At 45.3% G+C, this 288,358-nt stretch overlaps 1 protein-coding gene across 1 annotated transcript; it reads right to left on the bottom strand.

Annotated features, from left to right (window-relative positions):
* Nucleotides 1-55,109: 55,109 nt before the first annotated feature.
* PIAS4 (protein inhibitor of activated STAT 4) lies at nt 55,110-212,479 on the bottom strand. The gene is made up of 11 exons (XM_077475816.1): nt 212,305-212,479; nt 171,513-171,951; nt 147,743-147,827; nt 136,573-136,614; nt 136,386-136,476; nt 136,172-136,300; nt 127,585-127,690; nt 108,989-109,062; nt 78,836-78,996; nt 55,690-55,820; nt 55,110-55,550 (listed from the first exon to the last, which is right to left on the bottom strand). The coding sequence occupies exons 1-11, from the start codon at nt 212,464-212,466 to the stop codon at nt 55,342-55,344; spliced, it is 1,629 nt and encodes a 542-aa protein (XP_077331942.1). The 5' UTR covers nt 212,467-212,479; the 3' UTR covers nt 55,110-55,341.
* Nucleotides 212,480-288,358: the final 75,879 nt, after the last annotated feature.

Below are 288,358 nucleotides of genomic sequence, written 5' to 3'. Positions count from 1 at the left end.
ATTTGTTAAGAAGGGAGAAAACAAAGGAATACTAAATAAAAAGGAAGCAAAATATTTAACTCCGAAAGCAGCAAAAACACCTGTGATTTATTATGTACCAAAGGTACACAAAAATGAAAAAAAAAACCCAGGCAGACCTATAATCAGTGGGATTGGGTCTTTGTTTTCAAGATTAGGGGAATACATCGATGGCTATTTACAACCTTTAGTGGCAGAAGGTAAATCGTATTTAAAGGACAGTAAACAGTTACTTACAGAACTAAGAAGCTTTGACTTAACAGAGGAGGATATTCTCGTCACGATCTACGTCAACTCGCTGTATACTAACATTAAACAGGAACATGCATTGAGCAGCACAGATTGGGCATTACAAACATTAACGGATCTCAAACAAGAACAAATTAGCTTTATAGTCGAAGGATTACAACTAGCAATGTCACATAACTACTTTTGGTATCAGGGTACGTACTACACGCAAACAAAAGGAGTAGCTATGGGAGCAAAGTATGCTCCCAGTGTAGCAAACATTTTCCTCAACAAATGGGAAGAGGAGCTGATCTATAGCGTGCCAAGAAAACATCTGAAAGATGTACCACAGGTACATAGACGATATCATTATCGCATGGAGTGGTTCAGTAGAAGAACTAAATAACTTTTTTGACGAGATAAGTCAGAACGCATATGGAATTTCCTTCACTGGCAGCTGGAACACCCAAAGTATCGATTATCTGGACTTACAGATTTTCAAAGAAAATGGTCAGTTAGGTACAAGGACATTTTTCAAAGCCACTGACCGAAATGGGTATATTCCCATTACCAGCTGTCATCACCCAAAGTGGTTAAACAACATCCCTAAGGGCCAGTTGATGCGAATATATAGGAATTGTAGCAACCAGATGGATTATGAAAGACAAGCGAACCAAATCATAGAAAGATTTGTCTCCAAAGGATAAAGGAAGAAAGAGTTATGTGACCTAAAAAGAAAAATAAGCCAAATGAAAAGAGAAGATCTAATTGATGGAGCACCCAAGAGGAATCGAAGAAACAATAATAATAACAAAAAGATGGAAACAGCATTCCTGACGGGATACAACCGACAGTACAAAGGACTAGAAGAGATCTTTAAAAAGCATTGGCCCATTCTACACACTGATGAAACACTAAAAACCTTACTGCCAAAGAAACCATTGTTTATATATAGAAGAGCTCCCACACTGAGAAATTCATTAGCAAAGAACACCATTGATCCACTAAAAAACATAAAAATCTTTGAAAACCTGAAAGGTTTTTTTAAATGTGGAAGATGTCTTCCTTGTAAAACCAGTTCAAAAACTACTCAGAAGAAAGTAACTAAGTTTGTATCCTCTTCAAATCGGAGGGAATATAAAATCAACAAGCTCATCACATGTAACAGCACTCATGTTACTTACGTGATAGAGTGCCCGTGCCGAAAACAATATGTCGGAAGGACCACACGACAGCTGCATATAAGAATCAGGGAACACATAAAAAACATCAAAAAAGGATTCCACAATCACAGTGTCTCGAGACACTTTAGAGATTACCACAATCGAGATCCCAATCTTATGACTTTTTATGGCATTGATAAAATCAAGGGACATTGGAGAGGTGAAGATAGAAGAATAAAAATCTCAAAGAATGAGACAAAATGGATATTCCTCTTAGACACGTTACAACTAGTAGGCCTAAGTGCTCATGCACACGGACGTTTTAAAAAACTGGCTGCAAAGCTAGCTCCGACGCCTGGAAAAATCGTCGTTAAAAACTTGATTTTTACAGCGTTTTGCATTGGCGTTTTTGCGCGTTTTTGCGCGTTTTTTAGTGTTAGTGTTAAGTAGCTGTTTTTAAGAAACACATCTCTTGGCTATAGGACTCAGAAAACAAAGAAAATATGTTGCGCGTTTATGCGCGTTTTTGCGCGTTTGTGCGCGTTTTCCCGCGATTCGCGTTTTTACAGCTCTAGCTCCACGCCACGGAACGCACTGGTCCTGGGTTTTTTTTACAGCTTAAAAACGCCTATGCCATTTGCAGCTCAAAAACGCCTAGGTGGGCATGAAGCCATAGACTAACATGGACAGGCCTTTTTAAGCTGCAAAAAAAGCTCAAAAAAGCGGCTGTAAAAACGTCCGTGTGCATGAGGCCTAAATATAGATCTGGACCTCAATTGTTTTCTAACTAATTACTAGCCCATTTACAAACCTTCTCCCTAGACCTCCTTTTTTTCCCCATTTTTTTTCCCCATTTTTACTATATTTTCTCCATATTCTTTTTGGAGAATAGGATCGAAGGTAACACTTTCAAATAGGTCGAATGTAGTATATTAGTTCGATAAAAAATACTATACTAACTACTTCGACATTTCAACTATACACTATATGTCAGTTCGCATTTTTTCTTCATTTTTCTTCTTTTCTCTTTTCCTATTCTCCATAAGCCCATTGGATAATAATACGAACTGAGGATATAGGCGCATAAAATAAATGTAATACCATATAATATACAATAGCAAGAAATAGGGTTGTGTATACTAATATTGAGATGCCAATTCCCCTAAAAACACATAATATATAAAATATACAACAATACGTGTAATATAAAAAGGTAAGGATCGGATTAATGGAATTTCCCCCTTCCTTTCCAACTTCCATCACCATTGTAATAACCTTGCCCACATAATCATAACAAAAATCTTTCGGTATGAGATAATCTCCCTCTTGCACACCACGGGGCACCACAGTGTGTTTTATATACTTTTTATATATTTTTTATGTATTTTTTATGTATATACATATTTCGGTTCCATATCCCCCAACATTTAATCTTAATTAATTATCATGATTACTACTATCTCCAGTATTTATTTTCTGTGAATAGTTATTATCTCCACTCATTTATATTTATTTTTATTTCTATTTCTATTTCTATTTCTATTTATTTTTATTTTTATTTTTATTTCTATATTTATTTTTATATTCATATTCACTATTATATTCACATTTATATTCACTTCCATATTTATTTCTATTGTAATGAAGATTCATAATGGGGTCTTGCAATTTTAATTTAATTTTAATTACAATTGCAATTTAAATCCAATTGTAATGATTTTTTGTTCCATTTGAAATGTGTGTGAAACTCAATCTTGTATTCACCTCCGCTGCACTCGAAATACTAAGCCGCTTTTTTAGATCAATGACACACCGGATGTTTATGTTCTTCACTTCTCTTTCTACAGAGGAGCAGAGCCAGTGGTTTGCGCAAGCGCCACATAATCATTAGCTCATCACAAACCATTGTGTCTGTCATATAAATTCCTTATTCCAGTAAGCAAAATGGCGCTCATGCGCTCGCGCATGCGCCGTAATGAAAGTACACCCTATATAAAGAGAGTGGAGCACCAAGATGGCCGCTCCAGACGACGTCCAATGATGAAACGTGTAGGGCGTGGCCTAAGGTGTATACACTCTCGCATAGCGGCAGCGGTGGTGGATTCAAAAAACGTTGCGGCCAATTGTCTTTTATACGGAAATCGCACCAGTTGCAATCAGGAATCCACTTAATATTGAACTACACTGTCACTTTTGTTTCAGAAGAACTTTCTAATTGGAGTATTATTGGTTTTCTGCCGTTGGATTTTTTACATCAACCTCAAAAGTGCAATAAATTGCATGCTTCCATCTAGCGATTTTATAAAACATAAAGGACTGGATTTACATATTGTGGCACTTTTAGAAGCATGTTGCACTTTTTTCACAGCTAATATTGTTACTATGGCACTTTTTTAAGCACGTAGCACTTTTTAATGTATGTTTTGCACAAACTTATACATGCACTTCCAACATCGCAATAAGTGCATTGTAGTTTCTACAATGTGAGTTAGAGTTTTTATAGTATCCTTATGCATGTTTCATACTGCTAGAGATTCACACATGTAGAATATACAAAATGTATTTATCTGTTTTTTCATAATTTTTTACAATCTTTGTGAGAGATATTGTCACTAAAGCACCTTAATGCACAAGGTTTCACTTTTGTTACACTTTTAATTTGACATATACCCCTGGAAAGACTAGGTATAAGTAACAGCAGGTGAGTCTCCTGCCGGTATAATTAATAGCAGGCGAGCGCCGTTACTACCACCTTAGCATTTATTCACAACTTCCCTTTTATTTACTTTCGAATTCTGGATTTCTTAATTCTAATATTCTCAACCCTGTCCAAATCAATATTTCAAAATCATTGTTAATGCAGCTTAAACACTATTAAACAATTTGCACAAATATAGCACATTTGCTGTTATCAGAAAAAAACACACTTTAAGGGCCGGTTCACACTGCAACGCGAGGCGAGGCGACACGGCTCGCCTCGCCTCACTCCCGCAAGTCGCCCCCATTCAGTACTATGGAACCGTTCTGAGAGGAGCGACTCGAGTCGCTCCGACTCAGAAAAAAGGTTCCTGTACTACTTCGGGGCGACTTCGGGGGCGACTTGCATTGACTTCTATGCAGAAGTCCTCTGCAAGTCGCCGCTGAGCTCCCCGCAAGTCGCGGCGAGGTAAGTCGGAGACGCCTCGCCGCGGCTCGCTGTGTGAACCGGCCCTAACTCTAATAATGTAAGGATAGGCAACCACACCCAAAATAGTCTTAAAGTCAGACTCTAAAAATTTGCATCTGATCAGATTCCTCTAAAAAACATTTGGTAATTTTATCAGTGACATGTCACATTTACCTTTTAATGTTCCCAATTTACTATGGAGTAAATATCGGCTTAGTATATGCCCAACACATTTCATGAATAGACTGACACTAGTTGCAACATTTTAACAATAAACATGTACCTTTTTATAGATAAATTTTCTGAATCAGATCCTTCGTTAACATTAATTTTCCACTTCAGCAAGTCCCTGACTCGCTGACTATGGAATACAAATATTAAAATATACTCCCCACAAAACCCGTGGTGAAAATATAGTTGAAGTTTGTTCCCCTCTTCCACCCGAAACAAAATACAGATGAGTACCCTACTCTGTGCCTTTCACCTGCCCACTTTAGCAACGCTCTCTGTCTTAGCAGGATCATAGGACATATATCAACTACCCAACCATCTATCTGAATTCAGAAAACAAAAATAATTTTATACTCTAAATTGGAATTCCAAGACAATTACGCATTTCTCTCCATTAACCAGTTCCCTCTACCCAGGTGTTCATCTTATGAAACTGCGAACAGAGCGCCCCAAGGACTACCACTAACCACAGTCCACAAACAGTCCATGAAGCAGAGACAGTCGTGGGAGAAGTGTTTAAACATGTTCTCCCTCCGACAGAAACAGTCAGTCCATAAAACTGTGACCCTTTTGCCTCACCGGAGATCCATGTCAGAATTCACACCCCCAAACCCACCAGCTCAGAGGTGGAGAATCAGAGAGCGATGAGGGAATCTGGGGGAATCCGAGGGGGGAGCAGGAAGATTCATATTCTCCCTCTACCTAACTCAGACCCCCCAAAACAGTAACCATGTCCCCCTGTCAGTGCATCCAGCCGCAAGTTAATCACTGCCCAATAAACCAACATCTTGATGTCTCTATGAATCTCTGGTACCGTAATCCCACAAAAGTCTCACGAGACCCCAGCACCAGGGCTGCTCATTTCACGAGGTGGGGTGCTTTCAACAAGGTTTCTAGCCTCCCCACCAGCTCTCTCTCTTTTTACCCTTGGTTGAACCTTTTTCCCGTGCCCGTTGCCAAAAAGGGATCTGCACTGATCTGCACATCCCACCAACCCACCTGTACCGACTCATTTTAACTTTAGCAAACAAAAATAAACAAATCAACAAACAGACACACAAATAAACAAACAAGGTAAGTCTACACTAAAACATCCCCTGTTTAACAACACCTTTTATCTGATAATCCAAATAAAACTAGCTGTGACACTTTAAAAATCCTTATTTTAAACAAAACTCTCTCTGTGTTAATTTCCTTACCTGCCCAAAACCTCCCATCCCGGCTGTCCTTTAAAATCATTTCCTCAACGCAAATAGAATGTCCCCTTTAACTCTCAAAACAAGCTCTGCTTACTTCCCGTTTTTAAATGTAACTTTCCTTCACTTTTTTTTCCTTTCTTTCTATGTCAGTTCTAAAATGGCTCTGAAACCCGGCTTGTATATAAAAAGAACAATGCATTGAAAAACCTGGCAAAATGCACACCTTCCTTTAATAAATAACTCAAATCTCTCCTTTACCTTCTAACTTCACTTACTTTACCCTCAACAAATGTAGGATATTCTTAATTAACATCTTACTTACTTAAATCTCATCACTCCTGGGCATTCTTCCAAAATACCCACTGTCAAATCAACCCCCTTCCACCTAACACATACATTTTACAACCTGCAAAAAATACCATTCCGATACCTTTCCAAGAGTTACCAAAACACATGTTAAACATGTGCAAACAAATTATGCACTTCTCAAGCAGAATCAAGCACCTATCATTCCAGAGCTCTAAGGGGAGAAGTCATATTATTCATATACTATACCATTCTCTCTTCAAAGAATACCTTAGCAAACTTATATGAACATGCATATAACAGTACTCACACTTCCTATGATACCTAAATTTAACAAGGGAAATTTACTTCACTCTAATCTAATTTTCTTCTTTTGGGACATCATATAACAGTGAAAACAGGGGCTGTCTTACCCCATACAGCCCTGTATCCCACACAACACAACAAATATCTTATTACTTTAATGCAAATGCGATAGACAAGAAAAGCCAGATATAGCAAAAGTTTTGTGGGTTCTGGTAGTAATTGGTAATTGCCCCATTACCCTTTTTTTCCTTTTCTCCTACCCTAAAGGAGCCTAATATTAGGTTTTTAAACAGAGTCCCACCAAGGACACACACAGGCTTCTCATAAGCCACTTCTTAACAGCCTGGTCCGTCTCACAATTCTGTTAACTAAAATTTATCTGGCCAGGGTTGTGTGTGTCAAAGCTTCAACGTTTGACCACACCCTGCCAAGTCCTAAATTCCTAAATTCCAAAATCTCAGCGAGTGAATCCATTCTGTTGTGATTAAAATAGTATTTCTATATACCTGACAAAGACCAGCTAGGTGTAACTAACACAATTACAATACTCACGAAACCCTTTATACTAATGCTGCAGCATTAGGAGACAAACATCCTGACAAAGACAATAAGAGATGAGTCGAGACCAAAGTTCAGGAGTTGTCTAATTTATTGTGGGAGGTGCTGCACGTTATATGCACCCTTATCAGCCAATCATTGCATAGAACATGGGTGTGGTTAATACATAGGCGTACATTACACACCATCATTACATATCATTACATATCATTACTCATGTCATCTGCTTCTGAATCACAGTCATGGGATATGTGGCCCAGACATATTGTGACACAATCTCTTTATTTAGACAGCATAGAATGAGACTGCCTATGCAAGCTATATTTCCTTATGTGCATGTATACAGAAAAACTGCTACAGTCTGCAGATACAGAATCTAAGCACAATCCCATATAAACTTACAAAGATGGAGTCACTCTGGTTCAGCCATATATATAATAAAACTAGCATTGTGTTAAAGTGGTTGTATACCCTTACAACACACTTTGACCTACAGGTAAGCCTAGATTAAGGCTTACCTGTAGGTCCAAGAAATATCTCCTAAACCTACACAGTTTAGGAGATATTTACCGAAAGACAGGCACCGCTGTCTACGGCGCATGCGCCGTAGACAGCGGCGCGCAGGCACACTGAGCGCGCCGCCATCAATGGCGATATGCCATACGTGGCGGCTCCCGTGAAGATGGATGCGCTGGACTACAGGGGACAGCGGTGACATAGCTGGCTCCTGTGTCAGGTAAGTGACACATAATGGACTACTATGCGATGCATAGTAATCCATTATGCTTTACCTTTGCAGGGAATGAAAGAGGAAGTAAACTCATCAGGGTTTACTTCCTCTTTAAGGTATAACATTTTCACTCACTGGAGTGCAGCTGATCTTCAGGAATATGGCCGCCGTATTGTGTTGTATGGTCCAAGACGACACCATTAATATGATTAGGCTGCCCTCTAGTGGTGAACGCGTTTACTCTATTTAACCCCTTCCCGCCGAGCGTACGCAGATCTGCGTACTCGGCTTCCGGGGGGTATACCGGGATGATGCCCGCACCTGCAGGCATCATCCCGTTACCGTTTTTTACAGCGGGCGATTGGCTTTCCAGCCATAACAACCGATGCGGCTAAAAGCCGCTCGGCTGTTATGCCGGAGGAGCGGGAGGGGACGTCCCCCCCTCCCGCCGCCTCTCGCCGCTGTTACCGGTGCTCCCGCTCGATCGGGAGCACCGATTAGCGATCCGTCGGCTCTGGCTGCTGGGGAGGAACTGGAACGAAGCCGTAATCGGCTTCGTTCCAGTCTCCTCATCGTAAACACGGAAGCGACGTCATGACGTCACTTCCCGTTTACTAGGCTGCCAATGGCGCCGGTTTTAAAAAAATATCCGGTATTCAGAATCGCCGAAAACGGCGATCTGAATACATTGAAGTGTAAAGGAGGGGTGGGGGGTCTTTTAGACCCCCGATCCCTCCATAAAGAGTACCTGTCACCACCTATTACTGTCACAAGAGATGTTTACATTCCTTGTGACAGCAATAAAAGTGATCAAATTTTTTATTTTTTTTAAAAAACAATTTAGTCATTTTAAAATAAATAAAAAAATAAAAAAATAAATTTCAAAGCGCCCGCCGTCCCCGCGAGCTCGCGAAGCAAAGAAAACGCATACGGAAGTCGCGCACGCGTATGTAAACGGTGTTCAAATCACACATGTGAGGTATCGCCGCGATCGTCAGAGCGAGAGCAATAATTCTAGCAGTAGACCTCCTCTGTAACGCTAACCTGGTAACCGTAAAAATTTTTTAAAGCGTCGCCTATTGAGATTTTTAGGTACCGTACTTTGTCGTCAATCTACAAATGCGCGCAATTATAAAGTGTGACATGTTTGGTATCTATTTACTCGGCGTAACATTATCTTTCACATTACGCAAAAAAATTGGGCTAATTTTACTGTTTTGCTTTTTTTTTTATTCATGAAAGTGTCCCTTTTCCCAAAAAGTTGCGTTTAAAACACCACTGCGCAAATACCGTGTGACATAAAATATTGCAACAATCGCCGTTTTATTCTCTAGAGCCTCTGCTAAAAAAATATATATAATGTTTGGGGGTTCCAAGTAATTTTCTAGCAAAAAATATGGATTTTAACTTGTAAACACCAAATTCCAAAAATAGGCTTAGTCATGAAAGGGTTAAGGAAGTGATGTGAGCACCGCTGTCCCCTACTGCCTCACAGAAGATGTTCTATTGAACGAAATGTACATCAGGCAAGGAATAGTGGTGACGTCTTAGCACTTGTGGAGAGTGTCTGACTGATGTTTTTCCAATATGCTTGTGTAACTTATCTTTTGCCGTAGGTAGATTTGCTATTAAACTCTTATGCTTTTAATTGAACGCTGCACAATGAGTTTGATCTTTCTTCTGATTTACTGTGTGATCGGGTCTGAGGCTATGGGATTGATATATGCATTCCTGGTGTCCCTTAACAGGCTAAACAGTTGAGCTGGCTTATACCTGAAGTGAGGGGTGAATACTCACTAATGTGTTTATAGACCTTGAAAGGTCTTATGGAAGGACACCACCCTTTTTTCACCTAAGGATTAACTGGTGTTTGGACACGTTCATCACTTTAACCACTTGAGATCCGCGCTATAGCCAAATGACGGCTACAGCGCGGATCTCCTTTTCCGGGACTACGTCTATTGACGTCGTCCCGTGCACGAGCGGCCTGCGCGCCCCCTGTGATCGGCGAGTCCATGAGACTCGCCTGATCACCAATCCGTGCAAGGGGTCGATCCCGACCCCTTATCACGTGATCAGCTGTCAGCCAATGACAGCTGATCATGTGATATAACGGAGCCGGTAATCGGCTATTATTCCTCCTCGCGCTGTCAGCGCGAGGAGAAAAAAAAAAGCAGATCACCGGCGGCCGTGATCGGGACATCAGTCCCGAACACGGCCAGCCCTGCTAGTGCCCACCTGCCCCCTGCCAGTGCCCACCTGCCCCCTGCAGTGCCACATGTATTAAAAGTAAGTGCCCCCCGTCAGTGCCACCCAGCAGTGCCCATAGTTCCACCCAGCAGTGCCCATAGTGCCACCCACAGTGCCACCCAGCAGTGCCACCCAGCAGTGCCCACAATCTGCCTCAAAGGTGCTGCACCCCAGTGCCACATATCCGTGCCCATCAGTGTCATCTACCAGTGCCCAGCAGTGCCGCCCATCAGTGCCCAGCAGTGCCACCTATCAGAGCCACCTATCAGTGCCACCTATCAGTGCCCATCAGTCCCATCTATCAGTGGTACCTATCAGTGCCCATCCCTGCCACCCATCCATGCCACCCATCCGTGCCACCTTATCTGTGCCCATCTTTGCCCATCAGTGCAGCCTTATCTGTGCCCATCGGTGCCGCCTTATCTGTGCCTATTAGTGCCGCCTTAACTATGCCTATCAGTGCCCACCAGTGCAGCCTATCAGTGCCCACCAATGCAGCCCATCAGTGCCCACCAGTGCAGCCTATCAGTGCCGCCTAATCAGCGCACTTCAATGAAGGAGAAAAATGACCCGTTTTCAAAATTGTATAACAAACTATTAAACATGATTTTTTTTTTTTTTGCATCTTTTTTTGTTTGTTTAGCAAAAAATAAAACTCCGAGCTGTAACTAAATACCACCAAAAGAAAGCTCTATTTGTGGGAAAAAAATGATAAAAATTTCATTTGGGTACAGTGTTGTATGCCCGCGCAATTGTCATTCAAAGTGCATCAGTGCTGAAAGTTGAAAATTGGTCTGGGACTGAGGGGGGTTTAAGTGCCCAGTAAGCAAGTGGTTAAACATATGTGTTTTGGATTATGTGAAGGACTTTAATGGTTCATATCCTCCAAAAATCTATTGAGGAAAGACTATAATATATAACACTATTTTGACAGCACATGTTTTCTTTATTTATTGGTATATGATATTGCAATATTGATTTGCATTTTTTTTATCACTATCAGAGGTAGTGCATCTACATACATTTTTGATTTTTTTAGGAAGTGCTTATATTCAGACACATCATGAGTTGCAGCTTTTCTATTGACTTTGATATACTGTACATACTTACAAATCTTTTTTCACAAAGCGCAGGGGTTTATACAGTATCTCACAAAAGTGGGTACAACCCCTGGCATTTTTGTAAATATTTTATCTTTTCATGTGACAACACTGAAGAAGTGTACAACTTGTATAACCGGGTAAATTTGATGTCTACCCAAAATAACGCAACACAGCCATTAATGTCTAAACCACTGGCAACAAAAGTGAGTACCCCCCTAAGTGAAAATGTCCAAATTGGGCTCAAAGAGTCAATATTTTGTGTGGCCACCATTATTTTCCAGCACTGCCTTAACCCTCTTGGGCATGGAGTTCACCAGAGCTTCACAGGTTGCCACTGGAGTCTTCTTCCACTCCTCCATGACAACGTCATGGAGCTGGTGGATGCCCCACAGATGATCAATAGAGTTTAGGTCTGGAGATATGCTTGGCCAGGCCATCACCTTTACGCTCTTTAGCAAGGCAGTGGACATCTTGGAGGTGTTTGGGCTTGTTATCATGTTGGAATACTGCCCTGTGGTCCAGTTTCCGAAGGGAGAGGATTGTGCTTTGCTTCAGTATGTCACAGTTAAGGATGAGCCGAACACCCCCCGGTTCAGTTCGGACCAGAACCTGCGAACAGACCTAAACTTTGTGTGAACTTTAGAACCCTATTAAAGTCTATGGGACTCGAACGTTCAAAATCTAAAGTGCTAATTTTAAAGGCTAATATGCAAGTTACTGTCCTAAAAAGTGTTTGGGGACCTGGGTTCTGCCCCAGGGGACATGGATCAATGCAAAAAAAAGGTTTAAAAACGGCTGTTTTTTCGGGAGCAGTGATTTTAATAATGATTAAAGTGAAACAATAAAAGTGTAATATTCCTTTAAATTTCGTACCTGGGGGGTGTCTATAGTATGCCTGTGAAGAGGCGCATGTTTCCTGTGCTTAGAACTGTCCCTGCACAAAGTGTCATTTCTGCAGAAAAAAAAAGTCATTTAAAATCACTATAGGTGAGGCTATAATGAATTGTCGGCTCCCGTAATACAGAGAACACTCATTGAAAGTCATTGATAAAAAAAAAAAAGTGTGAGGTTCCCCCAAATTCAATTACCAGGCCCTTCAGGTCTGGTATGGATATTAAGGGGAACCCTGTGTCAAATTTAAAAAAATTGACGCGGGGTTCCCCCTAAATATCCATACCAGACCCTTTATCCAAGCACGCAACCTGGCAGGCCGCAGGAAAAGAGGGGGGGACGAGAGAGCACCCCACCTGAACCGTGCCAGGCCACATACCCTCAACATTGGGAGGATGCTTTGGGGTCCCGCCCAAAGCACCATGTCTCCATGTTGATGGGGACAAGGGCCTCATCCCCACAACCCTGGCCGTTGGTTGTGGGGGTCTGCCGGCGGGGGGCTTATCAGAATCTGGAAGCCCCCTTTAACAAGGGGACCCCCAGATCCCGCCCTCCCTGTTTGAAATGGTAAGGGGGTACAAAAGTACCCCTACCATTTCACAAAGAAAGTGTAAAAAATAGTTAAATAAGACAAATACACTTTTGAATAATTCCTTTATTAAAAATAAAAAATAAAAAAAATATTCCAGCAGGGGTAATCCACTCTTGCTGTCCAGCAATGGCTGATCTGATCCAGCGACGGGTGATCTCTCCCTCCAGTCCAGCGCAGCGCAGTCCATCCATGCATCCTCTGTCTCCACTGTCGGAGACACTGCGGAATGCCGGCGGCCTGACGTTTCTTATATGAGGAGGGCGGGGCCACCCGTCACCTGATCCCGCCCCCTCTCACGCTAGTGGTGGAAGCTGGGCTTCCCCAATGACGTATGGGTGACCCCACCCCCCTCTGATGTAATGGAAACCTGCGTTACATCAGAGGGGGGCGGGGTCACCCATACATCATTGGGGAAGCCCGGTTTCCCCCACTGGCGTCAGAGGGGGTGGAGTCAGGTGACTGGTGGCCCCGTCCTCCTCATATAAGAAACGTCAGACCGCCGGCATCCCGCAGTGTCTCCGACCGTGGAGACAAAGGATGCATGGATGGACTGCGCTGCGCTGGACTGGAGGGAGAGATCACCCGTCGCTGGATCAGATCAGCCATTGCTGGACCCCGGAGAGATGATCATCCGTCGCTGGATAGCAAGAGTGGATTACCACCGCTGGAATCTTTTTACATTTTTTTTTATTTTTAATAAAGGAATTTTTCAAAAGTTTGTTTGTCTTATTTAACTATTTTTTACACTTTCTTTGTGAAATGGTAGGGGTACTTTTGTACCCCCTTACCATTTCAAACAGGGGGGGCAGGATCTGGGGGTCCCCTTGTTAAAGGGGGCTTCCAGATTCTGATAAGCCCCCCCCACAGACCCCCACAACTACCGGCCAGGGTTGTGGGGATGAGGCCCTTGTCCCCATCAACATGGGGACATGGTGCTTTGGGCGGGACCCCAAAGCATCCTCCCAATGTTGAGGGCATGTGGCCTGGTACGGTTCAGGAGGGGGGCCGCTCTCTCATCCCCCCCCTCTTTTCCTGCGGCCTGCCAGGTTGCATGCTCGGATAAAGGGTCTGGTATGGATTTTTAGGGGGACCCCCACGTCAGTTTTTTTTTAAATTTGACGCGGGGTTCCCCTTAATATCCATACCAGACCTGAAGGGTCTGGTATGGATATTTAGGGGCAACCCCACGTAAAAAAAAAATTTAAATTTGACGCAGGGAACCCCGTGCTTTTTTTGTCAATGACTTTCAATGAATGTTCTCTGTATTACGGGAGCCGACAATTCATTATAGCTGCGAGTGATTTTAAATTACTTTTTTTCTGCAGAAATTACACTTTGTGCAGGGACAGTTCTAAGCACGGGAAACATGCGCCCCTTCACAGGCATACTATAGACACCCCCCAGGTATGAAATTTAAAGGAATATTACACTTTTATTGTTTCACTTTAATCATTATTAAAATCACTGCTCCCGAAAAAACTGCCGTTTTTAAAACTTTTTTTTGCATTGATCCAGGTCCCCTGGGGCAGGACCCAGGTCTCCAAACACTTTTTAGGACAATAACTTGCATATTAGCCTTTAAAATTAGCACTTTAGATTTCTCCCATAGACTTGTACAGGGTGTTCCGCGGCTTTTCGAATTTGCCGCAAACACCCCAAATTGTTCACTGTTTGCCGAACAAGGTAATGTTCGAGTCGAACATGAGTTCGACTCAAACTCGAAGCTCATCCCTAGTCACAGTACATGTTAACATTCATGGTTCTCTCAATGAACTGTAGCTCCCCAGTGCCAGCCGCACTCATGCAGCCCCAGACCATGACACTCCTACCACCATGCTTGACTGTAGGCAAGACACATTTGCCTTTGTACTTCTCGTCTGGTTGCCGCCACACACACCAGCGGTTTAGACATTAAAGCAAAACTTCACTTGTTTTTTTCATCTTTACATCTATTAATTCCTCTGCCCTTGTTGTTTTAACTTTGTATAGTAAAACATTTTTTTTTCTGCCAGTACATACCTTATACAGCCAACTTCTGGGATTCTTGTCTGGTAAAAAAGCCAGGAAGAGCACCAAATGAGAGCCATAGAGCTGGAGGTGCAACAGGCATCAGCTTCAGCTGCCCACAGTTAAAATAGTTGCAGCCCGACTCAGTGGAGGGAGATTTCTGCAGCATATTTTGCAAGTACAGAATCACAGTGTATATATAAAATAATATGCAAAGTGGTTGGAGAGAAGGTTCAGAATGGCAAAGATGTTTTTATTACAAATTATGTGAGCAGACTGCAGTTCCCTCTTTAATGGCTGTGGGTTGAGTTATTTTGAGGGGACAGCAAGTTTACACCGTTATACAAGCTGTACACTCACTATTGAAACAAAGTGTAATTTCTTCAGTGTTGCAAGATGAAAAGATATAATAAAATATTTATAAAAATGTGAGAAGTGTACTCACTTTTCCGATACTGTATATAGAGATTGTTTCAATTGAGGGATTGTATGGTTTGAGATCTGAAACTATTAAACCTTGAGTTTTAACGGAGGGAGAGCAAAAGCACCGATTGTAGTGATTGAAATACCTGCACCCCCTTCTGGAAGCTTACCTGTGATATTCAAAGGACCATCACTGAAGCCTGCATCTATCTTCTGCCAGAGTCTGCCGAAGCTCAGACCTGTCACCTAGTGATTATTTATTTGTGCACATCCTTCATAATCAAGCTCCTTTGCACTGAAGTTTTCCAGTTTCACCTAAAGTTATTCAGATTATCAGTGCCTCCTGAAAGCTTACTCGCACCATCCAAGAGACTATCACTGCACCCTGCACCTACAGGGTGTGACACATTTACCTATTTGTTATTTTAAAGCGGTCCTCCACCCTGAAGTGGAAGTTCCGCTCATCTGATCCCTCCCCCCCTCCGGTGCCACAATCGGCACCTTTCAGGGGGGAGGGGGGTGCAGTTACCTGGATAATCCAGGTATCTGCACCCACTTCCGGGACAAGACCCCCGCAGACCGCTGCAGATGCCCCCCCCCCATTGTGTTCTGGGAAACACACAGTTCCCAGGACACAGCGGGACCAGCAGAGACGCGCAGCGCGACTCGCGCATGCGCAGTAGGGAACCGGGCAGTGAAGCCGCAATGCTTCACTTCCCAAATCCCTGACAGAGGATGGCGGCGGGGGCAGCAGAGAGGCGAGCGATCGCTCGTCATGTGCCGCCGACATCGCTGGACCCTGGGACAGGTAAGTGTGAATTTATTAAAAGTCAGCAGCTGCAATATTTGTAGCTGCTGGCTTTTAATATTTTTTTTAAAGGTGCAGAACCACTTTAAGTGTATCTCCCATTCAAGCTTGTGTGTTTTTTGGTTGGGCCAGACACCCCAATCAGGTTTTAATTTCCAGGACTCTAAAGCCAGCATGCTCATTTTGACAGAAGCCAGCCAGGGTGGCGCACACACAGGTGAATTGGAGGGTTCTGGCAGGGGGCCACCCCCCTGTCAGATCACAACAGCTCAGCAGAGGAGATCACTATACTAGCTGCGCATAGTTAGTACAGCGGCTCCGAACGGATGGGAACCACTAGGTTAAACGGAAAAAAAAAACATAAAAACAGTGTGTACCAGGCCTTTTTTTCACTTTTATATATAGACCCTTGTCCAAAAAAACAACAGGATAGCACTCTAACAGGAACACCAGCCAAAGTAATAAATATTTTTAAAGTTAATGGATAAGTTTACCTTTAGGAACACATTATTTTATACCCATGTTTAGGGTGTAACATGCTCCTATACACCCACCTGCCACCACCAGCACTCCCTGTTCTGTGATATTCTTCCTGCACCAACACTGTCATGATTTGAAACTGGTGCAGCTGTACAGGGCACCCTCCACACAGCCACATCATCAATTTACAGTTTCCTGTGAATGAATGAACTACAATTACTGTGGCAGACAACTTGTAGTTTTCAATGAACTGTAAGGGCACTGGCAAGCGCTCCCGAAGTTCAACAATGATTCTTCCGCCAGTTTAACTGTCTGCCTGGATGAAAAAAAACGCTACTGATCGCAGGTGCAATGTTTTTTACCTGCACAAAGGTGTGCATTTTTTTTTGTGAACATATCCTTTAGACCCCTCTCACACTGGGGCGCTAATTTTAGCTGCTCATTTTATCCGCTAGCTTGGAATTCTTATCCCTCCGCTAGCAGCGGAAGCGCTTTGGCAGCGCTGCCCATTGATTTCAATGATAGGGGCGGTTTAGGAGCAGTGTATGCACCAAAGAAGACTTTCACAGTGGGGTGGCTTGAGAGGCGCTTTACTGGCACTATTTTTAGCGCTAAAACACCTGAAAAGAGCCTCAGTGTGAAAGTAGCCTTAATGCTTAACCGTGTGCAAACTTTTTATGGTCTAGTCAAAATTGACCTCAAGGGCTGAAAGCAATGGACAACCTCTACAGTGGAGACCTTGATAGCAGAACAACAAACTGGCTCATATCAGTCACTATTTGATCACACAAATACACTTTTATTTACATCAAGACACATTTTAAAGGATATATTTATAGCAGACCTAAAGCCTTCAATCCTTTATAGCCAAGGGTGGTTCCATCTTGGCCTTTATTGAGGTCTGCAGTTGCCATGGCACTGCACATGTAATCAGCTACCTTCCATTTGAAAGTTTGAGAGCGGACATAAGCATACTGTTGAATGTTAAATTAGGGGGTTTAGTTCTACCTTCATCTCAAAACTGTCTGCTGTTCCACATTTGATAGCATGTCTTAGATCAGCAAGAGAGGAAGGCTGCCGGTTGCACAGTGTTCAGGTTCACAGTGCTGCCAGAGATTCGAGGGGGGGGGGGGGGTGAACACTATCTTTGTATGTGAAACTCTTGCTTTTTTTGTTTCCCCAGCAGCAGGTTGTCTTCTTTGCCCTTCTCTCTTCCTAATCTGTCTTTCCTTGGCACAGGAGGGTACTATAGTGTATGGCCGTTTAAGTGCCATGTTTGCCTGCAACTGTTCTATGAATCCCTGTACAGGCAGTCCTGCTCAATTGGGAAACAGCTGTTGCTCCCAGTTACACAGGAGCGTGGGTACATGTGCGAAAGCAATTTCAGCACATGTAAGTTGAGGGGGGTTATTAGTGTCCAATCTTTAGAGAAGAAACCTCCAGGCACCTGCTTGCAGATTTTGCTTTAGTGTAAACCCACCCACCCAATTCCTTATTTGTCATTGAGACCATCTGTTATATTTAGTGGCAAGTAAACAGTATAGGGGAAGGGAGGAGGCAATCCAGACATCTCAGAACACCCTGATCAAGGCAAATGGGAGAGGTAGCACAAACATGCTGGAGTCTAAACTTCAAGGCTTCTTGCCCTTTTCAAACTTGAAAGTAGCGTGTTTCCCCAAGAATAAGCCCTACCCCAAAATAAGACCTTGTTAATCAGGGAGGGCTGCAATATAAGTCCTACCCTGAAAATAAGCCCTAGTAAAGTTAATGCAAAAAGCTGTAATCCGTTTTGGAAACAGATCCCAGGTGCAGTGTGTCTCCCACTGCAACAGCACCATGTAAAATACCCCATTTATAACCACCAGAGCCCTTCTCCTCTCCTTCTCCACCCAGCTGAAGACCCCTCCCTCTTTAGTGCTTGGAGCGGGCGTACGTCAGCAGGGATCGCAGCTCTTCCTTCTCTGCTCCTCCTAGCTGATGTCTGCAGCCCCTCCATCAGCAGTTCTAAGAGCAGAGGTCAGCGGGGAGCTCGGAGCAGGGAAGAGCTAAAGAAGATCATGTGAGCCCCAATCAGAACTGTAAAAAAAAAAAAATGGTCTTTCATAAAACTGCAAAAAATGGAGACACACACACAGCACCTTACACGAGCACAATCCCCCCTATAAAACAGACCACAGAATTGTAGAAGGTTTTTAAACTAAGATAGTATTCTGATATTTTAATTATTCCCCAAAAAAACAACTCCTGACCTGACAGAGGGAAGGAGACAGGGAATTTTTTAAGACATCCCCTATTGCTGGGAGTCCTCAGTTTTGTAGCCAAGCAATACAAGTGTATAAGAAGGGAGAGACCTCTGGGTCCCCTGATGTACATTTAAAGAAAAGGATTTTACAGGTAAGCTGTTTTAAAAATCCTATTTTCTTTTCTTACATCAGGAGACACAGGTAAGGAGTGACTGGTGACAGGTACTCTGTTACTCCAACGGGCTGGTGACAGGTATTCCGTTACTTCAACGGGCTGGTGACAGGTACTCGGGTACTCCGACGGGCTGGTTACAGGTATTCGGGTACTCAGATTAACTGTGACAGGTACTTGGGTACTCAGATGGCCTGTGACAGGTATTCGGGTCCTCAGATGGACTGTGACAGGCACTCAGATGGGCTGTGACAGGTACTCAGGTACTCAGATGGTTTGTGACAGGTACTCGGGTACTCAGATGGGCTGTGACATGTACTTGGGTACTCAGATGGGCTGTGACAGGTACTCTGGTACTCAGATGGGCTGTGATGGGTGATGACAGGTACTTTGATGGGTGGTGACAGGTACTTTGATGGGTGGGAGCAGGTCCTCTTTATTGGGTGGGTAATCAGTGTACACTAGGCGATAATGAGATGTTACCGCAATCTCCTTCTCACACACTATCATTGTGTGAGGAGGAGAACCCGGTAACATCTCGTTACCACGGTTTGTTTGCATTCTGTGACCGGCTGTGATTGGACACAGCCGGTCACGTGGTATAGAGCCAATTTAATTGGCTCTTTACTGCGATCGGGGTTGGGCTGTGTCAGGGTGACAAGCCGCATCCCTGATCACCGCTCTGCACGTGCCCTAGGCACGTGCACGAGCGCTGTGACTGCACAGTACATGTGACCGGCTGTGATTGGACACGGCCGGTCACGTGTATCGGGGGGGTGGATGGGGATGAAAATCCCACAGATCAGGGATGGGCTGTGTCCGAGGGACAAACCTCATCCACGACCGCCGCACTGCCGCCGCACAGACCCAGAGGCCTCCTACTGCAGCCTGCAGTATAAGCTGTGCCCAAAGGCAACATTCTCATGACCTTTAATATCGATTTGATAAAATCGGATAAACATATGAACTGAAGACCAAGTCGTGGCCTTACAGATCCGAGCCATAAAGGCCCGATGATGCACCACCCAAGAGGCATTAATTGCCCTGGATGAGTGTTCTCTTAATATGAGAAGGAAGAATTTTCTTCTTTAAGCTGAAGCTTGAATAATCACTTGACAAATCTATTTGGAAAATAGTGGATCTTGATGCTGCCTGTCCACATCTTGGACCCTCTGGCAGCACAAACAAAACCTCTGTTTTACGAACTTGAGCGGTCGCCCTTAACCACTTCAATACCGGGCCATAGTAAAATGACGCTCACAGATGGGATCTCCCATCCTGGGTAGACGTCATATGACGGCCTCGGCCCCCGGGGGCCCGCAGTGCGGCGATCGTGGATGAGGTTTGTCCCTCGGACACAGCCCATCCCTGATCTGTGGGATTTTCATCCCCATCCACCCCCCCGATACACGTGACCGGCCGTGTCCAATCACAGCCGGTCACATGTACTGTGCAGTCACAGCGCTCGTGCACGTGCCTAGGGCACGTGCAGAGCGGTGATCAGGGATGCGGCTTGTCACCCTGACACAGCCCAACCCCGATCGCAGTAAAGAGCCAATTAAATTGGCTCTATACCACGTGACCGGCTGTGTCCAATCACAGCCGGTCACAGAATGCAAACAAACCGTGGTAACGAGATGTTACCGGGTTCTCCTCCTCACACAATGATAGTGTGTGAGAAGGAGATTGCGGTAACATCTCATTATCGCCTAGTGTACACTGATTACCCACCCAATAAAGAGGACCTGCTCCCACCCATCAAAGTACCTGTCACCACCCATCAAAGTACCTGTCATCACCCATCACAGCCCATCTGAGTACCAGAGTACCTGTCACAGCCCATCTGAGTACCCAAGTACATGTCACAGCCCATCTGAGTACCCGAGTACCTGTCACAAACCATCTGAGTACCTGAGTACCTGTCACAGCCCATCTGAGTGCCTGTCACAGTCCATCTGAGGACCCGAATACCTGTCACAGGCCATCTGAGTACCCAAGTACCTGTCACAGTTAATCTGAGTACCCGAATACCTGTAACCAGCCCGTCGGAGTACCCGAGTACCTGTCACCAGCCCGTTGAAGTAACGGAATACCTGTCACCAGCCCGTTGGAGTAACAGAGTACCTGTCACCAGACCGTCGGAGTAACGGAGTACCTGTCCCCAGCCCGTCAGAGTACCCGAGTACCTATTTGCAGACCATGCCTCATAGAATATACGTTGGGGTTTTTGCTTTCCAAAATGGGGTCATTTTGTGGGTAATTCCATTGTCCTGGTGCTCCAGGACCTTCAAAACTGTGATGGGTAGGAATGAAATGAGATGTGTAATTTATGCTCCTAGAACGCCTGAAGGTACCACTTCCATGTTGGACCTCTGTATATGGCCAGGCTGTGTAAAAGTCTCACACATGTGGTATTGCAATACCACATGGAGGAGTAGCAGAATGTGTTTTGGGGTGTAATTTTTGCTATATACATGCTATGTGTTAGAAATATCTTATAAATGGACAACTTTGTGTAAAAAAAAAAGATTTAATTTTCTTTCCACGTTTTCTGAAGACTTGTGTAAAAAAATTAACCGTTCAAAAGACTCATAATGCTTCATAGAATATACTTTGGGGTGTTTGTTTTCCAAAATGGGGTAATTTTATGGGTAATTCCATTGTCCTGCTGCTCCAGGGCCTTCACAAATGTAATAGGTCGTTAGGAAATTAGAGGTGTCATTTATGCTCCTAGAACACCTGATGGCGCTCCCTGCATGTTGGGCCTTTGTATGTGGATACGCTGTGTAAAAGTCACACACATGTGGTATCGCCATACTCAGGATGAGTAGCAGAATGTATTTTGGGGTGTAATTTTTGCTATGTATATGCTTTGAGTTAGAAATATCTTATAAACTGACCACTTTGTGTAAAAAAAAATATGTTTTCATTTTCTTTCCACGTTTTCCGAAGACTTGTGGAAAAAATTAACTGTTCAAAAGATTCATTATGCCTCATAGAATATACGTTGGGGTGTTTGCTTTTCAAAATGGGGTCATTTTGTGGGTAATTCTACTGTCCTGGTGCTCCAGGGCCTTCACAATTGTAATAGGTCATTAGGAAATTAGAGGTGTCATTTATGCTCCTAGAACCCCTGATGGTGCTCCCTGCATGTTGGACCTCTCTGTGTGGCCAGCCTGTGTAAAAGTCCCACACATGTGGTATCGCCATACTCGGGAAGAGTTGCAGAATGTATTTTGGGGTGTAATTGGAAGTATGCATATGCTGTGTATGAGAAATAACTTGTTATTATGACAATTTTGTAAAAAAATAAATAAAAAAAACATTATTTTTTCCCAAGAATTGTGGGGAAAAATTACAACTTCAAAAAACTCACCATGCCTCTTACTAAATACCTTGGACTGTCTACTTTTCAAAAAGGGGTAATTTGGGAGTATTTTCTACTTTCCTAACATTTCAGAGCCTCAAGAAATGAGATAGGCTGTCAGTGCATCAAGTGTGATCAATTTTCAATGATTTGCACCATATCTTGTAGACTCTATAACTTTCAAAGAGGCTAAATAATATCCATTAATTTGGGTTATTTTTAATAAAAAAAAACGGTTATTGAGCATAGAGATCGGAGAAAACAAACATGTGAATGCGGTGCAACATGCACCAAATACAAGGAGAACACATCTGACACAAACAGGAGTAAGTTAGCATACAAGGCATATATATCGGGGGGGTGGGCATAACCCCCCCCAGGGATCCAGCCGCTCCCCCCCCCCCAAGGTGTAATCAGAAAGAAGTGCGGAGCCCAGAGCGGAGGGGCCGGGCAGGGCCCACGATAAGAAAGGATTAGTTACCAACCAGACTCAGCTCGGGGAAGCAGTCAAGGGCGGAGTATGTGACCCACCATATTGAAAATCTAGTCCTGTGTCGTGCATGTGGAGGAATTAGCCATCCATCTGTCCCATATTTTATTGAATTTAGCTGGGCAGCCCCTATGCATATACAACACCCTTTTGTATGGAAGGGTGGTATTAACCGCCCCCGCCACTGTTGAACAGTGGGTGGGGACGACCCAATCCATCCCCGAGCAATCTGCATTCTGGCAAGGAACAGTGACTCTTGTAGAAAAATATTGAGATACTTTTCCTCTTCAGGTAGAGGAAGGATGCCCAGTAGTCATTGACGGGGGGCACAAAGTCAGTGGGGACCCCATTTGGTCGTGCAGGAATTTCACCACCTGGGACCAGTAGTCTTGAAGTCTAGGACAGGACCACAACAAGTGGTAGAACGTCCCCCGAGGGTCATCGCATTTGGGGCAGGCTGAGCTGTAATTCCGCTTGAATTTGGACAGGCGGACAGGGGTCAGGTAAGATCTGTGTAACATATACAAATGGGTAAGTCTCTCTGATAGTTTGGGGGACACCAGTCTGGAGGCAGCAAGTGCATTCTCCCAGTCCGTATCCTCCACGGTGTCCAAGTCCGCCTCCCACCTCAGCTTAAGCCGGTAGGCCTAAGCAGTGGTCGTCGGCGCGAGGAGCTGGTTATAAAAAAAGGAGATCAACCTCCTTGTGTCGTGGACGACAATCACAGACACAAGCGGCAGTCTTTCCAGTCTAGGGATGGGACCTGAAAACTGCGTGCAGAGAGCATGCCGTAGTTGGAGGTATCTAAAGAACATACGGTTGGGGAGGTCAAACTCGACCTTGAGAACCTGAAACGATCTGATCGCCCCACCATCAAGAACTTGGAAGAGGAACACTATTCCCGCGTTATCCATTGATCCTGATCTGGGACCGTATGCAGCTCGGGGAGATGAGGATTATCCCACAAGAGTGTGTGTATGTGAAGTGCGGGGGCTTTGATCGCATCTGTGGCCTGTCGCCATACCCTGCGATGGTGGGAGAGCATGCTGTCTTTGGGTTGTGTAGACCCGGGGGGACCACAAAGGAGGAGTTGAAGCGGGTGGGTAATGTGACTTTTGTGTGCGGGGCATACAAGTGACATGTAGCAATCTTTATCTATCTGATTGTAGTAGTAGAAGTGTGACAGCTGGGAGGCCTAATAGTAAATCGCAAGATCAGGGAGGGCAGTACCGCCTAAGTGGGTGGGGCATTTCAGCGTGTGCCGCAATAGCTTATGTCGGGAGGTACCCCATACAAAAGTATTGAGAATGCTTTCCATGGACTTGAAAATCCTAGGGGGAATATGGAGGGGAGCGTGCCAGAATAGGTAGAGCAATTTAGGGAGAAGAATCATCTTGACTAGGTTTATGCGCCTTATAACTCTGAGTGGGAGTCGAGACCACGTCTGGGTTTTAGTTTTAAGAAAAGAAAATAGGGGTTCGATATTCAATGCGATGTAGTCAATCAATGCTCTGGAGCACTGGACCCCCAGATATTTAATCTGACTCATCCTAGCTAGCGGTAGTGCCGCCTGTTCCACAGAGGGGGCGCCTGGATCTAAGGGGAGTATCTGAGACTTGGTCCAATTAATTTTAAGACCGGAATATTCCCCGAAACGCTCTATAAGTCTCAGAGCAGCCTCAAGGGACGGGCCTGAGTCTTCTAGGTAAAGGAGCATGTCATCCGCATAGAGACTTACAGTCTCAGTCATACAACCCGAGCGCAAGCCCCTGATGCGTGGGTGGGTTCTGATGGCAATGGCCAGTGGCTCGACGGCCAGAGCATACAATAGGACAGAGAGCGGGCATCCCTGGCGGGTGCCCCGAGATAGTGGGAAGTGGCCTGAGATCCTGCCATTGACCTGAATCCAAGCGGTGGGAGCCTGATAGAGGAGCCTAAGCCATTTAATAAATTTGGGTCCGAACCCAAATCTGCACAGGCATTCCCATAAATAGCTCCATTCCACGGAGTCAAAAGCCTTTGCGGCGTCCAGGCTCACCACCACTCTCGATCCGATGTTGTCATGTGTGGATTGCAAGTTCATAAAAAGCCTACGGAGATTGAAGGCAGTGTTCTTTTGGGGCATGAACCCGGTTTGATCGGGATGGATCGAGCTTAGTATTGATTTGTTAAGTCTCAGGGCAAGGATTTTGGCCAGGATTTTAATATCTAATTGTAGGAGCGAGATAGGGCAATAAGATTCGGGGTAAATGGGGTCCTTGCCGGGTTTGGGGATTAATAGAATGAAGGCCTCGCCCATCGATAGCGGGAGAGTTTCTGACTCAAATATGTGGGTGTATAAAGCTTGAAGTTTAGGGGCAAGGTCCTCTTGGAATTGTGTGTAAAATTCAAGGGGAAGACCGTCCGAGACTGGGGCTTTGGAGGGAGGGAGTTGTGTCATGGCCTCTACTATACAATCTAGGGATATAGGCGCTTCCAACTGGGCTCTCTGGGACTGGGTAAGGGAGGGGAAGTCAATACATTGGAGAAAGTGGGTGAGTTCGTCGTGTGTGTGTGTCGTGCTGTGGACGTGTAGAGGTTGGAGTAAAAGCGTTTGAACTCCTCCGCCACCGAGTCAGGGTCCGAGACCACGGTCCCTTCTGCCGTTTGGAGTGGCTGTGGTCGAGGGGGGCTGTGGTCGAGGTGAGCCATGTAGGCCAGCAGTTTTCCCGCATGTTCACCATGCTCAAATGTACGTTGTCTGCTGAAAAATATGCCCCTCCTGGCCTGTTCGTAGTGCAAGTGGTTGGTCAGTCTAGCCTGTAGTCGGACGAGAGACGCATTAGCAGCCGAGGGATCCGTCTGGAAGGTCTGTTCCAGGGAGTCCAACCGCTCCAACCGCTCCAAACCTACCAAATCTAGTGTTGCGAAAAGACGGAGACGTCCGGGAGAGCGCTCCAAGTCTGTCCATGCTAGGGTTAATGGTCATGTTGAAGTCGCCCACCCACATCACAGGCACCGTAGGGTACCTAGCCATAAAAATAATCCCCTCCTAGAGCGCATGAAATTGAAAGGGTGGCGGGATATAGAATGCCAAGAGGAGTATCTCCAGATCACCAATGGTGGCGTGGAGAAAGAGGAACCGACCTTGGGGATCCGACTGCAGCTCGTGGAGTTGGAATTGCACCGTTTTAGCAATAAGAATGGCCACCCCGCGGGAGTTAGAGGTATATGGGGCACTATACATCCAGCCCACCCAGGGTTTTTTAAGGGCCAGCTGAGTTTGTCCTGTAAGACGGGTCTCAACCAAAACTGACACATCTGCTCTCAAGCGTTTTAGGTGAGTGAGGACTGCAGCACGCTTAGGCCTAGCCCCTAGCCCGCGGACATTCCATGTAAGCACTTTAAGTGTAGCCATGTGGTGGCAATATAGATGTGAGCGCACAGTCAGACCCCCCCAAAGAAGGCATCCCCGCGAGAGCATACCAGATTGTGGCCGTTCCTCCAACATCTGAGGCGTGCAGCTGAGAGAGCGCCGCACGGGGGCAGGCGGGAGACCCGCGCATGGAGGTACAAGCAACCTCGGAAGCGAAGCATCCAAGGGCGCGAGGTGCCGCCCCCATCAACAGCAGTCTCCCAGCCGACGCACATGGGCGGGGCAAACAGAAATCAAGTACATTGAGTGTCACACATACGTAGGATGTAGGAGTCCCATTACACAGAATACCATCCCCAGATCTCCCCGCACTGGGGGCAACAAACAGAACACCCAGCGTGGAGAAGAGCCATGAGAACAAGCCCGCCCCGAACCGCCAGGTGGCCCCCCGGCCCGGGACGGTACATCCCGGATCAGGGGGATCTGCCGCGGCTCCGCAACCCGAAAAAAGCAGTGAATGCAATACATAGTTAACAAATAAAATACACAAACGGTCAGATATAGCATTCAGAACATATAGTCAAAATAAGCTGTGATAACTGCGCCAACTCTGGTCCAGCATGGCGGTACAAACAGATAAACACTCTTCAAAGCCGTGAAGGTGAGCGCTGGCCAGGGAAACAAATCATACCAAACTGAATACAAATGCCAGGTCAGTGTGGTAGAAGGGGGGCATCCATGTCCAGGGGTGACCATGGCAGGGTATCAGGGGCGACCCAAAGAGGGAAACTGCAGAGCCAACAGTACAATGGCTAAAAGGGTGTGCAGGGTGGTCCGGGTGAGGGTCTGAGAAACGTCTGAGGGCATCCAAGGGGCAGAGGAAGGTTCGTGGGGGGAAAACCCAGAGTGTGAATAGAGGGCGGGGGGAGATGCGGCAGATTAGGCACCGAAATCCGACCCGATGCCATGGTGAGAAGTACGGTGGATGCCTGCCAGTGGGAGAAGGAGAAGAAGCTAGGGTAGAGGGAGACGTTGGCAGTTCAACTCCCTGCGGCAGGCAGGAGAAGGTGCAACCGATCCCCGGGTACAGCGCGGGTGACTCCGCTAGAGAAGGATGAAGTCACGGTCAGCGGTTCGCCCGTCCATCGGCTTGGGGGTTCTCCAGCCAGGGTATAACAGCCGCGGGGTCTTCAAAAAAACTGGACTTTACCATCGCGTATCACACAGAGCCTTGCCGGGAACAGCATCGCGTAGGGAAGATTGTGGATCCGTAGCTGCCTTTTAGCCTCCGTGAACTGCGCTCACTTCTTTTGTACTTCGGCCGAGAAATCTGGGAAGACCGCCACCGACACATTGTCAACCGGTATGTTGCCGCGTTCTCGGGTAAGACTTAGCACGGTGTCCCTGTCTCGATAATTGAGAAGCTTGGCGATGAAGGTTCTCAGGGGTGCACCAGCTGGCGGAGGGCGTGCGGCCAATCGGTGAGCGCGTTCCATTACGAAGGTAGCGGAGAAGGCCTCTCTGCCGTACGTCTTGATGAGGAGGTTTTCCAGGTAGGTGGGGGGGATCGTTCCCTTCAGCCTTCTCCGGGAGTCCAACGAACCGGAGGTTGCATCTCCGGAGTCGGTTCTCCATATCGTCCGGTTTATGGAGGACAATGCTGAGTTGGTGTTGGAGTTGCTCCGTGGTTATTTGCAGGGGGGTAATGTCCGCCTCCACATGGCTCACTCTGTGCTCAGTGTCGGAGGCTCTGTCCTGTAGCTTCTGGATGTCCTGTCGGATAAGTGAAATGTCAACCTTGACTTCTTCTATTTTCGACGTAAGCGTGGTCTGGCAGAGACTGCCTCGAGGATCTTGGTGGTGTCATTAGAAGAAGACTCCTCAGAGGCCTGATGGGGGCCGGCGCCATCTTCCTCCGCGCTACCCTGCCCGTCATGGCGATATCTTGCTAGCTTGGCTGCTGCCTCTGATGTCCGCTTTGGAGGTGACATAGGGGCGGTGAGGAAAGCCGATGCTGTGATCCGCGTTGTAGGGTAATTTAGCAGGTTTTCCCCGCAAGGATGAGCAAAAAGGATGTAGTCTCAGACGGAGCTCTCACTCTGCACGTCCTATGCCATTAAGCTCCAGGCCACGCCCAATTTGGGTTATTTTTACCAAATAGATGTAGCAGTATTAATTTTGGCCCAAATTTATGACCAAAAATTACTTATTTGCAAAATCGAAACTAAAAAAAAAAGGTTTTTTTTTTCAAAATGTTCGCTCTTTTTTCACTTATATCGCAAAAAAATAAAAAACCCAGTGGTGATTAAATACCACCAAAAGAAAGCTCTATTTGTATGAAAAAAATGATAACAATTTTGTTTGGGTACAGTGTTGCATGACTGAGTAACTGGCATTCAAAGTGTGACAGCGCTGAAAGCTAAAAATTGGTCTGGTAAGGAAGGGTGTATAAATGTCCTATATTGAAGTGGTTAAATAGACTATGATCGCTCTTACTACATCAAGAGAATGTAGTGCTTTCTCTTCTCCAGATTAAGGTTCTGGGGAAAAGGAAGGAAGAATAATATCTTGGTTTAAATGAAAACCTGTTACCACTCTTGGTAAGAATTCGGAATGAGGACATAAAACCACCTCATCCTTATGCATGATGAAATATGGCTCTTACAAGACAGAGCCGTTAGTTCCGATACTCTTCTAGCAGAAGAAATGGCAAGCAGCAAAGATTATTCTTCTTGTCAAAGAACCAAGAGAATTTCTCGTAAGGTTCAAAAGGCTGATTCAACAAGCCAACAAGACCAATAGTAAACTCCAAGGATTTAAAGGTGCCTTGATGGGGGGAATAAACCGTGTTTCCCCCTGAATAAGCTACGCACCAAGAGTGGGAAGAGCCCATAGGAAAAAGACACCGACCAGGCCTGGATCTGGCTCTTGATAGAAGTCAAGGCCAGCTTCATTTCAGATCCCATATGCAGGAATCCTGCCTATTGACATACTTCCTGGGGTGCCAACCCCCGGATCCACACCAAGAAATCTATGCCTTCCAGACTCTAAAGTAAGTGATTATGGAAGCCGGCTTCCTGGCATTAGTCAAAGTAGACAGCACCGAAGGAGATCGTCCACGATCTTTTATAGAGTGGGATTCAACATTCAAACCTGTTAAACTTTTTGTCCATAAGGTAGGATGAAATACCGGACCTTGGGCAAGAAGGTCTGGCCACAACGGTAGAGTCCAAAGGCCTGCCACCTCAATTTTTATGATCTCGGCAGATCAAGGTCTTCTGGAACCCACTGGGGGTGCCAGAATCACCTCCTTCCGTCCCCGCTCAATAATGCGGAGAAGGCGCGGAAGTAGCAGAACTGGAGGAAATGCATAGATCAGCGAAAACTGATCCCCTAGGAAGACTAATATGTCTGTTCCACCTGCTAGCGGGCCCCTTGGTCGATATAGATTTATCGACCTTGTTAATGAATCTGGACGCAAATAAGTCCATGTCCGGAATACCCCATCTGACATATTGCTAGGAAGATGTCGGGGTGAGATGAACATTCTCCTGGAAATAATTGTTGGCGTCTCAAGTAGGACGCCTGAAAAATTAGAATTGCCGATAGGCAAGGAGTGTTGTGTTCTGCCAAATCTAGAATATTATTCACCTCTTTTTGGGCTGCACGACTTCTCGTGCCTCCCCTGGTGATCGATCTAAGCCACCGCCGTGGCCTTGTCAGACTGAATCCTGTTAGGACAGTCCCGTAGTCTGACCACCAAGATTCTAGGGCCAGATGTACTGCCGGAAACTTCCAAAAAAGTTGATAGGCAAGGTCCTCTAACCTGGACCATCTCCCCTGGACAAAATCTGCTTCCAGGGCTTCTCCCCAGCCTAGAAGGCTGGCACCTGCTAACACCTTCCAGGATAAAGATTTTCCCTTTTGCTGGATAACAACCACCAATTTAATCTCTGACCTATGGCGGGAGCCAAGCATATTGGAAACAAACAAGGCCTGAATCATCTTTATTCCAGACCAACAGGATGGTGTCTTGAAGCAGTCTTTAAGTCAAACTGCACGTAAGGGACGGCCTTGAAGGAGGCCACCATTTCCCCTAAAAATCTCCTGCACAGCCAAATTAAGGAATTTTCCTTTGTTCTGATAAATTGAATTAATCCTACAATGAAACCGATTCTCGTCTGGGGTAAGAATACCTTCTTCTGTATGGTATCTATAACCAGCCCCCGAGTGCCGTAATCTCCTTGATGGTTTTAAGGAGAATCTTCCTAGGTTGAGAATCCAACCTAGAGATTTCAGATATTTACAGCTGAGATCAGACTCTGGTTTTAGACCTGAGACTAAATGATCTATTAAAAGTAGATCTTCTAACAGGCTAGGACCGCTATGCCTTGAGCCTTGATCGTGGCTAAAGGAAATGCCAGAATCTTTCAGAACACTTGTGGTGCTGTGGCTAAGCCGAATGGCAGGGCCAAAACTGAAAAAAAAAAAAATTATATTTCAAACCGCAGAAATTTCTGGTAAGCGGGAAACTTTGGCACATGGAGATATGCAACTCCCCTCCTTGCAGGATGGACACAGCCAATCAAATTATGAAGGATCGGATGTTTAAGTGCCAATTCAGATCTTCGAGATCTAGTATGGGTCTTACTTCTTTGTATAGTTCTGGAACCTTAAAAGGTTTGAGCCAAAACCCCCTGTTCCACTAAGGGAACCTCTGATATCCCAGTCGGTGATAACAGCTAATCCAGAGCCTTTTTTCTCTCTTTTTTTCCTGGATCCTTAGGAACCTTCTCTGAGGAGACGAAAACTCTTGCAAAAAGACTGTCGCATCAGCAGCCCAAGGACCCCACAGGCAGCACCCAAACAGGCACCCGAACCCCAGACCCTCAGATCAGAGGCGACTGAGCCATCCGAACTCCTGGAATTCTAGTCATAACCTAGAGAAAAAATTGCAGAAATCCCTCTGCTCTTGACATTGTTCCTGCCCAACTTTGAGAATCGCAGGGCCTTTCCCCTCACCCAAATGAGTGGGGATGCTCCTTCATGAGAAGGCTTTAGCATTCTACTTTATGGGCTTTTGGGCCCCAAGAACCTGGTGCTGCCCATGGGGACCTGACAATTGAGACCGTCGAGACTGCCTAAAGGCAGATGCTTCAGGCATAGGAGAGGCAGTACAATTAAAGGAGAAATGTTTGAACCTCCTTTTACTGGTAAAGAGAGCTTTACCCTTTCGGATGTACTTATCCACTCTAAATAGCAATACCCCAGGAAGGGACAAACTGGCTAAGAGTTTTCACATGGTGCTTCGGCTGATCAATATTTCAGCCACGGAACTCTGCGAGAATGCACTAGTCCAAGTATAAGCCTTAGGGCTTAAACGATAGTGTCTTACATAGCATCGGTGATGTGTGCGTCTGAAAGAAAGCAAGCGTGTGGAGAGAGTAGTAAAAAACTCTCTCTCTCTGTAAAATACATATTACTCTATTATTTTACTATACTCACAGGGGCGTTTCTTAAAGTCTTTGTGTAATATGTGAATCAGTATCCCTTCTCCTAAAGGGTGTGTAGCGGAGATATGTATGTCTTCATCCAAGGCCGCATTTGCTACATATTTTCAGGAGTAGAAATTGAAGAATCCTTCGTTCGTTCAATAGTTGGTTTATTGTTCAGAAAGATAAGCAAAGACAAGATTGACATCTGGTAACATATGGCATGGTTTTGGCTTCTAAGGTGGTACTTCTGGTGTTACATTATCAAAGTATAGAGTTCCTTCTCTTCCCACCGATCTTCCCTTACTCTCATAATCTTTCTCCCTTCTTATACTTTTCATGATGTTATGTCAGCATATCCTAATAACTCCCACATTTGCATATATACCTAATATGGTTCAGTCTATAGATAAGTAGCATAACTCCACCCATTGTAACTCAAAAATATAAATACCTACTCAGCAAAACCACTGCTCCCTATACGCTGTTCTGTGACCTTCAGAAACCATTCTTATTACCGTACATATAACCTACATATATTTTCAGAAACTTTTATCACTTAAAATATTAATTAACTCAAAAACTTCTAACAGCGTCAGATACACCAGCCCATTGCCGGGCCTGCTGATCAGGCAGAATTTCAGGTATCTCACAAACTGTTCCTTAACCCTAGGAAGTGCACATTTTTCAATGAAATAGCGTGACTTAAAATGTGCTCCGCCAAAATGGTGGAGCAGACGTTAAAGGGTTAATGGACTGAGGAAGTTCCATCCTTAATTTGCTGGATCCTTTAACATCAGTGAGTTATCCACTGGACATGTGAGACTCTGCTCAATGAGGTGATTGCAGCATCAATTGCTGTAAGCCCCTATTTCTTCATAGAAATGTTCCCATTCAGAATACATAAGCTATGCATGAATAGGGAAAAACATCCCCAGGTGGGGGAGGTTCAAATGAACCTTATTACCTCAAGAGCCGGTGTTGCAGGCAACAAAAGTAAGGGAGTAGACAAACACCTAGGCTACTCCCTCCCTGTTAGGATCCTCCAAAGAGGAAAAATAAGTATCTTACAATATTTGGGAAGATCTACCCAATCCCCTGCCTCCTGCACTGCAACAAAAGGGCCCTGAGGACTAGATGGGAATCTTCTATGTTTAGTCCTACTATGGAGAGACATCATAGCAATAATCTTTTAAATGGTAGAAGAAAAAAACAGTTTGTATGAAATACACAGGGACAGAAGTGTTCTACCCTTGATGGCTAATCTGACTAGCCGTATACCTTTCAGGGGAGGATGACATTATAAGCCCTTAGAACCCTTAGAGGAGTTACTGATCCCTTTGCCACTCATAGCTTAAAGCACAAAGCAGAGGCACTACCAGCAAAAGAATGTAAAACTTGCTAGACTATAGTACAGTACAATAACTGCTATTAATCCTAGCTAATACAGTACAATGTTGTCCAAAGGGAAATGCCTGTGTCAACAAACCTGACCAGCCAACCTCTCTGCTGTCCCTCCACAGCCAGGCAGCAGCTTCTCTCACAGTGCTTGAAACACTTCCTGCACGCATGGCCGGCATCTGACGCCATTAGCCATGACCCCCCCCGCGGAAGACTGGCCCCCCTCTTCCCTTTTCACCCAGTGGTGACACATAGACATGACAACACAATACGTAGAAGGAGAAATTTCTGAGAAAATCTTCCCTACCTTATCCTCGCAGCAGGGTTTTATCAGAGATAGAAAAAAAAAAAATCTTCAGGAACCTTCAGGAACCGGGGAACTCTCAGGTTATCCCTGGACCTGCGACAGGACCCTGCCAGTAAACTTTTATTGGCCTCACTACCAAAAAGTACTGGATTCCAGGGCCCATCTCTCAAAAAGAAGCATTCGGAAGCAAAACATTGTTTTTTCGGATTACGAGGTCCGAGATCCGGTCAGGATGGCTGGCTCTCATCAAAGGATTACTGCCCGTAGAGCTCAGCACAACACATCCTTACTCGTGCCCAACACCTTAGACACTGGCGAAAAAACTGGACTCCCAGCAATAGGAGGGGTTATATGGGGGGGAAGTACACGCCTTAAGGGGCGTGACAGTGTCCAGCACATGATGGTCCAATATAACCCATATAATTATTACTATGGCTGTGTCCCCTGATGTAAGAAAAGTAAAGCAAGTACACCCTTGGCTTCAGAGGTTGGTATTTTCCTCCTTAGCAGAAATTAAATCTTTGCATAACTACCCACCAGTTTGACAACTTTTGACCCCTACCGCACCCCAAATTCCTTCAACTGCCTATTTCAAACCCCCTACAAAATTTTAAGGGGACTTGAAGCAGAGCTTTGACTAGACCAGTCCAATGCCCTCAGCTTTTTTTTGGAGCCATTTCTTGTTGGATTTGGTAGGATTCTTAGGGTTATCATGCTGAAAGATCCAAAGACCCTGAAGTCATAAAGCAGCCCCCAATGTATATAATTTCAACCACAATGGCTCATATGAGGTTATTCTCCAGAAATGCCATCTTTGGTTTATGCCAAACGGACCTACTTTTACTGTGGCCAATCTTATCTTTGATTCATCAGCCAACAGCACATTGTTCCCAAAGGGCCAACTCCTGGTTTGAAGTCCCTGGTGCTAAACACATAGGACAAAGCCAGGCAGTGGGACTGAGCTCACACAGAGAGCCATTGGAGTATACAGAGAGCTGGATAATTTGACTGCAATTCATTACAGTAAACACTGCTGACTATCATGCACATGTGTAGGGCACTTGAGCTACAAGTGCAATTTTAACTTTAAAATGAAAGTTGGTTATTAAAACATTATTAAGCTATGTGTATTTTACATATGCATTTTTAGAAGCTAGAAAGATCACCACATAGAAAAACAGGCTTCATATATACTCTATGGATCCTAGAGGAAGCTCAGAAGGGCTGGCTATGAGAACTTGCTATATACAAAGTCAAGGTCCATCCCCAAAGGTGAGCCTGTTTCTAAAGAGGATTACATGTCATTACATGCAAAAATCGTAACAGCCAGCAGTCTATTCTCCAGGGCCTCTTAGAAATTTTTTTTTTTTGTACTCAACATAAAATCCTTTTCTCTGAGTTCATCAAGGGACACAGCACTCTATTAAACATGACTACAGGGTTATATCGCCCTCTGCAGGAGTAGGACTAGGCAGAACAAAAAAAAAAAAAACAGACTTGGCTATTCCCCTGGGCTGTCCCCTGCTGGTATATAACACCCTCTTTGCTATAGGTATTCAGTTTAGTAGCAAGCAATATTAGAAGTATCAAAACTCCTTAGAGGTGTAGGTGCTGTGTCTGAACTCGGAGAAAAGGATTTTACAGGGAGTACAAAAAACTAATTTCTCTTTAGTTCATCAACGGACAGTGCTCCATTAATCCTGACTATATGGATGTCCAAAAGCAGTGGCAAAAGGAAAAAACACCCCTCAAGAGGAAACAGCTCCTTTTAAACCACAGCCTGCAAAAGCTTGCAGTCAAAAGAAGCATTCACAGATACCAGATGACAAAATACCTACTTTGTAGAATTTGATGATAGTATGCACTGACGGCCAAGTGACTGCCTCGCAAACCTGAGATAGACGCATGATGATGGAACTCCCAAGGCGTACTAGCACCCAAGAAGAATGCGCTGTGACAGAAAGGAGGAGCCTGACCTTTAATAGAATAGGCTTGAGTCAACGTCTGTCTGATCCATCTGGAGATGGTAGCCCAAAGAAGTGGCCAGCCCTTTCCTTGGTCCTTATGTAACCACAAAAAGCGAGCCTGACTTCTGAAAGGACTTTGTGGCTGCCAGATGCACTCAAATCGCTCCAACCACATCCAAGGCATGCAAATCAAATTCCTTGGGCCGGATTGGGACACAAGAAAGGCAACACAATGTCCTCATTTAAATGGAAGTGCGAGACAACTTTAGGTAGGAACGATGGACAGGAACAAAGAGCTAACCAAATAGAGAGTACAACAGGATAATGCCGCCAACTCAGACACCCTACGGGCAGATGTAATAGCCACCAAGAATGCTACCTTCTGGGACAACATAGGCAAAGGAATCTCCCGAATATTCTCAAATGGAGGTTTCTGGAGAACTGAGAGCACCAAGTTTAAAATCACACAGTGGCAAAAGAGACCGTACAGGCAGAGCTACATGTTGAACTCTCTGAATGAAGGTACGAACTAAAGCGTGCGTGGCTAAGGGTCACTGAAAGAAGATTGCTAAGGCAGACACATGGTCCTTGATGGTACTCAAGGACAACTTCTGCTCAACTCTCACAGAAAACAGAAAAGGAGCGAGGATGAGCGGCAATTGACTCACACCAAGAACTGTACGCTTTCCACATACAATGGTATATCTTGCTAGAAATCAACTTCTTCGCCTTCAACATAGTAGGGATCGCAGATCCAGACAAACCTCCATCCCTCAGTACCTGGCTTTCAACAGCCATCAAAACCAGTGACTAAAGCAGGATGGAGTCTCCTCCCTTGGGACAACTGGTTCTCTCTGAGAGGTAGCCCCAAAGGGATGTTTATGGCCACCTGAATGACCAGAAGACCTTCGCCCGCAATCCATTGGAGGCACTGCGGAAGAAGCTCGAGAAGAGTACTGTATTGGCCTCACAGTGGCACTAGGACGACTGCAGAGTCTACCAGAGGAACCTGTGACCTTGCCACGAACCTCGGCATCTTCCTGTTGAATCGAACCTGCTGAAGGAGCCGCATATATGGAAATGGAACTGCCTTGAAGGTGGACACCACCAGGCCCAGAGCTTATATGCAATGTGGGAGAGAAGACTGTCAGTGAGACAGCAGCCAGCAAATAACGGTCTGTGGTTTCAGTTTGACCAGAAGGACCATCTGTCAGGTCTCGGCTCAGCCCTTCGTTCTCAAAGCAGGCCGCTCTGCTGCTGGTTAATTGCCAGCTCTAAACTTTCTACAGTGACTCACCTGGTGATATCCTGCTCATCAGTCCTGCTGGCTACTTAGGTGCTCAGTTCAGATCCTCTGTGCCTTCGCCTTAGTCAACATAACAAGAAACTCTGCTGTGTTCCCGTTTAAAGGCTTAAAGGCTTTGTATTCCTTCTGGTTCCTGATGCCATTTGCTGTTTCACTACAGGCTGATCTACAGTTTCCTGGCTTGTTCTGAAGCACGCTGATCTCTGGCTTGTCTGGCCTATCCTTTCCGGTTACCGGACTCTGGCTATGTTTTGACTACATTTGCTTGGTTTATACCTTTTTACTAATTGGTGCGATTTTGACTGCACATCTATCTCAGTCTGATTCATAGTTCCTGACAGTAGGCAAAGGTCATGAATTCAAAAGTTGCAGGCAATCTACTTGTTGGTAATATTTCCAGATTGGATGAGCAGGATCACCGCATGGATCAAAATGCCATAGGCTGCTTTCATACTGAGGTGCTTTACAGGTGCTATAGCGCCAAAAATAGCGCCTCTCCTGTCTGTCACGTACCTTGGAGGAGACTGAATTGACAAGGTCGGCCTCTCTTGTATCTCCCGTCCAGGCCCCACTGGGAGTGGAACAGAGGGAACCAAGGGCCAGAAGGAACTCAGTGCCTGCAACTGTGGACCGGAGCTTTGCAGCAGAGGAAGAAAACTTGGACAGGCAGGTGAGCCGTCAGAACAGGATGGATCGTCTGGTACCAAGGATCAGCTGGGCTTAAAGGGGAACTCCGCAGGAACAGTGGAACTGGAGCATGCGGTGTAGTTAGGTCCTTGATAAGCTTGCAGCAGAATTTTGCAGGTGGTCACAGGATCTAGGTAGCAGGCACAGGCAGGATGGACACCAGCAAGAGCAGGGTCTTGAGGGAAGCCAGGTTCGGCAGCAGGCGGACGACAAGGTACAAGTCAGCAGGCAGAGGAGAGGTCACAAGAATAGCCAGGGTCAGGAGCCAGGGATCAGAGCAAGAACAGGATCCAGGAGCAGGCCGGGTTCATCAGGAGGTATCAGAAGAACAGGGGTGCATACAAAGCTCCTACAGTGCCACTGCCCCTTGAAATCAATGGTCAGTGCTACTGAAGTACCAGCAAAGCACTGCTGCAGCGGCGCCTTGTGGGCGCATTTAGCCCTTTTTTTAGCTGTTAGCGAGTGGGTTAAAAGCGCCCTGCTAGCTTTTGAAAAGGCCCGCAAAAACTAGGGTAAAGCACCGCTAAAAATAGCGATGCTTTACTGCCGATGCCCCCAGCTGCCCAGTCTGAAAGTAGCCATAGAGTTACAGACTCTCCTGAATCGCACAGCTCACCTGGCTCCTCCCATTGTGGCCGCCCCAGTACAACCTGTATTGCAGGCCATCCCTGCTGCTGCTCCAGCAGGCACCCGCCTCAAGTATTACTTCTATAAGTAGTATGTCTAGATCCACTCCGCTTCCCCAGCGATTTGGGAGCGATTTGGGGGCGATTTAATCCAATGCAGAGAGTTTCTCAACCACGTTGAGATCTACTTTGAGATGGTGCCCCACGCATTTCTCACAGACAGAAGCAAAGTAGGTTACGCGATATTTGCTTTCTGAGAGAGCCTTGGCCTGAGCAAACCCTCTATGGGAGACGCAAAAACCCATTGTCCTCGGTTACCCAGAGTTTGTGGCTTCCTTTAAAAGGGTATTTGACGTTCCCCCCATGCAGTTGGACTTCACACTTCTCTCTGCAGATGAGAGAACCTTTAAGAGGAGGGAGAGATTGTGCTTTTATTGTGGCCAGGCAGGTCACTTTGTCCTGGCCTGTCACCCATCAGTGACCATCGCCCGTCACACCGTCATCACCTATCAGTAAAAGTCACCTGCCACTCATCGCACAGCCCATCAGTGACTGTCACCTGCCACACAGCCATAAGTGTCAGTTCCAAAAGAGTACACAACAGTGAGGAGGCGTTCCAGTTCCTCTCCATGACTGATGAGAGCAACGGGGAGCTCTCATCAGATGCCAATAACCTCTAGTCATCATATGCCCGTCCCTTTGAGTGGAGAGATCTCAATTTGGAGGAGTTCAACGTTTTTATGGGCCTCATCATAAACATGGGGATTACAAAAAAAAAACGAAGGACATGCCTATTGGTCCACGAACCCCATCCACCACATGCCAATTTATTCTGTCGTAATATCTAGGTCCCGAAACAAAATGGTAATGCGCTTTCTTCACTTCAGAGACAACACCCAGTGCCCTCCCCACAATCATCCAAATTATGACAAGTTATATAAACCTAGCCCACTGATAAATTTATTTTCCCAACAATTTGCAGAACTCCTTGTCCCCGATCAGAATATATGCGTCGATGAGTCCCTGGTACCCTTTTCAGGTCGGCTAGGAATAAAGCAATATATTCCTAGCAAATGGGCCAGATACAGAGTACAATTATACATGCTGAGTGAGAGCCACAGGATATCTGTATGAATTCCGCATATATGAAGGAAGAGATTCCCAGCTCCAGCCCCCTGAATGCATGGCCTACATGGGCACAACTGGAAAGATTGTATGGGACCTGGCCTACCCGCTTCTGAACAAAGGATAGCACATATACCTTGACAACTTTTACACCAGCCTGCCCCTTTTCAATGATCAAATGATTCAGCCCTATTTGTCAATAAGGAGGTCCCGATTCTGGTACAAGAAAGTAGCAATTTATCTCATTCATTTGGCCATTTAGAACTCCTATGTAGTCTACACCAAATCCATGGAAAGCCCCGCCCCTTCCTAAATTTCATAGAAGTTGTCACATCCCTCATCTATCAAAGACCCCCCCGCAGAAGACCTTCGCTCTGAGGCCGTTTGCCAACTTCACGAGCGCCACTTCCCCTTCAGCATTCCACCATCTGAAGCAGGCCGAAGACAGCAAAAAAAAATCCATGGAAAGACCCGCCCCTTCCTAAATTTCATAGAAGTTGTCACGTCCCTCATCTATCACCAAAGACCCCCCGCAGAAGACCTTCGCTCTGAGGCCGTTTACCAACTTCATGAGCGCCACTTCCCCTTCAGCATTCCACCATCTGAAGCAGGCCGAAGACAGCAAAAAAAAAAAAAAAAAATGTTGCGTGTGCACCAAAAGAGGGTTTCGAAAAGATACCAGCTACCATTTTCCCCAGCGTCCCTCCCAACCGGGCCTTTGCATTGGGGTGAATGCTTCCAACTTTATCAGACATCCCTAAATTATTAGCCCACATTTTTTTAACCATTTCCACAGTTTCATCATCTGTGCTGACCATTTTTCATGCTTCCCAAATAACCATGTCACTGCCTTACACGTGAACTGACCCTGGCCTGTTTTTTGACTATGCCTCTGCCCACTGTTTGGACTGCTTCCACGTGAACTGACCCTGGCCTGTTTTGTGACTATTTATGTTACCTTCATAGGGATTGTTGTCCTTTGTTATGTATTACATATACACATGGATTTATGGTTTTATCCCACAGTATTAACACATATTGTTTAGTCACACATCATTTGGTTTTTAGCATAACTTATTTTTATTTACTTCTTCCACTGTAGTTATGTTTTGCAGCAGAGTTGCAGCTTCCGATAGGCCTTTTTAGAAGACCTATACTCCCAGTTATCTGTACATCGTGTGTGTACTTACCGTAGCGCAGGTTCTTTTCTCCAATTTTCCATGTTTTTTGACTATGCCTTTGCCTACTGTTTGGATTGCTTCCACGTGAACTGACCCTGGCCCGTTTTATCAACTACACTTATGCCTACTGCTTGGATTGCTGGCATGTCATCTGACACTGGCCTGTTTTATGGTCTATGCTTTTGCCTACCACTTGGACTGATCTGTTGCCCTGCTACTGTTTTACACAGGGGTCTCACATATGTGAGGGGCTTCAGAATTGTTTTTTTTTTTTTGTTTTCTCCAGTTTTCGGATTAGGGCCTGGAGTCCAGAGGCTTCATAGAGATTTGGGTGGGTCAAGGCCTCTAGCCCTGTGCACAGGTCTTACCTGATTGCGGACCTCAGACTGCTGTGGACTTACTGCCACCATGCCTCTGCCTGCCGCATGAACAGACCACACTACTACCTGGACTATGCAAATAATTAGTTGTAGCAAGAGGCAGTATGTTTATGAAGGGCTGGAGAGCAGCACAAAAATGATAATAGTAATAGTGTCTGCAAGTAAAAGTGTACCAGGACCAATATTATGGCTGTGCTGGCCGTCTCTGCCTGGACAATTTCTATGGATTGCTGTGCTGACTAGACAATATTCCTGCCTGGATAATTACTATTGCGGTCACTAAGCACATCCCTGCCTGTTGCCTGGACCAGTGCTCTCGTCTGTGGATACGACTAAAAGCACATTTAATGCTTTTTTTTCACCCTTTCCGCAATAGAATTTATTTTGGATTGTAATTCTTGGTATGTACATGCTATGTGTTAGAAATATGAAGGGCCTTCAAAAATGATAGGTTGACAGGAAACTATGTAATTTATGCTCCTAGAACGCCTGATGGTGCTACTTGGATGTTGGGCCTTTGTACGTGGCCAGGCTGTGTAAAAGTCTCACATGTGTGGTGTTGCCATACTCAGGAAGATTCGCAGAATGTATTTTGGGGTGTCATCTATGCCATGTACATGCTATGTGTTGGCAATATCTGATAAATGGACAACTTTGTGTAATGAAAACGCTGACCGCTGACCCCCCCCCCGACATTTTCCAAAAAACTCTGGAAAAAAATTAACCGTTCAAAAGACTCATTATGCCTCAGACTATACGTTGGGGTGTTTGCTTTCCAAAGTGGGGTCATTTTGGCGGGCAATTCTATTGTCCTGCTGCTCCAGGACCTTCAAAAGTGGTTGAGAAATGAGATGCATCATTTATACTCGTAGAACGCCTGAAGATGCTTCTTCAAGAATGCAAGGGTGGTCAGGCTCTGTAAAAGCCACACACATTTGGGATCGCCATACTCTGGAAGAGTAGCAGAATGTATTTTGGAGTGCAATTTGTTGTATGCTTATGCTCTGTGAGAGAAATAAACTGTTGACAATTTTGTAAGAAAAATAAATAATTTTGCAAAGAATTGTCGGAAAAAATTACAACTTAAAAAAATTCATCACGCTACTTAATACCTTGGAATGTCTACTTTCTAAAAAGGGGTCATTTAGCGGGTATTTGTACTTTCCTGACTTGTTAATGTCTCAAGAAATAATACACCTGATATATTGAAGGCCTGATCAGATGTGATCAATTTTCAGTGATTTACACTAATTTAGGTTATTTTTACCAAAGATATGTAGCAGTATAAATTTTGGCCAAAATTTATGAAGAAAAATAACTAACTAAATTTGCAAAAATTTTATGACGGAAACAAAGAAAAAGGCTTTTTTTTTTTAACAAAAGAAAGGTCTATTTGTATGAAAAAAAGGACGCAAATTACATGTGGGTACAATGTTGCATGACTGAATAATTGTCAAAGTGCAAGAGTGCTGAAAGCTGGTCTGGTCAGGAAGGGGGTGTAAGTGTACTGCATTTAGGTGGTTAATTTAATGTTGCTTTCCATGATGTATTTATATGGTGCTAGCTACTCTAACCATCTGTATTTAAGTGGGATAAGTACAGAATGTCTTGATAGATCAAACTTTGATTGTAGATGCATGTCCTTTAACATCAACTGTTGCAAGAGTTAACTGAAGGTCCTACCAGTTAGGCCTCATGCACACTGGTGTCTTACATAGTAGAGGAGGTTGAGGGGGAGGGAAAGACACAAGTCCAACCTCTTGTAAAGGCTATTTATCTTGACAGGAGAAATCAGCATTATAAAAACTCACTGAAACTGCATTTTTTTCAAAACCATCACTTCCAGGACTCCTTTTACGCTTTAGATGGTTCTTACTGATATTGACTGCATGTTTGGGGTCATCTGTTGCAGAAAAAATTTGGGGTCAATCATTCACCTCCCTAGTGGTATGGCACGATGAATAGTCTACTGGTATTTCTCAGCACTAAAGGCTGTAGACACAGTGGTTGACCAAGGAAACCATGAGGCAGATGAGAGAGGCTTACTTCCCTTTGACATGGGAAGGTGTACATCAGCACAGAACTGGCTGAAACCAGTAGGTTCCGGGTACACCCATCCACTGTCTGAGGAGGTCTGGTCAGAAGTGGTCTTCATGGAAGAATTGCAGCAAAAAAGCCATACCACCAACATTATCACAATGCACAAAAACATAGGCACTGGGGGTACAGAAAAATGTCAGTAGGTGCTCTGGACTGAGGAGTCAAAATAAGAAATTTTGCTGTAGCAGGAGGCAGCTTGCTTTCAAAAAGGGTTGGGGAGCCTTACAAAACGGAGTGCAGGCAACAGTAAAACATGGTAGAGGTTCCTTGCAAGTTTGGGGCTGACTTTCTGCAAATGTCATTGGCGATTTGGTCAGGATCAATATTTATTAATCATGTCATATCAGCGGCGTGTGATTAGCCCCAAATTTATTCTGCAGCAGGACAAGAATCCCAAACACACAGTCAACGTCATTAGGAACCATCTTCAGCATAAAGAACAAGAAATCCTGAAAGTGGTTCGGCTACACAGAGCTCTGATCTCAAATGTGTCTGGCAGACAAAGATCTGAAGCAGCCTACATCCACAGAACATTTGTGGTTAGTTCTTCAAGATGAATAACCTGCCTGCCGCATTGCTTAATAGCTGCGCGCAAGTGTAACTAGAATAATTTATGCCAGTGATTCTCAACCAAGGTTCCTCCAGAGGTGGCTAAGGGTTCCTTCAGTATTGGGCAATTTCTGCCTCTCAAATAAGTTCCCACTGACACCATTGATCTTTAACTATCTGCAAGGAGGTAATTCTTCCCAATGACCACAAGTGTAAGGACCATTTATCCCACTGACCATTACACTAATGTATCATGAGTTGTAGATTTCCAATTTTTAGCAGGGGTTCCCCAAGACCAGAGAACTATTTCAAGGGTTCCTGTGTTGAAGAGGTTGAGAAAGGCTGATTTTATGCTGTTTTGAAGGCAGTGGGTAGTCACACCAAATATTAGTTTGATTTGGATTCCTCTTCTGTTCATTTACTTTTTAATTGATGAAAATAAACCATTAACACTTATTTCTGAAACCAGTTACAGCATTTTTACATATCTGAAAAAAACTTGTACAGTAATGTATTCCAATGGGTGAATTATCACATTCTGATCTTTCACATGACAGTGGATGGAAGAATATTTTCTGCATTCTTGGGAACTGATCTGTTATATCTATAAGCTGTTTTTGTTTGTATGGTGTTTGACCACTTAATATTTGTAACGCTGGCTGGAAAATTGCTGACTAAACAGTGATGGCAAGAAGCACTGTTAGGTATTCTGACTGGGATCCTTACAGCTATTAAAATACAAAAGTGCATTGAGGTATTATAATTTTTTTTGGTGGATCCCACAAGCTGAACAAGAGAAATCTATACACATCTGGCTAGCCTTATGTGGTTTTGTTAGAAGAGTACATTCTAGTGATATTAGCCACAGCTGGGAACCATTGATCAGACCCTTAACCAGAACTAAACCCTCAATGATAAATAAAACCTTTATTGTACTACACTGGTAGTGCATACAGACCTAATACAATTATGTAATTGCAAATATTTTTATTGTAACAAACACTATTGTGTGAGTTGTTAAATTTTGGAATGAACAAACAAGAGAAAAAAAAAAAAAGAAGTTCTGCATGTAAAATACTAAGAGGGAAAAAAAAAAGCATTAAGGGGAAACATTGTTAAAGACACAAAAGACTGATCTAATAATATATATATAGATATATATATATATATATCTATATATAAAAAATTTAGAATGTATTTATTCCCAGTTCCTACTTTCTTAATGGCCTGTTAGCTATTTTACAAGGGTACACACAATTAAATTTGTACTGCAGATCCTATATTTAAAAAACACAATTCAACACCTTGTAAAGAAAAGGCTGTATTAAAATATAAGGTAAGCCTTCTAGTATTCAGGTCACAATAGTTCTCTTGAATGGTTATTTGGGCAAATGCAGTTCACAAAATCGTATTTTGTCCAGCAAAAAAGGTCAGTATATGTGGGCTGCTTTTCACACTTTAGCACTAAAAATGGCACCTGTAAAAACCTCTCCTCTTACTCCAGTGTGAAAGCCAGAGTACTTACACGCTGGATCGCTGACAGGATGCTAAAAGTCCTGCAAGCCACATCTTTGAGGCTCTGTAGGAGTGCCGCTAAGAATAGCGATGTTTTACCACCGAGGCCCCAGTGTGAGCCTTACAGTTAAAACATATCTAAACCCATAAACAAAATATAATCTTATGTTGTTTAAGTTTTTAAACTGGCGGCAGAATTCTTTTTTTCCCCCTTTAACCAGGTGAGATCGGTGAATTTTTTTTCCAGTCAATTTCATGCTTTCCAGCCTGCAAGAGATATGTGGAGTCTTATTGACCCCACATCTCTCCATAAAGAGGACCTGTCACATAGATTACTATTACAAGGGATGTTTAAATTCCTTGCAATAGGAATTAAAGAGATAAAAAATTATTATTTTTTTTTAAAGCGCCCCTGTCCCTAGTAGCTCAGAAGCAAATGCACACGCAAGTCCCACCCACATATGTAAACGCCGCTCAAACTACACATGTGAGGTATCGCCGTGTGTGTTAGAGCATGTGCAACAATTCTAGCACTAGACATACTCTAGCTCTAAACTAGTAACCTGTAAAAAAAAATTTAAAGCGTCGCTTATGGAGATTTTAAAGTAATGAAGTTTGGCGCCATTCCATGATTGTACACAATTTAAAAGCTTGATATGTTAGGAATCTATTTACTCAGCATATCATCATTCACATTATACAAAAAAAATTGGGCTAACTTTACTGTTTTGTTATTTTAATTCATAAAATCGTTTTTTCCCCCCAAAAAAAGGCGTTTGAAAAATTATTGTGCAAATAACACGTAAGAAAGTTGCAATGACCACCATTTTATTCCCTAGGGTGTCTGCTAAAAGAAACCAAAGACATATGTTTGGGGGTTCTGAGTAATCTGAGCAAAAATAAAATTACGAGAGAGAGAAGTGCCAGAATAGGCCCGGTATTGAAGTGGTTAAATGTAATTCTTCACTGGGAAGGAATGGGAGGACGCAATTCCTGGTTTTCGCTTTAAAAAAGTTCCCCTGCTCTGATTGGCCTCAATACTTTGAAGTCACTCCCAGCTTAAAAATTCCGATTTTCTTGATATTCATGCTTGTTTACAGTCTCAAAGTAATGAAGCTAGAGGCAGGATTTTTAAAAGAAGCCAGCAATGGCTGTCTCCAGAATTCTCTCTCAGCAGGTATTTAAAGTAGAACTATAGGCAAAAACACTTTATTTTTGATAGAGCAAAAGGGTTATAACCCATCAGATTTTTCTCTCTTCATCTGTGTCCCATTGCGGAGATTTCCCTTTACCTTCCTGTCCATAGCCAAACATGAAGTGAGAGGAAAGTGTTCTAATTATTCTGCACTTTAACTAAAAAAAGGTTTTGCCTTTGGTTATACTTTAATTACTTAAGTACCAGCCAGGGTTTAAAGCAGGAACCTCTGGTTTTCTAGGAACCCTGGCATACAGCACCAAAGCCCAGGAGCAGAAGCGTTTAGCATCTAGGCATCTTATCTTGCTACGCAGCGCTCCATTGGAGCATTTTTTACAGATATTTGTAATCACAGTGCTTCTGTATTGCATTTACATTGTGAGTGTAGTGATGCCATGGTGTCGTGATTGCTCTGAGTGCAAAGGTTGGGCTGAAGTTATTGCCGCTCCGTCCAGCATCTCTGTGCAGCAACAGATCACTGCCATAGTAATCTGTCAAGGAGTTATTGCAACCAACAGTAGATCACTAGAAGTGATCTGTTGCTGCACTGCCACAAGGGGTGGTTCGCATCTGGTCTCCACTGACCAAATCTAGATAACCCCAATGCAGAAGAGCTGTAGGGAAAAAAGTTATTTTGCCAGGCATATTCTGTTGATTTTTTTTTTTTCAAACTTCCTGTCCCTGTGAAGCCTGAACAATATTTTGTATGTTTGTCACCAAGACAGGAAACCATGGACAGCATTAAAGACAGGGTCAAAAGTGCCAATGGGACAGGTCCAAGTTGAATAATATAGAAAAAGGTTGTTCCAATTTTGTAATATTCCTAGAAGTGTCTTAAATAATTCAGCACATTTCATCAGTCCTAAACACCCTCTTTAGGGCCACACTTTGATAAATTGAACTGTCATATTAAGAAGAAAAAAAAAAAGCCTATAACATTTAAATATACTTAAATGTCAACATGAAAACCCAAATTCCAAAAAAGATCAGGACTATGTAAAAACAGCATGCAAATCTTTGCAATCGCAAAACCATTTTTTATTCACAATAGAAAAACAAAAACTGAGAAAATTTACAATTTTAGGAAAAAACAAAGGTCAATATTGAAATGAACGGCAGCAAGTCTCAAAGTTGGGATGGGCAACAAAAAGCTGGCAAGTGGTATTAACGAGGAAGAACATTTTGCAATTTGGTTAATTGGCAACAGGTCAGTAACATGATTAGGTATAGAAAAAGCATCTTATGCCGTGTACACACAACCGAACTTTCCGGCAGACTAGGTCCGACGGTCTTCCCCGACTGACTTTTCAGCAGAGTTCCGATGGACTTCTGAACAAACGGACTTGTCTACAGACAATCACACCAAAGTCCGACGGATTTGACTGATGACGTATGAATGGACTAGAATAGGGAAGTTCATAGCCAGTAGGTGCCCTAGTTTTCATCTGTCGGACTAGCATACAGACGAACGGATTTTTCAACTGGACTTGATTCCATCAGAAAGATTTGAAACATGTTCTAAATCTAAAGACAGTCTGATTTTGACAGCAAACGTCCGACGAAGCCCACAGACTGTAGAATTAACAGACGGATTCCTTTCAGAACTTTGCTGTCGAAAAAGTCCAGCTGTGTGTACAGCATTAGAATCAAAGCATCTCAGAAGGATCGGCAGATCACCAATCTGTGTAAAATATTTTTTACAATTACAGAATTTCGCTCAACATAAAATTGCAAAGACTTTAAATAGATCATCTATGGTACAGAACATTTGGAGAAAACTGTGTGCAAGGGATGAGGTTGAAAAACAATATTGGATGCGGGCCCTGATCTTTGGGCTCTCAGATGGCACCACATTAACCACTTAAGCCCCAGACCATTTTGCTGGCCAAAGACCAGAGCACATTTTGCGATTTGGCACTGCGTCACTTTAACTGACAACTGCATGGTCGTATGACGTGGCTCCCAGGCAAAATTGTCTTTTCCCACAAATAGAGCTTTCTTTTGGTGGTATTTGATCCCCTTTGTGGTTTTAATTTTTTGCGCTATAATCAAAAATAGAGAAATTTTGAAAAAACGCATTACTATAATAAATATCCCCAAACAATATATATATATATATATATATATATATATATATATATATATAAAAAAAATAAAAAAAAAACTCTTCAGTTTAGGCAGATACATATTTGTATATGTAAATCTACAAAGAAGCAGCCATATGTGAACATGATCCAGAAACTCCATCTTCTCTGGGCCAAAGCTCAAATAAAATGGTCTGCTATGTGGAAAATGGTTCTGTGGTCAGACTAATCAAACATAAAAATTTTGGCTCCTTTTATGGCTTGTTTTCAACGCTCAGTTCAAAAGCCTGCACCACTGAAGGTATGGGGGAGCATTAGTGCATATGGAATGGCCAGCATGCACATCTAGAAAGGCACCATCAAGGCTAAAGGATATAGCCAGGTTTTAGAGCCATCCAGATGTCTTTCAGGGAAAACCTTGCATATGTCAAAAGGTCGATGCTAAACCATATACTGCATCTATGACAAGAACATGGCTTTGTAGTACAGTACGAGTGCTCAACTGTCCTGCCCGCAGTCCAGATATTTCACCCAAAATATTTAACACATCTAAAAATTAAAAATGACAGCCTAGGACTGTAGGGCAGTTAGAATATCAGGCAAGAATGGGACACACATTGCTCTCCCAAAACTCCAGCAACTGGTCTCAGTCCCTAGACAGTAACAGGAAGTTGTTTAAAGTCCAGGGGGTGCTACAAAGGCCATGTACCAACTTTGAGACATGTTGCTGCCTTCAATTTTAAACTAACCTTATTTTGGTTCTTAAAATGGTACATTTTCTTAGTTTAAACATTTGCAATGCTTTCTATTTAATATTAATAAAATGTGGGTTGATGAGATTTGCAAATAATTGCATTCTGTTCTTATGTAAATTTTTCAAATTTACATAAAATTTTGGAATTCAGGTTGTATAAACATCTGAGACCCTCCTCTCAGAGCAGGCTTACAGGAAAATGTCAACCTTAGGAGAAATTTCCACACACATCACACTTGACCCAGCAGAACCAGAACTACCATAAATACTGCTGCAGTGCAAAGGCATAGAATTTTGTGTTATCAGAAAAATGTTAAGACGTCCTACTACTGTAATAAACAGCCAAGAAGGGTGCAATTACCTGCTCTACCACAATCAGCTGAAAATCTTTACCATGCCAGCCCCCTCACTATGACAGAGATCTGGGAACACAAGCCCCAGCAATATTTGCATAGTCAAACCACCCCAAGACCCTGCGCTGATGTCACTGGCTGTGGCAACACCACATTCACAATGCAATGTACACCAGGCATCAAGGTACTGTATATAAACGTGTCTAAATATAGATTTACAGTAACCCCTCAAAAATATTATGCATTGAAGGGTACTTTCATTTGTAAAAATTAACCTCTATCACAATGAACATGCAATGTACATTTTAAATACTCTCAGACCGAAAGATGTAAGCAGGGTTACCATAAAACGTGTAAAATAAAACCACAGACAAGTTCTAAATGCTTCTTGTAAAATACTAGAGCGTTCTTGCAGCCATTAGAAGTTATACCCTCATGCTCCAGATCCCTTGTCTGCTGTTTGTGCCTATTCCTCTTCCTAGTTTTTCCACTGAACAATGGTACCATCTGTTTCCTGCACACTATCAATTTTACACCCTCAGGGCTCACACAACACCTCAGTGGTATTTCCCCATGCACATTCTCCCACTGAGTTTGGTTTTAACTTCTTTTCAGTCAGCCTGTGACCTCACTTTAGTATATAGGCTAGAATGCATGACCAGGACACAAAAGCAGTGGGGGCAAAGATGCTAAAGTGCACATTCTGTGCGAATGCCATCATGGCAAAGCCTACTGATCACACACCGAGTCACTGCATACACACATAGGAAAACAAATCAAGGCACACAAAATCATGGAATACAAATACTTGACAATACCACTTTGTCACTGTAAGTGGTGTCAGAGCATGGTGGTAGCATTATTAAAATATTTCTGCTCTTAAAGCACTGACGTTCTTGCAAGTAACGCATTAATGTGCACGTGGGAGATTCTTTGTTGTAAGTCTGTAAAGTTTAAAACAAAGGTCTAGCAAAATATGCTGGCTTGGTATGTGCTCAGTAATATAGATGAAATGAGGACAAGTATGTCTTTGCAAAGATTGCAGATATACCATTATATAGGATAAGTCTATAGAATATATCACTTCCAGTCTGGCTGGTGAGCAATTACATACTATATCAATCACGTGATTGCCATCTGCGTACAAAAGGATCACACATGCCTTCTACTTTGGCCTCCTGCAGTAAAACGGTTTTCAGAGATGAAATGTCTATTAAAGGAAACCTGCAGCACTGCAACGTTAATCTGAATATGGGACATAAGTATGAAAAAGTCAGCTCAGCAGTTTGACAAAAAAAAAAAAAAGTAACCGGTGTGCAGGAATGCAACCTAAAATTCCCTTACATGAAACCATACTGAGCTACACACTTTCATCAAACTTTGCCCAAACAGTGCTTTCCTTTTGACATCTGCAAGTATTAGTAGTGCTATTAAAGGTCTGAACAATCAGATGAAAATCAGATGAACTCTTTTCCTGCAAATCCTAGCATTTAGGCAGATGTTTTGTGTAGCTGGAGAAGAGGGTGCAATATTTCCTCTTTATCCAGCATGAATAGCTCTCTGCTGGGGAAAGGGGGGAAGGTTGTCTGCCATGTTGGACTGAATGAACTAAGGCTCCTTGCACACTGAAGCTCAAAAAAGTTTGCTGGCAAAAAAAGCTGGTTGAAAAATGTGCTTTTAACAGCGTTTTGTACTAGCGCTTATGAGTGTGTATTAGTGTTTTCAATAAAAAAAAAATACACAGAGGACACAAAAATCCCACAGTGCATTCCAAACTCCCACAATGCATTGAAAAAACAGAATGCCGAACACTAACACGCGTTTATCTGCGTTTGTCATTTTTTTTGACAGTGAAAAACGGCACTTTGAACGCAAATTTTTGGTGTTCAGAAAAAAGCCCATAAACTCCACTGCTCATTAAAGCTAAAAAACGTCCATGTGTGCATGGACACATAGGCTAACAGAGTGGAGTTTATGGGCTTTTAAAAAAAATAAAATAAAAAAAAACCGCCCGAACTCCAATAAACTGCAGTTTATGAGCTCCAGTGTGCATGAAGCCCAAGTGCATATCCCCAGATGTGAAATGGGCTTAGCAACCACAAATTAATAGCAGCTAAGAACCGAACACTATTAGGGTGTATTCACACTTGAGAATGCACCCGGTGCTAGATCAGCTGGCAGAATCCCAGCAGAGGTACACGCGATTAGCTGCAAGTAGGTGGCCCTATTGAAAGGAATGGAAAGCTGTCAGCTCTCGCAGCCAATTGCAAGCGAAAACCAGCAGTCTCTCATTGCTTTCAATGCTGGTGTTCTAGCAGCTGGTTATACAGGGTGCATTTGAACGTGTGAATTCACCCTTACGGATATTTGAACTTAAACTCCAAGTGACTTAAACCAGTGGTTCTCAAACCTGTCCTCAAGTACCCCCAAACAGGCCATGTTTTGGAAATTTCTCTTAGATAAAATAGCTGTCTTAAATACCAAGCCATTGACTGATTTAAAGCACTTGTGCAAGATAAAGGAAAACCTGAAAACATGGCCTCTTGGGGGTACGTGAGGACAGGGTTGAGAACCACTGACAAACCACTACATGCACACACGAGAACTTAATTTGTGATTAATGTCTGCACTATTCCATTATTTTGATTTTTGAGCAATAACTCGTTTGCTTTGAGCTCAGGGTGTGGTGTTCAAAGGAATGTTTATCTGAAGTAATTAGGACATGGCATAAGGAACGAATATGTAACACTACATCTTCCTTGGAGTGATTGAGTGTCTTAGGCCACTTTCACACTAACCACCACCCTGTGCTAGCGGTAAAGCGCTGCTCATTTTAGCTGCGCTGTGAAGGTGGTAGTGGGGTGCTTTTAACCCCCCCAAAAAAGGGTCAACAATGGGTTAAAAGTGCCCGCAAAATGCCACTGCCAAAGGACTTTTTTTTTCCTGTCCTGCAAGCATACCGTTTCAGTGTGAAAGCACTTGGGCTTGCACACTGGGGTAGCTTGAGCAGAGTTTTACAGGCGCTATTTTTAGCGCTAAAAGACCTGAGAAGCACCACAGTGAGATAGCGGCCTTAGCTGATAAATGTATCATGGGGGCATTTACTCTGGAGGTTGAAAAAAGAAAAAAAAACACAACAGCAACTTAGACTTTTTTGTCCAAGGCCTCTCTCCAATCTAGCGAATAGAAAATGTTGACATTTTTGCAAACAGCATTAGCAACATTTTATCTGCTTCAAAGAAGCACATTTCATAAAAAATGAACAGAATACTTGCCAATTTGGCAACCCTGAGGGCAACCCTCCCAAAAAAGCTGCGAATGAAACCTGGGTCCCATGGGGAAGGATACTACCAGAAATGAGTACACAAGTAAAATTTAACAAAATTCCATTAAGCATTTTAAATATTAAGTGGACAATGATTTTAATGGCAATATTGAGAGCAAGCCACATTACTTACCTAAAACTTAGGGCTCACAGACACAGGTGCAGAGTGTGCCTTACAGCATTAGGAAAGAGCGTATTTCTGCAACCAGGAGTCAAATCTTTGAATGCAACTGTGGATGTTCTGCAGCCAGGGCCACAAATCCACACAAATATGCAGTTACATGTGTACAGATGCGACAGCTGTCAGCCTGTAATCGATTTGTACTGGTTGCAGCTATACACAAACACCATCAACTCCCAAATTAGTGGCCTTTTGCACCCACAAGCATGAGCCCTTAGGACTGCCGTTTTATTTGCTGGTTAAGTCTATTAAGTTATCGTTTTACATATACCCAAGGTGAGAAAGTAAAAAGCATAAATACAATTCATTATTTTCAGGTTAGTCAGTGCTATTTAACATAAAACATGAGACATGGCTACCCAAACATTTTTGACGAATCCAGCGCCCATAGGATAAAGCAGGTTATAAGGCTAAAAAGCACACATTCTTAAACCAAGCATAACCCTTGACAATTAATTTTAGCATATTACAAAAAAAAAAAAACACATTATGAGGTTACCCTTAGTGAAAACTGAATGTCAAAACAATTAGCAGATCCAGGAACATAGGCAGGTGAATTTGTATGCAAATTTTGAACCCTTCATTCCAATTTTTTTATTTGCCCCACCCTTTATCACATTATTCTGCCTATTCATCTATTAAAATGAAGGAAGGCCTCACTGATCAATGAAAAGCTCAGAAGCTGGGAGGAGTTGAAGCCATTTTTAAACAGCAAAAGCCAAGTATAGCAGTTAAATTTAGCTGCCTATATCTCCACAGATACTTTCACTGAAAGTAACCATTGCTTTGCACGTTTTCATAATTACTGCAATTTGAATTGCCCAGGTTTGTAATAGCCATTTTAAAATGTCCAGCCTAGAAGCAACCATCGCAAACTGCACACTACTGCCTTTGTAAGCCAGAAAATAATGTATGTGCACCCTTTTAAATGAAATACAATATGGGATTTACTAAAGCTGGAGAGTGCAAAAAGCAGTCTCACTTCTGCATAGAAACCAGCTTCAAGGTTTTGTTGCCAAAGCTTAAAGTATTACTAAACCCACAACAGTGAAATCTTTGTCTATACAGTAGAGCATGCTTGTTATACTCACTATGAAACCCAAGGTATTAATCCTCTACATTGTGTGAAAAAGTGGTTTGATCTGATTCTCCTCTGACTGTCCCCAAACCCTCTCCAGATAGTAGAGGCTAGGGGACAAGACGCACATGCTCAGTTTGGTGTGTATTGCTAGAGTGTTTTTTTGTTTTATCATCTGATCAGCACAAGTCCAATCAGCAGTGTCCAGAGGGTCAGGGGTCTTGCATCCTCATAGGACATTCATAACAGAATGAAAACTACTCCTACAAGCTTCAACCAGACACTGATCATCATAAAACTGCTACATATTGCTGATGAGAAAGGGTATTTAGCCGTTTATATTTACTAAAATAATTGCATTTCCGTGGTCTGCGTACTGTGGGAGATCTGCTATAGTGAATGCAGGGTCCTGGGTTTAGTAACACTTTAATTAAACAAGCTGTTAGAAGCCGATTGGTATCTCTGCAATTTCTTTGCACTCTCCAGCTTTAGTAAATCTGTTACTAAAAGGCCTGCCTTTACTCACACTGGACCCATAACCCAGCCCACTAGTAAGTCCCCCTAAGAGCTTCAGTGCCAAGTAAAGGCACTCTTATTGGATAGGGCATGGTAGGACAAAAGGATATTTCAGTACTTAGACAAACCAATTCCAGAGGGGCACACAGAATATATTTTTTTCTATAGGCAAATAAGGGCAATACCAAGTATCTTGTGCAGCCTGTGCTTAAGACAGTAATTTACAAAGTTGATCGGCAGGTTTACTTTAAGCCATACTTCCCACATCACAGGAAAAAATACAGATTTCAGTTGGCATCAGAATATATTTTAAATCAAGAGCGGTACTAGGGAGAGTAGACTTTTGACCAAAAAATGAAAAATGGGGAGTAAGAAGGTCTAGAGCAGCATTAAACCTCCCCTAACTTGCACAGAGAACTTGAACAGCAGAGAGGTAGTTCGATTGAAAGCACTGTATAATCTCTTCAACCCATCAGCATTCATTCATAAAATTCTACATAGCCCAATTTTTGCATATTACTAAGCTGGAAATATTAAAACTCCACAATTTTGGGAATTGAAAAACTAGAATATGCTTGCATTTTTTCCAAACCCCCCCCCCCCCCCCCCCAATAATGGCTCTTTCAGAAACCCTTCTACATCAATAACTATTTACAGGGATGCATTTGCTCTTTATTTAAACCAAAATTTCACACCCTTCAATGAACTAATGAGCCAAACGTAGAGTGTGCCATCATTCTTTTCCTATTTAACCCAAACAGCAGAGCATGGGGAAAAAAAAAAAAAAAAAAAAAAAAGCAGTAATTCAAAGATGCATTTGAAGGTAAGAAGAGTGGTTGTTTACAAGGCATGGAATGGTTTTCTCCCTGTTACTGTCTCCTGAATGCACTTCCAAAACACATTTAAAAAGAAAAAAAAGTTTAATACAAAATATGACAGAACAAAAATTAAAACGGGGAGCCTTTTACTCTTAGCAGTTGAACATGACCTTTTATGCTTCTTAAGTTAAACAGTGGAAGGGACTTTGCCAAAAGTAGTGATGCATATAGGTCTCGTTAGGAAGAGGGAACACAGCTCATTAGCCGTGCCTGTCTGAAATTAGAAAGTCCAAGATCATGATATGAAAAGCAGGGTCAACAGGCAGATAAAAGCCCCTTTTCATAGCAGCGTCTTTTATGTGGTGGGCGATCCTCATCATCCTCTTCATCTTCTTCTTCAGAGGATGATGATGAAGATGAACTACTGTCCACTGTGAGGTCCACAACATCCGGGCCAGGTTTCCCATTCTCGGTTGACACAGTGCTGCTGGGAGGAGGTATCTTTGCTGCCATTTCAGGAGATCCTGGGAGACAGGGAAGGATCATTAGTAACATTGTTTAAATACTACTCAAAAAAAGGCTATATTCCTAGAGATAATATGAAGAGATGGCATTAAAAAAACAAAATTGAAAAACACAGAAGGGAAACGAATGTGCAACTACCTATTTCAAGAACAGGACAGACCGGACTGCAGCTCCTTTCTTTTTCTGCCTTTATTGGGCGCCAAGAACCATCCACCAAAAACTCTATCTCATCTGCATCCTTACATTCACTAAGGATTTTGGACAAAAGACTGAAAAACACAAAGCAATGCAATTTTTATTTTGTACATTCTAGTATGCGTCTGTACAAATGAAGAGGAATATGACACGACACTAACCCGCACGTCAATTTGAGGGTATGCCCAGACATTACCCAAATTTGCTCCGAAACCTCAATCAACCCCCAGACCAGATATCTTTTTCTTCTACCTTGTTCCTGTAGCTTCTAAACACATTTGCAATGGTAGTTATAGGAAGTTCAGTTACAAAAGCTAAAGCTATAAAGCAACCCAAGACTACAGATGTCAGGGGCTGCCTGCATCCCTAGCAAGTAATAGGGTATATATATGGGCTTTATTCATTTAAACACACACAAGGACAATATTTTACTGCTAGCAAGAGCCTACGTTGAATTAGAGACGTGTGTATGAGCCCTAAAAAGGGACACAATGTATGCATATTAAAAATAATTCTACCCACAATGTTTGTATAAATTAAAAAATGGTTAGTGCCTGGGTGAAGATCTACAGTCAAGTAAAATCCAAGATACTGGGGAAAAAAAGTACTAAAACTGATGCAAGCAGAATCTGGTGCCACTGTGCATAGTAAGAAATCAGCTTCTACATTATATCAAAGCTTAATTGAACACGCTCATGTTAGATGCTGGTTACTACAGGTGCACCAGTTTTAGTAAATCTCCCGTGGGTTGAACTTTTCACAATATATTCTTTAGAGGGAATACAAAGGACTGGTTTAGGTATCACTAAATTCCCAGTGGATACAACATAAAAACATTATGAATGCAATCCTGATATCTGCAATAGAAACAGCAATGTCTGGTTATGGGAACCACAAATGAGATGAAATCTCCCCGAAAGGATTTGGGCAGCTATAACATCTCCAAAGAGGATCTAACACATCCCCACTCTATGCACAGTTTACACAGTACTAAAATGGTGGTGCAAGAGCTAAAGTGGTTAAAATCCCAACAACAGCTTTTCGCTTTCGTTCATTGACTAACACTTCACATTCTTGACCATAGGGTTATAGCGCCACTTTCAGATGGAGGACTAGGCAGAAAAAAAAGCACAACACCACCTATGAGCAGTCCTAACTGGTAGTAAACCCAACCCCAACCCCCCCCCCCCGATAAGCAGGTTAGTTTTTTCTTGTCTAGGAGTAAGGACCTGGCTCCCCACTGGGACCTGTGGTTCCAAAGGATTTTGTGTTTTGTCTCATTCTACAGCACCATCAATCAACTGCTGAGCTGGGGGGACAGGCTAGATAACAGATCCTTGTGGTCTCCCCAGCCCAACGATTTAAGGGTCTTGCAGGGGCACATATAACCAGACACCTGTGTATCACAGCGTCTCCATAGCCTCGGTGGGAGATGAATTGGACATGTGTTGCTTGCAACCCCTGCCAGATCGGCAAATTCATGCCTCCCCCTCCTGTCCCAGGCAGTCTTGGGGGAGCTCCTCCTCCCCCCCTTGCATTGGGTTCTCTAGCAGCACCTGTCTCTGCCAGCCTCCCTTCTACCAGTTCTGTCTGCTGCCCTCTTTACTTACTGGCCCTCTTCTCTGCCCCCCCTCGCCCAACGGAGCAGCTTGTGGTCTGTGGGGAGGGCCCGTGCAGCCGTTTTAAGGCAGGGAGAGCCTGGGGGTGTGGAATACTTTGTTTAGCTATCCGCGCCCCCCAAAGGGTGCAGCCAGCGCCCTCTCCTGGCCGCCATTTTCTTAGTGTTCAGTTCGGTGGCCATTTCCCTGTAGCCCACGGGCAGCCATTTTGTCAGGGGATCTGTATATTCTGTGCTCTGGAGAACAGTCTACTGGAGGGCGGCCAGTGGCCATTTAGTTGTAGCACTCTCCTGAGCCTGGCTTGCATCTCCACATGGAATTATCCCCTCAAGCTGGTGGACAGATTGTGCACAGAGTGTGGGTCGGTGGTGGAGAGTCCTAGAGAGATCATCTGTATGCGGACATCTGTCGGGGGTTTACTTCCTTCCCTCATGGGCATTCTGCCCCTCGCGTTGCCTGGTTGAGCGTGGGACCCTTCTATTGCATGCGAGTTGGGTGTCCCTCGCCCATGCCCGCATGTGCTAGCTCCTCCGCGTCTGCTATTCCCCTGGACAATGTCGGCGATTCTGGAATCCTTAGTCTCCCAGGCTGAGGTAGCATGTGGGCATAAGGTAGGTAAAAAAAAAAACGCCCCCTACCTTCTCCTTCCTCAGGGGAGGAGTCTAACCCTGAGGCGGGCTCCGCCACAACAGGTCTACCCTATACAGAGTGCTCATATGACGCGGACCCTGATCCCTCCAACAGCAAGGAGGAATCCTCAGAGGCCGTCTGCACATTAACAAGCAATGGTGATCGCGCGCATTACTGCAGGATACCCTAGAGATTGAAGATCCTGCTGGGGCTACCAAGAAGGTGTGGCCCGCATCGATGAGCTTTTCCTTTACCTGCCCCATTTAGATAAATCTACCACGGTTTGGAATCTCCACAGCAGTCTCAGTCCCAAAGAGCTTTTCGGTGCGTTACCCTTTTGAGGAGAACCTTCTGAAGTGCTCCTTTTCTCCTGTTGAACCTCTCATCTGAACAAGAAAACCATGATTCCGGGGGAGGGGGCTCTCCTTTTCAAGAACCCCGCAGACAGGAAGGCAGAAGTGCTGGCCACAGCTCTGGTGTCTCAGATGCTTACGGAGTGGGCCAAGCTATTACACTGCGATTTGGGTAAAGAACAGGTACCTCCAGTCAATGTGGTACTGGTGGACCAGCTAGTACAGTGTCTCAAATACGTTTGTGATGCAGCACCTCTGCTTTCCAATTTGTCTGTCAGGTTTAGTTCTTCAGCGGGTGATTCGGTTTAAGTGCTGGATGGCAGCCCAAACATCTAAAGGAGGTCCTGGTCAATTTATCCTTCCAGGCGAGCGGCTATTTGGAGACACTCTGGACAAAATTATGAAGGATCTTACAGGAGGGAAGAGAACTTTTCTCCCCCAGTCCAAAAAAACACAAGAAGCCTCGCCGGACACCAGGCCTCTTGCTGCGCAAACGATGCTTTTTCGCTTGCCAAGTTCTGTGAACAAGTGATCCCAGCTCACCAAGGTTCCTGCGGGTGAACCAAAGCGTTTCTGGCATTGCAAGCCCAACAAGCCTACAGACAAACCATCCTCCTCATGAAGGTTTACCCCGACCCGCCTTCCGGGTGAAGTGTCAATTTTGTTGGTTCGCAGACTAGTTGATCTCCCTACTTTCCAACTGGGTACACAAACTAATTTTGTCAGGTTGCAAAAAACTGTTTATTTCCTGTCCACGTGACATGTGCTTTCCATCCAAGCGCCACCTGTCACATCTGCAGGCTCTGTATGGGGTAGTACAGAGCATGTTATCTCTAGGGTGCAATAGCCCCGGCCAGCTTCGGGAAAGGTTTTGGGGTTTCTATTTGAACCTGTTCACAGCTCTGAAGGCGTTAGTCTGATCCTGGATCTCAAGGTCCTCAACTGTTTTGTGAAAATACGAAAGTTCAGAATGGAGTTCATTAGTTCTTTAGTGGCCACCCTTCATTAGGGTGATTTCCTGGACTCCAGAGACATAAAAGATGCATACTTACATATTCCCACCTGTGGCAGGCACCAGCGTTTCCAGCACTTGGCGATCAGGGACACTATCGGGGGCATTATCAGTTTGTGGTGCTAACCTTTGGCCTGGCCTCTGCTCCCCGGGTGTTCAAACTGCTGACTCCAGTTCTGGCGTTAGAGACCGCAGGGGATCGATCTCCTCCTGCGAACAGAGTCAGATTATGCACTGAGGGACAATGTGTCGATCACCATGCACACCCCCCTGCAGGAATTCAGCTGGGAGCTGAATCGCCAGACATCAGGGTTGCTCCCAGCCCAACGCTTTGAATACTTGGGGCTTCCACCGGACAAAATTTCAGACTGTTCTGTGGTGCAGTTGCTGTTGTCCCGAAAGTGGTCGTCACTGAGTCTCTGCATGCGGGTCCTGAGCCTCATGGTGTCCACCCACAAGGTTATTCCGAATGGCCAGTTTCACACTTGGGCCCCGCAGAAAGATCTTATCCAAGTGGGACAAATCTGACGTCCTTGGACTGCCAGATAAGCGTGGGACCTGACCATGGCCTTCGCTCCTCTGCGGGCTGCTGTCTCCAGCCCTTTGGGTCAGGAAGTAGGTTCTTCCTCTCTATTGGACGGTGATCATGACAAATGCCATTCTAGCCGGCAGGAGAGGGTGTTCCGGGTCTAAAGTCTGCTTCAGGGCCGCTGGATGCCTGGAGTTGCGTGCAATCAGATTATGCCTCTCCCATTTGACAGAGCTTCTACATAGATGCCCAGTCAGGATCCATTCGGATATTGCCATGGCAATGGCCTACGTAAATCACCAGGGAAGGACCAGGAGTTCGGCAGCGGTGCTGGAGGTTTCCCATTCTTCGGTGGACAGAACTTCACGTGCCGGCTCTCTCCGCCATCTACATTGTGGGCATAGAAACCTAGACCTCAGCCACCGGTTGCTATATTAGGGAGAGTGGTCTCTGCACGTTACCTTCAAAAAATAAAATAAAAATTTATGGCACAGAAACAAAAAGTTCCAAAATAAAAAAAAAATAAAAAAAAGGGAGGGAAGAAACTGCAACGATCCTGACAAAAATCATTATTCCCTCAGGATACGCGCGCACACAGAGGCGATGATCAATACAACCAACCTTCGAAGTGTTTCACAGAGACCTTTATCCACCGACGAGGGTCATTACTATCCATAAGGTATTAATTTTTGCCCACATACACACAACCCTTTGATACTATCTTAGAACCGTTAAATCGCAAATGTATTACTGTCTGAGAAATTTTGATTAAGCAGATATGTTCAATGAAGCAATTGCTAGTATTAAATGTGAAGATTTTACAACTAGCCTATCATTCAGGGAACACTGTGCTGTTGTGAAGCTTGAGGATTTGATGTCTGAACAATACGATCTAGCTATTCAGGAGCATAATCAAGTGGGTAATCAGAGGTTTGCCTTCTGAAAACATTTTTATTTTTACCCCAATCTCGTAGTGCAAACATGGATAAAATCCAAGGGCTGGTGGAAAGATCTGCTTGGTCTGGCATCCAAAATCCTCCTCTAATCTACATATTGTAAATGACAGCCTCTCCCGCACAGAAATCTGCATTAAAAATTCTAAAAAAAAAAAAAGGATTCTTTTACCATGCACAATGTGGATAAAGGGGTTTGGTGGTGGTTTAAGACAAGGAATCATACAGAGTAGAGACACTTAGACAACTTACAGATACTAATACCCACACCACACTGAAGAGCGATCCCACCAATAAAGGCATTCCGACTCATTTAATGAATAAGGGAGCACGTTTGGGAGCATTTACGCCTAAGCAAGCTGAATGTTTTATTTCCGATTTCCCCATTATACCAACATTTCACCACCTACCGAAAGTGCACAAACGGCTAGACCCACTTATGGGCAGACCAAGTTTCTGGGATTGGTTCCCTCAATGAACGCCTAGGGCAGTGACTTCATGGCCAGCTACAGCCCTTGGTCCACATTTTACCTAGTTTTTTGAAGGATACCAATACTCTTATCCATTTTGGATCATTTTGAATGGTGTGAAGACTGTGGATTAGTTGTGATGTGGCTAGGCTATATTCTTTTATACCCCATGACTTAGCCATTCAGTAGTGCCCCTTTTCCTTAATACATGTACAGCGCTATCATCAGACTTGAGTGCCTATATTCTTAAGTGTTGGAACACCTGTTATTGCATTTTTTTTTCACATTTTATGGTGTGTGTCATCTTCAGTTGTGGGGCTGCGATGGGGGCTAAATTTTTGCCCTTGTCTGCCAACCTTTTTATGGTTTGTTGGGCACGGTACCACATCTTCGGTGATAGTAACCCTTTTAGGAATCAAATCATACTATATTTCAGGTACATTGATGAACTCATAATTGTATGCAAAAGTAATGTTTTTTCTTGCAGCTATCATTTTTGAATGACAATGCGTGCAACCTCAGCTTCACAGGGCAGCTCAAGTCTGATGCAATTGATTTTTTTTTGGGACATACAGGTAACACATGCATCCAACAGGGTGATTACTCAATTGTATAGGAAACCACTAGCGGGTAACAGTTTACTTTCTGCCCGGTCTAGCCAACCTAAACACTTTCAAGAGTATTCCAGTTGGCCAATCTCAGACTTCCGGGTATCTGTAGTGACCAATTATCCATTCTAAGAATCTGCTGCATTATTCAAGAGGTTCTTGGCCAGAGGTTATCCCCGATGGAACCTGGACAGAGCTTATTGTATAGCTAGCAAAAATAAATAAAGCCGATCTGTTACATAAAGGGAATCCATGCAGGGGAAAACAAAAACAAACAGACATTTCTAAAATAATAAGGACCCTCTTTAGTTCTATCCTATAATCTAGAGTTTGCTAAAATTAAAATGTGATAAGTATTTATCCATTCTGAAATGTGCCCACATTTCAGATCCGGGTGTCAACATTGTAGCTAGAGGAGCACGGTCTCTACGCGATTCTTTATCGCCCAATTTTTTCATCCCCAGCTCAGTGCCCTCCTGTTCCCACACTTGGCTCCATTTCAAGGGGAATTTCAAGTGTGGTTCCCACATGTTGCCAGGTGACTCCATACGCTCCACAGTTGGTGGAAATCATTTAGCGATTGTTTTCTTTAATTGCAGAACAAAGTATGTTATTTAGGTCATTACCTGTGGGGCTTGTTCAGTGCAATATGTGGGTAGGACAATCCGCAGACTCAGGGACCACTTTTGGGAACATCTTAAGGATGTTAGGACCTGTAAGTCCACTAATGTAGCACGGCACTTTAATTCATCACATGGGAGGTGATGCATCAATGATACAGGTACAAAATTATAGAGAAAAATCAGGACCCCTTTGGGAGGAGAGGTTTTTTTCCTCTTCTGCAAGAGAAATGTTCTGGATAGTCAAACTTCATACTAGAATTCTAGACAGCTTAAACTTTGAATGTGATGTTACTCATGAGTGTTTGACCATCCTTAAGTTTATATACCTGGAATGGTTATCTATACTGCCATCTGATGTTCAAATCTCTTGAGTCCTACACATTTTAGTTTTTTATTGTCGGAACTATTTTCAAACATTTTGGACATTCCCTTAACCACATTGTATACACACACTTAATCCAATAGTAAAGTCTATACAAACGATTTTTCATAATATTTTTTTGTAAAGTTTATGACATTTGGATTATTTAATGATCTTCTCCGACAGTAAGAAGTCTTGGAGCCTTTAATGATATTTCCAGATTACATTATTCTGTATAGTCCTTTGGTATATTTGGACTCTCTGGGATTAAATCTTTTCACCTCTAACCATATGCTTACTGTATTCATATTATGTTGGTTATTAGGTAGGCATTTTTTCATTCTCAGTTTTTGTTCACATGTGATATATGTGCATATCGTGACTAGACCTAAATGTTTACTCAGGTTATGTATTAGTACATATGTTTGGTTACAGCCAAGATAGCAATTTGTGCCAAGGCTGATATCAATAGGTTTCTACTTTTCATTATTTGTTCATGATCATTTATTTGATACTCCTATCATGCACATATGTATTGTTTGATACAACGGCTGGTTGTCTTTGCCTACATTGGTACCTATACAGGGACCTCTGCATCTCTTTCTGTTTTCACCACAGTACTGGGCTCTGTAGGACAAACTTTAAATGTTGCTACATTCGTTTTATAATCAAATTTTTTGTTTATTTACTATATGTAGCCATTTCTACTTTCCGTTTCATCTTGCTCTATCGCGTTTCTTTATACGCTAGATGTGTTTTTTTTCTAAGCAGCAGTCTTTAAGCACAAATTGATTCAGCTATATAAAAAAGTTAATGCCACATGTGCTTCTGAGGTAATGATTAAGAGATTTAGTTTATGAAACAGGTTAAACTTTGCTGCTACAGTCCTGTTGTGGCCTAGTGAGGTTATGCGTGGATTTTTAGCATTTATACTTCTGAAGAGTGGAGTGCCGTCACCTCTTGAGTGGTGTCTGCACCCCGCAGGCATATCATTTGCTGGCGGTGGGGCACGCCAGATGTGGATCTGCTGGCCTCCCGCCTCAAAATCATAAGGTGCAGAGGTTCATGGCCAGAGCAAGGGATTCCTTGGCAGATACAACAGACACTCAGGTGGCGCCGCAGTCATCAGCTCATTTAGGCCTCTACTCTGCACAGTAGACGAGGAAGAAGCTTGAGTGGGGGAGAGGCTGAAGGGATAGATTTTAATAGGTCCGAATTGGCCTTGGTGCCCTGGTACAGAAAATCGTGGACATCCCCTGGGAGCTGCTGTTGTGCGAGGACCTCCTGTCTCAGGGACCAATATTCCACCCTGCTTTACCGCCTGTCTTAGCACCTGGCTTTCAATAGCTAAACTGTCAGAGGGACAGTGGGTTGTCAGGTTCTGTGATCCCCACAATGTTGAATCCATTTCCCAGAGCATTTATTGCACCTAGAAGGCTTACATTTTGTGGTGCAAGGCTGTGGGTTGCCACCCACACTCTTCTGTATCTAGAATCCTAGCTTTCCTACAATGTGGTGTTGATCAGAAACTGGCCTTGTGTTCTATTAAGGATCAAATATCTACTGTTGCAATCTTTTTTCAGCGTCCTTTGGCAACTCATTCGTTGGTTCATACCTTGGTTCAACATATTGTTCCCCCTGTGCGCTCAGTCACCGTGGGACCTGAACCTCCCCGTCCTTCAGAAGCCACAGTTCGAGATTAGGGAGCTCCCCTTGCTCATGCTCTCAGGTGGTCGCCTTTGTAGTGGCCATTACTTCCGCTTGTTCTGTATCAGAGCAGGTGGCTTGTCTTCAAAGTCTCCTGATTTGGTTCTCCACAGCGATAAGGTGGTTTCTACGACCGCATCCCTCCTGTCTCCTGAAGGTGGTATCTGCCCCTAATATGCATGAAGACATTGTTCTCCCTTCATTGTTCCCACGGCCGTCTCAACCTAAGGAGGTCGCACTGCATTCGTTGGATGTGGTTCGTGCACTCTGCATGTACCTTGTCAGCTACGGCCCACTTTCGGAGGTCGGATTCGCTTTTTGTGGTTGTGGATGCCTCTGGCAGCCTCTTTAGCCACCATTTCTCATTGGATCAGAAACAGTTGTCCAGGCTTATGCCATTAAGGGTCAGGTGCCTCCTTTTACCATCACAGCACACACTACCAGGGCAATTAGTGCTTCCTGGGCTGACACCAAGTGTCTGTTGCTCCAAGTTCGTAAAAAGGCGGCTACCTGGTCATCTGTGCACACATTTACCAAGTTTTACAAAGGTGATGTTCTAGCATCTTCGGATGCATGTTAGGCCGCACAGCTTTGCAGGCAGCTGAGGTTTCTGGTTCCCCTTACGGTTTTGGGTGGAGTTTTTTATTCTGTGTTCCCACGCTTTGCTTTAAGAAGCCCCTGCGGTTAAGAATGCGAAGCGCTCTGTCCATCAATGAAAGAAAGCAGTTTTTCTACTCACCATAAAATTAAGCGTAAATTGACTTATCAATTTTAAGGTCCAGTTTGAGGCCCCAACTAGGAATGAAGCTCAGATGGACCTGGTAATCTCAAATCATGCAGAGCTTATTCATATAAAACATCTGGGTAGCAGTGACCATAACATGATTTCATTTAATGTTAGCTGTATGCAACAAATACATACCGGTAAGATAAAAACAGTTAACTAAGAGCAAATTTTCCAAGGATGAGGGCTGCTGTCCAGGATTTAGACTGGGAGGGAATATTGGCATCAACGGACAGAACAGAAATGGGAATTCTAAAACGTGACTATGTAAACTCACTGCAAAGTATATTCCCATGGGCAAGAAGTTTAAAAGGTTAAAAGGCTAAAAAATGTAACCTATTTGGCTCACAGCCGTTAAAATGGCTAATAAAAAAAAAAAAAAAAAAGTGTTTAAATGTTACAAAGAAAAGAATATGTAAAAAGGAAATCAAGAGTGCAAAAAGTCAAACTAATGGCAAATTGCAAAAGATAGGACAAACCCCAAAAAATTCTTCAACTATATTAATCGTAAAAGGGTTAGGTCTGAGCATGTAGGCCCTTTAGAAAATAATCGAGTGGGTGACTACGGACAAAGGCAAATGTCTTACTTTCTTAAGCTCTGTGTATACAAAGGATCATGGGAGAGCTCATGTCCATAATGGGGGTGGTAGTGACACAGCTCCAAATGATCCACAATGGCTCAAAAGTGATATGGTCAAAAAATAGAATTAAGGTGGATAAAGCACCTGGACCAGGTGACATTGAGAACTGAGCTCTGTCATTTCAAGGCCATTATTTCTAATATTTAGGGACTCGTTCATGACTAGAATGGTACCACTGGATTGGCGCAGGGCCAATGTGCTGCCCATATTTAAAAAGGGATCAAAGTCTTTGCAAAGTAACTATAGACCGGTTTACCTTCTATAGTGGGGAAGAAATTGTAGAGTTTAACCACTTAAGGACCGCCAGATTGCCATTACAATGGCACAGGCAGGCACAAGCACGTACATGTACATGCCTGCCTTCCAGCGGGTGGGGGGTCCGATCGGACCCCCTCCCGCTGGATATGGCGGTCCAGTTCGCGCCAGGAGCGATCCGTGATGAGGGGATGGCTGTTGGTTTCTGGCCACCCCCTCTGGATCGCTCCTGGCCAATGAGAAGCTTTCTCCCACTGTGTATTGTTTACACAAGGAGGAAGTGATGTCATTCTCCTTGGGGCGGTCTTTTTGACCGGACTACGAGGAGAAGACTAAAAGTAAGTGTGCACCAACACTACACTGACATGTAGGTACACACAGGCACACAAACCCCTCCCCGATCCCCCCCCCCCGCCCCCCTCCAGTCACAGTGTCACTGATTGCATTGATCATTTCTTTACTGATCACTGCATTCAGTGTCAGTTGTAACAGTAAAAACTGTCAGGGCAGTTAGTGTTAGGTCCAGGGTAGCCCCCTATCACCCCCCAATAAAGATTTAACCCCCTGATTGCCCCTAGTTAACCCTTTCACCAGCGATCACAGTATAAGTGTCACTGGTGACGCTGGTTAGCCAGTTATTTAGGTTCCCCGTCAGGTTTTTATATAGCGCCAGGGACCCCCATATACTACCTAATAAAAATTTGAACCCCCTGATTGCCCCTAGTTAACCCTTTCACCAGTGATCACCGTATAAGTGTTACGGGTGACTCTGGTTAGTTTGCTTTTTATAGCATCAGGGCACCCACCATTTATTACCCAATAAAGGTTTAACCCCCTGATTACCCGGCGGGTGATATCAATTAGGTTTTAGGGTCAGGGTCTGCGTCGCCCCAGGCGGCGCTAGGTTAGTGCCAGTACCGCTAACACCCACATGCAAAGCATAAACCTCCCGTAGTGGTATAGAATCTGAACAGATCAATATCTGATCAGATCTATACTAGCGTCCCCAGCAGTTTAGGGTTCCAAAAAAACGCATTGTTACTGGGATCAGCCCAGATACCTGCTAGCACCTGCGTTTTGCCCCTCTGCCCAGCCCACCCAAGTGCAGTATCGATCGATCACTGTCACTTACAAAACACTAAACACATAACTGCAGCGATCGCAGAGTCAGGCCTGATCCCTGCGATCGCTAACAGTTTTTTTGGTAGCATTTTATATTTAAATCCGGAAGGCAGTGCTTGGTTTTTGGGGTCCCGTACGTGGCTAGGCTCCCAAAAAGTCCCCCACATGTGGTATCCCCATACTCGGGAGAAGCAACAGAATTTATTGATCATTTAGTGACAACTTTGTGCAAAAAAAAAAAAAAGTTCGTAATATTCCCGCAACTTGTGGCAAAACATAAAAAATATTCCATGGACTCAACACGCCTCTCAGTAAATAGCTTGGGGTGTCTACTTTCCAAAATGGGGTCATTTTGGGGGGTTTTGTGCTATTTTGGCATTTTATGGCCTTCGAAACTAATAGGTAGTGAGGAGTGAAATCAAAAATTTGCACCCTTAGAAATCCTGAAGGCAGTGATTGGATTTCGGGGTGCCGTGCACGACTAGACTCCCAAAAAGTCCCACACATGTGGTATCCTCATACTCGGGAGAAGTAGCGGAATATATTTTGGGATGCAATTCCACATATAACCATGGCATGTGTGAGCAATATATCATTTAGTGACAACTTTTTGTAAAAAAAATAAAAATATTTATTTTTTGTCATTCAATCCCTTGGGACAAAAAAATAAATAAAAAATTCAATGGTCTCAACATGGCCCTCAGCAAATAGCTTGGGGTGTCTACTTTCCAAAATGGGGTCATTTGGGGGGGTTTTGTGGCATCTTGGCATTTTATGACCTTCAAAACTGATAGGTAGTGAGGAGTAAAATAAAAAATGTATGCCCTTAGAAATCCTCAAGGCGGTGCTTGGATTTCGGGGTCCCGTACACGGCTAGGCTCCCAAAAAGTCCCACACATGTGGTATCCCTGTACTCAGGAGAAGCAGCAGAATGTATTTTGGGGTGTCATTTCACATATGCCCATAGCATGTGTGAGCAATATATCATTTAGTGACAACTTTTTGTAAAAATTATTTTTTTTTGTCATTATTCAATCCCTTAGGACAAAAAAAATAAATATTCAATGGGCTCAACATACCCATCAGCAATTTCCTTGGGGTGTCTACTTTCCAAAATGGTGTCATTTGGGGGGGGGGGGGGGGTTTGTACTGCCCTGCCATTTTAGCACCTCAAGAAATGAGATAGGCAGTCAAATTAAAAGCTGTGTAAATTCCAGAAAATGTACTCTAGTTTGTAGACGCTATAACTTTTGCGCAAACCAAAAAATATACACTTGACATTTTTTTTTACTAAAGACATGTGGCTGAATACATTTTGCCCTCAATGTATGACTAAAATTTAGTTTATTCGATTTTTCTTATAACAAAAAGAAGAAAATATATTTTTTTCGAAATTTTTGCTCTCTTTTTCCATTTATATCGCAAAAAATAAAAATCGCAGAGGCAATCAAATACCATCAAAAGAAAGCTCCATTTGTGGGAAGAAAAGGACACAAATTTCGTTTGGGTGCAATATTGCATGACCGCGCAATTACCAGTTAAAACAGCGCAGTGCGAAATTGGAAAAAAAGACCTCTGGTCCATAAGGTGTTTATTGGTCCGGGGCTGTAGTGGTTAATAAAAGACCACTTAGACGAGTTCTTGCTGGAAAAATAATAATTTTTAACAGCAACAGGCCGAATGGATTCATGAAAGACAGAAGTTGTCAAACAAACCCATTATCTTTATGAGGTGGCAAGTAAAGCCTTAGACAGAGGGGTTGCTGTGGACGTGGTATACTTGGATTTTGCAAAAGCGTTTTACAGTTCCCCACACACGGCTCTAGAGGTCGCCTGAGATGGGTTTTTCTCTGGCTGATGCTTAGAAATTGAGGCGGCCAATATGTGATGCCGGCTTTTGCGGCCGATATTTTAGGCAGGTGGCACCAACAGGTTTTACACTGAGCCGATATAGTGTAACTGTATGAAACTGACACATGTAACTGAATGCAGAGAGACCAGCTATCAAAAATCAGCGGTGATGTTGGGGGTGGGTGGGACCCAGAAACTAACAAACACCAGCCGATAGGGCAGCTTAACCACTTCAATACAGGGCACTTATACACCTTCCTGCCCAGACCAATTTTGAGCTTTCAGTGCTGTTGCACTTTGAATGACAATTGCGCAGTCATGCTACACTGCACCCAAATTACATTTTTATCATTTTGTTGCCACAAATAGAGCTTTCTTTTGGTGGCATTTGATCACCTCTGGGATTTTTTTTCCTGCTAAACAAATAAAAAGACCGAAAATCTTGAAAAAAAACATTTTTTGTTTCAGTTACAAAACTTTGTAAATAAGTAAGTTTTCTCCTTCACTGACGGGCACCGACGAGGCTGCAGTGACGGGCACCGACGAGGCTGCAGTGACGGGCACCGACGAGGCTGCAGTGACGGGCACCGACGAGGCTGCAGTGACGGGCACCGACGAGGCTGCAGTGACGGGCACCGACGAGGCTGCAGTGACGGGCACCGACGAGGCTGCAGTGACGGGCACCGACGAGGCAGCAGTGACGGGCACCGACGAGGCAGCAGTGACGGGCACCGATAGGCAGCATTGTGCCAATTGCGGGCACTGATTGGCATCCCTGGTGGTCTAGGGTGCATACCTGGTGCTGGGCATCTCCTGGTGGTCCAGTGTGGGCATCCTCGGGGGGGGGGGGGCTGTGCTGATAATCGATCAGCACAGACCCCCCATCAGAGGAGCAGCCAATCGGAAAAGCCGATCACCGGCTCTTCCTATTTACACTGATCAGCCGTGATTGACACGGCTGATCACGTGGTAAAGAGTATCCGTCGGAGACACTTTACCGAGATCGTAGTTGCAGGGTGTCAGACTGACACACCGCAACAACGATCGCCGTGATGCGCTCCCCCAGGGGCCCGCAGCAGCTCAATATGCTGATCACGTCATACGACGTCCGGTCAGGATATTACAACCACTTTGCCGCCGTCATTTTGCTATATGGCGGGCGGCAAGTGGTTAAGGGGGGGCGAAGCCACATACACATAGTGGCCTGCCAAGATTCCATTGGCTTGTGTTTGATATCTGCTGGGTCCTGCCCACCCCCGACATCAACGCTGAATTTTGACAGCTCCTCTCTCTCTGCATTCAGTTACACATGTCAGTTTCTCACACACACACGCTCTGGCAAGCATCAAGAGCTGCTCTGTCAATGGAGTGTGTGGAAGGGAGGAGGAACACTTGTGGGTTGCGGTCAGTGTTAATAGGCCGAATTAGCATAATAAAATCGGCCGATCCTGATCTCTTAAAGGCCAAATATCGGCTGACCTCTACACAGCTCATGTGTAAGGTAAAGTCTATAGGCATGGAAAGATGAATTTGTAAATTGATAGAGAACTGGCTAAGAGACAGAAATCAGAGAGTAGTGGTTAAAGACTCTTAACCTGAATGGTCTAAGGTTATCAGTGGTCTGCCCCAAGATTCAGTGCTGGGACCCTTTTTAATTTTTTTTTTTATAAATGATATACAGTGCCTTCCAAAAAGTATTCATCCCCCTTGGCATTTTTCGTATTTTGTTGCCACACAAACTGGAATTCACAGGGATTATTTGAGGATTTGTATCATTTAATTTACAGAATATGCCCAGAACTTTGAAGACTTTATTATTGTGAAGCAAACAAATAGGACAAAATAGCAGAAAAAGCCAATGTGCATAACTATTCACCCCAAGTCAATACTAGACCTTTTGCAGCTATCGCAGAGCCAAGTCACTTTGGATAAGTCTCTATGAGCTTGCCACATCTTACCAATGGGATTTTTGCCCATTCCTCCTTGCAAAACTGCTCCAGCTCCTTCAAGTTAGATTGCTGTTTACAAGCGTAAACCATCCAAGTCTGACCACAGGTTTTCTATTAGGTTGAGGTCTGGGCTTTGACTTAGCCATTCCAACACACAATTACAGGTTTCATCTTAACCACTTCAACCCCGGGAAGATTTGGCTGCTGAATGACCAGGCCATTTTTTGCGATTCAGCAGTGCGCTGCTTTAACTTACAATTGCGGGGTTGTGCGATGCTGCACCCAAACAAAATTTACGTCTTTCCCACACCCCGCCACAAAGCTTTTTTTTGGTGGTATTTGATCATCTCTGCATTTTTTTTTGCACTATAAAAAAAAAAACAAACACACACACACACAATATTTTGTACTTGTTGCAATAATAAATATCCCCCCTTTTTTTTTTTTTTTTAAAGAAAACAAGCAATCTTTTTTCCCCCAGTTTGGGCTGACCTGTATTCTAAATTTTTTTTCTTTTACAAAAGTTTTATTAACAAGTAAAACATAACAAGAATATCCAAATGGTTGCTGGTTACATTAGATATCAATAAAAGAGAGAAAAAAAAAATTATATAAAAAAAAATCCCGACAGCGGAATATTACATGTTTAGCATGGTGTACATCAACATGAGTGCTGGAAAACGGTAAAAAACAAAAACGCACCCAAAATGAACAATCACTTATAAGTAAATCAAAAGGACGTTATATAAGAGAGGAGAAAAAATGAAAATATAGTGCAATCTGTCGGGTTTGACTATTTCCAACCAGCAAGACACATGTGGGTCCTTCACAACCTAGGTCGGAGGAAGGAGTACACAAATAGACAAGAGAAAGGAAAAAGTAGGTTAGAAGCAAAAAAGTCAGAAGGAGGGTAGAGAAGATGAATAGGAAAGACCAAAAGAAAAAGAGGGGAGAGAGTCCGTTCCACTAGGGGAGGGGGGGGGGTGCGCACAGAGCCCTTAGATTGACATCAAGCGACTATCAAATCTGGAGGCCGGGTTACAAGATATCCAGGGACTCCAGGTTCTAAGAAATTCATTGTGTGTGTCAGAGGTTAAAGACGTTAGTTTCTCGTTAACCATGATGTCATTCATACGATTTTTAACTGCCTCAAAGCTGAGTACAGGAGTTTTCCAAGAGCGCGCAATGGTCAATTTTGTTGCATTAAAAAGATGTTGGGCTAGTTGGCGCTCTGAGCAAAGAAGCTCTTGGATAGGTTTACAAAGTAGGGCTTCATAGGGATCTCTTTTCAGGTTGGTATGAAACATTCCGTAGCAGTGCATAGACCCTGACCCTGCAAAGTCTGCAAACTTTTGGGCATGTCCACCAAATATGTGCCATAGACCCTGTTATCGGGCAGCCCCTAAAACAATGAGGAGAATAAGAGGGGATAAATCTCGCTAGCCTGTCGGGCGTATAATACCACCTATAAAAGACTTTATATGCATTTTCAAGAATAAGGACATTCCTTGAACTTTTCATGAGAGATAATGTCATAGTCTGCCAGTCCTCCGGGTCCAGCCGTCTCGCTAGGTCCTTCTCCCATTGGAGATAATATTTGTTTACGGGGGGTTTGCTAATAGAAATGATATTAGAGTATAGTAGGGATATAGTCCCGGGGAGTGAGGAGTAGCCCTACATATCTTTTCAAAGGAGGTCAGAGTGTACGGAGTAGGCTGGGCCCGAAGGAGTTGCTGGAGAAAGTGCTTAATTTGTAGGTAACTATAATGTTCCCGCAAGGGAATGTCATGGGAGGAACGAAGCGTTTCAAAGGAGATTATTTTCATAGGGGTAAGCAGTGAATAAACATCTGTAAAGCCACTATCCGCCCACCAAGAAAACTGGCCTGGATTGTCCCAACTAGGGGGGAACATTGGGCAGTGCGCAAGGCGTAGTAAAGGCAAATGGGGGGATATGAGATTCGCAGAATATTTTATCGAGTCCCAGAGGCGTAGCGAATGGGCCATACACGGTCCAAGCCCCTTTGGGCGCTTCACGGGAGGAAGCCATGGTATGGACGAGATGGGTGTGGTGTGTGAGTCGACCAGGTCAATAGTGGCCCACAGTGGCATTTGGTAATTATCGTGGAGGCGAGTGATTGGGGCGATATTCGCCGCCAGATAGTACGCCCGAAGATTAGGGACCGACAGGCCCCCCTCAATCCGCCTGGCGTACAATGTCTGTTTGTTAATTCTAGGATGAGAGGACCCCCATATAAATTTCAGAAGTTTACGCTGATAGATTCGCAGTATGTGGGGGGCAATTGGGATGGGCAGAACCCTAAAGAAATATAATAACTTAGGTCATACGGGCCGCTGTAATTCTGCCAAACCAGGAGATCGGACAGTGGGACCAGGAGGACAGCAATGCATCTAGTTTACGAAAAAGAGAAGGAAAATTGGCCTGGTACAAACCTTCATACTTAGGGGTGATATGAATTCCCAAATAGGGTAATGAAGGAAGCCATTGAAAAGAGAAATTTGCTTTTATAGAGGATAATTCTAGGGATGAAAGATTTACCGACATAGCTTTGGACTTAGTAGGGTTAACTCGTAGACCCGAAAGGGACGCAAAAGTCTCCAAGAGAGAAAACAAGTTAGGTAGGGAAAGTCTGGGTGAAGTCAAAGTTAACAGGATATCATCCGCAAATAGCGAAATTTTATGTGGAAAACCCGCCACTTCGATGCCTTTGACGTCAGGATGTGAACGAATCGACTCCACTAGAGGTTCCATGGCCAAAACAAATAGGGGCGAAAGTGGGCAGCCTTGACGAGTGCCCCTTCGAATAGGGAATTTGGGTGATTCAAACCCATAGTATTTAACTTTGGCTTGAGGGGCGTCGTACAGTGCTGCCAACCAACGCAGAAATGAAGCTCCAAAGCCAAAGTGGCGGAGTACGGTCATAAGATACGGCCAGGATAGCGTGTCAAAAGCTTTGTTCACATCTAGCGACAAAAGCATAGATTCTAATGATCGGCTATGGGCAATGTTCTGCAGTTGAATAATTCTCCGGATCGCGTCCCCAGCCTGTCGCATCGGAACAAAGCCTACTTAATCCTTTTTTAATTAGGCGGGGAAGGAAAGAATTGAGACGATTAGCTAATATTTTTGTAAGAATTTTCATGTCTATATTAATTAGGGAAATAGGACGAAAGTTCGCCCAGGAGGTATGGTCACGATCGGGCTTCGGTATCATCACTATATTGGCTGTGAGCAACTCCGGAGAGAGGTTCTGCCCATTCTTAATGGAGTTGTACACAGCCGTCAATGGGGCTGCCACCACATCTACTAGCTTCCTATAGTAAAGGGCCGTAAAGCCATCCGGGCCAGGCCGCTTCCCAATTTTTAAATCTAATACATTGCCTAACCTCGGATTCACGAATATCACGGTCCATAAGGTCCTTCTGGGCGCTTGTTAAGGAGGGAAGTGAAATTCGCTGGAGAAATTCTGTCCCATCTTGCTCCGATCCAGAGTCCTGGGCGGAGTATAGAACAGAAAGTCTATGGCGGAACTCATCCAGTATACGCACCGGGTTACTCGTGAGTTGGTTATGTCGAGTGCGCAAGGCTATAGGAGCTGGTTTAGAATCAAATGTCCGTAATCTCCTAGCCAGCATCGCAGTGGGTTTATTTGCTCTGACGTACCAGCGTTGACGAGACCAGCACAAGGTGCGTTCAGCTTGATCAGTCAGACAAAGGTCCATTTCCATGCGAGCCTGGTCCAGGAGCTTACGGTTAGCACGGGAAGGGGTATTTTTAAAAGTAACAGAAGTAGAGTCCAGGCGGGACTCCAATTGCTTCTGCAATTTTTGTCTTTCTTTCTTGCGTTTCGATGCTAACTGAATAATATGGCCCCTTAGGACAGCTTTGTAGGCTTCCCATAGGGTCATTGGGGAAGAAACCGAGGCAGAATTAAGGCGAAAGTACTCAATTGACGCTTCCGTTAAGCTGTCCTGAATATCTCTCAAAGATAGTAACGAGTCATTCATTCATGACCCAAGGGGAAGGTTGCGGATTATGCATTAAAGACTGGCAGACTACTAAAAGGGGATCATGGTCTGTCCAGGGAGCTGCCAAGATAGATACTGACTCCACTAAAGGAAGATGTTTTCTATACATGATGACATGATCAATTCTGGAGTGTGAATGGTGCGGATGGGAATAGTAGGTATAATCCCTGCTGGATGGATGGCATTCTCGCCAGAGGTCTACTAAATCATGGGAGCGTAAAGAACGGGAAAACGTTTTAGCTGCCGACGTGGGAGCCAGCTTGTCTGAAGGGCATTTGTCTAAGGTTGGATTTAGGGCGACATTGGAATATCCTGCTAGCAATAGAGTCCCTCTCTGGTGTAATGTCAACAGAGCACAGATATGGGAGAGGAAAGGGCCTGGGTTAGAATTGGGGGCATAATAAGTCAAAATAGTAACCTCGGTGTCCTGAATATTCCCCAAAAGCAGGAGGTATCTACCAGCAGGGTCAGCTATCTGTCTATCACAGCGAAACGGGACTGTCTTGCGAAAAGCAATCAAAACTGCCCGTTGTTTGGTCTGGCCATTGGCCTGGAATACTTGGGGATATTGGGAATCAAAATATTTAGGACAGGAGGTAGAGGAAAAGTGAGTTTCCTGCAGACATGCTATGTCAATACGTTGTTTTCTAAGGTATTTAAATATTTTAACCTGTTTCTGTGGCGAGTTCATACCTTGCACATTCAAAGACAGCCAATGTAATGTCATCTTGCGTAGGGAAAAGGAGGCTTATTATAGGCTCTGTGCGCAACCCCCTTGGACTCTGGGAAAAGAGGAAAAAGAATAGAAATAGGAAAGCCCAGGAGGGCCAGAAAGGAACGGTAGAAGAAGAGAGAAGGCAGAGACAGAATAGAGCCGAGAGGAGCTCGGAAAAGATACACACTGTGAAGCAATAGTGCCACTAAGCGTGGACCGGTGGGTCCACCCAAAGATCGGTGGTTGGGCGGGACCATGATCCCACGCAAATACCGACGCAGTGGGGGCGCAGTGGTCCACCAGGCCCACCCGGCATATCTAAAAAAGTTATAAATGAAACACATTAAACATAAGCACCAGATTAATTCAGTTTAACTATTGACTCAATAGCAGCCAAGAAAAAGAAAAAAATATAGAACGGTGCAATAAGCATGAACTCCGGTAGTAGTTACAGGAACCCCGTGACAATGAACCCGTCAGGAGAGCCAATAGGAACCAGGGGAAGCGACCGCCATCCGAAGACGGAGGCGGCATTCTACATTTTTAACCAAAAATATCGCAATAAGCGTATACTGATTGGTTTACGCAAAAGTTATAGCATCTACTAAACTGGGGATAGATTTATAGCATTTTTATTTATTTTTTACTAGTATGGTGGAGATCTGCGACATTATGGCGGACACTTGACATTTTTGGGACCATTGGCATTTATACAGCGATCAGTGGTATAAAAATTCACAGATTACTGTAACAATGTCACTGGCAGGAAGGGGTTAACACTAGGGGGCGATCAATAGGTTAACTGTGTTCCCTGTGTGTGATTCTAACTGTAGGGGGAGGGGCCTGACCTAGAGGAAATGACAGATCACGATTCCTAGCACACATGTCCCTGTTCTGCCTCTCGTGCCCGTGATCGCGACAGTCGGCCACGAGCACAGGCACTCAGAGTGCGACGGCATGGGCACCTGATATCCAGCTTAAAGGAAATACGACATATCGCCAAGTCAACTCTGACTAGTTTCCCAGTCTGGACTCCCCAAAACATTCCCACAGCATGCTGCTGCCACCACCATGTTTCATTGCAGGGATCGTGTTCTTTGGGTGATTTGAGGTGTTGGGTTTGTGCCAGACAGCTTTTTGATGGTTAATTTTAATCTCAGACCAGAGCACCTTCCTCCATACATTTTGGGAGTCTCCCGCGTGCCCTTTTGCAAACTCAAAATGTGCCATTTTGTTTTTTGCTGAAAGTAATGGCCTTCTTTTGGCCACTCTGCCATAAAGCCCAACTCTATGGAGTGCACGGCTTATTGTCAGCCTATGTACAGATACTCCAGTCTCTGCTGTCAAACTCTGCTGCTGCTAAAACGCAATCCAGCAAGCTAGGATTGTTTTTTACGAGAGCCAACTGTCAGTTCTAAAAAAAATACCGGCATGATGCCTGCAGCTGCCAGCACATCTCTAGTTGTCAAGTGGTTAATATAAATATTTGAGATGCAATATTTCTGTCGCATACAATTACACGTTCCAAAATGATATAGTATTTGCATTTGCCTGCATAAATTACTACTGGATCAAAGGGTGCAACCTAAAGAAATAAACCACACTAAGGGCTTTTAAAATTACCCTCGTCAGTGCTTTTGGCACCTTTGACCCATTGGGAACATACCTTCACTTCCTGTCCAAAAGCCAAAACAGGAAGTGAGGGAAAAAAAAAAAAAAAAAAAAAAAAAACTGTCCACTGAGTTCCTGGTTGTCACTAGTACGAGTATCCCTATACTTCCCCTCTAGTCCTCATAACACGTCAGGATTTTTTTCACTTTTACTCTTAGTAATCATGGTAAACATTACAAATAGAGCGGGTTATTTTCGGACAAAAAGCAATAAAAACCTGACAGTTATGCATGTTCTCCCTTTGCTTTCATAGGTTTCTTCCAGGTACACTTCAAAGACATGTTGGTACTTTAATTGGTTCCTGTGTAAAAATCGGAGCCAGTACATTTATGCATGCATGCACGATTGTGAGTTAGGAACCTTAGATTGTAAGCGCCTGAGGGCACTGATGTGAATGTATAAAAACACATGTAAATTGCTGCGTAAATTGTTGGCGCTATACAAGTACCTGTAATAAAAATCCCTTCACATTTTATAAAAGAAAAAAAAAATTAAAAAAAAAGGTATTTTTAAAACATAGAAGTATACCACAAAGCAGCAATTTTAACCAGATTATCGGAGGGGGGTTCGATTGGAGCAAGCCCTTTGCCCTCTGGAGTAGCATGCTCTCCCCTGGATCCCCCCGACCTCCTCTTATGATCCAACAACTCTTGCTCCTCTGGGATAGTGGTGTTGCGTAGTGGGGCCTTTCTAACCAGGACCCTTGACACCCCCCATTTTGAAAACCCCTCTCTTGAATCAGGACTCCAGAAGAACACTGTCCCGTTTTTGTCTCCAATGGACTGATACGCCATTTTTACTCTGACTGCACTATTTTCGCAGCCACACAACCACTTCTTTCCACTCTCAACCCATAGTCAATCTTTACTTATGCAATTTCAACTGATCTTACCTCCCTGAAACATCTCCTTTCCCAGGACACACTTTCTACCCACACAGCATCTAAACTATATGGGATTCTGAGAAGGGAGGACCTCCGGAGAGGAAGTGCTGTATACTCTGAAGTGGGAAACATTTCTAGACACCTCTTTTATGGAAAGTCTTTACATTTATGTTTTTATATAGGTTTATACACTGGTATTTAAATAAAACGTTGTTTGGCTCAAAATATAGAAGTATATCGCAAATGTGACCAGGGAGTGGGTAACAAATTCCATTTTGGCAAAACGCAGGATATTTACTGCTTACCCATCTATTATAATCTGGTCATATTGAGCTGGCTTATCACACACCGGACAAGTCCATGTTGGTTTCTTTTCATTCATTTGCAAATAGAACACTGCATCAAAGCACTGGAGGTGAGCACAGGTCTCTGCTCGACAGGGTACAGTCAGGCGCATCTTGACAAGCTGTAAACAAAGTAAAGTTAGAAATTATGCAAAACAGTTACAGAATGCAAAGGCATGAGTTTAGTACAGGCAGCCCAATTAGATTGGCATATACACACAAAAAAAAAAAAAACCTGGATTACTTAACATTACCACTTCCAGGTAACAAGTGAAAATCTTAAAGCCGTCTACAGAACAAAGTAATTGTGACAAAGCCAGAACGTTAACTCAAATTTCCCCAATTGGAGTGGATTTGTAATTCACATCAGGCACATTTAACAGAACCCAGCTCCTCTAACTATTGTAGTACAAGACATTTGATTGTTGGCTGCATACAATTATTCAGAAGAGACAGATTCATAGCTCAAGCTTCCATTATGTGTGAGCCACCAGTGTGCATATTTGGGAATTGCCATTCAGCATTGGCTGGCCAGGGATGAATCAAATCTTCTGTTAACCTCACAGTAATCATGTTCTGCCGGCAGGGGAGGCTACCAATGGTTGCAAGAAAGAACATTGCATAAGAAAAAGATAGGGATGCACCGAATGTTTTTTTTGGTGCCGAAAACGAAAAATACACTAGGCTGAAAACCGAAACAGCACCGATACCGAAAATGTTTATACAGGAGGTGGTCTCAGACTGGGGACACGGTACACGAGATGGTCTCAGACTGGGGACACGGTACACGAGATGGTCTCAGACTGGGGACACGGTACACGAGATGGTCTCAGACTGGGGACACGGTACACGAGATGGTCTCAGACTGGGGACACGGTACACGAGATGGTCTCAGACTGGGGACACGGTACACGAGATGGTCTCAGACTGGGGACACGGTACACGAGATGGTCTCAGACTGGGGACACGGTACACGAGATGGTCTCAGACTGGGGACACGGTACACGAGATGGTCTCAGACTGGGGACACGGTACACGAGATGGTCTCAGACTGGGGACACGGTACACGAGATGGTCTCAGACTGGGGACACGGTACACGAGATGGTCTCAGACTGGGGACACGGTACACGAGATGGTCTCAGACTGGGGACACGGTACAAGAGATGGTCTCAGACTGGGGACACGGTACAAGAGATGGTCTCAGACTGGGGACACGGTACAAGAGATGGTCTCAGACTGGGGACACGGTACAAGAGATGGTCTCAGACTGGGGACACGGTACAAGAGATGGTCTCAGACTGGGGACACGGTACAAGAGATGGTCTCAGACTGGGGACACGGTACAAGAGATGGTCTCAGACTGGGGACACGGTACAAGAGATGGTCTCAGACTGGGGACACGGTACAAGAGATGGTCTCAGACTGGGGACACGGTACAAGAGATGGTCTCAGACTGGGGACACGGTACAAGAGATGGTCTCAGACTGGGGACACGGTACAAGAGATGGTCTCAGACTGGGGACACGGTACAAGAGATGGTCTCAGACTGGGGACACGGTACAAGAGATGGTCTCAGACTGGGGACACGGTACAGGAGATGGTCGGAGACAGAGAACGTGGTACAGGAGATGGTCAGAGACAGAACGTGGTACAGGAGATGGTCAGAGACAGAGAACGTGGTACAGGAGATGGTCAGAGACAGAGAACGTGGTACAGGAGATGGTCAGAGACAGAGAACGTGGTACAGGAGATGGTCAGAGACTGGGGACATGGTACAGAAGATGGTCAGAGACAGGACGTGGTACAGGAGGCATCCCCCATTTCAGGCCAGTGTCCCCGTGCCCCATTGCAGTCAGCGTGCCCCATTGCAGCCAGTGTGTGCCATTTTGCAGCCAGCGTGTGCCGGGAAGAGAGCTGCCTCCGCCACCTGTTTGATAACAGCGCCGGGAACGTCACAGCTTTCATTTCAATAGCTGTGTGTTCCCGACTGCACGCCGTCACACACAGCCCCTCCCCCTTGTCCGGGCACTTCGACGGATCATCCGTCCAATCCTGCGGGCGATCTGTCTATCTAAGTGCCCGGACAAGGGGGAGGGGCTGTGTGTGACGGCGCGCGGCCAGGAACACAGCTATTGAAATGAAAGCTGTGATGTTCCCGGCGCTGTTATCAAACAGGCGGCGGAGGCGGGTCTCTTGCGCTATACACCCCCATGATGGGAGTCACCAGGGGCGGGCCCCGCCCCCACCCAGGCCACGCCCCATTTACGGCTCCATTATCGGCCGTTTTTCTCTTTCGGCAAATTGCCGAAAAGGGCATTTTCGGCCGATATGTTTCGGCGGCTGAAATTTCGGTGCATCCCTAGAAAAAGATATTAGTTACTGCTGCACTTCCTCCACTGCAATTATGCCATCCAACTGTGCCCTTGCCAAAGGAGTGAGCACAGGAAAAGTCACCTGGTCAAGAAAATCATGAAGCTCTACCTTGGAGTATTGTGCTCTGGAGCAATACAATTTAGATTAGGAGGCAAAGCAGGCATTTATAGCCGTGTCCATCACCAATTCATCCTGATCATTTTTAAGATGAGCTATAGCAGAGACCGGTGACTTTTCCCTGGAAAGCCAGGCCAAAAGCCTACCAATCTTATCACCTTGCTCAAAAATTTGTTGTGTTTGGGCCAATTGGTGTTTCTTTACCTTAGCAACTCTAAGAACCATCACCTCCTGATACACCACCTGCATGACCGTATCAATATTTACACAAAGCAATACATATTAACCCTCTGGGTCCAGGCGTTCAAAATTGAGGGATTTATTTATCAATATGCTAACCCCTCGGGCATAACCCGAGTAGGTAGCATGGTAATGATGACACACCCACTTTGTTCCACGACTACCTCCCACCAGGTGAGTTTCTTGCAGTATACAAACCTACATGGGGACTGTATTTAAGCTATGCAAAAACCAAAGATCTTTCAATCTTGTCATTGAGGCCCCTAACATTCTACGAGAGGAGTCTCAGGGGAGCCATATCAGGACTGAGCAGGAATATGTACCAAGGGAGAGCCGAACATCTGGACCCGGAGGGAGCAGCATGAGCCAGAGAATAGGTAAACCAACAGCATCTTGACTTGAAAAGGAAAAGTTAGCCAGCAAAACAGGGAGATACAACACCTGTACCGTGCGCGACCACTACATGATGTCTAATTAAACAGAAAAACAAACCCCCCCCACCCCCGAACAAGAAAAAACAAAACAAAAAAAACACTGACTTTGGCGTACCCAAATCTAAAACCAGAAGTGCTTTTGTTTTAAAATATTGATGTGGTTTGTGGTTAAACTAGATGGACTTGGGTCTTTTTTCAACCTAACTATGATGCGGCGCAATAAATTTTGAAGTGACAACGGGCGGTCGCTTGACCACTCAGTGGCGGTCTTGAATAAAGGTATTGCGCGGCCTCATTTATATAAAAAACAAAGGCACTGAGCGATAACAGGATATAACAGATGGGGGATTCTACCAAGTAGCGATAATTACTGCACATGGTATAGCAGAAGGGGAGGGACGAGGAGGAGATAGCTCACACACAAGTGGCTAGGCAGGGAGGGAGGGGGAGAGAGTACAGAGGAAAGACAGTGCAGGACAGAGGCATGTAAACTGATCATGGTATCCGGGGCTCAGCAGCCACGATCAACTGTCAGCTTACAGAGGGGAAGGCAGCACCAGGCAGGATCAGCCATGTTTTTAGATGATCAAAAGGGCTACTTTGGGTGGTGGCATGTTTGCTTGGTTGATCCAGTTGGTTTTTGGATTGTCCTCCCCTCATTAAAGCACTGCTTTGGGGCATCCCGTTAGTCAAGATTCAGCAGAGCTTGTCAGTTGTGAGTAGAGGCAATCTAGCAAAATATTAATGCCCCAAGATGCTCTACTGCCTTCATAATACACCAGTGGTTATACCCCTGAAAACAGAGTAGTTAATACCATATTGAGCCCTTTCTGACCCAACAAATCATACCCCACATATAAGCTAATGCATAAGATGTGGTCCAAAGTTAGTTACAACAAGCGTCAAGGTTTACCAAATATAGCCCAATCTGGATCGCCTACCCGGAGCTGGCAAAACTGCAGTGAGCAGCCAGGTGGCGAGCATATGGTATTACTCACCTCTATCACATTTATAACAATGGTAGGTTTCTCATTTAACCAGATGCAAACCAGAGATGGATTGCCCAACACTATGCAATTCCTCCATTTTAAAAATTGCAGATTATTATAGTGCAAGTGTCCCTGGAGCTGTCGGTGCTATCCCCAACTCCTGTTTTCAATATGATGGAGCAATAAACCTTCACTAAAGGGTTCATCTCCAGATGATATGTGATGCTGCTGAGATCATTTTCCTAACACGGCCTTAGTGTCAGTTTGTGGCTGCTCATTGAACGCATCCCAAAATCTGTCCTAGCGATAATTTAAGCGGGGGTGTGGTGAACCCATAGTATAATATATACAATATTATACTATGGGTTCACCACACCCCGCTTAAATTATTTACGTTCGAGCTCCGTCCCGACTGTCAGGGCTGGGGGCTCAGCCCTTCCTTCTCAGAGCTGGCCGCTCAGCTAAATTGCCAGCTCCCATCTCTCCACAGTTACTCAGCTATTGATGATATCCTGCTAGTCAGTCTGGCCTACTTAAACCTTTTAGCCCAGTGGATCTCTGCCTTCGCCTTGGTCAACAGAGACCATTTCCTGCATTCTTGTTTAAAGACTTTTTCCAACATCCCTTCTGGCTCCAGATCCTGTTTGCCGTTCCACTACATTGATCCCCATTTCTGGCATGGCTGACTATACGCTCGTTACCGAACTTTGGCTATGTTTTGACTACGTTTGTTCTTTTTACTTATTTAACAAGTGTTATTTAACTGTACTTCTGTGTCAGTCTGATTTCATGGTTTCTGACAGACCCATTGTGTGCAATATGCAGTAGAGATAATGGGGACCTCGTATACCTCTTGTGGCGATGCCCAAGTTGCACCACTATTGGACCGGTATAGTAGGAACCATTATTAGTCCTATCCAATTAGCTATACCACTTCACCCAAACCCGTGCCTACTTGGCATATTGGATGAGGTTATACTGGATGCTCATGACAGAGGCGGTATCTAGGGTGCCATTTCAAGCACTAAAGCTACTTTTGGATTTCCCAAACATTGAGATATGAGCGCTTGATATATCAGCGCAGGGGCAGCCTGAACCAGTTCAATAAAATCTGGGGATGCTGGCTAGCTAACCCAGGCTTAGCTCCATTAGATCTAGTCTTGGATAGGCCATTGAATTAAATAAAGCAAGGATTCAATTGCACAGCATGTCCCCACCATTCGTAAAGTGCTCAGCTGCATATTCTGGAGAAGGGATGGCCGTATATATGGATGTTTATGTTGGGAGACATAATTGATGGCATATCAGTTTTGACTTTGTGTTTATACCTGCTTACGTTGTGAAACAGAGCATTGTTGTTCTTCAATTTATGTAAAAGTAGTGTATGGAAAAACACTCCTGAATGTGCATTGTTTTTTTACTGTTAAAAAGGTTTTTGATAAACTTTTTCCTGATTTAAAAAAAAAAGATTCAGAAGAGCTGTGTCAGTCAATGAACGCAAGAGAAAACGAGAGTTAGACTTACCGGTAACTCCGTTTCTAGGAGTCATCCAGGACAGCACTAGAGAGATAGGCTCCACCTCCAGAGGCAGGAAACAATCCAGATCTTTAAAGGGTGGTCTCCGTCCCTTCCCCTTCAGTCTTGTAACCAAGAACTTCCCTGGAACGGCTTCTGTAACGACAAAAACACTTGTCCAGCATTATAACAGCATATAAAGGAGGGAATCCATGCTGTCCTGGACAACTCCTAGAAACAGAGTTACCGGTAAGTCTAACTCTCGTTTTCTCCAGTCGTCTGTCCAGAACAGCACTAGAGAGGATCAACAAGAACTTAACAGATTTTGGGGGGGGGGGGGGGGGGGGGGGTGCGACCACCGCTTGAAGGACCTTTCTCCCAAACGCCTGATCTTGTGCTGAGATAAGATCCAATCTGTAATGCTTCATAAACGTTGAGTAGCTTGACCAAGTTGCTGCTCGACAAATTTGTTCTGGTGTCACTCCAGCTCGCTCTGCCCAAGAGGTCGATAGTGGCCATGTAGAGTGAGCCTGGGGACATTCCATTTTCATCACTTTGTAAGCTTCTACAATAGCTTGTTTGATCCACCTTGCAATTGTATTCTTTGAAGCTTGTGACCCCAATTTTTTACCCGCATGTAAAACAAATAATGCATTTGATTTTCTAATGCTTTTCGACATCTCCAGATACTGTAAGACACAGGCTCTCACATCCAGTTGGTGAAACTTTACCTCCTTAGGATTAGTGGGGGACCCACAGAACGAAGGCAAAACAATTTCCTGTGTTCTGTGGAACTTTGTCACTACTTTGGGTAAAAACCCAGGGTCCGTGCGCAACACCAGCCAGTCTTCAAAAATTTGCAAAAAACTTTTCACCAATAGTGCCTGAAGCTCGCTAATGCGTCTGGCTGTGGAAATAGCCACTAGTTACACTGTTTTGAGCGTGATCCATTTCAAGGACAGCTCTTCTTCCTGTGACTTTTTTACCCATCCCCCAAACAATTAACAGGTCCCATTTGGGTAAAAATTTGAAAGGAACAGGTTTAATCCTAGTCAACCCCCTTAAAGAACCTGCTAACTAGTGGGTCTGCCTCCAGAGGTTGATCCAAAAAAAAAAAAAAAATAAATAAAAAAAAAAAAAAAAAAAACCCACACACAGGGCCGCAACTTGTACTTTTAAAAAAGGTACTAATGGCCAGTCCCTTATCCGCTCAGTCTTGTAAAAACTCCAAGACTGTCGGGATACTTAGACACCTTTTTAGTGCCCAGCCAAGAACAAAAAACCTTCCAAAAATTAACATAAATAGATTGTGGTTAATTTCTTTCTACTAGAAAGGAGTGTTCTAATCACCCTATCTGAGAGCCCCTTAGACTTCAAGGGGCTCTATTCAGACGCCAGGCCGATAACTTCAGGGTCTGTATTTCTGGCAACATAACTGGACCCTGGGACAGCAGAGCCTCCCTCTTGGGCAGCATGAGGGGAGCCTCGTCTGTAAGGCCCAGCAGCATTGAGAACCATGGTCTCTTCAGCCAATATGGAACCACCAGTATTAATGTGGTCCCTTCCTGCAGAAATTTCCTCAGGACTAGAGGAATTAGCTTGAATGGGGGGGGGGGGGGGGGGTTAGGCGTAGCAAGTGCGAAACGCCCAGTTATGTGCCAAAGCATCTATCCCTTTTGCCCCTGCCTCCCTCTCTAGGGAGAAGTATACCGGGACCTGGGTGTACGCTTTCCTGGCGAACAAGTCCACCTCCGAGAGACCTAATTTCCGCACTATCAGTTGGAAACTCTCCCTGTTCAGGGACCATTCCGATTCGTACACCCGGCGTCGACTCAGAAAATCTGCCAGGTGGTTGTCCACCCCCTTTAGATGGACCGCTGAAACAGACTCTAGGTTTTCCTCGGCCCAATACATGATCGTACTTTGATCAAGGAAGGGCATCTCGTTCCTCCCGGTTTGTTTAGGTAGGAAACCGCCACTACGCTGTCTGAGAGGACCTGTACATGGTGGTCCCTCAGATCCCTGGCAAACGCCCTTAAGGCTTCCCAGATTGCCTCCAACTCTCTCCAATTGGCCGATCTCTGGGACTTCCCCCAGCACCCTTGGGCTACTTCTTTCGACCCCAAGTGGGCCCCCCAGCCCCAAGCACTGGAATCCGTAGTGATGCGGACAGACACTGGAGGAGACCACCACAGACCTCGTACTAGGTTCTCCTCTCTCCTCCACCATAGAGACCTTCTGGTCTTTTGAGGATAGATGGATAATCCCGTCCAGGGATTCTTGTGCCCTGTCCCAGCTGCTCAGAATATTGGCCTGAAGGCACCTGAAATGAGCCCTTGTCCAAGGAACCGCAAGGATTGTTGCCACTAATAGGCCTAACCCTGCCATAGCTGAGTGGAGGGAAATTGCCCGATTGGTCTGCAAAAAGGTTACCGTCTCCTTCACCTTTTCTACTTTTTCCTCTGTAAGGAAGACTTTCTGCAACACTGAATCTACCAGGATACCTAGATACTGTATGGACTGTGTTGGTGTTAAGTGCGACTTTTGTTCGTTAACCACCCCAGCCTTTTTAGGCAAGGAGATGGCTACCCTCAGATTTCCCTGCAGTCGGAGCTTTGAGAGGGCGAAGAATAAAAGGTCGTCCATGCATGGTATGACGGCGACCCCTTTCAATCTCAGGGGAGCCAATGCTTCTGCCAGGACCTTGGTGAATGAAGATAGACCAAATGGCAATGCCCTGAATTGGAAGTATCGGATCTTCCCCCAAAGAAACGCTATCCTCAAATACTTTTGAGAGTCCTCTCGAATGGGGATGTGTAGGTACGCGTCCCTCAGATTGAGGGAGGCCATGAAACAATTTGGAGGGAGTATTGACCTCACTGTAAAAATTATTTCCATCCGGAATTTTTTGTAAGTTACCCACTTGTTTAATAACTTTAGGTTCAAAATTAACCGGAATTTGCCTGACCGTTTCTTCACCACAAACGCATGTGAGTAGAAACCGTGGCTTATTTCCTGAGACAGAACTGGCACTAGAAACCTCTGGTCTACTAAATCGCCAATTTGCGACACCAAAGCTGTCGCTTTCTGAGGATCCTTGGGAGGCTTGGTCAGACACATCCTTGTAGGTGGGGTGTGATTGAACTGTATTTTGTAACCCTCCCTGATGATCCTCAGAATAAAAGTATTTGGGGGTAGTCTTTTCCCACTGTGGGAGGAACTGCCCCAGTCTTCCCCCCACAGGAACCAAGTCACTGGGACTTAGTGGATGGGAGGAAAGCGGAAAAGCAATCTTTTTTCCTCTTCTAAAAAAAACACTGTTTTTTAGGGGTCGACTCCTTAGAGGTCTGTCCTTGTGACTGTCCCTGCCTTTGGGGACGAAAAAAGCGTCTTTTTGGGTTTAACAGAAAAGGCCTTGTCCACAGTACGGTCCAGGACTTTCTCAAGATCCTGCCCGAACAAGAGGTCTCCCTCAAAGGGGATGCCACATAACCTCACTTTTGAGGCTGAGTCTCCCGACCAAGACTTCAACCAAAGTGTCCTGGGAGATGTGTTCACGAGGGCAGCGGTCCTAGCTGACAATTTGACCAACTCCGCAGAGGGATCTGTCATATAACCTGCTGCTTTATGTAGGATAAGAAGGGAAGCCAGGATTTCCTTTCTGGAGGTCCCCCCTTCCAAATGGCTTTGTAATTGTTCCAGCCAAACCTTCAAGTTGCGAGCCACTATTGTTGTGGCCATTGTAGGTTTTAAATTAGTCATGGTTACTTTCCATGGCCTCTTCAGCAGCACCTCCATCCTTTTATCCATGGGTTCCTTAAGGACACCCATGTCCTCAAAGGTGAGGTCTGTTTATTTTGCATACTGGGAAAAAGCTGTGTCTACCTTAGGTACTTTGTTCCAGACACAAGTGGGGTCTTCACTGAAGGGGAATCTCCGCTTCATACTTTTAGGAAAAAAAAGTTCTCTGGCTCCTCCCACTCTCTTGATTGAATCTACCAGTGTGCTATGAATCGGAAAAACCCTGACTGAATCTTTTAGGGTTTGATACATCCGGTCATGAAAGTACAGGGAGACTGGCTCTTTGATTTCGAGTGTCTCATAAATCACCCCCAGTAAGGCATCTACCTCCTGGAGTGAGAGCCTGTATCTGGGACAGCTTGTCCCTTGAGCAGGAATATCTCTGGATGATGCCGTCTCACTTAGGCCATCCAGTGAATCGAATTGCTCTTCCCCTGATTTGTCACCTTCCTCTGGGGTGGAAGCAGGGGGGACTGCAGCTGGTTTTGGGGTCTCAAGGTTTGTTAGCATTGTCTTGATAGATTGCATTTTTCTGTACCCCAGAAATCAAATCCTTACAAGCCCCCGTAGCTTCCTTATAGACCAATTTGTCTATGCACGGTTTACAAAGGGGCTTAGACCATCCTTTTAATTTATTCATACATGGACATCTCTTCTTCCCCCCCTGACCTCTAGTTCTTTGGGCAGAGCCTAAGACAAGAGAAGGAGAGAAGGAAGGGAAAAAAACAGACAAGTTAACATCAGCGAAACCTTAGCAAAAATAGGATGCCTTCACCAAACACCTATGTGCACCCCACCAAACGCTAACAGGATTCGCAAGAATTTAGTCCGGATCCTGTTAGAGAGGGAGGGAGGAAAAACACACCTGGACCATTTCATAATGCCTTTGCATTTTTTAGTCCATCACTCCCCCCCCCACCCCTCTCTCCCAGCCCTGTAAGTACAAGACACCTCTATTTGCCTACCTGAGCTGGTTCGACTCCACTGCCACTCTACTGCATCCATATCTGATCGGAATCTTGACTGACCACGGAGGCTTTTCCCTTCATGATGCAGCACGATCGTTATGTGGCCGGGGCTTTTTAAAATAGCCGCCAAGGTTCCGATAGTCCACGCTCGCCGCGTGACCCGGAACGCTGGAAGTCCTCTGTCCTCCTCCTGCGTTCCACAGGCCGGAACTCAAAGCCTGTGCCCGCCCCCCGCCTGTCTTTGCACCCAAATACGAACCTATCGTCAGGCGAGGGAACGCCAGCCCCCCGGGCTTCAGAAGGAGAACGCCGGTTCGTAGCTGCTGTCAACCCGACCGGAGGACCTCAGATGTCTGCTACCAAAACAGGTACACAATTCCTTCCCCGTCTCTTATGGGCACTCCTACTTTCAGGGGAAGGAGAGCTCCTGATCCAGTAATAGTAATTTACATTGTTTTTAGGGGCTAGCTGGTTCAGATCACGCAGGACCAGACCCTTAAAAACTTCTAAATATTGATTAGCTGTATTAAGTGGATAAAAGTAATTTATTACGTAATCCACTGTCAACTACTGTAGACCAACTTCCACTACTACTCACAGGGTATACATCAAATTTATTGATTGGTCTCTTCAGACCACATTTTAGACCGAGATGAAGAATATTTGTTTCTTTATGAGTTAATGATACATTGCTCAGATTATAAATCTCTTTAGAAGTATTAAGGATTTACTTGAAGGCCTGAAATATTCGGAGCTCTGGTTAGTATAAAGCCCTTGGGGGAGTGTGCCTCAAGTGGTTAAGATCTTGATGTTTGCATGCTTTGACAACCATTTAGGATCAACTATTTCCAGCGTGGAACTCACTGTCATATCAAATTACGCGTTTATGAACATATGTATGTTGGTCTGGAATTTTGTGAACTAACATAAGCGCTGTTAAAACATAGGACAGATGCAGTCATCCAGCTGAACTTTGCTATGTTACTGTTTCGTATTTTCACTTGATTTTATAACAGCAGCTCTTTTATCCACTTAAATTATTGATAGCGATTAAGAGGATTTGCACAATAGTGCTTGAACATTTTACATCTGTTTAATAACTTACAAGTAACTTGGCACTGAGCAGTGTTGGTAGGCCGTGTCATATACATATACACACACTTAAATATATTTGGGGGTTTTATGTATTTTTCTAGTAAAAGAAAAACGATTTTAACTTGTAAACACCAAGTCATAAAAAATAGGCTCGGTCCTTCACTAGTTAACCAGTTGCCGACCGCCGCACGACGATGTACGTCGACAGCATGGCACGGGCAGGCATATGGGCGTACATGTACGTCCCTTGCCTCCCGCGGGTCGGGGGCCCGATCGGGCCCCCGCCCGGTGCCTGCGGCGGTCGGTTTTCGTCCGGGAGCGATCCGGGACGAGGGGGCGGCCATTCATTCATGGCCACCCCCTCGCGATCGCTCCCGACGAATAGGAATCCCCCGTGACATCACTTCCTCTCCTGTAATGTAAACACAGGAGAGGAAGTAATGTATTCTCTCCTCCGTGTCGGTATTTTTCGTTCCGACACAGAGGAGAGCGGATCGGTGAGTTGCACCAACACTCTACACACACAGTAGAACATGCCAGGCACACTCACACCCCCCCGATCACCCCCCCAATTACCCCTGCCCCCCAGTCACAGTGACACCAATGTCTTTTTTTTTTTTTTTTGCATTGGTGTCATTTGTGACTGTAATAACTGTTAGGGCAGTTAGGGTTAGCCCCCTTTAGTTCTAATGTACCCCCCTAACCCTCCCAATAAAGGTTTAACCCCGTGATCACCCCCCGTCGCCAGTGTCACTAAGGCTGGGTTCACATTGCAGCGGTTTATGAGAACGAATGTGATTCGCACCGCACTGCAGTGCAAATCACATCCGATCTCTGTGCGATTCGAGTTCAGCCATTCGCCGCACCCGCCGCAAATTCGCACGGGACCCTTTTTTTGGCCCGCAGCAGAATCGGATCGCATGGGTGTTCACACCATGCGATCCGAGTTTGCAGATCGCACTGCGATATGCGAACTGATCTGGGGGTGTCAGTAACATTTCACTGACACTCCCAGCAGTCCGCATAGGGCAGTGTGAACTGCCGCCGGGAGGCATGCGATGCAGGAACCCGCCGCGGATTTGCGGCGTTTCCGCATCGCTCCAGTGTGAACCCAGCCTAATAAGCGATCATTTTTCTGATCGCCGTACGCTAGTTAGGCAGGTAGGTATTTAGGTTCGCCGCAGCTTTTTATAGCGCCAGGGACCCCCATATACTACCGCATAAAGCCCCCTGATTGCCCCCTAGTTAACCCTTTCACCAGTGATCACCATATAACTGTTACAGGTGACGCTGGTTGGTTAGTTATTTTTTTATAGTTTCAGGGCACCCGCCATTTATTACCTAATAAAGGTTTAACCCCCTGATCACCCGGCGGGTGTCATTTGTGACTAATAACTGTTAGGGCAGTTAGGGTTAGCCCCCTTTAGTTCTAAGGTACCCCCCTAACCCCCCCCAATAAAGGTTTAACCCCGTGATCACCCCCCGTCGCCAGTGTCACTAAGGCTGGGTTCACATTGCAGCGGTTTATGAGAACGGATGTGATTCGCACCGCACTGCAGTGCAAATCACATCCGATCTCTGTGCGATTCGAGTTCAGCTATACAGATAGTATGGCTGAATTCGTGTCGCACCCGCCGCAAACTCGCACGGGACCCTTTTTTTGGTCCGCAGCAGAATCGGATCGCATGGGTGTTCACACCGTGCGATCCAAGTTTGCAGATCGCACTGCGATATGCGAACTGATCTGGGGGTGTCATTAACATTTCACTGACACTCCCAGCAGTTCGCATAGGGCAGTGTGAACTGCCGCCGGGAGGCATGCGATGCGGGAACCCGCCGCGCATTCGTGGCGTTCCCGCATCGCTCCAGTGTGAACCCAGCCTAATAAGCGATCGTTTTTCTGATCGCTGTATTAGTGTCACAGGTGACGCTAGTTAGGCAGGTAGGTATTTAGGTTCGCCGCAGCTTTTTATAGCGCCAGGGACCCCCATATACTACCGCATAAAGCCCCCTGATTGCCCCCTAGTTAACCCTTTCACCAGTGATCACCATATAACTGTTACAGGTGACGCTGGTTGGTTAGTTATTTTTTTATAGTTTCAGGGCACCCGCCATTACCTAGTCTCACTAGTGTACCCCTAAATTTAGGGGTGTCTACTTTCCAAAATGGGGTCATTTGGGGGGGGTTTGTGCCATCTTGGCATTTTATGGCCTTCAAAACTGTAACGCCCTTAGAAAGCCTGAAGGCGGTGCTTGGTTTTCGGGGCCCCGTACGGGGCTAGGCTCCCAAAAAGTCCCACATATGTGGTATCCCCGTACTCAGGAGAAGCAGCAGAATTTATTTTGGGGTGTCATTTCACATATGCCCATAGCATGTGTGAGCAATATATCATTTAGTGACAACTTTGTGTAAAAAAAAAAAAAAAAAAAATTTTTTTTTTTTGTCATTCAATCGCTTGAGGCAAAAAAATAAAATATTCAATGGGCTCAACATGCCTCTTATCAATTTCCTTAGGGGGTCTACTTTCCAAAATGGGGTCATTTGGGGGGGTTTTGTACTGCCCTGCCATTTTAGCACCTCAAGAAATGAGATAGGCAGTCGTAAACTAAAAGCTGCGCAAATTCCAGAAAACGTACCTTAGTTTGTAGATGTGACAACTTTTGCGCAAACCAATAAATATACAATTATTGACTTTTTTTTACCAAAGACATGTGGCTGAATACATTTTGGCCTAAATGTATGACTAAAATTGAGTTTATTGGATTTTTCTAATAACAAAAAGTAGAAAATATCATTTTTTTTCAAAATTTGCGGTCTTTTTACGTTTATATCGCAAAAATAAAAATCGCAGAGGCAATCAAATACCATCAAAAGAAAGCTCTATTTGTGGGAAGAAAAGGACGCAAATTTTGTTTGGGTACAACATTGCATGACCGCGTAATTACCAGTTAAAGCAGCGCAGTGCCAAAGTGTAAAAAGACCTCTGGTCATTTACCAGCAAAATGGTCCGGTCTGAAAGTGGTTAAAGCTTGTCTTCAAAATTTTTTTTTTTTTTTTTTAACTCACCGTGAAGTCCATTTCTCTGAAGTTCATTGACGGACACAGCATCTTCATCTTGACCTTAGGGTTATATCGTCCCTTTAGGAGAGGACTAGGCAGAACATGTTAAATAACAGCAAAACTGCACAGTACCAGCCAGGGGGCAGTCCTACTGGCTATAACACCTCACACTGCATCCAGCAGCTCAGTTTGTCAAAAGCAGAACAAAACATAAATGGAAGGGGTGGGTGCTGTGTCAGTCAGTCAATGAACTTCAGAGAAAAGGATTTTATGGCGAGAACAAAAAACGTATTTTCTCTTTCGTTCATTGACTGTCACAGCATCTCCACATTTGACCATAGGAAGGTCCCCAAGCAGTATCAACAAAACAAGGGGAGGGCACAGCAAGAAAATAACTCCACCCATAACAACCAGAGCTCAACAGAGGAGTTGCAACTTTAAACACCCACCTGCAAAACTTTGCGGCCGAAGCAAGCATTTAAAGGTACCCTAACATCAACCTTGTAAAATTTAGTGAAAGTGTGAATGGCCGACCAGGTCGTCGCCCTACACAACTGAGAAACAGACGCTTGATGTTGAAAAGCCCGAGGCACCAACTGCCCTGGTAGAATGTGCCGTGACAGGGAAGGGGGGCGCCCGCCCCCTTATGGCATAAGCCTGAATCACGGTCTGACCCACCGAGAAACGGTGGCCGACGAGACCGCCAGGCCCTTCCTCGGACCAGCCACCGATACAAAGAGCAAGTCCAACCTCCGGAAAAGGAGCTGTAGCAGACAGATACACCCGCAGAGCCTGGACCACAGACAAGGAATGCAAAGCAACCTCTTTTGGGTGTGATGGCCGAGGATATAAGGACGGAAGCACGATGTCCTCATTTAAATGAAAGGGCAAAAAAAAAAAAATAGATTTTTAAATACAGCTTACCTGTAAAATCTTTTTTGGCATACATCATGGGACACAGAGCACCATAGTAATAACTATCTGGGTTATATGCTACCTTTAGGCGATTGGACAGTGGCAACCAATAGTAAGACATTTCTCCCCCCCCCCCCCCCCCATATGTGAAGTACCTCAGTTTTTGTAGCAAGCAATGAAGATCCCAGAATAGGGGAGGGACCTCTGTGTCCCGTGATGTACTCCAAGAAAATTATTTTTACAGGTAAGCTGCATTAAAAATCTATTTTTCTTCATCATACATCACAGGACACAGAACACCATAGTAGTAACTAGATGGGATGTCCTAAAGCAATGCCCTTGAGGGGAGGGAACAGTATTCCTAAGCCCACTTCTGGACATAGGTAAAATGCAGCATGCTGCGGCCAAATCTGGCCTCCTTTTGAGAGCCAACATGCACTTGATAAAATCCTGTAAATTTATGAACTGAAGACCAAGCAGCTGCTTTGCAAACCTGAGCCACAAACACCTCATGGCGTACCAACCAAGACGTACAAACCCCTCTGGTTCCTCTTCCCCAACTGTGACCACTTTCACCACATCAAGAATATGTAGTGACCCTTCTTCCACAGAAACAAAGTGCTAGAAAAAAAAAAAAAATGAAGACAGAATATCATGGTTTAAATGAAAACCCGATACTACCTTCGGTACAAATTCAGAATGAGGTCGCAATACAGCCTCATCCTTACGAAAAACCAATACGGCTCCTTACAAGAAAGAGCAGCCAACCCTGATACTCTTCTTGCAGAAGATATGGCAACCATGAAGATTATTTTTCCCCTTGTCAAGAGGACCAAGGGAATATCCCGTACTGGCTCAGAAAAAAAGGCCGCTTCTATAAGCCACCTGGACAAAAAGTAAGTGCCGAGGGTTCGGGGGTGATAAAAACTAGAGGATTAATCCGCGTGACCACATGAATAAATTTACGAAGCAGAGAGAGAAGCAAGTGGTTGATGAAAAGAAAGACCGATAAAGGTTGACATCTGGCCATCGATAGGATTAGAATTGAACCTGGCCTTGAATACTATCTGTAGCAATTCAAGGATCCTACCTAGGACATATTTCCTAGGGTGCCAACCCCTGGATTTATACCACGAGACATATGCCTTCCAGATTCTTAACTCTGGGGGCCAGCTTCCTAGCATTTACACAAGTAGAACTACTGAGGCCAATCGCCCACGATCTTTCAGAACGTGGGTCTCAATAGCCAAAAACGCCAAATTTAGGGTTTGTAAGGTAGGTTGCAATACTGGACCTTTGCAAGAGAAGGTCTGGCCATAGTGGTAGGGTCCACCATCTTTACGATCTCGGCAAACCAAGATCACCTGGGCCACAAGAAACACCTCCTTCCCTTCTAGCTAGAACAAGAGGGAACGTATAGAACAGAAAAATAAAAAAATCAAGGCATCTGTTTCATATACCATCATATCCCTTGTCCTTGACACAAAGTTACACCTCTGGAACTCTTCTGGTATATCAACAGAAACATGTCGGGGTGAAAGGACCATTCTCCCAGGAACAATTGTTGGCGAATCAAGTAGTCTGCCTGTCTATTCCTATTCCTGAAAGAAAATTGCAAATGGGCAAAGAATGTTTTCTGCCAAAATAGAATAGGATTCACCTCTTCCTGAGCCACACGACTTCATATGCCCCCTTGGTGAATGATAAAAAGCCACAGCTGTAGCAGTCGGAATTGGATCCTGATAGGACAATTCCGTAGTTTGAGCATCCAGGCTCGAGGACCAGGCGAATTGCTCAAATCTTTACAATATTGGTGGACAAGGTCATCAGTGATTTGGACCATTTCCTTAGGACAGATGTTTCTTCCAGGACTGCTTTTCAGCCCAGAAGGCTGGCATCTGTTACCAGCTTCCAGGTAACTGGTATAAAGGATTCCCCTTTTTGAAGATTCTTGGATATCAACCACCAATTGGGGCTCTGAGGCACATTAGGGGATAAACTCATTAGGAAGCCCAGAGCTTGGGCCTTGTTCCCAGTTGACAGGATACTGTTTTGCAGCAGTCTTAAATGAAACTGAACATAAGGAATGGCCTTGAAAGAAGCCACCATCTTTACCAACAAATTCATGCAAAGCTGAATAGAGGATTCTTAGACTTGAATAACTTATTCAGTTCCCTTAAGTAACTGACCCTTTCCTTGGGAGGGGCTCTGTTGGGACATCCTCTTCTGAGCTGTATCAATGATCAGCCCTAAGTACTGCAATCTCCTTGATGTACGAGGAGGATTTCTCTAGTCTGAGAATCCAACCTAGGTATTCCAGGTAGCCAACTGCAGTAACCAAAGTTTCGATTACCGAAGTTTCGGGCTACTGCATTGATCTACGAAGAGAAGATCTAAATAGGCTAGTATTGTTATACCTTGAACCATTAACCTGGCTAAAAAAGGAGCCAGGACCTTTGTAAACATTCAAGGTGGAGCTACAAACTGAAAATTAAGATTATCTACCCTGAAGCATACGTTTCTGGTGAGGTGGTGGTGTGGGGGGATGGCACATGGGAAAAAAGCATCCTTGACGTTGATTGATGGCAGAAGTTCTCCCCCTTGTGGATGGAGACTACTGATCGGATTGACTCCATGCGAAAAGAATGGATATTCAAACCCAGTTTAGATCTTTGAGATCCAAAAATGGGTCTGACGTCCCCGTATGGTTTTTGGAAGCAAAAAAAAGTTTGAAAAACCCTAATCCTTGTTCTACCAAGGGGACCACCAATATCACTTTGAGACAAAAGATGATCCAAGCTAGAAAGACTTATTTTCACTGTATCTCTGGGAACGATTTGATCTGAGAAAAACAACAAGGAAATGGGAACTCTGACCTTGTTTCTGCCAGACTCTTGAAAGCTGTAAAAGCCCTCTCCCCCCCCCCCCCCACACACCACTCACTCAAGCGAGCGGGGGCGCCCTTTCACAAGGCTTTAGTATTTTGTTGGTTACCTCCCTCAGGTCCTCTTGACCCTGGGATTGACCCTGAGGTTTACTTCTTAAATCCTGATGGTGGAGGCCATCGTGACTGCCTGGAGGCAGATACCCCTGGCACTGGAGAAGCACATTTACAAGAAAAATAATTAAACTTCTTAACCGGAAAAGACTTTTCCCATTAGAAATTCTTTGGATATAATTATCCAGACTGTCTCTAAATAACCGTTCACCATAAAAACGTAAACTGGCCAAGAACTTTTTTGTAGGGCACTTCGGCTGACCATCTTTCAACCATAGGAATCCAAGCACAAGTACCAGCCTTAGCATGAGCTGTGAGGCCTGGAGAATAAAAAATTTCATAGCGTCAACTGTAAAACAAAACGCTTCTGATATGCCGGCCAAACCATGGGCCTGCTGATAAGGAATAACTTTGAAGTACCTCTATAAACTGGTCCTATAAACCATTGTTTAAGCAATATGGAAGCATGTGTTCATGCAAATATGCATTTGGGCAAACTATGAATGTGTGCATTGTAAACACGCATTCATGCAACATGCCCACGGAAACAGGAATACTCGCAATAAGCATGTGTTTATGAAACTTGTTTATACAGGTCTACATAGATGCATGTTGCATAAACAAGCAAACATGTATTTTTAAAAGCATTCTTACGCAACCATGAGGGCTATTCAAAGCCAAACCCACCTCAAAGCACAATTGTATCACACATGCACTCGGAAGTCGCAGAGATCCGAGGGGCAAATGCAAGGAAAAAAAAAAACAACCACAGCATTCCAGCTTGTACTTGAGTTGATGATAAAATCAGCAGAGCCTCCCCTCATTTAAGATCTACCTCTGATTCAGAGCGACTGCACCCCTGAGAGCAGATTTGCCCTCCATAGACCACTCCCCATGTGAACTTGTATAACCATGTATCTTTATGCAACCAAAAATTCTTATGAGATTAAGCATTTCTATGCAACCATGCAATTTTATGTGACTGTAAAAACAGCATTTTTGTACTCACCGTAAAAGTATTTTCTCTGTTCGTTGATGGACAAAGCACTTAAATCTTGACCTTAGGGTTATATCGCCACCTTCAGGAGAGAACTAGGCTGAACACATACACCACAGCACCGCTCGGGGAGGTCCTACTGGCTATAATCCCTCTCTGCTTCCAGCAGCTCAGTATGTCAAAAAGCAGTACAAACATAAACAGGAGGGGTGGGTGCCGTGTCCGTCAATGACCATCAGAAAAAAAATAGTTTATGGCAAGTACAAAAATCCTATTCTCTTTAGTTCATTCATAGACAGCACTTAAATCTTGATCTTAGGGACGTCCCCAAGCAGTGTCAAACGAGGGGGGGAGAACAGAAAGGAAATAAACTCCACCCATAACAAAACTCCTCCTCAGGGGAGTCGCAACCTCAAACAGCGGCCTGCAAAACCTTGCGGCCGACGCATGCATCCTAAGAAGTGCCCACATCAACCTTGTAAAATTTTGTTAAGTGTGAATAGACGACCAGGTTGGCGCCTTACACACCTGGTAAATGGACGCTTGATGTCGGAAAGCCCAAGAGGCACCAATTGCCCTGGTAGAATGTGCCCTGACAAGGAAGGGGGGGGAGGGGGTCGCCCGTCCCCATAGGGCATAAGCCTGAAGCGCAATCTGTGATACACAGAAATGGGGCCGAGACCGCCAGGCCCTTCTTTGGACAAGCCACCGATACAAAACCGTCCGACCTCCAAAAAGGAGCCATAGCAGACAGATACACCTGCCCAAAGCACAGCCAAAGAATGTTAAGCAACCTCCTTGGGATGCGACAGCCAAGGACAAAGATGGGAGCACAATGTCCTCATTTAGATGAAAAGCTGAAACAACCTTTGGAATAAAAGAATGCTGCAGATGCAGCACCACCTTATCCTTGTGAAGTACCAAGTAGGGAGACAGAGTTGGCGACAAGGCCGCCAACTCAGAAACCCGCCTTCCAGATGTAATAGCCACTAGAAAGACTACTTTCTGAGAGAGTGTCAATAAGGGGATCTCCCTAATGTTTTCAAATGGCGTTTTCTGAAGCACCGAGAGCAGCAGATTCAAATCCCACGGGGGCAGCGGCGGTCGTACCCGAGGAGCCACATGCTGAACCCCCTGAACAAACGTACGCACCAATGAGTGTCAACAACCACAGATGTCCTTTTCAGGAAAGACTCCTCAAAAGGGGTTCCTCTTGAAAAGGCCCACTGTGGGCTTCCCCACTCCTTGTAAATAAACTTATCAAAATAAGTTAAAATTACAGAAACACCTTAGCAGTGCGGGCCAGCTTGTGGGACCCAAAGGTGACAGACACCTCTGCAGATGCCCCTGCCGTATCCTCTATCTTTAAGGTATCCAGCACTGTTGTGATAAGTGCTCCTACTAGCGATTTCTCCTGTGCTAAACCGGACGCTTCCTCACTGTTCAAATGGTTCTGGTCCGTGTCCTCTGAAAAACCAGAGGGGGGCGCACTCCACAGACAGACCCATCACCCGATCAGTATGGGGTGGCTGTCGGCCACGGCACACTGACTCGAACAGCAGTAGCCCAGGTCATATGTATGCCCCGGAGCGTATAGCTCACCGGTCGCCCCTGAACCAGAACGGGGCATGTCGCGGTCGACCCAGTGCGTAGCCAAGGTCTGCATGCGCTCTATGGCCAGGCTGGGGAGACTACCAGGATCTATATTACCCAGCCTGTCAACCAGCCCGGCTGTTGACTGTAGATCACAGGAACCAAAAACAGCAAAAATTCCAAAGACCATTGGTCCCCACAGGGAGCCAGGTCCTTCTAGACTCAGCAGAAAAAAAAACAAACAAAAAAAAAACAATGCTGCTGGAATCAGAGTGAGGTGTTATAGCCAGCGCTGTTTTTTTTGTGTGTTTTGCCTAGTCCTCTCCTGAAGGTGGCGATATAACCCTAAGGTCAAGATTTAAGTGCTGTCAGTCAATGAATGAAAGAAAACATGTTTAAACACGCATCTTTACACAATGTGCTTTTTTAGCAACCGTGCCTTTTTAGCAGGCATGCAAGCCCCTGCTTAACTGCAGCTGGGCCCATACTAGACCTGCAGGTTTTTAGTCAAGCACTTACGCACTGTACTGGAGATACAAACTCCTTAAACAATGCATCCATGCTCACATTTTCCGAAATGTGTATATTTAAAACATGCATTTAAGCAGCAAGACTGCAAGCATGTATGTATACTACACGGCATCTGCTTATAGAGCAGTCAACACTTTAAAGTGAACCGTTAACTGGGGCATTTTAACTTCCAGTAGTAAAGTCATCCCAGATAAGCAGTACATATGCAGCATAAAATCATGACGTGTCGTCACATAGTTCTCCCATAGTAAGTACTCACAGTTTAAGGCTGCGGTTATGTCTCCAGAAGCCTACTGAACCTGTTGTCACACAGCATAGCCAGCCTTCCACTTCCTGCCTATATAAAAAAAAAATAAGCCATACTGAGCGCCTGCGCCCTCTAATGGCTGGAGGATAAACCGCAGTCCACAAGACTAAGAGTACATAGCACTGCTCCCAGTGGCAACCGGGAGAACAGTGTCAGATTTATCTAATTAAAAAAAAAATAAACTGCAAACAAATGCAGACTTACCATTTCTGCTACAGGACTCTGAACTTAACAGGAGTCCAATCTTCACCCATCACGGCGAGCTTTGTCAAAAAGACCTTCAGAGACTGGGCCCCCCTTAGTCTGGGGTCCACTCCCCTGGACCTGTATAGCACCTGCAGGAAAGCACCTTGGTCGGAAAAAACAGGCTTCCATCACGCACGGGTCTAGCGCCATAAGGCTGCATTACAGGCAAAACCTCAAGGAATATTCTCTCCTTCCAATGAGACTCGAGTACCATCCATATGGATCCAATCCTAACGCCCTTTACTGGGACATCATTAGGTTTTGAAGAGCTTCAAAACGGCCATGACCATCACACCTTCCAGACACTGGCGGAAGAAACTGAGGTACTTCCCGTATGGGAGGGGTTATATGGGGGGAACTTTCTTACTATTGATTGCCAGTGTCCAATCTAAAGGTAGCGTATAACCCAGATAGTTATTACTATGGTGCTCTGTGTCCCGTGATGTGCAAACTTATGAGCACAACTATAGATAGGATAGATAGAAGGGATTGCTGCACAAAAAAAATATAGTCAAAAGTGTTATACAAAACTTACATAATGTCCATAATATACAAGGTAGGTGCCTATATCTTATGTAAAATGCATACTATGGACACTATGTAAGTTTTAAATAACTTAGACTAGACTAAATCTTTGTGCAGCAACCCCTTCACTTATCTATATATGGCCTGCGGAAGGGCCCGATTGCTGCCTGATTGCTATGCACTTGCTTTTCACTGTGGTGCACCTCACCCTTTCCAGAACACGATAGATAATCGCCATCTCTCTTCAGTGTTATTCTCAGAGGGGATTAGATATTTTGTTCCCAATCTATTGAGCTATTTATATTTACCAGTGCATAGAGATAGTTAAGGATAAAATTGTCTTTTTTTTTACAGATTAGTGTATAAATTTTAAACTTTTTTTTTTAAACCCATCAAAACAATGAATCAGCCAACTAATCAATTATGAAAATAGTTGCAGCCCTACACTGGATCAGTGGTGAGCTCGAAAATTCCCACCTCCAAAATTTAACTACGATTCAGTCTGACATCTAACACCTGTGAGAGAAGTATTACTGCTTTTAAGATATGACACCTGGAGTAAGAATCAAGTACCACTCAGGGTTTTAAAATGGTTGCGAAACCACCCTCATCTTTATATCATCCCCTCTGTCAGATAAAAGCTGTATCCTAGTGCCCGTTCTTCATGTAAAACAAAAAAAACAAACAGGATTTGTACCTCCCAAAGACCACGCGACTCCCTGCTCGCTCCGTCTGATCTCTCCAGTGGGTGGGTGAAGGTGGGGTCGAGATTCCCCTGCTGACATCACCAGAGGAGGAGAGAGCCTGGGGTCACATGATCACTGGGAGATGCTGTTAAAACCAGTAGAAATCTTTTCACTCGGTGTTGGTTGCTCCATTTTTGTTGGAGGTTCTGCCGCACACAGCAATACCAAGAGCCTTAAAGTGGAAGTAAACCTGATTCATGAAATTTGACTTTGGCCATATATCTGCAATGTTTTCTCATCTCTCTACAAAGCTCTAAGTCCCGCTCCTTTCTGGCTCCATTCTACTGTAATCAGCATAACTTCTGACAAGATCTCCGACACAGGAGATAAAAGCAGCTGGAAATTTGTGTTGTGGGTCCTATAGATTGGCAGAGAGCGGGTCTATTCACAGCACGGCTCTGCAAGTATCTTCGTTATTTACACGCTGTCACACAGTGTATGCCAAAACAGACTCCCATCACCCTGCTGAAACAGGAAGAACAAATGCTAACACGATATGCAATTTCTAAAAAATATAGCAAGCTGAAGACAGCAGATATGTAAAACTTAAGTAGGGAGATTTGTTAAACCACTTCAATACTGAGCACTTTTGCCCCCTTCCTTAGACCAATTTTCAGCTTTCAGGGGTCTTGCACTTTCAATAAGAATTGCGCGGCCATGCAATGCTGTATCACTTTGTTCACACAAAGAGCTTTATTTTGGTGGTATTTATTTACGACTGTTTTTTTACATTTTGTGAAAAAAAAAAAAAAAATAGAAATCCAATAATCTAGTTTTCCAAATTTCTGCTTTATTTATTTTTTAAAATTAGAAGAAAATATTTTGGCACAAATTTAAACCAAAATGTATTCTGCTACACGTTTTCGGTAAAAAAAAAATCCAGCTAAGTGACTAATTGGTTTGCGTGATCACAGACATGTGCGCAGGTGATCACGGACATGTGTGCAAATGATCATTGGGACATGTGATCATTGGGACATGTGATCTGTTATATGTGCGGGGACTTGATTTTTTTATTTGTGGGGGAAACGCGATTTGGAGACACACGTTTGTGTTTACTTTTTGTGTGTTTTACTGTGGTGACACTAGACTGGTGATCTGATCAGAGTAAAAAAAAAAAAAAAAAAAAAAAAAAAAGCTCATACTCCCTGATCACCAGCCGACTGCAGAGATCCACTCTCCTCTCCTCAGCGACAACTTCCGTGTGAGGAGAGCCGATCACCTAGCAGCCGGCTGTTTGCAGCACATGACGCCTGTGATTGGACATGCACATCATGTGATCAGGAGGGCCAATCACAGAGCCCTCCTGACGATCTAAGACACGCCGTGTCCGGGTGACACGAATGCGCACGTGCAAACCTGCTCCTTTTGGAGGGACGTACCTGAACATCCACTCAGGACAGAGCACACACCCGGCCATGCATATGCAGTGGCCGGGTGGGAAATGGTTAATATCGGTGTATTCATCTGAGGTTGTTAATTTCACCAGGTATATGTGAGGGATTACATCCACTTTAAGACATTGCACGTTAAGACCCAAGGGGGTGTTCACAAAAAAAAAAAAATAATAATAATTGCGCGGCCCCCTTTGTGCACAAAATGGAGCACAGGGCCTAGCAGTGAAAGGGTTAAACACACGGTTTATATTGATTCACATTTATAATAATTTAATGCTGTAGGTACCACAAACCTATGATTTAACAAACATTGAGAAAAATAAAAAAAATAATAAGTTAAAGGATTGGTAGAAGGGCCATGTTGGTGTACCCACATAGGGTAGAGGGCAGTGCCTTTTGATACTCAAGAGCTTCCATGTTCTGCTAAGGTTTTTCCTTACCTTTGATCAGTTATGTATAGGGACTGGGAACGACCGCAGTTTTGTAGTCCCAAAACACTTTGGTTAATTACCTTTTTCAAGAGATGCCACTAATAAAGTGGACCTCTCTCCCTATCACGGATCCTACCATCTCCTGGTTAAATAAGGCAACCGTGATCCCAATGAAGGACTCTACTTCCTTTATGGATTCTCCAGGCAAAGCGGCTGAATCGGACGCTCACTCCCTGTTTCTAGCTATGGGCCTCATGTCTCTAACGCTCACTGAGTGGACTATGCTTACACCAGGGTGTGGGCAAGGAGCAGGTCTCCCCCCCCCCCCCCCCCATGTGGAGCAGGCCAATGGTACATGTGTTACACATCCTTGGATGTGGCTACATTGTGTTCAGATACCTCCATTTTGCCCATGGCCCTGCAGTGAACTCTTTGGCTTAAGGGTCACTCGGTGGACAAGGCTTCTAAGGAGGCACTGGTAGAGGCCCTTCTGGGGCAAGCAGATCTTTTGGACCACTCTGGATGACACTGTCATATATATTATGGGAGGGAAGTGTAATCTTAATTTCATCCATCTAAAGAAAGCTTTTCCAGAACTAGCCTGGTTTTGTTTTTTGTTTTTAGGATTTTTTTTGGCAAAGTCTAATCTGGCTTTTCTATTCTTCAGACTTGCAGTGCCTTGCAAAAGTATTCGGCTCCCTTGAACTTTTCAACCTTTTGCCACATTTCAGGCTTCAAGCATAAAGATATAAAATTTAAATTTTTTGTGAAGAATCACCAACAAGTGGGACACAATTGTGAAGTGGAACGAAATCTATTAGATAATTTAAACTTTTTTAGAAAATAAAAAACTGAAAAGTGGTGCGTGCAAAATTAATCGGCCCCTTTACTTTCAGTGCAGCAAACTCACTCCAGAAGTTCAGCGAGGATCTCTGAATGATCCAATGTTGTCCTAAATGACTGATGGTGATAAATAGAATCAACCTGTGTGTAATCAAGTCTCTGTATAAATGCACCTGCTATGTGAAAGTCTCAGGGTTCTGTTGAAAGCAGAGAGAGAATCATGAAGACCAAGGAACACACCAGGCAGGTCCGTAATACTGTTGTGGAGAAGTTTAAAGCCGGATTTGGATACAAAAAGATTTCCCCAAGCTTTAAACATCCCAAGGAGCACTGTGCAAGCGATCATTTTGAAATGGGAGTATCAGACCACTGCAAATCTACCAAGACCTGGCCGTCCCTCTAAACTTTCAGCTCAGACAAGGAGAAGACTGATCAGAGATGCAGCCAAGAGGCCCATGATCACTCTGGATGAACTGCAGAGAACTACAGCTGAGGTGGGAGAGTCTGTCCATAGGACAACAATCAGTCGTACACTGCACAAATCTGGCCTTTATGGAAGAGTGGCAAGAAAGCCATTACTCAAAGATATCCATAAAAAGTCTCGTCTAAAATTTGCCACAAGCCACCTGGGAGACACAAACATGTGGAAGAAGGTGCTCTGGTCAGATGAAACCAAAAATCGAACTTTTTGCCCACAATGCAAAACGATATGTTTGGCATAAAAGCAACAGCGCATCACCCTCAACACACCATCCCCACTGTCAAACATGGTGGTGGCAGCATCATGGTTTGGGCCTGCTTTTCTTCAGCAGGGACAGGGAAGATTGTTAAAATTGAGGGGGGAAGATGGATGCAGCCAAATACAGGACCATTCTGGATGAAAACCTGTTGGAGTCTGCAAAAGACCTGAAACTGGGACGGAGATTTATCTTCCAACAAGACAATGATCCCAAACATACAGCAAAATCTACAAAGGAATGGTTCACAAATAAACGTATCCAGGTGTTAGAATGGCCAAGTCAAAGTCCAGACCTGTATCCAATCGAGAATCTGTGGAAAGAGCTGAAAACTGCTGTTCACAAACGCTCTCCATCCAACCTCACTGAGCTCGAGCTGTTTTGCAAGGAAGAATGGGCAAGAATTTCAGTCTCTCCATGTGCAAAACTGATGGAGACATACCCCAAGCGACTTGCAGCTGTAATCGCAGCAAAAGGTGGCTCTACAAAGTATTAACGCAAGGGGGCCGAATAATTTTGCCCCCACTTTTCTTTTTTTTTATGGGTTAAAAAAAGTTTCCAAAATCCAATAGATTTCATTCCACTTCACAATTGTGTCCCACTTGTTGGTGATTCTTCACAAAAAATAAAAATTTGATATCTTTATGTTTGAAGCATGAAATGTGGCAAAAGGTTGAAAAGTTCAAGGGGGCCAAATACTTTCGCAAGGCAATGTATGAATAGTTTGCACCTTGTGGTGAACCCACTTTAATCGCTCTCATCAAGTCTTCTCTTGATTGTAGATTTTGACAAGGATACGCACACCGCCTGGAGAGCCCTTCACTTGTCTGGATGTTGTGAACGGATTTTTCTTTAGCATAGAGAGGAGCCTCAGATCATCCTCCACTGTTGTATTCAATGGATGTCTAGGCCTTTTTATGTTGCCGAGCTCACCAGTGTGTTCTTTCCTTAGAATGTACCAAACTGTTTTGGCAACGCCTAATGTTGCTGCTCTGATGGATTGGTTTTGTTTTTTAAGCCTTACAATGGCCTTATAACTTGCATGGACAGCTCCTTTGAACACATATTGTAGGTTCACAGCAAAAGATTCCAAAGGCAAATACCACACTTTAAATACATTCCAAACCTTTTACCTGCTTAATTGATGAAGAAATATCAAGAGGATTAGCCCACACCTGGCCATGAAAAAAAACGGTTGATTCAATTGTCCAATTACTTTTGGTCCCTGTGTGTGCACTTTCAGCCCACATCTACATCTCTATACACACACACACACACACACACACACATTTTGACCTAACTGCATATTACTTAATGTCAATCTAAACATTTTGGCCAAGATGGCAGCACGATTAAAATTTTTACAGTGAGATCATACATACTATTTGAGAACTTTAAATAGAAGACTTCTTTACTTAATGTAAAGTCCTTTTTTTGGAAGACAATACAAAAAGGACATAATTCACCTTTAACAAAACAACTGCCTATGCAGGTAAGGGGTGTTTGTAGATAAATTGCAGGATTTTACTAAAGTTTAATATTGCCCTATACAAGTGTAGGCCATTTACGTACCTCCTGAGGCCCGACTGAAAAACTCCCAGGGATTGCATCATTATTCCTCCCTAATGCTAGCATGTTGCCAAGGGATGTTCACTTCACCCACCACAGGAGCTTGCTCACAAGCGTTTGGCTCAAAGCAACTGCCGTTAGTGGAGAAAGCACATCTAAGGGGTTTGTATCAGAAAGAGCTCACTCTTGTGATTGTGGGGATAACAAGCAAGAGCTAAAAGTCGCTTAGCAAAGTCCTAGCAACAAGGCAGGACTGGATGATGCAATCTCTGAGTGTTTCCAGTCAGGCTTCAGGATATATGTAAATGACCATCTATAGCAAGGGCAAAATTCATATTTAGTCAGAGTAGTACAGTTTGTTTTTATTTACAGGAACCCATTACCTGCATAAGTAGTTTTTTTATATACAAGGTGAACTGTGCTTTTAAGGGTTAGTTTACACTAGCTTTTCCCTTACAAGGCATCTGACAGGGTATCAATATATTGTATACAGTTACGGCACAACCCTTTCAGTGGTGGTGGTGAGGCGATCATGTTTGTACCATGTGTACAACCTCACCTGTTGCCTTTGCAGCATAAGGGGGAACAGCTAGGGGTCAGTAAAAATATGGCTCAACTGCAAGTATAAACAAAGCCTATGGGGCACAGGAGGAAAATTCAGGTACTTAAGGTTATGCTGTTGCCCTCAGGATATTGGACACTGCAAAAACAAAAGCTGTAAAAGGCAGGCTAGTATTGGGCCCTCCTATAACTATCATGTAGTTGGTAAAGTTGAATAAAGACACTAAAACATGCAGTTCAACCTGTGTGGGTGCATGTGCTCATGAAAAAAAATACCGCCAATCATCATGCTCCAGCTTTGTAACAAAGCAATAGTAAATTGATCAGAACAGTGGCGAGAGAACTGGGTCTCTTAATGTATTGCAATTAAAGAATTTTACAAGTCATAAATAATACCTTAACAGTAAATTAAAGGGACACAGGATGGCAATTCAAGTACATAGGGAAGTCCAAAAAAGGGTTGGGCAACATGCTAGACAGGCCGTCCAAATTGCCAGGGGAGGGCTCATAGAGATGCTTTAAGAAGCTTGCGAACAAAGCTGTCATTTGATACAGCATGGCCATACAACTGGAATAACTCGGCAAATGCGTAAACAGATATTCCAGAAAAATAATGCACATATAGCACCCCTTAAAATTCTCGGGACCTTCAAGATCAAGGCTTGCCAACCGTTTCCTATAGAAAAGCTCCATAAATATTGCCAGCACAGATACAAACCTTGATTAGTCTTACCGTCACTCAAACATCATCTTTGGGCCCATCTTGATATTGTGGAATCTTTTCCAGTTCCCATCTACAACTTATTCTGGCTTCGCTCCTCTCACTGCCCCAAGACCTCAGACCCAACCTTGATTTTTTTCTCTGAGACAACACATCAAGGTAAATTAAGCAAAACACCCCCCCCCCCCCCCCCTATTTGCAAGGAGCTGGGATTTAGTCTTAAAACTTGATATTTGATCAATTACAGTGTACTTTATGGAAAACAATGTGAACATGTGATTTTCCTTGTCCGCTTTTTTGACAAAAAGTATACAAAACTCTTGCGAAATAACATGTAACCATGGACATGAAATATGACATCAATGCAGCCATTTCTGCTTAAAGTTACTTTTCTAAACCTTACCGGGCAAATAAGAGACACTCTAACTCCCGTAGTGGCAATTTCACTGTCAGGATCCAAACACAGCTTTTCTCTCACTGCAAAAATAGAACCAAATATTACTTTAAAACACTTTACAAAAAAAAAAAAAAAAAAAAAAAAAAAACTTTCAAAATTGAGTGCTTTTTTGTGTCTACTGAGGGCCGCAGAAGTCTTGAACCTCTGTGTTACCGGGCTGCCTACAGGAGGATTGAATAGGGATAAACAAACTGCAGGCCAGTAAGCCCAGGGTATAACACCACCTACCAACTGCATGGCTTAGTTATTTTAATCAGTGTCCTAGGAGGATGGAGGTTTTCTTCGTTCCTGTAGTTTTAAAGGCGAACCTGTGATTTTGCTAGAAATTTCTCTTTTATCCTTTAAATCAAGGCTACATGCTGCTGGATGTGTACCTCTAAGTTACAGCCACACAAGCTTTGTCATCCTGAACCAGGCTTTTGTATGGTACTGCATGCAGACCTTGCTGGATGGAATGCCGGGGGCTACCAAAGAAACAATCATAGGTAAGTGGGTTCATCATGGGGTACTTTTCCCACACCATTCTGGCTAAGTTAGTGGCAATTGACCATCAAGTTCCAGATCCAGCACCTGCACTTGCACGGTGTATGAAGTCTCAATGAGCTTTCATTTCTGTTGGGCACCATTATGCCCTTCCTGTCGCCTTTGCAGTGGAAGGGGTTAAAGTGTTGAGATTGTCATTTGGGTAAAATGTCATGCATGCTGTTACTCTTCTCAAACATGCATTGTTGAGGAAGCTCTTGCACTAGTTTGCAAAGAGCCACATAAAATTTTATTTAATAACTGCCTAGCTACAGTGACATTAGCCACTATTAACCATCTGAATCTCACCTTATACCAGATATCTGGTTCTCATGAGTACCCGATGCCTTACCTCTTTACACAAGCCTGTACATAGAGTAATTGCGCCATGGCCGCAACAGGTCTGATTGTAGACAGGATGCTGCCAATGGCATTTTCTACCAACCACTCTGGGGCCGCTTGAAGCTCACCTGATGGTTCCAACTGCAGTCTAGTCACACTATCCTCTGTTGCTAGAGTCATTTCTTCCGTGGAGTGTGGCTTGGTCCTCTACTCTTGTGGCCATTTACCGTCATACTGCAGGACCTTAGGACTCCAAATTACCCAGTTGCTTAATTACTCTAATTGCAGGAGCAACCGTTTGTGATTTAAGCAGCTTTTGAACTACCAGCCAGAGATTTTAACTAGGTCACTCAAACATCTGACTCGTAAGCTTACCACTAAAAAGTCAGTTTACTACTATTATTCACGAGTTAAAGGAGACAATTTAGCAGTGAGCACAACTCTGAATCTAGGATGATCAGCCTGTTGCTTCTACCAGTGCTTTTTCAAGCTTTGGGTCTTTAAGACCCCTTTCACACCACACCACCCATTGCGCCGGCGGTAAAACGCTGCTATTTTTAGCAGCGTTTTACAGAGACAGAGATAGATATATCTATCTCTCTATCTAACCTATAGGTACTGTAAAAAATCACCTAAACATGCAGTCAACCTCTGTCAATTTCATATCTCAGTCCAGGACACAGGAACAGAATTCAGTCTTTGCCAAGTCTGTCCCATAGTTCAACCATAGAACCCCAACCATTCCAGTTTTGCTAGCAAACAATTACAAGTCACAGAAAAGAGAAGGGAGAGACCTTTGTGCTGTACTTCTAGATATAGAAAAAAATCTAAATTCATCTCATCTTTATTGTACAGTACAGGACACAGGAGTCAACTCAGTGTGGAGTAAAACTGTAAAGCACTGCCTCAAAAAAGGAGGCTACTATCAGACCCAAGACCCTTATGCAGGCACAAATTGAGGAATGACCCTGGGATAAAAGGGCCCCCAGCAAATGAGCAGAGGGACAGACGTTTGTACTGGTAATATCTTATGTCAGACCAGGCTCTCTAATCTGAGTCACTGTCCAGGTATCCCTACTACATTGATCTCTTGAGAATGGAGCAGAGTCAAGGCTGAGACGAGCCCCCTGATTAAAAGACTTGGGTGTCATGAAAAGACCAAAAGGGAGGACAACAAAATATAAAGCTAAGCGCCCATAGCAAAACTCATATAGTTAGGGAGACTTAAAATGGGGGAGAAAAAAATAAAAAAAAAAAAAAATCGGAGTTAGACTTACCGGTAACTCTTTTTCTAGGAGTCTTCCAGGACAGCCTTTGAGATATAGGGCTCCTCCCTCCGGGACAGGAAACACGTCAACCCAATCAAATAAAAGGTGTGGTCCTCCAGGCCCTCCTCAGTTTTACTCCAAGAACCGCCGGAAGGCTTTGAAAGACATAACACACTAACAATCACGTTAGTACACATCCTCACCACTTAGTCCAACTTAAACAACTTTGGGTGGGAAACCAGGCTGTCCTGGAAGACTCCTAGAAAAAGAGTTACCGGTAAGTCCAACTCCGGTTTTCTCATATCGTCTTCCAGGACAGCCTCTGAGATAAGCAAGGAGCTCACCTTGTCAGGGCGGGACCACTGCCTGGAGGACCTTACGTCCAAAAGTCTGCTCTTTATCAGACCATAAATCCAGACGGTAATGTCTTGCGAACGTTGAGTAGCTGGACCACGTTGCTGCCTTGCAGATCTCCTCCGGAGAGGCTCCAGCCCTCTCTGCCCATGATGCGGAAACCGCCCTTGTAGAGTGTGCCTTAACTAAAGGTACCTGCTTTCCCTCCAATTCATAGGCTTTAACTATCGCCATTCGTATCCACCTGGCGATAGATGATTTGGACGCCTTGCAGCCCTTGCGGGCGCCCGAAAAATTAACAAAAAGTGAGTCTGACTTCCTGGAGACCTTAGTGGCCTCTAAAAAAAAAATTAATAGACTTCTCCTGACGTCTAACAAACTTAAAGATCTCGCCTCATCCTCTGAGGTTGAGAAAAATGTTGGTAAAATAATATCCTGTGTCCTATGAAAAGTGGACACAACCTTAGGAAGAAAACTAGGGTCAGTCTCAAGTACTACCCTATCCTCTCAAATTAACAAAAATGGCTCTCTGACCGAGAGCGCCTGCAGATCACTGACCCTTCTAGCTGACGTGATTGCTATCAAAAAACACAGTTTTTAGTACCATCCACTTAAGTGATGCTCCCTCTAATGGTCCAAATGGATCTCGGGTCAAAGCCCTAAGAACCAAGGACAAATCCCAAGTAGGACAGGTCTTCATTCTCACAGGACTGGATCTAGCTAAAGCCTTGAAGAAGTTCCTGACAAAAGGATTCTGCTGGAGGGAGGACTGAAGGAAAACACTTAAGGCCGCCACCTGTACCTTTAGAGTGCTGATAGATAGGCTCAGTTCTACCCCTGCTTGTAGAAAATCTAGGACTGCCGGGACCCCGGGACTTGCAATCCCCTGTTCTCGCAACCAGGAATTAAACCTCTTTCCTATCTTGGCGTAAATTGCTCTAGTTACTGGTTTACGGCATTCTAACAAGGTCTTAACCACTCTCTGAAAAACCCTGTGATCTTAAGATCTGTTCCTCAGATACCAGGCCGCAAGCTTGAGTCTCTCTATCTGAGGATACAGGATCGGCCCCTGGGAAAGCAAATCCTCCCTGACTGGTAGAAACAGCGGAGGATGAACGGCCAATCTCTTTATGCTGGCAAACCAGGGTCTCCTTGGCCAAAAAGGAGCCACTAAAATGAGGTCCGTAGCTTCCGATCGGAACTTCTGCAGAACCTCCGCCACCATCCTTTCAGGAGGAAAGGCATAACACAGGCCGAACAGCCATGGATTGGCAAGGGCATCTATCCCCCTGGCCCGATCCTGTGGGTGAACCGAAAAAAATTGTGTCACCTTCCTGTTGCCTTCTGTTGCAAACAGGTCTATTTCTGGCCTTCCCCAGCATGACACAATCTCCTCGAACACTTCCTTGTTGAGGGACCACTCGTCCTGACCTATCTTCTGGCGACTGAGAAAGTCGGCCAGCAAATTCTGAGTTCCCTTCAGATGAATGGCTGATATTGAGGACAAGTTCTTCTCTACCCAGCAGAAGATTCGGTCCGCAATCACCTGCAGCGCGGGGCTTCTGGTTCCCCCTTGCTTGTTCAGGTAGGCTACTGCTGCCACATTGTCTGATCGAACCTGCAGATCCCTGCCCTGTAACTGGGACTGGAAGGTTTCTATAGCCTTCCAAACTGTCAGAAGCTCCTTCTGGTTTGAGGAACGACCCGTCTCTAGATTCGACCAGGTACCTTGGGCTAAGATTACCTCTAGGTGGGCACCCCAACCCAGCGCACTGGCATCGGTCGTGACCACCACCGTAGCTTGTGGGGACCAGGGAAGACCCCTGTCTAGGTTGACCTGGGCCCGCCACCACCACAGAGACCTCCTGACGGCCGAGGATAGGGGCATAACCTGATCCAGGCTCTGCTGCCTGCCATCCCAATAACGGAGCATGAGTCTCTGCAAAGGGCGCTGATGCCTTGCCCAGGCCACCGCTGGAAAGCATGATGTCATCAACCCCAGGACTCTCATAACCTCCCTGATCTGGGCTTCCCGACCTGAATGAAGCTGGGCTACCGCCTGCTCTAGCTTGTGGATCTTCTCCGCAGGAAGAAATACCCTCATCTCCACCGAAGAAATCCTGTATCCTAAATACAGGACCTCCTGTGAGGGGGTCAACTGGGATTTTTCCTGGTTTATTAGCCACCCCAGTGAGCGCAGGAAACCCAAGGCCTCCTGCACATCCTTCTGCAGCTGTTGGGCCGACTGGGCTATGAACAGTAGATCGTCCAGATATGGAATCACTGTTATAGCCTTGAGCCTTAACGGGGCCAGTGCCTCTGCCAGAACCTTTGTAAAGATCCTTGGTGAGGCTGAAAGCACGAAAGGGAGAGCTCGAAACTGGAGGTGTAACACACCCGTGTTCAACCTCACCGCCAACCTGAGAAACCTCTGGGACTCCAGATGAATCGGGATATGCAAATATGCATCCCTGAGATCCACGGTGGCCATGTGCCAGCCCTGAAACAGAAACTTGGTTAACGAGAAGATTGACTCCATACGGAACCGCTTGTATTTTATGAACCTGTTCAGGGGGCGGAGATTCAGTATTAGCCTGAATTTTCCCGAAGGTTTCTTTATCACGAATACGTGGGAGTAAACCCCCAAGCCTCGCTCCTCCGGAGGCACCTGCACCAGTACTTCTTGGTCCACCAGATCCCCCAGGAGAAGACCCAGAGCCTTTGCCTTCTCTTGGTCCCTTGGTAACCTGGTTACCTGAAAATTTGGGAGGGGAACTGAACCAAACTCCAACCTGTAGCCATTCCTTATTACATCTCGAATGAACGGACTTTCGGTTGAAGTATCCCATTGTGGAAGGAACTTCCCCAGTCTTCCTCCCACCGGGACGCAGGAGTCACTGGGTTTTAGGGGAGGGTTGAGGAGGATTGAGGAGGATTGAGGAGGATTGAATAAGATTCCTCCTCTGCCCCTTCCCTTGTGACCCGTCCAGTTTTTTGGGGCGAACCTCCCTTTCCTGCAGGTTCTGCTGCCTAGGGCCTCGAAAAAGGCGCTTCCCTTCAGGTTTCTTTTTCCTTTCTGGGAAAGCTTTCTTCCTCCTATCCTGCGTGCGCTCTAACGCCTCTTGCAGGCCGGGCCCGAACAAATGGTCCCCTGAAAAGGGTAATCCACATAGCTTCAATTTTGAAGCTGCGTCACCTGACCAGGTTTTAAGCCAAACGGCCCTTCTGGCAGCGTTCACTAATGCTGCAGATCTAGCAGCCAATTTGACTGATTCTGCAGAGGCATCGGCCAAAAACCCCACTGCCTTGAACAGTAGCGGAAAGGACTTCAACAGCTGTTGCCTGGAAGTGCCCGCTGAAATATTGTAACTGTGAAAGCCAACACTAAGTTTCTGGCCACACAGGTAGCTACTAAGGCTGGTTTAAGCCCAATGGAAGAGGCATCCCAGGCCCTCTTAAGCAGCACGTCTCCCCTCTTATCCCTAGGATCCCTGAGTGAACCCATATCATCAAAGGCCAAATCTGTCTTCTTAGAGACTTTAGCCAAGGGAGCATCCAATTTGGGAACCTTGTTCCAGGGATGCACCGCATCCGTCTCAAAAGGGAACCTCTTTTTAACCACTTGCTTACTGGGCACTTAAACCCCCCTCAGTCCCAGACCAATTTTCAGCTTTCAGCGCTGATGCACTTTGAGTGACAATTACGCGGTCATACAACACTGTACCCAAATGAAATTTTTATCATTTTTTTCCCACAAATAGAGCTTTCTTTTGGTGGTATTTAGTTACAGCTCGGAGTTTTATTTTTTGCTAAACAAACAAAAAAAGATGCAAAAAAAAAAAAAAAATCATGTTTTAATAGTTTGTTATAAAATTTTGCAAACGGGTCATTTTTCTCCTTCATTGAAGTGCGCTGATAAGGCGGCACTGATGGGCTGCATTGGTGGGCACTGATGGGCTGCATTGGTGGGCACTGATGGGCTGCATTGGTGGGCACTGATGGGCTGCATTGGTGGGCACTGATAGGCATAGTTAAGGCGGCACTAATAGGCACAGATAAGGCGGCACCGATAAGGCGGCACTGATGGGCAAAGATGGGCACAGATAAGATGGCACGGATGGGTGGCACGGATAAGTGGCACGGATGGGTGGCACGGATGGGCACTGATAGGTACCACAGATAGATGGGACTGATGGGCACTGATAGGTGGCACTGATAGGTGGCTCTGATAGGTGGCACTGCTGGGCACTGATGGGCGGCACTGCTGGGCACTGATGGGCGGCACTGGGGTGCAGCACCTTTGAGGCAGATTTTGGGTGGCACTGTGGGTGGCACTGTGGGTGGCACTGTGGGCACTGCTGGGTGGCACTGTGGGCACTATGGGCACTGCTGGGTGGCACTGACAGGGGGCACTTACTTTATTTCAGGATGGCACTGCGGGTGGCAGGTGGGCACTGGCAGGGGGCAGGTGTCCGTTTAAATTGCTGGCCGTGATCGGGACTGATGTCCCGAACACGGCCGCCGGCGATCGGCTTTTTTTTTTTTCTCCTTGCGCTGTCAGCGCGAGGAGGAATACTAGCCGATTACCGGCTCCGTTTTATCACATGATCAGCTGTCATTGGCTGACAGCTGATCACGTGATAAGGGGTCGGGATCGACCCCTTACACGGATCGGTGATCAGGCGAGTCTCACGGACTCGCCGATCACAGAGCGCGCCGCGTGCGCCCCTCAGGGGGCGCGCAGGCCGCTCGTAACCGGGACTACGTCAATAGACGTAGTCCCGGAAATGTGGGTCCGCGCTATTGCCGTCATTTTGCAATAGCGCGGTACCCAAGTGGTTAAAGGCTACCTGAAAAAAAATGGCCTTTTTTTCCGGTTGTTCACACTCCAGCAGATTCGCCTCAACCAGCGATTTATGGACAGGGAATACCCTGTCTTTCAGCACACTCGACCCCCGATACATCATGTCGTGTTTTGAAAGCTGGACCTGTTCTTCCCTGATCTCCAAAGTGTCATATATTGCCTTGAGGAGGTCACAGACATCGTCCAAAGACAGCTTGTATCTGGCTGATCTAATGGATTCTTCCTCCCCCTCTGACTCAGAAGTAGATTCTGTCCAAGAGGAGGCTAATGACCTAGGCAACCTCTCCCTATCTACCTCCTCCTCCTGACTTGGTTCAGACAAGGAGGGCATACTCACGGCCCTGGGTAAAGAGACAGAAGGACCCTGCACCCTATCCATCATGCTCTTAAATGACTGGAAGGTGGATGCTATCTCATCCTTTACGGACGTCAAAACCTTGTGGCAAGCTGCCACCGAGTCGTTTCACCAGGCTACTGACACAATCCAGGCAAAGCGACTTCTCCCAACCGGTGCCTAACTTAGCCCCGCACACAGCACATTTCCTTCTGGGCAAAGGTATCTGGGCTCTGTCCTGTTTAACCTAAAAACAACGAAAAACAGGGTCCCATTACAATACTAGCCCTGACCACACCACTGTGCTTCTAGGGTCTGCCTAGGAAGTGCCCCCCCCCCCCCCTCACCAGCAAGTTCTCCACCCCGGGAGGGTACTAAGGTCAGAGTGACCCCTCCACCCCCCAGTGTAAGTCCTGGTCTTCCCTCACCAAGCTTACCTGAGAGGTACTGGAGCATGTTTAACCGGAGTCCACCTGCACAACTGCGCCCTCCATGGTTCCTGTGTCTTACTCAGTCTCTCTGAGCCTTCACACCGCTCCAGGCAACCCTGTAGTCACACCGCCGTGCCCAAAGGACTGGAACAGGTCCTACGGCGCCCCCACATGACGCGAATCCGGCGGAAGTGCGTCTCTCCCACTTTCGGATGCCGGAACGCAAAGACTCCGCCCCAACGCCGTGCATTCCTTACGAACGCACCGCTCACAGTACCCGAACGCCAGCCGGTGAAACGAACGTCTCGCCCGCCATCCGACCGACCAGGTATGAGCGGTTAGCGCTACAGAGGGGGGGAGATTGCCGCCCATCGGGGCCCCGTTCTCTCCGAACGCTTAAATGGCAGCGGGGACTGATAGCTACCCTCTCCTCCCGCCAAACGGACCGAGGGGTGCCAAGGGTCAGGTCCACCAGGTGATCCCCCCAGGACAAACCCCTGAGAAGGAGCTCCCCTTACTAGTTCCAACGTGCTCCTTCCCGTCCGGCAGGAAACAAAAACTGAGGAGGGCCTGGAGGACCACACCTTTTATTTGATTGGGTTGACGTGTTTCCTGTCCCGGAGGGAGGAGCCCTATATCTCAGAGGCTGTCCTGGAAGACGATATGAGAAAAAAATTTTTTACAAATTGGCATTCTGGATGACCACAGAGCAAAAAAAGTTTCCATGCAACACTTTGAACCCACAAGATGATGGGGGGGGGGGGGGGGCGGGGGACTGATAATTTCAAGAAACTATTAGATAACCACCTGAACGACCGCAACATACAGGGATATAAAATGTAATACTGACATAATCACACACATAGGTTGGACTTGATGGACCTGTCTTTTTTCAACCTCACCTATGTAACTCCCATCATGCCTAGCCATGTCTGGGAATATCAGAGTTTTACAATGCCTCATGGGACGTTTAGCTCTGCAACAGCTGGAGGGCCACAGTTTGGCGATCCCTGGCTTAGAGGACTGCACCTGACAAAAGTTTGTTCCAGATTTGGCCTGTGAGAGATGAAAGGAACTTCTAGTCTCAGAAGTATGGTTTACCTGCAAGAGTGCAATCATTCTTAAAGAGTACTCTGATCCTCAGTGATCTCATTAAAAGCTAAAATCACCTTTTAAGAATAGATGGATATTTTTTTGCAGGTAAAAAAAAAAAAAATAAAAAAAAAAAAAAATAAAGTTTGCAAAAGCTCCCTACAGATTTCAGTTTATACCTCTGTGAAGGTTGTCAGCTTCAAAGTGGGAGCGAGTTTGATAGCAGGTGCGGATAGAGGATCCCACTTTATCACAGGGAGGGGAAGATGGTGGGTGTGGGGGAAAGGTCTGGAATATTTTACCTTAAGTGCTGGTTCACACAGGGGCAACCCGACTTACAGCGCAACTTTGCAAGGCAATCTGGGAGGCGACTTTAGTACGACTTAAAGTTGCCTCCAGGACAGGAGACTGACTGTGGCGAATCACAGAATAATCAGCTCTGTGCTAGGGAGGGGGTTGCCTGGGTAAATGTGGAAAGTACCTGGGTAAATTATTTTCTTTTTCCTGTAAAATCACTTCAATATAGATGGAGATCCGACTTGGAGGCAACTTCCATTGAAACCTATGGGAACAAGTTGCCTAGACGTCACCTTGAAGTAGTACAGGAACCTTTTCTGAAGTCGTAGTAACCTCAGTAGTGTACGTTAATACGGCTCTCATTTACTTCTATGGCATGTCCAGCAACTTGGGGAGACTTGAGGACCCGCCACCCCTTCAACCTCTGCAGCAATGCTGGCAGCATTCATACGACCATTCTCCAGACAACCTTTGGTTACGACGCTGAGCACGTGCACTAAACTTCTTTAGTTGACCATGGTGAGGCCTGTTCTGAGTGGAACCAGTCCTGTTAAACCGCTGTATGATCTTGGCCGCTGTGCTGCAGCTCGCCTGACCTAAATCTAATAGAAAACCTCTGAGACATGGTTTCAGTCCATCCAACGCCACCTGATTTCACCTCAGTCTTTTCAGGAGCTCAGCGATGCCCTGGTTAAGATCTGGGAACAAATAGCCAAGGACACCATCCCTCTCATTAGGAGCATGACTTGATGTTGTCGGGAATGCATACAAGCATGTGGGGCAAAACTACAGAGTTCCTTTTTGAGTTGCTGCAATGAAATTTCAGCAAAATGGACTAGCCTGCTGCATCATTTTTTTATTTGTTTTTCGGTGAGTCTTTGAACTCAGCCCTCAGTAAGTTGATAATTTTAATTTCCATCAAATGATGTGGCATGCTTTCGTTTGCAAACACATTACTCAGTGAATATTAGTATAGATATCCAGCATGATATTTTTCCCCATTGAAATCTGATGTGTTAGTGTTCCCTTAACCTCTACAGACTGGCTGTTCTAAGGCTAAAAACAAAAAACTGTACTGCATCATTAAGGTGAGCAATTATATCCTTAATCTTTGATGGAATCTCAGTCAAAAAGGCATCTGAACCAGACCTTCCTTGTCAATTTTCTCCTCAGGCAGTGAATCAGCCACACGATAAAACTTATAATGGTAGACTGAAGGGCTGAGCCATGGATTTTACAGCTTCCAAAAAGTAACATTCTACCCACAAAATCAAACATGATGCTAGAAAACTGCTCTTCCGACAAGTTGGAGGAAGCATCTGTTGCTTAAGAGCCAGTGGAAAGCGGACTGTGAGCAACTGTCAAAACAGGAGATACCAACGACTTGACAGAAAACCCAAGACTCCCAAGGATCGCAGTGCTTGTACTGAGTGAGCTAAATGCTGACATGTAGAGTGCGCCAAGAGGAAGAAAATGGCAACTAAAAAATCCAGACAGATGGTGGTCCTGTTTTTCATTCGTTGATCGGATGGAAAAACAGACTGGCAGTCTATTTTCAACCGATCTCCAAATAGAGGAGAGCAGGACTGGGTCCATCTCCGCTTAGTATGCAGAGACGGACCAGTCACCCGCAGAGTCCATCAAACTGAGGCACCCATGTCAAAGGGGCCTTACACGTGAACTTTTGATAATTTACATTTGCAGGCACGTGGACAGCTTGCATTCCTGTTGGGAGGCTCATCCAATCCCGATTTAGTTGGACAACGATAGTGATGGAGTACATCAGGGAGGAACCAAAAGTGAGAGCTGATCCTGTCCTGGGCAGAACTGCATGTTTCAGCAATAACAGGCCTCTATATTGTAGACAATTAGTAGGCAGACTTCCTCAATCAACAGCACCTGGGAGAAGGGTCTCTACAGTCATGTGTGTCTCAGGATATTTGTCACAAGTGGGGAGACCCTGGATGTGGACCTCTTGGACAGGTTTATATCCAGGTGAAGAAATTCTCTGGCTGAAGAGCGGATGCTCTGGTGGCTTTATAGAAAAAAATTCTTTACCCGCTGGAAAATTCTAACTTCCCTGCCTTTACAGGGTTAAGATCAAGGGCATTGCAGTAAACTTTATTTGGCAGATTAACCAAAACCTAGCTGATACGATGTGGCAAGACTTCTAGCAGATGCCCCATAAGTCCTGCCAGACCCTACTTATACAGTCCTTATATGCTGTCTTTAACAGCAAGGGTGTCAAGTACAGGTTTGAAAGTACAGGGACATCAGATTCATAAAATGCTCAAGACTAGGAAATTAACTTCCAAAGTCTGTCAAATGGAAAGGCACACTTTTGCTTGGTGAAAGCGAAGGAGCTTTCACCCTAGGAGCTTCTAGGTGAGACTAAAATCTTGTTTGCAGCTGGGTTTGGACCAACAGTTGGCTCGCAGCACCATCAAGTGTCAAGTATTTGCACTTTCCATTCTTTTTCAGAGAAAAGTTGAGAAAGAAAATTGGATTTTTTAAATTCCCAAAACACTAATGTTAAACAGAGAAACAGGTGCATTCCTTGTGTGTTCAATGCTTTTGATATTGCTTTGCTACAGAACTGAGGCATGCAGGTAGTAGAAGGGGCTATGGCCTAGGCTGGCCTACAGTTTGCCAGTGTCCAATCCTGCAGTAAGCAGCAGTATAACACCCAAAGGATTAAGACTTTGCATGCCCCTCAAATCGAAAAATGACAGTAGGAAAAAAAAAAAAAAAAAGAGCTTATTTTAGTCACTTAGACCAACAAGTATGTAAGTGCATCTCCTGTTCAGTGGCGGTTTGTGCTCATAGCCAGGTAGATCAGCTGTTTGAATTAGGATCTCAAACTATTGCAGCAGGAAGAGCTGCTTGTCTTTTCAGCACAAAGAGTCAGGCTTTATATACAGTTTTGCTCATAAGTTAAAATACCCTGGCAGAATTTAGGATTCCATTTTTCAGAGATTAACAAAAAAAAAAAAAAAAAAACATTCACTCATGGTTAGTGTTTGGCTGGAGCCATTATCAATCAACTTTGTTCACTCTTTTGATCGGGGTCATTTGGGTAGTTTCTGTTGTGATTTAAAGAGAACGTAGCATAGGTTCTAAATATTGTGTAATGCCCCCTTTAACATAAATGACAGCTTGAAGTCTTTTGTGGTATTTGTGGATGAGGCTCTTTATCTTCTCAGATGGTAAAGCTGCCCATTCCTCTTGGGAAAAAGCCTCCCGTCCCTGTAAATTCTTGGGCTGTCTTGCATAAACTGCACATTTGAGATCTCCCCAGAGTGGCTCAACGTTATACAAGTCAGTAGACTGAGATGGCCACTCCAGAATCTTCAATTTATTCTGCTGTAGCCAATGATAGGTCGACTTGGCTTGGTGTTTTGGATCATCATTCATGCTGGAATGTCCAAGTAGGTCCCATGAGCAGCCTCCTGACTGATGAACGCAAATATTCCTCAAGTATTTTTTGATAACATACTGCATTCATCTTGCCATACATTTGTAACAAATTCCCTGTGCCTTTGTACCCAACACATTCACAAAACATCAGCGATCCACCTGTTTCACAGTAGGCATGATGTACTTTTCATCATAGGCCTTGACGAATCCTCCCCAAAAGGTAGTGTTTCTGGCCAAAAAGCTAAATTTTGGTCTCATCACTCCAAGTGACTATCTGCCAGAAGGTTTGAGGCTCGTCTCTGTGCTGTTTAGTGCATTGTAAGCGGAAAACTGTGGCATTTGCATAATAATGGCTTTCTTCTGGCGACTTGACCATGCAGCCCATCTTTCTTCAAAGGCCCTCTTGTGTATCTTGAAACAGCCACACTACATATTTTCAGAGAGTCCTGTATTTCACTTGAAGTTAGTTGTGGGTTTTTCTTTGCATACCAAATAATTTTCCTGGCAGTTGTGGCTGAAATTTTAGTTGGTCCACCTGACCGTGGTTTGGTTTCAAAAGAACCCCTCATTTTCCACTTCTTGAATAGTTTGAACACTGCTGATTGGCATTCTTAATTCCTTGGATATCTTTTATATCCCTTTCCCGTTTTATACAGTTCAACTACCTTTTCCACAGATCCTTTGACAAATCTTTTGCTTTCCACATGACTCAGAATCCAGACACATCCGTGCACGTCTGCCAGGAGTCCAGAAACTCATTGACCTTATACAAACAAACATACGCACGCCAATTACAATCAAACCGATCAGATGAGGATGGTTACCTTTATAGCCATCCAAACCCATGTCAACTTGTGTGTATGGTATCAGACCAAAATTACCAGGGTATTGTAAACTTTTGATCAGGGTCATTTGGGTAGTTTTTTTTTTTTTTTTTTTTTTTTTTTTTTAAATCAGAACATAGTATTTTTGTACTCACCGTAAAATACTTTTCTATGAAGTTCATTGACGGACACAGCATCTTCATCTTGACCTTAGGGTTATATTGGCCCTTTAGTAGAGGACGAGGCAGAAAGTGTTATAAACAGCAACACTTGCACAGTACCGCCCAGGGGGTCAGGCCTACTGGCTCTAACACCTCACACTGCATCCAACAGCTCAGTTGTCAAAACCAGTACAAACAAACAGAAGGGGTGGGTGCTGTGTCAGTCAATGGACTTCAGAGAAAAGGATTTTACGGTGAGTACAAAAATACTATTCTCGCTTTTGTTCATTTTTGGACACAAGATCTTCATCTTGACTTTAAGGCTGTCTCCAAGCAGTGTCAAAGAAACGAGGGATGGGAACAGCAAGAAAATAACTCCACCCATAACAACCAGAGCTCCTCAATGGAGGAGTTGCAACCTTAAACAGCCGCAAGCAAAACCTTGCAGCCGAAGCAAGCATCCAAAGATCGCACTCGCATAAACCTTCTAAAATTTAGTGAAAGTGTGAACGGATGACCAGGTCATCGCCTTACACGCCTGGGAAATGGACGCTTTATCTCGGAAAGCCCAAGAGGCACAAATTGCCCTGGTAGAATGTGCAGAGAAAGGAAAGGTGGGTGCCTGTCCCCTTATGGCATAAGCCTGAACCACAATCTGTCTGACGCGAGAAATGGTGGCCGAAGAGACCGCAAGTCCCTTCTTTGGACCGACCACCGATACAAACAGCGAGTCTGACCTCCGAAAAGGAGCCGTAGCAGACCGATACACGACCAAGGAATGCAAAGCAACCTCTTTGGAGTGTGATGGCCGAGGACATAATGTCCTCATTTAGATGAAAGGCCGAAACAACCTTTGGCAGAAACGAAGGCTGCGGATGCAGCACCGCTTTCTCCTTGTGGAGGATCTAGTAGGGAGACTTGCATAACAAGCCCACCAACTCAGAAACCCTCCTGGCAGATTTAATAGCCACTGGAAAAACTGCTTTCTGAGAGTATGTCAATAAGGGGATCTCCCTAATGTTTTCAAACAGCGGTTTCTGAAGCACTGAGAGCACCAGATTCAAATCCCACGGAGGCAGCAGTGGTCGACCCGGAGGGGCCTCATGTCGAAGCCCCTAAACAAACGTACTCACCAATGAATGAGTCTTAAAAGAAAATAATAATAATAATAATAATAATAATAATAATAATAATAATAATAATAATAATACAGCTAAAGCTGATGTCTGCCTTTGATGGTGCTTAAGGCAAGTTTCTGATCCACTCCTCGCTGCAAAAAACAGCAGGATCAAGGAAATCTAATATGTGCACGGAAGCAACATTATCTCCTCGCACATGGAGATGTAGGCCTTCCACATATGATAAATCATCGAGAAGAGGACTTCCGTGCCCTTAACATAGTGGATATTACTGAATCCGACAGACTTCGGTCCCTTAGCACCTGATTTTCAACAGCCAGTGACGGTAAAGCAGGATGAAGTATTGGACCTTGAGACAAAGTCGTCTTGCATCGGCAGACGCCAAGGAACATCCGCCACCATTCGTACTATGTCATCATATGGCTATGTCATGGGCGGGATTCTTCCTGGGCCTAGTGACCCTGGGCTGACTGTACACCCCACCCCCCCAAACTGGACAGTCTGGCATCCGTTGTGATCACAGTCCAATGAAGAGGAAGTAACGACTTCCCGGATTGAAGGATCGGCAACCTCGGCAACCAGAGCAGGGAATCCCTGACAAGCTGGCTCACCCGAATTTGACAATCCAGGGACAATGGAGATTAGTCCCATTTTGACAGGATCTCCTTTTGCAAGACTTGAGTGTGGAATTGAGCATACAGTACCACCTTGAAAGTGGCTACCATGAGACCCAGGACTCGCATGCAAAAACACAGCGACGACCACCTGCGGGACACCAACAACTTCACTGCAGCTTGAAGCTGCCAAAGAGTTTGCATAGTGATTGCCACATCCTCCCTTAATTCCGAAGTGGAAGCTGCTCTCAGAAGGAGGTCATCCAGGTAATCCATGATTACCATCACTCACTGCCTTAACAAAGCCAAAATTTGGGTTAGCATCTTTGTGAAGACCCTCGTGCCGATGCCAGGCCAAAAGGGAGACAAATTGGTAGTGCTCGTCCCCGACCGCAAATTGCAGAATCCTCTGATGCTTGATGCATATGGGTACATGCTAGTATGCTTCCCTAATGTCTAGGGATGCCAAAAAAAAAAAATCCACCTGGAGTGCAGCAACCATTGAGCGAACGGATTCCATCCTGAACCTTTGTACCTTCACAAAGCTGGTGAGGGCCTTGAGGTCCAGGACCAGATAAACCCCTTCTTTCTTTGGGACTACACCGGTGAAGCGAGTGGGCTCACTGTTTCTAACAGCACGTCAAACAACAAGTCCTGCACTCTTAACCCCCACGGTGCTGCACACCATTAATGCTCCTCCTTCTGATCACACCGACAAGCTGCTCCCTTAAAGCCGCGTGCTGCCGACAGGTTTCCTCCATAGATGGAGCACTGTTCTTGGCTTTCATCCGCCTCGTGGAGGAGGGAGGGAGAGGAGAGGCGATGAGACGAGAGGACTGGACGAGGATGATCCAGAATGACGTCCCCGCCACATTTTTGGCACCGTTATCGGCCCGATTTCCTTTTCGGCATTTTGCCGAAAAAGCCCATTTTCGGCGGCCTAAATTTTGGTGCATCCCTACTTGTAAATAAACTTATAAAAAGAAATTGGGCAAGGAAACACCTTAGCCGGTCAGGCCAGCTTGCGGGAGCCGAAAGGGAGTCACACCTCTGTAGATGTCCCAGCCGTATACTAAATTTTTAGGGTATCCTGCACCACTGTAATAAGTGCTCCTACAAGCGCTTTTTTCTGCGCTGACCCGGACACGGAGTCATCCTCACTGTCCGAACCGCCCTGGTCTGCATACTCGATATGTCAGAACAGGGGCTGCCTGTCATAGCTGGGCCAGAGTCTGAATCAGAGCTTTCCCCAGAAGACTGGGGGGAGAGGGCGTTTACCTCCCTTGTGCCCACATGCTGCTTCCACCCTGGCAACAAAGGCCTCCAGGACTGCTGACAGAGCATCCATAGGCACAGCAGGTGCAGGGGAACCAGTTGCAATAACAGGGATGTCTGGGGAAGCAGCGCCAGCTTCCGAGGCCATGCTGATCCACACTTGCCTGTCACCACTTAGGGACCGAAGGCAAGTCACACAAAATGTCCACCCTCCTAACTACCACAGACTGAGGGGCCCTCCGCAGGACTCACCACCCTGACCCAGGTACTGCGCTGAGCTGCTACTGTCCGCTCTCCTGTGTCATCCACGAGGTGTGTGTGTGAAAAGCACGCTGTTCTAGAAAGAAACAAGTACCCAGCACTAGAGGCTAAACTACCTGAGGCTACTAGACAATGCCCGCCGGCCTCCTCAGTAAAAAAGTCTTAGGGTGCAGAGAAAATGGCCGCTCAACTACCAGAAAACAAAATATAAAGATAAAATAAAAATAAATAAAAAAGGCAGAGGAGTGCGTGCGACCCCCCCCCCCCCCCCCCATGTCACACAGCCCAAACTCCCTACTGTGGCCCAGAAACAGGTTAGAGGACGAGCGGACCCCAACACCCAGTGCAGCCCCCTGCCAGGACCCCTGGCCAGGTACGTGCACCGCACCCCCGAGCATGGGAAGGAGGGAAGGGAGAGAAGAAAGGGAGAGTGAGAGACCACCTTTAGTCGACCTCCCAGGGAATGCCCAGCTGCTCGATCCTGCCGAGATAGGTGGAACTATACTTAACCCTCCTGCAGGGACTGCTGGACGCATTCCACAGACAGACCATCACCCGAGCAGTACAGGGTGGCTGCCAGCCACGGCAAACTGACACAGACAGCAGTAGCCTGGATCAGACGGGGCATGTCGTGGACGACCCAGTGCGTAGCTTGGGCCTGCTCACGCTTGATGGCCAGGCTAGGGAGACTACCAGGATCTATATTATCCAGCCTGTCAACCAGCCCGGCTGTTGATTGTAGATTACAGGAATCAAAAATGCAGACAAATAATAAAAAATTCCCGGACTAATGTTCTCACCGAAAGCCAGGTTCTTCTACACTAGGCAGAAGAAAAAAAACAAAACCTGAGAGCTGCTAGATGCAGTGTGAGGGGTTATAGCCAGTAGGACCGCCCCCCTGGGCAGTAGTGTGAAAGTTTTGCTGTTAACACTTTCTGCCTAGTCCTCTCCTAAACAGGCGATATAACCCTAAGGTCAAGATGAAGATGTTGTGTCCGTCAATGAAGGAAAGAGAAAAAGAGTAAACAGTTGATTAATAAATGGCTTCAGCCAAACATGAGTGAAATTAAACGTTTTTGTATTATTCATATTCTCTGAAAAATGGCCAAGAAATAAAAATCTGCCAGGGTATGTAAACATATGCGCAAAACTAACCTTTTAACGTAAAAAAACTTTGTTGAGGCTTTAGTGCATCATACAAGATAAATTAAAGGAGCAAAAAGTGATGTGCACTTACAGGTTTTCTGCTTTCAGGTGAAGGTAGAAAGCTTTTATTAAAATAAAATTGAATAAAAATAATTAAGTGTATATAGTCTTAGACACTACACCCTCTTCCCATCATCTCACCGAGGGTTTTGCACAGCTCCGGATGCTTCACTCCAATGGTTTTCAGTCTCTGTAGGAGTTCAGATGATGTTCTTTGCCTTACCAGGTACAAGCCCACTGAGTAACTCTGCACAAGGGGGGGGGGGGGAAAAAAAAAAAAAGTGATGTATATATAGAAGGTAAAACAAAAAAAGTTAATATTTCAAGAAAAAAAAAACTGTAGTTAGCAAGTACAGGGACTTCCATTGCTTTACTTACCTTCTGAAAATACTTGCCATCATGCCATCCTAATGTCAAAGAGATTTCAGAACCTTGTAAGTCAATGAATCTGAACCACTATGCAGATGGGGAGTTCTAACGTTACTGATCTGTATACATTTTCCAGGTTCATCTCAAAGTTCTGAAGCCAGACATGTAAACCTTTTAAGTCCACAATGGCAAACTATTTCTCGGTACAGGTAACCTCTGCTTATTTCATAACCCAGCCAGCTTTTACAGCTACTGCTTTTTCTTTTGAGCTTTGATCACCAAAACACTGAAGAAACATAATAGGATTTTTGTACTCACCGTAAAATCCTTTTCGCTGAAGTTCATTGACAGACACAGCAGCTCTTGACCTTTAGGGTTATATCACCCCTTTAGGAGAGGACTAGGCAGAAAGTGTTAAAAACCAAAACACTTGCATAGTGCCGCCCAGGGGGCGGTCCTACTGGCTATAAACCCTCACACAGCATTCAGGAGCTCAGTTCATCAAAAGCAGTACAAACAGAAATAGGAGGGGTGGTTGCTGTGTCCGTCAATTAACTTTAGAGAAGGATTTTATGGCAAGCCCAAAAATCCTATTTAGCCTATTGTTCATTGACAGACAGCAGCTCTTCTTGACCTTAGGGACATCCCCAAGCAGTGTCAACAAAAACGAGGGGTGGGCACAGCAAGAAAATAAACTTCACCCATAACAACCAGAGCACCTCAAGGGAGGAGTTGCAACCTTAAAAAGCAGCCTGCAAAACCTTGCGGCCAAGCATCTAAAGAGGCACTCATGTCAATCTTGTAAAACTTAGTAAAAAAAGTGTGAACGGACAACCTGGTTGCCGCCTTACACACATGAGAAACAGACGCTTGATGTCGCAAAACCCGAGAGGCACCAACTGCCCTGGTAGAAAGTGCCATGACAGGAAAGGGAGGCGCCCATCCCCGTATGGCTTGAGCCTGAACTACAGTCTGTCTGATCCACCGAGAAATGGTGGCCGATGAGACCACCAGTCCCTTCTGTGGACCAGCCACCAATACAAAAAGCAAGTCCGACCTCCGAAAAGGAGCCGTAGCAGACAGATACACCCGCAGAGCCGGGAGAATGCAAAGCCACCTCTTTAGGGTGTGACAGTCAAGGACATAAGGGTGGAAGCACCTCATTTAGATGAAAGGCCGAGACAACCTTTGGAAGAAACAAAGGCTGCAGATGCAGCACTGCCGTATTCCTGTGGAGGATCAAGCAGAATGCAAACACAAGCCGCCAACTCAGAAACCCTCCTGGCAGATGTAATGGTCACTGGAAAGACCACCTTCTGAAAGTGTGTCAATAAGGGGTGGAGGGGACAACGGCTAAAGCTGATGTCTGCCCCTTGATGGTGCTGAAGGCAAGTTTCTAACCCACTCTTCACTGCAAAAACAGCAGGATCCTGTAAAGTGAACATATACGCGGACACCACCCCATCTCCTCACACATGGAGATGTAGGCCTTGCACGTACGATGAAAAAAATCTTCAGAGAAAATGACTTCTGTGCCCTCACCATAGTGGGTATTACCAAATCCGACAGACCTCGGTCCCTTAGCACCTGGCTTTCAACAGCCATGCCGTTAAAGCCATTGACCGTAAAGCAGGATGAAATATTGGACCTTACGACAGTCACCAAGGAACATATGCCACCATTCGTACTATGTCGGCGTACCACTGATGCCAAGCCAATATGGGGCATTCAGAATCACCTCGGCCTCCACTCTGAAGCAGGCGTGGCAGCAAAATTTTGAGTGTGGGGGGGGGGGGGGGGGGGGAATAAATCAGCCAATAATGACCCCATGGAGCAACCAATGCGTCTGCCATGCCCACCCAGGGATCCTTTTCCCTGGCCAAAAACCTCTGTACCTTCCGATTGAGTCGAGAAACCAGGAGATCCACATCTGGTGTGCCCCACCTTAGGCAAAGGAGCCAAAATACATCTGGATGTAGCAACCATTCCCCTTGGTCCAGCTTCTGGCGACTCAGGTAGTCCGCTTGCCAGTTTTTAATGCTCGGAACATACACTGGCAGAGCGGCGTGTGCCGGCTCTGTTGGCCATCGCAGAATGTGAGCAACCTCCAGTGCTGCAGCCAAGCTCCTTGTTGGACGTAAGCCACCTCCGTGGAGTTGTCCAACTGGATCTTGACTGGACACCCCTGCAGCCTCTGCAACCATGTGGGGAGGCACCGCCTGATTGCCTGAAGCTCTAGTACATTGTTTGGCTGGCAGGATTCCTCCTGGGTCCACCGATCCTGGCCTGACTGTACGCCCAAAACTGCCCCCCAATCGGTCAGGCTGGCGTCCGTTGTGGTCGCCATCCAATGAAGAGGAAGCAACGACTTCCGACCAAAGGGCCGGCGACCTCAGCCACCAGAGCATGGAATCGCTGACTAGCTGACTCATCTGAATTTGACAATCCAGGGACGAGAGATTTGTCCCATTTGGACAGGATCTCCTTTTGAAAGACTTGCGTGTGGAATGGAGCATACGGTACCACCTCAAAAGTGGCAACCATGAGACCCAGGACTCGCATGCAAAAAACACAGCCACAACCACCTGCGGGACACCAACAACTTTACCTCAGCTTGAAGAGTCTGCAACTTGTCTAAAGGGAGAAAGACTCATTTCTGAAGAGTCCAGAAGCAAGCCCAGGAACTCCAGGCGTTCTGTAGGTTCAGTACCCAACCAAACTCCTGAAGAGTTTATATGGCGATTGCCACATCCTCCCTTGATTCCTTTAATTGCTTTTGTCCCTCAGCAGGCAATTTGTCGAACTGGAAACGCTTACCTGCCAACATGGGAAGACGAAAAATCCACTTCTGAGCAGAAAAAGAGGGTCCTTGCCTATGGAGTGGCTCCTTAGCTTTCTTGGACTGTGGGAGTTTATTTAATGCCAACAGGACTAAATTTAAGTCCCAAGGATTAAGGGGCGACTTAACTGGGTGATTAATCCACGTTAGCCCCTGAATTAAGAACCAGAGAGTGAAGAACGTGGACTTTAGGGGGGGGGGGGGCGCACAGATAAGGCCAAGAGCTGGCCCTTGATAGTACTTAAGGCCAGCTTCACTACTGATCCCATTTTTGTAAAGACAAAAAAAATTGCAGTGCTTTTTTCCCTGAAGGGAAGACATTTCAGCATAGGGGGCGCTTGCGGGGAGAGAGCACCCCCCCCCCCCCTCCCCCCAGACTTAAACGGAGGTCTGTCTGTTCGACCGGAGGCTCTGGGAAGCATGAGACTTGAGTACTCAATACAGCCCCCAGTGGTGACACATAGCCATGACTATATTTACTAAACTTAAAGGAGACGTTTCATAAGAAATTGTTTTAAAATTTCTTCTTAGAAAACTACAATTACATATGCCACCGCAGGGTTTTCTGTGGTAAAACATGCCTAATCTTCACCCTTCACGGTGGGCTCCGTTAAACCTTCAGGAGCTGGGGATCCTAAAAGGAAAACCCACAATCCTGGGCCTGCAATAGCACCCTGGCAGTAAGAACTTTATGGCCTCAATATCAAAAAAGTACTGCACCCCAGGGTCCAGCTTCCCAAAAGAACATTTACAGGCAAAAACCTTGCAACTTCAGATACGAGGCCTGGGTACCATTCAATACAGCAAAGATTAGACACTCTAAATGAATCCATCTGCATAGCCAGCCCTAGCAAAGATTGCCCCAGTGGAGCTCAGCACAGCATATCTTTACTTGTGACCAACACCTTAGACTAGCGAAAAAAAACTGGAGGTACTCCCACTAGACAATTTTTTGGACTATTGACATTTACACAGCAATTAGTGCCATAAAAATCAACTGATTACTGTATAAATGGCACTGGCAGGGAAGGGGTTAACCTTAGAGGGCAATCAGGAGGTTTACTGTGTTCCCTAGGTGTGTTATAATTGTGGGTGAATGGGAATGACTAGGGGAGGAGACCAATCAGTCTACTCTGACAGAAACGGGATTTGTGCATTTACACACATTTACGGTTCTCGCTCTGTCACAAGCGATCGTGAGAACCCAGCAGGTGTGCGCACATCTTAGAGCGTCTTTAAGGGCCAACATACAACTATGACAGCTTGCCCAGGGGGAGCCATCCTGTTGCAGTTTAACTGCGGCGGCTGATCGGGAACCGGTTAATGATTGCAAGGTGAGAATTTAAGAGTTAAGGTGGACTTCCACTTTAAGCTTATGCATATTCATCTCCATGGAAATCAACAGAAGGGTTTACCGCTGCCAAAAATGTAGTAGCTTTCATTACTCAGCCCATATGCCTTAATTCTTAAAGCGGTATTAAACCCAAAAAGCATTCTATTGCAGCTTACCAATACTGAGATGTGGCGGCTGCATTCGTTTGCTTTCCTTTTTTTCTCCTGGTGATCCAGCAAGTAGTATTTTTCAAAAGAACAAGCTCTCCAGCAGCTTTATCAGCAAGTTGAGACAAACTGTTCACTACTTACTGAAAGAGGTGCTTAACATCAGCTTTCATTTACCCTGTTCACCACCGCCCCATGCAGGTATACTGCAGCAAGGCAGACGCTCTGCGACAGTTATTGTACTAGGTACGTGAGCTGGCACTTCCGGGTCTGGGGTGCGCTTGCACACCACCTGCTCCCACTGCAATTGGGCACAGCAGGAGTTATTCAGCGGGGACACGCTGATCGTTGGGCAGATGCCATTGTGCCCATCTCTCAATGTAAACAAGGCAGACCCCCGTTCTGTGACAAGGGAAGGCAGAGATCTTGCGTTTCTGCCAAGCAGAAATATGGATCTATGCCTTCCCACAGAGCAACCATCCCCCACACACTTAGAAAACACTTCCAGGTAACAGTTAACCCTTTAATCACCCTTGTTAACCCCTTGCCTGCCAGTGCAATTAGTAAAGTAACAGTGCATAGTTTTTATAACTGATCGCTATTAGTGTCACTGGTCCCCAAAAAGTGTCGGTGTCCAATTTGTCAGCCGCAACATTGCAGTCCCACTATAAGTACATGATCGCCCCGGACTTAGGTGATCTATATTGACCTTTGGCTCGCTCAGTTAAGTTGCAGTGGACATTTTGTACTCTTCAAAACAATTTGGTTGTATGTGCCTTAGCCCAGGTCTTTAAGCTATTTACTTTGTCGTGTACGCCCTGCATGTGATATAGATTTTTATTGTAGAAAATAGGTTAACATGACAAACTATTGCACCAGAAACAAGGGCGACAGACTAGCACAAAGGGCCACCTACAAAACCATATTGCTTAAAATTGCATCAGGGGGCCAAAACATTCACCTGATCAACTGAGCAAATGTGTTAGAGCACCACGTGGCAGCCTTACTCAGGAGGCTCAAGGTGGAGGGTTGCATTTCTTTGTTCCCCCATTCTTTGTGGTCTCTTAATGGGTGAGATTTCATTGTAAGTTGGTACTGTAGTTTTCACATTTTTTTAACCACTTGAGACCCGCGCTATAACCAAATGACGGCTACAGCGCGGACCTCCTTTGCCGGGACTACGTCTATTGACGTTGTCCCGTGCACGAGCAGCCTGCGCGCCCGTTGAGGGGCACGCGTGGCGTGCTCTGTGATCGACGAGTCTATGAGACTCGCCTGATCACGGATCCAAGCAAGGGGTCGATCCCGACCCCTTACCACGCGATTAGCTGTCAGCCAATGACAGCTGATCATGTGATACAACGGAGCCGGTAATCTGCTATTATTTCTCCTCGCGCGGCCAGCTTACTAGTGCTCACCTGCCCCCCTCAGGAATAAATAAGTGCCACCTAGCAGTGCCCACAGTGCCACCCACAATCTGCCTCAACAACGGTGCTGCACCCCCGTGCCGCCCATCCGCGCACTTCAATGAAGGAGAAAAATGACCTGTTTGCAAAATTTTATAACAAACTATTAAACATGATTTTTTTATTTTATTTTTATTTTGCATCTTTTTTTGTTTGTTTAGCAAAAAATAAAACTCCCAGCTGTAATTAAATAGAAAAAGAAAGATCTATTTGTGGGAAAAAAAAATAAAAAATTTCATTTGGGTACAGTGTTGTATGACCGCACAATTGTCATTCAAAGTGCATCAGCGCTGAAAGCTGAAAATTGGTCTGGGCAGGAGGGGGGTTTAAGTGCCCAGTAAGCAAGTGGTTTAAGGTGATATTAAAACTTATGTATCCCTTTTTCCATTTTTTTTTTTTCAATCATCGGTGTCCCAACTTCACTTAACTTCTTCATCTATCTGGTATGTACAAGGAAATACTTTACCCATATATGCCGTTAAATGTAACTCTTTTATACTAATAACATTGATCGGTCTCTCGCCTACCCCCTGCAGTCGCCATTGGTGATTTATAGGGCTGGACGTTGTTACCCCCCTTTGAGGGTTTGCCGTCAGTTGTGGGCTTTGTTGGTGAGCCGGGGGTATGTATCCGATTAGCATAGATCTTTCGTTATTAAATACAAAATTTTATTTTAAACTTGATTATTCCTTAATTTAGAGCTCATGTATAGATAAGTACCTTGATTAAGGACCAGGTAGTATTCATATACTCCATGTTTAACAATTGTCTGTTTATTTTGTCATTATCCAGTCTTTAGTCAGCTCCCCTTGGGTCAAAAATTGGTTCCCATGAAGAAGCCATTGTAATGGCGAAACATGTTGGGACTCCCTTGACCAGCGAATACATTTTTGATCTTACTACGCTGTGTAGACGATGATTTTATATTGATGTATCATGTACTGTTGTGAATCAATTTTGGTGATATATATTTTATATTACTTTTCTATCAAATAAAGAACAAAATATTTCTTATTTTAAATCATGTATTGTACTTCTACTTCGTATTTTTCAATTTCCCTATAGGGTACTTAGTACTTTACTCTGGATTATTGCGGTGCCTAATGATAAAATATATCAGTTTTGCCATCCCCCTTTCTCATTAGAACGGTTATGTGTTCGTTAGTTCCTATAAAAGCCCTTATTTCCTTTAAAAAGGAGAAGTCCAGCCTGAGCTTTTTAGGCTGGGCTTCTCCTATTGGTCACAGGAGTGCAATTCGTTTTGCACTCCAGTGATCCGTTTTCAGCAGAGAGCGGTCCAAAAATCAAACTCTCCACTTATGTCACTGCCATCAGTCAAGGCAGCGTGTCATCCCGACTTCCAAGTCTGGATCCACCAACTGCCTTGATTAACGGCAGTCTCAGTGAACTGCTGAGACTGCCTCTACCCACCCCTCCACATCTCAGCTCTCTAGTGAGCATGAAGGATCAGAGAAGAGAGACGCTGACTCAAAGTCAGCAGCTTTCCTCTAGGGGATCTGTATAAAAAAAAACAAAAAAAATAAATAAAATAAAAGTAAGAGAAAACCCATACTTCTTTTAACAGATTTCACCCATTACAAAAACAAAGAATTGGAGATCACAAAGAAACAATTTTTCAGCAGGGAGAAGATAAAAACACCAGGGAGCAGGTTTCATAGTTCAGCAACTTGGATCAGACAACCCCCATACAGAGGTTCAGCCCTGTGGCACTTTTAATGACAATTGCTCGGTCATGCTACACTGTACCTAGTTTAGGCCGAGACTATATGCAGTTTATACCGTGCACCCAGCAGGCACATCTGTTCATGTAGGAAATAGTTTATTTGGGCCAGCTTTGCCCAAATTCCAGTGACCGTAAAGATGTTAATCAGCTTTGAAGTAAGCTTTGGCTATATCCAAAAGGTGCTCCCTCGCTCTTCCTAATAGCTACGCTGAATAACCCCTGTACGAAAATGTGTATATGCTTATTTTCAGGCCACTAGAAACTGGCCACATGATCTCCCCTGCGTCAACCAGCGGCAGGGGAAAGCACTCAACAGCTGGTAGTACCTGGGAGGGGTGCCTTGAACCATAGGCTCCTATGGCCTCTCTCACCCCTTCAGCCACGCTGGCTGACAAAAGGGAGCCAGATTGCTTGACCAAACCTGCCTGAAAACAGGTAAGTACATACGTTTTACAGGTAAAGCAGCATAGGTGCTAGGATGGGAGGGGGAGCATTTTTATGATTAGTCAGGTAAACTCCGAAATTCTACTTTAAAGTTTAAGACATTTTCTCAACCTGAAGCAATTAGAGAAGCATCCTGTCACTGCCCATTACCTTTAATGCAAATTCACAATTTCTTATTAAACATGCAAGTAAACGGTGTGCAATTTATACCGTTTTTGTACATTATAAAATTAGCGATAATCTTAGGAAAAATAAAAAATAGCATTAAATAACATTTTGAAAACCTAATACAAGCACACTGTCTGAGGTTTCCTGGACCACCACAAAGTATATAAAATACATAAATTACACAAGCTACAATCTCACCTTGCCATAATTTCCCCAAGTTACTGTCACTCTGTTGCTAGCTGAAGACAGATACATAAGATTAGTGAGGTTTATAGGTCTGCATGGTCGTTTCGGTTCAACACCAGGTTTATTCGAGGGATAGTAGCCCTGGAAAAAACAAAAAAGCTTCCAATGGTTAAAATACATGGTAAACGTGAACAGATTATACCGGGCATTAATTCTGTCAACTCACCGGTACAGAACAATAGTTGTGATTAACCTTTACAGCAATGTTAGGTGGGTACTGATCCTCCTGTGGGCAGCTGGTGTCTGTATAACAAATCCTAAAGGGGGGGAAAGAGAAACCAAAAACACATCACACACAAATGTTTTCCATTAGAAATAATTGGGTTATATTACTAAATTTACAGGTGACCCACCTCAAAACCACTTGAACAGACTTTGTGCCAGGATGTAAATCCCTATTTAAAAAAAAAAAAAAAAAGCATTAGGTTTACAAAAGCTGACTAATTGGAGGGAATGACTAATGTATTATGCACATAGCCAAAATGTAGGCATGGTAACTTTCATAGTAACAAACTTAAAATTGGTCCAAACTGGACCAGTGTATGAGCTAGAACAGTGGGAACCTAGTGGAAGATGGAAATCTCTGTAGTAGGCACCACTACTACCTTCTGTGTCTAACGTGGAAAGGCTGCCCAGAGACTTAAAGTGGTTGTAAACCCTTACAAACCACTTTGATTAGATTAAGGCTTACCTGTAGGTCCAAGCAATATCTCCTAAACCTATATGGTTTAGGAGATATTTGCCCGAAAACGGGCACCGCTGTCTATGGCGCATGCACCGTAGACAGCAGCGCGCAGGCGCACTGAACGCGGCAGTTCCAACAATGGAGCTGGCGCATTTGTCGACTCCCGTGCGCATGCGCGGGAGTGAAGACATCGTGGCTTCGCCGAATGACAGCGGCGGAGCTGCGAGACGCCACCAGCAAGATGGATGTGGCGGACTACAAGGGACAGCGCGACTTCGCTGGCTCCTGTGTCAGGTAAGTGACACATAATGGGCTACTATGCGATGCATAGTAATCCATTATGCTTTACCTTTGCAGGGAAAAAAAAGAGGAAGTAAACTCATCAGGGTTTACTTCCTCTTTAAGCCCCGTACACACTATCAGATTGTCTGCTGAGTTTTTCCTTCAGATTTACCAAAACCATGTAGTAGAAGGGCCTGCCTGATTGCATACACATTGAAACTCCTAAGGTTTGACCTCATATTATATGGTTTTGGTAAATCTGAAGGAAAAACTCAGCAGACAATCTGATAGTGTGTACGGGGCTTTATTGAAAACAGATGGTCACAATCTCCACCTGCTCCAGAGAATGTTTTGCATGGAGAAAACAAATTCTTCTCTGAACGGTGCCCATGCCAAGCAAGCAACCCTCTGAACTTGAATTGGAGTACGCCTATAGAAGTTTAACTCATTCTAACCAGACTATAAAAAAAAAAAAAAAAATAAAAATAAATAAATTTGTTGAACTCACCGTAAAATCCTTTTCTCTGTAATTCACCGACTGACCACTTCTCTTTTTAGACCATTGGGTTGTTATGCCACCTTCAGAAGAAGACTAGGCATTACATGTCAACATGTGATAATAGTAGAACTTTATAGTTCAGCCCAAGGAGGCGGTCTTAGGTAACAACCCCTCAGCATGCTAGTGCAGCCTCAGTACGTCAACAAGCAGTATAACTTAAAAGAAAATTATGAGGGGCGGGTGCTGTGTCGGTCGGTGAATTACAGAGAAAAGAATTTTACGACAAGGACAACAAAACGAGGAGTGGGAAAACAGCATAGAAACTTCATCCACCATGGCAAGTGGGAGCTAGTACAAAATTTATCCACAAAAAAAAAAAAAAAAAAAAAAAAAAAATACAAATTGCAGGAAAATCACGTGCGCAAAAAATCAAAAACGCATTGCAGAAACAGATCAAAAGCAAAAACTGCTTAGGTGTGTACCGAGCCTTATGCTGGCCTCACGGATCAGTTTTCAGGTGAGAATATTCAGATGAAAAATCTTTGTACATTCACTGAAAGAATTTTGTTTGAAATTTTCACTTCATTTCTGAAGAAAAACCACATACATTGTCTGAAAATTCCTTTGACCGAGAAGTTTATTATTTCCAAATTTTTCCTTTCACTGTGCTTGAAAATTAAAGTCAATTTGACCCACTATTTTTTTTAAAAAAGGTCATTAACCGAAACAATAAATCGGCCAACTAATCGATATGAAAATAACAGTCAGTTGAAGCCCTAATATGTTGATCCAGGGACAACGGAGATCTGTCCCACTTTGTCAAGATCTCCTTCTGCAGGACTCTGGTGTGGAACTGGGCATATGGTACTGCCTCGAAGGAGGCCACCACGAGTCCCAGTCCCAGCAGCAACCACTTGCGGTTCATCAGCAGTTTTACCGCGGCTCAGAGAGTCTGAAGGGAGAAACACTCGCTTCCCTGGAGTCCAGCAGCAAGCCTAGGTACTGCAAACCCTAAGTCGGTACTAAGACCGACTTTTAGGTTCAACAGCCCCCTAAATTCTTGCAGTGTCTGCTTGGTGAATGCCACATCCTCTTCTGAGGCGGAAGAAGCTCTCAAGGAGGAGATTTTCTAGGTAACCTACGATCGCGATCACGCGTTCCCGTAGCAATGCAAACACAGGATTCAATACCTTGGTAAAGACTTGGGGGGGGGGGGGGTGGCTGATACCAAACCAAAAAAGGGAGAGACACAAACTGGTAATAGGCTTCCCCGACTGCAATCACAGAGGTATATGGGTACATGCAGGTATGCATCCTGGATGTCCAAGGAGGCCAGGGAGTCCCCTTCATGGAGTGCAGCGACTACTGAGCGAACTGATTCCATTCTGAACCTCTGTACTTTTACAAAGTGATTGAGGGCTTTTAGATCCAAGATTGTAGTTCATAAGAAGGAAAAGGGTACGTCCAAACAGGTTTGAGTAGAACCCCTAGAAATGTTCCCATTCCGGAACAGGTACAATCACCCGGCAATTCAGCAAGTCCTCCTACTGCCCCCAAGAGGGCCTCCAGGCGAGCCAGGAGATTGGGTATGCTGGAGGGGGAAGAATCTGTTTTGCGGCCAAGAGGAAATCTTTTAGCCGTAGGAAATTAGATTGCAGACTCATTTGTCGGACAGTCGATGGGACCACCAGGCTGCAAACTCCCAAAGGTGACCCCCCCACCCATGACTCGGGTGGGGGGGTCACCTTCGGGAGTTTGCAGCCTGGTGGTCCCCTCGACTGTCCGACAAATGAGTCTGCAAACCTTTATGCGGTAGCACTTTTGTTGGCAGGCTCGTTATGCCTGCGGTTCCAGGGACGTTTCTGCCCTTCCATGGTTGTCCTGTCGGGCTGGGGAAGTTTAGCCGAAGCTCCGGGCGGACGAAAAGGCAGTTTGAGCGGAAAAAGAGGGCCCTTGCCTATGGCGTGGCTCCTTAACCTTCCTGGCCTGCGGGAGTAGTGTACTCTTACCACCGGTGGTATTTTTAATAATTTCATACAAAGAGGCTCCAAAGAGGCGGTCGCCAAGGAAGGGATGATCCGTCAGAGCTTTTTTGGATGCCTGGTCAGCAGACCAGCATTTTAACCAAATAAGGCATCTCAGCACCACTGAAACAGGGGCCGCTTTTTTGCACGTGCCGCCCGCATCTTGGCAACTTACTAATTGAGGGCCGCCACCAGAGTGTCCATAGGCACGGCGCAGGCGACCCGGTTGGGCTCAGCAGCCACATGCAGCATCCCCCACAGGGAAGATAGGGACAGGAGAGAGAAGAGAGGGAGGTGAGGGACCCCCGAATCAACATCCCAGGGAATGCCCAGCTGCTCAGCCCCGCCGAGTGGCAGGGAGAGCTGTACTTACCAGTCCTGAAGAGCTGGGAGACATTCCATCACAGACCCACTCACTGATCAGTACAGGGTGGCTGCTGGCCCGGCATACTGTGATGCAGACACCATTAGCCGTTCATATGTATGCCCCGGAGCATAAAAGCTCACCGGCCACCTCTGGAGCACGGACCGATGGGCCCGCAGGGTTCCTAGGTCCTACTCCTTCACTAGGCAAAATAGAACAGATGGTGGAGGGTTGTTGCCCAAGGGAACTAAGGCGGAAGTAAGAGTTCTGAGTGTTGTATTACAACTCATGCCTAGTATCTCCTACTAATAGGACATAAAAACCCAATGGCTAAGAAAGGAGCTGTGTTGGTCGGTGAATACAAGAAATCCTATTTTGTCTTTCGTTCATTGACAGACAGCAGCTCTTCTTGACCTTAGGGATGTCCCCAAGCAGTGTCAACAAAACGAGGGATGGGCACAGCAAGAATATAACTCCACCCATAACCAGAGCACCTCAACGGAGGAGTTTCAACCTTAAAACAGCCGCCTGCAAAACCTTGCGGCCGAAGCAAGCATTCAAAGATGTGCTCACATCAACCTTGTAAAATTTTGTGAAAGTGTGAATGGACAACCAGGTCGCCGCCTTACACACCTGAGAAACAGACGCTTGATTTCAGAAAAACCCAAGAGGCACCAATTGCCCTGGTAGAATGTGCCGTGATAGGAAAGGGAGGCGCCCGCCCCTTATGGCATAAGTCTGAACCACAATCTGTCTGACCCACCGAGAAATAGTGGCCAACAAGACTGCCAGTCTCTTCTTCGGACCAGCCACCGATACAAACAGCGAGTCAGACCTCTGAAAAGGAGCCGTAGCAGATACACCCACAGAGCCCTGACCACGTCCAAGGAATGCAAAGGCATCTCTTTGGGGTGTGACAGCCGAGGACAAAAGGATGGAACCACAATTTCCTCATTTAGATGAAAGGCCAAAAAAACCTTTGGAAGAAATGAAGGCTGCGCACGCATCAACGCTTTATCCTTGTGGAGGATCAAGCAGGGAGACTTGCAAGACAAGGCTGCAAACTCAGAAACCCTCCTGGCAGATGTAATAGCCCCAAGAAGGTACTTTTCCAAAGGCCACTAATGTAAGGGGGCACTTCATCACTGCATAGAGGTGTTTTTTCCAATGACCATGAACATAAGGGCCACTACAATTTTCAATGTCTGTATTCCTTTCTGGCTAATATTTTATGAATTAATCTGTGCTGTGTCCGATAGCCCATGGCTGGTTGCCATGCGTTACCCCGGGACTGAAAAGCCACTGCGGTTTTCCCAACTCCTTGTAAATAAACTTATAAAAATATGTTAGGTAAGGAAACACCTTAGCCATGCAGGCCGGCTTGTGGGACCCGAAAGGGACCGACACCTCTGTAGATGTCCCCACCGTATCCTCCATCTTTAGGCTATCCCGCAACGCTGTAATAAGTGCTCCTACAAGTGCCTTTTCCTGCTCTGACCCACACAGTCATTCTCAATGTCTGTCAAGTCCTGGTCCACATCCTCCGACACGTCAGAACATGGCAGCAAAGGCCTCCAGGACTGCCGACAGAGCATCCAAGGTCACAGAAGGTGTGGGGGAACCAGTTGCAATAACGGATCTCTGGGGAAGAAGTGCCAGTTTCTGATGCCATGCTGACCCACACTCCCCTGTCACCACTTAGGGACCTAAGGCCAGTCACACAAAAGGTCTACCCTTCTAGCTGCCACAGACTGAGGGGCCACCCCCCTCAGGACTCACCACTTTGACCCAGGTACTGCGCTGCTGCTGTGCGCTCCCCCGTGTCATCCACGAGGTGTGTGTGAAAAGCGTGCTGTTCTAGAAGGAAACAAGCACCCAGCACTAGAGGCAAAATTATCTGTGGCTACTAGAAAATGGCCGCCGGCCACCTGAGCAAAACTGAGGGTGCAGAGAAAATGGCCATCGAACTTACAGAAAATGGCTGAAAGGAAAAAAACTGTCTGTGGGTACAGAGAAATGGCCACAGCCCAGGAAATTGGCCACGGAGCACACGGCGGTCTCCCCACATGGCAAACACCCCACTGTGGCCCAGAAACAGGGAAGAGTACGAGCTGACCCCCAACACCCAGTGCAGCCCCCTGCCAGGACTCAGAAAGACGCCCCCCCCCCCCCCCCCGAAAGACCCCCCGGCCAGGTACGTGCACCGCACCCCCATGTGCCCAGTCACACAGAGGCCCATAGCATGGGGAGGAGGGAAGGGACAGGGACAGGGAGAGAATAAAGGGAGAGCGAGAGACCCCCTAGTTGACCTCCCAGGGAATGCCCAGCTGCTCCATCCTGCTGAGACAGGTGGAACCATACTTAGCCCTCCTGCAGGGACTGCTGGACACATTCCAAGGGCAGACCCATCACCCAAGCAGTACAGAGTGGCAGTCGGACCCGGCACACTGACACAGACAGCAGTAGCCCAGTCATATGTGTGCCCCGGAGCATATAGCTCACCAGCCACCCCTGGATCAGACCTGTCATGTCGTGGCAGACCAAGCCCATAGCTAGGGTCTGCTCACGCTCGACGGCCAGGCTGGGGAGACTACCATGATCTATATTATCCAGCCTGTAACTCCGCCATCAATCAAACATGCAGAAAAAATAAAATTCCCATGACCAATGGTCCCACTGGCAGAAAAAAAACTGAGCTGCTGGATGCAGTGTGAGGGGGTTATAGCCAGTAGAACCGCCCCCTGGGCAGTATTGTGAAAGTTTTGCTGTTTTTAACACTTTCTGCCTAGTCCTGCCCTAAAAGGGTGATATAACCCTAAGGTCAAGATGAAGATGCTGTGTCCGTCAATGAACGAAAGAGAAAAATATATAAGTATTTCACCACCTCAGAAGCCAAAAAAGGTAAGGCCGCTCCAGAATTAAAAAAAAAAAAAGAAAAAAAGAAAAAAAAGAAAAAAAAAACCTTCTGCCTGCTTCAAACAAAAAAAACAAACCATTCTCAAACGGTGTTGTTCCAGTCTGAGGGGAGACCATCCAGGCAGGGAAATTCTGAGGGAGCAAAAGGGGAGATTGCCACTGCAATATCTTTTTCCAGAATGGTAAGGTCTTTGGTAGTCAGTACTGGCAGATCAATATTTGATAAGGTATCCAATGCTCCCCCATTCAGGAGGTAAATTACACATACAGTTCCCTGTAAAATATCTCCAGAGTAATATTAAAAAAATATATATTTTATTATTTTTTCGGTCGGGCACGCCAGCAGTCTACTGTTCTTGTTCTCAAACTCAAATATGCACTGCCTTTGAGAAAGTCTGAGTTTACTTAGCAAGGTTGAATAAAGACACCAGTCCATCCAGAGCAACCCGAATGTGGGTGCGTGTCTACAATCATCCCCAATTAAGGCACCCATATAGCAACGTCAATTTACGCAGCACTTCACACATACATCACACACTCACATCGGTCCCTACCCTCAAGGAGCCCACAATCCAAGTTCCCAAACTCGCATGTATATACTAGGGCCAATTTTGGACAGAAGCAAATTAATCTACCAGCACGTCTTTGCGGTGTGGGAGGAAACCAGAGTACCCAGAGGAAACCCACACAGGCAGAACATGCAAACTCTAGGCAGGTAGTGTCATGGTTGGGATTTGAACCAGCGACCCTTTACTCCAAGTGAGAGGGCTACCCACTACACCACTGTGCCACCGAGTTTAGTGGTCTGATCAGTGAGGAGGGCACAGTATTCCGTAGCTTTCCCCTGTAAGTCCAGCAACCCCTCCCCAGTCGGGGTCCTAACATTCAGCCTCCGACAGTAATACTGCTGCTTGCGTCTTTCACCTCAGAGACAAGCCGCTTTTTAAATCCAATCACTTCAGTCGTGAAAACCCCTCTTAGAGTGGCTTTGAAGGCCTCTCAATGGAGGTGCCGCCCCCCCCACCCCCCACCTTCTCATTCTCAACCCAAAAAAGTTACCAACAGCTTAAGTTACATTTAATCTTCACATATTCCTCCTGTAACCAAACTAGCTTCCATGCACCAGTGGTGGATCCCAGGTTGAGGTCCCAACCTAAGGCCTAGTTTAGTTTAATGGGAGAATGGACAGTGCTCTAGGCAAATATGCCACATTGCTCAATAACTAAGGGAGGCACAGTGGTTAGCACTCTCACCTAGCGGTAAAAAGGGTCGCTGGTTTGAATCCCAACCATGACACTACCTGCCTGGAGTTTGCATGTACTCCCTGTGCCTGCGTGGGTTTCCTCCGGGTACTCTGGTTTCCTCCCACACTCCAAAGACATGCAGGTAGGCCAATTGGCTTCTGTCCCAAATTGGACCTAGTATATAAATGGGGACCTTGGATTGTGGGCTCCTTTAGGGTAGGGACCGATGTGAGCGTGCAATGTACAGGGATAGGGACAATTGTAGACCCTCACTCAGGTTGAACTAGATGGACTGCTGTCTTTATTCAACCTTACTATGCAACTATAACTCCAATCCAGCCCCCTCAGCAAGGACAGCGTCTATTCTGGACATTGAGTTATGAGTTTCAGAGAAGCAAGAATATTCCTTGGTGTCCAGATGATGAAAACACCATACATCCTAGAAGCCATAACCCCAGGAGATTCTTCCAGCCTATCTATAGCCAGAGCAACCACTGAAACCACTAAAATCCCCCAAAATGAAAATCCTTCCATCCACCATCTCATATGTAGCCTGTAATATCTAGACGAGAAAGCATGAAAGAAGGAGAAACAAACAAATTCATGTAGCCTTGTATAAAAGGTGCAGCCCTATTAACACTCATCCACGCCGATACAGATGGAGGATTAGGCTATTTCCATAACACCATTTTCCTAGCATAATAGATTAGGATTGTCAGCAAAGTAAGAGTTACTCTTTTTGGGTCTAGATTGTCGACCAGTCCCAAAAAGGCACACCTATTGTGGGCAGTATAGGAATGGCTGTTACTTCTGCTATACATTCTGTGACCCCCTTCCAAAACACTTGAAAGTCCCCACAATCTCAAAAGATATGCATGAAATTGGCAGTGAGGAAACTGCACCCCAACAACCAGGTGACTGGCTAAGATGTTCCTTACCCAATCTAGCTGAAGATATATACGATGCAGGAATTTAAACTGAACGAGTTAATCTCTAGCAGAGACCAATCTAGTAAAATTAATGTCACATGCATCATCCCAGTCATCCCCGGCCATCTGGGGGAACACCTCAACCCACCCTACACTTTGCAAAGATATCTCTTCCCTCACCGAACAATTGTTTATATATTGTAGACAAGGCCTTACAAGGTGGAGCGAGGAGAAATCACAGAAGCGCTTCCAATCTTGGTCACTGCTACCCATGCCCTACTGGTTGCGCGCATAGATATTGTGAGCCTATACGGAGCACCGACACCCCAATATGGGAGGAGATGTGCCAGCGCCTCATAAGAACCAACAGCCGTCTCTAGTGTATGTACCCACCTATGCACGAATCCCAGCTGACCCGCTAAGAAATATCTGTTAAAGTCTGGGACTGCCAATTCTCCTCGGTTCCACTGCAGTTGTAACACCCAGAGTTTAATTCTGGGGTGTTGCCCCTGCCACAGGGAAGTCATTACGAGCTGATTTTTTTTTAATATACATCTCGGCATCCAAAAAGGGGAATTCTAGGATAGATAGAGTGAGTGCGCAAGGCATTTTCACCAAGTTCACCCTACCTATGAGTGTCAGAGGTATAACCTGGGATTTTAGTTCAGTCAAAAGTGGATCGACATTCAAAGCAATAAAGTCTGATAATTTATTGATCTAGTTAGACTTGGGAGCATTCAGGTACATGGTGGGCCCTTTCAATAGCAAACATTTTAGTGAGTTCCAGGCTCCATATTTGGAGCGCCCCAAAGTGATCTATAAGCTTATTCTGGCAGCCATGTATAGCAGACAAGATCTGTGTAAGGCAGTGTTTCTCTACTCCATTCCTCAAGGCGCCCCAACAGGTCATGTTTTATAATGTATTATAATGTATTATTTTGCACAGGTGATTTGATCAGTTTCACTACCTTAGTAATTAACACAGCTGTTTCATATGAGGAAAATCCTGAAAACATGACCCGTTTGGGCACCTTGAGGGCTGAAGATGAGAAACACTGGTGTAAGGCATGGCTCATCCACCCCATCCTCCCCCCAGCCCGATCTCCTTGAATGCTGCTCCAGCTTGGCCAAAGATCTGCCCCTCTGCTTTAACTATGCCACCTGGGGTCTAGGACTCACTCGATTGCTTGCAGGAGATGCAAGCTGTTCTGGGGGCCGCATTGCTCACCAGCAGGGCCATTCCTCCTCCCAGCCATCAGGCACCATCTTGGGATCCCCAGGCGAACCGTGCCAGAGGTTCCCCCCGGCCGTTTTCGGGGGCCCATATTTGACCATCTTCAGAAGGTGACCACTATAGTCCTGCACACATTCCCCCACAATTTGGAGCAAAATCTGGTAGAAAATATACACACACACAAAAAGCACTCCCTCATCCGCCAAGTGATATTTAAAGCGGGAGTTCCGCCGTTTTTAGTTTTTAAAAGTCAGCAGCTACAAATAATGCAGCTGCTCACTTTTAAAATACGGACACTTACCCGCCCAGCGACCCGCAATGTCGGCACCCAAACCTGATCTCTTGATGGGCTCTCGGGTTCTGCTGCCGCCATCTTCGGCTTCAGTTCCCTACTGCGCATACGCGGGTCGCGCTACGCAATAAGGATGGTCCCCGCCGTCTCTGGGATCCGTGCGTTTCCCAGAAGACAAGGGGGACCCGCAGGAAGTGGCGTAAATACCTGCAGATTCTGCGGATATCTATGCTGGAAGTGGGTGGAAATACCTGTACTATACAGATATCTGCACCCCCTCCCCCCTGAAAGGAGCCAATTGTGGCACAGGAGGGGGGTCCAATGAGTGGAAGTTCCACTTTAGGGTGGAGCTCCGCTTTAAAGGAGCCAAGGGAACCAGACATCGTCACACGTAAACCAAGAGGGTGGCAGGGGCCAGAATGGTGCTCAAAGAAAGCTGAACAAGGGGGATCCACACTTTCAGGGACAATACTTGAAAGATTGCTACTCCCACAGTTTTTGCAGTATGATCAGTCAGATCACTACGTGACAAGCCTCCTCAGAACAGATAATGTGAGCAAGGTACCCATTTTATACAACAAAAAGGATGTAAATTTGATCACCCAAGTTTAATTAAAGCACATTAATGAAGAGGCTGTGGTCTAGAACCTAGAGGCATTTTATGATGCATGACATTTCAATCAGAAAGGTTACCACTCGCCTCATCTTTCTGACCCTTGTATTTTGTTTAGTTTTAAATACATACATCAAAAGTTGTAGTTTATCCAAAGCTTCTGAAGCAAACCTCAACACTTTCAATTCGATTATTTTCAGTTAAGTTGGACCTACCAGGCGTTACAAAGTGAATAATGACAATAATCCCCAACTATAGGTATTCTGGGAATAGTATAAAATCCTGCAGATATATACTTTATGCTAAATTTAGCAAAGTAACCGAATAGATGTGGAAAAACTATTGTATCATAATAAAAACAAACACTTATCAAGCCCTGGGGTACAGGAGAGCTTGCATTTCCAACAGCAATACAATTACTGCTAAAAACACTACCAGTACCTTGAATTCTTTATCAGGTCGACTTGTCTTGGAGAAAGGACAAAAACACATGGGCTGTCTTGAAGTTTTTCACTGTTCTGAGCAACTGCAGAAAAAGTAAAAAAATAAATAAATAAAAGACAAAAATGTCAATTTTCAGCTACCAAAGCTAGAGTTAGAGTTAAAGTGTATGCTGTCATTTCTAGATCAACACCATTGTAATAGCAAAATAAAGGATGGTTGACAATCCAAAATAAAGCACCGTTCATGTTTTAAATGATGCATGCCGGCCTCCCCCCCCCCCCAACTATCTTGATTTCCTGTATACTTTGCAGCGTCTCCTTGGCTCATTCCTTAGGTTTACTTTTGATTTAGAAGAATGACATGTCCTATCCCATTGTACCTCTACATGCTGCGACTCCTAAATAAGTAGGCTCAGTGAAGTGTGCGATACAGCAAAACAAAAATCACATAATTTAACCACTTCAGCCCAGAACTGGCTTCTTAATGACCAGGGCATTTATACAATATCTTGTACTTTTTGCTTTCCTAAGTTTAGGCCGATAAGTATTCTATATTTTTTTTATACCAAAACACACCCCACGCAAAAACGTATATTGGCTGGTTTGCGCAAAAAGTTATAGCGTCTACAAAATAGGGGATAGATTTATGGCATTTTTTTTTAGTAATGGCTGGCGATTTGAGATTTTTATCAAGACTGAAAACAAAAAACACACCAACCCCACACAATCTAAAGACATTTATTAATTTATTAATTATGTTAAATAGAAAACTTTATTCAGTATGAAATGGAGCTTCGTTATATAGCATGAGGCTGTATAGTCTGCAATATTTACATTTTTGGTAAACTCATTTAATGAATCCAAGCTCTGCATTGATGCATTCGAAAAATTTTACAATAACCATGAGATAAAAACAAAGTTAAAGAACATTGCTTTAGCCCATTATTTTTCAAATATATGTACACTACAATCTGTATGACTGAATGGATTACGATAGTGCCATTTTACTAACCTGACAGCTTATTCTAAACAGAAAACCTTCATTTTGTTCGCAAATATTAAAGATCCTAACAGTAAGAATTAGTCCTTATATTTAAAAAGCTCCGGTCATTTCAGATCCACCATGGCAGCACCCGTTGAGCTCTTCTGTCCATTCTGCTGTGGCATGCATTTTTTTTTTTTTTTTTTTTTAATAAAAGGCAATTTTGAGTGCGGCTGTCCAGAACATTTTTATTTTCCATTGCTAGCACCTGTGGCTTCTAAACTGGTGGAGAGGTTTCACTTTTGGCTGACCTACTTGGAGCGGTGATAGTATCTTCCCTGGCAGCACCTGTTAGCGGGAATACACAACTGCAGCCCCCACATACCTCACCTTGTGTCACTGCCACATCACCAGCTGTCCGATTAAAGTGAGTGGGACTGTCGCAAGTCCGAGGGTCAGAGGAAGAGCCGCTGTGGGACAGGTGCTCTTTAAATCCTAATTTTTTTTAAATGGAGAAGATTTAGACCTGAATCCCATTGAAAATCTGTGGGGTGATCTGAAGAGGGCTGTGCACAGGACAGATCTGAAAAAATACTCAAAGAAGAGAGGACAAATATTGCCAAGTCAAGATGTGCCATGCCGAAAGACTCCTACCCATAAAGGCTGAGTGCTGTGCTGTAATAAAATCAAAAATGTGCTTCAAAGTATTAGTTTAAGGGTGTGCACACTTATGCAGCCATATATTTTTTTTTTTTTTAGTTTGTTTAACCGAGTTGTACAGTATAGGTCACATTAAAAAAAAGTGGGAAAAGTTTTGACATGATCTCTTTGTCCAATTTTTTATTTTGCATCACAGAAACCTAACATTTTAAACAGGGGTGTAAAGACTTTGTATCCACTGTAAATACTGTCAGATGTTTTTTTTCAAAAAAAGGTTTACCTTTACAATACACTGAATGGTTTAGGCCACCGTCCTGCAGCTCCGTTTCAGGGTCTTGGCAATAATCTTATAGCCTAGGCCAGTGATGGCGAACCTTGGCACCCCAGATGTTTTGGAACTACATTTCCCATGATGCTCAACTACACTGCAGAGTGCAAGAGCATTATGGGAAATGTAGTTCCAACACATCTGGGGTGCCAAGGTTCGCCATCACTGGCCTAGGCCATCTTAACCACTTCCCGACCAGCGCACGACGATGTATGTCGACAGAATGGCACGGGCAGGCATATTGGTGTACATGTACGTCCAATATTCGTTGCCGCCGTGCCATCGGGAGCGTGCCGCCGGCGGCGCGCTCCCGCGCTGGTCGGGACCCCCGTGAGTCCGGTCGCGGGACCCGCGGACTCGATCGCCGCGGGCATCCCAGCGATCGTCTCACGGAGCGGCCGAATGGAGGAAATGCTGTATAAACAACATTTTTCCATTCTGCCTAGCAACTAGTGACGCTGATCTCTGCTCCATGTGATTGGAGCAGAGATCAGTGTACACTAAATGAAAGCCCAACCCCCCCACAGTTAGTAACACACCCCTAGGAACACTTAACCCCTACACTGCCACCCACTGGTTAACCCATTCACTGCCATTTACACAGGAATCACTGCATTTATATAGCAGTGATTACTGTATAAATGACAATCGTCCCAAAAATGTGTCAAAAATGTCCGATGGGTCCCCCACAATGTCGCAGTCACAATAAAAATTGCAGATCGCCGCCATTACTAGTAAAAAAAAAAAAAAAAAAAAAAAAAAAAATTTAATAAAAATGCTATAAAACTATCCCTTATTTGTAAACGCTATAACTTTTGCGCAAACCAATCAATAATCGCTTATTGCGATTTTTACCAAAAATATGTAGAAGAATACGTATCGGCCTAAACTGAGGGAAAAATGTTTTTTTATATATTTTTGGGGGATTATTTATTATTACAAAAAAGTAAAAAATAATGCGTTTTTGTCAAAATTATCGCTCTTTTTGTTTATAGCGCAAAAAATAAAAACTGCAGGGGTGATCAAATACCACCAAAAGAAAGCTCTATTTGTGGGGGAAAAAAAAAAGGACGTTAATTTTGTTTGGGAGCCACGTCGCACGACCGCACAATTGTCAGTTAAAGCGACGCAGTGCCGAATCCCAAAAAGTGGTCTGGTCTTTGACCAGCAAATTGGTCCGGTCTGAAAGTGGTTAATGTGGAGCAAAAAATTCTCCTCTCCCCCATGTTAAACTTCCAGCGACCAGTACGAGAGAGTGAGAGCGCTAACAAAGTTGAACACCTGCTCCCCATTCACACCTTGTTTAGACTAGGGCTGCAACTAACGATTATTTTCATAATCAATTAATCGGCCGATTATTTTTTCGATTAATCGGATAAAAAAAAAAAAAAAAAAAAAAAAAAAACACAAAAAAAAAAAAAAGTTCAATTTTTTAGTTTATTTAAAAGTAATAATGAAAAAACTGCAGAATGAAAAACGTTTAACATTACACAACTTTGCAGCAGTACAAAAAAAAAAAAAAAAAAAGTGCGGAGACGAGGTGTAATATGTATGTAAAGTTTTATAAAAATAAGTGATTCTTCAATATTTCTATGCACTGTTATTCAACACCAATGATGGGGCGTCATTTCCCCCCCCCCGGGGACACCAATGATGGGGCGTCATTCCCCCCCCCCCCGGGGACACCAATGATGGGGCGTCTTTCTCCCCCCCCCCCCCGGGGACACCAATGATGGGGCGTCTTCCCCCCCCCCCCCGGGACACCAATGATGGGGCGTCATTTCCCCCCCCCGCCCCGGGGACACCAATGATGGGGCGTTATCCCCCCCGGGGACACCAATGATGGGGCGTTATTCCCCCCCACATTGGTGTTTCTGGGGGGGGAATAGTGCCCCATCATTGGCGCTACTCCTCCCAGGGACACCAATGATGGGGCACTATCCCCCCCCCCCCAAAACACCAATGGGGCACTATTATTCTCACCCCCCCCCCGCAGAAACACCAATGGAGTTTGTGCTTTTACTGGGTAAAACTTATAGCCGATAGCGGCTACCTTCTATCACACTCTGTGTGCAGCTCGGCTCAGTGTCCTCTGTGTGAATGATCATGCGACAGCGAGGAGGAGAGGAGCGCCGCAGACGTGCAATGGTGAGTGCGTGCCTGGTCACAGGACGGATGACATGAGGAGAGGATTCAATTAGTTTTTTTTTTTTTTTTCATCGAACAGACAGGCGAAAGGTGTGGACCAACTAATCGATAATGAAAATCGTTGACGATTTTCATTATCGATACTATCGATTAATCATTGCAGCCCTAGTTTAGACCTTATACCACTAACACATCACATGACACCGGGGAAGGAAAATAGCGAATTGGCCCCAATTTGGACATTCACTTATGGGTGTATTCACTTTTGTTGCCAGCAGTTTAGACATTAATGGCTGTGTTATTTTGAGGGGACAGCAAATTTACACTGTTATAAAAGCTGTACACTCACTACTTTACATTGTAGCAAAGCGTCATTTATTCAGGGTTGTCAAATGAAGATATAATACATTTACAAAATGTGAGGGGTGTGCTCACTTTTGTGAGGAACTGTTTATGGACCCAACTGTATACACACACGCTCCTAACTCTACGCTGAGGGTGCAAGAGCAAAAACAAACAAGCAGAGAAGCACTCGAAGGAGAAAGTAGCATTGGAAAGGCAAAAAGGTAGCGACGAGGGCACAGAGAGGTTCAAGAGGTTTACTAAGGCTGTAAATCAGGGTGCAAGATGGCTCCAGTGCTCAAAGACAAGAAATGCACCTTTTGTTTGATTATAAAATATTAAGAAAATGTATATTTACTTTGTATATACGCTGCATATTGTACACTGAAATGTATACATAATGCTGAATCAAGATGTTTAGCATGACTGGCAAATCTGAGCAAAAAGTGAACACCTTGTTTGGTAAACACAGTTTAACCACTTACTGCCCACAGCAATTTTGGCATTTCACACATACGCATGCGTGTCAAAATGACCTTTTTTTCCCCTCCATTCATATTAGCTACCCAAAAAACATGGGACAGGTTAAATATGCATGGTGAAATAGTTCCCTTAACCACTTGCCGACCGCCGCACGACGATGTACGTCGACAGAATGGCACGGGCAGGCATATGGGCGTACCTGTACGTCCCTGCCTTCCCGCGGGTGGGGAGCCCGATCGCCCGGGATGAGGGGACGGCCATTCATTCATGGCCACCCCCTCGCGATCGCTCCCGACGAATGGAAATGCTCCGTGACATCACTTCCTCTCCTGTAATGTAAACACAGGAGAGGAAGTGATGTAATCTCTCCTCCGTGTCGGTATTTTTCGTTCCGGCACCGAGGAGAGAGGATCGGTGAGTTGCACCAACACGACACTTCACAGTAGAACATGCCAGGCACACTCGCACCCCCCCCCCCCCCCCCCCAATTACCCCTGCCCCCCCCAGTCACAGTGACACCAATTGCATTTTTTTTTTTTTTTTGCATTGGTGTCATTTGTGACTGTAATAACTGTTAGGGCAGTTAGGGTTAGCCCCCCTTTAGTTCTAAGGTACCCCCCTAACCCCCCCCCAATAAAGGTTTAACCCCGTGATCACCCCCCGTCGCCAGTGTCACTAAGGCTGGGTTCACATTGCAGCGGTTTATGAGAACGAATGTGATTCGCACCGCACTGCAGTGCAAATCACATCCGATCTCTGTGCGATTCGAGTTCAGCCATACAGATAGTATGGCTGAATTTGCGTCGCACCCGCCGCAAATTCGCACGGGACCCTTTTTTTGCTCCGCAGCAGAATCGGATCGCATGGGTGTTCACACCATGCGATCAGAGTTTGCAGATCGCACTGCGATATGCGAACTGATCTGGGGGGTGTCATTAACATTTCACTGACACTCCCAGCAGTTCGCATAGGGCAGTGTGAACTGCCGCCGGGAGGCATGCGATGCGGGAACCCGCCGCGGATTCGTGGCGTTCCCGCATCGCTCCAGTGTGAACCCAGCCTAATAAGCGATCATTTTTCTGATCGCTGTATTAGTGTCACAGGTGACGCTAGTTAGGCAGGTAGGCATTTAGGTTCGCCACAGCTTTTTATAGCGCCAGGGACCCCCATATACTACCGCATAAAGCCCCCTAGTTAACCCTTTCACCAGTGATCACCATATAACTGTTACAGGTGACGCTGGTTGGTTAGTTATTTTTTTATAGTTTCAGGGCACCCGCCATTTATTACCTAGTCTCACTAGTGTACCCCTAAATTTAGGGGTGTCTACTTTCCAAAATGGGGTCATTTGGGGGGGGTTTGTGCCATCTTGGCATTTTATGGCCTTCAAAACTGTAACGCCCTTAGAAAGCCTGAAGACAGTGCTTGGTTTTCAGGGGCCCCGTACGCGGCTAGGCTCCCAAAAAGTCCCACATATGTGGTATCCCCGTACTCAGGAGAAGCAGCAGTATTTTGGGGTGTCATTTCACATATGCCCATGGCATGCGTGAGCAATATATCATTTAGTGACAACTTTGTGAAAAAAAAAATAAAAAAAAATTAAAGTTTGAAATTTTCCCGCAACTTGTGGCAAAATATAAAATATTCCATGGACTCAACATGCCTCTCAGCAAATAGCTTGGGGTGTCTTCTTTCTAAAATGGGGTCATTTTGTGCCATCTTGGCATTTTATGGCCTTCAAAACTGTAATAGGTAGTGAGAAGTGAAATCAAAAATTTACGCCCTTAGAAAGCCTGAAGGCGGTGCTTGGTTTTCGGGGCCCCGTACGCGGCTAGGCTCCCAAAAAGTCCCACATATGTGGTATCCCCGTACTCAGGAGAAGCAGCAGAATTTATTTTGGGGTGTCATTTCACATATGCCCATAGCATATGTGAGTAATATATCATTTAGTGACAACTTTGTGTAAAAAAAAAAAAAAAAAAAAAAAAAAAAAAAATTTTTGTCATTCAATCGCTTGAGGCAAAAAAAAAAAAATATTCAATGGGCTCAACATGCCACTTATCAATTTCCTTAGGGGGTCTACTTTCCAAAATGGGGTCATTTGGGGGGGGGGGGGGTTTGTACTGCCCTGCCATTTTAGCACCTCAAGAAATGAGATAGGCAGTCGTAAACTAAAAGCTGCGTAAATTCCAGAAAACGTACCTTAGTTTGTAGATGTGACAACTTTTGCGCAAACCAATATACAGTTATTGACTTTTTTTTTTACCAAAGACATGTGGCTGAATACATTTTGGCCTAAATGTATGACTAAAAATTGAGTTTATTGGATTTTTCTAATAACAAAAAGTAGAAAATATCATTTTTTTTCAAAAATTGCGGTCTTTTTACGTTTATATCGCAAAAATAAAAATCGCAGAGGCAATCAAATACCATCAAAAGAAAGCTCTATTTGTGGGAAGAAAAGGACGCAAATTTTGTTTGGGTACAACATTGCATGACCGCGCAATTACCAGTTAAAGCAGCGCAGTGCCAAATTGTAAAAAGACCTCTGGTCATTGACCAGCAAAATGGTCCGGTCTGAAAGTGGTTAACCTTCCCTCTGGAATCCTTGGAGGGGTGGCCTTCCCTTGGTTTAAGCCTGTTGAAGATTTTATTTCATTTCTTCACACGTGGCATACAGACAGGGATACCAGGTGTTTGAAATTTGCCTCTTATCACTGGATTGTTTACTGTAAACACATGGAGGGTTTCCCATGGACGCTTGGCGTCATCGCCAGTAACAATTTTTTTTCGTAAACTCTTCCCTAAACTGAAACGCAGCTCCTCGCCTTAGAGTTTGAGTCTCATCTAGAACATAAAAAGGTATTGCTGGTGGTGCAGTCACAATCTGTTTAATACTATAAAAAAAGGGAATGGAAGGCAGAATTGAGGTGCAGTGAAACTAATCCCCAACTATAAAAGACCAAATTGGATTTTTGTACTCACCGTAAAATCCTTCTCTTTAGTTCACTGACTGACAGCACCTTTATTCTTAACCATTGGGTTGTTACGCCACCTTCAGGAGACGAATAAGCAGAACATGTACAAAAAACACAAAAACTTTCTAGTTCCGCCCAAGGGGTGGTCGGTTCAGTAACAACCCCCCAGCCCGCTTCCTGCAGCCTCAGTATGTCAACAAGCAGTACAACGTAAAACAACAAGAGGGGAGGGTGCTGTATCAGTCAGTGACTTACAGAGAAAAGGATTTTACAGTGAGTACAAAAATCCCAACTTTTCTTACGTTCACTGACTGACAGCTCCTTTATTCTTGACCATTGGGACTTCCCCAAGCAGTATCATAACGAGGGGTGGGAAACAGCATACAAGACTTCACCCACATTCAGAAGTGCCCCGAACAAGGAAGTCAACATCTCATCTGACCGCAGTTACAATGCAACAGTGCATTATACTCAAAAGTAACTATTTTCTTTAAAACAGAAATAGTGTGAGCGGCCGACTAAATCGCCACCTTACACACCAGAGCGACACTCGAGGTCACACTATGTCGGAAGCCCGAAAGGGCCCAATTGTCCAGGTAAAATGGGCCATGGCAGGAAAGGGGGCACCTGCCCCTTCAAGGCATAGGCCTGTACCACAACTGTGTGACCCACCCGGAAATGGTGATCAACTAGACCACCATAACTCTGTACCGGACCATCTACAGAAACAAACAGATCTAACTCCCGCAGGGGAGTCGTGGCAGACAATATAGCCTTCTAGCCCTGATCACGGCCAGGGAATAAAGAGCCACCTCTTAGAATGGGTCGGTTTAGGACACAGATGGTAACAACATCTTTGATGTGGAATGCCGAAACCACTGTCGGAAGAAAAGCAGGTTGCAAACGCAACACCACTTTGCCCTATTTGGTCAACCAAATACGGCAACTTGCATGACAAGGCCACAAGTTCCAAAACCCTCCTGCGTCGATGTAATGGCCACAAGAAAACCCCTTTTCTGGTAAAGAGTCAACAAGGCAATTCCTCTGATGTTCTCAAACGGCGGTTTCTGAAGCGCCGATAACATCCGGTTCAGATCCCATGGGATAATGGTGGACACCCCCCGGAGGAACTACAAGTCGGACCCCCTGAACAACAGTGCTCACTAGAAAGTGAGACTCCAGGGGTCACTGACAAACAGCTGAGGCTGATATTTGTCCCTTAATGGTGCTTAAAACCAAACTTGTGGTCTACTCCACGCTGTAAAAAAAAAAAAAAAAAAAAAAAAAAAAAAAAGCGGGATCCTGGAAACAGAATGACATTCTGTCACCTTACACATAGATGTATGCCTACCAGGTACGACGGTATATCTTCCGAGAAGAATTCCATGCCAGTCTCAACATAGTTGAGCCGAGTCAGATAGGCCTCGGTACCTTAGGACAGGGGTTTGACAAATTTGCTTTGAATTTAGGAGCCAGTTAAAATTAGGAGGCAGTTTTTTTTGTTTTTGTTTTGTTTTTTTAGAGTGGTATGGATTGTCAGCTCCTGGGGTAAGGCCACTCATTTTCACCCCCTATCCCTAACTCACAATGGAGCACCCAGTCAATAACTCCAATGAAACGCTGTTACATCAGGGTTATGGGCTGAGCAGAAAGAGTAAGGCTGGCAACAGATGGCACTGGCAGGCACGTGGAACTGGCCGGTGGCCCAGGTTTGGCGGCGGCATGCGGTGGCCCCGATTGGCGGCGGCACGTTTCACACGGAGCACTCTGTTACTAAAATGTAACAGGAGCTGTCAGAATTGAGCTTAATGTTGGAATGGGCTGGGTGGGCGGGACGAGCTGAAATCTGACAAATCCTCCTCTCCATTGCTTGTAAGTTTCACACAGGAGGAGGGAGGAGGACGGCAGTCAGGGTTCATGCGCTGCATGTCTGGGACATCATTAGTGAGTGGGCTGGTGGCAGCTTAGGCGCCAGGTTGCGATTTCTGGTCACATTGGCAACCTGGGGTTTGTCGAGCCCTGCCTTAGGATCTGGCTCTCATACCTTTAAAAACCAGCGATGGTAAAAACAAGATGGAGAATCGGACCTTGACACAGAAGCTCCAACACAGTGATCTCAGTAGGGAGCATTGCTCCTGCATCCAGCAACCCTGGGCCGAATGTACACCCCAAACCCCACCCCCCCAGCCAGTCAGGCTGGCGTCCGTTGTGATAACCATCCAATGAAGAGGAACGACCTTTCCGAGGAGCCAAAGACCTCAGCCACCAGAGAAGCGAAGCCCGGACTAGCCCCGAATTAGACAATCCAGGGATGTCGGAGATATGTCCAATTTAGACAGAATCTTTCTGCAAGACTCCAAATAGCCAATACCATTAGTAAGGCAAAACTGCCAGCGCTTTCTTAGAAGCCTGGTCTGCAGACCAGCATTTAAGGAAAATTAGGCGACGCAGCACCAACACACCTGATAGAAGCTCTAGAAAGCTAAGGGGCCGTATCCAGGGCCACATCACAGACAGACAAAGCCATGCATGAAGTGGTCTGCCAGTTCCACACAGACCGGGGAAACCTGTTCCTTCTCCAACTCGCGGTGCAACAACTTAGACTCTTACTGAATGGGCTGACACCAGAGCCGTGGCCAACACTGTCCACAGTGCTGACCACACCACCGTAAACATGGACCGGAAGGGCCAAGGCGGTTGCCCGTCGACAGGGTCCTGGAAAGCAGGGGACCTTTGCACCAGAAAAGTGGTTACCTTATTTAACATGGATACTGGGGGGGGGGGGGGGGGGTCAACCTCCAGAGCAGATGTCCTTTTTTCCAGGAAACTCTCCTCAGGAGGGGCAACGCAATGCCATCCTCAGGATGGAAAAGGCCCTCAGGCGTCCCCTCTCTGTAAATAAGCTTATCAAAATTAGGTAGGGAAACACCTTAGCAGTGCAGGCCAGCTTGTGCGACCCAAAAGGGACCGATACCTCTGCAGACGCCCCCGCCATAGCCTCCATCTTTAGGGTATCCGGCACCACTGTGATAAGAGCTCCTACAAGAGCCTTTTCCTGCTCTGACCTGGACACAGTCAACCTCACTGTCCGAATGGTCCTGGTCCGCATACTCTGAAACATCAGACTCTGGTCCCGCTGTGACAGGTGGCCCCTGTTCTGAGTCAGAGGTGTCACCAGAAGACGGTGAGGGTGGGGGCATTTTTTAACCCCTTGTGCCTGCATGCCACTTCCATCCTGGCAACAAAGGACTCCAGGACTGATGTTAGAGCGTCCATAGGCACCGCAGGTGCAGGGGAACCGGTTGCAACAACAGGGATGTCTAGGGAAGAAGCGTCAGCTTCTGACGCCATGCTGACCCACTCTCGCCCATCACCACTAGGGACCTAAGGCAAGCCACAAAACATGCCCACCTTCCTAGCTGCCAGACTGAGGATCACCCCCCACAGAGCTCACCACCCTGACCCAGGTACAGCGCTGCCGCCGTCCGCTCTGCCCTGTGCCAGCAACGAGGTGCTCCGTGTCAGTTTCATGCTGTTCCAGGCTAAACCAACCACCCAGCACTAGAGTAAAACAAACCTGAGGCTACTAGAAAATGGCCCCCACCCACCTCAGAGAGCTCCGGGAAAATGGCGACTAGACTTCAAGAAAATGGCCGCGGTTAAGAAATTGGCTGCAGCTACAAGAAAATGGCCGCAGACACTGGATAATGGCCGCGGTTCTCACGGCGGCCAGTCCCCACATGGCAACACAGACTCCAAAAATGGCCTAAAAACCAGGGAGAAAATGGAGCGGACCACCAACTGCCCAGCGCAGCCCCCTGCCAGGACCCAGAGACCCCCCCCCCCCCTCAGCCAGGTAAGTGCACCGCACCCCCTATGCCCAGTCACACAGCGGCCCCTTCAGCATGGGGAGGATGGAAAGGGAGAGAAGAAAGGTAGAGGGCGATACTCCCTAGTCGACCTCCCAGGGAATGCCCAGCTGCTCCATCCTGCTGAAACAGGTGGAACTGTACTTAGCCCTCCTGCCAGGACTGCTGGACGCATTCCATGGACAGACCCATCACCCGAGCAGTACTGGGTGGCTGTCAGCCACGGCACACTGCGACACGGCCAGCAGTAGTCAGGTCATGTGTGCCCCAGAGCATATAGTTCATCGGCCGCCCCTGGACCAGACGGCAGGTCCTTGTCGACCCAGCGGGGAGTTAAGGTCTGCACACGCTCGATGGCCAGGATGGGGAGACAACCAGGATCTATTTTATCAAGCTCGTCACCCAGCCTGGCTATTGACTGTAGATCATAGGAATCAAAAAGCAGAAAAGAAAATTCCAAGGACCATTGGTCCCCACAGGGAGCCAAGTCCTGCTCCTATACTAGGCAGAAAAAAAATAAAAAAAAAATAAATAAAAAAAAACTGGAGCTGCTGGAAGCAGAGTGAGGGGTTTTAGCCAATAGGACCGTCCCCTGGACAGTACTGTGCTGTTTTTACATGTTCTGCCTAGTCCTCTCCTGTAGGTGGGGATGTAACCCTAAGGTCAAGATTAAAGGTGCAGTGTCCGCAATTAACGAAAAAAAAAAAAAAAAAAAAAAAAAAAAAAAAACACCCACACACACTTTCCCATGTTGCTTCCATTAGTGCTAAAACTCAAGAAACATGCTTGAAGTTTCTCTAGAGATGGTATTTTACACCCCATAGCCTGGCTAAAATTTTTACCACTAGTGGATTTCAAATGTTGGCAAGGCTGTACCCAGGTGGGCACCCATCTACAAAAATGTAAAAAAATAAAAAATAAAAAAAAGTGGTAAATCTTTCCCTTGATTCAGAAAACCACACTCCAACCTCTTTAAATTTACCCTGCTTCTCTACACATTTCATGCTTCTCCCTCAAAATCCAACAAACACAGCCACACCTATTGAAAGCAGCCAAAAGTCTCATTCCTGGATATTGGAAGGGTCAGACATTCCTATCTGTCCTACCCTTCAAGACTGACCGATGAGGGGGCGTGGCCTGCGCGTGACTGGAACGGCCACCTGAGACCTGAGCTCTCCATCCACAGCAGCGTTAAGCGACTTCCCGCACACCTCAGCCCATACCGAGACCTCGGTGACCGATGCAACCTCCCGCTCTACCTCGAGAGGATGTCGCTGAAGCGGAAAGATTCCAGGCTGCCCCGCAAACTGACAGCTTTTATGTATCAGCCATCAGCGTGGAGAGGCCAAGATGGCGCCACTCCGTCCGGGAGCATTACATACGGAGGCCGCATCCCCCCCTCACAGAGGAATTGCATACAGCACTTCGCCTGCAGCACTGGTAAGTGCAGCTAACGGAGGTGACCATCTTCGTTCCCCTTCCGGGACCCCGACTACACAGCCCAGTTAAAAGCAAAATGAGACTGGATGCCTCAGAGTCAGTCAGAGATGGATTTAATAGAGGAGAGCTGCCCTTTGCCACTCCATTGCAAAGTCCCCAGCCAGACGCCATCACCTCTTTGCCCACCATAGGGCAGGGTGTCATGGACACTACTCTTAAAGAGATGCTCATATCACTCCGAAGCTCCTTACAATCTGACATGCTTTCATTCATGCAAGGCTTTCGGCACTAAAATGGGAATAATGGATAACAGGGTCACTCCCTTAGAAACTAACATGGATGCCATGACTGCCACTATTCTTAACATAATTGACTCACAAGAAGCACAGGCCCAGGAAACGAAATGGCTGACAAGTTAGCGAATTTAGAGGACAGAGCCAGGCACAATAACTTTAAGATCAGAGGGGTGCTCGAGTCAGTACAAAACGCCGTTTTGCCTGCCTTTGCAAAAGGTCTCATAAAATCAGTGCTGCCTGAGGCAAAAAACATGGAGCTCCTTGTGGATCGTTTACATAGGTTGCCAAAACTTGCGTTTCTGCCAGACTCAGTACCCTGAGATCTTATTCTCAGGGTACACTTCTTTCACCTTAAGGAACAGTTCATGCAGAAGGTGAGAGCGTTGCCAACACTCCCTGACCCATATGCTCACCTACAAATTTTTGCTCATCTCTCCCAGCATACCCTGAGCAAACAAAGACAACTCAACAACATTACTAAAACCCTGTGCAATAACCAAATCCAGTATCAGTGGATTGCGCCTGCCAAAATCTCCATCAATCACGCAGGCTCTAAACAGGTCATAACCTCAGTGCAACAAGGTTTGCGGATGCTGCAGGACTGGAATATTGTCCCATCCAACAAAATATTGCCTATGGATCAAAGCAACACGGGCGCCATCTCGACGCACCCCTTACCTCCGAGGGGTCATGGTCACACTCCATCTAAATGAATGGGTGAGGCTCGCCTCCATTGTATGCTGTGTGGATGCGACTCCTGCTCACGCTCAGTTTCACTAGACTTTTACCCCCGTTCAGAGTCCCTAGACGCTGTTGTGTCGGGCTTGCAACTTGAGAACTGTTTGCGTTTGGTATTATTTTTTCATTCCTATACTGCCGTTTCCCTGGTGGAAACATACTTCCTGCTTGGGAGCAACCTTGTCTCATCAACCAATATCAGGGTTAAATACCCTTCCAACCGCTAAGCTTCCTTTTGTGACCATTGTTTTATCCCTTCTCTCCCTACCCCCCCCCCCCCTTTTCTCTCTCTCTCTCTTTTACAGGTACCCCGGATCTGCTAAGGACTTCTCTACCAGAACCTGCGGTCGTCACCTTCAAAAGAGCCCACAAGAAATTCATTGAAAACCTTCCTCCCAACAGCACTGATTTCTTCAAATAACTCAACTGTACAAGAATCTATTGCCGTCTGATCTACCGACCAACATAAAAGTACCTCTACTCGTCTCTACTGTAACCCACTATACACCATGACTATAAAAATTGTCATTAACACCAAGGGATTGAACCATCCCGCAAAAAGAGCCTCTCTGGGCCTTGGCTAAACAAACCAAATGCAACATTTGTGCTCAGGAGACACTTTTTTTGTCCAGCAATCCTCCTTCCTGCACGAATATAAACTTTAGCAATGTATAGACTAACGCACCTCAAAAAAAATAAAAAAAAAATAAAAGAAGGAAGTACTAATTGCTATTAACAACTCATTGACCTTTCAACAAAATCACTGACCTTTCAGATCCTGGCGGTCGCTACTTAATTTTAAACTGCCATATAAACAACGCACCCTATACCATCGTTAACGTATATGTCCCGAACACCCACCAAGTCCGATTTCTTCGGAAACTACACAAAAGAGTTCATTCACTACAACAAGGCGCAACTATTTGGTGTGGCGACTTTAATTGCACCCCTGATCCACAATTAGACTCCACTTCTCGCTCCAAAAGAGGACGTCCAGCGTTAAACTCTCTTCTACATGATCTGGGTCTTTATGACGTATGGAGATGCACCCATGCAGATGAAAAGGACTTCACTTTTTTTTTTCCCCCTGCCACAATTCGTATTCCCGAGTTGATCTCTTCCTCACAGACCAATGGACTTTACAAAAAAATCTCTGCTTCTACTATACACCTAACATCTTGGTCCGACCACTCCCCTGTAAGTATAATTGTAGAGGACACGGCCAGAAGTGCTTTGACCTACCTATGGAGGCTGAACACCAAAAATCTGCAATCTCTGCCATATGCCCAAATACTAGAGGACAATCGGATATCTTTTTTTGAACATAATGAGAACTCAGTCAATGATCCAGCTGTTTTATGGTCCGCGCATAAGGCATTTATGCGTGGACTCTATATACAATTGGGAGCTCGGGATAGGAGGCAGCGAATGAACAAGTTACTAGCAGACTTTCACTCTACTGATCTCCTTAAACAGAATCCTACACCAACGCTTAAGTCACAACTTATTGCTCTCAGACTAGACCTTAGATCTTTTAGAATCCCATGACAAATACCAAAGGCGGATTAAAATGAGGTTCCATGCTGAGAGTAATAAGCCTGGTAGGTTACTCTCCCACCAAAACCCGACCGCCCTTTATCATCCTCATTCTAACGCTAAATTGACCAACCCACAAGCCATTGCCAATGCCTTTAGTGCATACTACAGCTCACTTTATAACTTGAAGGACGATCAGACTCAAACCCAACCCTCGTCAGCGCAAATTAAAGCATTTCTAGACTCAATTAATCTACCTAGTTTAAACTCCCTTCAGCTAGAAGAACTAAATGCACCATTCACAGAAGCAGAAATTACGAGGGCTATCCAATCGCTACTCACCAACAAAGCACCAGAACCTGATGGTTTTGTGGGACAGTATTACAAAAAATTCAACCACATTCTCACCAAACACATCACCCCATTGTTCAATTCTGCTGCCTCCTCTGCCTCTTTCCCCCAGGAAATGTTGAAAGCATTAGTTGTCACAATACCGAAGCAAGGGAAGGAACCCACTTCGACACAAAATTTTAGACCCATTTCCTTGCTCAACCATGACGTAAAACTGTATGCCAACGTTATAGCAAATAGGCTAAATGACTTAATGCTGCTATTGATACACCCTGACCAATCTGGCTTTATTAAAAGGACGGCAAACATCTGATGCGACTCGCCAAATGATTAATATCATCCACTCCACGGTGACCCATCGAATGCCTTTCTCCGCTTCCATCTTTGGATGCAGAGAAGGCATTTGATAGGGTTCACTGGCAATATCCATTATATTCCGAGGCCATATTCTATTAGCAATATTAGCCCTTTACTCCTCCCCATCAGCGCAAGTATTCTGCTCATCCATGTTATCCACTGAATTTAATATAACAAAATGGTACTCGTCAAGGTTGCCCCCTCTCCCCCTTAATCTTTGATTTATTAATAGAACCCCTTGCAGCTAAAGTCAGATCCCAACCAAATATCTCAGGTATTAACATTGGAGACAGAGAACATAAAATTAGTTATTTTGCCGATGATGTGATCCTCATTGACCAACCCTTCCTCTTGCCTGGCTTCGGTACAAAATTTGTTAGATGAATTTGGTTGTGTATCCTACTATAAAATCAATGCGTCCAAGTCATACATACAGCAACAGCACCTGTGCGACCAATACCCCTATACATGATACGCGAATTCCATCACTTATCTGGGCATTAATCTAACACTACCAAAGATTTATACAAATCAAATTTCATTCCTTTCCTCACCACACTTTCTACTGACCTAGCAAATATCTCCAAACTTACACTGTCCAGCTCAGGCAGACTTGCAGCATTCAAAATGCTCAAGCTTCCCCAGCTGCTATACTTATTCAGAGCATTACCCATACCAACTTCCTTCTTCAGGCAGATTCAATCAATACTTCACAAACTTATATGGCAAGGGAAGAAATCTAGAGTAGCACAACACATACTCATGAAACACAGAAAAGTAGGTGGCCTGGGATATATTATAGTTAGAGACTACTACATTGCGGCTATCCTGGCTCAGCTCAAGGCCTGGTTTACTCCTGACCCTCACATCCACTGGAGCACCATAGAAGCTTCTCAGGTATTAGTTAATTTACATAATTGGCTAATATCTACTCCCAGAATTAAGTTATCTGACCATCTATCACCAACAATAAAAGCATCGGTAGCAGCATTTACTTAGACACACTTTCATACTTAAGTTCCCACCTGCACAATTCCCCTTCTGACCCAAGACATACAGCTTTCTTCTTGGAAAAAAATATGGGTATTTTATACATCACTGATCTATACGATAATAACTTCTTTCACCTCCTTGCAAAATAAATTCTCGCTCCCTACTAAGGAATACTTTAAATTTTATTAGAATATCACACTACCCAATTCGAACACCCTCCTTGCGCCGTACTATACCTAAATTGGCTTGGGCATACTTTTTCAACGCTTCATCGTCTATCAAAGGAATTTCCCTCTATGCCCTACTAGCTGGTAAAGACATCTTCGAGAAATTACCCCCTATGCTAAAGTGGGAAAGAGAGCTAGGTACCTCATATTCCTCACAGCAATGGCATACTGCATTGCGAGCCACTTTATTGGCAACGAAATTGGCAAATTTATGGGACCTCACATACAAGATAAATCTTAGGTGGTACATCACCCCAACGCAGATTCACAAATATAGCCCCACAACAGATTCTGCCTGCTGGAGATTATGTGGCCTCCCTGGCACCTTATATCACATTCTATGGTTTTGCCCGAAAATTAACCCAGTTTTGGAAAGATATCTTTAATCATATCAGCTCTCACTCACATTGCCTCCCCATCTAACCCAGAATTGGCGCGCCTGAATATTGGAATTGAAAATTATCCACATCATCTCCAATACACAGTTACACACATGTCTAGCAGCAAGATTGACCATTGCACATAACTAGAAATCCCCAGACCACCCATCACACACTGAAGCCATACGAGCGACACACTTGCATGGCATGTATGAATGCATGTACGCCTCAGCAGAAGGACTATTGTCTAAATGAATCAATCGCTAGACAGCCTGGCTGGATTGGTACAAATCAGCCATGCCTGTATTCCCTTGAACATTCATACCATTTTGTGAGAGAAGCATATCACACATGTCCTCGTGTACCTCTCCCAATCCTCCTCCTCCACCCCCTTTTTTTGTCCTCTCTCTCCCCTCGCCATGCTTTAACTGGTAATTGCGCAGTCATGCAATGTTGTACCCAAACAAAATTTGCGTCCTTTTCTTCCCACAAATAGAGCTTTCTTTTGGTGGCATTTGATTGCCTCTGCGATTTTTATTTTTTGCCATATAAAATGGAAAAAGACTGAAAATTGAGAAAAAAAAAAATATATATATAATTTTCTACTTTTTGTTATAAGAAAAATCGAAAACTAAATTTTAGTCATACATTTAGGGCAAAATGTATTCAGCCACGTCTATAGTAAAAAAAAATGTCAATAAGCATATATTTTTTGGTTTGTGCAAAAGTTATAGCGTCTACAAACTAGAGTACATTTTCTGGAATTTACACAGCTTTTAATTTATGACTGCCTATTTCTTAAGGTGCTAAAATAGCAGGGCAGTACAAACCCCCCCCCCCCCAAAATGACCCCATTTTGGAAAGTAGACACCCCAAGGAAATTTCTGAGAGGCATGTTGAGCCCATTGAATATTTTTTTTGTCCCAAGTGATTGAATAATGACACAAAAAAAATAAATAAAAAAAAGTTGACAAAAAGTTGTCACTAAATGATCTATTGCTCACACATGCCATAGTTGTATGTGGAATTGCACCCCAAAATATATTCTGCTGCTTCTCCTGAGTACGGGGATACCACATATGTGGGACTTTTTGGGAGTCTAGCCGCGTACAGCACCCCGAAAACCAATCACTCTCTTCAGAGTTTCTAAGGGTGCAAATTTTTGATTTCACTCCTCACTACCCATCACAGTTTCGAAGGCCATAAAATGCCAAAATAACACATAACCCCCCCAAATGACCCCATTTTGGAAAGTAGACACCACAAGCTATTTACTGAGAGGCATTTTGGAGTCCATGAAATATTTTATATTTTGCCACAAGTTACAGGAATATTAAAAAAAATTTTTTTGCACAAAGTTGTCACTAAATGATATATTGCTCACGCATGCTATGGGCATAAGTCAAATTACACCCCATAAAAAATTCTGCTGCTTCTCCCAAGTACGGGGATACCACATGTGGGGGACTTTTTGGGAGCCTAGCCACGCACTGGACCCCGAAAACCAAGCACTGCCTTCCGGATTTAAATATAAAACGCTACCAAAAAAAAAAAAACACTGTTAGCGATCGCAGGGATCAGGCCTGACTCTGCGATCGCTGTAGTTATGTGTTTAGTGTTTTGTAAGTGACAGTGATCGATCGATCGATACTGCACTTGGGTGGGCTGGGCAGAGGGGCAAAACGCAGGTGCTAACAGGTATCTGGGCTGATCCCGCTAACAATGCGGTTTTTTGGAACCCTAAACTGCTGGGGACGCTAGTATAGATCTGATCAGATATTGATCTGTTCAGATTCTATACCACTACGGGAGGTGTATGCTTTGCGCGTGGGTGTTAGCAGTACTGGCACTAACCTAACGCTGCCTGGGGCGACCCTAAAACCTAATTGATATCACCTGCCGCGTGATCAGGGGGTTAAACCTTTATTGGGTAATAAATGGTGGGTGCCCTGATGCTATAAAAAGCAAACTAACCAGAGTGACCCGTAACACTTATACGGTGATCACTGGTGAAAGGGTTAACTAGGGGCAATCAGGGGGTTCAAATTTTTATTAGGTAGTATATGGGGGTCCCTGGCGCTATATAAAAACCTGGCGGTGAACCTAAAAAAATAACGAGCTACCTAGCGACACTAATGCAGCGATCAGAATAATGATCGCTTAGTGACACTGGCAAAAGGGGGTGAAAGGGTTAAATCTTTATTGGGGGGTGGTAGGGTGCTACCCTGGACCCAACACTAACTGCCCTGACAGTTTTTACTTTTACAACTCATAAAAGTAAATAAATGATCACTGCAATCAGTGACACTGACGGGGGGGGGTTTGTGTGCCTATGTGTTATTTAGTGTCAGTGTAGTGTTTGGTGCAGAATTACTGTGTCCTCTCCTTGTAGTCCGGTCAATAAAACCGACCCGAGGAGAATGACATCACTTCCTCCCTGCCTGTGCATACAATACACAGTGGGAGGAAGCTTCTCATTCGCCAGCAGCTATTGAGAGGGGATGACCCCCCACCCGCTGGAAAGCAAGCACGTACATGTACGAGCTTGTGCCTGTACATGCCATTGTAATGACGTACAATGTCATGCAGCGGTCCTTAAGTGGTTAAATATATAACCTGCATGATAACCAAATAGCCATTATTAGTTCATGTCATCCAGGTATCTCTTCCCTGTCATTACCCCTTGGGTTTTACCATTTCCTGTTTCTTATCCATATGTTGATTTACCTTTCTCTTAACTATAGAATATGCCAGAGATGCTACAACGATAGACGCTATTGCTACCCTTCGCGAGGGAGTATTCCCTTGCTCTTGTGTACAGTGTGTTCCCATTTGGGGTACATGGGGCAAAGGGTTGACCTCCCTTAACATCCATGTTCTGTCATGCTGATTTTACGATTTTGATGACATCGTACTGTGTTTACTCTGTTTTATAGCAAGTTGAAATCTTATCACATGTTGTATTATTAAGGATACTTTGCGAATGCAACTTCCTTATCCTGTAACTTACATAATTCAAATAAAAAACTATTGAATAGAAGACTGACCAATGGAGGCAGAAAGATCTTATTAACAAAAAAAAATTCTTGACATCTGGTCTGGCTAGATGTATTACCCCCTGGAGAAGTTAGTTAACCCAACCTGATACAGGGGGTTTTAGAGGAATGGTTGTGTATTCACCTTATAGTGCTGGCGGGGCTGTTCTTACACCGACGACAGGGTCTTTACCTACTATCCCAACCATCATGTTTTGGGTTTTGAAGGCCAGGGATCTGCTAGGAACCCAGCAGTGATATCCTTTTCCACCGCAAGCATTATAAGAAAGACAGTTGTACTACCAAGGTTTCCTAGTGTGAACCTGCTAGGTTTGTTTTTATTCATTCATCTGGTTTTATAATCCATTCATTTTGTTATTGGCCCATGAATTGTATTGAGTGTCTGGGCACTCAGTCCTCACTGTGGGACTCTTCATATGCCACACTCAGAGGCTCCACTTGCCCGTTGTCCTGGTAAGAGCAGACACCTGCACACTAGAGAACTGATTGATATGTCACGTTTTCTATTTACAGCATTTGCATGCTTATATTCATTGTAAGAAAAAAAGATTGTCAGGCCTGCAATACACCTGATACCGACTATGGTCATTGGTATTGCCTTCCATTTGTTGACTGCAATTTTGGCACCAAGTACATATTGTAAACTTCTCTTTAATATACTCCTCTGAAAAATCATAAGAGATTAGTTAGAAATCCCAAACCCAATATATTTTCTGAAAGAGGCCCTGAAGAATAAAAAAGTGGTTGTTGCAATTTTTTTTGCTTGCATGATATTTGCTCAGCTGTAAAGCTCTCCCTTTACTAGCATCTTCCCCAACCCTCTGACATACATGGTCTCGCTCATACGTAAAAACATCTTCTCTCCACCAATTTTGAACCAATCTCCTTGCTCCATTAACCTCTTAACCTATTAATCTCCATTTAACTACTCTACTCCATGCCTAGTCTAGAACTGCCTGAGCCAATACTGCACTGATAACCCTCTTAAAGCCTTTCAGTCTAAATTTCAAAAACTACACAGAAAAACTTAGATGAAAGGCGCCTCCAAGTGCAGTATGCAAAATTTAATAAGATGCAAAGGGTTAAAAGAACTTACAAGATTGAGTGTTAAGACATGATAAAATCAAGAATGGGGAGATGCCTATGTAAACAAGCCATTTCCCCGTTCTGCTTAGCGAGAAGACAGATCTATTGCTCCGCGTCATCGCGAGCATCTCTAAATTAACACTGATCGCTGTATAAATAACAATGGTCCAAAAATCCACCCCCAACAACCACCAATATACACTTATTGCAATTTTTTAACCAAAAATATGAATACATATCGGCCTAAAAAAAGAGGGGGGAAAAAAAAAAAAAAAAAAAAAAAAACTATTGGTGCTTCTTTTGTTTAGTTTATAGTGCAAAAAATAAAGCAGAGGTGATCAAATACTACCAAAAGAAAGCCATTTGTGGGTAAAAAAGACCTCATTTTTGTTTGGGTGCAACATTGCCAGTTAGAGTGAAGCAGTGCAGTATCGCAAAAAGTGCTAGTCAGGAAGGGGTTAAATTCTTCCAGGGCTGAAGTGGTTAAAATTAATGTAGAGTATTTTTTTTTTTTTGTGAACATACATATTATAGTTACCTGCCCTGTGCACTGGATTTGCACATAGCAGCCCGGATCCTCTTCTCAGGTCCTTTTCGGCTCTCCTAGCACATCCCTCCTGTTGTGTCCCCACAGCTTGCTATGGGGACACCGTGCTGAGCCACAACTGCCCGTGCCCATTCAGACATGGAGCTGTGACCCAGTGCCCCCTTTCTCTCCTCATTGGCTGACTGAAAGGCAGCAGTGGGAGCCAATGAAGAGGAGAGTCACAGGCAGCCGAGACAATCCTGCAACATTGCTAGATCTAGGAGGGACCGTAAGTATCAGAGAGGCTGTTGCACACAGAATGTTTTTTATCCTAATGCACAAAGACAGAAAAAAAAAACTTTTGCCTTTACAATCACTTCAAGCCGACTTGTGAGCACCTATACAAATGCTGTTTTTCGATTTATGAAATTCTCATGTATTGGATGTACTTTCACCATTTTTGGGCAGCACAGAACAATCAGGATATATGTATGTAGGTATATAGTGCAGCGGTCACTGAAGTATTTTATTAATTTTTCCACTAGCACAATTACTGTTGGATTTATATACATCAGTATGATTGGGTTTTTTTTTTATTTATTTTTTTGTGACAAACACACAAATTCCCCTAACCCAATCTTTTTAAATACTGGATCACATCCTGCATGAACCAGAACACTTCCCTTTCAACATATTCAAGGCAGAAGGCAGTTATACCTTTTTTAAATGCAAGATACTAAAAGCTTAAAAAGTAACTATTATTCACCACATCCTAACCTCTGGCTTATAAAAAAAAAAAAAAAAAAAAAAGAAAAGAAGACTAAACCACCCACTGGCACCCTTGTCAAACCCCAAAGTTCTTCCAGTTACATCCTAAAAGTATGAGCACTTTCTGCACACAGACCCTCCCTCATGGCTGAAGTTTAGTAGAAACACAGCCCCCCCCCCCCCCCCCCCCCCCAAAAAAATAAAAAATAAATTGTACATCTTACCAAGTTCTGTCGGCTTTAAAAGCTCATCAACCACGTCGTAGAAAGGGAGTTTGACAAGTCGCACCTCAGGCTTGCTCATTGCTTTGGGAGGTATCCGAGATATGCCATTGACATGCTTTGCATATACAGACTGGTAGTCCATGTTGGGTTGAGTCCTAGTCGCAGTTGTTCCATGGTCAAAAGATGGATGGATGAGCAAAGAGTCCGATCTGTGCGATTGTGTCAGTTGTGTTGCAGCTGTGGTAACTAAATCAGTGGGTTTCTTTGAATATCTTGTCTCATAGAGCTCCTTTATCTTTTTGAAGACTTCAGGGCTACAATCGAATTGCACTAATTGCAAAGCTCGTGTGACAAGCTCATGCTTCAAGCCACTTTTACTGCGTCCGACATATCCCAGAAGCATCTGAAGATCAGATACTCGGAAACTCATCACCATGTTCTGTAAAAAAGGAACAATGTAAGTTTTATCAAGAGATAAAACAAATGAATATACTCCCCAGATATATTTATGAACACAAAAACAAATCTCAATTTGATAAAAAAAATAAACTGGTAAGCTTGTATAAAATGAAACAAAACATTTACATGGATTAGAAGACCTTTCAACATTTCATACTGGTGTGCACTGTAACGATAGTGGTGTCGATGCATTGTAAAGAAAGCATTACACTTTCCTAGCTTTATAGAAAACATAAAATTACATTATTTACCATTGACCACAATGTTATGGTGTACTGCGTCGCAACACGCCAAGCTGAAAAAAAGCAGTACATGGCAGTGTGGTGTGAACCTAAGAGTCAAAACAAATTAATTTGTATAGGCAGACATATAGAGGCATGGAGTTCACCAGAGCTTCACAGGTTGCCAGTGGAGTCCTCATCCACCAGCTCTGTGATGTTACAGAGTGGAAGTTAGAGACCTTTCGCTCCCTCAACCTTTTGGTTTGAGGATGCCCCACAGATGCTCCATAGGGTTTAGGTCTGGAGACATGCTTGACCAGTACATCACCTTTACCCTCAGCTTCTTTAGCAAGGCAGAGGTCTCCTCTTAGAGGGGTGTTTGGGGATCGATAAGTTGCAATACTACCGTGCAGCCCAGTCTCCAAAAGGGAGGGGAGATCATGCTCTGCTTCATGATGTCACAGTACGTTAATATTCATAGTTCCCTCAATGAGCTGTAGCTCCCCAGTGCCAGCAGCACTCATGCAGCCCCAGACCATGACACTCCCACCACCATGCATGACTGTAGGCAAGACACTCATCTTTGTACTCCTCACTTGGTTGCCGCCACACACCCTTGACACCATCTGAACCAAAATACGTTTATCTTGCTCTTTAAACCACAGGACATGGTTCCTGTAATATATATCCTTAGTCTGCAAACTTTCTTGTGAATAATCTTTAAAAAGAGGCTTTCTCTGGGACAACAGCCATGCAGATCACTTTAATGCAGTGTGCAGCATATGGTCTGACCCAGCCAAGATTCTCAGTTCTTTGCAAAAGGGTGCCATGTTGAACTTATGCCGTGTACACATGACCGGACTCCCCGGCAGACTAGGTCCGATGGACTTTCGGCAGAGTTCTGACGGACTTTCCCCACACACCAACAGACTAAGTCTGTTACGTTTTGAATGTGATGACGTAAACGGGACTTAAGTTAAATAGCCAGTAGCTTCCCTTGCGTTGTATTTAGTCCATTGGACCAGCACACAGACCAACGGTTTCCCCCGATTTTACTCTGTCGGATAGATATGAAACATATTCCATTTCTAGGTCTGTAGGATTTTTTTTTCAAAAACGATCAGACTAGCCCACATATGATCGGATTTTCCGACAGACTAATCCCTTCGGACCTTGTCTGCCGTAACATTTGATCACGTGTACGAGCCATTCCAGTGACCAGTATGAGAGCGTGAGTGATCAACACCAAAATGTAATACACCCGAGACCTTTCAAAGCGACACTGTGCTTTGGCGGCACTGGCCATTGATTTCAACGGCATGGGCTGTTCAGGAGCTCCAAATACAGTGCTCCCACACTGCCCCAGAGATGCTACTTGCATAACTTATTTCCTGTCCTGCAAGCACACAGCTCCAGTGTGAAAGCACTTAAGCTTCCACACTGGGGCTGCATAAGTAGTTTACAGGCCCTTTTTAGGTGCTATTTTTAGTGCAAAAGCGCCTGTAAAAAAGCCTCCTGTGCGAAAGTGGCCAAAAAAAAAAAAAAAAAAAAATCACATGACATTGGGAGGGAAAATGGCTCATTGGGCCCAGTTTGGATAATTTTAACTTAGGGATGTACTCACTTCTGTTGCCAGCGGTTTAGACATTAATGGCTGTGTGTCGAGTTATTTTGAAAGGACAGCAAAATTTACACTGTTAAACAAGCTGTACACACCACTTTGCTACAATGTAAAGTGTCACTTCCTCAGTGTTGTCACATGGATATAATTTAATATTTACAAAAACTTAAGGGGTGTACTTGTGAGATACTGCATCTCCTGTGACGTTAAACTTGTCAGCTGTTATTAGGCTGATAAAGGAACTGAGCAGGAGAAAGCCACAGACTTAGCGCTTTGAAGAGAGATAAGAAAACACTGCAGATTTAGATGCCCAGCTCAAAATTTAATTAAATCGGGTTTACATCCACAACCATAAGAGAAAGACACTTATGCAACTACATTTTATTTTTACTGCAGCATTACACTGATTTAGGGCAGTGCCATTGCCGGCAGTTACCGCCGATATGACGACATGTCAAATCGTACCAATGAACCAGGGCTAATACTTAGACTGCATTTGGAGAGACGTCAAGGAAAGCACCTGTCCCGGTAACCATTTCTCTGTTTTATGAAAAATTAACACACTGGATGTTACATTAATTGATTGCAAACGTTCCTGAAATTTATTTAAATGCTCATATGTGTATCATGATTTAGAGATGTTCCTATCTGAGAAAGGGTGAGATCACGTTAGCCCGAAACTGTCATATGATGGAATATCCCTCATTTTTATTTTCTTCAAATAAAATTTTATGTGCAGCAATCATTACTTTTGTATATATGGCCCATGGGACAGCCTTATTGTTTGCACTGTGAGAAAAAAAAAAATGAAATGTATTTTATTGGGAATGTGATACCAAACACAAAGTGGCACAGAATTGTGGAGTTCAAGGAAAATGGTTTTCAAAAGGTTTTACAAGATCTGAAAAGCGTGCATTTGTATTCAGCCCCCTTTACTCCAATACTAAAATCTAGTGTAACCAATCGCCTTCATTAGTCACCTAATTAGAAAATAGAGTTCAACTGTGTAGAATTTAACCTCAGTATAAATACAGGTATGACACCATAATGTTTGTTAGAGAATTAACTGCATCTTAAAAAGGGCCAAAAGGAACACACCAGTGAGATAAAAGAAAGGTTAAATAATATATATATATATATATATATATATATATATATATATATATATATAAAACCGACTGGCCGGACAAGGACAGCATTAATTAGAGAAGCGACCAAGAGGCCCAAGGTAACTGAAGGAGCTGCAGAGATCAACAGCTCAGGTGGGAGAAACTGTCCACAGGACAACTATCAGTCATGCACTCCACAAGTCCACTAGCCAATCAAGCAGCGCGATGCCATGATCATTAAACCAGGTATTGGTACTTTTGGCAGTGTGGGCAGGTGCCAAGTCCTGCTGCAAAATGAAATTAGCATCTCTATAAAGCGCCCCAACATTTCTTGGTTGCATGAGGTCCAGTGTGAAATTTGCAGTCGCCTGACCTACACCCCATAGAGAATCTGTGGGGTATTGTCAAGTGGAATTAGAGACACCAGACCCAACAATGCAGGCGAGCCAACGGCCGCTATCAAAAGCAACCTGTGCTGCCATACCGCACTGATTCAGTAAATCATGCAAAAGGAGCCCCTTACCAGTGCACACTATACATACTTTTCACAAGAGAAAGAAAGGGGGGGGGCGCGGGATGTATCCAGATTCCCCTAAACTGAAAGTAGTAAGTAGGTAGGTCATCGAACCTGGATGGTTGGTTATATAGTAGCCATGGTTGCCACTGCCAGACCCTGAGACATTTTATTATGAGTATCAGAATTTCTCATTTATCATATCATTCATGCGATTTTCAAATGCTTCAAAACTAAGCATAGGGGTTTTTCCACAAAATGGTCAATTTAGTTGCGTTAAAGAGGTGCAAAGCTAGTTGGCGTTCTGGGCATAGTATTTCAGTTATTGGTTTACATAGAAGGGCTTTGCAGGGGTCTCTTAAGGTTAGAGTGGAGCATATTGCATAAAGAGTATAAACCCTGACCCATAACCTGAATCCCTTAGGACTTGTCCACTAAATATGGGCCATTGTACCTTCCAGTGAGCATCAACTGTAACAAAAAAAGGGGGGAGTACATAGGAATATAGTGGGCTAGCCTGGTTGGCGTGTAATACCATCTATAGAACACATTATATGCCTTTTCCAGAATAAGAATATTCCTAGAGCTCTTTGTAAGGGATATCATGATCTGCCAGTCCTCTGGATCCAACTGTTTACCCAGGTCCTTCTCCCATTGGAGACGATATAGTCGTACTGCGGGTTTCCTGGAGGAAATGATTGAGAAGTAGATTAAGGATATTAATCCCGAGGAATGGGGTGTAGCCCTGCAAATACGTTCAAAGGGGGTCAGAGTGTATGGGGTGGGTTGTGCTTTTATAAGTAGCTGTAGGAAAGGTTTTATTTGAAGGTAGCTATAGTGTTCATTAAGGGGTATATGAGAAGATCTGAGAGCTTCAAATGTGATTCTCGTGGGGGGTGAACAAAGAATGGATGTCAGTGAATCCATTACTTATCCACCATGAAAATTGCTTAGGGTTCTCACAGCTAAGGGGAATAAAATAGGATTTTTACATCATACTTACCTGTAAAATACTTTTGAGTACATCTTGGGCTAATATTCATTACCTGCTGGGTTATACTGCATCTCTAGGTGAATGGACACTGGTAGACCAAAAGGTCTTTAGACAGGAAGTGATCCCCTATATAGCCCCACCCATACAGGAAGCACTTCAGGTTTAGTAGCAAGCACCAAAAAAAAAAAAAAAAAAAAAAGAAAGGGGGGGGGGGGGGGGGGAGGAAGGGATCCGTGTCCCATGATGTACCCCACAAAAAAAAAAAAAAAAAAAATTGTGCTGAACACCAGGTAGCAGCTTTACAAATCCGAGCCACAGATAACTGATGGCAAAAAGCCCAGGAGGTTCCTATACCCCTGGTAGAATGAGCTCTCAACCTAAAGGGAGGAGCTTTGATTCAGACTGTATGCCTGAATGACCAATTGATGGACCCAACTGGCAATGAAAAAAATAAATATGTGGACGAGTCTCATCCTCCGATCTCCGCAGATGTAGACAAGTAAACCTTAACCGCTGAACGAGGCTGAGGTGGAGGGGGGGGGGGGGTGGAGAAAAGGAAGAGGCGGCAAAAACTTCCTGATTTAAAGTAAAGGCCGACACCACCTTTGGCAAAAAGGATGGAACTGGTCCTAACACGAACGTCATGGTGAAGGATCGCGTACAGTTCCCTGCATGAAAGGGCCACCAACTCAGACACCCTTCTAGACAAGGTGATAGGCAAGCTAGCCTTCCTGATGGAGGACAGCAAGTCTAATGGAATTTCCTTAACCAAATAGGCATCCGCGCTATAGCTGAAAGATGGCTACAGCGCAGACAGCAATTGGCTGGAGGCCGTCCCTGGAGTCTTAAGTAAAAGCGACTTTCCTCCTCTCTGGGCAGTCTGCCAAGAAAAGAGCAAAGAGATGCAATGTTTACAATTCTGAATGAACTGAGCTCTGTGTGCAGGAGTTCTCAGTTTAACTATTTAACCAGTTGCCGACCGCCGCACGACGATATACGTCGACAGAATGGCACGGGCAGGCATATGGGCGTACATGTACGTCCCTGCCTTCCCGCGGGTGGGGGGCCCGATCGGACCCCCTGGCCAGCGGCGGTCAGAATCCGTTCAGGAGCGATCCGGGATGAGGGGGTGGCCATTCGTTCATGGCCACCCCCTCACAATCGCTCCTGACGAATGGAAGTGCAGCGTGACATCACTTCCTCTCCTGTAATGTAAACACAGGCAGAGGAAGTGATGTAATCTCTCCTCCGTGTCGGTATTTTTCATTCCAGCACCGAGGAGAGAGGATCGTGAGTTGCACCAACACTACACAATACAGTAGAACATGCCAGGCACACTCACCCCCCCAATCACCCCTGCACCCCCAGTGACACCAATCGCATTTTATTTTATTTTTTTTGCATTGGTGTCATTTGTGACTAATAACTGTTAGGGTTAGCCCCCTTTAGTTCTAGGGTACCCCGCTAATCCCCCCAATAAAGGTTTAACCCCGTGATCACCCCCCGTCGCCAGTGTCACTAAGGCTGGGTTCACATTGCAGCGGTTTATGAGAATGGATGTGATTCGCACCGCACATCACATCCGATCTCTGTGCGATTCGAGTTCAGCCATACAGATAGTATGGCTGAATTTGCGACGCACCCGCCGCAAACTCGCACGGGACCCTTTGTTGGTCCGCAGCAGAATCGTATCGCATGGGTGTTCACACCATGCGATCCGATTCCTGTCCGAGATTGCAGATCGCACTGCGATATGCGAACTGATCTGGGGGTGTCATTAACATTTCACTGACACTCCCAGCAGTTCGCATAGGGCAGTGTGATGCGGGAACCCGCCGCGGATTCGTGGCGTTCCCGCACCGCTCCAGTGTGAACCCAGCCTAATAAGCGATCGTTTTTCTGATCGCTGTATTAGTGTCACAGGTGACGCTAGTTAGGTTCGCCGCAGCTTTTTATAGCACCAGGGACCCCCATATACTACCGCATAAAGCCCCCTGATTGCCCCCTAGTTAACCCTTTCACCAGTGATCACCATATAACTGTTACAGGTGACGCTGGTTGGTTAGTTTTTTTTTTATAGTTTCAGGGCACCCGCCAATTTTTACCTAATAAAGGTTTAACCCCCTGATCACCCGGCGGGTGATACAAGTTTGAGAGTCAGATAAGGTCTGCGTCGCCCCAGGCAGCGTCAGGTTAGTGCCAGTACCGCTAACACCCACGCGCAAAGCATACACCTCCCTTAGTAATATAGTATCTGATCAGATCTATATTAGCGTCGCCAGCAGTTTAGGTTTCCCAAAACGCATTGTTAGCGGGATCAGCCCAGATACCTGCTAGCACCTGCGTTTAGCCCCTCCGCCAAGCCCAGGCCAGCCCACCCAAGTGCAGTATCGATCGATCACTGTCACTTACAAAACACAACACACATAACTGCAGCGTTCGCAGAGTCAGGCCTGATCCCTGCGATCGGCAACAGTTTTTTTTGTAGCGTTTTGATACAGTCCCCTGACAGCCTAGGTGCTTTTTTACCTGTGAGTCTCACTAGTGTACCCCTAAATTTAGGGGTGTCTACTTTCCAAAATGGGGTCATTTGGGGGGGGGGGGGGGGGTTTGTGCCATCTTGGCATTTTATGGCCTTCAAAACTGCGATAGGTAGTGAGGAGTAAAATCAAAAATTTACACCCTTAGAAATCCTGAAGGCAGTGCTTGGTTTTCGGGGCCCCGTACGCGGCTAGGCTCCCAAAAAAATCCCACACATGTGGTAACCCCGTACTCAGGAGAAGTAGCAGAATTTATTTTGGGGTGTCATTTCACATATGCCCATGGCATGTGTGAGCAATATATCATTTAGTGACAGCTTTGTGGAAAAAAAAAAAAAAAAAAAAGTTTGTAATATTCCCGCAACTTGTGGCAAAATATAAAATATTCCATGGACTCAACATGCCTCTCAGCAAATAGCTTGGGGTGTCTACTTTCTAAAATGGGGTCATTTGTGGGGGTTTTGTGCCATCTTGGCATTTTATGGCCTTCAAAACTGTGATAGGTAGTGAGGAGTGAAATTACAAATGTATGCCCTTAGAAATCCTGAAGGCGGTGCTTGGTTTTCGGGGCCCCGTACATGGCTAGGCTTCCAAAAAGTCGACCACATGTGGTATCCCCGTACTCAGGAGAAGCTGCAGAATGTATTTTGGGGTAAAATTCCACATATAACCATGGCATGTGTGAGCAATATATCATTTAGTGACAACTTTGTGTAATTAATATATATTAATATATATATATATATATATATATATATATATATATATATATATATATATATATATATATATATATATATATATATTTTATTTTTTTTGTCATTCAATCGCTTGAAGCAAAAAAAATTAAAAAATATTCAATGGGCTCAACATGCCTCTTATCAATTTCCTTAGGGTGTTTACTTTCCAAAATGGGGTCATTTGGGGGGGTTTGTACTGCCCTGCCATTTTAGCACCTCAAGAAATGAGATAGGCAGTCATAAACTAAAAGCTGTGTAAATTCCAGAAAATGTAGTTAGTTTGTAGATGTGACAACTTTTGCGAAAACCAATAAATATACAGTTATTGACTTTTTTTACCGAAGACATGTGGCTGAATACATTTTGTATTAAATGTATGACTAAAATTGAGTTTATTGGATTTTTCGAACAACAAAAAGTAGAAAATATTTTTTTTCAAAATTTGCGGTCTTTTTACATTTATATCGCAAAAAATTAAAAAAAATTAAAAATCGCAGAGTCAGTCAAATACCTTTAAAAGAAAGTTCTATTTGTGGGAAAAAAAGGACGCAAATTTTGTTTGGGTACAACATTGCATGACCGCGCAATTACCAGTTAAAGCAGCGCAGTGCCAAATTGTAAAAAGACCTCTGGTCATTGACCAGCAAAATGGTCCGGTCTGAAAGACTAAATCTTTGACACTTATTGGCTTACAAGTAAAAATCCTGTATTTTCTGCCAGAAAATGACTTGGAAACCCCAAAAATGATATATTAACTAACAGTAAAGTTAGCCCATTCCCCCCCCCCCCCATACAAAAGTTTTGATTATCCGTTTTTAAATAGTTTTTTTTTTTATCTAAATTATACATACAAGTAAACTGATTGGAGATTTGTTTTGCTTAACCTCCTCGCGCCCGCCCTATGGCCGAATGACGGCAGTAGAGCAGGCGCCTTCGTCCGGGTTGTCGTCCCTGGACGGCGTGATGTTTACTTCCGCAATGCGCGCCGCCGCGGGCGCGCATCGCGGAAGTTCTGTGTTCGCCGTGTCCCCCGGGGACAGGCAAACACAGATCGCTGTAAACGGCCAATCACAGCGGCCGTTTACAGCGTGATTGGCGTATCCAATGGGAGATGATCTCATATGTTTACATATGAGATCATCTCTCAGCGCCGCTCTCCTTCCTCGCACAGACAGTGCGAGAGGGGAGAGATGAACGGCTGCAGCGGCAGCCGTTCTGACTGTGAAAGAAAAAAAAGTAAAAAAATAAAATAAAGTGCCATCCTCCCCCAGCAGTGCCATCCACCATCCACCCCCAGCAGTGCCATCCGCCCCAGTGCCATCCGCCCCAGTGCCATCCGCCCCAGTGCCACGTGTCGTCAGTGCCACGTGTCGTCAGTGCCACGTGTCGTCAGTGCCACGTGTCGTCAGTGCCACGTGTCGTCAGTGCCACATAGTGCCATCTGTTATCAGTGCCATGTATCAGTGCCATTTGTCATCAGTGCCACCTGTCAGTGTCACGTGCCATCTGTTGTCAGTGTCACGTGTCATCAATGCCACTTATCAGTGCCATCTGTCATCAGTGTCACGCGTCATTGGTGCCACGTATTAGTGCCATCTGTCACCAGTGGCACGTATTAGTGCCACGTATTAGTGCCACGTGCCATCAGTGCCACGTATTAGTGCCACGTGTCATCAGTGCCACATATTAGTGCCACGTGTCATCAGTGCCACATATTAGTGTCATCTGTCATCAGTGCCACATATTAGTGCCATCTGTCATCAGTGCCACATATTAGTGCCATCTGTCATCAGTGCCACGTGTCATCAGTGCCACGTGTAAGTGTCATCATTGCCACGTATCAGTGCCATCTGTCATCAGTGTCACGTGTCATTGTCCTGGTATTTCAAAAGTGTAATAAATAGTCAACAAGTTAGATGTGTAATTTATGCTTCTAGAACACGTGATGGTGCTCCCTGCATGTTGGGCCTCTCTATGTGGCCAGGCTGTGAAAAAGTCCCACACGTGGTATTGTAATATTCAGGAGGAGTAGCAGAATTTTTTGGGGGGTGTCATTTGTGGTATACACATGCCACGTGAGAGAAATAACCTATTACAATGACAATTTTGTGGAGAAAAATAAAAAAAAATGAAAAATCTTCATTTTGCAAAGAATTGTGGGAAAAAAATGACAACATCAAAAAGCTCACCATGCCTCTTACTAAATACCTTGGAATGTCTACTTTCCAAAAAGGGGTCATTTGGGGGGTATTTGTACTTTTCTGACTTGTTCGGGTCACAAGAAGCGAGATAGGCCACCAGTACATCAGATGTGATCAATTTTGTGCGATTCGCACCACAGCTTGTAGACGCTCTAACTTTCACAAAGACCAAATAATATCCACTAATTTGGGTTATTTTTACCAAAGATATGTAGCAGTATAAATTGTGACCAAAATTTATGAAGAAAAATTAATAATTTGCATAATTTTGTCACAGAAACAAAGAAATATGCGTTTTTTTTCAAAATTTTCGGTCTTTTTTCATTTATAGCGCAAAAAATAAAAACCCCAGAGGTGATCAAATACCACCAAAAGAAAGCTCTATTTGTGGGAAAAAAAGGACAAAAAATTCATTTGGGTACAGTGTTGCATGACTGAGTAATTGTCATTCAAATTGTGAGAGCACCGAAAGCTGAAAATTGGTCTGGGCAGAATGGTGTTTAAGTGCCCAGTAAGCAAGTGGTTAACCACTTGCCGACCGCCGCACGACGATGTACGTCCTATTTTTGAAGAGGGATATCTCGGTAACGGCAGCAGCTGCTGCCACAACCGAGATATCCATCTCTTCAGGCGGCGGTCGGCTGTACGATAACGGTGGTCTCCGCGAGATCACCGCTATCGGCGGCGGGAGAGGTGCCACTCCCCCTCCCGCCGCTTACCGGAGCCGATCGGGTCCTTTCATCTGCTGGGCATAGAGACAAGTGAGGCTAAGATGGCCCCCACTCGTCTCTATACCATAGGAGGGCGGAAGCGACGTCAAAACGTCACTTCCGCCCATACCTCTTAAAAGGTATTTTTTTTTTAAATGTCAGATTTTCTTTTTTTTGTTGTTGCATTTTAGCCCAAATATAAGATCTGAGGACTTTTTGACCCCAGATCTCATATTTAAGAGGACCTGTCATGCTTTTTTATATTACAAGGGATGTTTACATTCCTTGTAATAGGAATAAAAGTGATCCATTTTTTTTTTTTTAAACAGTGTAAAAATAAATAAAATCAAATAAATAAGAAAAAAAAAATGTTTTAAAAACACCCCGTCACGACGAGCTTGCGCACAGAAGCGAGCGCATACGTGAGTAGCGCCCGCATATGAAAACGGTGGTCAAACCACACGTGAGGCATCGCTGCGATCGGTAGAGCAGGAGCAGTAATTCTAGCCCTAGACCTCCTCTGTAACGCAAAAAATGCAACCTGTAGAATTTTTTAAATGTCGCTTATGGAGATTTTTGAGGCTAAAAGTTTGACGCCATTCCACGAGCGGGCGCAATTTTGAAGCGTGACATGTTGGGTATCAATTTACTCGGCGTACCATTATCTTTCACAATATAAAAAAATAAATTGGGCTAATTTTACTGTCTTATTTTTTTATTCAAAAAAGTGAATTTTTTTCCAAAAAAAGTGCGCTTGTAAGACCGCTGCGCAAATACGGTGTGAAAAAAAAAGTATTTCAATGACCACCATTTTATTCTCTAGGGTGTTAGAAAAAAAAAAACAATATAAAATGTTTGGGGGTTAAAAAGTAATTTTCTAGCAAAAAAAACTGTTTTAAACATGTAAACACCAAGTCTGAAAAAAGAGGCCTGGTCCTTAAGTGGTTAATAAATGTTTAAATATAAGACATTTTCTGTATCACTTAAGGCTGCTTTCACACTGGAGCAGGCAGGTGTTGATGGTAAAACCCTGCTAGTTTTAGCGGTGCTTTACAGTCATTTTAGCAGCCCTATTTGGCTGCTAGTGGGTGCATACAACCCAGCTAGCGGCCAAAGAAGAGCCTAAATGCGGCCGTGAGGCGCCGCTGCCAAATCGCATTGCATGAGACAGTGGTGCCAATTCATATCAATGGGCAGGAGTGGTGGAGGAGCAGCATACACCACTCCAAAGGTGCTGCCTGCAGGACTTTTTTTTTTAACATACTGCCAGCGCATCGCCTGAGTGTGAAAGCACTCGGGCACTCACACAGACTGCAGGTGAGCCGTTTTGCAGGCACTTTACAGCCCGAAAGCGCCTGAAAAACTCCAGTGGGAAAGGCGTCTGTTAGATTTTTTGAGACGGGGGGGGGGGGGGGGGGGGGTGTGGTGTCGGGGCATCGGAATCAAATATCGGCATTGGCCAGAGAAAAACCAATATCAGTCAACCTCTAAGCTTTACCATCTGAGAAGATAAAAAGCCTCATTCACAAACACCACAAAAGACTTCAAGCTGTCATTGTTAAAGGGGGCAATACACGGTATTAACGACTTTAGCCCCGGAAGGTTTTAACCCTCTTCCTGAGGAGAGCAGGTTTTACAATGCGTCACTTTAACTTGCAGTGTATATATAGATTTTTTTTTTTTTAATACTACGCTGACAAACTCAATGACAACAAGCGCATTTAGTTATACTATACTACAGAATAGCTAAAAAATAAAAAAAATAAAAATAAAAATACACATAGCATGCAAGCAATCCATTCCAAATGAAATTTAAAAAGTGCAATTATATTATCTTTTTGGTACAAGTCAAATGTAACTAGACAGACATAACTACCTTGCATGGCAAGAGCTGCACTGTTTAACCAGTTGCCGACCGCCGATGTACGTCGGTAGAATGGCACGGGCAGGCATAAGGACATACATGTACGTCCCTTGCCTCCCGCGGGTCGGTGCCTGCGGCGGTCGGTATTCGTTCGGGAGCGATCCCGGACGAGGGGACGGCCATTCATTCATGGCCACCCCCTCGCGATCGCTCCCGACGAATAGAAATCCCCGGTGACATCACTTCCTCTCCTGTAATGTAAACACAGGAGAGGAAGTGATGTATTCTCTCCTCCGTGTCGGTATTTTTCGTTCCGACACGGAGGAGAGCGGATCGGTGAGTTGCACCAACACTCTACACACACAGTAGAACATGCCAGGCACACTCACACCCCCCCTTTACCCCCCGATCACCCCCCCAATTACCCCTGCCCCCCCAGTCACAGTGACACCAATGTCATTTTTTTTTTTTTTTTTTTTGCATTGGTGTCATTTGTGACTGTAATAACTGTTAGGGCAGTTAGAGTTAGCCCCCTTTAGTTCTAATGTACCCCCCTAACCCCCCCAATAAAGGTTTAACCCCGTGATCACCCCCCGTCGCCAGTGTCACTAAGGCTGGGTTCACATTGCAGCGGTTTATGAGAACGAATGTGATTCGCACCGCACTGCAGTGCAAATCACATCCGATCTCTGTGCGATTCGAGTTCAGCCATTCGCCGCACCCGCCGCAAATTCGCACGGGACCCTTTTTTTGGCCCGCAGCAGAATCGGATCGCATGGGTGTTCACACCATGCGATCCGAGTTTGCAGATCGCACTGCGATATGCGAACTGATCTGGGGGTGTCAGTAACATTTCACTGACACTCCCAGCAGTTCGCATAGGGCAGTGTGAACTGCCGCCGGGAGGCATGCGATGCGGGAACCCGCCGCGGATTCGCGGCGTTTCCGCATCGCTCCAGTGTGAACCCAGCCTAATAAGCAATCATTTTTCTGATCGCCGTATTAGTGTTACAGGTGACGCTAGTTAGGCAGGTAGGTATTTAGGTTCGCCGCAGCTTTTTATAGCACCAGGGACCCCCATATACTACCGCATAAAGCCCCCTGATTGCCCCCTAGTTAACCCTTTCACCAGTGATCACCATATAACTATTACAGGTGACGCTGGTTGGTTAGTTATTTTTTTATAGTTTCAGGGCACCCGCCATTTATTACCTAGTCTCACTAGTGTACCCCTAAATTTAGGGGTGTCTACTTTCCAAAATGGGGTCATTTGGGGGGGTTTGTGCCATCTTGGCATTTTATGGCCTTCAAAACTGTAACGCCCTTAGAAAGCCTGAAGGCGGTGCTTGGTTTTCGGGGCCCCGTTTGCGGCTAGGCTCCCAAAAAGTCCCACATATGTGGTATCCCCGTACTCAGGAGAAGCAGCAGAATTTATTTTGGGGTGTCATTTCACATACGCCCATAGCATGTGTGAGCAATATATCATTTAGTGACAACTTTGTGTAAAAAAAAAATATATATTTTTTTTTTGTCATTCAATCGCTTGAGGCAAAAAAATAAAATATTCAATGGGCTCAACATGCCTCTTATCAATTTCCTTAGGGGGTCTACTTTCCAAAATGGGGTCATTTGGGGGGGTTTTGTACTGCCCTGCCATTTTAGCACCTCAAGAAATGAGATAGGCAGTCGTAAACTAAAAGCTGCGTAAATTCCAGAAAACGTACCTTAGTTTGTAGATGTGACAACTTTTGCGCAAACCAATAAATATACAATTATTGACTTTTTTTTTACCAAAGACATGTGGCTGAATACATTTTGGCCTAAATGTATGACTAAAATTGAGTTTATTGGATTTTTCTAATAACAAAAAGTAGAAAATATCATTTTTTTTCAAAATTTGCGGTCTTTTTACGTTTATATCGCAAAAAATAAAAATCGCAGAGGCAATCAAATACCATCAAAAGAAAGCTCTATTTGTGGGAAGAAAAGGACGCAAATTTTGTTTGGGTACAACATTGCATGACTGCGCAATTACCAGTTAAAGCAGCGCAGTGCCAAAGTGTAAAAAGACCTCTGGTCATTTACCAGCAAAATGGTCCGGTCTGAAAGTGGTTAAAAAAATAAAAAGAACTATCGTAAATATATATATATATATTTTTTTTTTTTTTAAAGTTGCCTCCTGGCTTTCAAATTGATTTCGTCCATTCTCCCCCCCCTCAGATTTCACTTCCACTATAGATCATTCTATGCTATTATTCAGCGCTACCAGCAAAAGGTGGACTATGTCTGCAGTGTGGAAATATTTTGAAGTTTATGATAAAGACCCCAAATTTGCAATCAGTAGTCTTTGCTCAGCAGAAATTTCAACAGGGGGTACAGCGCCCAGGCATTTTTCAACAGGTTTGATACACCTGAAAACACCTCATCCAGTTCAACATTTAGATTACAAGAAAACAGTGGCCACAGTCTTTGAAAAGGTTAAAAAAAATTTTTTTTCAAGTGACAGTTCCAAAGCTTGTGCCATAACAGATAACATTATGGAATTTACTGCATTAGACGACCAGCCATTCTCTGTTGTGGAGGACATTGGATTCCGTAGGCTCATGCAACATATTGAGCCGCGTTACTCACTACCAAGCAGACGCTACTTTGCAGATATCTGTCTACCTGAATTGTTTTGCAAGGTTAGAAAACACGTTCATGAGCTCAGGACTACCGACATCATAGCAATCAGTTTTGCTACCGACATTTGGAGTTCAGACATCAGTCCAACGAGCATGCTTAGCCTGACAGCGCAGTGGATAGTTGACAAAATTTCAATTGCAAAACATCCTACTTAACGCACGTGAGTTTGTTGGATCACATACTGCAGCAGCAAGAACTGACACTTTAAAATCCATGCTTGGCACATTGAGAAGTCTAAAGTGCCTTTGATTGCACGAGATAATGCGCAGAACATGGCAAAGGCAATGGAGGACAGTGAACATAAAAGCATACCGTGTATGGCACACACGCTGCAATTGGCTGTGAATGAAGGCTTGCTGAGTCAGCGCACCATATCCGAAATTGTATCAAAAGGAAGAAAAAATTGTGGGTCACTTTAAGCATTCTCTGCTTGCTTATTCCAGATTACAAGCTTGGCAGATACAGTTTGGAAAGCCACCGAAACAACTGCAGCAAGATGTAGCCACTCGTTGGAACAGCACCTACTATATGCTGCAAGTCTTTTTGAACAAAAGCGCGTTTTAGCTGCATATATTACAGATTACGAGCCGCTGGCAACACTGAGCGCACATCAGTAGATCTTAGTTGAAAATAGTTTGTCTCCATCTCCATTTCAACAGTTAAAAGAAATAAGCTCAACTAATGCTTCCATTTCTCAAGTTATTCCCTTGATTGCCGCACTGAAGTGTCTGCTAGGAAAAAAGATAGAAAAAGACCATGGCGTAAAAATGGCTAAAACCACTCTACTGGAGGCCGTTACCAACCGGTTTCAATACACTGAGTCCAACCCTCTGTACTGCATTGCAACAGTTCTAGATCCTCGATTTAAAGAGGATTATTTTAATGTTGAGAAAAATCAGCGTGCACAGGAAATGATACAGGCACAAAAAAGTGTATTTTTGATACACAAAAACACAGACGCAATAAACCACACTCTTTCCCACTGAAAGTTAATAGTTTATCACTTTAAATATTAAGAGTTATTTTTCTGGAGTCCTAAATATGACCTTTACCAGATATAGAATGTACTAGTTTTTCATTCCTCTTTTTTAGAGTAATGGTGTGATGTTTTTAGCACGTGTAGGTTTATGGTTGGATATATTAAATTTTTGGAGATAAGAATGTGTTTTTAATCAGAGGATCTATGTGGATCCACTTCTGAATATATACCTAGGATAGGTATGAGACGGGCTTACTGTTAGATATAAAAAAGGTCCTATGGAGAGAGATTCTTTCCCTCTCCCCCACTTATTTCCTTTAAGGGAAAAAAGGGAAGGGAGAAAACACTGGGATACAGAGGGGTCCTACGATAAAAATAGGCAACTATATTAAAAGTTGCTAATCTTAGGTTATTCCCCTGACTGAAAGCAAGTCATTTGGCCATAGTAATATATGTATATATGTATTAGTATAGGGTGATCGATATAGCTTAGAAGTCGGGTTCTCATATTTTATTTCTATATCTTTTGCTTTTTTTTTTTTTTTTTGCCTCGTTGTGTTACTAATGGCCGGGAGGTTGACACTCAGTTACCGGGTTTGACTGGTGAGCATCATAGCAAACTATTGCTACTTTTCTTTGTCGGGACATGAAGACCCTTCATGTGTTTTCGCTAAACGCCAAGGGCCTAAGCAAAGATGGATACTCCTGCATGATTTGCAGCATCTTTAAAAAAAAAAAAAAAAAAAAAAAAAAAAGGGAAGTCGCATTCATCCACGAGACATTTTAGAGATAAAATACCCTTCCTAAAAAGTCGTCAGTTTCCGACAGTGAATCATTCTACAATTTGCTAAGTCGAGGGGGGGTGGCTATTCTCCTTTCGGGTAGAGCATCATGGTCTCAAAGACTTGGTCAGGGACCCTGGAGAGCACTTCCTGTTTGTAAAAAAAAAAAAAGTCAAGATAGAAGATATGGGGGTCACCTTAGCAACATTATATGGCCCCAATGACCATCAAGAGGCCTTTTTAGGTAAAATGTTCAAACGGCTGATTGAATTTACAGAAGGACAACTGATCATGGGGGTGGGGATTTTAATATTTCATTAATCCCATCAGAAGACACCTCCTCTGGCCTATCAGCCATTTCCTTTGGTGCACGCAACCGTATTGCCCAAATCCTGAATAGAAATCAATTGATATATGGAGTTCATTTCATCCTACAGAAATAAAAAAAAAAAAAAAGGGGGGGGGAGGGGACTACACTTTTTATTCCCTCCCCCATAAGTCTTACTCTCATATAGATTATTTTTTGACCCACATGCACAACTTCATTCAGTATGAGCTGTTACTATTGGTTCCATTACCTGGTCAGACCATGCACTTATCTTCTTGACATATGAGCTATATAAATCCCAGACGACTAGATCCAACTAGTGGAGACTAAATGAAAGCCTCTTATTAGGACAAAAGAAGTCCTAGAAGCCATAATTAAAGAGTTAGACTGTGACCCCCAAATTGTCTGGGAAACATAAGGTGGTCATCAGAGGGGTACTGATCAAACATGGTGCTAGGATTTAAAAAAAATAAATAAAAAAAAAAAAAAAAAAAAAAAAAAAAAAAAAAAAAAAACGCAGAAGGGAACAGCTGAAACTATTGCTTGCAGAATTAGCCATTTTGGAGCTCTGTCAAAACAGGCCCAGTCCCCCCCTCTAGAGAAAGATCTTCTGTTTAAACAAACACAAATAAAGCAAAAGCGGCACTACAGATCTGTAGGAAATTTTCGTATGCGTCAGGAGATAAAACGTGGGAGGTTCTTAGCTAAGACTTTGCGTGAACAGAAATTGATGAACTATATGCCACATTTGGTTTCACCTAATAGGCCTAAGGCTACAAAACCACAGGAGATAGCATGTTAGTTTCAAAAATTTTATAAATCCTTGTATAATCTACAGACCAAGTCCCCCACAAGCCCATATAGACACATACATCTCAATCTTTAATACCCCGACTATCAGAAGCAGCTAGAGATAATTTGGAAAAACTTTTTTTTTTTTTTAAACAATGGAAGAACTTCAAAGGAGTGGCAAGTGCTACTAAATTGGGAAAGGCACCAGGTCCTGATAGCCCAGTATTATAAGACCCTGCTCCCCTCTTTTGCCCATTATACGGTTAAATTATTCAATGCTTTGGGTTCGACAGCAACATTAACAAAAGACACCCTGTTAGCCCATATCTCGGTGATGGCAAGAGAGAGAGAGAAAGGACCCAACCCCTTATGGAAGTTCTAGACCGCTCTCCCTGTTTAACTTAGATCTTAAGCTTCTCTCGAAAATTCTGACAAACAGGATTCAACAGTACATACCGAATTTGATACATTTATATCAGGTGGGATTTGTCCCTACTTGGGAAGCAAGAGAACACCACAAAGGCCCTGAATCTCCTACACGTAGTGAATAAAACATATATCCAATGTGTGTTTATAAACACAGATGCTGAGAAAGCCTTTAACAGGGTGAATTGGAATTTCATGCTTGCAGTTTTACGTTCTGGAGGTTTTGGGAGGAAAATGTTGCAGTGGATAATATCCATCTACTCCCACCCAGTGGCCCGTGTACGGGCCAAGGGAGTACTATCAGATAGCTTCCAAATCTCCAACGGAACACGTCAGGGTGTCCCATCACCACTCCTCTTCGCCCTGTCCCTGGAACCATTTCTCAGCACAATACGCTTAAACCAGGACATTAAAAAAGGAGAACAGATAGGAGGCCCAAAATAAAATCTCAGCCTACGCAGATAATATGCCGTTTTCATTAACTAACCCTTTGATCACAATTTCTACATAAATGAGAGTTTGAGAAGTACAGTTCTCTTTCGGAATTTTTGCATTAATTTTACTAAGTCGGAAGCAATGGGGGTTGACTGCCCTCAGACATCAATTAAGCAAGGGCTCGACAAACACCAGTCGCCATGGCGACCAGAAATCGTACCCTGGCACCTAGGCTGCCACCAGCCCACTCACTATAACTCCTGATGCCCCAGACATGCAGTGCATCAACACTGCCTCCTCCCATCTCCACACCCTGCACGGCACTTGATGCTTGTCAGAGCCACCAAGTGTGAAAACGGACAAGTAACAGAGGAGGATCTGTCTGATTTGAGCTTGATGTCAGGGGTGGGCGGGACCCAGCAGCTATCAAACAGTCAATGAGATCTAGGTAGACCGCTACGTTTATGTGGCCCGCCCCTTTTCTTAAGCAGCCCAATCATTGGCTGGTGTTTAATAGCAGCTGCTGCTGGGTCCCACGCCCCCCCCCCCCCCCCCGAGATCAAGCTCAAATCTGACAGATCCTCCTCTGTTACTTGTCAGTTCTTCGCCGTCCCAGTGTCACCCAAGCACACCATTGGCCCCTGCCAGAGCCAACCAGTTCCATCTGTTGCCAGCCTTATTCTTTCTGGTCAGCCCATAACCCTGATGTAACAGCGTAACATTGGAGTTATTGACTGGGTGCTCTGTTGCGAGTTAGGGGGTGATCTATACCAAAAAAAAAAAAATTTATATAGCCAAGATCTAGTTAAATTTCCCCCCACTGCTTCAAAAAGCAAAGACCTTGCTGAGCAAATGGAAAACGGGGTTTCCCTCATGGCTTGGGCACTCCAACAACATCATCAAGATGAGTATTCTCCCCAAATTTCTTTTTTCAGGCACTACCAAATACGTAATCCATCAATATTTTTTTTAAACAGAACATATAAATAGCCTCGGCTACAGCATAACCAATTAACGCTCCCTAAGCCCTTATACACACGGTCGGACATTCCAACAACAAAATCCGTCGGATTTAGTCCGGAAATGGTGTTGCATACACGGTAGGACAAAGTTGTCGGAATTTCTGGTTGCCAAGAATGCGGTGATGTAAACCGCGTACGATGGGACTAGAAAAGGGAAGTTCAGCACCACGTCCAGCACCCTTTGGGCTCCTTCTGCTGATCGCATGTTAGAAGTTTGTTAAGAGAAGATTTGCGCTTTCCAGATTTGTGCTTCAGATAGTTACTGCTCTACAGTTTGTGCTTGTCGGTGCGTATCTGCTTACCAGTGCGTGTAGTCGGTTCACATTTGTTAGTCATTGTGGACTAGATCTTGGTATAGTATGTCAGCTCGTTTCTGGTTTTCAGTTAGGTTTTTACAGGCCTTGCTGTTTATCAATGCCTTCTGTTGTCCGTTCTGACCAGTCGACCGTTTTAAGCCATGTTTCATGTACGTACTCGTCGTAGAGTTTGTGCTGTGCAGGGGCTTGGTGTTGGGCTTTTAGCTTTGTCACAAGCCTGGTCCACGAACAGGGCGAGGAGGAGTTTGTGGACCAAGAATTGGTTACTCCAGCGGTATCAGTTCTCGCACATGCCTTTGCTTCGTGAGAATAATCCTGATGATTTCAGGAATCATCTCCAGATGACGGATCCCGTTTTTCACAGTCTGCTGTCTTTGCTGTCCCCTTATATCAGCAGGCAGGATAACTGCATGCAGCAAGCCATCACTCCGGAGCAGAGACTCATTGCCATGTTGCGGTACTTGGCAACAGGGAGAAGTCTTCAGGACCTGGAGTTTGACAGGCATCTCACCCCAGGCTCTGGGAATCATTATTCCAGAGACCTGTTGTGCCATCATACAGGTCCTGCAGAAGGACTATATTAAGTTAAGTTCTCTCCTTTAACATCACATTCTATGTATTTAATGTTTGCTTATGTATTGGATTTCTTTCCCCATTCCCTAATTACCATGATTGCAATATGCTGTAATTGATATGCTGTGGCCCTTTGTCCTCATGCATGCTGGAAGCTTTTCAAGTTACTTTTTTTGTCCTTCATGCATATTTGCCATCACCAACCTCCCCAGCATGCTTTTCTGGGCCCATAAACCTATAGCCTAATCACTTAGCAATGTATTTTGTCAGCTCCATAGTATTGCTTTCCCCTAAAATTAGTACAAAATGTTATGCGTGTGCTTAAATTCATGCAGAGTGCCAATTTTTTTTTGGGTGGGCCAAACTCACTAGGAAGCCCCCTCCCCCCCGCTAGGTCAGCTGATAGCAATCCTATATCTGCTCACTTTGCCAAACCCATACACACTATACCTACCTTTTTTCTGGTCCAATTTATGAATGAATTCACCAAAGCATGTAATCCAAGGGCCTGCCTCAATACTTTCAAATGCTACAGTTAAGTTTTTTTTTCCTCCTATTATCTTGATAGGTAATAACAGAATGTCAAAATGTGCTTCCATTTGTTATTTTTTGTATTATGACACTTCTTACCTGTCCGGTGGGCTGCCAATAGCATTAGTAAGGAGGGGCTGGGCAAAGTATCACATTATTTCTGCATTCAGCTCTCAATGAAGTGGAGAGGTTACCTCCTGTCCAAAACATCCTCCCCCTCATTTTTTGCAATGGGCCATCAGATTGGGGGGGGGGGGGGGGGTGAGGAATCTGATAAGAGGACCTTATACCTTTGGCTTTAAATACTCCTTTCCAAAAATGTTACACTGATCTTGGCCAAAAAATGTTGTGTCTAATCTACTTGCAATGTTGTGCAAAATGACAAAAAATGTTTGTTTGACTCCACAGCTTCCTTCAACTCCACAGGAATGGCAGACTGTGGCCTCCCATTTTGCCAGCTGTTGGGACTTTCCAAATTGTGGAGGTGCAATTTATGGGAAACACATCCGCATCATCCCATCCCCAACTCGGGGTCCAACGATTATAAATTACAAGGGGTATAATAGTATACGTAGGACTCCCTGTATGTGGACCAGGGGTAAAAAAAAAAATGGCCCGATGTTGGAGTGTTCGCGTAGACGGGGTTCTACTGGCGCCTCCAGAGTGGAAGTCTGGGCTTGCCACCTCCAGAGGAGAATGTTGAAGGACTCCCCTTTGTTTTTGTCACGAATGAGGCGTTTGCTCTGGCAAATCAACTGATGCGGCCTTTCCCGATGAGGACCCTCACCCCAGATCAGAGGATCTTTAATGTGCGGCTGGCCAGAGCCAGAAGAGTAGTGGAGAACACTTTCTGGATAATGGCCAGTCGGTTCCGCCTATTTTTGATTCCAATCCACATGGTGGAACCTAAACTAAATCATATTGTGCTTGCCTGCTGTGTTCTGCACAATTTTTTATTTTATTTTTTCAAAAACATTCAGTAAACTATGTGGCCTCAGTTGGGCCTGATGCAGACTTGCCGGAAAATGTCAACCTCACAGCCCTTGAAGCCGCTTGTCCTGGCTTGCCCCCCCAAAGCGTCCGTGAGGTCAGATCCAGATATGTGGCGTACTTTGTGGGTAGGGGGGCCATTGATATGCCAGATAATGTCAGAGGCATTTTTGTTTACTTGAAGCTCCAATAATCTTCTTTTTTCCATTTACTGCTTGGCTTTGTTTTAGGTGTCGCCTAGGTTTTAATTTTTTTGTGGTTTTTGTGTTTTTTGGGGGGATTTTTCTACAACAGTGCAAACCCAATTTCAGAGTGAGATGAGGCAACAGTCTCTTCTTCAGATAATCTTATTATGTTGTGGGTCTGACACACAACCTTGTTTTTGTTAATTTATGTAGTGCATTACTGACAAAAATATTGATCATTTTCAGCACCATGGCAGAAATATGTGGGGTCATGAAAAATGGCGTGATTGGGGAAATTTAAACATCACTGTGGGTCTTATTTACTAAAAAGGTAAATCCACTATGCACTACAAGTGCACCTGAAACTGCACTTGGAGTGCAAAGTGGATTTGCCTTTAGTAAATAACACCCATTGTCACAGAAAACTGTACTACAAATACTACTTTTGCGCATTGAAAAAGGAAGCCACACATTGTTGATCATTTTCCTTTTTACTCAAAGCACATTCACGTGTGCATTTAGAAAAGGGTTTTACAACAAACCAACATATTTGGTGTATATAAAACATTTTGGGTAACACTTTTCTAACTTATGTAAACAGGCATGTATCAAAGCATAACATACAGAAGACAGGAACTTACAAAAAACAACTTTAAAAAGTGAAGAAAATATCAGACATGATCATGTACAAACTGTGCCGATTGCCTTCATCACATGGGGCGACACCCCTGGAAAAGCCAAATTTGGAAAATGCACACAAATTGAGAATCAAAAAGTGGGCAGTTTCCTCCTGTTCCCATGCCCAATGTCAACATGTGCATCTCCCATCATTAGGTATCAATGTACGTGTTTTGGGGGTGCAACCCCTTCATCTCAGCCACTTTAGTAGCAAGGAAGGGGTTGCACCCCCAAAACATGTACATTGATCCCCCATGATGGAAGATAGCACATGTTGACACACTGTGTGCATCCTCCAAATTTGGCTTTTCTAAAAATATAAAAAAAGTTTAAAATGGATGCCATCTAGTTTTGGGCGTTTCAGACTACCTAAAACAAATGATGTTCTTCATTTTTTTTGTTGAACATCATTGAGGTTTTTCTGGATATTCTCTAAATCGCGATTGTACCCCAATGAGGATCTGGGCACTTTCACTGAAAATACGATTCTTCTGCCACATCACCTAAAAAGAAACAAAAAAAAAAAAAAAAAAAAACACAACACACCATGTATTATAAAATATGCAGGCATACATTGATTAAACTTACCTGAAGCTGTGGTCTCCGAAACTCATCTGTTGTGGTGACAATTTCGACAAGCTCTCCTTCCTCCTCTGCTTCTGGTGTTGGTATTGGTATTTCCCCTTCTTTGGGAGGTGTGGGGTCCCTGGTGTCCTCAGACGTCCCGAGTCTTCTCTCCCCTATGAGAATGTAAAAAAGGAATACTTAGCACACAGATATTTGAGGGCAAAAATAGGAATATGAAAACTTGCTTCGAAGTGTCGTACAATTGTGTTTTTTGGAGTTCAAAAGGTGAAAACATTTGACACTTTCTAAAGCTGGAATAGTTGCCTGTTGTGTGAACAAATGTAGTCAAGCGCAACTTGGCAAAACATAGTTTGAGTGGGCTAACGAACGATGTTTATTATGAATGATTGAACCCATGAACGTGGCCATTTTAAACTGTACAACATTAAATCAAATCACATGGAGCAGTATGCAAATAATAACACACAACTACTTACTTTTTTGAAGAACTCGCTTGATCCTTCTGTACTGATCATGCTCCCTCAGTTTCAGGTCTGACCAGCTTTTTCCCCAGTTGATCCTTGGATCGTCGTACCCCAAAATTCTTCTGAAGACTCTTTACAACTTTAGTCATGATCTTGGCCTGATATTTGGGTTTGGGTAAGTTCCATACTTCCCATCAAAGTTGTACCTCTTCAAAATACATATTTGAGGCCTTAAATCTTCTCCTCCGCCATCGGGATGTTTCTGGTTCCGGGCTTTCCTAGTCGTCCTACTCCTCGTTAGTGGAATTATTAGTGTGCACCTGCTGTGTCTCTGCCATGTGCTCTCCCCACTGTGCCGAAAGAGAAGGGGCGGGGGAATAGTCTAGAAAAAACATCAGGGGCGGGCGGAGTTTCACGTATGCGCACTGTATATAAAAACGCAACACGCGTGTTGTACGTACGATCTGTGAGCAGAGGGAGAAGCTGAGGTGCCGATCGTTCAAACGAGGGTACAATTTTAACTTGGTACATCACTAGCCTATACTGCTTCTAGATTGAGGCCTGGATTGAGGCCTGTATTGAGACAAGATTAGGAGAGTTTAGCCTGACATTAGGGCTTGTGTTGTGTCTTGCAGACAAGACAGACTGGTTTAACGACCATAGCTTTCTCCCCCGTTCAGCGACAAGTACAGGGAGCTGCCCCGTCTGTGGCAAGCTACACATCCCCACTACAGCAACAAATTAAAGAGGCAGGCAGCAATGGAGAAACTGCTGGAGTTGGTGAAGCCCCAAGGCAGACATCACCTATTTAAAAAATAAAATTGGTGGCCCGAGGAGCACAGGAAGGTGCTGGAGTCCATGCAAACTGGAGCAACAACAGATGAAGTTTATGTCCCCAGGCTGTGGTATTACGAGAGGATGCATTTTCTGTCAGACCAGGCTGAGGTCAGGGAATCCCTCTCTACCCTTCCTTCCACCGCCCATCTGGGCCTTCCAGACAGGAAGGCGTGGAAGAGCCCAGCTTGAGCCAGGTATAGTATTGTTCTACATATTTTTGGAGTAAAAATGTTGTTAACTTTATTGTTGGTCACCAATTGCCGATTTTAGAAAGTGTTTCACATATGAATAGACAGTAGTGGCCAAAACATTTGGGCCAAGAATGAAAAATGCTTGGCTCAGAATGATAGTCTTTTCTATTTGTTAACAATTTGCAACAGTCAAGAGCTAAAAATTGTGTGTTTGATGAACCTAAAACTATGTCCCTTTTTCATATACAGGAAGACCTCAGCCAGGAGGAGGGCGTGGAATGCAGCAGCCATGAGGCAGGGGTAAGAGCCTGACTCAATCACAGACCCCCTCCCCTCCGCCTTGCACCCAAAATGGCCAGAAAGGCTCATTGGGAAGGCTTTGGCGCCCCTCAAAGCCACCCTCACATATCAAGAGGCCTTTGCCGCCTGCAAACTCCAGCAAATGGAGGAGGGGCAACACCTCGTGTGAGTCGCTCATTATCCACACACTCAAGGGGTTGCTGAGCCAAATCACACAAACAACACACTTGCGTGATTTGGACCATGCTCCTCCTTCTGCCACACCTCCAGCACCACAGCCTGGAAGGAATCGTGGAAGGAAGACCAGAGAGTGATGGCCTGGGTTCAGTCTGGTCTGACAGAAGATGCAGCCTCTTGTAGGACCACAGCCTGGGAACATAGATGTCTGCTGCTGTTACGCGTTTTTTGGACTTCAGGACCAGACTGTTCTCCCTCAGATATGTACTCCTCTGCCCACCAATTTTTGCGTTTAAAACCGTGATGTGTGCCCTGGGGGCCAAAGGCTTCACTAATATCCCCAGTTTCTCTAGCGCTGCCTCCCTCTTTATTTGTTGCCGATACCTAAATCAAAGTTTTTTTGGTTCAAGAAATACCTGCCTATGTGTTTTACTTCAAAAAAGGACAGTTGATTTGTGAGTAGGCAGGTACATTTTAAAAATACAAAGTCAAATTAATAACAAGGGGCACCAACACCAAACAACCTCCTCGATACTAATAAAAAAAAAGAAACAAACAAAAAAAAAAAAAAAAAAAAAAAGGAAAAGATAATGGTGTTGTGGTAAGTTGACACACAAAAAACACACCAAAAAAATTCAGAGGATGAGCAAACTGTCAAAGAAAAGAGGTTGATTAAAAAAAAAAAAACACCCCAAAAAAATGGATTGGGGAGATGTCATGAATTAAAATATTGTATTAATGAAATGAGTAAAAAGAACAAAGAAATACGTTTGGGAGAAGTGTGTGTGAATTTGAGCAGCCGAACAACTTCATTCTTGTAGCATTATAAAGAAAAAAAAAAAAAAAATATATGATATCGATTACGAGCGGTAGTGTTCCCTGACCGAGCGCTTCAGTCTCAGAATTTATTCTGCGCATGCGTGGCACCCTGTCCGTTGGACTAGGCTACATAAGATCGAAACTGACATGCATCGGATCATGTTGTCGTAAAATTTTATAGCCAGCTCTCAAACTTTGTTGGTCGGATATTCCGATAGAAACAGTCCGATGGAGCCCACACACTGTAGGATTATCTGACAACACAGTCCGATCGGACAGTTTCCATTGGATTTTCTGACCGTGTGTACAAGGGCCAAGAGATTTGGTGCCAGAGCTGCGTAATTACTACCAAGCTATACACCCGAGTAGGGTAATAGACAGAGATTGTAAACTCTGGGTACATGAACAAGCCCAGTCATCAGTCCCAATGGGGAGAGCCCATTTGTGTTTCATCTTTCTAGAGAGCTTATTACCCCTTTCATGACTATGCCCATTTTTGACATTTGGTGTTTACTAGGGGTGCAACAGGTCAAAAAAAATAAAAAAACTCCTCACGGATCAGATCATTTCTTCGTAACAGCAAATAATTGAATTTTCAAAAACCTGTGAAAATTCCACCATATAGTCCCCACTGTAATATCCACTATCTCCCACCACTGTAATATTGGCAGAGTACGGCAGGGTATTGAGGGATTGCTGTCAGAGCAGTGCTGTGGGCACTACAGCTCCAACCCACAGCGCCGTTTCCATCCGATCTCTCCCCTCCAATGTACAGATCAGTACAGAGAGGGGAGTCATGACGCCGGTTTGTTTACAAGTGATCGCTCCGTCATTTGACAGGGCGATCACATTGTAAACGGCCTGGGTGTAGAAAGATGGCCCCTGCTTCAGCGCGGATCATGGTGTGCACCGATCCGGGTGGGGTGACCCATTCAGATCACGGATCGGTGACGATCCGTTGCACCCCTAGTGTTTACTAGTTAAAATTCATATTTTTTGCTAGAAAATTACTTAGAACCCCAAAAATTTTTTTTTTTTTTTTTTTTTTTTTTAGCAGAGAATCAAATGGCGATTGTTGCAATATTTTATGTCACACGGTATTTGTGCAGCGGTGTTTTAAATGCAGTTTTTTGGGAAAAGGGACAGTTTCATGAAAAAAATAAAAAATAATGAAACTGTAAAGTTAGTGCAAATTTTTTTGTATAATGTGAAAGATGTTACACCGAGTAAAATAGATACCAAACATGTCACGCTTTATAATTGCACGCACTCGTGGAATGGCGACAAACTACGGTACCTAAAAATCTCCATAGGTGACGCTTTACATTTTTTAACGGTTACAAGGTTATAGTTACAGAGGAGGTCTAGTGGCAACACCGTCAAACTCTGTGTGACCCTGTTTCCCACTGTTGGGATAATATCCGAGACCTCTCCCCTATATCTGATACTGGGGAATCCCTCGTTTCCCCCAAGGACTGATGACGCGACCTTTAGGCACCTATTGAGTAAGGGATCTATAATCACTCTCGGAGTTGATGGAACAGGGAAGTGAGTTTAGACTAAGATTTTGAGTGCTCTTTAGCTTATCCACTTAATACGCTTCCAGCTCCGAGACGGTTTACCAGACCCCTTACTATCCTTGAGAAATTTTGCTCAGAGTTAGGTGCAATGTCCCATACTTTTTTCAGCTTGAACTATTATTCTTAACCAAGGAAGCAGGTTCTTTTTTATTTCGGGTAATATAGAAGGGTATAAAATTGTTTGGGATGGGTTCGGGACTATATGGGAGGCCTTTTTGCTAATTATACGGTCTGAGATGATAAAATCTAATGATGCATTATGTTTTTCTCCTGTGTATGTTCTGGAAAGGTCCTATGACTAAATAAAAAAATGTATTTTTCAAATTTTAGTTATTTGGGTACAGCATCACACGGCTGCGCAATTCTCAGTTATATTAACGCAGTGCCTTAACGCAAAAAATGGCCTAGTTAGGAAGGGGGTACATTTTTCGAGAGCTTAAAGTGGAAGTAAACCCATGGATTTAACCACTTCGCACCCAGGCCAATTCTGACATTTCTCCTACATGTAAAATTCCTATTTTTTTGGCTAGAAAATTACATAAAACCCCCAAACATTATATATGTTTTTTTAGAAAAGACCTTATAGAATACAATGGCGCTCATTGCAACTTTTTATCTTGCACGGTATTTGCGCAGCAATTTTTCAAACGCTTAATGCTAAAAAAAAAAAAAAAAAAAAAAGTAAAGTTAACCCAATTTTTTTGCATTATATGAAAGAGGAGGATACGCCGAATAAATAGATACCCAACACGTCCCGCTTCAAAATTGCACGCGCTCGTGCATTGGCGCCAAACTTTGGTATTTAAAAATCCCCATAGGCGACATTTTAAAATTTTTTACTGGTTACATATTTTGGGTTACAGAGGAGGTCTAGGGCTAGAATTATTGCTCTCGCTCCAACGTTTGCGGCGATACCTCACATGTGTGGTTTGAACACCGTTTTCATATGTGGGCGGGACTTGCGTATGCGTTCGCTTCTGTGTGCGAGCTCATGGGGACAGGGGCATTTTTTTTATTGTTAATTTTAGTTTTATTTTACACTTAGGAATAAAAGTCATAAATTTTTTTTTTTATTACAAGGAATGTAAACATCCCTTGTAATAGGAATATGGCACGATCGGACCCATTTACAGTGAAATATGGGGTCAATAAGACCCCATATCTCACCTCTAGGCTGGGAAGAAAAAAAAAATAAAAAATAAAAAAAAACACAAACACACCCGATCCTAGCTTCCTAGCCAGATCGGCACCGTTAATTTGAATACCGAGGCTGGGCGTGACGTCATAACATCACGCCCGGCCTCTGAACGATCATAGAGACTCCGGGGACAATCTAGTCCGCCGGAAATCTCTATGATTACTTGCTGGGGCCGGCGGCTCCTGTGACCGACTCACCGATTGAAACGGTGAGTCGGTAGAAGCACCGGGAGGGGGGGGGCGTCCCTTCCCGCCGCCCGTAAGAACGATCAAGCGGCGGAACAGCCGCTATGATCGTTCTTATGGTGCAGGGAATCGCCAGCTGAAAACGGCAATATCTGAATGATGTCTGTGGCCTCAGGCATCATTTAGATATAACCACCGAAACCCCATGACGTCAATAGACGTAGTGACGGAACCAAGTGGTTAAACAGAAAAAAATTAAAAAATTAAAAAATAGGCATGCCGGGAATGCTAACTGCACATTGACTGTGCTCTCAGCCAAACTATCAAACCATCCAATGGCTGGTGTCATAACGAATCACATGTGCAGCACCATAGCAGTTAAGATCAAACAGAGGCAAAGATGGCAGCTTCCTTGGCTGGAAACAATAGGGGAGTTTACTTCCACTAAGTTAAAAAGAACTTGTGTTCACACTTTAACCGCTTAAAGACTGCCCAGCACATACATATACTGTGGCAGGGCAACTATTGGGTGAAATGACATTACTGTACATAATTTCATGGAATAGATACTGTGGGCGTGCCCACTGCACGAAGGTGGAAGATGAGGATGTCCATCAGCCACCCGTGTTCGTGGTACAGAGGCAGAATGGGGCTCTGCCTATGTAAGCAAGGCAGATCCCTGTTCTGACAGGGGACAACATGGAGATAAGCTGTTCCTAGAGATCACACAGTTAATCCTTTGATCACCCTTGAAGTTAACCCCTTCCCGTGTCATTTATACAGTGATCACTGCATTTTTTTTTTTATAACTGATCACTGTACTGGTGTCACTGGTCCCCAAAAAGGTGTCACTTAGGGTCATATTTGTTTGCCGCAGTCCAGAAAAAAAAAAAAAGTGTAATCGAAATTTGGATTTTTAGTTACATTTTAATAGAATACTTTTGGATTAAAAATCTAAAAGATAGCTTTCTATTTAAGACATTAATGATTTAGTTTAGTCAGAATGAAATGTTACATGAGGCTGTATATTCTGCAATACTTACATTTTTGGTTAACTCATACAATGATTTAAAGCGCTGCAAGCTGAGATAACATGAAAATATTGATGAATTCACACAAGTTCACCGTAACCATGAGATAAAACAAAGTTCAGAAATATTACTTTATCCCATTGTCTTGCAAATCTATGTCCACTACACACTGCATGGTTGAATCGGTTCTGATATCGCTGTTTTATTAACCTGACAGCTTATTATTGTAAATAGAAAACTTTCATTTTGTTAGCAAATATTAAAGATTGTAACTATCAGCAAAAATTAGTCCTTTCATTTAAAGAGCACCTGTCATTTCAGCTCCATCATGACAGTGTCCGTTAGCAGGCATCCACTCACCTGTTGCCACCATGTCCCTCACCGCCACATCACCAGCCGTCCCATTAAAGCAAATGGGGCTGTCAGTGAGTCAACAGTGGGTCAGAGGAGGAGCCACTGGAGGACAGAGATGACAGTAGCGCTTTAAAAGTTATGATTTAAATCAAACCTTTTTACTAGCGATTTAATTCAAATCCACCCTGGTGCAAAGCAATTGCTATACACTTCCTGCAATTTTTTTACCAAAAATATGTATAATACGTATTGGCCTAAACTGAATAAAAAAATTTGAGGATATGCATTATAGCACAAAGTAAAAAAAATAAAATAAAAAATATTGTCTTTATTAAAAATTGTCATTTTTTTTTTTTTTTTTTAAAAGGAACCAGCAGACGTGTGTTTGGGGGGGGGGGGGGTAAAAAAAAAATATATACATTTTATTTGGGTACAGCATTGCATAACCATGCAAATGTCTGTTAAATTAACAGTGCCCTCTGCAACTTGTAAATGCAAAAGCAAGCTCACCACTGTAGCAGTAGCTGCAAGCTCATGTGTACTGTGACATTTATAAACTATGTTTAGGGCCACAGGATTCAGATACAATTGGGGTGTACAAAAGCAGCAGTCCAAAATGGAGAGGACAACAGTATCAAAAGCGCAAAGCTTAGAATTGCCTGCAGCTTGAAGCTTTGATTTTTACCTCTAGGTAAGCTTACCTGGGAGGTAAAAGGAGTCATTTAGGAGATATTCGCTTGCTTGGCAGCTGGACGTCACCAGCACATGCACATTGAAGAACTGCATACTCATGCCGTTTCTTCAGAGATCTGTGCTGTGGCTAAACGGCCAGAGCCAGCAAACCTGGAAGGGCGACGATGGAAGCCCCCTCAACAAAAAATAAATAAAAGATGTATATATGCGCAGGGTGAGAATCAGTTTTGACTACTTGTCACCCACGCTATATCCGATAGAGTGCTAGAACCCGAGTCTTAATTGCCGGGAGAGCATCCATGGATGTCCTCCTAAGCAAGTGCTGTCTGCAAATCCCGGCAGGGCACGCTCTGTGTCTACGAGACAGCTGATCAGACTAAGAGGTCTTAGCCCGTGATCAGCTGTCAGCCAATGATAGAAGCTCTGTAATCTGTATTTTTTTTTACCCCTCACGCCATCATCGCGAGGGAAAAAAAAAAAAAAAAAAAAGCTGATCACTGGCATCTGTCGAGGGACATCGGTCCCTTACAGAAAGCCGTGGCTGCATTTTCTGTGCCCACCAGTGTCAGCTGCAGTGCCAATTGTGCCCCCCCCCCCCCCCCATCATCAGTGTCTCATCTTCAGTGCAGGCTCATCAGCGCACATCAAGGAAGGAGAGCAAAAATTACCCATTTTAAAAATTACCAAACTTTGAAACTTTTTTTCCCTTCAAAATTTGTTTTTGTTTTATTTAGCAAAAAATAAGCTCAGCAGCAATACCACCAAAAGAAAACTGAATTTAAAAAAATGTTAATTTCATTTGGGTACACTAGCACAACCGCGCAATCATTCAAATAGTGACAGCGCTGAAAGCTGAAAATTGTTCTGGGCAGGAAGGGGATTTAAGTGCCCAGTAAGCAAGTGGTTAATTGTTCGAATAGTGTTTAACACTGCACTAATCTCCACCAGGACATTATATGTATAGATCTGCATGTTCTCCTTGTGCTTGAGTTTCATCCCACACTCCATTACCAGCAAATAAAAGGGGCTAAACTGAATGTACCTCAAGATCAATTTGTCATACAAAGCCAGCGCAGAAAGCAGACACGGAGGGGACCCAGCAGACCTACCCACTACAGAAGGGGTGGATACATGACTAGACACGCTGCACAAGATAGATAGATAGATAATTTGCTTGGAATCTAGGAGCCAGCTTAAAAAGTTATTAACAGCAATCCAGGCCTGACATGGAGACGAGTGATGGGAAGATAGCGCCGCCGCCCCCACCCGTCTCCAAGTCATTGCTCTTAGAGGGACATTTTATTTATTTTCAAATGACAATTTTTTTTTGTGTGTAAATATGAGATCTGAGGTCTCTCTGACCCCAGATCTCATATTTAAGAGGACCCGTCAGGCTTTTTCTATTACAAGGGATTTTTACATTCCTTGTAATAAGAATAAAAGTGACAATTTTGTTTTTAAAAGAACAGTGGAAAATAAATTACGGTGTTCACATCACACATGTGAGGTATCGCCATGATTGGTAGAGCGAGAGCAATAATTCTAGCCCTAGAGCTCCTCTAACGCAAAACATGCAACCTGTAGAATTTTTTTTAAACATCGCCTGTGGAGATTTTAAAGGGTAAAAGTTTGTCGCCATTCCATGAGCGGGTGCAATTTTGAAGCGTGACATGTTGGGTATCATTTACTCGGCGTAACATTATCCTTAACAATATAAAAAAAAAAAAAAAAAATATGGGCAAACTTTACTGTTTTTTTTTTTTTTTTATTAAATTATTTTTAAAAGTGCGCTGCGCAAATACTGTGTGACAGTATTGCAACAACCACCATTTTATTCTCTAGGGTGTTTTTTTAATATATATATATATATATATATATATAACACCCTAGATATATATATATATATATATATATATATATAATGTTTAGGGGGTTCTAAATAAAAGGGAAGGAGATAGGCAGGCAATAAAAAAAAAAAAAATAAAAAAATAATAAAATAAAAAAAAGAAAAAGAGGAAGCTCCATTAGCATTGCTGGTTGTCATACCAACAGCCACCACAAGAGGGCGCCAGATTCCAGAAGGAATCATAGGACCGCAGAAGGCCTCAATTACCGGCCGACGGTAGAACGGCCCGACGCAATCACGCTGGGGGGGGGGGGGGCACAGAGACGGGATACCGTCAGCTGTGCTTCCCCAGGTCGCAAAGGCGACCTGGCGCCTGGGTTTTGTCGAGCCCTGATAGAGCTATAGATATATATATCCCAGACTATAGTCATTTTGGCCTCACATTGCATGATAGGCTTTGGGGGAGGGGGGACTGAGTAAGAAAAAGGAAATGGAAGATTTAAAACAAAACCACAAACTGCAATAATCACGTACACAGACCCAAAATGCACAGCGTTTGCAGTGGGATCTGTGCACCCATTCCTATCCACATGACAAACTTTGACATGCAATTGTGTCTATGCACCCAGTGCACATGCATCCACTTCTATAGACTACCTGCACACAGCTCTAAGGTAGAGGCACATATTTGAAGGGGGAAGGAGTCAATGGTAATCTAAGGGTTAATGGGGCTAAATGGTCCAAAATGTATTTTTAAACTTGTAAGGTTGCCTTAAAAAAATAAAAATAAATTAAAAGCCAGCAGCTACAAATATTGCAGCTGCTGTCTTTTAATACATTGACACTTGTCTGTTCCAGGGTCCAACGATGTCAGCAGCAGATAACGAGCAATCGCTCATCTCTCCGCCACCCCCCGCCACCATCCTCTGTCAGGGAATGGGAAAGTGAAGCATTGCGGCTTCACTGCCCGGTTCCCTACTGCGCATGCGCAAGTAGCGCTGCGCATCTGTACCGGTCCCCGCTGTGTCCTGGGAACTGTGCATTTCCCAGAACACAACAGGGGGGGGGGGGGTGTCATCTGCGGCGAGCTTGTCCCGGAAGTGGGCACAGATAATCCAGGGGGGAAATCAGATGAGCAGAACTTCCACTTCAGGGTGGAGGACCGCTTTAAGTTCACCTTTTAAAAAATAAATACACACATCTTTGGTTGCCGATTATATTTTATTAGGAGCCTGTAAAGCATTACACCAGAAATCAGCAGGTCATGGGAGCAGTGTCAGGCACCTGCAACTGTCTGCTCATACCTGTGTACAGAATCACACTGGAAGAAATACCATTGAAGGTCTCATTAAACTGTAGTCTATATTCATTGCTTTCCATATCAACCCTGAGGAAGTTTTTGGACCCTCAATACACATTGGCAACTGTCGCCCCCCCCACCCAATACTCCGAGCCTTTTTGCACTGACAGCATGAGGACGTTGGCAGTACAGCACCGCTAGTTTTATTGGCGCTTTAGAGGCACTTTTCAGCCACTTGCAGGGTGCTTTTAACCCCCACTAGATGCCAAATAAAGGGTTAAAAGCACCAGCAAAGCACCCCTACCCATTGGCCAGGGATGCTTTGGGAATGGTGTATACACTGCTCCTAAAGCACCTTAAAGAAGCTTCTTGCAGGAGTTTTGATGTCTTGCCAGCGCAGCTCCCCAGTGTGAAAGCACTCAGGCCTTCACACTGGGATTGCAGAGGCTATTTTCAGGTGCCATTTTTGCGCTCAAGTGCATGAAAAAACACCTCCAGTGTGAAAGGGGTCTTACAGGAATAAAGTCGTATCTGGGCCCTTCGGCAATAACGTGGAACCTCAATACACATTTTTGTTACCAACATTAAAGAGGAAGTAAACGCTGATGGGTTTACTTCCTCTTTCATTCCCTGCAAAGGCAAAGCATAATGGACTACTATGCATCGCATAGTAGCCCATTATGTGTCACTTACCTGACACAGGAGCCAGCGATGTCACCGCTGTCCCCTGTAGTCCGGCGCATCCATCTTTTCGGTGGGGTCTCGCAACTCCGCCGCTGACACGCGCAGCAGCTCCATTATTGGAAATGCCGCGCTCAGTGCACCGCTGTCTACGGCACATGCGCCGTAGACAGCGGTGCCTGTCTTGGGGCAAATATCTCCTAAACCGTATAGGTTTAGATGATATTTCTTGGACCTACAGGTGAGCCTTAATTTAGGCTTACCTGTAGGTCAAAGTGGTTTGTAAGGGTTTACAACCACTTTAACAAAGCAGGCTCTGGAGTTCCCCTGTAACTTGTTTTTTTTTTGTTAAAAAGTGAACTTATCCTTGAGTGCCGGTTCACACAGGGGTGACTTGTCAGTTTGACAAGTAGCGCTCCATTCAGTACAATGGATCTGTTTTAACAGTCACTCTGACTTAGAAAAATGTTCCTGTACTACTTTGGGCAACTTCGGAGCAGCTTGCATTGACTTCTATTAAAGAAGTTGTTATCTTAACCTTTTTAACTTTCACTCTTACTTCACAACTTGACCTGTTAAAGGAGGTTGGGAAGAAAAAAAAAGAAGTGCGGGTGGGTTTTGTGAATGCATAGAAGGTAAAAAAAAAAAAAAAAAAAAAAGTCAGTCAACCTTTAGTGGTGTAGTGGTTAGCACTCTCGCCTAGCAGCAAAAGGTCTCTGGTTCAAAACCCAACCACGACACTACCTGCCTGGAGTTTGCATGTTCTCTCTGTGCTTGCGTTGGTTTCCTCCCGCACTCTAAAGACATGTTGGTAGGTTAATTAGATCCTGTCTAAATTGGCCCTAGTATATGTATTAATGTGGGACCTTAGCTCATGAATGCCTTGAGGGTAGGGACTGACTTGAAAGTATAAGTAAAGCACTGCGTAAATTGATAGCGCTATACAAGTACCTGAAATAAAACAACAACTTTAAGGAAATAAAGACACAACATTATTCAGATTACAAGAGTGGTGAGGGGTTAGAACCTCTATTGTGTTTTTAGTGCCCAACTCTATCCAATCAATATAAAAAATAAATAAAAAATAAAAAGGGCCCTCACATGCGCAGTATGGAAGGCAAGCAAGCAGATTTCCTGATCACAGCGGAGGGAGACTAGATGTCAAATTGTGCCTCGCTGTTGCAGGGTGGGTTGTGGCTGTGTTGCAACTGACCCTGCAACACTGACAAAACCCAACCTTGAGCACACTGTAAACCTGCCTCACAATAGCAAGGCACAATCTGACGTCTACGGTCTCTCTGCTTTTTGCCTAGCTTTTAATTATGCCAATCAAACGTTAGCCCTCATCTGAAAATGCCTCCTACGATATACGCATCTGATATGGTGGCGTCACATGAGCTGATCAGGAAATCAGCTGGGAGTGGCCTTCCGTACTGCACATGCACTTTTCAATAGCACACCAGCTCACAGGCACAATGCTGAGAATGAACCTCGAGCCGAGCACTTAAAGAGGAAGTAAACCCTTCCAAACAACTTGGACCTACAGGTAAGCCTAGATTAAGGCTTACCTGTAGGTCCAAGCAATATCTCCTAAACCTATATGGTTTAGGAGATATTTGCCTGAAAATGGGCACCGCTGTCTACGGCGCATGCGCCGTAGACAGCGGCGCGCAGGCGCACTAAACGCGGCAAATCCATGAATGGATTTGCCTAATTTGTCGACTCCCATGCGCATGCGCGGGAGTGACGTCATCGCGGCTTCGCCGAGTGGCAGCGGCGGAGCTGCGAGACGCGACTCCCGTGCGCATGCGCGGGAGTGACGTCATCGCGGCTTCGCCGCTGTGATTCGTCGGAGCTGCGAGACGCCACCAGCAACATGGATGCGGCGGACTACAGGGATCAGCGGCGACTTCGCTGGCTCCTGTGTCAGGTAAGTGACACATAATGAGCTACTATGCGATGCATAGTAGTCGATTATGCTTTACCTTTGCAGGGAAAAAAAGAGGAAGTAAACCCATCAGGGTTTACTTCCTCTTTAAGACTGCCAACAGGCAGATATATTTCATAGTATGCCTCTTCTGCAATAAAAAGCCTGCCCCCCCCCCCTGCTTGCATCAATAATGTCCCCCACAGGTTCCCCCTTTGCATCTGTGTCCCCAACAGAAAAAGCACACCAATGAGGTCATCACTCTGACTTCTATCAGCATACTAAGGGTGCAGTGGAGAGTTAGCTTAAAGTGTTCGTAACCCTAGATTATTGCTTTGCTGACAGCCCCCCCCCCCCCCCCCCCCCCCCCCCCCCCCCCCAATTTTAAACTGTCATCAAGCACCGAATAAGTGTTTGTTAGGATCAACAACTCTAAATACCTTTTTGTGAGTCACATGACTCCGACACTCCTATCCAGGGATTCAGCAGGAGGAGCCAAGCTCTCCCTCTGACGTCAGCCGGTATTCACATATGACTGCCAAGCTCACCGCCTCCTGCTGTAGCCCTGGATCAGAATAGCAGAGTGGCCAGGAGTCATGCGACTAGCGTGAAGATACAGTACAATATATACAAAAGTATTTAGAGGCTTTAACCACTTCAGCCCTGGAATGATTTAGCCCAATGACCAGGCCATTTTTTTTGCAATACGCCACTGCATCACTTTAAGTGGCAATTGCATGGTCGTGCGACGTTGTTACCCAAACAAAATTGGTGTTTTCCCCACAAAGAGCTCTCTTTTGGTAGTATTTGATCACCTCTGCATGTGTGTGAAAAAAAAAAATTTTTATGTATATATAAAATTCTTTTTTGGAATATGCATTATAGCAGAAAATTTATATTTATATTTATATATATATATATATATATATATATATATATATATATATATATATATATATATATATATATATATATATATATATATATATATATATATATATATATATATATATATATATACACACATACATATATACATACACACACACACACACACATACACACACATATATATATATATATACACTTTCTGCTATAATGCATACTCAAGGAAAAAAAAAGTATTAGTCAGTTTAGGCTAATGTGCATCCTGCTACATATTTAAAAAAACAAAAAATAAATAAAAATTTGCAATGAGCTTATATTGATTGGTTTGCGCAAAAGTTATAGCACCTACAAAATAAGGGTTAGATTGGACTTTTATTTTTTAAAGGCTTTCAGTGGTAATGGCGACGATCTGCGATTTGTAGCAGGACTGCAACATTGCAGTGGACAAATCTTACCCCAAGTGACAATTTATGGGGACCAGTGCCATCACAAAAAAAAAAAAAAAAAAAAAAAAAAAAAATGCACTGATCAATGTATAAAGGACACTGGCAGGGAGGGGATTAACCGTGTTCTAACTGTGTGGGGGCTGGGCTCACTGGGACAGATCGCTGTTCCTGATCACTAAGGAACAGCAGACCTCAATGGTGTGAGATGTAATAACAGGGATCCGCCTTGTTTGTTTACATATACAGAATGGTAATCTGCACGACAACCATGGGTGGCCGCCGGACCTGCAGGCCCACAGTTGCGCTTGCATGAAACAATGTACAGGTACGTCGTTTCCCGCAATAGAGCCACCCTGCTGCAGTATATATGCGGTCTTAAAGCGGTTTTCCACCAAAAACAATAATAAATTTAAGAACCAGCAGCTACACATACAGCAGCTGCTTGCTTTTAACAATAGGACACTTACCTGTCCTGGAGTCCAGCGATGTCAGCACCACAGCTGACGTTTCCATCAGCAGTTGGGTGCTGCCAGCGCCATTGCAGACAAGGGTACCCAGAAGTGCGGCCTTACGGCCGGGAACCCTACTGCGTTAGCACAAGGCCCTGCTCCTCTCTCCTACTGGCCCGGTGACAGGAGGGAGGAGGAGCCCCGCAGTGATGTCACAGGCCACTGCCCAGACTCCCAGAAGTGGGAACAGGATACTTGTCCGACAAGTATCCTGTCACCACCCTCCAAAAAAGGTGCCAATTGTGGCACCAGAGGGGGAAAGGAAACAAATGGGCGGAAATTCCACTTTTGAGTGGAACTCCGCTTTAAAGTTATTAAATCTGCTAGTCCCCCAGACTGACGCTACTGTACTCATTCCTCCAGTTGAGTCTCACTAATACAGGAGGAAGGAGTTACTGGCCAGATCACGAGGTGAAAACAAAAGGGGAAAAAAAAAAAAAAAAAAAAAAAAAAAAGTTCAAAGAAAGCCAACCATTGGTAAACTGCAATATTACATTTTGTTTTTAATTATTGCTGCACAGAAAAGTTTTTGAATGAGAATTGGTGGCTTGAACATCCTGGAACCACTAAGTTGTATGAATTTCAAAGCCTTCATAGAATACCAGACAAAACAATAATCCTTATGTTCATACATAAATGGGCCGCAAGGGCTAAAGGCTCATTGCACTTGTATTGTAAACAAACTGTCAACTCATCCAAACTCCTACATATAGGAAACAAAGTAATTAAAGCTTTATTTATTATGGAAACTGGGTAACAGTTTTAGCTTCCCAACTTAAATCTGAGGGAAGAGAACTGATGACCACCAAGGGACAAATCAAAGAATTACTCAGCAAAAATAAAAGAAATCTAAGACTTGTAGTGCCTCTTAACAAAATGTATGAGAAACTTCCAGAACATCTTACTGAAACATGGACAATTGAAGCCTGGTAATGACTGGCGATGCGCTGATAAGGGCGTAAAAGGTGGTGCGGCACTACACAAAAAAAACGCGCTGGAAAAGAGAAGTGTGCAATAACCAGTGAAACACACGGTAAAATGTGCTCTAGCTTGCATCACCCCCCCCTCTTTCCCGGTCTCACCTTCGCTTCCACTAGCTCTGCCGCCATCTTGGACTCCCGCGACCCCCGCGCCGCTCGACGACGGTCCACGTGACCTGGTTTCTTCATTTCACACCAATCAGCATCTTTCCCATGATGAGCCAGCCCACGACCACGGCACGCCTTCGAACGTAAACGCATCATGGCCTTTCCTCCATACAGTTATAGGCGTGGTTGTATAAGTACAACCTACTCTGCTGTTCATGACGTACGGGCGTCCAAAAAAATGCAACGTCATGACGTTAGGGGCTTCCATCCGAATATTGCTTTGCATGTAAAAATTGGGAGTGACTCACGAGAAGAGACGGTCTTCTTTTCTTAAAGCAGAAGTTATATAATGCCTCACTTCTAGCGTAGGCCGTCATTTTTCTGTAGCCAGCAGAACAATTGCGATTCTATGTACCTAGGCCCGCTGTGTAAAACTTCTGCTTTGTAGGGACAGATTATTATTATACTGGATTTATATCGCTCCAACAGTTTGCACAGCCCTTTACAACATGAGGGCAGACAGAACAATTACAATACATTTCAATACAGGGGGACTCAGAGGGCCCTGCTCATTAGAGCTTACAATCTAATGCTTAATGTAATATAGAAATCTACTTAGCCCGCTTTCTCACCTGAGTGGGGTGTATTTCTGCTGATTTTGTTTCCTGGGCTGATCAAAGGTGGGAGAAGAAATCTTCATTTTGCATTCACAAGTACGTGTTCCAGAAACGCGCTTTTGAGTCCTCATTTCCAGCAACGCATAGCTCCCAACTGTCCTGTTTTAGAACAAAGGCCCTCTTGTCCCTCTTTCCTCCTCATTTGTCCCTAATTTTGGTCTGATCCATATAGTTGGATATAAAATGCACTATTTATCTTTCACAAAGTGTTTCCCAGTACTAAACCTTTCATCCAAATTCTACATTGTTACATTTGTAAATTTCAAAAGCCGGCATAAAGAAATAGTAGTGATTAAAAAAGAGACTTGTGGGTTAAACTAATGTTTTTTTTTGGTTACTTCTCTTTTAAGGGGACGTGGAAGGGAGTGTGTCCTACGTCAACATACTTTTGCTAATAGGTAACCCTCATTCTTATCTCAAAAGGTTGGGAGGTGTGGAAACGGGCAAAAAATGTGCAACACTCTTGCAGTGCCATTATTTCTTAACCGCTTCATGCATGCGCTATAGCCAAAAGATGTCTACAGCATGGGCCTAAATTGCTGGGAGGGCGTCCATGTACAGCCTCCTGTGCATGAGCTGCCTGCATGCCCCCTGCAGAGTAAAGGGCCAATCCCTACCCCTTACCAAGTGATCACCTGTCAGCTAATGACAGCTGATCACATGATGTAAACAGCCGGTAATTGGCTAATTTCTTTCCTCAACACACAGCCTGTGGAGGAAAAAAAAACCCCCCGATCACCTGCTTCTGTCAGCGGGACATTAGTCCCGAACATGGAGAACCTCCACTGCCCCATCTGTGCCACCTATCGGTGCCCACAAGTGCCTCATCATCAGTGCTGCCTATCAGTGTCACCTATTAGTGCCACCTATCAGTGCCCCATCATCAGTGCTACCTATTCGTGCCCTACAGGGCCACCCATCAGTGCTGCCTCATCAGTGTGGCCTTATCAGCACTCTTTAACCACTCTCCAACCACCATATAGCAAAATGACCTCGGCAAAGTGGATATCCTGACCGGACGTCATATGACGTTTGGCAGGATATCAAGCTGCTGCGTGCCTCCGGGAGCGTGCATAGCGGCAATCGTTGTTGTGGTGTGTCAGTCTGACACACTGCAACTCCAATCTAGGTAAAGTGTCTCTGACAGAGACTCTTTACCACATGATCAGAAGAGTAGAGGAGAGCCATTTGGCTGCTCTCCTGACAGGGAGGGGGGGTCTGATTGTTTATCAGCACAGCCCCCCGCCTTGGATGCCCGCCCACGACCACCAGGGATGGCCACCACACTGGACCACCAGGTATGCCACCCTAGATGACCAGGGAAATGCCAATCAGTGCCCAGGCAGCTGCCAATCAGTACCATGAAAAATGCCTGCCAGTGCCAACAGTGATGCCTATCAGTGAAATCTATCAATGCCCATCAGTGCCGCCTTTCAGTGCCACCCATAAGTACCCATCAGTGCAGCCTTTCAGTGCCCATCAGTGTCGCCTATCAGTGCACACCAGTGGCACCTATGAGTGCCCATCAGTGCAGCCTATCAATGCCCATCAGTGCCATCTCACTGGTGCTGCCTTATCAGTGCCCAGCAGTGCACTTTATCTGTGCCCATCAGTGAAGGAGAAAACCTACTTATTTACAAAATTTTATAAGAAAAACAAAGAAAAACTTTTTTTTTTCAATATTTTCGGTCTTTTTTTTATTAGTTTAGCAAAAAATAAAAACCACAGAGGTGATCAAATGCCACCAAAAGAAAGCTCTATTTGTGGAAACAAAATGAAAAAAAAAATTGTTTGGGTACAGTGTAGCATGACCGCGCAATTGTCATTTAAAAGTGACAACACTGAAAGCTGAAAATTGGCCTGGACGGGAAGGTACGAACATGCCATGTATTGAAGTGGTTAATGAAGGAGAAAAATTACCTTTTTAAAAATTAATTTAGCAAAAATTTTATAACAAACTATGAAAACAGTTTTTTGGTTTTTTTTTTCAAAAATGTTGGTCTTTTTTCGTTAGGTTAGCAAAAAACAAAAACCATAGTAGTGATTAACCACTTTAAGACCGGACCATTTTGCTGGTAAATGACCAGAGGTCTTTTTACACTTTGGCACTGCGCTGCTTTAACTGGTAATTGCGCGGTCATGCAATGTTGTACCCAAACAAAATTTGCGTCCTTTTCTTCCCACAAATAGAGCTTTCTTTTGATGGTATTTGATTGCCTCTGCGATTTTTATTTTTTGCGATATAAACGTAAAAAGACCGCAAATTTTGAAAAAAAATGATATTTTCTACTTTTTGTTATTAGAAAAATCCAATAAACTCAATTTTAGTCATACATTTAGGCCAAAATGTATTCAGCCACATGTCTTTGGTAAAAAAAAAGTCAATAATTGTATATTTATTGGTTTGCGCAAAAGTTGTCACATCTACAAACTAAGGTACGTTTTCTGGAATTTACGCAGCTTTTAGTTTACGACTGCCTATCTCATTTCTTGAGGTGCTAAAATGGCAGGGCAGTACAAAACCCCCCCAAATGACCCCATTTTGGAAAGTAGACCCCCTAAGGAAATTGATAAGAGGCATGTTGAGCCCATTGAATATTTTATTTTTTTGCCTCAAGCGATTGAATAATGACAAAAAAAAAATTTTTTTTTTTTTTTTACACAAAGTTGTCACTAAATGATATATTGCTCACACATGCTATGGGCGTATGTGAAATGACACCCCAAAATAAATTCTGCTGCTTCTCCTGAGTACGGGGATACCACATATGTGGGACTTTTTGGGAGCCTAGCCGCGTACGGGGCCCCGAAAACCAAGCACCGCCTTCAGGCTTTCTAAGGGCGTAAATTTTTGAGTTCACTTCTCACTACCTATTACAGTTTTGAAGGCCATAAAATGCCAAGATGGCACAAAACCCCCACAAATGACCCCATTTTAGAAAGTAGACACCCCAAGCTATTTGCTGAGAGGCATGTTGAGTTCATGGAATATTTTATATTTTGCCACAAGTTGCGGGAAAATTACAAACTTTTTTTTTTTTTTTTTTTTTTTCACAAAGTTGTCACTAAATGATATATTGCTCACACATGCCATGGGCATATGTGAAATGACACCCCAAAATAAATTCTGCTGCTTCTCCTGAGTACGGGGATACCACATATGTGGGACTTTTTGGGAGCCTAGCCGCGTACGGGGCCCCGAAAACCAAGCACCGCCTTCAGGCTTTCTAAGGGCGTAAATATTTGACTTCACTCCTCACTACCTATTACAGTTTTGAAGGCCATAAAATGCCAAGATGGCACAAAACCCCCACAAATGACCCCATTTTAGAAAGTAGACACCCCAAGCTATTTGCTGAGAGGCATGTTGAGTCCATGGAATATTTTATATTTTGCCACAAGTTGCGGGAAAATTACAAACTTTTTTTTTTTTTTTTTTTTTTTCACAAAGTTGTCACTAAATGATATATTGCTCACGCATGCCATGGGCATATGTGAAATGACACCCCAAAATAAATTCTGCTGCTTCTCCTGAGTACGGGGATACCACATATGTGGGACTTTTTGGGAGCCTAGCCGCGTACGGGGCCCCGAAAACCAAGCACCGCCTTCAGGCTTTCTAAGGGCGTTACAGTTTTGAAGGCCATAAAATGCCAAGATGGCACAAACCCCCCCCAAATGACCCCATTTTGGAAAGTAGACACCCCTAAATTTAGGGGTACACTAGTGAGACTAGGTAATAAATGGCGGGTGCCCTGAAACTATAAAAAAATAACTAACCAACCAGCGTCACCTGTAACAGTTATATGGTGATCACTGGTGAAAGGGTTAACTAGGGGGCAATCAGGGGGCTTTATGCGGTAGTATATGGGGGTCCCTGGCGCTATAAAAAGCTGCGGCGAACCTAAATACCTACTTGCCTAACTAGCGTCACCTGTGACACTAATACAGCGATCAGAAAAACGATCGCTTATTAGGCTGGGTTCACACTGGAGCGATGCGGGAACGCCACGAATGCGCGGCGGGTTCCCGCATCGCATGCCTCCCGGCGGCAGTTCACACTGCCCTATGCGAACTGCTGGGAGTGTCAGTGAAATGTTACTGACACCCCCAGATCAGTTCGCATATCGCAGTGCGATCTGAAAACTCGGATCGCATGGTGTGAACACCCATGCGATCCGATTCTGCTGCGGGCCAAAAAAAGGGTCCCGTGCGAATTTGCGGCGGGTGCGGCGGGTGTGGCGGGTGCGGCGAATGGCTGAACTCGAATCGCACAGAGATCGGATGTGATTTGCACTGCAGTGCGGTGCGAATCACATCCGTTCTCAAACCGCTGCAATCTGAACCCAGCCTTAGTGACACTGGCGACGGGGGGTGATCACGGGGTTAAACCTTTATTGGGGGGGTTAGGGGGGTACCTTAGAACTAAAGGGGGCTAACCCTAACTGCCCTAACAGTTATTAGTCACAAATGACACCCGCCGGGTGATCAGGGGGTTAAACCTTTATTAGGTAATAAATGGCGGGTGCCCTGAAACTATAAAAAAATAACTAACCAACCAGCGTCACCTGTAACAGTTATATGGTGATCACTGGTGAAAGGGTTAACTAGGGGGCAATCAGGGGGCTTTATGCGGTAGTATATGGGGGTCCCTGGCGCTATAAAAAGCTGCGGCGAACCTAAATACCTACCTGCCTAACTAGCGTCACCTGTGACACTAATACGGCGATCAGAAAAATGATCGCTTATTAGGCTGGGTTCACACTGGAGCGATGCGGAAACGCCGCGAATCCGCGGCGGGTTCCCGCATCGCATGCCTCCCGGCGGCAGTTCACACTGCCCTATGCGAACTGCTGGGAGTGTCAGTGAAATGTTACTGACACCCCCAGATCAGTTCGCATATCGCAGTGCGATCTGCAAACTCGGATCGCATGGTGTGAACACCCATGCGATCCGATTCTGCTGCGGGCCAAAAAAAGGGTCCCGTGCGAATTTGCGGCGGGTGCGGCGGGTGTGGCGGGTGCGGCGGGTGCGGCGAATGGCTGAACTCGAATCGCACAGAGATCGGATGTGATTTGCACTGCAGTGCGGTGCGAATCACATTCGTTCTCATAAACCGCTGCAATGTGAACCCAGCCTTAGTGACACTGGCGACGGGGGGTGATCACGGGGTTAAACCTTTATTGGGGGGGTTAGGGGGGTACATTAGAACTAAAGGGGGCTAACTCTAACTGCCCTAACAGTTATTACAGTCACAAATGACACCAATGCAAAAAAAAAAAAAAAAAAAAAAAAAATGACATTGGTGTCACTGTGACTGGGGGGCAGGGGTAATTGGGGGGGTGATCGGGGGGTAAAGGGGGGGTGTGAGTGTGCCTGGCATGTTCTACTGTGTGTGTAGAGTGTTGGTGCAACTCACCGATCCGCTCTCCTCCGTGTCGGAACGGAAAATACCGACACGGAGGAGAGAATACATCACTTCCTCTCCTGTGTTTACATTACAGGAGAGGAAGTGATGTCACGGGGGATTTCCATTCGTCGAGAGCGATCGCGAGGGGGTGGCCATGAATGAATGGCCGTCCCCTCATCCCTGATCTCTCCCGAACGAATGCCGACCGCCGCAGGCACCGGGGGGGGGCCCGATCGGGCCCCCCACCCGCGGGCAGGCATGGACTTATATATACGCCAATATGCCTGCCCGTGCCATTCTGCCGACGTATATCGTCGTGCGGCGGTCGGCAAGTGGTTAAATGCCACCAAAAAAGGGGGGCGTGGCCTGCAGCTGCATGGTGTAGGACGCTCTTTCCATGAGCTCCGGCTGCACTTTATCCTTTATACCATCCTTGTGGACCAAATCGACTTTTCTTCAAGGCATAATATTCTACCTCCCCCGAGAGAACACCCCGCGTCCATGTCGCCGCCGAAAAAGACTCAGGGCACGATCGCTAGACTCGGAAAGTTCCGAGCGGACGCTCCGGACCTCGTGGAGGAAGATGGTGCCGCACCGGGCCCGGCCGCGGAGAATCCTCCCTCTCGTGACACGGCTCGCATTCTCGAGGCTGTCACCCTCTGCCGCACCTCCCTCACTTCTAGGATTGAGGAGGTCAAGGTGGACATCTCCCTTATCCGCCAGGACTTACACAAGCTGAGGGAGAGGGTCGGCGAAGTGGAGCGCAGGCTGGGGCAGGTGGAGGATGATACCCCCCCCTTCAGATTTCCACTGAAAGGCTGCAGCACCAGTTAACCGCTGTCCTGTGCAAACAGGACGAACTTGAAAACAGAATGCGCCGCTGTAATCTTCGCTTCGTGGGATTACCCGAAAAGGTGGAGGGCTCTGACCCCTCCGCATTCCTTGAACGCCTGATAATTGCAAACTTTGGTCGAGAGGCCTTCTCCTCTACTTTCGCGGTCGAGCGCGCCCATCGCCTGGCCTCAAGACCCCCGCCTCCGGGTGCCCCGCCGCACTCTTTTATTGCAAAGATGCTCAACTATCGTGATCGGGACGCGGTTCTGCGTCTCAACCAAGAGAAGGGTAACATCCCCTATGAGGACAAGCGCATTGCGGTGTTCCCAGATTTCTCAGCCGAGATCCAGAAGAAGAGGGCTCAGTTCACCGAGGCCAAGCAACAGCTCCACATCCGCCACCTGGTATATGAAATGATGTTCCCTGCACGGCTCTGTGTTGTTCACAACGGCAAGACCCACTTCTTTGAGGACTCCGCTGCTGTTCTCTCCTGGCTTGAACAACGCCCGGATGATGCCCCTGCCTGACTCTGATGGCCACTATGATGTACTTCAGCGGTCCTGTGCTGGACCTCCATGTCTGGGAGACAGCCATGTTATGAACCGTGAGTAGCCTTGAGCTCCTGTTGCACTCTCCTATGTTACTGGCCCTTCGTTGACTGGTGTGCCTCACACATGATTATGTGTGCCCCTTGATGTCTTGTGTGAGCCCCTGTTTATGTCATATACCGTGCTTGCCCTACTCCATATGGGTCCCCCCTTCCCACAGACACTTTTGCAGCCGGGATCTGGACACTGCTCTCGGCCGAGACCTTCCTATGCTGAGACTTCCTACCTGGCCGCACAGCACAGTTGACTTCTGTTCGTCCCCGCTCCTGACTGGGAGTGCACCTGGTCACGTACGCTCTCTACACCTGGATGTTCCCCTTATTGTCCTCCGTGGCCCAGTGCACTCCTCACTGTCACTCCAAGTTGTGTTTCCCTGGCCGGACTCAGCTCTCATGTATTTCATGGGCTGCTGTGTACCTTGCCTGCCTTGCCGGTCCAGTGTAGGCACTGTTAAGTTGCACTTTACCACTTTCAGGTTCTGTTTCATGTTTAAGTTCCACGTTCTTTTTATGTCTGTATCTACTAAACTATGTCTGACAATTGTTCTACTGCTTGATTTTGTGTACCAAGTATTAACTGCACTGCCCTTGGTTTTTATTATTGCTGTGGGGGAGGTTTCTGAGTGTGGGTGCGCCTGCAGTGGGTGGGGGAGATGCCGCCACCCTGTGCACTGTCCTCCGCGGGGGCTCCCTCTTGGGAGATTGTGGGTCAGGTCGGTCACCACCTGCTCCAACTACCCTGTACTGTGTTATCTGCTTGCTATGGCGACCCTTAAGGTAGTCACATGGAATGTGCGTGGCCTACGGGATAGATCTAAGAGGGTGGCGGTGCTTTCTCACCTCAAGCAATTACGCGCGGATATTATGATACTGGCTGAGACGCACATTACGGGTCAGCTACAACTGTCCCTTAAAAAAACGTAGGTTGGGTGGATGTATCATGCCCCTTATACTAAAAACTCTAGCGGAGTTGCTGTCCTGGTGGCTAAAACCGCCCAGTTTCATCTCAATAATTTGCAATTAGATAGACGAGGACGCTATTTATTTTTGCATGTCACGGTTGGAGGTCTGGAATTTTTATTACTAGCCTTTTACATACCCCCACCCTTCCAGTTTGAGGCCCTCTAGGAAGGGATTGATTTTATGTTACAGCACCCCACGCTGCCAGCTATGTGGCTAGGGGATTTTAACTCCGTAGTGTCCCCCGCTCTGGATAGACTCACCCAGTCCTCCGTGCCCTCTCCTCCCCCATCGCAGACTAGATTTGGCAAGTTCCTTGCTGAATTTGCTCTGACGGACACCTGGAGATATAGTTACCCTACCCGGAGGGAGTACTCCTGCTTCACGCCGGCACATAATGCCATGTCCCGGATAGATCTGATCCTGTTCTCCCCCACCCTGCTTCTGTACCTTCTGGATGTGGGGTTTGGGACCAGGGTCTTGTCTGATCACTCGCCCTGTTGGGCCAGGCTTTGCCTGCACTCCGCCCCGGTGTCCCGTCTGTGGAGGTTAAACCCTTTCTGGCTAACAGCCCTCCCTGATTTGGAGGCCGTACAGCATGAATGGGATTACTAGTTTCGGACCAACACGGGTTCTGCCTCATTTGGTCTGGTATGGGAAGCTTTTAAATTGCACGCCCGCATGCTAATGTCCACTCACATTAGTCAATATAAGGACTCCTCGAAGCTCGCTATACAGCAGGCTGAAAAGGCGCTGGAGGAGATGGAGAGCGAATTCATTGCGCAACCCACACCCTCTAACTCCGCCAAATTGAGAATGCAATCTAGACTAACTGACCATTTACACCTTGATAGAGCGGGGAGGAAAGTCTTTTATAGCAAACAAAAAGTTTATGAATATGGGGAGAGGGCTGGGAAGTTGTTGGCCTACATGGCTCACCTGGACCACAGTCCCCCAGTGGTGGTCCAGCTCATGTCTGCGGCTGGAACCACGTTGTCAGACCCGATGGAGGTGGCCCAGGAATTTCGGCGATTTTATGCTGACTTATACACCTCTGAGACCACTGGCTCCTTGGATGGACTGCGTGCCCTGCTGCAGACGGTGAACTTCCCGGTCCTTACGGACTCCCAGATGGAGCTCCTGGAAGCTCCCATAACTGAGGAATGTATAGCAGAGGCTATAGCATGTTTGCCACCTTCTAAAGCCCCAGGTTCAGATGGCCTTCCCCGGGAGTTTTACACCCAGTTTCAAGAGGTCCTGCTCCCTAAGCTTCACCTGCTCTACACCAGCATATTTGACACCAGTGTGCTCCCCCGCTCTATGAATGAGGCACTGTTAGTCCTTATCCCTAAACCAGGCAAAGACCCCCTTTACCCTGAATCATACCGCCCCATATCGCTCCTGCAACTGGACATCAAAATTTTGGCCAAGATCCTCGCCCTTAGACTCAATAAGGTTATACTTCATCTTATACACGCAGACCAGACCGGTTTTATGCCCAGAAAGAACGCGGCTTTCAATCTCAGGAGGCTGTTTATGAACCTACAGGCCCCTCATGATAACACCGGCTCTAGAGTGGTGGTTAGTCTGGATGCCGCAAAGGCATTTGATTCGGTGGAGTGGGGTTACCTGTGGGAATGCCTGCACAGATTTGGCTTCGGCCCTAGGTTTGTGCGCTGGATACAGCTTCTCTACCAGGCCCCCACTGCCCGAGTCCTTGTAAATGGCCTGATTTCCAGCACCTTTTCCCTATCAAGAGGTACGCGCCAGGGGTGCCCCATTTCGCCCATGCTGTACGCGTTGGCAGTGGAGCCCCTGGCTATCGCCATTAGAGCGCATCCGGACATCCGTGGCCTCCATATGGGTCAGTTACCAGAGGTTATAAGCCTTTATGCGGATGACATGTTGTTATACTTGGAGGATGCTGGTCCCTCCCTGACGGCGGTTTTGGAAGTGATTCGACGTTTTGGTGTTTTTTTAGGTCTCCATATTAATTGGTCCAAGTCCCAAATTCTTCCCATTGACGTCTCCGCCCCCACGAGGACGCAGGCCCTTGTACCCCTTGAGCGTTGAGGATTGGATCAAATACCTCGGCGTACACTGCTCTCACTCCCCTGCGGACTATGTTAGCCTTAACCTTGAACCCTTTTTCCCCCTCTTGAAACGGAAGACCCAGGTCTGGTCCAGACTTCCTTTTGGGGTCATGGGCCACCTGGGGCTTGTCAAAATGATCCTTCTCCCTAAGTTGCTCTACCTATTTTGGCACGCCTCACTCCACCTGCCGCCCCATCCATTCCGCGATATGGAATCGATCCTCAACTCTTTCGTTTGGGGCTCTTCCATAAGTTGGCCTGGCAGACCCTCAAGTGTCCGGTCCATCTTGGAGGCACTGCACTTCCTGACTTGGAGACATACTATTTGGCCTCCCAGCTCTCCCACTTATACTACCTTAACACATATGACAAACTGAGGTACTCCCACCTGGTGTGCACCTCGGTAACAGGCGTGATTGCACACCCCTACCAAATTATCTTTTGCAAACATAGAGGTATTTCCCGCTCGGGATCTAAACATACTATGTTCGCGCACCATGGCTGGGTTTGGCGAGTGGCGCAATTTAGGTCTGGGGCCTCCTCCCTGCATGCACATACGCCTCTTTGGGATAACCTTGATCTACCTGAGATGTTGAGGGTACCTGACTACAAGGTGTGGATATGCACTGGGGTTATATACCTGTCTCAAATTTACACAACTCACGGTGTCAAGACATTCCAGGCACTCAAGGACGAATTTGGCCTTCCCAACCATGCGTTTTTCCGTTACTTGCAAGTCCGCCATGCATTGCAGACCCAGTTTGGGAATGCGCCCCCTGCCTTAGCGTGCACACCTTTAGCAAATTTGGTTCTTGGTAAAGATCCCCGTAAACTTATTTCAACCATATACACGCACCTCCTCACCCCTCGGGCCACGGCTCATGCTTACAACCTTAAAACTAGATGGGAGGCTGATGATGGGCAGGTGGAGGACGAGCACTGGGGGGAGATATTGGCGGTGTCGACTGAGGTTTCTCCCAAACTGTCGGATAGGCTGACCCACCTTTACATACTCTATCGCTCCTACGTCACCCCTAGTCGGCTATCTAAATACAAACCTGACCTCGACCCTAAATGTCCCAGATGCGGCGATCCGGCCAGCACTTTTTATCATCTTATTTGGACCTGCCTCCCCATACAAAGGTATTGGGCACAGATTATTCAATTTCTACATGATCATATGGGGTCTCCCCTTACGCTCTGCCCACGCCAGTGTATTCTTGGTCTCCTCCCCCTGCAGGAGGAAAGCAAATATCTTAGGATCCTTTTACAGGAGACTCTCTTCGCTGCTAGGATGCAGATAGCTCAATTGTGGCTTAGACCTGACCCCCCAACGTTCCAGCAGTGGAAAAGAGCCGTCAACCAAACTTTACCCTACAAAAAAACTATTTATTCTAATCGAGGATGCCCAATGAAATTCCACAAAATATGGGATAGGTGGTTGGAAAATCCCCACAGCTGTGCGAGTTAGGGACTATGCGAAGAGAGTGGGCCGATGCCCCTTTGATGTGCCCATCTGGGCGACCTATAGCATTTATATCTATATTATATGTAGACATGGTATTGCGTGCACTGCAAGTTTCAGTATGCTATGTCAGACATGGAATGAACCCTTCTTCATGATGTTTGGTGCCTGTTGCACCTATTTTTGATTGTGTACTATTATGTAATATTTTTTTCTACATGCTCAATAAACTTCAGTTTGGTTAAAAAAAAAAAAAAATGCCACCAAAAATAAGCTCTATTTGTGTGAAAAAAAATAATAAAAATTTCATTTGGGTACAGTGTAGCATGACCACGCAATTGTCTTTCAAAGTGCAACAGCGCTGAAAGCTGAAAATTGGCCTAGGCAGGAAGGGGGTTTAAGTGCCCAGTAGGCAAGTGGTTAATGGCACCCCAAACGCAGGTAGCAGTCCCATGGTTTGATGCGCAAAATAGATAATATAAAACACTTGCCTCTGTGCCAATTAAAGGTACATAAGCTACTTTGGCACATTTGCTAATAGCTTTTTGCTATGTTAATGAATGGGCTGCCCTTTGCTATTGTGCAACAAAAAGTGATGTGTCGTTCAGGTGTGTATGTAGCCTCAGGCATAAAAAAAAAGCTTAAAATTCACATTTTTACAGGTGTTTCCATTTAAGTCTATAGAGCCAAAAAATGCCTAAATGTGTTAAAAGAAAGCTCATGTACTTTTTTGGGCATAGGGCGACTGAGTGTTCAAGTGTGAACAGAGGCAATTAGTAAGAATGGGATTCTGCGTGGTCAGCTGTAGGGAAATGAGCAAAAAAGAAAAACCCAAAAAACTCTCAGGTGTGCATGAGGGCTAAAAGTTGCAAGCTTGGCTTAATTTAGACTTGGGGGGGGGGGGATGTTTACAAGTATGTCCGGATACTCCTCCTTCCCCCCCCCCACTGCCCTCTGGGACACACACAGATCCCAGAAGACATCGGGGCCTTTTGCAAAGTGTAGCATGACTCACACATGTACAATAGGAAACCGGCTGTAAATCCTGAAGGCTTCACTGCTGGTTTCCCTTAGTGAAGATGCCAGCGCCTGCACCTGAAGCTGAAGAATTGGCTCAGGTGCCGACATCGCTGGATCCCAGAACAGTTAAATGTCCTTATATTAAAAGTCAACAGCTACAATATTTATGTCTTCTGACTTCTATTTTTTTTTGGGGGGGGGGAGAGACTGGCGCGCCTCTTTAGGCTGCAATAGGCAGTGGACAGGGGTATTTACATGCCGCAAGCAGTAAGCGAATCAATGTTCACCGACTTGTAGTGAGCAGCAAGCCTGCTGAACACTACGCATTGAAGTAAATGGACAAGTACAACAAATGCCCACCACATTGTTGTCAGCAAAAATGGGGTTAAGACAGCCAGTGAGAGGGCAAGGGAGACAATCAAATTGGCACACAAATAGCCATCCCTACAATCGACGAGTTGATCAGCTAGGCTGGAAAAGTACTGATTGTTTTGCATCAGTCGGCAGCACTTTAGTCATGAATTTGAATGAATTTGATCATATTTTGATTGATCGGAATATGAAATTGCATGCGAAAACAGAGATATGACATATGATCTTACCTTTCAACTATTGATATCATATCAATTCATTGGGTTGTTGACTATAGATCGATTATTCCTATTAGGAGAGAAATCAATCATGTAGTCACACCTGTATGGCCACCATAAGTACCAGTGATTTGACATGCGTTTGTTAAATCACTTGACATCAGGATTCCCATTATATCCATTGGTACTTGTTCACACTAGAGCGTCACGTTTCTTAACCACTTGGGATCCGCGCTATTGCAAAATGACGGCAATAGCGCGGACCCACATTTCCGGGACTACGTCTATTGACGTAGTCCCGGTTACGAGCGGCCTGCGCGCCCCCTGAGGGGCGCGCGCGGCGCGCTCTGTGATCAGCGAGTCCGTGAGACTCGCCTGATCACCGATCCGTGTAAGGGGTCGATCCCGACCCCTTATCACGTGATCAGCTGTCAGCCAATGACAGCTGATCATGTGATAAAACGGAGCCGGTAATCGGCTAGTATTCCTCCTCGCGCTGACAGCGCGAGGAGAAAAAAAAAAAGCCAATCGCCGGCGGCCGTGTTCGGGACATCAGTCCCGATCACGGCCAGCAATTTAAACGGACACCTGCCCCCTGCCAGTGCCCACCTGCCACCCGCAGTGCCATCCTGAAATAAAGTAAGTGCCCCCCTGTCAGTGCCACCCAGCAGTGCCCATAGTGCCCACAGTGCCACCCAGCAGTGCCCACAGTGCCACCCAGCAGTGCCCACAGTGCCACCCACAGTGCCACCCAGCAGTGCCACCCACAGTGCCACCCAAAATCTGCCTCAAAGGTGCTGCACCCCAGTGCCGCCCATCAGTGCCCAGCAGTGCCGCCCATCAGTGCCCAGCAGTGCCGCCCATCAGTGCCCAGCAGTGCCACCTATCAGAGCCACCTATCAGTGCCACCTATCAGTGCCCATCAGTCCCATCTATCTGTGGTACCTATCAGTGCCCATCCGTGCCACCCATCCGTGCCACTTATCCGTGCCACCCATCCATGCCATCTTATCTGTGCCCATCTTTGCCCATCAGTGCCGCCTTATCTGTGCCCATCGGTGCCGCCTTATCTGTGCCTATTAGTGCCGCCTTAACTATGCCTATCAGTGCCCACCAGTGCAGCCTATCAGTGCCCACCAATGCAGCCCATCAGTGCCCACCAATGCAGCCCATCAGTGCCCACCAATGCAGCCTATCAGTGCCGCCTAATCAGCGCACTTCAATGAAGGAGAAAAATGACCCGTTTGCAAAATTTTATAACAAACTATTAAAACATGATTTTTTTTTTTTTTGCATCTTTTTTTGTTTGTTTAGCAAAAAATAAAACTCCGAGCTGTAACTAAATACCACCAAAAGAAAGCTCTATTTGTGGGAAAAAAATGATAAAAATTTCATTTGGGTACAGTGTTGTATGACCGCGTAATTGTCACTCAAAGTGCATCAGCGCTGAAAGCTGAAAATTGGTCTGGGACTGAGGGGGGTTTAAGTGCCCAGTAAGCAAGTGGTTAAAACCTGTTCAAAAAAGTACTTAAAAATGAAGTGTGGGCTTTCAAAAAAAAACAATCCTCTTATACTCTTATAGATGAATGCAGCATCAGTCTCATGCATCTGTCCTCTACTGCCCCCCAGACGGAGAACCATGTGAACAAAGACCACTTATCACTCAATTCTGCCAGCTGTCTGCTCTGCCAGTCCAGTGCTCAGTGGAGCATTGGGCTATGGAGGGGACAACATCGGCTTACTCAGGCTCTTAGTGGTGCATTGAGTGGGCATTTGTTGTCGGGATCCATGCAGAGCCTGGACTGGCTCTGTGACCTCAGCTGACAGTGGACTGTAGCCCACTGTCTGCTAAATACAGGTCACATTAACCAACGTTGAATAATGCCCTTGTTATAGGTGTAGGCCATATACATACCTTCTGAAGCCTGGCTCAAAAACTCCCTGAAATTGTATCATCCTGACCTGCAATGTTTCTAGGATGTTGTCAAAACACTCCGAGCCAAGTCAAACCCTCCCACACGAACTCTCTCTCCCGTGATGCATTAGCTCAGAAATGTTGCAACCAAAGAAACAGTGGCTCACACATGGGATTTGGAAGTTCACTCCTGTGATGGTGGAGGTTAGAAGTAACAGCTGGGAGTGTCTTAGCAACTTTCTAGCAACAAGGCAGGGCGGGGTGATGCCATCACTTTTTTGGAAGACTTCAGGAGAGACTATCTATAGCAGTGATGGCGAACCTTGGCACCCCAGATGTTTTAGAACTACATTTCCCATGATGCTCAACTACACTGCAGAGTGCATGAGCATCATGGGAAGTGTAGTTCCAAAACATCTGGGTTGCCAAGGTTCGCCATCACTGATCTATAGGCTCTCCTTACTGACAGTTTTTTTGATTAAAATTTTTTTTTTATTAGAGTGCCTTCACTCTGGATGAAGGCACACAGGGGCACCTTCGGACAGCAGCACTGGTAGTCTGAGAGCAGGGGAGTGTTAGATGTACTAGCTTATTTCAATACACAGACACATTTCAAAATCCAGGTCACACTGCAGTTACACAAGTAGTTAAAGCAACAGTTTTTTTTATTTTTTTTGAGATAAACATTTTACATGATTAAATAAATGATCATTGTAGGGACCCCTGTCAACCAGATTGCTGGCTGGATCACCAGATGGAAATAATGGAAAGAAAGCCTTAAAAAGAATACAGCCATCACATCTAAGTATTGGTAAGCTTCAATATAAAAAATCTTTGCTTTAGGGTTTAATGCTTTAACCACTTGTCGACCAGCTGCTGTCATCATACTGTGGCAGGTTGGCACGTTCCTGCGAATCGCCGTAGCTGTACGTCGGCCCTTTAAACAGCTCTAGTAGGAGTGCCCGCTGCACTGCGAGGGACACAATGCGCGTGGCGGCCGCGATGCCCACCAGCCACACGTGAGCGTGGGCATGAGAGCCAGAACTGGGATGTGTGTGTAAATGAAAAGCACAGTAAAATTGTGAAAAACCTAAAGCCCTAAAAGGTGCCTGGGCTTCTTGCCACATTTGTCTTGTGTGGAGCAGCTCACTGAACACTATTGTGAATAGAAGCTTAAAACTTGCACACACTTTTCTGCCTCTCCTGCTCCTAGTAACTAAGTTAAAAAAAGGTCAATCCCGAAAAATGCATGTACAAACACACATAAACCATGTTTATAGAAAGGCTTACACTGGTTTAAAAACAACACTAGTCCATTCAGTTCAACCAACATAATAACAAAAAAAAAGAAAAAAAAAAAAAGAAAACACAAACACACACACAAATAGAAACCCTAGACTATCCTATACCCACAGTCGATCCAGAGGGAGGTTGTGTGAAAGCCCGAGTTCTGGCAGGATGTTAAAAAAAGTCCTGCGAGCAGTATCTTTGGAGCGGTAAAGGAGTGGTGTACACACCGCTCCTGCCCATTGAAATGAATTGGCACCCCTGCCGAAGTGCCTGTAAAGCGCTTAGGCAGCTGCGCTACACAGGCGCATTTAACCACTTGGCAACTGGGCATTTAAACCCCCCTCGTGACCAGACCAATTTTCAGAAAAGGCTTCCTTCTGGCAGCTCAACCATGCAGCTCTTTTCTGTTCAAGTCTTTTTGGAGAGCAGCTTGTATTTCTCCTGTGGTTATCTGTGGATTTTTCTTTGTATGGCAATTCTTCCACCAGTTGTGGCTGCAATCTTTCTTGGCTTACCTGACCTTGGCTTGGTATCAAAAGAGCCCAGAATTTTCCACTTTTTAATAAGGGATTAAACAGTACTGACTGGCATATTCAAGGCTTTGGGTATCTTTTTAGATCCTTTTCCATCTTTATAAAGTTCCATTACTTTGTTAAGCAGGTCATTGAACTGTTTTTTTCTACCTCATCATGTCTCAGTGTCTAGCCTGCTGAGGGCATCCAAGTGAGAGCTAACAAACTCATTGGCTATTTATACACAGACATTAATTGTTATTTAAAAAACCACAAATGTGAGAAATGAACCTTTAATTGTCATTTAGCCTGTATGCGCCACCTTCTGTGTCTGTACCAAGGCCAAACATTCCAGGGTATGTAAACTTTTTAATAGGACCATTTGGTTGATTTCTGTTATCATTAGGATTTAAAAAAGGATCCAAAAAAACAATGTGATAATAAATGGCTTCATGTGATCACTATCCTTAAATAAACAACAGTTTTTTTTGACATGATCAGTCATATTTTTAATATAAATGCCAACATTTCTGCCAGGGTAAACTTTTGATCACAACTGTATATATCAAATACACTGCTGCTAACTAAATAACCTCGATTATAGGGGTCTCGATCAAGAACGATTAAGAACTTGTATCGGGGGGGGGGGGATTGGTCTGGACATGACTGAATAAGGATGTGTGCCTGAGGAGCTCCCGGTCCGACCCATCCTTAACCAGCTTTAACTCAGTTATTAGCTACCGGTGTTCCCCAGCATGTACTCCGCCGGGAAGCGGAGAGGAAAACGCAAGTAGAAATAGTCTCCCAAACCACGCACAAGTGGAGAAATACAGAGCTTTTTCTCGAGCGCTCACGGGACCTCTCCAGACACCAAGATGGATGCCTCATAATGAGTGGCAGCCTTGGGACTCTCCAACCTCTCTACCATCCTCACTTGCTCCAGAAATGGACTTTACCACCCAGGCAGTTTTCTGACCAGACTCTCAGGAATCAACGCACTCTCAGCTCACACCCCTGACAGGCCATGCCAGGGCGCTGCTGCAGGCCCTCCCAATGGGGTTGGATATAGAGGCACTAGAAGGCAGACTGGAGACAACCCACCGCAAAGAGATAGCAGTAGTATGGCATGAAGTGCGCACGGTCTCAGATCGAATGGGGTCTGGGGAGTCCTCAGTGGCCACACTCCAATGACGGATGATGGTGGTTCGAGGCTTCACAAAGATCCAGGCAACTACAATCCTCAAACAGCAACTCCAATTAGAGGAAATCGAGGACTGCAGCAGAAGAAATAACCTACATCTGAGGGGTCTACCAGAAGCCACTGAAAAAAGAGGACCTAGCATCCACCCTTGCAATCTTCAGGGATCTGGTGTGGGAAGCCTTCCCGACCAACTTATACTTTGACTGGATACATAGGGCTCTGGGCCCCCGCTCGGCAGACCTGGACAGGCATACGGGACATCATATGCTAGATCCACCAATATTTACACAAGGAACTGATCTTGCAAAAGGCATGGGAGAAAGGAGACATTGAATTTGATGGCGCTGCCCTCCGGCTTATCCAGGGTGACCTTACAGCGGAGAGCCCTGCTAAAGCCAGTTCTGGAAGTCGCTTGTCACGCTGGACTCGCTTGCAAGTGGGGCTTCCCCATACCCATGACATTCAAGAAAGCCCAGCAATCCTTCACTCTGTACCCCCCGACATCCCTGCCTTGTTTACATTTATGGAAACCGACCCCATTAATGTACCTGACTGGCTCCAGATGTTACAACGCTTCACCCCCCGCTCTGGATCTTCGAGCCTGAGGAATGAGAGCCCGTTCACCTAGACCACAGATGAGCCGACGCAGGTCCCACTTCGCCTCTTCAGAAGCGACAAGAGAGACCTAACCATTGACAGCAACGCGGTGAGCCATCAAACACTTATTCCCCCTTGCTCCACCTTCCCACTTTTTGTTTCAACCTCCAAATATTCCCACTCCTCATGTTTTTTCAGGTTACCCCATCCCAGGATTGCTTATAGCTAAATCACCCCCCCCAGACCCCAGGCACAATTGGCCAGCTGGAGGCTATAACATCACGCAGTAGGAGTGGGTGCTACATGCGTAAAGAAACTTGACCATACACTGACAACATCTACACTTAACTAGACCTGAACAGATTTCAGGCTCTCCCTGGAGTGTCACTGGAAGACACCACCTGAGATTGAGGAGAGGCTTTTTCTCTCCCCTTCCCCCTTTTTTTCTTGTTGACTATCAGTGCAAGGTCTGGGTCCCGCCTTCCTTTATCCCCATCGCCCTCTACTGCAGGAACTGAATGGCGCCTACCGGGCAGGATGGGCGGATGTCCCTGAAGCTACTAGGGGAGATTTGGAATACAAACTACAGGCATCAGCTGAACTTGCAAGCCCTTCTTGCCCTGGGCTAGAATTGAAATAATGCATATTAACGTGTTGGCAAGTCTTCATCGCTCTTTCTATCCCCCTGATGCATGCATGTCACCATGGTGGGTCACTGAGCTCAACAGGTGAAAATAGACCCCAATGCTGGGAGGGCTGATACCACTGACTGGAGCCTGGGAGCCACCGGAGAGGAAAGGTTGCATGACTCGATGTGACGCAGAGGGGATGGCAGGGTTTTTAACTGCTCACCAGGCTGGCTAGTGGTGCTAGCGGATGACCGCCAGTACAGCTGGATCTGCCCTGGTGTCGGGGGAAGGGCCCGTGGGCCTTTCATTGGCTCTTCAGGTGGGTAGAGAGTAACAAGTTAGGGTCGCCGGCCCACATTACTGATGGGTTGCAGATACCCCAGGGGTATATTTGTGGGGGACACAGGTCATCCTGGCCCCTTACTCGACTCCTCACCAGGGGGTTGCAGGGGGGGGTGTCTATCGAAAAGGGAGCGACAGTCATTTTGCACTCTCACCCTATATGAGGACACAGAGATTGACACAGTCCATGAGCCAAAATAATGATACAATGTGGGTTCTCCAGTTGGAGACCCTCTATGCCCAGCAGTGGACTGGGACCCATCAACATCTCCCCCCTCCCCCACCGAATGCCGGAAGACACTTGCTGATGTCCCAGAGCATGTGGGAGAGGATACAGTGGCCCAGCACATTATCTGGATGTGTAGCCATACCACCTTATTCAATACCCACGGAACTGGGCGGCACAGTGGTGTCGTGGTTAGCACTCTCACCTAGCAGTTAAACGGGTTGCTGGTTCAAATCCCAACCACGACACTACCTGCCTGGAGTTTGCATGTTCTCCCTGTGTCTACATGGGTTTCCTCTGGATGCTCCAGTTTCCTCCCACACTCCAAAGAAATGCAGGAAAGTTAATTGGCTTCTTTACAAAATTGGTCCTAGTATATGAATGGGGCCTTGGATTTTGGGCTCCTTGAGGGTAGGGACCGATGCAATGTACAGGGATAAGGAGAAATGTAGAGACCTCACTCAGGTCGAACTGGATGACTGGTGTCTTTATTCAACCTTACTAACTATGTAACTATTTAGGGATATGTATATAATGTAAGCCTATATTCATTGCAAGAGGAACATCCTCTTTGTTGTTTTCTTCTTGTTTTGTACACTTATGGTTTTAGAATAGATATCTAATTCATGTCATCAAGCTGGGGGGGCTGGATTGGACCGGGAGGGCCTCTCTCTGTCTACTCTAACCTAATCCCCATTAGGTCGAAGCATCTACCCTGGTGAGAATTGGGTTGTGCTTCTTAGAAAACAGATTTATTTGCACTTGTTAACTGGACAGGTAGTTTTTACTGTCCATTACCTTCTTTCTTGATCTGATCCTATTTTCACCCCTTTCGCTTCTCTCTTCCCCTTCCCCCTGCCCTAGTCCCCTTAAGATCGGGTAACAATGGATACCATTAAAATTTTCTCGCTGAAGGCAAAAGGTCTAAACGTCCTTGAAAAGCACTGCATGCTATTGAAGGGCACGCGCTGACATAGCGTTTATTCAGGAAACACACTTTAGCCCTCCATGCCTTCGAAACCGCTACTTCTCGTTCTCTTACCACGGCACTCATGTAGCAGCTAAATACAAACGAGTGTCTATACGCCTTTCCGGGGGGGGGGGGGGGGGGAGTGCGCCCTGGACATGTAGCGACACATTGGTTGACACCGAGGGCACACTATGTTGTTTTTTTTTTGTTGTTTTTTTAAGGATCAATTGGGGGATCGAAAGTGACATTAACCACTATATATGCTCCTAATGACCGACAGGGTGCATTTATACACCGTATCCTGAACCTATGTACGGAATTTAGGGAAGGTTGGCTGATTTTGGGGGGTGACATTCGGTAGACACCTCCTCGGGCAGTTGTTCAATACGCTCAGGCACCAAAAAATGCATAACTCGGGACCTCCATAACTGATAGATGTCTGGAGACTGCATCACTCTGGGGAAAGGGACTACACTTTTTACTCATCACCACACAAAGTGTACTCGAGAATAGACTACTTCTTTGTCCCACACAGTCAGCTAGAGGTGGTTCACGACTCTTGGATAGGCAATAGCACATGGTTGGACCATGTACTATAATCTGTCACCAACCTTGAACACCAGAACTAAGTACTGGAGATTAAATGAAAGCCTCCTGCAGAGAAAACCAGCACTGGTAACGAAGGGGGAGTGGAAGGAGACATTCGAGGCACTCGAGCGTTGTTAAGTACCTTACCTACATGCTGGGACATCAAAGCTCTAATCCTGAGACTAGAAGAGACATACCGCCAAGACATCCAAGCGGTAAGGTCTGAAATCAACATATTGACAGAGAGAACTAAGGCGGGGGAGGAAACAGTATCTTTGGTGGAACAGCGAGTGGGGACACAGGAAAAGTCACGGACCACCAAATCAGTCATGATGGCTGATCTCCAGTTACATATGGAGGAACTTGAAGACAGAAGTTGCAGAAACAATCTGCGGCTTCGGGGCTCCCGGAGATATGGGGAGCTGAGGATCTTCAGGCGACGGTAAATGCTGTTTTTCAGACAATTCTTAAATCCCCTGAGAAGACAGTAGATCTGGATAGGGTCCATAGAGCTGCTGGTCCCAGACCCAAGGATTTAGAGAAACCTAGAGATATTGTCTGCCGTTTCCACCGATATCTAGAAAAGGATTTGATACTCAGAGCAGCATAGGAGGCGGGGGACATTGATTTCAATGGGATCCCCATTAAGATTTTACCAGACATATCTCGAGCAACTCTCCAGCGCAGAGCTGGTCTACGTCCTGTTCTGGACTTAGCGGAAAAAAAACGGGGCTGTACATACAAATGGGGGTACCCACTGGGGGTGAGGTTTTTCGTAAGGAATCAGACTCATGTACCATTTATACACCAGAGGACCTCCTAGGACTATTCACATTTTTTTTTATCAATCTTTCTTTATTGAATTTTTACATGAACATGTAACAAAAAAAGATGACATTTGGGTTTACATGTAATCAGAACATATACAATACTGCAGGTTTCCAATATCCGTTCAATACAGGATTGGTTGACACTTTGCTACATGTATTAACCTCAATACATAGTATTGTATCTGACTCAGGGTGTGAAGTCTCGCTTCCCTCCACAACACCCCATCTGGGATCTATCTGTGTCGAGAAAGGAGCAGACAGAACCCCCCTCTGATAACATTTCTTGAGTTGAGTTTCTTATAGTATACAGGGTTTTCAAATATGTATGCACCAACGTAAGTTACTTTGTTTACTTGTTCAGTGGATGTTATATACTCTTATGTAAACGTTAAAAGGATGTAAACATTAACCAATAATAGTTGGACGTCTAGTGTCCATAAAGTAATTAACTTGCTTTTTGTTCTGTATTAGGCTGGGTTCACACTGCAGCGGTTTATGAGATCAGATGTGATTCGCACCACACTGCAGTGCAAATCACATCCGATCTCTGTGCGATGCAAGTTCAGCCATACAGATAGTATGGCTGAATTCGCATCACATCTGGCCCAAACTCGCACAGGACCCTTTTTTTGGTCCACAGCAGAATCGGATCGCATGGGTGTTCACACCATGCGATCCGATTCCTGTCCGAGTTTGCAGATCGCACTGCGATATGCGAACTAATCTGGGGGTGTCATTAACGTTTCACTGACACTCCCAGCTGTTCGCATAGGGCAGTGTGAACTGCCGCCGGGAGGCATGCGATGCGGGAACCCGCAGCGGATTCGCAGCGTTCCCGCATCGCTACAATGTGAACCCAGCCTTATAAACTTTGCAATAATTGAAGTAATAGAATATGTTATCTTCCTGTTCGTGGTAAGTGGTATCATCTTGGAAAAAGAAAGATAGGGAGATAGAGGAAAAAATAAATAAAAAGAAAGAAAGAGATAGTAGTAGTGTTTGTCCCAAAATCTCCATAGTATATTAATACTATATTTCGATCCTACTTATGTTGTTGAATGTGCCAATCTATCCAGTAAGTCCATTTGGAACGCATATTTTGGTAATTGCCTTATGTGGATGCAAACATTAACTCATAGTTGGCGTGGGTATTGGTCATTTCCTTTGTTTCTTTAACCACTTAACAACCGACCATAGCCGATTAACGGCTTCAGCGCGGTTGTTTAACTCTGAGAGGCCGTTAATTAACAGCCTCCCAGAATTCTGCTCTCGCGCGCCCCCTGGGGCGCTCACACGAGAGCATCCGTGACTGGACCCGGCGCATCACGGATCACGGTAAACGGCCGCTCATCGAATGACGGAGTGATCACTTGTAAACAAACCAGCGTCATGTTATGACGCTGGTTCCTCCCTCCCCCTCTCTGTACCGATCGGTACAGCGGAGGGGAAAGAGATCGGTGTCAGCAGCGCTGTGGGCTGCATCTGCAGTGCCCACATCGCTGCTCACCGAATTTAACCCCTCCATACCCTGGCAATACTCTGCAATGCCAGCTAATACTCTGCAATACCCCGCCAATACTCCGCAATACCCCGTCAATACTCCGCAATACCCCGCCAATACTCCGCAATACCCGCCAATACTCTGCAATACCAGCCAATACTCTGCAATACCAGCCAATACTCTGCAATACCCCGCCAAAACTCTGCAATACCCCGCCAATACTCTGCAATACCCGACAATACTCTGCAATACCCGACAATACTCTGCAATACCCGACAATACTCTGCAATACCTGCCAATACTCTGCAATACCAGCCATACTTGGAGATACCCTGCAATACCCAGCCATACACGGAGATACCCAGCCATACTTGGAGATACCCAGCCAAACTCGGAGATACCCTGCAATACCCAGCCATAGACGACCCCCCCCCCCTTGCCGCCCTCCGGTGCTTCTACCAACTCGCCAATACGATCAAAGCCAGAATCTTTTTATTTTTTATTTTATTTCAGGCTTCCCAGCCTAGTGGTGAGATGTGGGGTCTTATTGACCCCCAGATCTCACTGTAATGAGCACCTGTCATCCCATATTCCTATTACAAGGGATTCCTTGTAATAGGAATAAAAGTGATCAAAAATTTATTTTTGGGGAAAAAAATATCAAACTAAAATAAATAAAGTAAAATGAACAATAAAAAAAATAATTGAAAGCGCCCCTGTCTCCATGTGCTCGCATGCAGAAGCGAACGCATACGTAAGCCCCGCCCACATATGAAAACGGTGTTCAAACCACACATGTGAGGTATCACCGTGAATGTTAGAGCAAGAGCAATAATTCTAGCCCTAGACCTCCTCTGTAACTCAAAACATGTAACCAGTAAAAAAAATTTAAAGCGTCGCCTATGGGGATTTTTAAGTAGCGACGTTTGGCGCCATTCCACGGGCATGAGCAATTTTGAAGAGTGACATGTTAGGTATCTATTTACTCAGCATAACTTCATCTTTCACTTTATGCAAAAATTGGGCTAACTTTACTGTTTTTTTTTTTTTTAAGCACAAAACAGTTTTTTTCCCCAAAAAAACGCATTAGAAAAATTGCTGCGCAAATACTGTGTGAGATAAAAATTTGCAACGACCACCATTGTATTCTCTAGGGTCTTTGCTAAAAAAAATATATAATGTTTTGGGGTTCTATGTAATTTTCTAGCAAATAAATGATGATTTTTACATGTAGGAGAGAAATGTCAGAATTGTCCTGGGTGCTCCAAAACGCCTCATGGTGCTCCCTGCATTTTGGACCTCTGTATGTGGCCACGCTGTGTAAAAATCTCACACATGTGGTATCGCCGTACTCGGGAGTAATAGCAGAATGTGTTTTGGGGTGTAATTTGTGGTATGCATATGCTGTGTGTGAGAAATAACCTGATAATATGACAATTTTGTGGGAAAAAAAATCTTGATTTTGCAAAGAATTGGAAAAAAACTCATCATGCCTCTTACTAAATACCTTGGAATGTCTTCTTTCCAAAAAGGGGTCATTTGGGGGGTATTTGTAATTATATGGCATGTTAGGGTCTCAAGAATTGAAATAGGCCGTCAGTACTTCAGGTGTGATAAATTTTCAGATATTGGCACCATATCTTGTGGACTCTATAACTTTCACAATGACCAAATAATATCCACAAATTTGTACTTATTTCTACCAAAGATATGTAGTGGTATACATTTTGGCCAAAATTTATGAAGAAAAATTACTAATCTGCTAAATTGTGTAACAGAAACGAAGAAAAAAAATTTTTTTTTACAGAATTTTCAGTATTTTTTCTTTTATAGCACAAAAAACAAAAAAACCCGAGAGGTGATTAAATACTACCAAAAGAAAGCTCTATTTGTGTGAAAAAAGGACAAAAATGTCATATGGGTAAGGTGTTGCATGACTGAGTAATTGTCATTCAAAATGTGAGAGCACCAAAAGCTGAAAATTGGTCTGGTTATTAAGGGTGTTTAAGTGCCCAGTGGTCAAGTAGTTAAGTGAAGGCGGGTTTGGGTCCTTCCAATGCCACATAATTGTCAATCTTGTACTGAGTAGCAAGTGAGTGATTATGACTCTTGATTCTGTTGGGACTTCCTCAATACCCAGAGACAGAACTGCCATTCCAGCTGAAAGCGGAACACGCAGTCCTGTAATCCGTGCAATAAGTTTTGTATATTAGACCAAAGGGCTTGGATCCATGGACATTTCCACATTATATGATATAGTGTTCCTGCGCATCCACAGTTTCTCCAACAAAGTGGCGAAGCCTGGGGACTAAATTTAGAGATTCAATAAGGCATCAGATACCTTCGCAACAATAGTTTGTGGGACAGTTCCCATAGATTGGCACTCTTAGTTGCCGTATAAGTAATATGTAATGCTTTCTGACATTGTTCCATGGAATAAGACACACCTAGATCTCGTTCCCATGCTTTAATATTTGTACTCTTGACAAAGTCATTTTTATCACGTAACACTGTGTAGATTAGGGAAATGCCCTTGATTTTGGTAGAAGGGCTAGCGAGGTATAGAGCTATTCTTCATGGCAGGTAGATGGTGGATTTAAGATTAGTGTGAAATGGTGAAGTTGTATATATATCTGTAGTGATCCCTTATTTCTAACCCATATTCTATTTGTAGAGATTTGAATGTTTTTAATTGTGGGGCCTATTCTCAGGTTTTCTGTTGCAGTTATTTCAGGGATATGCAATTAGCGGACCTCCAACTGTTGCAAAACTACAAGTCCCATCATGCCTCTGCCTCTGGGTGTCATGCTTGTGGCTGTCAGAGTCATGCTATGCCTCATGGGACTTGTAGTTCTCCAACAGGTGGAGGCCCACTAATTGCATATCCCTGGTATATTTGATGACTGTACTTACAAGTTCTCCATCTCCAACCACCTAACTCCAGATGACTGTAGTTGGGGGAACCATGTTCTCGCTTGTGCCAGTATTGCTGCTATATGGTAGTTCTGTAGCAGTACATGTCCCACTCCTCCCGCTTTTCTGTGTGATATCAATTTCCTAAAGGCACACCTAGCTCTTCTGACCTGCCATAAATATCTGTTTATGAGGGATTGTGCAGTGGAGAAAAAGGAGTTTGGGATCGGTATGATTAATGTCCTGAACAGATAAAGTAATTGTGGCAAAATTACCATCTTGATGGCTGCCGACCTTCCAGACCATGTTAGTTCAACCTTAGCCATTTCATAGAGCTTGCTGTTTAGTACTTCTAGAAAAGGGGTATAATTCGCATTAACTAGTTGGTCAGTGGATGCTGTCAATGTGATACTTAGGTATTGGATGCCCTTTTCACTCCATGTGTATGGAAAACTAGTCTCAAGTTTCTTTTGAAGGTGAAGCTCAATACCTAATCCCAAGATATACGATTTACTCTCATTTACTTTATAATATGAGACTTGATTGAATAATTCTAATGCAGACTGTACCGAAGCAAGGAAAGATTCCACATCTGTAAGTACCATGATTATATCATCCGCAAAAAGGCTGATGGTGTGGTTTTATTTGCCTAATGGGAATCCTTTAATAGTAGGATGGTTGCGGATAAATGAGGCTAATGGTTCCATTAGTAGGTTGAATATGAGAGGTGACAGCCCTGCCGGGTTCCATTGGTTATAGTAAATGGCTTTGACAGCACTCCGGAGGTATACACCTGAGCCGAAGGCTTAGAATAAAGAGCCACAATGGCTGATAGGATGTTTCCTGAAAAAACAAATTTTGCTAATACTCGAGTCAAGTATTGCCAATGGACCCTGTCAAAGGCCTTCTCTGTGTCCAAAGCTAACAGCAGAGAAGGCCTTTTCTGGAGCTCGGCCAAGGGGATGATGTTAATTAGTCTGCGGGTAGCGTCTGCTGTTTGCCTACCTTTAGTGAAACCCGTCTGGTCCGGATGGATGGGAGAAGGGAGGATATCAATTAGTCGGGTGGCAATGAGTTTAGCATACATCTTCACATCTATATTAAGAAGGGAGATGGGCCTAAAATTTGGGGGTAAAGTTGGGTATAGGAACCATCTCCTGCTGTTTGTTTCAAGACTGGCTTGCTGACATCCCTCCTGGCTTCTTATCCTGCTTGCAGTTGCTCTCCTTGGATCCCTGACTTCTGGCCTGGCTGATTTCCAGATCTGGTTTATGAACTTTGGACTGGCTGACTACCCGATCTGGCTACTGGACTCTGGCTATGCTTGACTACGCTTTTTTCTATTTACCTTTTTATTTTTATTAATAAACAAGTGTGATTTATTAAGGTCTGGAATAATCATGGCTAGACTTGCTAATGTGAGAGGTATAGGTCTGGATGCATTCTCCTTATGGTGCATGGACGTAAATATCTTCCATGCCTGCAATGTAGCTACTATAGTGGGGGAGTCTCAGTCTGTTTCATGGTTTCTGACAGACACGCCAGGGATGTCCCCCGTCACCACTCGTTTTTGCCTTGTCGTTGGAACCATTATGTCTAAACCAGGATATCACAGGAGTACAGGTAGGAGAGACTCAATATAGGATCTCGGCTTACACAGATGAAATGATGTTTACCCTTACAAATCCCTTGATCACGATCCCCAACTTAATGAAGGAGTTTGACAAGTATGGCTCACTCTGCAATCTCCGTATCAACTTTACTACAGCAGAGGCAGTGGGGGTCAATTGCCCTCAAAGATCAATTGAACGACTTACGCAAAACTTTAGGTTCAAATGGACTGATAAAGCGCTTACATACTTGGGTACGTTGCTTGCACCCAATATTGCTAAGATTTTTGGGCTAAATTTCCCCCCACTGCTTCAAAGAGTGAAGAACTTATTGGATAAATGGAAATCAGGTCTGCACTCATGGCTGGGGTGCTGTAATATTATTAAGTATTCTCCCTAAATTTCTTTATCTTCTACAGGCACTACCAATACAAATTCCATCTATTTACTTTAAACAGTGTCAGAAGGTAATCTTTGATTTTATATGGGCATATAAACAGCCTTGGCTACGGCGTAGTCAATTAATACTTTCTAAAATTGGATTGATTGGAATAGACATATAGATCTTAAACTCTGGGTACAGATAGAATATGCCCAGTCACCTGTTATGTTAGAAAGAGCTCCCTAGTCCTCTGTATACCTTACTAAAGAGCTTATGTGACTCTACTACCTACTATTGGTATAATGCCAGAGACCTCCCTCCTATATCAAGTATTGGGGAACCCTCCATTTCCCCCACGGATTGAAGAAAGGGCTTTCAAACACTTACTGAATATGGGCTGTATACAAGTTTCCAGCTATATAAAAGGGGAGATATGGCTGACAAACCCAGAGTTGATGAAATAGTTTGGATTAAGATTCTGGAGTGCTCTCCAGATTATCCATTTTCTTGGTACCCTCCCGACTCCGGGACAGTTTGCCAGACGGGAGCAAAATCACACTTTATCAGTCAATTATGAACTAGTATGTTATGATCTTCAGATAGTGAGTCTGACTTAGTGGAAGGGGACCTCTCTTACGGCTCTGGTTCTGGTCTCACTGGAATGGGAACAGGGAGACCGGAACACAGCGGGGTAGGAGAGTCCAGCCAGGTGCAGCAGCAGATGCCAGGTAGATGAGGATCCTCTTGGAGCGGGAGCTCTCTGTAGCAAGAAGGCAGCTGGGAGAAGACCACGGACCGTGGAATCAGGATGGCTGGATCTCAGGATGAGGAAGTAGCAGACACAGGAACAAGCAGGAGCCAGCAGAGGAATCAGGTACAAGCAGAGGTTCGGCAACAAGAATCAGTCCAAGAAGGGTCAAACAAGCCGGGGTCGGAGCAGGAGAGATCAGCAAGGTCAGACGGAGCCGGGTCAGGTATCAGATAAGGTTCAAGCAGAATAGCAGGTAACTTCGGGCACAAGCTGCAGACGAGACAGCACAGAACCCCTGCAGCTGTGCCTTTAAAAAGGGCCACTGGCGCCAATCGTGCTAACGCTCGCCCGTGCGTGCGTGTACCGCGCGCACATACGAACGACGTGCACCCGCGCGCGTCGGAAGACGCTCGTGCCCACGACGACCCGCGGCACGAACGCGCGTGCGCGTACGGGGAGCCGATCGCACGGAACGGGCGGATTCCTGACATTGCCCCCCCACAAGGGGCAACCTCCGGGTGCCCCTAGTGGCTCTTTTCTCCGGGTGTGCAGCAAAGAAGGCCTGGATTAATCTATTAGCATGTACGTTAGAAGCAGGTTCCCAATAATTATTCTCCGGGCCATAGCCCTTCCATTTAATTAGAAACTGACCTTGTCCCTGTCGTCTTCTGAAATCCAGAATGGCTTCCACTTCAAATTCCTCACTGCCATCAATCAGCACAGGGTCAGGTGGCCTTGTTTCTCTACCAGGGAAGGGATCAGGTACAGCAGGCTTAAGTAAAGCTACATGAAAGACTGGATGTATTCTCATGGAATCAGGTAGGGACAATTCATAAGACACCTCGTTAATTTTCCTCTTAACAGGAAACGGGCCCAGAAACTTGGGTGCCAACTTCCTGGAGGGACATGCTAATTTTAAATTAGAAGAAGACAGCCATACCTGGTCCCCGACTTGAAGAATCAATTCTCCCCTTCTTCCTCGATCAAAGCTCCTCTTGCTGTCAGCCTGAGCCTTGGTTATGACCTCCTGCAGGGTCCGGTTATTCTGCTGGAGAAAGGATAACGTGTCCTGTACTGCTGGAACATGTGATTCTGTAAGGATATCGGGAAGAAAAGACAGGTTAAAACCGTAATTGGCGAAAAACGGGGACTGCCCAGTGGTAGCATGGCTGGCATTGTTGTAGGCGAATTCCGCCAGCGGTAACAGGGAGACCCAATCGTCTTGGACAAAGGAAGAAAAACATCTAATATATTGCTCGAGGGTTTGGTTGGTGCGTTCCGTTTGCCCATTGGTCTGTGGGTGGTAGGCAGAGGACAGGGCCAATTCTATTTTCAAAGCTTCACATAGGGCTCGCCAGAAACGGGAGGTGAACTGAACCCCTCTATCAGATACAATATTGGTGGGTACCCCGTGGAGCCTGATTATTTCTTTGATAAAAATATGGGCAGTCTCGGTCGCGGAAGGGGTTCCCTTTAAGGGTAGGAAGTGGGCCATCTTAGACAGACGGTCACAAACTACAAAGATGGCAGTGCAGTTCTCAGAAGGGGGAAGTTCCACGATAAAATCCATAGTAATCATCCGCCAAGGGCGGTCGGGTGCGGGAAGAGGTTTAAGCAGCCCCCAAGCCGGATTTCTGGGGACCTTATTCCGACTACATACGGGGCAAGAATTTACATACTGCTTGCAGAACTCCCTCATGCCTGGCCACCAGAAGGAGCGCTGTACCAGTTCCAAAGTCTTGCGGACACCAAAGTGCCCAGCGAGCGGATGGTCATGGAGGAGACCCAAGACCTTAACTCTCACATCTTCAGGGACGAAGATCAGGTTGTCCTTCCAAAGCAGGCCTTCCCTGGATGCTAGTGAGATTCCCGGGGGACAGGAAGATGTGGAGGAAGCACTCTTTAGCAGAGACACTAGGTCTGGTTGGATGAGTAGAAAGGTGTTAGCAGGGAGGATGGTATCCGGGGGTGCGGTGTCCTTGGGGCTGTCAAACATACGGGAGAGTGCATCTGGCTTAACGTTTCTTGATCCAGGGCGATAGGTTATGTGAAAACAGAACCGGGAGAAAAAGAGGGCCCAGCGAGCCTGCCGAGGTTTTAGGCGTTTAGCGGTACGGAGGTACTCAAGGTTTTTGTTATCCGTGTAGATGAGCACGGGGTGTACCGCCCCCTTGAGTAAGTATCTCCACTCCTCCAAAGCAGACTTAATGGCAAGTAATTCCCGGTCGCCCACATCATAATTCCTCTCCGCCGGAGAGAGTTTTCGGGAAAAGAACCCCACGGGGTGCATCAGGTCGTCTTTACCTAAGCGCTGGGAGACCACCGCCCCTACTGCTATCTCAGAGGCATCTACCTCCAGAATATAAGGTCTAGATGGATCCGGGTGACTGAGGATAGGAGCAGAGGTGAACAAGTCCTTGAGTCTCCTGAAGGCGGCCTGGGCTTCAGGACCCCAAAGGAAGCGCGTATTTTGCTTGGTGAGCTGGGTAATGGGAGAGATAATGGCTGAGAATCCTTTAATGAATTTTCTATAAAAGTTGGCGAAGCCCACAAAGCGTTGGATGCCTTTCTTGTCAGTGGGGGCTGGCCATTCAAGGACAGCAGCGACTTTTTGCGGGTCCATCCTGATGCCTGCTGGAGAGATTTCAAGGCCGAGGAATTGGATCTCCTGTTGCTCGAATTTACATTTCTCGGCTTTGGCGTAGAGTCCATGTTGCCGGAGCCGAAGCAGTACTCTGCCGACGTGTCCCCGGTGCTGTTCCAGGGACCTGGAGAAGATCAGGATGTCATCAAGATATACGATGACGAAGATATCCAAGAAGTCCCGGAAGACATCATTAATTAAGTGCTGGAAGGTGGCTGGGGCGTTACACAACCCGAAAGGCATCACCAGGTACTCGTAGTGCCCAAAGCGAGTTCGGAACGCAGTTTTCCACTCGTCACCTGCTCGTATGCGGACCAAGTTATAGGCTCCTCTCAAATCTAACTTAGTAAAAATAGTAGCCGACCTCAGTTTTTGGAAGAGTTCTGGAATCAGGGGTAGGGGATAGCGGTTTTTAATCGTGACTCTGTTCAGCTCCCGATAGTCCACACAAGGTCGAAGGGTCTGGTCTTTTTTAGTAACGAAAAATATTCCAGCCCCGGCAGGAGACGTAGAGTGACGGATGAACCCCTTCTTGAGGTTCTCGGAGATGTACGCCTTCAGAGCCTCTTGTTCCTTCTCGGATAAAGGGTAGACACGTCCAAACGGGATCTCTGCCCCAGGAAGGAGCTCAATGGGACAGTCGTAGGGGCGATGCGGGGGTAAGGAATCAGCCCCCCGTTTACTGAAAACATCCAGAAACTCATGGTAAGGCTCGGGGACTGATTGACATAAGTCCAGGTCTGGGTCTAGGCAGAGAAGTGTTCCGGATTGTACAGAAGCCCCAGGAAGGCAGTGGTCCTGGCAGTAAGGGGAGAGGAACCTCACCTCCCCAGAAGTCCAGTCAATGGAGGGATTGTGGGCCTGCAGCCATGGGATGCCCAGAATCACAGGAAAGAGTGGGGATGAAATGACATCAAGAATTAACAGTTCCGTATGTCGGCAGGAGGTGGAGGTGGGTAGTGGAAGGGTCTCCTGGGTGACTCGACCGGACTTAATCTGGGAACCATCGGCCAAAAAGATAGAGAGTCCATAAGACTTTTTCTGGAGTGGAATGGAATGTTGGTTGGTGAAGGCAGCGTCAATGAAGCAACCGCAGGCTCCGGAGTCAGGGATGGCGTTGACGCGGATCGTTCTTTCCGGAAGCTGAAACGAGAGCAGAAGGGCAACATGGAGAGAGTTGGAAGGCAGGTTTAAGGAATTGCGAGACACTGAAGAGAGGCACTTACGTGACTTAACGGGACAGTTGGCCACATAATGTCCGGAGCCGCCACAGTATAGACACAAGTTCATCTGTCGGCGGCGGGCTCGCTCTTCTGGAGACAGGGTAGGTCGGAGTAATCCAAGCTGCATAGGTTCCTCAGGAGCAGGAGAAACGTTGGCAGGCCCCCTTTGAGGGGGAGGAGAGAAGAAAGGTGTGGAAGACGGGGTTCTGGCGGTCATCCAGGCAGGTCTCAGAGGTTGGGAAGAGCGTTCGGCCCTGCGCTCGCGAAGCCTTCGGTCGATTTGAATGGCCAGAGCAATTAAGTCCTCTAAGTCGTCAGGGGTTCCAACACGGGCCAACTCGTCCTTGAGGGCCTCAGACAGGCCCATGCGGAATTGGTGTCTTAGGGCCGACTCGTTCCACTGGGTATCTGCGCTCCAGCGTCTAAAGTCCGAGACATAGTCCTCGGCCGTTCTACGGCCCTGCTGGAGCGCAGTTAATGCGGATTCGGCGGTGGCAGCCTGCTGGGGATCGTCGTAGAGTTGCGCCATCCCTTCGAAGAAGGTGGAGAGAGTCTGAATAAGGGGACTGTCATTCTCCAGAAGGTGGTGGGCCCAGGATTGAGGTTCCTCTTGCAGGAGAGAGACAACAAACCCCACCTTAGTTGCCTCCAGAGAGAAAGTCCTGGGCTGGAGGGCAAAGTATAGCTGGCAGGCGTTGCGGAAAGCCCGGAACTTGGAGCGGTCCCCCGAAAACCTCTCCGGAATGGGAACCCTAGGCTCAGGTGGAAGCATCATGATCGCCGAATGGGCGGCTGGCTGAACAGGAGAAGGCTGAGGTGTGGTGTCTGGTGAACCCGGGGTAGAGAGATGCTGGACACGCTCCTCCAACCTGGTGTAGCCATCCTGCAGAGACTTCACGGCCTGGGTGAGGGCCGCAAGGTGGGAGCAGATCTCCTTCATGGCGGAGGCCCCTTCCGCAGACTCAGACATGGCTGTCTCGTACTGTTATGATCTTCAGATAGTGAGTCTGACTTAGTGGAAGGGGACCTCTCTTACGGCTCTGGTTCTGGTCTCACTGGAATGGGAACAGGGAGACCGGAGCGCAGCGGGGTAGGAGAGTCCAGCCAGGTGCAGCAGCAGATGCCAGGTAGATGAGGATCCTCTTGGAGCGGGAGCTCTCTGTAGCAAGAAGGCAGCTGGGAGAAGACCACGGACCGTAGAATCAGGATGGCTGGATCTCAGGATGAGGAAGTAGCAGACACAGGAGCCAGCAGAGGAATCAGGTACAAGCAGAGGTTCGGCAACAAGAATCAGTCCAAGAAGGGTCAAACAAGCTGGGGTCGGAGCAGGAGAGATCAGCAAGGTCAGACGGAGCCAGGTCAGGTATCAGATAAGGTTCAAGCAGAATAGCAGGTAACTTCGGGCACAAGCTGCAGACGAGACAGCACAGAACCCCTGCAGCTGTGCCTTTAAAAAGGGCCACTGGCGCCAATCGTGCTAACGCTCGCCCGTGCGTGCGTGTACCGCGCGCACATACGAACGACGTGCACCCGCGCGCGTCGGAAGACGCTCGTGCCCACGACGACCCGCGGCACGAACGCGTGTGCGCGTACGGGGAGCCGATCGCACGGAACGGGCGGATTCCTGACATAGTAATTGCAGGAATGGAAATCGACACTTTGAACTGTGTTTGTGGATGGGAACGAGAGCTGGGGAAGGACTCAAGTTAAATACAATTACGACATATCCTTGAGTTTACAAATGAATTGTCTGTGTGAGAACTCAAGAGAGTAATTTAAATTTTTTTTATGCGTGGTATAGAACACCAGAGAGATTGAAGAAGTTTTTCCCCCGACTCCTCGGACCTTTGCTGGAGATGCCAGGAAGAAAGAAGTACCATGCTGCATATTTTTTGGGAGTGCACCAAATTAAAGAATTTCTGGGCAGAGATCAAACATATATTTCAGATTATAGGATACCAGAGGACCAGGCCTTCTTTCTTCTTCACGGGTCCCACATACCAGAAAAGGTATATAAGGAATCTGTGATACGACACCTATTAGATGCCGCCAAGGATTGTGTTCCTTTAACATTGAGATCGGTGTCACCACTGATGATGGGGATGTGGTTGCGCAAAGTGAAAGATCAGTAAATTAGAAGATCTGGTCCTTTCTTCACTACATCAACAAGAGAAATATTCCGAGACCTGGTCTCCTTGGAATACTTTCCTGGCCTCGGAGGAAGGAAGTACCCTTCTTGATGGAAATTTGAATAGTTAAGGTAGACATTTAAGGACCTTACTTAAACCCTCTCCAGCGCAGGCAAGTGTACTGGAGGTGTATCTCCATGAATTGACTCTTCTTCCTTCTCTTTTTTTCCCTCGTTTTTCTCCCTATTTTGGTTTTGTTTTGTTAATATACACAATGGTATAAAATTGACTGGGACAGGCTTGAGATTACAAAGGAGGCAGTATATAGGATATTGGGTGGATTAATAGTTATTTTTTGATGCAGATTTAATTTACTGTTGGATGATATAAATCATGTTTCAAGTGTGTTTAAATCTGTAAATGCTTTTTTATGTATATTCTCAAGTGTGTCCTATGTTTAAAATAAATAAAATAATTGAAAAGAAAAAAAAAGCCTCCTGCAGACACTGGCAGTTATGACGGATGTCACGAACAAGCTTTAGCATTACTTTCGAACTTAAGACATTGACGAATGTGAGCCAGGTATTCTATGGGAAGCGCATAAAACAGTAATAAGAGGGGTGCCAATTAAACATGGCGCACGTATCAAAAGAGAAAGAACAATTACTGTTCCAACTTCTCCATAAGATACACAGAGTAGAATCAAAGCACAAACTCCAGTAGCCCCATTAGAAGCAGAACTGATGTCCCTTAAAAAGCAGACGGTGGATTTGCTACACTATAGAGCCATTGCAAATATGCCAAAAGCTCTCCTATGAATCTGGGAATAAATGTGGGAAACGTCTAGCTAACGAAGTTAGAAATCATAGACTTATATGACTTATAGCATGTATATATCCCCCAAATCATCGCTCCCTCGGGATGAAAGAGGACCATGCCAACCCAGATAGCGCAAAAATTCAAGAACAACTACTCTTCTCTATATAACCATCCAGTATGCCCCCTAATGAAACAATAAAAGACTACCTAGCAGCATCCCAAATTCCCCAACTAACGACAGAAATAGGAGCGGAATTGGACAGCCCCATCACCTTGGAGCTGCAACGAGCGGTAGAAGGGATGAAACTTGCCAAAGCGCCGGGCCCTGATGGATTTACCTTGCAATGCTACCAATCACTCCTGCCGCTTCTAGGCCCCCATACAGTGAGGAAATTCAATAGCCTTGGTGAAGGAGGCCTCTGTCAGGTCACCTGAGACCAGGTGACAGATGCACTCCGTAGGAGTCGGAAGTGCACCGCTAGGTAGTGTACCTTAGGACTGACTGCTGCGGATTGTACCCAGGGAGATTCAGGACACAGGTCTACAGGATCACTAACACAGATCCCAATGGAAGCTGGAGCATAGATTCCCCAGGGCGCGGAGTCTAAGAGTTAGCGGGTGTTCACGGCCCCTAGGGTCTCACAGTTCACGCTCACAGTAGACTACAGGAGAAGGAAGCAGCAGGCTGGAACGACAAGGATAGTAAGGGGATACGGTAGAGGTCAGGGCAACTAGCAGACAGGAACAACAGAGTACACGCCAAAGGTTCAGAGTCACAGGCAGACAGGGATGGTCAGGGACATGCAAAAGGTCAAGGTCACAAGCAGACAGGAATCTTTGAGAACACGCCAAGGTCAGTAACAGAGGCAAACATAGAGCACACGGCAAGCAGGAACCAGGAAGCCAAAACACACAATGAATACACAATGGTTGATCAGCCCCGTTGGCTTGCAGTGCACAGGTTAATATAGGGTTCCCTGATAGGGCCTGGGGTGGAGTCGTGCTTAGAGGAGAGGTTATAAAAACCACCAGGTGGAAGTGGCTGGCCTCTTAGTCTGAACACGAGGGGAGGTAAACAAACACAGGAAGATCACTGCATAACCATGACAGCCTCTTTCCTAGAGATACCATGAGGGCACACATCTTCCTTATTCCGAAAAAGGGGAAAGACCCAGCGCATCACGAAGATACTGGCCAAGAGATTAACCCAATTTATGCCGAACTTAGTCCACTTAGATCAGGTGGGTTTAATCCTTGCCCAAGATGTGAGAGATAACACCAAAGTACTTAATCTTATACATGTGTGTACCGCGACTAAAACCCCATGCGTCTTCTTTAGTACTGACACGGAGAAGGAGTTTGATCACGTCAACTGGTAATTTATGTCCTCCGTCCTTACACAAATTGGCCTGGGACATAAAATGCTACAATGGAGCTTTAGTATCTACTGCACACCAACAGCTCAGGTCAAAGCGAATGGAATCCTTTTGGAGGACTTGGTCCTCACAGCACAAAAACAAGAGAAAACACGCTAAGGCATGGAGGCTTTATTCTATCTGACGAAGGCGTGTCCTTGCTTACCATTTGTATAGAAAATCACAGCAGACCTGAGAATAACACACCCATCACTCCTGGGTCTACACCACCCCCCTCCCCATCTTTACTAAACCCCCTCCCAGGTGACTCGAGGATTGGACAGCACAACTAGATCTCTGATTATGGGAGACGTGGTGATATCTCTTATTCAAATAACCCCAGATGTTGTTAATGAATGTGAACTACGGGTGCTAAATAATACCGTAAGTCTCATTGTTATCAATGTTTTCTGCTACAATGACCGGGTAGGTCACCGGCTTTTTTCAAATGTACATATCTATGAAACATCTTCTGTTATAGTTGACATTGTACTGTACTTTTCCTGATTTTTTTTCCTTTTTCTAAAAACAATAAAATGTATTTTGTCTGAAAAGGTGCAGTCGTCACTGCCATTCCAAATCTGGTTGACATTACATCCAGCTTCTAGTGTCTGGCAAAGGTCTCGCAGGAGCTCCAGCTGGCCGTTCTGCATATTTTTTTCCTACACTTTGGCGAGTGCTGCCCAAGAGGTTGCCACACCTTGTTGACTGAGCTTGTAACACTTTTGAAGGAGCTAGGCCATGTTGCTTGTATGCCAGATTAGTTGTCCTGGTGATGCAAGTCAATATGAGTCTTGCCAATGCTGCCTCCCCTCTTTTAGGACCAGCTGGCAGGATAAATAGGCTGTCGGACTTTCGAGATTGTTGGGTACATTGTAGGTACGTTGTAAATAAGCTGACCATATCCAGTGGTCTCAGGTCTAGCTCATGTGTCTGTTCAGGTGGCTGTGTGAAACATAACAGGATTAATTCCCAATTTATGTGGAATGCAGAGACTACCTTGGAGGTTAAAGAACAGAACAAAATACTACAGCGAACACATGCAAAAAATGACATTCAACTCCTGCAAGGCTATTTAAAACACCTCAACATTTTCAAAAGATATGGGGATTTGGTCACGCTATATGGTGCTTAAGCCCACTTACTGCAACAAAGTACCCCATTATTTGTGGGTCCTACACTATCCATAGAATGGAAGATCTTTCTTCTCTGAACCATGGGAGAAATACACTCCTCTATAATGATAGAACTAAAGGACTCCTCCTATAACACAGGTGGACACTAATGAGAGGCAATGAGGGAGCGGTGCTCAAGTCAAAAAGGATTTGGTCAGAATCCATACAATAGACAAAGATTTGGGGGGCACACCCTAAAAGATGCATTAGAGATGGTGCAGCCATAAGACCATAAAAACAACAAAATATTACAGCGCACACATGCAAAAAATGACATTTAACTCCTCCAATACCTTTGAGGTTAAGACTGGTGAGGGCCGCAGGATAACCTTATCTGCCAGAACAATGCAAAAAGTAAGGTGTCAGAACTGGCAGCCCTATCTGGCCGATGTGATGGCTGTAAGGAAGTTTATTTTAGATGTTGGAAATCACAAGGAGCATGTCTCTGTGGGGACGAACTGAGGTTGGAACAGGGTCTTTAGCACTATGCCCAAGTTGGGAAGAGATTTCTCCTTGGAGGTACTATTCTCATTGTCACCCTGAGGAAATGTCTTATTAAGGGCTCTTCCGATCATTTGTGACCTATGAATGCTGATAATACGCCTGTACTTTGATCATATTGTAGGCCAAGCCCGTCTCTAGAGCTGATTGCAGGAAGTCTAGCACACACTTGGTCCCCCGAGTTGGAGAGAAGTCCTGTATTGTATCAAAGTTTACAGAACTTTACAAATATTCTGGTATATGTAGTATTTGTTGTAACATTCCTAGCCCTCAATAGTATAGTAATCACTTTTGCCAAGAGTCCCTGTGACCGTTATCTGGCTGATTCAAGGGCCAAGCGCTAGTTGCAGCTTCTCTGGATTCAGATGGTTCCACTGGCCTCGCTTCAGGGGCAGAGACAATGGCAGAGTTTCCGCCTTCTGCAATAGCAACAGAAACCACTGTATTCAAGGCCATCAGGGTAGTATGAGGATGCCATGGGTCTCTTTCTTCACAATCTTCAATAACATCTTCAAGATCAGCAGAACCAGAGGGAAGATATAACCGAGTGGATAATGGACAATGTCCATGGAATCAAGAATGCATCTTGTGCTATTGCCCTGCAGTCTCAATCTTGTCACAAATTTTGGCATCTGTGCATTTTCCACTGTTGCCATTAGATCCACGGAGGGTTCCCCCCCCCCCCCGATGCGGAGAAAATCAGCTCCAGGTAGTGCCTGTTGACTGCCCCTTTGCAGTTGCTGGGGAAACTGATCCGCAAGATGGTTGCGTCTGCGAGGAATATCGACCGCGGTCAATGCCTCCAGATGTGTTTCGGCCCAGACAAAATTCCTGGTCGTCAATTGTAGTAAAGGCAGGCTATTAGTTCCTCCCTGTCAGACTAGGCAACTGTGAGCCCTCGAGCCCTGGAGACTGAGGGTCATGGCCCACAACAGGGTGTTCGGTGAACTCCACCATTCCAGGTTCTAGCGGATTTGTGTGTGCAACTGGATCCTCTGGTGTAGGGATGAGCTGTCCCACTGGCATAGGAAAAATATCTGGAATGCTCTTGCATTAAACTTAGCCCAGGGTACTGCGGGCATTGCTGCTGTAATTATCCCCAAGAGTGTCATGCAGTCTCGTTGACAGTACAGGAGATCTTTTTAGAGTGTTGACACAAGCCATCAACTCTGCCACCTTGCGTTCAGACAGAAAGATCCATCCTTCTCATGTGTCAAATATTAGACCCAAGCACTCCATTGTCTTGGTATTAATTGGCTCTTTTGAGTATTTACCAGCCAACTGAAATACTCGGTTGCAATCTCACATCTTTTCCTTGCTTGACTGGGCTACTATCAGGATGTTGTCCAAGAAAATGTAGAATCTTATTTTCCTTAGATGAATGTTTGTGATGGTGTCTAACAGAACCTTGAAGGAGATTCTGGGAGGCGTGCTGATCCAGAAAGGCAAGCATCTGAATGGATAGTGGTCTTCTCCTAACATAGATCTTAGATATCTTTGGTGTTTGTTGATTGGAATGTGCAGATATGCATCTGCCAGATTGATTGTAATCAGCCAATCATTTGGCTTTATCACTAATATGATAGTATATATGAACTCCATCCTGAATCCCTGAGGGTCAATGAATAGGTTGAGCGATCTCAAGTCTAGGCCTGGTCTGAAGTCTCCTGACGCCTTGGGCACAAAGAATATTGGAGAATAAACACCTCTGGCCTGCTGTTGTAGAGGGACTAGTGTGATTGCATGTTTCTGCCACAATTCAGTTACATATTCTACTAAGTATTCTCATTTCCTCTGGTCTTGTGGCCATTCGGGTTGGACGAAAGACTATCTTGTAGCCCATCCTCATAGTTCCCCCCGGACCCATTGATCTCGCCCATTCATACCCTCCAAAATGCAGTCAGCCTGGTGGCCACCTAAAGGGGTTGGATGGTTGCGCCGTCAAAGATATTTCGGCCTTCTTAGTTGTCTTGGCTGGTCGCGATGTTACACCCCTTAAAAAGGATCTCTGCGTTCCTCTCCATTGGCCTCCTGCAGATTCCCAACCGAGCCAAAATCGCCCCTCCCAAGCTCCCCTAAAGTCAGGCTGTCCTGGAGGAGGAATGGTTGTGTTTTCTTGGTTCTTTGCGATAAAAGTGCCGTCTTGCTTCCAGTAACATTCTTAATTGCCTCCTCTAGGTCTTCCCAAATAGCATAAAATGGGATACTGCAACATGCCTGTTTTAATGCACTGTCAACTACTGGAATGTTTATTTGAACAAACGGACACCTACTATATACCACAGGAGGACATTCCCCCCTCCTGATAAGATTAACCTAACAATACAAACCATGATCTCCCCCCTCCTCAGCCTAGTAGGCAACAGTCTATAGCAGGAGACCTCAGTAGCAGACTGTTTGGCTCCTACATTGAAGAACATGAAACAGAGGCCAATGTGGCCAGCTATTTCAATTAACATGTATACTTCAGAATCAAACCAGGAATAGTCGTTATACATTTCCCGAGCGATATTGTGGGTACATATTACTGTCCCATCTGAAGTAATCCAAACCATGTTCTCAGTGTCCATTAAGTGGTGGTCCATCATTAGAGAATGAGCTACTCTCTCCCTGGGCCATAGTCAGTGGGTAAGAGGCTTGCTCCTAATCCTCTCCAGAAGCCACCATCTTGGTTAGGTCCGTCACAGTATCCACATGGTAAGTGAATCTAATTGGAGTGGCTTCACAATGATCAATCAGCTGCTGCACATGCAGGGCCCTAATGAGGAAAATTGCAGGGTCTGCATCCCTTTAGATGTGATTTCCTACTGAGTGTATCTCACCCAAAGAGAAATTTTTGTTGCAGGGGATGCCTGAAATCTCAAGTGTATCGTAGTGCAGATTGGGGGATACATTCTGTAAACAGCAATGAAGTGTATAGTTATTCCTGCACTACCATATAAGGAGGGTAATAGAACTGCTGCAGGCACTGAATAAGGGTCAAACTCACGCTCGTCTCATCTCGCAGGTAAATGGCGGTGGTGGCGGCTGCTGCTCCTCCTCCTGCTCACGAGAACGGAGAAAGTTCCGATGCAGCACGAAAAGCCAGACCACGAATTTCAAAAGGTATGGGAATTCTTTAAACAGAGGCCAGATAAAATGGTCCTTTGTTCCCTCTGCACAACCGAAATGGCGTACCACGGCAGCACTAATGCTATGCATGAGCACCTCAGAAGAAAACATCCTGCCGCTCTATGACCTCAAACGGACGAGCCATCTTTGTAAGTAGTATTTTTTTAGTTCTGGGAGACAATGGGAGTAATTATTACAATTGTGTTGTGGTCAATTAACCCTTTCATGACTGAGCCTATTTTTGGAATTTCGTGTTTACAAGTTAAAATCCATATTTTTTGCTAGAAATATACTTGGAACCCCCAAACATTATATATATTTTTTTAGCAGAGACGCTAGAGAATAAAACAGCGATTGTTGCAATATTTTATGTCACACGGTATTTGCGCAATGGTGTTTTAAACGCAACTTTTTGGGAAAAGGGACACGTTCATGAATTTTAAAAAACGAAACATTAAAATTAGCCCAATTTTTTTGCATAATGTGAAAGATAATGTTACGCCGAGTAAATAGATACCAAACATGTCACACTTTATAATCGCACGCACTCGTGGAATGACGACAAAGTACGGTACCTAAAAATCTCAATAGGCAACGTTTACATTTTTTTTTACGGTTACCAGGTTAGCGTTACAGAGTTGGTCTAGTGCTAGAATTATTGCTCTCCCTCTGATGATCGTGGCGATACCTCACATGTGTGATTTGAACACCGTTTACATATGCAGACGAGACTTCCGTACGCATTTTCTTTGCTTTGCGAGCTCGCGGGGATGCGCTTTAAAAAAAAATGTTTTATTTATTTTAAAATGAATAAATTGTTTTCCAGTTCCTCCTCAGCAGCCGGAGGCATCTGATTGTGAATCGGTGCTCCCGATCGAGCGGGAGCACTGGTAACAGCGGGGGGAACGTCCCCTCCTGCTCATCCGGCATAACAGCCGAGCGGCTTTTAGCTGCTCCGGTTGTTATGGCTGGATAGCTAATCGCCCGCTCTAAAAAACTGTACTGGGATGATCCCTGCAGGTGCGGGCATCATCCCGGTATACCCCCCGAAAGCCGAGTACACCCATCTGCGTACGCTCGGCGGGAAGGGGTTAATATATGCTGCTAGTAAATAATTACGGATGATACATCATTATTAGTGCATGCTCAGGGGTACCCATATTTGTTGCTGTGCTGTGACCTCTGCTTTGATAATAGCTTTTTTGTAGTGGCCATCTCATGTTTTTTTTCAAATGTTTCAAAAGGCACTTTGCACTGCAGCCCTCAGTGTCTTGCTGATCTGGGGATCCTTCAGGGCATGGTTGACATTGACAACTAACCAGCACACCTGAGATAAGAGATGCCATGCTTTTCTTCCAAAATACGCAGGGCAGCAACAATATAATATTCATTTAGTGCAGAGATTTACTACCCTATCCGTACCCTCTTTGAAATAGACAGTACAAGTACATTATTTGCATTGAGCATTCATAGATTGATTTAATGTTGATTAAACTTGGTTCAGGTTCCTAAATGTTATTAATTATTATTGTGTGTGTTTTGTTGTTTTTTCTCAGGAAGAGGCAAAGCTGTGTACAAGAGTTCTTCTTCCATAAAAAGGATGTCACTGTTTGCACACCCCAAATGGTCATTGCATATACCAATAGCATACTCAATATGATTGTAAAAGATATGAGACCTCTTTTTATTGTAGACGGTCAAGGATTTCGTGAGATCATCAACACATTTTACCCAGGATACACGCTTCCCTCCAGGTCCCATTTCACTAAGCTGATGGAGAAGAAATATGTGGAGAATTTTGAAAGATTGAAAGCGTCGCTCAAAGATGTGAAATCAAAAATAGCTCTCACCACAGAAGCATGGACCAGTATTGCCACAGAGGCATACTTGGGTGTCACATGCCACTTCATTAATGAAAACTGGAATCTTACATCGTACAATCTGACCACTATGCCCCTTGAAGATTGGCACACAGCTGAAAACATTGATAACTGGGTGGAAAAAGCAGCAGAAAAGTTTGAGATATCCATGTCTAATGTAAATGTAGTTGTCCATGATAACGCTCCAAATGTTGTCGCTGCTCTGCGCATTTTGGAAGAAACGCATGGCATCGCGTCTCAGGTGTACTGGTCATACATTGCAGTTAGTTGTCAACCATGCGCTGAGGGATCCCCCCGATCAGCTAGACACCGAGGGCTCCAAAGTGCCTTGTGGAAAGCTTAAAGCAAAGCAGCAACAAATAGGTAACCCTGAGCATGCACTAATAAATGTATCCGTAAGATGGAACAGTACTTTACACATGATCAGCCTCCTGCTTGAACAGAGGTGGCCTGTGACTGCAACTCTTTCCGATCCTGATGTCACACCACGAGGGAAGCGCTTCCTGGATTTAAAACATGATCAGTGGAGCTTATTGAGTGGGCTACTGTTTTCTTGAGTGGAGAGTCCTATTTGACTGCTTCCACTCTACCTCCTCTGGTAAAGGGCCTCCAGAAATCCATACAGAGCACAATTTGCGAGACAGCAGCAGTCAAGGTCCAAAGTGTTGAGGCACAGGAGATGACATCAAGATGGGAGCGGGAAACTAAATTCAGAGATGATGGTGGAGAAAATATAGGTCTTATTGCAGCAGCCCTGTCAGGTACTCACCAGGGGCCAAAGTGCTGAGAGCGGCTTACCTTGCAACTGGGTGCATAGTACCCCTGAGGGTGGAACAGCGGGTACAGGGCACGAAGGGGCAAGGGTTGCCAGCAGGTGACTGGTATGCAGGAAGTCTTCTGAAGGAAGAGATGCCCGTGCAGATGGCCTTGGGATATACTTGAAAAGAACGCCTGGCAGGGGTTCTAACACCTGACTTGTGTGAAGGTCTGGAAGAGGGCTCGTGCAGGATGGACCAGACCAGAAGGCAAGTAGCAAGCCAGTCTGTAAAACAGGTAAGAAAAGTGCAGAAACAGGCCGAGGGTCAAACACAAGAAATCAGTCCAGGAGCCAGCAAGGCTGAATGTAGAGGATAATCCAGAGGCAGGCTGAGGGTCAAACACAGGTATGAGTCCGGCAAGGCTAAGAGCAGGAAGTCCGTTAAACAAGCCAGGGGTCAGGTCAGGAGAGAATCAGTGTAGTCTTCAGGCAATCCGGGTCACAACAGGAAGTGGTAAACAGGAACAGTAAGCAGAGGAACACAGGTGAGCTGAGGAGACAAACCAGCAAAGACACAGAGCAAATGGTTCCCTTTTATAGGCCTGCCAGAGTGATCAGGGGATGTGCAAACACGCCGTATAGCGCACACCCGTGTGCGCCTCTGCGCTGGTCAACCCTGCAGGTGCACAGGGAAGCACCGACGTTGAAGTCTGTTGATCCTCTGACAAGTCCTGGACCCCGGATTCCACAAACTAAAATTCCTGCCAGCAGAGGAGAGTTTAAAAGCTTACCTCAAGGTCCAAACTCTTGCTCTTGAAGTGAAAAGAAGATATGAGAAGGAGCAAACGCAACATCGATGTGAGGAACAACAGTCAGCCAGTGCAGACATGACATTTTCTGAGAAGAGGCAAGTGTCTATGTTAGACACTTTACTCGGTTCTTCAGATTCTGATGACCACCACAGTAATGGCGAGGATGACATGACTGGTCCCATCCAAGATCAAGAAACCCACAGTGAAGTTGTGAGGAATAAGATACACATGTATTTCAGTGAGCAGGCTATTCCAAATGAAGAAAATCCGCTGAAATGATGGAAGGAAAATGAAAAGGTTTCCCATCTTGGCTATGCTGGCAAAGAGTTACTTGTCTGTGCCTGCAACATCAATCCCATCTGAAAGGCTTTTCTCAGTTGCTGGCAACATTGTAACTAACAAAAGAGCAAGCCTAACATCAGACCATGTCGATATGCTCACTTTCCTCCATTGCAATGCTAAAATATAGCATTGCAATGGAGTAACACAGGCCCCCAACCTTTTGCACTGATGCACTGTTCTTGTTGGGCTGTATTTATGTTGAGATGGCTACCTTCAGTGTATTGGCCATTATTGTTGCACAGTGTTAAGCAGTGCTTTTGTTGGGCTTGGTTACTTCCTTGAAAACGGTTACCTTACAGGTAGGGATGGCCGAACAGTTCGCCCGGCGGTCGTTTCGTGGCGAATTTCGGCTGTCCGCCGTCCGTCTGGCGGACTTCCGTGTTTACTGTGTAAAAGAACTTTGACCTATGATGACACATCCATCATGGGGTACAAGACAGCCAATTGAGACATTACAGCACATGGACACTTGGACATTCCCCCTAACTTATAAATAGGCCCGATCCGGCGGCCATTTTACATTCTTTTGTATGTCACTATAGGGAGAGGTTGCTGTGTGGAGCAGGGAGAGACTTCAGTAACCCAAATCGCTAGCTATTAGGTCCACAAAAGTTCTTTTTAAGGACTGGTATCATGGTATAGGTGTTAGGTGTAGTTCAGGATATAGGTTTGAGGCACTGCTGTGCTAGTGATTGTTGCAGCAGCCTGTCTTCTGTCAGTTTAGAGAGAGGGACAGGACGCTGTGTGCAGCAGGGACAGTCAGTTTAATCATCAGCTGTTACTATTAGGTCCACAAAAGTCCTTTTCAGGACTGGTATGGTAAAGTAATACAGGATATAGTTTTGAGTGCTATTCTGTGTTTTGTCAGTTTAAATAGGGACAGGCAGGAAGCTGTGTGTGGCAGTGAGGGACAGTCAGTTTAATCAGTAGCTGTTACTATTAGGTCCACAAAGGTTCTTTTCAGGACTGGTATGGTAATAGGCTTGTACACGTATAATATTCTTTCTTCCAAATATAGAAAGAATATTATACTTGACTGCTGCCCTTCTGCTGCAGTAGTCCTTTATGAGTATAGGGACTGAGGTACAGTCTGCTAATCATTCACAACCTACTAGTTCCACAAAGGTCCTTATAAGGACTGGTAAGGTATAGGGTACTACAGTACATAGGGTTGAGTGAGGTACAGTCTGCTATTCCTTAAGGACTGGTATAGGTCCACAAAATAAAGGGTTGAGGTGCACTACTGCTGACTGCTGCCCTTCTGCTGCAGTAGTCCTTTATCAGTATAGGGACTGAGAGTTTTGTCACAGGGTCATTTAAAAAATGACAGGCAGAGGAAGAGGCAGGCCCTTCCGCAGAGGTGGTAGGGGTAGGGCAGGAGCAACAGTCTTGAGCCAAAGTGGGAAGTTGCAGAAGGTGCGTTCAATTACTTTAAAGGACGCACCAGACTTGGTTGAGTGGCTCACTCAGCCTTAGCCCCTGTACACACGGTCTGAGAATCCATCGGAATGTGTCCTATCGGACCGTGTCGTTGGATAATCCGATTGTGTGTGGTATGCATCGGACTGATTCCGTCCGAATCTCCATCGGACCCAATTTTCCAACATGTTGGAAATATTTCCCGACCCACTGGGCCGGTCGGACCTAATCCGATCATGTGTAGAGAATTTTGATCGGACCAAGTGCAACGCATGCTCACATTCAAATTCCGACACGGAAGTGCTCGTTCAGGTAAAACTACTGCTCGTAAGCGATATAGCACATTCGTCACGCTGCAATGTTAAAAATTCTTTCATCAAGCGCATTCTCTTGTTCTTTACAATGCTGCAAGAACGAACTTCTTTTGATGCTCATAGTCACACACACTTCTCCCGAACGGATTTCATTTTTTTTTTTAACCATTTCAGCAATACAATTTTAGTTTGCGTCACATCTACACAATTTTAGATTCGTTTTTTTCTTTTTTGGATGTTTTTTGGGGGGGGGATTCCCTAAAAATCTCCTTTAACCACTTCGCACCCAGGCCAATTCTGACATTTCTCTCCTACATGTAAAATTACAAATTTTTTGCTAGAAAATTACATAGAACCCCCAAACATTATATATATGTTTTTTTTAGCAAAGACCCTAGAGAATACAATGGCGCTCATTGCAACTTTTTATCTCGCACGGTATTTGCGCAGCAATTTTTCGAACGCGTTTTTTTCAGAAAAAAAACAGTTTCATGCTTAAAAAAAAAAAAACAGTAATGTTAGCCCAATTTGTTTGCATAATGTGAAAGAGGAGGATACGCCGAGTAAATAGATACCCAACATGTCACGCTTCAAAATTGCACGCGCTCGTGCAATGGCGCCAAACTTTGGTATTTAAAAATCCCCATAGGCGACGCTTTAATTTTTTTTACTGGTTACATATTTTGGGTTACAGAGGAGATCTAGGGCTAGAATTATTGCTCTCGCTCTAACGTTCGCGGCGATACCTCACATGTGTGGTTTGAACACCGTTTTCATATGTGGGCGGGATTTACGTATGCGTTCGCTTCTGTGTGCAAGCTCACGGGGACAGGGGCGCTTTAAATTTTTCTTTTTTTTTTATTGTTAATTTTATTTTATTTTTTTAGTTTTACACTTAAAAAAAAAAAATGATGACTTTTATTCCTATTACAAGGAATGTAAACATCCTTTGTAATAGGAATATGGCACGATCGGACCTATTTACAGTGAAATATGGGGTCAATAAGACCCCATATCTCACCTCTAGGCTGGGAAGAATAAAAAAAAAACAAAAAAAAAAAAACAAAAAAAAAAAACCCGATCCTGGCTTCCTAGCCAGATCGGCGCCGTTAATTTGAATACCGAAGGCCGGGCGTGACGTTATAACATCGCGCCCGGCCTCCGAACGATCATAGAGACTCCGGGGACAATCTAGTCCACCGGAAATCTCTATGATTACTTGCTGGGGCCGGAGGATCCTGTGACCGACTCACCGATGGAAACGGTGAGTCGGTAGAAGCACCGGAGGGCGGCGGGAGGGGGGGGGCATCCCATCCCGCCGCCCGTAAGAACGATCAAGCGGCGGAACAGCCGCTATGATCGTTCCTATGGTGTAGGGAATCGCCGGCTGAAAACGGCAATATCTGAATGATGTCTGTGGCCTCAGGCATCATTTATATATAACCACCGAAACCCCATGACTTCAATAGACGTAGTATGGGAACCAAGTGGTTAAAGACAGTTTGCTCATTTCTCCTTATTTATTTTTTTGTGTGTAAACTTACAACAACATTATTGTATTTTTTATATTTTCTTTTCCTTTTTTAATCTACAGGAGGTTGTTTAGTGTTGTTACCCCTTGTTATTTAGTTCACTTTGTATTTTTGAAATGTACCTGCCTGCTCACAAATAAACTGTACTTTTTGAAGGAAAACACATTACACAAGTATTTCATCAAACAAAAAAAAAAATTATTTTGTTCGCTAGAAACTAAAAATAGGAACGCAGCACTGGAGAAACTTCTTAACTTTGGTGCAGCCTTTGGCCCCCAGGGCAGACATGACTAAATTAGATATGAAAAAATTGATGGCCTGAGGAGTAGATATCTCAGGGAGAGAAGTCTGGTCCCGAAGTCCTAGAGAGCAGGAAATTCAGATGCCATTTCAGTCCCCAGGATGTGGATCTTCAAGAGGCTGCATCTTCTGGCACACCAGACTCAACCCAGGCCATCACTCTCTGGTCTTCCTTCGGGACTTCCCACCAGGCATCCTTCCAGGCTGTGGCTGGGTTCCTGTAGCTGGGGCAGGAGAAGGAGGGAGTTGGTCAACCTCCTGGCTGCCACTTGCCACAGCCTCCCCCCGACTGAGGTCATCCTGTGTATGAAAAGGGGACATAGTTTTAGTTTTTTGATCATCAACCACACCATTTGGTGCTCCTGGCTTTTGCTAATTGAATGTTACCAAATAGAACAGACTATCATTCTGACACCAGCATTTTTCTTTCCTGTCCTAATCTTTTTTGGTCACTACTGTCTCTTGAGATGTAAACCACTTTGAGAAATCACAACTTACTGATCAATAAGAACATCTAGTTAACATCATTAAATGTAACACAAGAAATATGTTCAACAATGCAATACCTGTCTCAAGCTGGGCCCCACCACATGGTGCTGGCTGGAAGGCCCAGGTTGGACAGCAGAAGCCTCAGCTGGGGGTGAAGGATGCCTTGGAGGAAGCCTGGAGAGTGGTGGCCTGAGTGGTAGCCTGGGTACCCCTTGGTCTACCAGAAAATGCAGCCTGTCAAAGTGCACCATCCTGGGGTAATAAACAGCATCTGTATCTCCTGCTCTCAAGGACTCCAGGTGCTTCTTTCTCTCCCTGAGATATGTCATCTTCATGGCGATTCAGATAGGTCATGTCTGCCGTGGGGACCATGATCCGCAACAAAGCAAGCAGTTTCTCCAGTGCTGCGTTCCTCTTTGATGTATCATTATAAAACTTGTTGTGGAACTGCCACAGGCAGGGCATCTCCATGTACAGTTCTATGAATAGCCCCATAAAGTTGGCATTTGTGAATGGATCCATATTGTCTGCAAGACACAACACAAGACAAACCCTCAAATACTAATAATGCAATTAAAATCCCTCCTAATTTTGTCCCAACATCGGCCTAGATAGAAGCAGTCTAGTCTAGTGAAGCACCAAGTTAAAAATGTTACCTTCGTTTCCACGTTCGTCGCGTTTGTGCCTCACATTCTCCTCCCAGATCATACGGACGATACACGCGTGTTGCGTTTTATATACAGTGCGCATGCGTGAAACTCCGCCCGCCCCTGACGTTCTTTCCAGACTATTCCCCGCCCCTTCGATTCCCGCGCAGTGGGGAGAGCACATGGCGGAGAGAATGCAGGTGCGCACTAATAGTTCCACTAACGCGGAGGAGGAAAGCCCGGAGCCTGAAATGTCCCGATCAAGGAAGACAAGATTTAAGGCCTCAAATATGTCTTTTGGAGAGATGTTGGAGATGGTCGACATATTGAACAGGACCGACTATGATGGGAAGTATGGACCTTACCCAAACCCAAATATCAGAAAGGCCAGGATCATGAATAAAGTTGTGAAGAGTCTTCTGAAGAATTTTGGGGTACACCGATCCAAGGATCAACTGAGAAAACGCTGGTCAGACCTGAAACTGAGGGAGCACGAGCAGTACCTAAGGATCAAGCGTGTTCTTAAAAAAAGTAAGTAGTTGTCGTGTGTTCATATGATTATTCTTGCTTGCATACATGCTCCATGTGCTTTGATTTCATGTTGTGCGTTTTAAAATGGCCAATTTCAAGGTCATGGTTTCGTTCGTTCGTATGAAACATCGTTCTGCAGGGAAGTATTCCAGCTTAACAAAGTGTCCCCAATAATGTTCTCACCTTGTAACTCGGCCCAAAAACACAATTGTACAACACTTCCAAGCAATGTTTCATATTCCTATTTCTGCCCTCTGTGTGCCAATTAATCTTTGTTTACATTCTCATAGGGGAGAGAAGACTCGGCAAGTATGAGGACACCAGGGACCACACCCCTCCCAAAGAAGGGCAACTTCCAAAAGCAGAAACAGAGGAGCAGGAGCAGAAGGAGGAGGAGGAAGGAGAGATTGTGGAGGTTGGACAAATTGTCACCACAACAGGTGAGTGTCGGAGAACACAGCTTCCGGTAAGCTCATCAATGTATATCACCATATTTGGATTACATGGTGTGTTTGTTTGCTTTGTTTTGTAGGTGATGTGGAAGAAGATTCCCGTTTTACCAGTGAAAGTGCCCAGATCTTGATCGGGGAGATAATGGGGTGCAATCGGGATTTGGAAATTGTACAGCAAAACATTAATGATGTTAAAAATAAAATGAAGAACATCATTGATGTTTTGGGGAGAGTGAAAACTAAAAAAACTAGATAGGGTTTTATTTTTGCTTTTTAACAAAAAAATGTTGTATTTTGCCAAATTAAAAATTTGGAAGATGCACAGAGTGTGTAAACATGCGCTATCTCCCATCATGGGGGATCAATGTACATGTTTTGTGTAAAGTGTCTGAGATAAAGGGGTTGCAGCCCCAAAGCATGTACATTGATCCCCCATGATGGGAGATAGCACATGTTGACTCACTGTGTGCACCTTCCAAATGTGTTTTTTTCAGGGGTCACACCCCATGTGATGAAGGCAATATCAGCCCAGTTTGTACATACTCATGTCTGATATTGTCTTCGCTTTTCAAAGTTGAACTTTGTAAGTTCCTGTGTTCTGTATTTTACGGTTTGATACATGCCTGTTTACACTAAAAAAACAAGTAAAAAAATGATTAAATTCTGTTTTGGATACACAAAATCTCTTGGTTTGTTGTAAAAACCTTTAATAAACACACATATGAATGTGCTTGTATTAAAAAGTTGAATTCTCAACAATGTGTGGCTTCCTTTTTCATTGGGCATAAAATGTATTTGTAGTCAAATTTGAGTTTGTGCTGAGGAGTGCGATTTACTAAAGGCAACTCCACTATGCACTCCAAGTGCAGTTTCAGGTGTACTTTTGCAGTGCACTTGTAGTGCATAGTGGATGTACCTTTAGGAAAAAGCACCCACAGTGAGGTGTAAATTTGGACAATCATGCCATTTTCCTGCCATGGTGCTGAAAATGAGCACGATTTTGATCAGTAATGCACTACATACATTAGTTAACAAAAAGAAGGTGTGTGTGTAGCAGACCCACAACATAATAAGATTATCTGAAGAATAGACTGTCCCCTCATCTCGCTCTGAACTTGGGTTTGCACTGTTGGTGAAAAAGGCACAACTTTAAGAAAACTGGCAAAGTGGGAGGCCACAGTCTGCCATTCCTGTGGCGTTGAAGGACACTGTGTAGTGAAACAAGAACAAAAACTAGTAATTTGACAAATCAACATTGCATGCAGATTAGACACCCACATTTTTTTTTTTTTATTGTTTATTTATAGCAGGAAATGGGTCCACATAGACCAACAGGTTACAAACTTTCCACATATCATACAGAGAGAAAGGCAGTAAAGGTAATACATCATCAATTCTCTGCTATCCTTATCCTCAAGAGTAAAAAGAAAAAACATCAGCATGTGGAGACGTGAATTCTCGTCATCTCATGGTCTCATTTACCAGTTTCTTTTTAACTAACTTAGCATCTACATTGGAACCCCTTCTAATATATGGAGGGGGAGATGAATCATAGGAGTGGGAAAGACAGAGGGGAAAAAAAAAAAAAAAGGGAGGGCGAGTCAGGTATGGGGAGGTGCAGGGAGCGGGGTGGGGGGGGGGGGGGGGCAGCAAGGTGTGTTACTCGATCATGGAGTGCTCAGATAACCAGTCGGAGTTGCAGTTACGGGGCCTCTATCTATGGCCACCATACTCAACAAGTCTTTGTCCCTGCCTGCGGCATTATGTGTCCGTGTCAGAACCTCTCAGGGCCTGACCCTCAGCTGAGTATATAAACCCATTCCAGCCCTGCCAGGTTTTAGTGAAGGTCTCCTCTCTATTTTGTGCTGTGAGGATAAGGTCCTCCATTTTCCTGATGTCCTCCACCTTACGAAGCCAGAGGTCAATGGTCGGCGGAAGGGGTGATTTCCACTGGAGTGGTATGCAGGCCTTAGCGGCATCAAGTAGGTGGCGAATCACTGATTTCTTGTAGTTCCTGTCAGGGATATCAGAGGCGTGTAAGAGAAAGAAAGCTGGGTCGTCTGTGAGGGGCTGGTGGAGTAGCGAAGGGGTCGTATACCACTGTGAGAGAATTTTGTAATTTGTTTCTTGGATCTTGGCACAGATAGAGGATTTATGTGTAAATCGGAGAATACGCTGTCTCTTGGTGTCATTGAATTGGCAGGCTAGCTCTTTTTCCCAGTTGAGTAGTCCCGGGGGAATAAAGTCCGCTGAGGGAGCAATTAAAAGGTTATAGGTCAGTGAAAGTGTGTGTGGAAGGGCGCCCGCGTCAGTGTATAGCACCTCCAGGGCTGTGAGCGCCTGAGCGTCTGAGTTGGGGGTGGGATCGTAGAGAGGAAATGTGTTAGTTGGAGTGTCCTCAGGAAGTCTAGACGGAACGGTCCCGTAGGATCTAGGAAATTCGCCATCGTTTTCCAGCGCCCACCAGAACTAAAGTGTGAGGCTTGATGTAGGCCCGCCTCCCCCAGACCCCGAAGACCTCCATCATATATCCCCGGAGTGAATAAGGGGTTGCCTATAATAGGGTAAAGGGGTGAGTTCGAGGAGGTGAGGGACGCTTGCGAAATAATTCGAGCGCAGACCCTCGCCGAGTTTCCAATCAGTGGGTGGCGTTTTATCTCCACTGGCAGTGCTGGGTAGCACCATGGCGCCCCCCTGAGCGGGATCACACTTTGGGATTGTTCCAGCCTGGCCCATAGCTTGGGTTCCTGATGGTGGCACCAATCTATGAGCCTCCCCAGATGCACAGCTTGATAGTAGGCTCGAATATTCGGTAGGGCTAGTCCGCCGTGCGATTTGGGGAGCACCAGGAGTTTATTGGCAAGTCTAGGTCTTTTTTTCACCCAGACAAATTCTGTGAATGCAGATTGTACCCGTTTAAAGAAGGTGGTTGGTATGTGTATGGGAAGAGCCTGCATCAGGTAGAGGATTTTTGGGAGGATAGACATCTTTAAGATGTTGCAACGTCCTATCCAGGAGTGCATGCCCGATTGCCATTGGGTCAGAAGTGATTTTATTTCCAATAATAATGGTGGGAAGTTAAGCTCCTACAGTTTCGAGAGTGTATGAGGGATGTATGTACCTAGGTACTTCAGGGCACTGTTTGTCCACTTCAGATTAAAGCTGGCTTGAAGGTGGCTGAGCTGCGCCACCGGTATCCCTATGCCCATAGCCTCTGACTTGGCGAAGTTAATCTTTAAATTTGAGAGCATCCCATAAGTTGCAAATTCCCGCATCAAATTCGGGAGGGATATCACCGGGTTGGAGAGTGAGAACAACAAGTCGTCAGCGTAGGCTGACACTTTATATTAGGTATGTTTAACCGGGATACCAGTGATGTTCGGGTTTAATCTAATGTGGCATAGGAATGGTTCGAGTGTCAGCGCAAAAAGGAGGGGCGAGAGCGGGCAGCCCTGTCGCGTCCCGTTTGTAATCCGAAAGGGTTCGGATAGTACCCCATTGGCCCTGACCCTGGCCGATGGTGTTGTGTATATTGCATGGATCCATCGTAACATGTTGTTACCCAGTCCTATATGCCGTAGTGTGGCAGACATGAAATCCCAGCTCACCCTGTCAAAAGCTTTCTCAGCGTCTGTGCTGAGAAAGATACTCGACTTGTTTTCCAAGGTGGCGGCATGTACTAGGTTCAGGACTTTAGTGGTATTGTCCCTAGCCTCCCTGGTGGGGACAAAGCCTACCTGGTCAAAATGTATCAGGTCGGGGATGTGCGACTGCAGCCTCGCAGCTAAGATTTTGGTAAAAAGCTTAAGATCTGTGTTCAATAGGGAAATTGGACAGTAGCTCCCGCACTGAGACGGGTCCTTGCCTTCTTTAGGGATCACCGCTATATGTGCCTGTAACGTGGCCTCATGGAGCTTGCTCCCCTTAGCAAGATCATTAAAAAGGTGAAGTAGATGATGTCCAAGTGACGGGAGTAGAGTCTTATAATATTGTAGTGTTAGGCCGTCAGGACCCGGGGCCTTCCCTCGTTTGGTATTACCTATTGCCAGTTGTATTTCGGACAATGTTATAGGTTCCTCCAAGACGTCCCTCGCCTCCATCGGCAGGGCGGGCATCTTGGAAGAGGCTATGTAATCGGCTATTTGAACTGGGGGGGGGACGGGCTGCGTCTAGGTTATCGAGATTCTCGTAAAAGGACTTGAATGTATTGGTAATTTGTTGGGGTAGCGTCTCTCGCGTCCCTGAAGGAGAGAGAACGTGAGGTATGTAAGATGCCGCCCGTTGGGCTTTCAGAGATTGCGCAAGTAATCTACCACATTTATTACCTGACTCGTAGATTCTTTTACGGGAGATCTGGAGCGCCGCCTTAGCTTTAAAGTGGAGGAGATCGTTTATCTGGGTGCGTATCGTATTCAGCTCACTACCTAAGGGGGTGGTCGGTGTCTGTTTGTGTTTTGCTTCTAAAATTTGAAGTTTACCAAGGAACTCGGACAGTTGAGCGGTTTGCTGTTTTTTAAGTCGTGCGCCGTGTTTTATCAGCACCCCGCGGATCACCGCCTTGTGTGCCTCCCAAACTAGGCCCGTATCGCAGTCCCCGGTATTGTTAGTGTGGAAATAATGAGATAGTTCTGTCGTCACGTCCGTCAGTACCTCGGCATCCTGGAGGAGGCTCTCATTGAGTCTCCATGGCTTCTTCTGTCTCCTGTATAAGTCGGTCAAGGCATAGCGTAGTGTAACTGGGGCGTGGTCAGACCATGTGATAGACCCGATAGTGGATCCTTTAACTGCCTGAAGTTGGTTGTGTGGCATCAAGAAGTAGTCAATGCGGGAGTACCCGTTGTGTGGTCTAGAAAAGAAGGTATAATCCCGTTCCCTGACGTGGAAGAGGCGCCACACATCAATCAGCTGTGCGGCATGCAAGGCTGCGTGGGCAGCCTTCCTCACACCGCGGGGGACGGAGGACAGCCCCGCAGAGGTGTCCTCTGCAGGTATTAAGGGGATGTTTAGGTCTCCGCCTATGATCAGTTGGCCTTCCGTAAAGTTTTGAAGTAAGTTTAAATGTCTTTTCACAAACAGGTCTGGTCTGCTGTTGGGAGCATAGAGGTTTGCAATGGTAACCTTCACACCACCAATCAGGCCTTTAAGGAATAAAAACCTTCCCTCTGGGTCTTTTGTTAAGTCTAACAGGGTCCACGGTACTCTGGCCGCTATTTGAATGGAGACCCCTCTAGATTTAGCCTCCGTGTATGTGGAGTGGTAGACTGTCGGGTAGTATCTGTTTTTCAAAATAGGGAACTTGTTTTCCCTAAAGTGTGTCTCCTGTAGTAAGACAATGTCAGCTTTCTGTCGTTTCATGTCGTTTAGCAGCATGCGTCTCTTCTCGGGGACGTTAAGTCCCTTCGCATTGAGGGTAACAATGTTGAGCACATCCATGATCGAGTCGGGGTGGGAGACGTGGGAGGGGGGAGAAGAGTGGAGGAGGGGAGGAAAGACGTGAGGGGGAGAGAATGTATCAGTAGAGAGTAGTATTGCTAAGTTAACGGGGTAAGGGACGTACGGGGGTGCGACCGAGAGGGAAAGGACTCTCAGCCAGCACTGTCCAGCGGAGCTGGAGAACTAAAATGCAGCTAGTGGCTGCTTCAACGCCCACCAGGTATACCCGGATGAAAAGCGTCAACCTAAGTGGGGGAGTGTCCAACACGGGCCAGCGGGGAGTCTCCCCAGCCCCCCCGGAGCCCCAGGCCCTAGGTGCATGTGTAGATGTGAACAATTAAATGGTGCCCGTACGGGCAGGACTGGTGTGGGCAGAAGAATAGAAAACTCCCAAGAATCTTATAAACGTAACATATCACAGAACTAGGCAAGAAATAACGTTGTATAAAGACCTACAGAGTCACTACACTGGCTGATGACATAGTTAAAGCAAAACAGTAAACACCATGAAACATCTCTTAACCAACATTCCATCAGTTTGGCACAGCTTCCCCTGCACCCTCCTGGAGACATCGTCAAATCGTGGGATGAGGGTGACGGGGGGGGAGGGGGGTGAGGGAGGGAGGAGGAGAGAAAAAAAAAAGAGGGGCCCCAGCCACCCACACCCCAAAGTCAGACATCACCTCCCAGTCACCACCCATCTGCCGCACAAAACCAGCTTCAGGGACCCACCCGATCCCCACACAAGTTCTGGGAGGTCGCCAAACTCCGGGCATCATCGGGAGTGTATCAGTCATGAGGACCAGGCAGATAGGCCCTAAGGTGTCCCGAGGTTGGAGGCCGCCCCGGTCATCCAGGGGGTCGTCACTGCCTCTGGGAAGTATTGCATAGGGTGGTGCCGCTACACCGACAGGCGTAAACATACCCGCAGGCATGCCCGGAGCCGCCAAGGCGGGGCTTCACTCCTGCATGGCATTAGCAGCCGTGGCGGCCGTAGGGCGGGGGCAAAGTCCAAAAGAGGGGAAAGCCGGTCAAAAGAGAGTAGTGCTGATAAGGGGTGAAAAATTCAACCAGTGCAGGACATCATAAGAGCTAATGGGTGCAGTCATGCCTCACGCGATCCATTAACAGATGTGGACGTGGTACGGGACCGACCCCGAGGCCTCCGGGAGCGAGCTGGTAAGGCGGGTCTGCCTGACGGTGGGCCTATACGGCCTGCAGGGCGCTGGATCCTCGCTAGCCAGTTCGGCACTGGGACCGGCTCTGCCCCCAGGAAAGTAAAGAATGCAGGGAGGTCCGCTGGTGTGCGCAGTGTAAAGGAGCCGCTATCCGTGCGGAAGATAACTGTTAGGGGGTAGCCCCATCTGTATGTACAACCATGGCGTCTCGCAACTTCAAGAGTCGGTTTCAGCATGGCACGGCATTGTAGGGTGGCCCTGGATAGGTCTGGGAGTATCTGGATCTGCGCTCCATCAAAGTCAATGACCCCATGTTCCCATGCTTTCTTCAGGAGTACTTCCTTCTGTGCATATCTGTGGAGGCGGCACAGAACATCACGGGGTCTTGCCGGATCGGTAGATCTGGGGCCCAACAATTCCAGAGAGGGAGGCGTGGTTCCCAGGAGCCTGTGAAAGATAGCGGTAACAGTCTCACCCAAATCCTCAGGGCCTGTAGCCTCCGGGAGTCCCCGCAGTCGCAAGTTATTTCCTCCAGATGAAGCTGCATCTCCTGAGCCACTGCCGCCTGGGAATCCTGCGCACGTTCCAGAGCTTGCACCCTAGTCTCCAGCGAGGTAAGCTGGGTTTCCCCCGAGGACACCCGATCTCCTAATGCGTGCAGCTCCGTTTTCACCTCTTGGATGTTCCTGCTGTGTGCCTCTTCTATCCGCAGGATTAGGGCTTCAATGTCCGCCCTCGTGGGGAGGACCTCAATGTCCGCCCTCGTAGGTAGGGCCCGCAGCATTCTGCGAAGGTCATCATCCAGGTTTCCCTGGTCAGGGGCAGAGCCGGCCATCTCAGACCGTGACACAGTTGGAACCCCTGAGAGGGGGTCCGAGGCAGGTGCAGCGGAAGAGGTCCGAGTTTCAGGGGGGCTGTTTCTGTGTGCAACCCCCGAGGCGTGGTGGCAGTAGTACCAGGGGAGGCACACAAGCTCCCACTGAAAAAACGCTGGATTCCGGGCTGTGAGGGTCTACTGTGGGTCCCACGGGTCGCTGAACGTTTGGGAGTGTTCATGCCGATTTCACATCTGGTGGAGTTGTGTTGTGGCCTGTATGGTCCGGGTCAGGCAGGGGGCCCCCCCACAGATTATCTTCACCCAGCCATCCTCAATTCGTAAATCACCAGAGCAGCGTAATATCATGTTAAGGGCAGCAGGGGCTTCTCAGTGGGCGTCCCTCCCCCCACCCCTGGTCCAGAGAAGCTGCTGAGGGGCAGACAGAAACGTCCCTAGGGTCTCACCAAACGGCAACCCACAAAGGCAGTGCCCCCCAGCAGCCTCACAAACCCCTTACTGGTAGGCAAAGAGAAGCTTGGCAATGTGGCTGGGAAGCTGGGCTTTTAATAGTGGAGTGAGTCCAGTGTACAAAGAAAGAAATAAGCCCCAGCCTGCAAAATCCCCAAGTCACGGGCTGGAGTGACAACTCAGGCTGGTGCTAGGGCCAGGAAGTCGGATTGGGTAGGTGTGGAGAGGCGGCCTGTGCCAGGCCGGTCGCAGCGTCCTCCGGTGGGGATGCCGCTCCAGGAAACAGCAGGGATGTGCAGGCTGCACTAGGCCGCACTAGGCCGAAACGGGCCGCCGCGGCTCCGGGACCCAGCGAGGCCTCTAGGCCATGTCCCGCAGGTCTCCGCTCAAGGATGGGGGTATTTCAGAGTCCCCTACCTCTGCCTCTGGGGTGATGTCTCAGGTAGGCCTCCGAGCAGCAAGATGGCGGCGGCCGAGGAGTGCCAAGATGGCGGCGGCCGCGGAGGGACAGGAGACAGACCGCTTCGTGTGTTTCCCTCAATCCTGGGCGATAACAGCTCGGGGCACCTCCGGGGAGCCCGGGGAGGTGTGGAGGATGGTTGTGCACGATTTAGGCACGGATGGCGGTGGATTAACAGCGGCGATCGGGAGCCCCCTGTAAAGATGTCTGCCGCCGCCCACGTCCGGACACGCCCCCCACATTTTTTGACAAAATTAGTATAACATTTTTTTAACTGAGTATTTAAAGCCTAAAGTATAAGGTCCCCTTATCAGAGTCATAACCCCCCCCCCCCCCCATCTGATGGGCCCTTGCTAAAAAATAAGGGGGGATGTTTAGGACAGGTAACCCTCTCCACTTGATTGAGAGCTGAATGCCTAAATAATGTGTGATACTTTTGGAAGCCCCTCCTTAGTTACACTATTGGCAGCCCACCGGACAGGTAAGAAGTGTCATAATAACAAAATGGAAGCACATTTTGACATTCTGCTATTACATAGCAAGAAAATTAATGTGTTAAAAAAATAAAAATAGCATTTGAAAGTATTGAGGCAGGCCCTTACACTACATGCTTTGGTGAATTTGTCCATAAATGTGATCATGAAAAAGGTATTTAGAGTGTGTATTGGGTTGGGTCAAGTCATCAGATAGAAGATTGCTATCAGCTGAGCTAGCAGTTGGGGAGAAGGGGGGTTACTAATGAGTTTGGCACAACTCCAAAAATCCAAAAAAGGTCACTTTGCATGAATTGAAGCACACACATCACATTTGTAGACATTTTAGGGGGTGTTTAGGGGAAAGCAATACTATGGAGCTGACAAAAGACATTGTTAAGTGACTAGACTATAGTTTTAGGGGCCAAGAAGAGCATGGTGGGGAAGTTAGTGAGGCAAATATGCATGAGGACAAAGGGGCAGAGCATATGAATTAGAGCATATTGCAATGATGGTAATTAGGGAATGAGGAAAGAAATGCAAGACATTAGCAATCATGAAATACATAGAATGTGATGTTTAAGCATAAAAATTAGCATAATATAGTCCTTCTGCAGGAGCTGAATGATGGCAGAACAGGTCTCTGGAATAATGATCCCCAGAGCCTGGGGGGAGATGCCTGTAGAGAACTTGAGGTCCAGAAGACTTCTCCCTGTCGCCAAGTAGCGCAACGTGGCGATGAGCCTCTGCTCCGGAGTGATGGCTTGCCACATGCAGGTATCCTGCCTGGTGATATAAGGAGTCAGCAAAGCCAGTAGACGGTGAAAAACGGGGTCCGTCACCCTGAGAAAAATCCAGAAATGATCAGGATTATTCTCGCGGATCTCACGGAGCAAAGGCATGTGGGAGAACTGGTGACGCTGGCGCAACCAATTCTTGGTCCACAAACGCCTCCCCTCCCTGTTCATGGACCGGGCTTGTGTCAAAGTCAAAGTAAGAACCCCAACACAAAGCCCCTGCAAAGCACAAACTGTACGATAAGTACGTAGATGAAACATGTTTGGAAAACGGTCGGCTGGTCAGAACGGACACCAGAAAGCACCGATAAACAGCAAGGCCTGAAAGGACGACCTGAATAGCAGAAGCAAGCAGACAATAAAAAATGCCTTTCAAAGCGTACTATACCAGGATATAGTCCACAATGAGAAGCAAATACTTAATGACTGCACGCACTGATTATCAGATACGCAAAGACAAGCACAAACTGAAGAGCGGTAGCGATCTGAATCACTAATCTGAAAAGCGCGAATCGTCTCACACCAAACTTCTACTAAAACACGAGATCAGCAGAAGGAGCCCAAAGGGTGCCGGACGTGGTGCTGAACTTCCTTTTTCTAGTCCCGCCGTACACGACTTACGTCACCGCGTTCTTGGCAACCGCTAAATCAGACAACTTGGTCCGACCATGTGTATGCAACAGTTTCGGACACAATCCGTCGGACAAAATCCGACGGATTTGGTTGGCAGAATCTCCGACCGTGTGTACAGGGGCTTACTCTTCTGCCCTCTCCTCATCCTCTCGATCTGCACCCTCTTCTTCACTCTCTGCTATGTGCACCCCCAAAGACACTACCACCAACACCACCTCCACCACCACCACATACCTTCCGCTTGAGTCACAGGAATTATTTTCCGATCCATATCAAGACATTTCTGATGCGCAGCCACTCTTGGCATTGGATCAGGAAGAGGAGGTAGCAATAACAACCACTCAGCAGTCTGACGACAGTACCCAGATCAGCCCAAGGAGGAGGTTAGTCCCCGGTGTTGCTGCCTATTCCGAGATCTCTACTTATAGCGGTGGGGAAGGTGACGTCGATGATGACATGTCTAGTGATGTCACGTGGGTGCCCACAAGAGAGGAAGAGGAGGGGAGTTCAGAGGGAGATATGGACCAGCAGATAGGGAGGAGAAGAAGGAATAACTTACATTGCACAGGAGGGACAAAGCGGACTGCAAATTTATCAGGAGCGAGTCATCGACCATGTACGGTCACATCTGGCGCTCCCAGGACGCCGGCACATGGTTCCGCAGTGTGGGCTTTTTTTAACGTGTCCGCTGCTGACAATAGCGTTGCCATCTGCAATCTTTGCAGTCAACGCATTAGTCGTGGTAAGCCCAACACTCACCTAGGGACGACCGCCTTAAGCAGGCACATGAGCAGCCATCATCGAGCCCAGTGGGAGCAACGGAACACACAAAGCCAAACTCTAGGCCAGGGGTGCTCAACCTGTGGCTCTCCAGCTGTTGCAGAACTACAAGTCCCATCATGCTTCTTCTTTCGGGAGTCATGCTTGTGTAACTGTCAGCCTTGCAATGCCTCATGGGACTTGTAGTTCTGCAACAGCTGGAGAGCCACAGGTTGAGCACCCCTGCTCTAGGCTCTCACCGTCCAGCCTCGTCTTCTACTTCTCCTCTCTCCTCACAATTGTCCTCCACTCCACCTTCCATCACGCCAAACTCAAGTTTTTCTGAAAAAAGGCAGGCTTCCGTGGGCCTAATGTTTGAGCGTAAAAAAATGATGACGCCGGATAACCCTCTTGCCCAACAGTTGACGGCTGGCTTGTCAGAACTGATAGCCTGCCAACTACTGCCATATAAACTGGTGGACTCGGAGGCCTTTCGAAAATTTGTGGCCATTGGAACACCACAATGGAAGGTCCCAGGAAGGAAGTATTTCTCAGAGAAGGGCATCCCAGAGCTATATGGCCATGTTCAGCGGCAAGTGAATGTATCTCTGGCACACAGTGTCGGTGCCAAGATAAATCTGACCACAGACACGTGGTCTAGCAAACACGGGCAGGGAAGGTATATCACTTTTACTGCCCACTGGGTGAACCTTCTGACGGCTGTCAAGCATGTAACCCGTGGCACCCGTGTAGATTTGGTTTTACCGCCACGGATTGCATGCAGGCCTGGTTCTTCTTCTCCTCCTCCTACTCCATCCTCCTCGGCTGACTCCTCCTTTTCCGCTGCTAGCGTCTCTTTAGCTGCGCCGCCCAAGCTCCCCAGAACCTATTAGACATGCCAGGTGAGACGTTGCCATGCCGTGCTGCGTCTGTTGTGCCTGGAAGCCAAGAGCCACACTGGCCCGGCACTCCTTTCAGCTTTGCGTTCACAGGCAGATCAGTGGCTAACACCGCTCAATTTGACAGTTGGTAAAGTGGTGTGTGACAACGGTGCCAATCTGCTTAGCGCATTGAAACAGGGCAAAATGACGCACGTGCCATGCATGGCACACGTCTTAAACTTGGTCGTGCAGCGATTCGTTGTCAAATACCCTGGGGTCCAGGACATCTTGTGGCAGGCAAGGAAAATCTCGGCCCATTTCAGAAGATCTTACACGGCCATGGCTCGCCTTACTGACATTCAGCGGCGACACAATCTGCCGGTCAGACGTCTTATTTGCGATTGCCCGACGCGATGAAACTCAACCTTCTATATGCTTGATAGGCTGCTCCAGCAGAAACGTGCAGTTAACGTCTACCTCTATGAACCCTGCAGCAGAACAGGTTCTGGGGAGCTGTTTTTTTTTCACCGCGCCAGTGGCTGCTCCTGCGCGACGCATGCAGACTTCTGCAGCCATTTGAGGAGATCACCAAACTGGTCAGTCGCAGCCATGGCGCCATCAGTGACATGGTACCTTATGTCTTCTTTATGGAGCGTGCATTGCGTCGTGTCATTGATCAAGCTGTGGAGGAGCAGGAGTGGGAAGATGAGGAAGTCGCAATGCTGGATGAATTCCCAGGGGGGGCTACTCTATCTGAGACAAGTCAACAACAGGAGTCTGAAGAGGAGTCAGAGGAGGATGGTGCCGGGGCAGATGAGGAGGAGCAAGAAGAGCATGCTTTAAACCTTTCTGGGATCCCTGTTGTGCATGGATGGGGAGAGGAGAATGAAGAGGACGACATTATCCTGGATGATGAGCAGGAGCCAGGCCACCACACCGCTTCCAGTTTAGTGCAAATGGGGGCCTTCATGCTCCAGTGTTTTAATAGGGACCCCCGTATAAAAAGCATAAGGGTCAAGGACCAGTACTGGGTGGCAACGTACTTAGACCCCCGGTACAAACACAAAATGTTACCGCCGTCACAGAGGGCTGTCAGAATGGAGCACTTCCAGGCCTTGCTTCGAGAAATGCTGCATTCTGCTTTTGCGTGCGCTGGCAGAGGAGCAATTCCCACTCCCAGAGAAGGAGCTGCGGGTACCAATCCAACAGCGCCTGCAAGAAGAGGCCGGTTTGAAGATGTGTTGGTGACTTCGGATATGAGGTCATTCTTTCAGCCGACCCATCGACAGGTGTCATCCGGATCCAGCATCAGGGAACGCCTAGACCGGCAGGTGCCCGACTACATCGGGTTAACGGCCGATGTGGATGCTCTGAGGAGTGATGAACCCCTGGACTACTGGTGGGCAGGCTTGACCTCTGACCAGAGCTTGCCCAATTTGCAATCGAACTGTTGGCTTGCCCCTCGTCCAGTGTCCTGTCCGAAAGGACGTTCAGCGCAGCAGGGGGGATCGTGGCTCACTTCCTTGTCCAAAAAAAGCACACCGTACTATATGCCCGTACCCTCCTGTTTGAAGAGGTTGAGCGGTGTCATATTTCTACTGGGGCTGCTTATTATGAGGGGCTCCCACCATCCCTGTGCTGTGCTGACTTCCTCCTGTGGCTGTACCTCTGCTGTGCATATTATGAGGGGCTCCCACCATCCCTGTGCTATGCTCATTATGAGGGGCTCCCACCATCCCTGTGCTGTGCTGACTTCCTCCTGGGGCTGTACCTCTGCTGTGCATATTATGAGGGGCTCCCACCATCCCTGTGCTATGTTCATTATGAGGGTCTCTCACCATCCCTGTGCTGACTTGCTCCTGGGGCTGCTTATTATGAGGGGCTCCCACCATCCCTGTGCTATGCTCATTATGAGGGGCTCCCACCATCCCTGTGCTGTGCTGACTTCCTCCTGGGGCTGCTTATTATGAGGGGCTCCCATCATCCCTGTGCTATGCTGAAATCCTCCTGGGGCTGCTTAATATGAGGGGCTCCCACCATCCCTGTGCTGTGCTGACTTTCTCCTGGGGCTGTACCTCTGCTGTGCATATTATGAGGGGCTCCCACCATCCCTGTGCTATGCTCATTATGAGGGGCTCCCACCATCCCTGTGCTGTGCTGACTTCCTCCAGGGGCTGTACCTCTGCTGTGCATATTATGAGGGGCTCCCACCATCCCTGTGCTATGTTCATTATGAGGGTCTCTCACCATCCCTGTGCTGACTTGCTCCTGGGGCTGCTTATTATGAGGGGCTCCCACCATCCCTGTGCTATGCTCATTATGAGGGGCTCCCACCATCCCTGTGCTGTGCTGACTTCCTCCTGGGGCTGCTTATTATGAGGGGCTCCCATCATCCCTGTGCTATGCTGAAATCCTCCTGGGGCTGCTTAATATGAGGGGCTCCCACCATCCCTGTGCTGTGCTGACTTCCTCCTGGGGCTGTACCTCTGCTGTGCATATTATGAGGGGCTCCCACCATCCCTGTGCTATGCTCATTATGAGGGGCTCCCACCATCCCTGTGCTGTGCTGACTTCCTCCAGGGGCTGTACCTCTGCTGTGCATATTATGAGGGGCTCCCACCATCCCTGTGCTATGCTCTTTATAAGGGGCTCCCACCATCCCTGTGCTGTGCTGACTTCCTCCTGGGGCTGCTTACGGTGCAGGTGTCAGTGCTGTATATCACGGTGCTGGTGTGAGTGCTGTATGTTACGCTGCTGATGTCAGTGCTCTCTATCACGGTGCTGGTGTCAGTGCTGTATATCACGGTGCAGGTGTCATTGCTGTATGTCACGCTGCTGATGTCAGTGCTCTCTATCACGGTGCTGGTGTCAGTGCTTTATGTCACGCTGCTGATGTCAGTGCTCTCTATCACGGTGCTAGTGTCAGTGCTTTATGTCACGCTGCTGATGTCAGTGCTCTCTATCACGGTGCAGGTGTCATTGCTGTATGTCACGCTGCTGGTGATCATCTCCTGCACCCTCTTCTTTGCCTACCCTGACCTTCCCTCTCCTCCATTGCCTTCGTGCGCTCCACAGTCCTGAATTGTCACAACAATTTCACATATAAAAAAAGAATGCTTGTAGATGTCGATCCCAGATTCACCTCATACATGTGTTATGTCATTGGCCATGTGGTGGGACTATGTTTGCACAGCTAGTAATTATATTGTGGCTGCAAATTTGACCTGTAGGTTTGCAAAGTTCGCCTTCCATTGAAGTCGATGGGGCCCGCCGCGAACGTTATGGTTCGCGAACTATCGGCCGCGTTCGCGGTCAGCGTTCACGAAACCTCCCGTCGGAAGTTCGTCCATCACTACTTACTTGTAATTGTAATGTAAAACATACCTGTAACACACCACAAAAATACTGCTCAATCAACACTACAATAACACTATGTAATGATTCCAATTACATAGTGTTAGCCCCTGTACACACGGTCGGAGATTTTGCCAACCAAATCCGTCAGATTTAGTCCGACGGATTGTGTCCGAAACTGTTGCACACACACGGTCGGGCCAAGTTGTCTGATTTAGCGGTTGCCAAGAACGCGGTGACGTAAGCCGTGCACGGCGGGACTAGAAAAAGGAAGTTCAGCACCACGTCCGGCACCCTTTGGGCTCCTTCTGCTGATAGTGAGAGACGATTCGCGCTTTTCAGATTAGTGATTCAGATCGCTACCGCTCTTCAGTTTGTGCTTGTCTTTGCGTATCTGATAATCAGTGCGTGCAGTCATTAAGTATTTGCTTCTCATTGTGGACTATATCTTGGTATAGTACGCTTTGAAAGGCATTTTTTATTGTCTGCTTGCTTCTGCTATTCAGGTCGTCCTTTCAGGCCTTGCTGTTTATCGGTGCTTTCTGGTGTCCGTTCTGACCAGTCGACCGTTTTCCAAACATGTTTCGTCTACATACTCATCATACAGTTTGTGCTGTGCAGGGGCATTCGTGTTGGGGTTCTTACTTTGATTTTGACACCAGCCCGGTCCATGAACAGGGAGGGGAGGCGTTTGTGGACCAAGTATTGGTTGCGCCAGCGTCACCAGTTCTCCCACATGCCTTTGCTCCGTGAGATCCGCGAGAATAATCCTGATCATTTCTGGATTTTTCTCAGGGTGGTGGACCCCGTTTTTCACCGTCTACTGGCTTTGCTGACCCCCTTATATCACCAGGCAGGATACCTGCATGTGGCAAGCCATCACTCCGGAGCAGAGGCTCATCGCCACGTTGCGCTACTGGCGACAGGGAGAAGCCTTCAGGACCTCAAGGTCTCTACAGGCATCTCCCCCCAGGCTCTGGGGATCATTATTCCAGAGACCTGTTCTGCCATCATTCAGCTCCTGCAGAAGGACTATATTCTGCTAAGTTTTATCCTTAAACATCACATTCTATGTATTTCATGATTGCTAATGTCTTGCATTTCTTTCCTCATTCCCTAATTACCATCATTGCAATATGCTCTAATTCATATGCGCTGTCCCTTTGTCCTCATGCAGATTTGCCTCACTAACTTCCCCACCATGCTCTTCTTGGCCCCTAAAACTATAGTCTAGTCACTTGACAATGTCTTTTGGCAGCTCCATAGTATTGCTTTCCCCTAAAATCTCGACAAATGTGATGTGTGTGCTTCAATTCATGCAAAGTGACCTTTTTTGGATTTTTGGAGTTGTGCCAAACTCATTAGTAACCCCCCTCTCCCCAACTGCTAGCTCAGCTGATAGCAATCTTCTGATGACTTAAGCCAACCCAATACACACTCTAAATACCTTTTTCATGATCACATTTATGGACAAATTCACCAAAGCATGTAGTGTAAAGGCCTTCCTCAATACTTTCAAATGCTATTTTGATTTTTTTTAACACATTAATTTTCTTGCTATGTAATAGCAGAATGTCAAAATGTGCTTCCATTTGGTTATTATAACACTTCTTACCTGTCCGGTGGGCTGCCAATAGTGTAATTAAGGAGGGGCTTCCCAAAGTATCACACATTATTTAGGCATTCAGCTCTCAATCAAGTGGAGAGGGTTACCTGTCCTAAACATCCCCCCTCATTTTTTAGCAAGGGCCCATCAGATGGGGGGGGGGGGGGGTTATGACTCTGATAAGGGGACCTTATACTCTAGGCTTTAAATCAGTTAAAAAAAATGTTATACTAGTTTTGTCAAAAAATGTGGGTGTCTATTCTGCATGCAATGTTGATTTGTCAAATTACACAGTGTCCTTCAACGCCACAGGAATGGCAGACTGTGGACTCCCACTTTGCCAGTTTTCTTAAAGTTGTGCCTTTTTCACCAACAGTGCAAACCCAAGTTCAGAGCGAGATGAGGGGACAGTCTCTTCTTCAGATAATCTTATTATGTTGTGGGTCTGCTACACACCTTCTTTTTGTTAACTAATGTATGTAGTGCATTACTGATCAAAATCATGCTCATTTTCAGCACCATGGCAGGAAAATGGCATGATTGTCCAAATTTACACCTCACTGTGGGTGCTTTTTACTAAAGGCACATTCACTATGCACTACAAGTGCACTGCAAAAGTACACCTGAAACTGCACTTGGAGTGCAAAGTGGAGTTGCCTTTAGTAAATCGCACTCCTTCTCAGCACAAACTCAAATTTGACTACAAATACCTTTTAGGACCAATGAAAAAGGAAGCCACACATTGTTGACAATTCAACTTTTTAATACAAGCACATTCATATGTGCGTTTATTAAAGGTTTTTACAACAAACCAAGAGATTTTGTGTATCCAAAACAGAGTTTAATCATATTTTTTTTTTTACTTGTTTTTTTTTGTGTAAACAGGCATGTATCAAACCGTAAAATACAGAACACAGGAACTTACAAAGTTCAACTTTGAAAAGTGAAGACAATATCAGACATGAGTATGTACAAACTGGGCTGATATAGCCTTCATCACATGGGGTGTGACCCCTGAAAAAAAAACACATTTGGAAGATGCACACAGTGTGTCAATATGTGCTATATCCCATCATGGGGGATCAATGTACATGCTTTGGGGCTGCAACTCCTTCATCTCAGACGCTTTACACAAAACACGTACATTGAACCCCCATGATGGGAGATAGCTTATGTTTACACACTGTGCATCTTCCAAATTTTTAATTTTGCAAAATACAACATTTTTATGTTAAAAAGCAAAAATAAAACCCTATCTAGTTTTTTAGTTTTCACACTCTCCCCAAAACATCAATGGATGTTCTTCATTTTATTTTTAACATCATTGATGTTTTGTTGTACAATTTCCAAATCCCGATTGCACCCCATTATCTCCCCGATCAAGATCTGGCCACTTTCACTGGTAAAACGGGAATCTTCTTCCACATCACCTACAAAACAAAAGCAAACAAACACACCATGTAATCCAAATATGGTGATATACATTGATGAGCTTACCGGAAGCGGTGTTCTCCGACACTCACCTGTTGTGGTGACAATTTGTCCAACCTCCACAATCACTCCTTCCTCCTCCTCCTGCTCCTGCTCCTCTGTTTCTGCTTTTGGAAGTTGCCCTTCTTTGGGAGGGGTGTAGTCCCTGGTGTCCTCATACTTGCCGAGTCTTCTCTCCAATATGAAAATGTAAACAAAGATTAATTAGCACACAGAGGGCAGAAATAGGAATATGAAACATTGCTTGGAAGTGTTGTACAATTGTGTTTTTGGGCCGAGTTACAAGGTGAGAACATTATTGGGGACACTTTGTTAAGCTGGAATACTTCCCTGCAGAACAATGTTTCATACGAACGAACCCATGACCTTGAAAGTGGCCATTTTAAAATGCACAACATGAAATCAAAGCACATGGAGCATGTATGCAAGCAAGAATAATCATATGAACACACGACAACTACTTACTTTTTTTAAGAACACGCTTGATCCTTAGGTACTGCTCGTGCTCCCTCAGTTTCAGGTCTGACCAGCGTTTTCTCAGTTGATCCTTGGATCGGCGTACCCCAAAATTCTTTAGAAGACTCTTCACAACTTTATTCATGATCTTTGCCTTTCTGATATTTGGGTTTGGGTAAGGTCCATACTTCCCTTCATAGTCGGTCCTGTTCAATATGTCGACCATCTCCAACATCTCTCCAAAAGACATATTTGAGGCCTTAAATCTTGTCTTCCTTGATTGGGACGTTTCAGGCTCCGGGCTTTCCTCACCCTCCTCCTCGTTAATGGAACTATTAGTGCGCACCTGCGTTCTCTCCGCCATGTGCTCTCCCCACTGCACGGGAAGCGAAGGGGCGGGGAATAGTCTGCACACTGTATATAAAACGCAACACGTGTGTATCGTCCGTACGATATGGGAGGAGAGTGTGAGGCACGGACGCCACCAACGTGGAAACGAAGGTAACATTTTTAACTTGGTGCTTCACTAGACTAGACTGCTTCTATCTAGGCCGATGTTGGGACAAGATTAGGAGGGATTTTAATTGCATTATTAGTATTTGAGGGTTTGTCTTGTGTTGTGTCTTGCAGACAATATGGATCCATTCACCAATGCCAACTTTATGGGGCTATTCATAGAACTGAACATGGAGATGCCCTGCCTGTGGCAGTTCCACAACAAGTTTTATAATGATATATCAAAGAGGAACGCAGCACTGGAGAAACTGCTTGCTTTGTTGCGGATCATGGTCCCCACGGCAGACATGACCTATCTGAATCACAAAATTGTGGCCATGAAGATGACATATCTCAGGGAGAGAAAGAAGCACCTGGAGTCCTTGAGATCAGGAGATACAGATGCTGTTTATTACCCCAGGATGGTGCACTTTGACAGGCTGCATTTTCTGGTAGACCAAGGGGTACCCAGGCCACCACTCAGGCCACCACTCTCCAGGCTTCCTACAAGACATCCTTCACCCCCAGCTGAGGCTTCTGCTGTCCAACCTGGGCCTTCCAGGCAGCACCATGTGGTGGGGCCCAGCTTGAGACAGGTATTGCATTGTTGAACATATTTCTTGTGTTACATTTATTGATGTTAACTAGATGTTCTTATTGATCAGTAAGTTGAGATTTCTCCAAGTGGTTTACATCTCAAGAGAGACAGTAGTGACCAAAAATGTTTGGGACAGGAAAGAAAAATGCGATAGTCTGTTCTATTTGGTAACATTCAATTAGCAAAAGCCAGGAGCACAAAATGGTGTGATTGATGATCAAAAAACTAAAACTATGTCCCCTTTTCATACACAGGATGACCTCAGTCGGGGGGAGGCTGTGGCAAGTGGCAGCCAGGAGGTTGACCAACGCCCTCCTCCTCCTGCCCCAGCTACAGGAGCCCAGCCACAGCCTGGTGGGAAGTCCCAAAGGAAGACCAGAGAGTGATGGCCTGGGTTGAGTCTGGTGTGCCAGAAGATGCAGCCTCTTGAAGATCCACATGCTGGGCACAGAAATGGCATCTGAATTTCCTGCTCTCTAGGGCTTCGGGACCAGACTTCTCTCCCTGAGATATCTACTCCTCAGGCCACCAATTTTTGAATATCTAATTTAGTCATGTCTGCCCTGGGGGCCAAAGGCTGCACCAAAGTTAAGAAGTTTCTCCAGTGCTGCGTTCCTATTTTTAGTTTCTAGCGAACAAAATACATATTTTTTTTTTGTTTGATGAAATACTTGTGTAATGTGTTTTCCTTCAAAAAGTACAGTTTATTTGTGAGCAGGCAGGACATTTCAAAAATACAAAGTGAACTAAATAACAAGGGGTAACAACACTAAACAACCTCCTGTAGATTAAAAAAGAAAATATAAAAAATACAATAATGTTGTTGTTGTAAGTTTACACAAAAAAAATAAAATAAAAAAAAATAAGGAGAAATGAGCAAAGTATCTTTAAAGCGGAGGTCCACCCTAAAGTGGACCTTCCGCTCATTGGAACCCTCCCCCCTGAAAGGTGCCAATTGTGGCGCCGGAGGGGGGTGCAGGTACCTGTACAGTACAGGTATCTGCACCCACTTCCGGTGTAGATTCTGCAGAAGGTACGCCCCTTTCCGCAAAATCTACGCCCCTTTCTGAAGGTCCCCCGCTGCCTGCTGGGAAACACACGGATCCCAGCAACAGCGGGGACCATCCTTATTGCACAGCGCGACTCGCGCATGAGCAGTAGGGAACCGGGAAATGAAGCCGAAAGGCTCCACTTCCTGATTCCCATACCCAAGATGGCGGCGGCAGCACCCGAGAGATGATCGAGAGATCGGCTTCGGGTGCCGATATCGCGGGCGCGATGGGCGGGTAAGTGTCATTATTTTAAAAGTCAGCAGCTGCAGTATTTGTAGCTGCTGGCTTTTAAAAAACAAAACAAAAACGGCAGACTCACGCTTTAAAGGAGATTTTTAAGGAATCCCCCCCCAAAAACATCCAAAAAATAAAAAACCAAATCTAAAATTGTATTGCTGAAATGGTTAAAAAAAGAGTAATGAAATCCGTTCGGGAGAAGTGTGTGTGACTATGAGCATCAAAAGAAGTTCGTTCTTGCAGCATTGAAAAGAACAAGAGAATGCGCTTGATGAAAGAATTTTTAACATTGCAGCGTGACGGATGTGCTATATCGCTTACGAGCAGTAGTTTTACCTGAACGAGCACTTCCGTGTCGGAATTTGAATGTGAGCATGCGTGGCACTTGGTCCGATCAAAATGCTCTACACATGATCGGATTAGGTCCGACCGGCCCAGTTGGTCGGGAAATATTTCCAACATGTTGGAAAATTGGGTCAGACGGAGATTCGGACGGAATCAGTCCGATGCATACCACACACAGTCGGATTATCTGACGACACGGTCGGATAGGACACATTCCGACGGATTCTCCGACCGTGTGTACAAGGTTTTATTGTATGTTGACCAGCATTTTTGTGGTGTTACTTTATAAACACCACCACTTTAGGGCAACAGGCATAAATGCCATATAAATTCTGCCTAACACTTTGCAAAAGATGCATTCTGAAGGCATTATGTGGTTGAGTAGTAAGGTTACCACATAATGCCTTCTGAATGCATCTTTTGCAATGTGTTCGGCAGAATTTAGATGGCATTTTCATGCTTCATGCCCTAGTGTTACCTTTTATTTTTTGCACTTTATTTTTGTATAGGTCTTTCATGTGTTTTTGTACACACAGTGTTGAGCAGCAGTGCTTTTGTTGCATTTTTATATGGCATTTTTTAATGCTTTTGGCTCTGATTTAATGGCAATGGCTTTATTTGTGCCTGATGCTAAAGTGTTGTTTACATTTTATTTTTGACACTTTTTTATACTGTAAAAACATTACCACATTGATGTACTTTTTGGAAAAAATGTAATAAAAGTTAAATTATATTAGAAGTTGTACTTATTTTTTGTAAAGTTATCCAAAGGATTAATTATCTAATCACAAAAAGAACACACTAGATTAACCAGTTGCAGACCGCCACACGCCTATGTACGTCGGCAGAATGGTACGGGCAGGCATATTGGCGTACCTGTACGTCCATGCCTTCCCCCTCATCCCGATTCCGTTCAGGAGCGATCCTGGATGAGGGGGCGGCCATTTATTCATGGCCACCCCCTCGCGATCGCTCCTGACGAATAGAAATCTTCCCTTACATTACTTCCTCTCCTGTAATGTAAACACAGGCAGAGGAAATTATGTAATATCTCCTCGTGTTGGTCTTTTTCGTTCCAGCGCCGAGGAGAGAGGATCTGTGAGTTGCACCAAACACTACACATAACAGTAGAACACTCTAGGCACACTTTACACCCCCCCCCCCCATCACCCCCTGCACCCCCAGTCACAGTGACACCAATTGCAGTTTTTTTTAATTATTGCATTGGTGTCATTTGTGACTGCAATAACTGTTAGGGCAGTTAGGGTTAGCCCCCTTTAGGTCTAGGGTACCCCCCTAACGACCCAATAAAGGTTTAACCCCATGATCACCCCCCGTCGCCAGTGTCACTAAGTGATTGTTTTTCTGATCGCTGTATTAGTGTCACAGGTAGGGATGAGCTTCGTGTTCGAGTCGAACATACGTTCGACTCGAACATCGGCTGTTCGCCCGTTCGGCGAATTCCGAACATTATGGGCCGTTCGCGCCAAAATCGTGTGGCGCTCACGGCCCACAATGCACTGCGATGGCGCAGTGCATTGCTGGCTCATGATTGGCCAAGCATGCACTGTGACCCGCATGCTTGGCCAATCACAGCGCCGGCAGCGAGGAGAGCCATGATTGGCCACAGGCAGGATGCCTGTGGCCAATCATAGCTCTGGCTGTGTAGTACACGCCCCACACTATATAAGGCCGCCAACGCAGCGGCCTTGTGTAGTGTGTTGGCGTCTGAAGCAGTTAGTGGGTGTTCTGTGTACCTTCAACACAGTATACACCGATCGTTATCGGCAGATTTTTCGATCTTGCTCTTCTGTAGTGGTTGGTGTCTGCGTGCCCTGACCGCAGTATACACCGCTATAGTCACCTCACCTATATAGCTAGCGATATATCTATCTTTTATAATAGAGCTTGCAGTCAGTGTTAGGAGCTTGTGCGTGCTGTCTGCGTGCTCTGTACCCAATACACACCGCTATATCCACCTACATAGCTCTTCTCTATTTGAGCCATCTGCAGGAGTTATTGGAAGTTGTGTGTGCCTCCAGCACAGCACAGTATACATCTGTATTTACCCTTTATTGCTGGTGTTCTATAATAAAGGCATCTGCAGGAG

The sequence above is a fragment of the Lithobates pipiens genome, unplaced genomic scaffold (assembly GCF_037356315.1).
Source record: "Lithobates pipiens isolate NorthernLeopardFrog02 unplaced genomic scaffold, aLitPip1_a1.2 Scaffold_13, whole genome shotgun sequence".
NCBI lineage: Eukaryota > Metazoa > Chordata > Amphibia > Anura > Ranidae > Lithobates > Lithobates pipiens.
This window is presented reverse-complemented; position numbering and strand designations above follow the sequence as displayed.

Coding starts and splice junctions, on each gene's coding strand:
- PIAS4 (XM_077475816.1), bottom strand. CDS start 212,466: ATGATGCGTTTACGTTCGAAGGCGTGCCGTGGTCGTGGGCTGGCTCAT. Junction 147,828..171,512: donor TTTAAAGCCGACAGAACTTG/GTAAGATGTACA, acceptor CTTTTTCTGCAG/TTGCTCAGAACAGTGAAAAA. Junction 136,477..136,572: donor TCTGTTCAAGTGGTTTTGAG/GTGGGTCACCTG, acceptor CCCCCCCTTTAG/GATTTGTTATACAGACACCA.